General features: G+C 42.3%; 1 protein-coding gene and 3 long non-coding RNA genes across 14 annotated transcripts; 2 read left to right on the top strand and 2 right to left on the bottom strand.

Annotated features, from left to right (window-relative positions):
* Positions 1–5801: 5801 nt before the first annotated feature.
* On the bottom strand, positions 5802–32552 carry LOC309533915. The gene is made up of 4 exons (XR_014220526.1): positions 32460–32552; positions 9756–10123; positions 9523–9577; positions 5802–7590 (listed from the first exon to the last, which is right to left on the bottom strand). It is a non-coding gene; the product is annotated as an uncharacterized lncRNA (long non-coding RNA).
* Positions 10192–136841, top strand: LOC309533909. Of its 8 annotated transcripts, XR_014220519.1 has the most exons (8): positions 10618–10837; positions 12107–12217; positions 13049–13182; positions 87269–87355; positions 101993–102100; positions 122107–122324; positions 134875–135005; positions 135965–136841. It is a non-coding gene; the product is annotated as an uncharacterized lncRNA (long non-coding RNA). The 8 variants fall into 8 exon arrangements; XR_014220518.1 differs by lacking the exons at positions 10618–10837; positions 12107–12217; positions 13049–13182 and adding exons at positions 10192–10354; positions 32463–32582; XR_014220516.1 differs by lacking the exons at positions 10618–10837; positions 12107–12217; positions 13049–13182; positions 101993–102100 and adding exons at positions 10192–10354; positions 32463–32582.
* Positions 59264–173409, bottom strand: NR5A2 (nuclear receptor subfamily 5 group A member 2). Of its 4 annotated transcripts, none has more exons than XM_082225512.1 (7): positions 173011–173409; positions 151473–151591; positions 149612–149753; positions 143954–144603; positions 92582–92701; positions 81245–81392; positions 59264–60927 (listed from the first exon to the last, which is right to left on the bottom strand). In XM_082225512.1, the coding sequence occupies exons 1-7, from the start codon at positions 173075–173077 to the stop codon at positions 60680–60682; spliced, it is 1494 nt and encodes a 497-aa protein (XP_082081638.1). In that variant the 5' UTR covers positions 173078–173409; the 3' UTR covers positions 59264–60679. The 4 variants fall into 4 exon arrangements, with proteins under 4 accessions (XP_082081638.1, XP_082081641.1, XP_082081640.1 ...); XM_082225515.1 differs by lacking the exon at positions 173011–173409 and adding an exon at positions 157005–157152; XM_082225514.1 differs by lacking the exon at positions 173011–173409 and adding an exon at positions 156734–156818.
* A 56746-nt stretch (positions 173410–230155) lies between these two features.
* Positions 230156–241251, top strand: LOC309534728. The gene is made up of 2 exons (XR_014220842.1): positions 230156–230687; positions 240999–241251. It is a non-coding gene; the product is annotated as an uncharacterized lncRNA (long non-coding RNA).
* Positions 241252–248305: the final 7054 nt, after the last annotated feature.

The raw sequence follows: 248305 nt of genomic DNA, 5'->3' as shown, positions 1-248305 counted from the left end.
TTTTTACCTCTTCCTCTGAATGCAGTAATGAAACCACCAATATTGAAAAAATCAGTATTGGGCATGCTTAAGAACAACAAAATCAAAGAGCCACTGGTAGTAACCATAGACAATACTGAGGTAGATGGAGTGATGGTCTGGCTCAGTTTGAGGCAATTTATATTCCCTTTTCAATTTACCTAAGGCAGAAAATATTAGTGTTGTTTACTAGGGAACCCCGCCCCCCGACATTTTTGGCTACTGTTTTAAGCTGCACTGCTGAAGGATAAGCTTAATTCTCCAATTGAAACTATGGAACTTTACTTGGATTGATGGCACCCTATCATTTTGTGTGGGACTTTTTGTGTGCTGCTCTGAAATTAAATTATGGGTGCTTCTGTAAACCATAGGGATATGACGATCCAGCATAGTAGGGATGATAACCTGTATTCCCCCAGATGTTATTGGACTTGAACTCCCATCACTTCCAGCCAGCATAGCTAGTGGCCAGGGATGATGGGTGTAGTAATCTGTAACATCTGGAGCTTCAGAATCTCCATCCCTGAGGCAAAGTAACAAACATATTGGGTTGGCTCCAGGGGTTACTCCTGAGATGTGTTCCGGCGGGTCCCTCAGGTCAACTCTGGAGCAGATTTTCAGGGGTGGGACATAGGGCACTGCAGAAGGAGGGGGAAACTGACAAAATGGGGTACTTCCATTTTGAAATTACACTAATGGATCAGAAGTCTTCCATGGAGACAAGGAACCCTTTTGTTTATAAGAAACACAGTCTTGATCCCAGTCCATATGCTTGGATCGAGACTGAATTTCTGTTGCATCCGATGAAGTGGATGGTACTCCACAAAAGCTTATGCCAGAATAAATTTGTTAATCTTTATGGTGTCAAAAACTCCTTGTTGTTTTCGCTGCAAGACACTAACATGGCTTACTCCTCTAGAAATCCAGTCCCTCCCCATGCAGCTTAAGAGTCTGGCGTGAAGTTAGGGTTTTGCTAACTTAGTTTTTTACTAGTGCATTTCAAAAGTAACCCATTGTGCTGCTGTAAGCATGACCCGCATATACTACGATTCAGATTTCCTAGGCCCCATCTGCACTATGCATTTAAAGCAGTATCATACCACTTTAAACAGTCATGGCTTTTCCCATAGAATCCTGGGAACTATAGTTTGTTAAAGTTGCTGAGTGTTGTTGTTGTTCAGTCGTTTAGTCGTGTCCGACTCTTCGTGATCCCATGGACCAGAGCACGCCAGGCACATCTGTCTTCCACTGCCTCCCGCAGTTTGGTCAAACTCATGCTCGTAGCTTCGAGAACACTATCCAACCATCTTGTCCTCTGTTGTCCCCTTCTCCTTGTGCCCTCCATCTTTCCCAACATCAGGGTCTTTTCCAGGGGGTCTTCTCTTCTCATGAGGTGGCCAAAGTATTGGAGCCTCAGCTTCACGATCTTTCCTTCCAGTGAGCACTCAGGGCTGATTTCCTTAAGAATGGATAGGTTTGATCTTCTTGCAGTCCATGGGACTCTCAAGAGTCTCCTCCAGCACCATAATTCAAAAGAGTGTTGTTAGACTGCCCCTATTTCCCTCCAAAGATAAAATTCCCAGTTTCCTGAAAAGAGGAATTGTTTAACCACCCTGAGAACTTTAGCTCTGTGAAGGGTATAGGGGGACTCCTAACAACTCTTTGTGGGAAGCCATAACTGTTTAAAGTGTTAAGCTACTGCTTTACATTTATAGTGCAGATTGGGGCCTCAGTTCTTGCACCACATTCGTCACAAAGTTTTTATGGGGCAGGAGCAAGGGAGGTTCTGCAGTGGAAGAAGAGGAGAGTGTTACCACAATACACAATTTTAGGCAATGGTTGTATAGGATTAGGCTGTTTGCTGTTGTTTATTTTTGTATGTTAAAAAAAATAGGCAGTTTACAGAGTCACGAATCCAGTTACCTATAAATAAATGCAACACACAATGTAAACTTATCTAAGGGCTACACTGATTTTCCTCAGGCATTTAAAAAATTAGATTTTGTTCTAAAAACTTTAGCAGTAGGATTGCGCTTGAAGATCCCCCTCCGTTCCCCCTTTTTCTAAAAATGCTGTGACCTAAGTTTCATACCGGCATCATTTTAAATTATTTACTACTCTTTCCACTCATATTTTCATTGAACTATGTTAAAAATATTTTGCTGAAATGTTTCTTTATGTTGTCCATTGGGTTTAATAGACGTGCCATTTAATAAGCTCTCTACCTGTAAGGATAGACTATTTGACCTCTGTGACCTGCCACTGGTAGACATAGTATAAGATTGCTTTGTGAAATAAAGCTGTCGGTAACATCAACAAAATAAAAAATGATCGTATTCCAATACTCTCTGCTGAGTACTATGACAGCACTGAAATATGGAATAAAATTGAAAGTAGATTAGTTTTGGGCCCTAAGTCATGTTTTGACAAGATATAAGAGAAGAGAACATATCTTTGAACTTTTAGTTTTAAAGTTTTTTAATGAAAATATTTATCATTTTGTAAGGTTCCTTCTTTCTTTATCACAGCTGGACTGTATAACCTTAAAACAATCCATTCTCTTATTGTAAGGGATATAAATACTGGGCTATCTTTTATATTAAACATCATAAAGGATACATGCACAGAGCGGAATTGTGTGACACCTGTATCAGTAAAGGGGTGTCATCTTAATAATAATAATAATAAAAAGCTTATTGGGGAGGTTGAAAAATCAGTCATTAATAAGCCACATATTTTTAAGCTATGTAGAGCATGTAAAATACTTCAGACAAGGAGGCTGCCTTTGCCATATTTTCTGCTTGCTCTTGGAAACGTTTTCGATCTGAAGCGACGGGGTAAATATCTTGGCTGGGCTGAGTCCTTTGGGGAAATTGTGTTTTCAACTTTAGAGACATTTTCAAATGCATACATTTGAATAAATATTATTTTAGATCCTTATTACTGGGTTGAGGGTGTGCTGCTGCAAGTTCTCAGCTCTGCAGCTCCCATTTGTTTCAGTGGGACTTTGCACCTTCCTTTTGTAATACCGTTGGCAAAAATATGGTATAAATTCAGACTAAAATTATTTTAGCTGTATTGCATCCGTAATGATTAAAAATGCTTGGCAATGCTTTCCCTGAATGTGTCAAAATATTTATATGGTAAGGTACCTTTGCCGCAAAGCCTTTGGTACAGTCCCCTTGTTCTCATGCCCACTAAGGTCACTTTTAATACATTAAAAGTGCTCATATGCCACTTTCATAGTCATGGCTCCCCCCTAAAGAATCATGGGTATTGTAGCTTGTCTGTGTAACCTTTCTCAGCACCCCTAGCAAACTACAGTTCTCAGGATTCATTTGGGAAGGCTATATGACTGTTAAAATGCCATAATAGTGCATTAGATGTATTGTGTGGATGTGACCACAGTCTCTCCTCATTTAACCCATTTCACATCCCCCCCTTTCCTCTGTTTGTTTCTCCTGCGTTGAATTTTAGATTGTAAAACGCCTTACCTTGTTTCCTCTGTAAACTGCCTGGCACAGTTAACCAATTAACTAATTAATTAATTAGGGCGGGGGGGAGAGGTAATTGAAATTTCACAAAAGACCAATAAATCATTTATATACAAAACTGCCTGCTCTATTCCATCTACTTATTGTTGCCAATTCCTTAATGTAATTAGTTTTGAAATAAAATAATAGCCTAGTGTTATTATTTTTTTTAAAAAAGGTTCTTTGTGAGTTTGTAAAAACTCCGCTCATACTGGGAGGATTTCAAAATTATTGCTGTAAAAGTTAAATATGATATTCCTTTGAATTCCTCCCCTCAGTCAGTTAAAGTTTTGTTTGTATATGTGTGTGTAGTGGGAAGGACTCTATGCTGGCATTCTGAATTCAAAGGCCAAATGTATGGCTACATCTTATTCTATGCTTTATTTCAATAGTCTTGGTAATAAACATATCAATATGTGTTCCAAGAGATGTGTGAAATAAGTGCACGGTGTGTCTGCACGTGCGCGGGTCACGTTTCGCTGCTTCCACACATGTGCGTGGCGTCATTTTGAGTGTCTGAGCATGCGCAAGCGGCGGAACCCGGAAGTAATGCGCTCCCTTACTTCTGGGTTGCCGCAGAGCGCAACTCGAACACGCTCAACCCGAAGCACATTCAGCTCGAGGTATGACTGTATGTGTAATAATATACACATAGTTTTATGACTCTTTGAAACCGGTATATAAGCTTTGTTCTAATGTGCCTCAGGGCAGTCTTTCTAACTAGCAGTTTGTTTCTTTTTTTCTCCCCCCCCCTTCAGGAGTTTTAGTCACAGGAGGATTCAAAAGATTTGTGTGGGGGGTTTGCCCAGGGAAAAATGGCTCCCAAATGAGCCCCCTTTGATGGTTGCCACATAGACTGGATTGAAACACACTTCTCTTTCTTGTATTAGGATGTTTGTGTGGTAAACCACCTTGGGGTGTTGAATGGTTACCGTATTTTTTCCTCTATAAGACTCACTTTTTCCCTCCTAAAAAGTAAGGGGGAATGTGTGTGAGTCTTATGGAGCGAATGCAGGCTGCGCAGCTATCCCAGAAGCCAGAACAGCAAGAGGGATTGTTGCTTTCACTGCGCAGCGATCCCTCTTGCTGCTCTGGCTTCTGAGATTCAGAATATATTTTTTCTTGTTTTCCTCCTCCAAAAACTAGGTGCGTCTTGTGGTCTGGTGCGTCTTATAGAGCGAAAAATACGGTACATTAAATTGCCTTAAACGAGTCAATAACCCAAAGGTGGGGAATGTTATCGGTATGACTGAAGGTAACCTTCTTTCAGGTAAAGTTGTGTGGAAATAGGCAGATCAACCCTTTTTCTTACACCCAGGATTGTCAAGTGTGGCGCTCCTTGAATGTTGACCACAGAGGGAAGCTGAAGAAAATCTTCACTGGTGTAACTCAAAGGAAATACTCTCAAGGCTGTGAAATCTGCTTCTGCCTTGAAGTGGGTCAGGTGAGGATCCCAGTCATAGGGCTGATCCTTAAGATCACAAAAGAGCAGGATATTTACTAGCAGTTTGTTGAATCACTGGCACTTCATCTGCAAGCATGCTTAGTCGTCCCTCAGTAAAAAGAAAACATTAACATTTTACATGTTACAGGATGTTGATTGTGCTCCCAGGACAGAGAACCCTGTTTGCCTAAAACCTGTTCAGTCTACCGGCAATTTCTCTGTGACAACCACATGCTGCTCCATCCATATGTAATCTTGTGCCAGGAAAGGCCACTTCCCTTAAAGGGAGGTAGCCGAGTTGCCATTTTCCAGTATAAAAATAACTGGCTACATGGATTCTCCTGTGAAGGTAATTATGCACCTTCCAAAGGATTTCTACCATGGATGTGTAATATAATTGTCCTCACTTTGTGTGAGCAGACATTACACACAGCCAGCATCTGGCCTGGATCTGTGACCAATATGGTAAAAGCTATTGCTTGGCTCGGTAATATGGGGACAGAGGGAAAGGAGCAATTCTCAACTGAGGCCGAAGGCAGGACATGAAGGAGGCAGAAAGTAAAGCTGAGGGAGAGGAAAAAGGCATAAACTGTGGGCTTTTGACAGCTCTGGCTGGAGTTGTTTAGGCTGCAAGTAGCAGCTTGTCTCTGTTCAGGGTAATACTTCTTCAGCAACATGCAGCACCTTAAAATACCTGACAATAGGATGCCCTTGTGTCATTAGTATTTGATATTTCAAAACATGGTGCAGAGCAGAGTTAAGGCACAGTAAAATGACAATGGGGGGGGGGATTAAACTTTGAAAGAGCCAATCCAAAATGAAGCAGTATTTCTACACTTTTTAAAAACTTTGGCTGTTAAGTAAGATCTCCAGAGCCAATCCTTTAAGTGAATCAGTAGTTGGGGAATCTTTAAAATTGACAAGTGCTGATTGTAATAATGATTGTAACGTAATACATTGCATTTTAATTCCCTCCCCTCCTTATTTTCCTGGGTTGTAGCTCAGTGAAGAGCCAGATCACATATGTTTGCACATCACTTACTGATTTGTTGCACCAAGCAATGACTTGCATGTGTGCCATCCCAGGTTAAGAATGATGGAATATTTGTGCCACCCAATGTTAATTCAAATACAATAATTTCCAATGGACACAGATCACACATTTTCCTTAGAATCATAATGTACTACATAATCAAATTGAGAGAGATCATGTCGCGAGCAGGTGTGTGTGAATTAGCTGTTTCCTTATTTCTCTTTTCCAGGGTCGAATGGTTCTAAGGCAGGTTCTTCTGTGTTTTATTGAGATTTTCTCTCCCTTTTACTGTCTCCTGCTGCAGCAGTGCTATCCTGTTGACCGCTAAAAGCAGGAATTACACATTTTTTAATATCCTTGCAATTTGTTATTTAAATTATCTGACCTCTGTTGTTTTAATGAGTTTAACAGGATTATTTTTCCACTTGAATATTTTCTACTAGTAGGAAATTCCCCCCGAAGGATTACTTGTGTGCTGCCTTCCTATGTAGCACTATTAATGTTGATGACCAAAAGATGGCAGCACTATTTCCATTGTCATTGCCCTTCGGCTTTTCTGTATATATACTATTTAAAGAAGAACCCGGATACAACAAAGCTCCCATCAATGAGCAACAAGAAGGGAGTAGCTAAACTTGTGAGTTGTGCATTTCAACTGCTTAGAGCACTTAGACCTATACATTGCTGGATAATGTATTAAAGACTTCATTTAAAACAATTGCATGTTACATTATATACAGAATTATACCACTTTTTTTTGTAAAATTAGCATGGAAAGAAAGAAAAAATTCTAGCAATTTTTCTTTAGTGGTCTACAATTCTCTTTGAACCTATGATTTGACAAGTAATAACCATTTCACTTTTTAAAAATCATTTTTGGGAACCTGTCACCCTCCATATGTTATGAGACTCCCATCATCCCTGAGCATTAGTCATTCTGGCTGGGGCTGATGGGGAATCCAGCAACATCTATAGTGCTACAGGTTCTCCTCTCCTGCTATTTAGAGGTTACAGTTAGATGAAGATCTCTTTTACAAGTCTGATGTGGGCTTAATGTGAGCCAAGTCACCTGGGTGCTTGATCTGCTGTGATGTTTAGAAGGGCTACCCCAGGCACCCCCAATCTGTGACCCTCCAGATGTTTTGGCCTACAACTCCCATGATCCCTAGCTAACAGGACCAGTGGTCAGGGATGATGGGAACTGTAGTCCAAAACATCTGGAGGGCTGAAGGTTGGCAATGCCAGGGCTACCCCGATATAATTTGCAACCTGAGGAAGAACTCGAAACAGAGCCCATCCAAAATCCAAAGCTGGTCAAGTTGTTTTGGTACCTGAGCCAGAAAATCCTGCAAGTGCCTTATCTTGTGATTAAAAATATAATAATATTTTTTGTTGTAGATGATGATGAAAAAATGCTTACCTTTCATGGGCCTCACACTGCATAATGGGAGGACTTAACTCCCAACAAAGAAGACCTTCCAAAAAAGTATTCTAGCATGATTTCCAAATATTGATACTCTCCTGACCACTGATAAAATGCAAAGAAGGACAGGGCTCTTGAACTGTTAATAATGGAATACAGGAAATTTTATCAGGAAGGTTTTTTCCTTGCCTGGCCTGACAATCTTATCTACTGTGTTTCCCTCTACTCTACAACTTTTAAACATACATGCACCCCATTTTTTTTTGCATCTGGTCATCCTAGCTCTTAATTATGGAGCAGTTCAGTGTCATACATGTATTTCTACACATATGAAGACTTCAAGTAAGTATAAGGTGATGGTTTTGCTTTCACTGTTCTCTCCCCGCAAATTGAGACCAGGGCTATACTTAGCCATACCTTCCTCTCATGCATAATTTGCATTTTTTGAGAAACAATTTTAGAGAAATGGGGGCGGGGGAAGGGAGTTATGTTTCTTAAAAGTAATAACTAAAAACTTCCTAGTGTGGCTGATCAGCCATTCCTTGCCCTCCCCTGGAGTGAGTGATAATAAAGCACATTATATTTGTTGAAAATTCGAGGACACTCTTGAGTAACGTGAAACACACTCAAAATAAAAAAATTCCTTCCTGTAGCACCTTAAAGACCAACTAAGTTAGTTCTTGGTATAAGCTTTCGTGTGCATGCACACTTCTTCAGATACACTGAATCAGTGTATCTGAAGAAGTGTGCATGCACACGAAAGCTTATACCAAGAACTAACTTAGTTGGTCTTTAAGGTGCTACAGGAAGGAATTTTTTTATTTTGACTATGGCAGACCAACACGGCTACCCATCTGTAAGTGAAACACACTGTCCCACTGGGGCTGAATGAACTTGTTTCCTTTGTAGCTTCAACCCCACTTGACCTGGGAGAGAAGCCATGATGATGAATGAATGCTGGCTTCCTAAATGGCAAAGCAAAACACTCACACTACTGCTCAGCTGCCAGTTTGCTTAGCCACCATAGTTAGCATTAACAGCAGCAGATCTAACCTACATATGGAGTACCAAAGAACATTTCCAGAAGGCACTTCCTTATAGCTGCTTCTCTTGCCGCTCCCCCAGCTCCGTCGTCTTCTTTTTAAATCTAATTGAAAGATAGCGTCTCGAGGTGATGACAAAAAGGCATATATCTGACCAGCACTAGATAGGCTTTCCTCAGCTCCGGATACGACTTCTGTAATGCACAAAGCAGCAATAGAGTGTCAGCTCCGAAGCAAAGTTTACGATGTTTTTGAAGATTGTGTTAGTTCCTGTCAAAGTTAACTTAGAAAATGGCCACAGCATGGCACGGTATGTTGAGATGTTAGTTTATAGATCCTTGTTCCAGAATTGGTAATATATGGGATGTGAGAGATCAAACGAAAGGAAGGCTTTTCCCCTGTTTTATTAAAAAAATGATTAAAGAGTTGCAGCATCGTTTTGTTCCTTTTCTACCACATTGATCAGACAAATGGCTAAGAAGGTGGCTGCTGACCTATGTATAACAAATAGGGAAATAAGGAATTATGGGGCTCTATTGGGTTCTTGAGTCATTTTTGGGGAATTGAAGATGGTGCTGTTTTTGCTACTTTGCCAAGTACTTCCTAGTACCAGTTTCACTACCAATGCCCACCATTGCCTGGTAAGCCTACTTGAGGCCTTGCTGTGGTCACCTTGCCCATGGCCCCTTCCAACCCAATGTGAGTGCGGGTACTACTGAGCTTCACTGTTCTGATTTTCTACGGATAGTTCAGTCCGCACAGCATGAGCACTGCTATTTTTCTAAAAAATGAAGAGGTGCCATGGACACCTCCCTCGTTCTCTTAGAATGGCACACACCTGAGAGATGCTGGAACTAAGTTCTGGCTCACAAAAAAAAGCCCTGAGCATGGGATCAAGCCTCATTAGTCTCATTAGACTCCTGCATTGCAGGGGGTTGGACTAGTTGACCCTTGTAGCCCTTCCAATTCTACAATTTTATGATTCTATGAAATGCTATTTTTCAAGAAAAAGAAGTGCCGGAACTCACCACGAAAGCCTCTCATAATGGCAATAGTATCCACTTGAGTTATGGCGAGTTCCACCTGTAAAAAAAAAAAAAAAAAAGCCCCTTTTCTATAGCAGGCAAGGAAGCATAGCAGCAGCTTGTTTCCCCACAGCCTCAGAGGTAGGCAGAACCTGCAATTTGCAATCCAGTCAGCTGAAAAATAAAAGAGATTAAAGTTGCAGGTAATTTAGTGATTTACAATGATGGTATCTCACCTGCTCAAGATGGCTAATAAGTCAAAATACCAAGAACGATGGTCTGCATCCCCCGCTGTATATTTGCTCCTGCAACAGACTTCCTCTTTCTGCAAAGGAACTTCCTCTTCCACTCGTGCCATACACAGCTCCACCCGCTAAGTGCCCTCAAAAGCAGCTACAGAGGGTTGGAGGACTCTCCGGAGAAGATAGGAGGTGTGGGGTGGAGAGAAAATGGAAGTCCTGTTGCACATTGGATGCAACAGAGTATTTCATATGAAAAAGAATCTCCAGGTTAAACTCAGTCATAAACCAATCCCAGGAACTCTTGACAAAGTGAAGAAGCAAGTGTAATTATTCCTGGCATGCATACTTGAGAGGGTTCACATCTTGAAAGGTATAATAATAATAATAATAAATATTTATTATTATGTGTGTGGAGGGCTGAGGTTAAGCAGCTTGTCTCAAGTCATGTTTTTGGCAGAAGTAGTAGTTTAACCCAGAGTCTTCCTGGTTCACTAAATAACCCTAGTACTAATTTACAATAGTAAAATCAGGGCTTTTTTCCCCACCTCTCAGGTAGTCACCATTGCCATTCTAAGAGAACGAGGGTGGTGTTCGTGGTGAGTTGCGGCACCTCTTTTTCTAGAAAAATAGCACTGAGCAAAATACTATATGAGTAAACAAGTCTGTTTAAAGCTTCGTGGCGATGTGTGTGGGGGGGGGGACTAAACGCAGTGTGCCTGATATCTTTTAAGAGAGTTTAATGGATTCCCTAATGGTTGAGAAGGAACTGTAATTGGGGGGCCTATCTAGTAGTTGATTTCTGGATCTTGTCACGCCAGGTAAGTAGACTGATTTTTATAGCCTATGCGGTATTCCCGAGGGGAGCAAATTCTGAAGAAAAGGGTTCCAGGCGACTGAGCGTGTTCCATTTGGTTCACTTTGCTGGAATTACTGTGAACCAGTAACTGAAATCTACTCTAATGAAAAAAGCTTTAGGGGCTCACTTTGCAGCTACCAGAACTGAAGCCGCCGTGGAGAATAGAAGATGGAAGTCAAAGAAACCAAAACAGCTTTCCTTAAGCTTTCTTTCTGAACCAGTAACTTGCTTGTTTTTTTCCCCTGTTTTAATGCAGTGTGTGTGTTTGTCTCTGTAAAATCATAGGCAATATAAAAATAGTGGGGTTTTTTTTTTGGGGGGGTGTGATAGTCTCATCCTAAGTCTGAGGAAGAAAATTGATTATTAAAGGCCTCCGCTGTCTCTTTATCAGAGAGAGAACACACCTAAGCAGTGCAATGCTTAAAATGAGGAGAAGGCGGAAAGTAGGTCCCCCATTAAAAGTCTTCCCTCACCTTCCAAGTGTCCCTATTTTTAAGGATTTACAGAAGCCACCCAGGTTTTTGATTTGATCCCGAAATGTCCTGCTTTTCCTTAGATTGTCCCTGTTTTCATCACAGAAATGTTGGAGGGTATGGAGTTATGCAACCCCTGAGCCAAGGAGATAAGTAAACTATACAACCAGGCATCTGAAAACAGCCCTGTATAGGGGATGTTTAGTTTTTTAAAAAAATGTTTGTTGCTTTATTATGTTTTATTTATATTTGAAGCCACCCAGAGTGACTAGGACAACCCAGTCAGATGGGCGGGGTATAAATAATAAAAGTATTATTATTATTATGGAATACGATGTCCCTATTTTCATTGGAGAAATGTTGGAGTGTATGCTGGTGGTCATAGATAAGCCATAATATTTCCACATTAGCCATCTGTAAAAAAATAAATAAATGGGGGGGGGGCTGAGACAGTGTAAGTTGTAAGGAACTGGCGCCTTTAGGTGAAGTTTGCTACAAGGACATCATTTTATTTTATTTTTCCCTGTGTGTCATCAAAATTAAGGAGTTACCAGGAGTTCATAGATGCATTATTCGCCTTTCAGCCTCTGGTTTTTTTTACATTTATTAATGTGTAATTGTTTTGGTCTTCTCGTTCTTGGCATGATCTGTCTGCTTTCAAGCATCTCGTGCAAATAGTTTCCCTGTTAACATATCTGAGTGTTTGATGTTTATTTGGGTAATCTGTTTAATAGAAAGAGCTGTATTTTTTCCCATCTGAAGAAAGCAGAATCTACCTCTGTTATTTCCCCCCTCCTCCTGTTCTTGCATCTATTTTTAACACCTTAACAACATGCTAAATAGGAAACTGGAAGGATCAAACAAAAGTCACTTCATGGGAAAATAACAGTGTTAATATAAAACTAGGAACAATCTAGATATAGCAGGTGCTAAGGTTGCTCACTGGGCCTTATCTTTCTCCCCATTTGAGCATGCTCATTATTGTTGTAATATTGATCATACACTTGTTTTAACAGTGTTTATATCGTGTTTGTGAGGGATAGGCAATACATGGTTGGCAGGCCTCAGAACAATTCCATGGAGCCAGCAGACACTTATTTGAAACTGAAAATCTGCACTTAACGAAAGTGAGTGTGCAGTCCTGATGTATTCACAAATGTGATGGCAAAGCTAAATAATATTTTTTTTTAAAAAAAATCTTCAATACACACACACACACACATATGAATCAGAGTATTGCAGAACAAGTGAAATAGCTACATTTCAACCCCTGCCATGTACATGAGAATGATGTATATGTTATGTTAATTTAAAGCCACCAAATGAGCAGAATTAATACACTTCACAAATGTTTTGACTATCGTAATTTACACAGGTGTTTGATTTGCAAAACCCCACTGTCAAAAACTCTTGCTCATGACAAATACATCTTCTTATCTCTTTAAAAATGGATTTGTTTGTCTTTGCCAGCTCTTAATGTAAACTTTGTGGCTGTTACCTTGTTTTTTACCCAAACAATCTTTCGGCAAGTCGTTATTAAAGGGTATTCCTCCACCTGGCTCCAAAAAACAAAACCAAAAATGGAGTAGATATAGCCCCCACAACTTTCAAGCATGAGTGATAGGCCTTAATTTGGAAATAGGTGGTGGCTATGAGCTTTCCATAGCCCTCACCACACTGCTTCCTGGTTTACTTGAAGTTCTAGTAGCCTCCCAGAGCACATTCTCTGCCCAGGCCACAGTTTCTCCCCTCTAACACCACCATGGTTTCTACACATATGACTTCCTGCTTGGCTGCCTGGTTTGCCTATGTGTATGTTTGCATGATGAGCACACCAGCCAGCTGGCCATATTCATCAGGGTGGCTGCAGCTGCAGCAATTTCTGTGTGGGGCGTGGCAGAATGCAGAAATTGATGGGCTTCCTGTTGCAGCAAAGAAGTTATTCCCTTCTCTCTAAGCACTAGATCAGCAAATGTAGGTTTGTGAACTCAGGCCAGGGAGGTCTCCTCAGCAGCAACTGCCTTGATAACCTTCTACCAATTTGAAAATGGCACCGGAAGTTATTGTAAATGAGAAGATGATCATGAAGCATGTAAGTTCCTTTTCCCATTTCCTGCAAAATATACAAAACAGGCTTCTGAGATCTTAGTAAAGTTGCTGCTTAGTAAAATTGGGATTGGGCTCCAAGGTCTATATCAAGTAGAGCCATGGATCCTAGGTGTTCTTGCATGGGAGTAAATTGCACTGTATTCAATAGGACTTCAGTATCCAGAGGGTCACACCCAAACCTAAATTTCAGCCAGTTTAATCCCTTTTAAAAATAAAAACTGATGAAATAAAAATGAATACAGTACAATATGCACCATGTCTTTTGTTCAAGGCTAGACTCACAAGCTATGTGGAATCAAAGATTCCTCTCTGTTACACAAAAGAAGGGAGGCGTCTCAGAGGAAGTCAGGGTTAGAAATTGAGGTGGCCACAAAACTGCAACAATATATAATATAGCCACGTTTTAAGACCTTTGAAAAGGGTAATAAATAATAAATTTAATAGCTACCTGTTTTGTGTTTGGTTTTTGATTGCATAACAGTTGCTTTTTGCTTTATGGTGTTTTGTACGATTTGGTCTGATTCCTTGTTATTCATCCAGCACTTTTAATGCCACATCAGTATTGGGAGTAGGTTGGGCCAGGTCCAGAAGATTAGAAGACTGACTAGCAGATACAGCCTGATAAAAATAAATATGCCCATTTAAGAAGAATGAGGGGTTTGGTCTGCCTAAAGTTTTTCCCGCTCTTCCCACACATGGTCAGGCTGCAGCACATATTCTCTGTTTTTGTGATCTTGATATTGTTTTATTATTAGCTTTGTGCCCCATCCAAGGGTTTCTGGGCAGTATACATGGGACTATTCTTTTTGTCCTAAAAAAGGAGGTAGATTAGAATGAGATGCACTATAGTTAGTTCAAAGTGAACGAATAAGCCTCATGGCTGAATGGAGATTTGAATCAAGAACCACCAGTCCAAGTCCAACACTCTGACCATTGCACCACAGTGTCTTTCACTAGATTTACTTTGCACCAGCTTTTCCAGATGATGAAACAGAATTTGAAGCTTTTATGTAACTCTACACTACATGCAATTTCTGCAAGTGTTGTATTTTCATAAAGGAGCCGTAGAGATCAAGGACTGAATGTAGGCTTGCTGTTTCACGAATGTAAGGACCCTTTTGATATGTGGAAGCGAGTTAGGTTATAAGGAGGTTCCCATTACACAGAATGGATGCTCCCTAGTGCCACCTCCCACACTGTCTTGGAGGGCTCCCCAACCCTAGTCTAGAGCAAATATTTTTTTGCAGAGGGGGGCTTGGGAAGCATCTGGTTTGTAAGGTTCCAATTATATGGGAAAATCTGTCTTATTCCTGAAATAGAAATTCATTTTTGTGTCTTCTGAGTAGTTACATAGAAAGGAATATATCTTACAGATTCAAGAGAATGGAGGGGGAAGTGAAAATAAGAAATATATATATGAGATGCCTTTGATGCAGGAGGTGATGGGAAGGTGTGCAAACAGCCATTGTTTCTGTACCTGAGAATTCCTCTATTGATATAATAAAAAGAAAATTGCAGAGTAGTTCTGTGAATCTTCCAGGGCTCCAAAGGACTGAAGGGCTTCTCTCTAAATAAAGTGCTCCCTGCATTTCCTCCCTGGCTCTTTGAATATAAAATTTGATCAAGGAAAAAAAATGAACGTAATAGAAATCAGTTCTCATTTGCTGCTTTATTCATTTAATAAAATGGGCTGTTTGTGAATGGGCTTGCTTTGAAATGAACTATTTCCATGGTAAATGGGTGAGCATTTGAATAGACTGGAAGTGTGGAGAGATAGATAATGCTACTTGCAATGATGCCTATGATAGATGATGGCACATGTCAAATTTTAAATAAATTTAGTGCTCCTGAAATGTGCTAGATTGCCAGTGACTGAAATTACTCTATTTACCAAGCATGAACCACATAACTGCAGCAGTGCCTGGTTTTCCACGCCGACTTGTTTGCTGCTGTCGAATAAGGCAATGCAGAAGTGAAAGCAAGCATACTGCAAAGGAAGCTGTCTTATGTTGAGCCAGACCACTGGTTTATTGTGCTCAGTATTCTCTTTGCTGATTGGCAGTGGCTCTCCAAGGTTTCCCAACCCTACCATAGATTGAATCTAGGACCTTTTCCATGGAAAGCTCTTTAATGCTAAGCGTTGTCCCTTCGCCTTTCTAAAGTAATATTCACTGAACATAGTGGTATTTATTGACTTCAAAGTCACGCCAACACTAACTTGCAAGCCAATTGCTGTTTATCATCTCTGGCAGCCGTCAAGGAGCTTCATATACCTTCTTGAAAATCCAAGGTCATTATTTGTCCTGGGTTGGGAGCACCTTCAGAGATGTTGAATAAAGGGGCAATCAGGATTGGCGCCATGCTGTGTCCCCCTATGCCACAGTCTTTGTGAACCCCCCCCCCACAGCTGATACTTAACCCCATTAGAAGACACTCATTTCCAGTGTGAGAAATGGCAACTAATGGGGCTTTGCAGAGTGGTGGAACTACTGGTACATTCATTACCTAGCCCAGGCATAGGCAAACTCCGTCCTCCAGCTGTTTTGGGACTACAACTCCCATCATTCCTAGCTAACAGAACCAGTGGTCAGGCATGATGGGAGGTGTAGTCCCAAAATATCTGGAGGGCCGAATTTGCCTATGCCTGGCCTAGCCAATTATAGTTCATGTGAGGAGACAGGACAATTGTGACATCTCCAGACTGGTGCACTAGCTGAGTTTGAACTGTGCCCAATGCCAGCTGCCAATGGCTGTGAGATTGGCTTTGGATACAACAGATCAGAGGCCAGCACAGCCTCTCCCCACCCTTCCTTTCTCTTTGGTGCTTTTTGCTGGGTTTCTCCCAATGAGGATATCAACAGCAGGCCTCCTGGCTATTTGGTGGCCAGCAGGAGGCTGACTCACTTGTCAGAGCTGAGCTGAGGGACACCTCCACTCAATCTAAACCTCACATAGCTCAGCCTAAGCAGGATTTTGGATTGCCCTTTAAATCTATTTCCCCAGCCTTGAGCAGTCGATAGTTGCAGAAAATCCTTCTGTCTGTTCAGAGTCTAGTTGTTTTCGTTTAAGCAGCCATTCCTTCAGTATAATTAATTGTCTGCATCAACCTAAAGGCACTGGGTGTCACCTGTGTGCATTTTGTTTAATAGTTTTTATGGTCAGTCCTGCACAGTGTAAGGAAGCATTTTGCTGCATGCAGAAAGGGGTTGAAATGTCACAAGGATGAAACCACTCACAGTGGAAGGTTTTATGGTTGTGATTTTATCTTTGAGGTCAGTGGGACTTACTCCCAGGTAAGCGAATTAGGAAGATTTGCAGCCTCGTGGACTTGGATGTTTTTGGCTTTGGGTATGCGTGTGGCAGTGCTGCTGTATCTTGAGTTTCATAGCCTTAAAACTTAACCACTTAAAGTTCTCCCTCCTCTCCGCTCATCGCGGGGATGACAACAGCATCACTAGAATGCCAACATAATAAATGTACGGGTAGCAGGTTTAACAAAAAAATATAAATGGATTACGGAAGCCACACAGCTGTTTTGGCACACCACAACAGTTTAACAAAACTGCAGCATTTGAGCTGAACTCTGCTTTTAATAGGCTTCTGCACTGGCCCTTGTGGGTACTACCAATTTGTTTCTTTGGAGGGCATCTGAAGCCCATCAGATGTTAATAGTGTTCAGTCACAGCTGAAGTAGGCTGGCTATGAACCAATGATCCAGAGGCAAAAAGCTTCTGTGGCCCATCACCAATCTCCCTGAGCCACCCAGTCTCCTGCAGTCCACTCATCTTTCTGGTCTCATAGCTCTCATAAGTTAATCTTTCTTCTCCTGTGTCTAATGTGATAATCTTTCTTCTACATATCTGCCTTTGACTTCCTTGACAGTAAGGCTGACAAACACCCTCAGTAGTCCCCCCTCCCTTTGTTGCACAGAAGTATTAGTCAGGAGTACAGTTTGAAGTAAAATGGATATCTAAAAATAAAAAGACATGTGCAGAAACCGTTTTCACGCATTCAGCTGAATGCCGAAGGCACATGCTGATGCTCGAGTGTGGCTAATGAGGGTGGTTCCACCCTCCTCGTTCATTCATTGAATTCATGGGGGGTTTTGTTTATATTTTTTAGAGTTCTGTGGAGTTTTTAATATAGTTTTGTTGTGTTAGTTATGATATATAACTGAATTGAATTATGATTATCAGTTGGATTGTTTTGAAAAATTATTCTTATACCGTACTATGTACAGAATGCTACATTGGTTTAAGAACAGCTTAGTTTATGAACAACTTTGATTAAGAATGCTGCAAACCTGGAAGTAGGTGTTTTGGTTTGTGAACTTTGCCTTAGAAGCAGAACGTGTTTCACTTCCTGTTGAGTGTGTTCCATTTGTAAATTGAGTCCCCCGCTGCTATGGGAAAGCACAGCTTTGTTTAAGAACGGACTCCCAGAATGGATTAAGTTACCACTGTACTGCTTTTATTGCTGCTATTACCAGCTTTTGTTGAAACATTTTTTAATTTGGATGAATTATTATAATAGTTGATTTTGAGTGGTTGTCATGAACTGAATTACTTTATTTGAAATGCTGATGTTGGTGTTTGTTACAGATTGCTGTTTGCTACTGCAGTTCTTCCTTCATTTTTTTCTTTCTTCTCCATACCTCAATAATCCTCTCTACTTCTGATCAACATGTGAGGAATGGTTATTGATCAATCAATTTCTGTACCACCTTTCAACAGTCAAATCACATTTTCAACCATGGTGCCCCATCGGAGGAATTCCCTTCCCAAGGAAGCTTGTCTGGCACAGACTCTCATTATATTTTAGGCATCAGGCAAAGTATCCTATAATTGTATCCTATTCTTCGGTGTATAATCTCAGGGTGGTTTACCATACATCACAACACATAAAAAAAAAAAAATACAAGAAACACGATTGTACAACGCCTCAAAATCCAGAGAGCAGCTCCCTTCATTTAACAACATTCTGAAATACAGATTCCTGCTATTCCTTAAAAACCAAGCTCCCATCTGGGGCATTTTTACCTGTCCCCTTTTCTCATTTTGAGAAAATTCTTATTTAACATCGCCTTGGCTTGAACGAAAGACAGCTAAAATGCTACTCTCATCCTTGAGCTGTGACAGGAGCAGCATCACAAGGAGAAAACCATTTGCAACCATCCTTACTGACACTGAAACATCACATGCAATGGCCTGGTTTGAATATTCCGCTCCTGGGACTACAGCTAGCCTTAGTGTCAACACTGGATGATGCGTTTGGGGACAGGATGTTCCTGCTGGGCATGGAAGTGAAAGTAGCAAAATTCTTTTCCCTTCTAATGCACTGACTGCTAGTGCTGTTCTTAACCTTTCCTCCGATTGCTTCCAGATTGATCTGTTTATTGAGCATTACTCCTGATCTGTTTGCACAAAATTTGCATGGATTTTATATTATACCACTGTCAAGTGGTAGTTATCACACACTCTAAAATACATTTCTCCATTACTTTTTCCTTTTACTGTAAAAATACATTTTTTTTAAAAAAGCACATTTGTTGCACATGAGTGCTGTAGTGCTGTTTATCACAATGTACCACTTTTTTGGTACAGCTCTAAAGTGCTGACAGACTGAAAGTAACCACTGGAAGTGACTAGTTTGCATACTTGCTGCCTCTCTGCAGATATTTACTCCTCTTCATCCGTGGTGGGGCACAACATTGGAGGGTGGCATTCTTCCCCACATAATTATTAATTGCCAGGAGTGATTGCTCAAATATGACTACAGTGGTTCAGAAAAGTCTGAAAATGGGACAGTGTTATATAAATAAGTTGTCGTATTTTTCTTGTAATCAGTGTATCTTGGACCATGGATGACATGGATTGAAAGTTTCTAGAATGGGATAATGACTCTGGGAGGCATAGCATTCTACTCAGTTAGCTAATGAAAATATGATATTCCATTTCTTCTTTTCTCTGTTGCATTACAGCACTTGATTTATCTGTTCAGGAACAGTTTACCACTTATCTTTACAGTTTGTAATACTGCCGTAGGGAATAAACATTTTATTTCTGCAAACAATCCCCAGAAATAGATTTTTTTGTTGTTACTGTTACTGAAAGCAGTTTGTTTTTAATAATACACATTGAATTTTAGAGCCTGATTCCTTATGGAACCATAAAATGCAAGCCAATCTCAGCATCTGACTTCCTCTCTTTGTCAACTTTTTACCAGATGTGCTGGATTGTCTGCATGATCAGCTTCTGAAAACAAAGTACAGTGTTAAGAACATAAAAAATTGGATTGCTAGTGCATTGAGTCCAACACCCTGTGGCAAGACAGATGCTGTCATAAGCTTTCAAGAATGGTATGATGGAAAAAGCCACTATTTTATCCCTAGCATGTGTTATTCAAGGTACACTGCCTTTGAGCATGGAGTCTCCATTTTGGGGCTGTTATGTTACAGGCCTGTAGAAGTGCATTGGGAATTTGATGAAAAATTATGTTGTCTTTGTAGAGAGGAGTGATAGATGTTGCTTGTTATCTACTGCTGTTAGTTATTAGTAACATGTAAAAGGAGGTGAGCACTCCCACAATGGTCTGGATTCGAATTCAGATTTCCCAGTTTAGCATTCCCAACAATTAATAATTTTGGTTTCTTGTGTAGTGAGAAAGTACATTAATTCTACATGAAGGTCTAATATTTCACAGAATTGTAGAGTTGGAAGGGACCTGAAGCGTCATCTAGTCCAACCACCTGCAATGCAGGAATCACAGCTAAAGAATCCCTGACAGATGACCAGCCAACTTCTGTTTACAAAACCTTCATTGAAGGAGAATTCACCACCTTCCAAGGCAGTCTGTTCCACTGTTGAACAGTTCTTACCACCAGAAAGTTCTTCCTGATGTTTAGTAAGCATCTCATTTCTTGCCCTTAAAGGTATACACTGTTCTGGAGATGTAGCTTCATATCAGCTTTCTGCTCTAGTATTTACAAGAGTAGAAGGGAACATCCTCCAAAAAGCTGGAATGGTGCATTGCCAAAGGTTACTTTGCTAACTCTACAGCCTTCCATAGCCCTTGCCTCTAGTGTGAACTGGCCGTAAATCAACAAGTGATTGGTGTACATGCTCTTACTTAGCATTACAACAGCTAGATGTAAATGCAAAAGACCGCTGTGTAGATTTGCTTTGTGTGTTTTCCGTTCTGCAACAGAGAAAAAGCTTGGGGTCAAGGAAGAGGGTGCAGGGAATGTTTCACCCCGCAGTCTTCTGCATTTTTACCTGAAAGTAAAATCTCATTGCCATGGGTCTTACTTCCAAGCACTTATGCACAAGACCTCAGCCTTAAAGCAATAATGTCCCAGCAGGTGGTGTTGAATTTTATGGCTTCTAAAAATCCAATGGCTTTATATTTATTTTTATATCTCCACCTCCTGCAAAACTTCTTTCTTTTGTCCTCATTGATCATTTCAGCTGCTGATCCATCTCTTCTTCATCCTTTTTCCAGTAGCCACTCTTGCTACTGCCAGGATTACTGCTTCTGTGGCCTAAACTGACCAGAATTGGATAGAGGTCACTGACTGCTTTGGATTGCAGGTTGCTAAAGTGTGTCACTGCTTTGTTGGCATCCTTCTGAACAAATTGATCCTAACTTGTCCAACATAACACGTATTGCCCTTTGCTCTCCTTGCCTCTCACATTTCCCTACAAAACACCTCTACTTTGATCACCTTGCATACCCCCTTCCATTTTTTTCACTAATTTCCTTTTTGTCTCTGCCTTACACTTCAAGCTTAATACTCTCACTTTTTAAGGCCTTGTAGAATTGATTGCTGCCTACAAAGTGGTGCTTGTTCCTCGTTGCATGATATGCTTCTCTCCCATTCTTTTCAACGTAACATCTCCTTTGTTTCCACCTCCTTCCTTTCCCATGGCATTTTCCCTCTCTGTGTTGTCTGTCCTTGAGTCTTCTTCTATCCCAACCTTTCTGTCTGCCTTGTGGGAGGCTAGATGGAAAACTTTGAACAATCTAGTTCTAATATAGATGTCTTAATGGACCGACAAAGGATATACTCTGGTTGTGCATAGACTTGGTAATTTAGCACTCGGTTGCATTGCATATGAGACTCTGAGCAGCCAGATACTGTAGAGAAGTGAACGATGGTGCGGAGGCATATAAATGAATAATAATTCCACTGTTCCACGTACTTTAAACTCTGGCTGTTTAACGATTAATATTCTAGGTTTATATGATAAGATAAATTGGTACCACTTAGAATACATAATGGGCTTACTTGAGGTGTTTACTGCTGGGACCTAGGATTTAGAATGCATTTTAGGTTCACTTCCAAGGTTTAAAGGGCCTCAGACGCACACTTCTCTTGAAATTAAGATTATTTGTGGGTTTTGATTTTTGCTCCCCGTACTTGGTATCCCTTTCCAGTTGTAATAATGTTATCAGTGCATGTATTTAGAAAGATTATTTTGCAGCATTTGGCTGTAAGGACCTTTGTGATTTACTGGAAGGTTCTGCTAATTCATTTACATACAAAATGAGATTATTTGTTACCACATTTAAACTTTTTTTAACAGTCATTACTTTGTGCTGCACTTATAAATGAACAGAAGGCAACCCTGTTTAAACCGCAAGCCTGTCTTTGTATTGAGGAAGACACTGGCTTTCAGTAAATCCATAGTACTAAGGAGAGATCAGAGGATCCAGATCTGTTCCTTTATGCAGAGTAATAATGCTCCTTCCCTTGTCTTCTATCCCATCTGACTGTCTTGAATCAGACAGCACTGAATATCCATGTGTGGGCATAACAGTTTTAGATGTGCCCAAGTCAGTATTCCAGATGAAATTTGAGGTGATCCTAGATAAAACCCAGGAATTGGATACTTGATATGGGCCCCAGTACTTGGGATTTATGCATTAAGGACATGATGCCTGCTTGTGAATTGACCTCCGGTAGTGTTGAAGTGCAGGATGTACATGTGAGGAGGGGAGACATGGTCGTGTTTCCCACCATATGTAGGGGAGTGGTGCTGGGGCAAAGCTAAGATTTAATCCAGCCCATAGGCATCTATATGTGGGGATGAGGAAGACAGACAGAAGTGGTTTGGAAAGCTTTTACTATAGCCACGGTGAAACATGCAGGCTGCTTTTCTTTTTAAAACCTGTTCAGCCAGGTGATTGGATGCAATAAAAATGTGCAAAAATACCTTCGGCTGCTTTATTGTCCTCCCCCCCAAATAATGACCTTTTTATTTGATTTCTGCCAAATTGAAAAGGAAAGTATTACAAAATGGTTTACAGATTGTATTCATTGCAGGTAAGATTGAAATGAGTATACCCTAGAGGGTTGGAAATGTAGTGCCTGAGGAACTGAATTTCCTTTAATGTTGGTGTGTTTAGAAAAACGATTTAATTCTTGTGGGGAATCTGTTTTGAACGTTATTCAAGATACTACTTGTGGTTGGCTCCAGATGAAATTTCACTTGACTATGTAAGCAATATTTTGGAAGTGGAACTATTTGTATTAACTTTCAGCTGCTGTGATCCGCTTTGTCAGTTAGCGTTTCTGGGGGGTGGGGGGTGGGACGGGATAAAATTATAATAAATGAAGGATGAATTTGTTAATCCCTATTTGTTAACTCTTAATTAAGCAGGGATTGAAGAATAAAATGTGAAGTTTTCTGGGTCCTAGGCCGTGCCATGAACACATGAATTGTAAGAGTATAAAATGTCACTGACAAAATGAACTGACAAATTTAAGTGCAACTTTGTGAAAGAAAGGAAAGGCTTTGTAATTATTCAGTTTTGAGAGATATTGGAGTGGAGTGATTTAGGATGGGCATTCATAGGAAACCCAAGTTAAAATGCCCCTCCCTCCATCATTTATGTATTTATTTATTTATTTGATTGATTGATATACTGCCCTTCATCATAAGCCCTTAGGGCAGTTCACAGAACCATAAAGCTCCATCAGTGGTCACTTTCTCCTTACAAGATTAACGTGAGCAGAAAATTACAGATTTCTTTATAAACTGCCCTGAGTTCCAGATGCAACTGTGATGAATTTGTTGGCACCTGTCTGTCCTGAGAAACAATGGAGCGCAAAGGTGTAAGAGACAATGGAGGTGAAGTCAAACTGCTGACTGCAGAGACCTGTTCTGTCCACTGTTGTACAGTGACTGCATTTGCATGCCACATTAAACCATAGTTTAGTGGAACATGAGCAAGCAAAAAGCAAGCCACAGCAAGCCTTAGGTTTGTGCACTCCCCTGGGAAAGATGAGCTCAGAATTTGGATAGAGAGAAGCTTTTCTCCCTATTTTATAACCCAGGGCCATCTAGTGAGGATGGCTGTTGGGACTTTCAAGGCACACAAAGGAACGTACTTCTTTACACCACACATAGTTCATAGAATCTTAAAAGCTGGAAGGGACCCAAGTAAGAGCTGTTTAACAGTGAAACGGTTTCCCTTGGGAGGTTGTAGACTCTCCTTCCTTGGAGGTTTTTAAGCAGAGGTTGGATGGCCATCTGTCATAGATGCTTTCGCTGGGATTCCTGCATTTCAGGGGGTTGGACTAGATGACCCTTTGGGTCTATTCCAACTCTTCAATTATTTTATGAAAACAAATACAATAATTTCCACATTTGAATGCAGCCAAAGTCCAACCGCATATGCTTTCTGGAAGTACTGTAATATGTCCTAATACGAGTTATATTTTAGCAGCCAGAGTTTAGCAGGTTTGTGAGACACACACACACACACACACATACCCCAGTTAATGCCCCTATTCACATGTGAATATTGACAATCCCATTTGAATTTTTATGAGTGTCTGAAAACTCAATAGCGCTGATGAATGTTGCCTTCACCCAAATGTAATCATGAGCATTAACTCAAATATGTCTAAAAACTGGGGGGAAATATATATCTTTGTTTGGGTCTCATATAATTCAGTTAGGGTTGATCACATTCATATGTGCAAGTTGACATTCACCAAATTTTGGACATGAATTGCAACATATATGTAGAGTGGGTGGAATCTTTTTGTTTGTTTGTTTGTTGAATATTTTATTAGTTGAATATAAGAACAACATATAATCAAATACAAGCAATCAAATACAGTTTTCCCCTACCTCCCCCAAAAACACCCCCAAGTACATCCAGGTAATTACATTGGTAATATAATCAAATAAAAAATTATTTCTACAGTTGCTGGTTTAAAAAATGTCATTCTTTTTTTAAAAAAGAACTATATATGACTTGCCTTAAAGAGTGGGATTTTGGGAAGGGGCAGGACAAAAATTGGAAATAAAGAAATAAATGAAAGCTTTGAAAATCACTTATCAGACGTAATAAGTTTCCCAGCTGCCCAGGAATTAGTCTGGTGAATTTACACATGCTGCACATGTCTCTCACTGCTGATTTTACATGTCTTGCAACTGACATTCCACTTACTACTAAAAAGTGTGCTTGTGGAGTTTTGTTCCTGAAATCCTTTGGTCTGACTCCTGTGAGTCTTGAGTGTCATTCCAGCTCCAGTAACTAATGCGGGTAGCACAGGTAGATGGATCTGACAGGACTGAGAACTAACAGCGTGTCAGACGCTTTTCTCCAATGAAGGCTATAGATCAGACCCAGGAATCTGCTGGAGCCGAAGAGGGTGACAAGGGAATAACATCCCTTTCTCTTCCATCGACAGGGGTAATAACTCCTGGCTCTCTAGGGACAGATTGTAAAAGCCAATAGCTAGGAGCTATGAAGCAGGGAGGGCAGAAGAATTGAAAATTAAAGAGGGAGTGAAAATTTGGTGTAAGGCTTTAGTGAGAGGTTGGAATAAAACATCAAATGTCACTCGTTTAATTGCCTTATTGTTGATGTAGGGGGGTCTTGAAATTTTAATTTTTATGACTTTAAACAGTCTAGTTAAAATGATTAAATAACACACACCGTATTTGTGGGTAGGTCAACTACACACACACACACACACCCACACACCCCCACACACACACCCATCCCATGTGTTTTACATATTTGGCTAGCTTTTGTGTATTCTGTTTCATTGAGTGTTGAAATAGTGAAAAAAAGGTTTAGAAACCCCCCCCCCACTAAAAATGTTAAGAGCTATTGCAAAAACGTAAATGCATAAGTTCATGAAAGTACAATTTCTCTCTTTCTCTGGCTCTCTGTATGCATATGAGCACTGTGACATAGCATGCTCTGTGTATGCAGTATATAGTGTGTTAAATGTATTTAAAAGGTACAGTATTCCCATATTTTATTCATATTAGTAAAAGCATATATTTTACTTTGATTTCAGAGAAGCTACATAAATTCAAACCCGTTAAACTTTAGCCTGGATATTTATTTATTATTTACAGTCTTTGTGTGTGTACACAAATCGCAGCCCAAGGGAGTGATTTTATTTATTTCTACAGTAGTTGATGCAACCACAAAGTTTTTAAGATAAAGCTTTCAAACCACATATTGGTTTAAATGTGGTTAGTCCATAGCAGGTTGTTTGAGCTTTTCAGCTTAACTTGGTTTAGGATCTCATCCTTGGATTGCAATTCTTGCAGATACTAATTTGGAAGTAAGCTTCTCTTCAAGAACTCTGGTAGGATTTTCAGCATTAGGTTATCATCCTGGGGCTCAGGGTAGTATATGTGAAAAACAACTGCATAACAGTATCCCCAGCAAATTAAATCAGCCCAAGTATTTAGCCTACTGAGAGGTCTTTATTGTGTTTTGTTATAATACTTCACAATGAAACAATCTTAAGAGATTTTACAGAACTGGCTGCAGCCGTGAACGGACTTTCTCTGGTGCAATCCCGTATCTTTTAGAACAATTTATTCTAGAGTAAATGATTGCCACGGCATGTGTTTGCACATGTAACAGAAAGGCAGAACAAAGCAGCAATAATAGATCTGGCTTTGCCAACACCAGTAGCTGCAAAGTAGCTTTTAAGAAGTGATGTGCTCAGAGGTTATCTTTGTTATATGAGATGTACTTACTTAGTTTTTAAAGTGCGACTGGTGTTTAGTTAAATCTTTTACAGACTCAGTTCACTGAAGGTGACAGAAGTACTCACTTGAGCTCAATGAGAAGTAGACATGACAGTAAATTTTTCAGTCCCAGACAGGGGATCTTGTTATAGGAGTCAGTATGGGGGTCAGGGCAGAGCCTGTTGATGATTGAGGAAAAGAGAAGTAAATTCATTCTGCTCCAGGCACTTTGTCAAGTGCCAGTAGCTTACCATTGAGAACTAGTCACCCGTTCGAGTCTTACAGCCCTAGAGGTCACTCATTTGATATAAATCATAGCACTGCATAGGCTCAGCAACCCATTGCCATTCAGGATGGAAATAAAAAAGAGGAATGCAGCCTTCTGAATGGAAATGACTGCGAACGTCCCCACCACATGTTGCTGTTTAATGCAATATGCGGCTCGATATTGATCTCCAGAATCAAGTCATTAAAATGTGCAGGTTTTTTTGTTTATTGGAATGAAGCAATTAAATGGTTCAGTTATGCCAGACCTTACCTTTTCTGATGAAAACTATTGATTTCTTGCCACAGCTTTATAAGCGACAATGTTTTTGATTACTCTTGACAAACCTCCTTGGAGTGTTAATTAAAATTGTACCAGATGAGCAGGTGTGGGAGATCATTAGATTGCCCGGATCACACACCACACTTCATATTCTGCAGCCTTGCATAATGAATAGGGCACAAGAGGGGGAAAACAATATCTTAATCAGCAGAATTAGCATCTTTGCTTAAACCCCAACAACAACCAACTAGGTGGCATTCAGTTTTACAGTACCGACATCCATCAGCTGTTGGAGAACTTCAGTGTCACTGACTACACTTCCTCTTTTATAATAGTAATTTGTTTCAAAGGACAAGTCTAGTCACTTTTATTTTTAAAGCACAAAAGATTACACTATACTAGAAAGGCAAGAGGCAGCATGAAAATAAAGTTAGGATGAAGCTATGCATCCAATTATCTTTTTAATGCAAAAAATGCCATGAATTTTGCCAGAAGAAATATTTTAACATGTATTCTATTGATTTCTTGTATTGTTCTTGTTGCTGGACTAAATGTTTTGGTAACTATGTCATGGAAGACATTGATTTGGTTAGCTTTTGAAGTGAAGCCAACAAAGGGAGGTTCTTTTTTTTTAAATTGCATCAGCAATTTTATTTTGTACATTTATCAAAATTGACTTTTTGGGGAAGGCATTATGACTGCAGTCTGATGCACACATATATACAGCCTAATTTTATGTGTAAGTTCAGTAGGGCTTACTCAAAGAAACCCACACTGAATTCTGGCATAAGGTGAGGCTATATCACAATGTATTTATTTACTCTCAACGTTGGTTTTTAAAATAGTGCCTGAAGTTAAAAATCCAACACAATCATGCTTGGAACCGAGGCTCCGGTGACAATGGAAGTTTGTTTTGATAGACAGCTTTGCACTGACAACCACACACACAAAGTGACCAAAGACAAGGAAGGAAAGGAAGAAACACAGAGTATATAGCACAGAGCTGAGGTTTGGAGTGATGCAGAGGAATGTGTAGAACAGCTGCTCACAAAATACCTGCCTTGTAAGTAAATGGAAAGCTTCAGCTTCTATTAATTTGACTGGTGTGCTCTAGTCAACAGTAACGAAAATCCTATGTGATGTGCTTGCAATGTAGCCCCCATTACATTTGAATAGACAATTTGGGACTTCACTGCTTTTTCTTCTTTTTGAAGTGTGCTGTTTTACACTGTGAGCAATTGAGATATGACATAAAGAAGCGTGAGGTTTTGCAGACGAGTGCTAGCTTAGAATGACTATTATTATTTCTACTAATACTGTATTATAATTGTTGTTATTTTATTTCTGTATGACCCTTCCTCCTGGTTGGGAACCCAGAGTGGAGTACATCATAAATAAGATATAGTCAATTAAAGCAACATTACATTGAAACCAGTCTAAAAACTCCTGACATCAAGCAGAACCCAACTAAAACCTGTAATAACATTTTTCAGCTGCTTGGTACCTGTAAAGGATGCAAGCAGTTTCTGCCTTAAAGTACCAAGTAGAGGCATGCCCTACGCTCACCACCCCCTCCCCTCAAAAAAAGGCTGGTGACCCCTACTTTACTTACATGGTCCACATAAATGGAAAAACACAGACACCAGTGCCTTTTAAATAGATAATTTACAACCCCATTCTAGACATGCCTGCTTAGAAATAAGGCCCACTGAGTTTGATAGGGCTTACTCCCAGGTAAGTGGGTGTAGAACTGCAGCCCTAACTGACCACCCCTTTTGACTTTTGTTGAAATGACATGCTTGTGTTAGTTTTCCATAGCTTAACAATTAGAGTGATGTGTTGAATTTTCCTGTATGATTATGCACCAGTTATTGAATTATTCAGCAATACGCATTTTCTCGGGATCTTAAGTGACATACAAGCTAAGTATACCAGCCCCTTTGCTAAACTAATAGAAGAAACAAAGAGGGAAGAGAATGGAAATGGCAATGTTTGCACATTATAAGGCATAAACTGCAAGGTTCCTGCCCTCTCCCAGCTCACACTAAGGCTGTGTATATGCTCCTGTTTACTTGGCATCCAGTGCACTCCTGCTGCAAGTCTGGCAGCATTAACCACAACAAACCTTTATCCTGTCATTTGTAATGAAATGCTACAGTTTGATGTGTTTCCCCCACAAACCACATTCAATCTTCAATCTAACGGGTACAGAGCCTAAGAGGGAGGGAAACATGGTCCCTGCCTGGTTTAGTGTTACTCCAAACAAATCACAACCTGTAGCCAAATTTTATTATTGGCTTACAGGTCATTGGATGCAGTGATAAATCCAAGGTGGTGGTTTGCTTTCTCTGGGTGGAATTAAGCAGTTTTGCTAGTGCACAAAAAGCCATGGTTTATGGTGTACTGTGCAGGAATTGTTGAAGGCTATCTCCTACCACAACCAACATGCTATTCTGTAACCTGAGCCCTTTTGTACACAAAGTTACTTGCCAAATCTGCACAGTAGTACACGTAAGACAATCACAATATGCCTGCAGGTGCATTGTGGGGAATGAATATTCTCTGCTGGGTCATGGAGAATTAACCTAACAGCAGTCCTTAACATAGGATGTCTGCGTGTGGGATGGACTAGGTGAGGAATGCAGGATTATACCCCAGGATAGTGGTGGTGATCTCTGGCCCCACAATCTTGAATTCTGAAGTAAAAAAAGAAGGGTTGATGGAAGCATTAGGTACTAACGGGAGCTAAGCTGAGACATTTTTGCTGTCTGCTGCTGAGCAGCAACCCCACATGCACCCTCAAGTCAAGGTGCATTAGTTCCCTCAATGAAGACATGGGGTTGATATTTTTGACTAACTCACAGTGCCCCTGATGATACACAAAGAGAACATTTTATTTCAGAAGGAACATGGCTATACTATCCCATAGGGTTGATATGACCCCTATCACAAAGAACTGAAGAGGGCTAAAGATAACTTCATTATAAAGTATATCCTATGGGTTTATAAATGCTATGCCCCCACTCTGCTGCCTTATCCACAAGGAACCTATCCTATCCTTGTTGAGGGAGGAGGGTGGTTCAGGTGGAATGATTATGCAGGGCTAATGATACTGCCAACCTCCAGCATCTGTTTTCCTGAGTTTGTCTAATCTCTGCCCTGGGTGCAATAATGGGGACTGGAATTAAGGTCTTCATCCACCACTAAATTTCTTAAAGCAAATCCCTAATTGCTGACCAGGTCTATTAGGGCTGCATAACCTACTGTGATCACAATGCTACAAAAATTCAGTGCAGCACATTGTTTTATGTAGATGGAACAGTCTATAGGTTTTAGAATATCAATTCCCCCTTTTGTTTAAGTAGGGCTCCATTGTTTTATTTATTACTAAATTGCTCTTTTGTTGCTTCCTGACGGTTTGATTTGTTGCGCCGGTTACATATCAAATGAGCCAAAGTCTCTTGGAATGAGTGGCTCTCTTTCTTTATTCTTCGAGCCATATTGAAAACCATTCCTGTCAGTTGATACTCTCCCAAGTAGCTTGGGAGAACTTTGGCATAGTTTGCCTAACCTTACAAACAGTAAAAGCTAAACTCGCCTTTGATTAAAATAATAATAATAAAGCCAGAGGACTTTGGCACAGAGCCATTAAGGATGCAGGTGACGTTTGTAGCAGGCTTGACAGAATATTTCGCAAAACAGTAAATGTTCTCCTGAGGGTCCCTCAAATGGGCTGCGGCACTTTGCTTGTACTTAACATATATCAACTGTCACCCAACGGCAGTCACCGCTGAACTGAGCACAATGGAACATCCAGATGGGCTAAACAAAGTGAGCAAATGTTCAATGCTATTAAAAGCTGTTTACATCAACTTCCAGTATTTCATGTGGTGAAGTTTATATTGTGTCACCTCTGAGCTGCTTAGCTCCATCCACTGCCAGCCGACACTTTTGTAAACTATTGTTGCTTATGTATGAAAATGCTGTACGTGCTACAGAGCATTTAAACAGCAGGGAACAGTCCATTGTATGCTAATTGCTTACTCCCAAGGATTTTAAATGATCTTAGTTTCTACTTAGCAGATCTCCTTTGCGGACTTCTTTTCCAGCCTTATTGTTCTTCTAACCAACAGGTGAACCATCAGGATTTGTTTTATTTTATTTTCCCTCCCACTTTCAAATCTGCACACACTTTGTGCCATATGCAAATTTGCTGCGCGCAAGTAAGATGATGTCGGATGAGACGGAATTTCAAGGAATGATGCTTTCCCCATAATTGTCTTTCTGTACTAGAAAAAGCTTAACCTGTTGAATCCCAACAGGCAGATATACAGCTATAATATATACATAGGAAAAACTCTTGCAGAATTAGATAGCCAAACTAGTTCTTCACATTTTCTGGAAGTTGATTTGAAGAGATGTCTCTTTCTCCTTAAGTTGCTTATTATTCCACCCATTCTTGGATAAGTGCTGCAGCTTAGTGGCAGAACAAGTGGACCGTTACTGAGGTGGATGGACTAATGAAGCCGCCCAGAGTGGCTGGGGAAACCCAGACAGATGGGCAGGGTACAAATAATAAATTATTATTATTATTATTATTATTATTATTATTATTATTATTATTATTATTAATTATTTGGCTTAATCTAAGGCAGCTTTCCATGTGCCTTCATTATTGGAGCCTCTTCCATTACCTTTTTTTAAAAAAATGAATTTGCAGGTGGGGGGTTTCATCTGTTTGTTGTTTACACCAAATTTCTTTTAAAAAAGGCGGTCTAGTTCATGATTCCAGGACATGACTGCTCCAGGTTCCCACTTTTGCCAGCAAACTGTATCAAATGTGTGTGGATGTATGTATAGATGCTATTTCCCTTTTTTGAAAAATGAAAGCAAAGAAAGAAGAGTTTCCCATTTTGGGAGGAGTAGGTGTGTTTGGGAAATGTGTAAAGGTTAAAAGAAGGGTAGCAAATAGAATAAAACTGAAATGAACTAAAATAGGCGTGCTTGTCTGCATACACAATGTGACTTTGTTCAGTCCATTACATAGAAGAGATTTATTCTGGAGTGAGCCAGTCCTGTGTGCTTGGAGAGCTCCAGTTCTGCTTGCTGCCCATTTGCTTTATATAAGGTCTGTACCTTCAAGTGTATCAGATTGTTCCAAAGCCTCTGCATTCATGCTTGACAGAGGTCAAACCTCGTGCCTTTAGATGAGCCCTTGGAGCCAGTTTGTCAATCCAAATGCAAGCTGCTCAACTTCCTGTTTATGCCTGTGCTGAGTTACATATCCGGACTTCCTTGCCTTCAGCTGCAGGTTTTTCCGTACTCCCTAGGAGATCCCTTCCTTAAAATGGTTTCTTATCATTTAAGCAGGCTGCTGGAATTTTGCTAATTCCTGTTTCACTTAACACATGTGAAGTTCTGCATTGACTACACAGGCCATACAGTGTTGCGAAAAGGTGATTTAAATAAGAATGTACGATCAGAGAGGGCATTAAATGCAATATTTTGATTACCTGTTAAAGGCACTTCCTGTAAACGGACCTCAAGTTGCTATCAATGAAAGTGTGATCTTGTAAATTTAAGTTGTAGTTAGGAATTTGCTGATGACCGTTTTGTGTACCTTTAAAAAGAGTATCCTTGCACCTCAAGGTTAATTTTGGCTGACACTGCAAGTGGTTTTAAAACTGATAATCTCTCCACTAGATGCTGATGCTGAATCCTACTAGTACTTGTTCCTGCACTTACAAGCTTGCCATCTAAAATTAAACCCTGGGAGCAAGCAACAGAAGAAGATGCCTAAGCTGAAAGAGACAAGTTAGCCAGGTGAGCAAATGTAATTGCACATGCTACACCTTTTCAAAGGTAGCCTCCCAGTTACGGAACCGTATTCTAAACGTGATCCATCAGGCCTCATCCCTTGGCAGTTTTACACAGTCCTTAAAGAGCCATCTTTTTATCATGGCCCTTGGGAGCCAATATGTAAATTGGTCATTTTATTTTCTATTGTATACTATACTGACTATGTATTGTTGGACGGAGATGTATATTTCAAATGTTTAAAGGTAATTACTGCTGGATTTTATGAATATGCATTGATATGTTGGGAGGCAGCTTGGTCTAAATTGAATTGAATTGCTATACCAGCACCTCAATTTTTAAGTGTTATTGGAACAAGCAAATATCCTGCATTGAATGCTACACTGTCATCAAATGTTGTGCACAAGGCTAAATATTTACACTGCGTATATTAATATGAAGGCAACCCACCACTGAGCAAAGGTGTCACGTTTTAAGCCCTGACCCTTTGTATAGAGTCAATAGCCTCTGGCAAAGGTGCAAGAAGTGATTTTTGAATAAATAATTCAGCCGTCTACAGTGGAAGTACCAAAGGAAGCATTGTATGCAGAAGAGAATTGGTCTAAGCAGTTAAGCCAGCTACAGGGGTTTGGGTGTGGGTGGGTGGGTGTCCTTGTACGATCTAAATAGAACAACATGTTGGTCCAACGAAGGGAGGGAAAGCGTTAAAGCAGCTTGGTCCCTCCAGAAGTTTTGAACTACAACTCCCATCAACCCCAGCTGGCATGGTCTATTGTCCAGGATGATGGCAGTTTTGTCCCTAACATCTGCTGATCGCTAGGTTGAGGAGGCTACCCTCAATTTCATAAATTTATTATTATATATAGATTTTATGTTCTTATGTTGACGACATAAAAATACAAGATGGAAAGACCAAAATATCTTTCCTCATATGTCTTTACACACCCCTGTCTCTATTATTATTATTATTATTATTATTATTATTATTATTATTATTATTATATTTTATTTTGTATGCTGCCCTATACAGTGGTGCCTCGCAAGACGAAATTAATTCCTTCCGCAAGTTTTGCCGTCTAGCGAATTTTTCGTCTTGCGAAGCACGGTTTTAACGGTTTAACAAAGTCGCAAGACGTTTTCGTCTTGCGAAGCAAGACAATAGGGAAATTCGTCTTGCGAGGCAAATCGCAAATGGAAAAACCTTTCGTCTAGCGAGTTTTTTGTCTTGCGAGGCATTCGTCTTGCGAGGTACCACTGTATCTGCAGGTCTCAGGGCGGTTCACAGGATAAAATCACAATATATATATAAACCCAAATACATAATCAAAACAAAAACAAAAACAACCCAATAACACCCCCCCCCCTATTTTAAAAGGGCATTGGATGTCAATGAGCCAAAGGCCTGGTTAAAGAGGAAAGATTTTGCCTGGCGCGTAGTTCAGGGGTCACATGACATATGTTTGCTATCCAGATCCATCTCTCTTCTGTGTGGGTCTTCCTGAAGAGCACACAATTTGGTGTGCGCAGTGGGGAATTTGTGACTGCACAATGAAGCTTCCTATCATGTAAAAGAGAACAGGAAGCTATGAATATACTGGGCTCCAGGGAGTGTTCTGATTGTAGCCGTTGTGTATAGACTTGCACGCAGAAAGGAATAATTATTGAGCTTAATGACTGTCGTGTTATCTTAAGAGAGGTTCCTAATGAATATAGAGTAGCTTTCAAACGTAAGTGTTCGGGCTCCACACTGTTTAAATAATGTTTGATTGATCAACTGCAATTTTTTTAAAAAATTTTGGGACCAGATATATAATGAGTTAAAAAAAATACTTAGATATACATTTCCCAAGAGTCCGGAGGCCTTTCTGTTAGGAATGGTCGGGAAAGATATCCAAGAAAAAGATAAAACTCTATTCCAATACTCAACAGCAGCGGCCAGAATGTTAATCGCTCAAAACTGGAAATGCACAAATCTTCCAACGGTGAGGGACTGGCAAATAAAACTACATGACTTTATTGAATTAGCAAGATTGACACAAAAAATTAGAAATCACAAAAATACAAAGCTAAAAGAAGATTGGAGTAAGTTTATGGTTTATTTTGAAGGTAATTTTAAAAACCTACCAAATACAGCAGGTCTGTTGTAAAACTCCCGATGCGCAAATCAGAAACAAATACCAGCGGGAAAAAGATAACTAGTGAAAGCAAAACCCGAAATCAGTAGGGAAGGAAGTCGACAGTTTTATGTATTTATGTTGTAGTTTTTCTATTTTTGTCTTCTTGTCCGATTTTCTGTTTTTCTTTTATCTTTCTTATCTCTTTTTCTTTTATAGCACTTAAGTGTGGTAATTTTCTGTTGTATGTATTGTTTATTCTTTTTGTGTGCAAAAAAAGAAATCCAATAAAAATTATTATAAAAAAAAAAACAAACGTAAGTGTTCGGGCTCCACACTGTTTAAATAATGTTTGATTGATCAACTGCAATTTAACCAATTAAATAATAATTAAATTTAAACAACTAAATTTAAATAACTTTGCATATTGCCAAACCTGATGTCCTCTGAGATTTTGAAGGCAATGTGGCATAGCTTGCAATTTAATAAAAAGGTGTCACTCATTGGAAGGGAAGCTTAATATTTTATTTTTCATTTCCTGTTTCCTTTATGCAGAACTAAGGCTTTAGTTGAATAACGTTAAGATCTGTAGAGGGGGCTCTCTTAATATTTTCCCCAGCCTTGGAACTGTGGAGGCTGGGAGAGAGCTTTTTCTGTGGCAGCCCTTAAATTGGGGAACTCCGTCCCCATAGAATGCATCTTGCAACTTCACTGTGCAGCCTTTGCTGTATGTTAAAGAAGCAGCTTTCCCCCCTGGGCCTTTGGCAGTGAAAGTAACTTTGGCTAAATTTATACCATTCTATTCCATTTGGAATGGTTTTATCTGCTTTATAATTGCAACTGTTTTATCTTATAATTTTAAATACTGCTAAACCACCCTAGGACCTTAGGGCATAGGGTGGGTAAGAAATCAATCAAATAAAAAAGATAATTGTTGTTTAAACTGATCAAATCTATATGTGCTAATATATATGGGATTTCGTTACTGGTTTTTTTATGGTATAACTTATTACTTTTCTTGGGCTACCACCATTAAGATTGAAATCTCTCTAAAATGGCACTTTATACATAAAAAGAGAAAGTTAGTTTATTTTATAAAAGTGTTTCTATATCGTCACATTTTGAGTAGGACTAACATTGGGTACAGTCATATGTAATATACAAGGCAAGGTGACGTGGAAAGTAAAAAACTTCACTCCATTATCACCCTCTTCATTCTTATTTATTTGATACACACACACACACACACACACACACACACACACACACACACTGTAAAGGTAAAGGGACCCCTGACCGTTTGGGCCAGTCGCAGACGACTCTGGGGTTGCGGCGCACATCTCGCTTTACTGGCCGAGGAAGCCGGCGTACAGCTTCCAGGTCATGTGGCCAGCATGACTAAGCCGCTTCTGGCAAACCAGAGCAGCGCATGGAAACGCCGTTTACCTTCCCGCCGGAGCGGTATCTATTTATCTACTTGCACTTTGATGTGCTTTCAAACTGCTAGGTTGGCAGGAGCAGGGACCGAGCAACGGGAGCTCACCCCGTCGTGGGGATTCGAACCGCCGACCTTCTGATTAGCAAGTCCTGTGCTCTGTGGTTTAGACCACAGCGCCACCTGCGTCCCATATATACTGCACTCCCCTTCAATTAGCACTTTATTAATAAAATATAGTAATAAAGCAACATAGAACAAAGGCAGCATTAAAAAAACAACCAATTGAGAAGATAAATGTCACATCAGCAGTTAAAAGATTGGGAAAATTAAAAGGTTTTCATCTGGCTCCAGAAAGATAACACAAAGTCCAGCAACAACATGCAGCTTCTTTGGGCAGGAGTTGGAGCTCCCCAAGATGTAGCAATGGCCACCAACTTAGATGGCTTTAAAACGAGATTAGACCGATTTATGGTGCCCAAGGCTCTCAAGGGCTACTAGCCATGATGCCTGTATTCTGCCTCAACTGTCAGAGGCAGTTCCTGGGGATTACAAACAGAATGGCATCCACATACTGCTTCCTGGCTTCAGATTGGCAAAATTTTGGAACCAGGATGTGAATGGAAAATTTATGGGCTTAATTTTCAATACTTTCATTTAATATATATAGTAATACCTCCGCAAACGTCTGCCTCATCTAGCGTCCATTCCAGCGAATGTCCGTGGCAAACCCGGAAGTACCGGAAGGGGTTACTTCCGGGTTTGCTGCTTGCACATGCGCAGAAGTGCTAAATCGTGCTTTGCGCGTGTGTGCAGATGTGGCACTTTGCCTTGCGTCCTTTTCGGCTAGCAGCTGGGGCTCCGGAACAGATCCCAGTCGCAAAACAAGGTACGACTGTACTGCTAACCCTAGCATTAATTTAGATGGGCATCAGAGGTAGTACAGTCAGCATAAAGTGGCTTTGGGGGACTGAATAACTATTGGTTTCAATGCTTTAGCCTAATCATAGACCATGTTAAGAATGTGCTTTGTGTGTGTCAGAATATTCATATGAAAACATCATCCAGATTGAAATCAAATAATCTTGTAATGACTTCATTAACTCTGCCACCAGTTCAGCAACCCTTTTTATTCCCTTTCACCCTTTGATTTCTGAAACATTTTCATGATGTTGTTGTTTTTGGTTTTTTGGTCAGAAAAACGAATGTTGCTAAATATGGTTTCTGTTTTTCTTTATAGTAAAACCAACAATAACAATGAGTCTAGCTATTATATTAACAATTAGTGCTGATACCACACACGGCTTTCATCTCCTGGTCATTTGTCATAATGCTTATATTTCTGTTGCAATGAGGATGTGTGATGCCTCTCTGAAAGCAGCTGGAATGAAAACAAACACATCCACCAAGTTTGGCAAGCAAGTGAACAGAGACAGATTAATTTGTTGTGTGCTTCAAAGGGTTCCTCAGAAAAAGCTCTTTCATTGATGGTGGAGTGGCACACTATGCCTGTAAGCATGGAAAGTCTGAGCTGCATTCTTAATTTAGTACCGTGTGGGAAAGTTGATGGACGATGACAGTAATGTTGGTTTTACTTCTATTGTAAGGTTCTTTGTAAAAGAGCAAGTCTCAGTTATTAATCTGTAAAATCTTAATTTCTGTGGATTAATTCTGAACACACATATATGCACACACTGCTAAACCTCACTTCTAATGCTGTGCAATTTCCCAGTGCATTTATACAGTTGTCTCTATCAGAGGTTATGTTTTGTTTCTAAACTGTGCAAAGAAGAACTGAAGAAACTTCTATTTAAAACAAAGTTCATGGAGTTCAGTAAGTGTTCCAAACAACAGGAAAATAATCCTAAATTATTCAAAGTCTGCAATGTACACACTTACCTGGGAGGCAGCCCCACTAAACTCACTGGAACTTACATATCGATACATGTTATTAGAAGAGAATTTGTCGCTAGCACACTTCACTTTGATTTCCACTCCACCCCATCCAGTTGATTATTTTATGTCATTTTGGTAAGAACTTGGCTTGAAGTTCACAGGCAGCACAAAACATGTAGCTACAAACAGAGCCCTTCATCAGTTGAAACATCTTCCCTTCAGACTTTGGGATAAATAGACTTCTCCGTTTACCACTGACACGTGTGTGAGGAACAGCCCATAACATGATTGAACTCCATTGATTTTTCATAAAAGTTTAATAAGACGATACAGGTCAAAAGCTTTGCAAAATTTGCAATAAATTTTGGCAGCTATCTGAACTAGACTTTGCTGCAAAAGCTGACATAAGAGGAGTGAAAGTGTTGGCTGAGACTATGAAAGGTAATGAGCACCGTGAAACTTTTGATCAGCTTTTTAAAGACCTTTGTATTGACTGCTGTTTCTCAGCAGATTAATTTTTTGTTTTTGTTTAGAGGAGATTTTATTCATTTGATAATATCAGCATATATGCAACAGCATGCATTATAAAAGCACCTTCCTAATACAGTGGTGCCCTGCAAGACAAATGCCTCGCAAGACGGAAAACCCGCTAGACAAAAGGGTTTTCCGTTTTTGAGCTGCTTCGCAAGACGATTTTCCCTATGGGCTTGCTTTGCAAGACGAAAACGTCTTGCGAGTGTTCCGATTTCCCCCCCGCTCCCCCCTTTTTCTAAGCCGCTAATAGCCTTTTAGCCGCTAAGCCGCTAAGCCTTTAATAGCCGCTAAACCGCTAATAGCGTTAATCCGCTAATCCGCTAATAGGGTTGCTTCGCAAGACAAAAAACCCGCTAGACGAAGAGACTCGCGGAACGGATTAATTTCGTCTTGCGAGGCACCACTGTAGTGATGTCCCAAAACACTTTGATGCTCAAGACAGACTATCCCAATGGTGGTCTTAGTATAAAAACTAAATAATTGAGTTTCTAACGTACACTTCTTCCATTTTACATTTTCACATTTAAATTGCTATGATTGGCTTTGTAGTGGACAGCTTAGACACCATAATATTTTTTCTCTCACACCCTTCCCCACCCTCCTTGCCCTTTCAATCATTTCCTACTTTCTATACGAACTTGTCATTTAGCTCCTAAATATATCCGTGTTATCAGGGTTCAGACTCAGGGCTTTCGCTGAGAGACTATTGTTTGCCAATTTGTGGTGCATAGCTTCTGAGTGGCTCCCTAGTCCTTCTGAGCAGCCTATTATGCTAACTTTCAGTTTCCTGACTGGTCTGCCAAACAAGCACAGATGGAGATAGAAGGAACTTTTGGCTTACTGATAACAGTGATGTTCCCCTTCCGACATCTACACAGAAAACATGGCAGTTTTCGCAGAAAACCAGCGTGTTGCAGAAAACAACCCATAAACAAGCAGAGGATACAAGTGCTAGCAGGAAGGAAGGCCGAGAACAGACAAAAGGGAAACAATTTTGTTGCTAGATGTTGAGATGTTGTTTTTGAGACTCTGAAAATGTTTTGAAAAATGGGAAAAAGGCATGGCCTTGAAAGCATCACGCTATCTTAACGTTTATAGAGGTGGCTTCGCAGTGCGCTTAGCGTATTGATGAAAGCCTTGCTGTCTCGGTATTGAAAACGGGTCTGTCGTTACGGTTTGCCTTGAAGATTAGAATTGCCTGATTAGAATCCAGAATTTGACCAAAGGAAGGTTCTTGTTTCTTACTTTGGCTGTGGTTGATCCTCCGAATGGTTCATTCACCTGCAAGGGTGGCCCCTGAGAGGCGTGCTTGGTAGATTGCGTGGCGACCAGGGTCAGCCCAAGACATTTTGCTGCTTCAGGTGAAGGGGAAACTGACACAACCGCTTTCTATCTACAGAAACTGGGAGAACCAGCGGTATAATCTTACAGGTCACATGACAGCAGGCTTGCTCTCACACTGCTTTTCAATCTGTTAATATACAACCTTACATCTCCAGTGCCCTATCATTTAGAGAAAAGATACCCAGCAGTACATCCCTTGGAACTCCTCAGCTCTCATAAATATATACCGGTATATAGTCTGTAGAGGGCCTTCTCGGTAGTGGCTCCCGCCCTGTGGAATGCCCTCCTATCAGATGTCAAGGAAATAAACAACTATCTGACTTTTAGAAGACATCTGAAGGCAGCCCTATTTAGGGAAGCTTTTAATGTCTGATTTTTATCCTTTTTAGATTTATTTATTTATTTATTCATTCATTCATTCATAATTTTGTTGGGAGCTTTCCAGAGTGGCTGGGGAAACCCAGCCGGGTGTGTGAGGGGTGTGTGTGTGTGTGTGTGTGTGTGTGTGTGTGTGTGTGTCTATCTATATATATATATATATATATAATTTTATTGTTGGTTTTGGTTTATTTTCTTAACTGCAGTTATTGTATACTGCTCCGATCTCCTTAGGGGGAAGAATGGAATCTAAATTATTTTTGATATCCAGCTAACTTGTGAATGTCAATATGAGGTACAGGAAAGAGCCTGAAATGAGCATCTTTATCAATGTAGCTTTTTCATTTGATTTACAGACACGAGAGAACCAAGTGCCAGGTGAAACTATGCTTGAGAATACAATAATACAAATGGTTTCAAAGAGTAGTGTAGAATCTTATGTCAAGGGTACTCGGTGATGTCCTCACTTCTTAAAGTTGGATTAAACATTTTGCAGTTATTATTCTTGTTCCAAATAATGTTTTGGGCCAACATTAAATATTTATTAAATCTCCCCCCTTTCATGAACAAACACTTTATTTTTAAATGTTAAAAAAGACACACCAAAATTTAAGTTGAAAAGAAAAAAATACAAAACTTATCTTGATCTTTCTAGGTGTTGCTATGTATTTGAGTAATATGTTGTCAAACCAACAGCATTCCTAAGATGCATTAAACTAATATTTCATAAGAATGCCTCAACCCTGATGATGTATTAATGTAATACATCGTTAAGGCGCCATTGCTCTTATGACATATAGCTCAAAATATTCCTATACTATTGAAGCACTACCTAGGGCATCTAGATTTGCTCGACCTGGGAAGGAAGAAAATGTTTCTAATGGCTAAGGTGTAGAGTAGATCTGGAGGAAGCAATGGCATTGCAGAGTTTGTGAAATAAAAATAAAGACTGAAGTTGTAAAATTCCTAAATGCCAAAATAGGAGCCGGAAGATTTGATCCTGGCCACTCTTTTTTGATATTGCACAGAAGCACACACTTTTTTGTGTAATGTGCAAAGGGAAAACTACACATTAGCATGGAATTTACGCATCTTACACAGATTTCAGTATTGGTGCCTGTAAGTTTTATCCCAGATGTCAAACAGCAGCTTTGTGGAGCGTTGGGGGAAATTGTACATGGGAAAGGATTAAATAATAAACACACCCCAATCTGATTTGTCCACTGCTGTAGGCTACTGCTATTATTATTAAGAACTGAGAGATCCTAATCATAAATCTACATCACACATCACACGTGGTTGTGCTCTCACATTGTGTGGAAAATGAGCAACACCCTCTTCTCATGGTACGACAAGTGGTATAAACACACAGCAGTGCCATTAGGCATGGACTTGGGTCCGGCTGCCCAGCTCTCAGGGAGGCCTAAATGAGGCACCCTGGTTGTCCATGCCCCCTCGGCACTGGGCTGAACCTGGGATAGCCACATGGAGCAATCTCTCAGCAAAATGGTGGCGCTGTTACTGAGATCCCAGTAATAGCTGTTTAGGTGGCTGGCTGACATTTTGGAAATGCAGCCTAGAGGACGTGAGTTGGAAACCTGGCGGGTGAAACCAGCTCCAGTGTAGAGTGTGGTTGCCAAGTGAGTAGCCAGGAAGGAAGAAACCATGGCAAGAGGGGAGGTTGGAGCACTGCAAAGGTACCAGCAGACCCAGTCTGGTGCTCCTACCATGTGTCCACCGTGCCAATCTCACCACCACCTTGTACTCCCCAGTTGTCCTCCAGTTTCTGAAAAGGTCCCCCCCCCCCGAAGAACAGGATTTTCATTATTTGTTTTATTCTTAGGGTACTTTAGAATTTCTTTAGAATTTGCTGGGTGTAGAGGTTTGACTTCATCACTGGCAGGTGGTCAAGGGTGGCTTCTTGTTGTTGTTGTTTTCCTTTCCAGTGAACTTTGCAGCTTTCCTTGACTGCTTATTCTTGTTGATCAGAAATATCCCCATGGGAGGAATGATCTCATGATGTCTTTTCTTGGGCTTAAACTTTTCTTGGGCTTTAAGTGTGGTCACCCAGGGAGGATGCGGATTGCAGATTGCTGCTGAGATGATTTGTAAAATGAAAGAAAGAACACTCACTCTCAACCACTGCTCAACCACCTTCAAAATAAGGTCAATGTGACCCCCTAAAAACAAAACAAAACAAAACAAAAACCCCAGGAGAATTTCACCTCCCTTTGATCATTTTCTCTGCATTTGAAAATTAACAAAGGAGACCCCCCCTCCAATTCATTGCATGAATGACAATGCAGGTTTGGATGACCCTTGGGGTCCTTTCCATCTTTACAATTCTATGTTTGACAGAGAAAAGCAGACAGAAATGTGGGAGAAACTTTTAGCATACTGCTAGGTTGCACATTTAATGAGTGCTGGTAACAGACATAGAGCAGATGAGTTGCATTGGTATTTTGGCCATACCCCCCATGTCTGCCTCTCAAGCAACAACAGCTCAGACTCCAGTTGTTCACCTGCGACATCTCTACTCTTGCAAGATTTATGAGGATTAAACAGGGAATACATGGCACTCTTCAATTTTTCAGAAATTTTTCATTGTATACACAATTAAGCTTCTAAACGAGAGTTATACATTAACGTCTATAGTAGCCTGTTAGTTATAGCCAAGATACCTCCCTCTGGAATATTGAGAGATAAAGTGCTTCTGTGTGTGTTGTTGTTGGTGGTGGGTGGAAACTTACTTGACTTTTTAGGTGGTGGAAACATGGTAGGCAGACCTACCTTGGAATGTGTGGTGTTAGTTCTGTGAAAAGTGTTTGGCTGCAATATAGCTCTTTTTGTTCATAGCCTGGGGGACTGGTACAATTTCCTACTCTCTCTCTCTTTTAAATGACATGAAAAAGATTGCAGTTAAGAAGCGAAGGAAGAAAGATGTGTCTTTGCTTTTCGGTTTCCTAGTCCCTGCCTGCCCTCGACAATACACCTTGGCAGATAACAGAGTACGTAGTTCAAAAAAGTTCCCTCTACCAATATTGTGTGTGTGTGTGTGTGTGTGTGTGTGTGTGTGTGTGTGTTGAGCCTTGTTTGGCTTTGACAGCAACTCAAGTAGGGTGGCAGTGTTACAAGTAGCTGTGATAGGTCACAGGCAGCTTTGACAGCTTGGCACATTCAGTGACGAGAAGCAGTTCTCCAACCTAACAGATGCTGCTCTGCTATTCCCTTTGATCACTACATGGCTGCTTAAGAGGTATTGCCGCTGCAAGTGTGTCGTTTTCGTTACGGCGGCGAACTACTTCTGATATCAAGTGAAATCCGCTGGGACTGAAACGGCGGTCTGCATTACATGGGAACGAGATGTCTCCTAAGGGTATATGCGCTAGACATAATAAAAAAAAATCCCCCTTTACCCAATGATCCAGTTTCTTTTGGGATGTTTATGTTAAAAAAGGGAGATTAGCAAAAGACACCCTATTTGGGAAAAAGTGAAGGTTTTGTTTTTTGTTTTTAAAAGAATTCTAACCCAAAATTGCTGCTTTCATTACCCCCCATCGGTGGGGTGTGGAATGGCTCGGTAAAAATTTGTGGAATTTATATTAAAGAAGATGCAAGTGATTCACATAAGAATGGCTTCTGGTTGTTTTAGAACATGACATTCCATGTATTGGGGGCTTTCTCTTCACAGTAGTTGCCATCTACCTCTTGAGTTATACTAGAGATAGAAAGCAGGTAATGAATAGTATAATAACCAAGGGAGAAAACTAAGCCTTCCTTCAAAAGAGACGCTTTAGGCCTTCCCAAAGTCCTGGATTTTGATTTGAACAGCAGAGCCCCATCCCATATTGAGCGTTGCTTGGGAAGAATATGCAGTTTCAAAGGTGGCTTTCAGTGGGGCCTAAGACCTGCCCAAAGCCATGACTGGTTCCAGAAGGCGACAAGTGCCATGGTGTTGCCACCACCTGTGGAATCTGGACAGAACCTTCAAACAAAGGTTGTTTGTTTGTGACTAAAGGGCAGCACTGGAATTGAGAATGGAGCAGGTCTCCTTTGGGTACTGGAAGATTTTCATTATTTTTTAAGTGATATGGCATTCAGATAACAAAAATAGTTTGGCTTGCTTGCATGCGTCATATGGCAGAGGGCTGTTGGGTGCATTTTCACTTGGTGCGCCATATGCGCCTGCAGTTTAGGGGCCCACTGGTGGGTGCTCCCCAAAACTGCAACATCTCTAGAGGAATTTTTGACTTTCCCTTTTTATTTTTTTTAATGTTTTTAATTTTTTTAAATAATAATATAATACAATATAATATAATATAATATAATATAATATAATATAATATAATATAATATAATATAATATAATATAATATAATATAATATAATATAATATAATATAATATAATATAATATAATATAATATAATATAATATAATATGATATCTTTATTGTCATATTATTGTCATATTTTAGGTCTATTTATTTCTTTTAAGTAATTTCTAATTTTTTATATTACAATATTTATTCAAATAGTCCTTAAATTTCCTCCAGTCCTCTTGAAACTCCTCTTCTCCCTGGTCACGGATTCTTCCAGTCAGGTCAGCTAGCTCCGAAAAGTCCATCATCTTCACCTGCCAATCTTCCACTGTTGGTAGTTCTTGTGTTTTCCAATTTTTAGCTAGTAATATTCGGGCGGCCGTTGTGGCATACAAAAATAATTTAACAACTTTCTTGGGTTATTCGGAACCTGTTATTCCAAGAAGAAAGGCCTCTGGTTTCTTAATAAATGTATATTTCAACATTTTTTTCAGTTCATTATAAATCATCTCCCAGATGTCTTTCACCTTGGGACAAGTCCACCACATATGGAAAAAGTACCTTCTTTTTCTTTACATTTCCAACAAAGGTTATCACCATTGTGATAATTCTTTGCTAGTTTTACAGGGGTCAAGTACCATCTATACATCATCTTCATAATATTTTCCTTTAACATCGTACATGCAGTGAACTTAACCCCTTTCCTCCATAGCCTCTCCCAATTCTCCATCATTATGTTATGTCCCACATTTCTTGCCCAATCAATCATAACTGATTTAACTTGTTCATTCTTTGTATGCCACTCCAACAACAAATTATACATTTTAGACATATTCTTATCATTAGTATCTAACAACTCCGTTTCCAGTTTGTTTTTTTCTGTTGCAAAACCATTCCTCTGACTTTCCCTTTTTAAACAGCAGAGCCCATGCCATCTCATAAACTGCTTTTTGAAAGTCTGGACTTTCAAAAGTGGTTGCTGTGTGGTAACAGGAGCTGCTATTCAAGGAAACCAAGCCAAAAGTCCACTTGGATGCCTGGGATGAGACGAGTTGCATAATCCCAGCATGTACTGAAAATGTAAGTGACTGAAGTAAGGCATTCTTACTCCTGAAGTATTAATAGGTAAAGGTAAATGGACCCCTGACCATTAGGTCCAGTCGTGGCTGACTCTGGGGTTGTGGCACTCATCTCGCTTTATTGGCCGAGGGAGCCGGCGTACAGCTTCCAGGTCATGTGGCCAGCATGACGAAGCCGCTTCTTGCGAACCAGAGCAGCACACAGAAATGCCGTTTACCTTCCCACCAGAGTGGTACCTATTTATCTACTTGCACTTTGATGTGCTTTTGAACTACTAGGTGGGCAGGAGCTGGGACTGAGCAAGGGAGCTCACCCCGTCGTGGGGATTTGAACCGCGGACCTTCTGATCGGCAAGTCCTAGGCTCTGTGATTTAACCCACAGTGCCACCCGCGTCCCAAAGTATTAATATGTAAACACTATTTGTGCTGCATGTGTAAATTGGTCTTAAATTGGTCTTAAGACTGCTCAGTTCTAACTCCTAAGGCAGAGCTTTCCAAACAGTATGTTGCGAGATGTTAGTGTGTCAGCTGCAGTGTTAGCTGTTTCATGTGAACGCTCCCCGTGCTCCTCCCGGGGCTGGAAAGCGATTAGTTTAACCTCCGGTTTGCTTGTAAAACTGAATTACTGTGTTACGAAATGATGCATGTTTAAAAAGTGTGTCACCAACGTGAAAAGTTTGGAAAGCTCTGCCCTAAGGCTTTTCTTCCATCGACTTGATTCGGTATGAGAATTATTTCCTGGCTTAAACCTACAGATGGGACTGTCTCTGAAAACAGCCCATCTCCTTGGCAGAGTAAAGGAAAGTGCTAGCCTTCCAGCCAGATGCTGTCATCTGGACCCGTGACCTTATCTTTACTGTTAGCCAGATTACTCTTCAACCTGATCACTTCCAACCGTTGCTTTTCCTGTTTTGACATTCTCTGGCATTTTCTTTATTTAAGGCCTGCACAAGTTCCTACCTTGCATTTTTCATTCTATTTGTGGACCGTAAGAGCACATGATGGTGGTTACTTCCATGGCAGCCTTGACACCTTTCATTTATTGTTATTATTATCATTAAATAAAATTTAATACAGTCTCCACAAAAATAATAAACATAGCATTGAGTTTATAGTAGATAGCAAATTTCTACCACCAGTTTCACAAACATCTGTAGAGAGCCTACAATGAACTTCAGTCTTTTAAGATTCTGTAAAATGACACCCTGACACCTTTCATGAAGTTGATCTGACATCCCAAAAAGAAAGGAAAAACGATAACGAAAGAGAAGGGAAGAAGAGCAAATTTTGAGAGACTGAAATAAAGGTGAGATTATATTAAAATGTTTGGAATTGGAAGGGAAAGTGAGTGAGCAACAAACGTCTCAAGTATTTTAGAATGCGCCGAAATGCAATGCACTGATGTAGAAACATAAAATTGAAACTCTCTTAAATTTGGTAACATTCTTTGTGAAAGCTTCTTTGTGGTCTGACACACTACAATGTAGGAAAAGGCTTTAAACTTCCAATTCGTCCAGTTTATGATTCTTTAATTTTGCACATCAAATAAATATTGGATAAGATTCAGAATTCGGCAAAACATTTAAGTTTTGTCACCCAGATTTTGTCAAAATTTAAATTCTGAATATGACCATAACGTGAATGTTGTTATTATTTATTTCTAAACAGCTTTTAACCCAAAATTCACAGGGCAATGTACAAAATATAAAACCATACAAAAATAAAAATATAAAAACACATACACTCATACCTCATGTTGCCTCTGCTTCAGGTTACGTGTTTTCGTTTTGCATCCCGCGGCAACCCGAAAATACTGGAACGGGTTACTTCCGGGTTTCGCTGCTTGCGCATGCGCAGAAGCGTTAAATTGTGGTGTGTGTGCAGATGCAGTACTTCAGCTTGTGTCAGTTCCGTGTTACAGATGGGCCTCCGGAACGGATTCCATCCGTAACACAAGGTTCCACTGTATGTATAAATATACGCTTAAAACATGCAATAAATAAATATGCAGCAGAGGTTAATAACTTCAAAGCAATAAAGCTTTATTGGCTGAATTCATGCCAGAGGCCTGAGTAAACAAATAAGTGTTTAATAAGAGTTGGAAAAACAAAAATGAGGCTGGCTGTACCTCCAGTGAGAGGAACTTGAATTCTCTGGATTTCTTTGATTTTTGCAGGCATCACATGTAAGTCTCATATTGTCAGAAATAAAATACTATTGCATGTCGTATTTCAAATACTAAATAGCAAATGCAATCAGATGCTAATACCTCTGCATGTCTTGTCTTAAGGACTGTCAGAATACTAATTTTGACATGTCAACTGTCAAGCATTATCAAATGGTAAATACCACTGTATGTCAGCTACCAAGTACAGACATCATTTGCCATATTGCGGACATCAGACATCAATATGGAAACAAATGAAATTGGGTGCTAAATAGTCAAAATAAATATTTGTTAATGTTGCAAGATAAATATTTCAAAGAGAATGTTCAAGGAGGTTTTTTTGCAGCAAAATTGTTTCAGTTCTATTTCATTCATATTGTCTAACTTACATTTTAGTTTAAAGTTAGGGGTTGTATCCAGTGCTAGTCTACTCTGAGTAGACACATTGAAGTTACTAGACATAACTAACTTTGGCTCATTAATTTCAGTGGGTTTATTCTAAGTAGTACTAGCACTGAATATAAATGTGAAATATTTAAGCATTTCATGTTGTGTCCTTCTGCAGAACTCCCATTAATTCCAGTTCAGCTAGTCTGCAAATAATAACTAAAGTAAAGGTAAAGGTAAAGGTACCCCTGCCCGAACGGGCCAGTCTTGACAGACTCTGGGGTTTGTGCGCCCATCTCACATCTATTGGCCGGGGGCCAGCGCTGTCCGAAGACACTTCCGGGTCACGTGGCCAGCGTGACAACGCTGCTCTGGCGAGCCAGAGCCGCACACGGAACGCCGTTTACCTTCCCGCTGGTAAGCGGTACCTATTTATCTACTTGCCCCCGGGGGTGCTTTCGAACTGCTAGGTGGGCAGGCGCTGGGACCGAGCAGCGGGAGCGCACCCCGCCGCGGGGATTCGAACCGCCGACCTTTCGATCGGCAAGCCCTAGGCGCTGAGGCTTTAGCCCACAGCGCCACCCGCGTCCCTTGCAAATAATAACTAAATTAATACTAATTTATCACTACTATGATTTATTTCATTTATGAATCACTTCCCAGCAGGCATCCCAAAGTGATTTACAATATAATAAAATACGAATTCCTGAACTGGTGGGTTTTGTTTGTTTATGTGTTATGCATTCTGTTCATTGTACGATCACCTACTGAGATAAAGGTAAAAGGTAAAGGACCCCTGGATGGTTAAGTCCAGTCAAAGGTGACTATGAGGTGCGGCGCTCATCTCACTTTCAGGCCGAGGCAGCCGGCGTTTGTCCTCAGACAGCTTTCTGGGTCATCTGAGGTAGCTGGTCAGACAAGGGAATTGCAGGCGGGCACTATGAGAAAGACAGCAGAATTGTTTCTGCTTGGAAGTCTCTCAGCGTGCTTCAGTTTTGAGCAGGTTATGACTGAAAGGAGCTACGAAACTTCAGAAAGAAGACTGTCCTATGATAGTCTTTCAAACAGAACTCTGGGTAGCCAAAGGTGTGCCTGCCATATGTTGTTGGACTGCAAGCAGGTAATGGGAACCAAGGCAAGAAGTGGGCAGTTTCAGTAGCTGTTTTAGGGATGTTCACCTAAGACCCCCTGCAGCCATGGGCCAGCACTGCATGAAAAAATCCCTTCAATATCAGTGAAGCCATTCACAAGATTCAGAAGAGGATCGTTCATTTCTATGTTTTGCTAGATCAAGGCCTCCTTGAACTTGGATATGGTGACATTCTGTTTATAGAGACTTTAGGCTGAGACTTCCAAATTGTTTCCATACTTCGAAACAGATGAACTCTATGACTGCAGCCCATTACAGCCAACATCAGCTTGCAGCGAAACTATTTTGATGAGGGGCGGAGATTGTGCTGCAAAAAACCCAAAAAAGCTTGGTTGCATTTTAAGTGTGATACTTCAAGAGAACAATTCTACCTTCTAATATATTGGAGAACAATTTCTTCTGGACATATAGGATAGAGTAGAACATTGTATGTCAGATATAAGTTAATAGCAGTACCACTTAATAGAGGAAATCTCTGAAATACATAATCATTTTTTCCAGGCCTAGTTCAATAACTTCAAAGTAATTATAATAATACAACACACTTTATAACTTGTATTTCTTCTAGATTCAAAATGAATCAGGATAAATATCAACAAAGCCTTATAAATGTTGTGGTTTTACTGTATTATTATTTTCTCTCTGCTCCCTCCCGGCTTTCCATTTCAGCCTGAAATGAAGTAGCTGGGCAACACCATAGAACAGTTCAAACCCGGTATTTACATGACACACTGATGTCAGTCATTCTCTTAGCTGACCTATGTGATCCTCCAGATCAGGTCGCTTAACCTTATGGGCATGTTTATTAGTTCAAGAGAGCTTGTGTACGTAGGTAAAGGGTCACCAGACTTTTTTGCTCCCAGGAGCCCATTTGCAAACAGAAGAGGTTGTAGTGGGCACCTCAAACCAAGCACAAACCACATCCTAGTCAATTGGGTACAAAAGCATTCTTCTTCCCAGCCTGTCTTCCTCAGGGGTGAAGGGACTGTCGACACATGCCCTCACGGGGGCTCATGTGTGCCCATTGAATTTAGTGGAAGGTGAAGCATCATACCTGTATTCTTGTAGTTTAGGTCTAACACCGTTGCTCCTTTCCTTGCTTGCTTAATTTCAGCTAGTTACTTGATTTGAAAGTTGGCAAAAGAAACTATAACTAGTGTGGATGGAATGGCAGGCTATAGTTGTGTTCAGACATTTACCTGGGAGCAGGGGGGTACATATGATTAACATAAAAGTCTGAATATAGTTTTCAAGCAGATCTGTTTTAAAGAGCTTGGAATCTTTCCTGTGAGTGGGAATCCTATCTTATCTGGATTTTAGAGTTTCTAAGCGTGTTCAGTTAAGCACATTTTAAAAAATCTCTTCAGACTTTTGCACCAACACAGGGGTGAAGAACCTCAGTCCTGGGACGGAGCACATCTATCTCTTATCTGGACATCTCCCCAGATCATACCCCTTAGCATCCCTGCTTTACCCCTGACTGGAATGTCTCTTTGAATTCTGATCATGCTTCTTGTTTGCCTGGAAGGGAGCGTAAATAGGGCTTTATGCATGCAAAGGTAAAATTTACCTACTGTACAAAGGTAAAATTTACATGGGTTGCTTTGTCCACTTCTGTCTCTGGCACCATCTGCCACTGCCATGTGGCCCTCAGAAGGTGTCTAGAAGGAAAAGTGGCCCTTGGGCTAAATGCACTCCTGCACTAATGGGATGATCTGAAGCACAGTTCAGGACGTAATTTAAGAAATAAGTAGTAGTAGAAGAAGAGTTTGGATTTGATATCCCACCTTTCACTCCCTTTAAGGAGTCTCAAAGCGGCTAACATTCTCCTTTCCCTTCCTACCCCACAACAAACACTCTGTGAGGTGAGTGGGGCTGAGAGACTTCACAGAAGTGTGACTGGCCCAAGGTCACCCAGCAGCTGCAGGTGGAGGAGCGGAGACGCGAACCCGGTTCCCCAGATTACAAGACTACCGCTCTTAACCACTACACCACACTGGCTCTCTAAGTAATCAAACTGGCACATGGGCAAAGAGTAGGGAGAGCAAGAGGGAAATGCATAAGCTGGAGGCTCACTCCTAGCAAACCATAGATAGGTGTTACATGTGAAGCAGGCCACCATGTGCTTGGTGCTACCACCAGAATTAAAGTCAAAGAGGAAGAGTCTTCATCAAGGAGCACCATGTGGGGCTCCTGGATAAACAAGAGTTTTGTCCTGATCCAGAAAATTGTGAGCACTACTGTCTCTAACCCCTAAGATGAGGTGGAATCTGAGCAGATAAATTCAAGCTGACAATTGATGCTGTGAACCCTCCGTTCTAAGAAGGCATCTCATTTTATCTCTGGTTGTAATGTGAATATGTGTGCCTTGCCCTGAGCCTTGTGCATAGCATAGTCTCTGCAGCTAAATAAGTAAAAGAAATCCACTGCTCATTATTTCTGTGTACAGCTGGAAGTTAAATCAGATGCTAATCAGAGTAAACTTCTCCTGGTACTACATTGCTAGTGTATTGCACTCACTTTGCTATTCTCTATTCTATCTTTTAATTATACCCTGGAAAAAAGAGAATTGGGGGTATGGGTTTTGCTGATGATTGTGATTTGATATATAACATACTCAAACTTCACTTGAGTCTTTGACACAAATTTGACTCCCAGCTATCCAAAGCAATGTTAGAGTTTGCTATATTATTATATCTGACAATGTGGATTGATACCATCCTGGGAACATATGTTTCTGAAACTACAGTTAGTACATGATTGACATGCTATACAGGAAGTTTCTCTTTCTGCCTTGGATTTGACTGAGTTTATTGTACTCCCATGGTCCATTGCATGCTGAATTTGATGCAGGCTGTAGTAGGAACAACAACTTCCTTGGAAGTGGCTTCAGGAACAAAATTAATGGTGTGGGATTTGCAAGGAGGGAGGGTGGGGAATGAGGGCAATGAATTAATCAGCCACAATTTTCTCCCATACCTTGAATACATTGTTTATAACATCCTTTGCTAACCTAATGCCCTCCTGATGTTTTGACTTACAACTCCCATCAACCTCATTCAGCAAATGACTCAAGCTCATGGAAGTTGTAGTACAAAACATAAGGAGATAACCAGGTAGGTGAAAGCTGGTTGATAATGTATTGTGTTGTGCAGTATTCCAGTTGTGGAATGGATTCTGTGTAGCTTGTCGCTTAAGTTACTTATTTCTGTGTCTATGGAAGTGCATTGTTTAACGATCACACTAGGCGGAGTTGGTCTGAGATTTGAGGCGGGAAAGGGCCCCATGAGGGGGCCTTTCCTAAAACAGTAGGTCATCAGTTTACCTGAGGGTAGCAGAGGCAAACAATTGCTTTTAATTCCCCACAAATATCCCAGAGGACCCGATCATTCTATGAAATAAAAATGGCTGTCTGCAGTTGCTAGGCAACCCTGCCACCCTAGGTCGGGTAGGTATCAGCTGGAAGAGTGTGTGCCAGCCAGGTGATAGCTCTAGGCCAGGGGTGCCAACTTGAATAAAATAAAATATTGGGGGCCCCAAGTAAGCCCTGCTTACATGATGTGGTGCATGCACGCCATCTGAGTGGCAATTCCCATCAACTTGGGGGCGGGGAATCCCTCAGATATTTTATTGGGTGGGGGGCTGAAGGGACCTTGGCCCCTAGGAGTTGGCTCCTATGCTCTAGGCCTGATAAAGAGGAATCACTAAAATAAAATAATCTTTATTAAATAACTAGTAATAACATCATACTGCCTATGCCTGCTGAGGGCCAGCTCCCTTAAGCTTTAGGCCTGGCTTCCTCAACTTTTAAATTGAAATGTCATAAATCTTATCAGAATGAATGGGCAGACTAGAATGTACAACTGTGTAGCGGAAGGGGATGCTGTTTTTGAATGATTCCACACAAACTCCCTGCAAGTAGAGCACTAGCATAGCAGAGGGAGATGATCTAGCTCAGCTACTGCAGGTAGGGAGGACCAAAAGAAGACATCTGCTGCCCAAGTTCTTCCCACAGTTTGTGGCTACAAATTTTGATGTTGAACATGGGCTAGATTCAGGCTTCTGTTTCCACTCTTACTTTAGGGTAGTGTCTCCCCGCTTCACCCCCTCACATACACTTGCATTGAAGTGGTACAGTATCTTTGTCCCAGAAAGCCCAGAGAGGGGAGACTGATCTTCCTTCAGCAGTATCTGACCTCCCACGTCAGCAATGCTGCCTCTGTTTTTGAAGTGGTGATCAGGAGCCAAAATACCATGTTTTCTAGTAGCAGCAACATCTGTCTTCTTGGCAGGCTCTCCTGGCAATTGTTTGGAGAACTCAGGAATTGCCCCTGGCTCTATCAGGTATATTTACATTGATGAGAGGTTATGCTGAACTCTTGTGTTTGCTGCCTGCCTCTTCTATTGTCTTGCCATTTCTTTCCTCTGCCCCCCGTCTCCCCCCACCACCAAGTAAAAACAGTTGGTAGGAACGAGAACCAAATATGTGAGTTGATTGTTTTCATTAGTTACCCTCTGAGAATGCTTATCTATAGCAAGTCCCATTGACTCCCATTTAACTTTGTATAGGATTGCAGCCTAACAGTGCAATCCTATGTATGTTTACTGAAAATTAAGCCCGACTTAGAAGTGGATATAGTATTCCAGCCTTAGTATTTCATTAAGCATAATTGGAGAGGTAGCAATAAATGAAAACCAAGCTACACAGTCATTATCCCCAAATGACTATCTGTGTGATTTCAGTCTGCTTGTGTGGGAATGAGTGTTTGAATAATATCTCACATTAAAACAAAATATTTCACAGGGAGAAGGTTCTAGTATATAGCCTTGTCATTTACATTCTACTTTTTTACATTCAGGAACAGGGATACCACATGTATAATAGATAATGATCATGTATTTTACTTTTAAGCCACAGGTGCAAGGCAGATGCCAAATTTTGAAAGTGCAAACCAGAGACATTCAGAGTCTCCACTTGCTGCCCCACTGCTTAGCCCAAAGTCACAACTACACCATATGTTTAAAGCCTTCTCATACCACTTTACAGTCATGGCTTGCTAAGGGTGCCTAGAATTGTTAGGAGAGCTCCTCACAGAACCTCAATTTTCAGCGCCCTTAACAAATGGTAGTTCCCAGGATTATTGGTGGGAGACCGTGGCTGTTGTATAAGAGTGCTAGAACTCAATGGTGTGGCTGTGACCATAAGCAAGAAAAAAACAAGGTTAATAGTTTGACGCTCAAATTTATTTGGATCCTATTTCCAAAAATATACTGAATGCATAAAACAACGATGAGTTCTTAATGCCACATTTTAAAAGATAAAAAGAGTAAATTTAAAATAGGTAGCTTGGCTGCATGTGATGATGTGCGAGGTGAGAGCTTTAAGACCGTGCACTGTACTCACAAGGCTTCAAGTAAGCCAAGTTTTGTTGCCCAGGACTGCAAAACAAAACAGTTTATTAAGTCAGGTGGCATTCAGCTTGTAGGTGAAAACTGTGAGAGAGAATCATTGTAGGCAGGCTGCTTTTGATGCCACAGGAATGTAAAAAGAGCCCTGCAGGATCAGGCTGTGGCCCATCCATTCCAGTACCCTGTTCTCGCAGAGGCCAGCCAGGTGCTCGTACAAAGACTATAAACAGGATCTGGAGTGCTGCTCTACCTGCTGTTGACAGCGACTGGTGTTCAGAAGCATGCTGCCTTTGACAGTGGAGGTGGAACAGAGTCATCAGGGTTAGCAGCCATTGATAGCCCTATTCTGCATTGATTTGTCTAATCTCCTTTGAACGGCATCCAAATTGGTGGCCATCGCTGCCTTCTGTGGGAATGAATAACGTAAGTTTTAACTATGCACCGCGTGAAAAAGTACTTTGTCTTTTTCCAGAATCCTCCATTATTCAACTCCATTGGATGTCCACAAGTTCTAGAGAAAACTTTCCTTATTCTTTCTTTACAAAACCATATAGTACATAATTTTCTACACTTTCCTGCGGACCAGGTCTGAAATATTATTTTGTGTAAATTCTAATCCTTCTTAATGAGTTAGATCACTGTCCCATTTAGCCTTGTATTGTCTTCTCTGATTAGCTACAATTCTCCACGGTCTTGGGCAGAGGTATTTTCGAGACCTGATAGTAACATTTTAGCTGGTGATGTCAGGAGACTGCACGACAGATCTTTCTGCATCAATATTGTTCTCCACCTCTGCTATGGGATGTCTCTCCCTCTCTCCCTCTCTTTTTCTTTTACAATGAAGTTGTCATAGAAACAATTTTAAAATGATCAGAATGGCCATATCAATATTTATTGAAATACTGGAAATAAAAATCCATCGGTGTTGAGAAAATTCCTGGCAAGAATTGACATGAGACAACATGAACTTCACAGATACAGTAAGAGAACTTTAACAAGTAACTAACTGCACATTCTAAAAGGGTTGCATGGATTCAAATGCCAGGCAGCTGCAGAACATATTTGTAATACAAATATTCAGACACTTACAGATTGTCTGGTTACAAACACTGAACAACTATAAGAAACCAGCCAAAGCCAAAACCTTTGAATTTTAGTCTGCTTTTACTAATATGTAATCAAGAAAGCAATTGTAAGTAAATGTATTGTTACAAATTGGTTAACAATTAACATTAGTTTTGCAAGCTTGGGCTATCAGAGGGCTTCTCGGAACCACAGATATTGACTAATATGTTCTCTATTTTATTTGAAACTGTTTCCATTAATCATTCTTTGCCTTTAACATCCTTACATTAATGATATGGTTGTGTCTATTAGATAATTGTGCTTTGTTAGTGGTTTTATTCTGCTTTCATAATTTCAGTAAAATATGCCATGGTTTTCAACAAAAAAGTTAAGGGCTTACAAAATACTGGTGTGTGACAGTGTACAAATCCTCACCATCCATATCTATATGCGAACTGAACACTCTCCTAGTTACCTTTTAAATGCCACTGTTGATAACTTCATTTATTTTCTTCTTTTTAAAAGCAATGTTCCCATTTGTATAGAGAAGGTAGGGTGAAAGCTCCTTAAGACAGAATTGATGGTGCATGATACAGATACCTAAGAGCTGCACATGCTAGACTTGGCTAAGTCTGCTATCCCCACCCATCTTTACTGCACAAACAAATGATAGAATCCAGGGCAAGTTCTTCAGGCAGACATCCTCCAGGAGACTTGGGTACCAACAAAAAGTGCTCTTCCCAACCATCATTCTCAGCACAGCTACCAATGCTCCTTCACCAGCTGCTAGGTGAACACCATAATTAGTATTCTTATGATGATGGAAGTGGAGTAGTTCTGCCATTTGGAAGGATGAGACATTATATGTAATTTGTCAACTATTTGGATTTTATTGGCTGGGATCCAAATAACTATTTTAGATGCACCCAAGGACTTAAGCATTTCTAGTGAGATTTTTTTATTTCCCACCCCCTCATTAAACAGTAGACCACAAAAATCTCATATAATCATAGAAGGGACCATAGAGTTGGAAGGGACCAAAAGGGTCATCTAGTCGTTTCCCCCTGCAATGCAGCAATCTTTTGCCCAACATGCGGCTTGAACCCACAGCCCTGAGACTGAGTCTCATGCTCTACCGACTGAGCTACCAAGTGTCTCCTTAGTTTTGATGGAGACGCTCCAAGTGGCATGGCAAGCTGTTGTTTGATGCCCACTAGTCCAAAGTTCCTCAGTAAAATGGTTCTGTTGATCCCAAATATTTATTTTTACCACAATAAAGTCAGCCTGAGGCTGACTTTCAGTGAGGGTGTTTGAGGGTGGACAGTCATGGGACAGCAGAAGTATTGGTAGCAGGGCAGACAAGGGAATACCACTTTGTATGAGCAAGGATTTTTCGTACTTCATTCTTCCCCACACTTCCCTCATGGCTCTGATCCACAAGGTAAAAGATTATTAGACCAGATCCATAGGGTGATAAAACTCTCTGTTCTGTACTAATACAAAAGAAATAAACGTTGTCTTTGGTATACAGTGTCCACTGCTTAGAAAAGAATTTTCAGGTAAGAATGCACCTCACTAGGCTCACGTGAAATAAAGGAAGGTGCGAATCACTAAATTTAAAATAGATTTTAAATAAACCACATTTAGAATTATAAAGATTTACAGACATTTAATCAAGCAAATGATCTTAAACTGTAAAGATCCTTGTATGTCCCTGAACTATGTTCCACTAACTTGAAGACATGCTGTAATAAACACATATATTTGGCTTCTTTATTCTGGCTATATTTTTATATAAAGATGAAACCAAGGAACAATAAATTAGCATCATAATTGTCTACAATGAAAACTGTGATATACAATATAAATAAACTATTTAAAAGCCAGCAATCCTCATGAAAAAAACAAAGCTAAGGGAGTAGAAGTTTTAATACAGTTTCTACAAATGATTGTGCAGCCAATAATCTAAAAATTAAAAAATTAAAGTATAAATGAGATTCCCTTATTGATTTTAGTGTCTCACGACATACAGTAATTAAGTACTGGTAAACTAATTACCAATCAGAAAGCAACATTAAGGAAATCACTGCTTTGCAACATCATCACAGTTCCCCCCACCCCAGGACCTAACAAATGTAAACAACCATCATCTTCCCCCCCCCTTCAAATATGTAAAGTATTAATACTTTCCCCCCAAACATACGTTGATCTGCATCTGTATAGTTACCATTTAGAATTCTGAAATAAGGCAAAGCTTTCTTAACAGTGGCACTGCATTTTATAATACTGATATCTTCATTTTGGATAGAGAGTTATTTGTCCTTCTCCAATATTTGTTCTGCAGCAGACTTTGGTCTACATGGACCTGGCAGTATCACTCTTCTGTCCTCACATATTTTTGTTTGAATAATTGGTTTAAAATGTATTTTCTGAATCCATAGACTGTACTAAAAACTACCAGTAATACTAACCAACCAGCTTATACATTTTGAATATTTTTAAATCTTGCATAGGTAAAATCATTTATTTATTTTTTTTAAAAAAGGTCTTTTATTACCTACAACGTGACCCAGAATTTCGTTAAAGCCGAAGTACTTGGATTTCAGCTTGTAGGGATAGGGGAAGATGCAGAATTGTCTGACACAGTGGGGTGCTACACCAGTACAGGGAACTGTATGATTGTATAATGCATTGCATTCTCCCCTTGCACTGGTGCAGTCCCTGAGATGAAGTCATCTAAAGTTGGCAACTTTTCAATAACATGCATCCTGGGCCACACCAGGACTGTGAGGCCCAGAGGCAGGGCCAGGGATTAAAACAGACAGCTCAGGGCAGAGTGAATGAACAGAAATCCCTAGAATTATAGTGAGTTCAGAAACAAGTGGATAGACCCCAGATGGAATTGGTTAATCATGGCTAGAACCAGGGTAGAATTTGGCAGGTTATCAGCCTTGGGCAAACTAAGATGCCTCAGCAGGGCCTACTGGCACCAGTGCCTGGCAATCCCACTCTGGGACATAGTGTGGAATTTAAAATGGCATCCATACCTCCCTTCCAGTTACCAGGCAAGCCCATAGGCAGGGCCCACCAATATAGAAGGGCCCTTGCGGGTCTTAGGACCCCTCCAAATCCAGGGTCCTCTTTAACCAGGAATTGGCCATGTCTGACTTTTGTTGACTTTTCGGATCCTGATACAGTGGTACCTCAGGTTAAGTACTTAATTTGTTCCGGAGGTCTGTAGTTAACCTGAAACTGTTCTTAACCTGAAGCACCACTTTAGCTAATGGGGCCTCCTGCTGCCGCCGTGCCGCCGGAGCACGATTTCTGTTCTCATCCTGAAGCAAAGTTCTTAACCTGAAGCAAAGTTCTTAACCTGAAGCAAAGTTCTTAACCTGAAGCACTTTTCTGGCTTAGCGGAGTCTGTAACCTGAAGCGTATGTAACCTGAGGTACCACTGTACAGGCTTTCTGTCAGGCCAGAGCTGTGGCCGACCGGCAATTCTAGAAAAGATCTGCACAACCTGAGACCCACCAATCATGTAATATGGTACTTGACAAACCTCCTGTTCTTTCTGTCTGGCAGCAAAAACAAAAACCAACAACTCAGGGTGTTCGTTGAGCCCTTGAGAGGTTGTAATAGATGCCCAGCTGTCTGTGTTTAGCTTTGTGATGCAGCCCTGCTGTTACGACAGCATAGATGCTCGTGGGGCGTGGCAGCCACAGGTTGGCGAGCAACTTGTGCATCTCATCACTGTGTCCAAAACTCGGTGGCACAGTCTGAAGCCACTGAAATTAATTGCTTTATTAAATCCAAGTAATTCATTTTATCTAGGTTGCAGATTAAGTGCAGCAGATCAAGAGATGCTGCTGACTGAAACCTTGAAGAAAGAAATACTGTTTTTCTTTTCGATGACAGCCAAGAGGCTGAGTAGTATCCGCAAGCTTATTATTTGGCACTAAAAGCTTTGAGAAGCCATTTCAGCAAAGCTTGAGCCGCTGCACTGGAAACATGATCCTACAGCGGTTGCTTTGGAGCAGCTTAATTCTGACGCTTGTAGCCGTTCCTCCTCCCATTGGTGGAAGAGGGATACTGCCTGGACAATCAACATGAACACAATGACAAAAACAAACTTTGGAAACATATTAAGAATGTCACACTAGTTTATGAACATTTTTTTTTAAATATTAGCTGTTTGCAGGCCTGAGTTACAGACAGTCCCCCAAAGCCCCCACCCTAGGCTGTTTTGGTGGTGCTAGTGTGTGTGTGTGGCCTACTTGAGATCTTTTTTAGATTGGTGCTACACATCCTTTCTGGAGGAGAGATAAGAATGCAGATCTTGGAAGGATGCCATAGGGTGACTGCAGTTTTGTGTCCATCAGAGGTGTTTTCAGTCCTGCTAACAAGAAGGGATGTAGTTCATACAGATCCCTTTGCTCTGTTAGCTGAATAACACAGATAAAACTTGTTCCTAAATTTCTCAATAGTGGCAACTGGCAAAAGTTTTAACTTACAAAAATTGTTCCTTCCTTCCTTTTTTGTTTGTTTGTCATTGGCAACGGTATCCATATCCATTTGTAATCTCCTTTCATTCTAGTGATAAAGTCCTATACATGTTCCTTTGGGGAGACTGTGTAGGGTTTGATTCACAGTTTGCAATACAAATACCCTGATACATCACTTATTTACTATTAAGTATTTGATTATTACACCATTGGGGGGGACAAAGTTCCTTTAAACCAAGTTCTTTTTAATTAGTGTCGTTTGGAGTAGTTCAGAGTATTTTGCTTTTTCTCCTCAAAAGCAGAGGCTTTAAAAGGATATAATTTATGCTCTCTTTGCATGCAGCATTTCAATGAGGAGGTTATTACATGGCACATCCCCGTTCAGGTGTTTATAGTAGAGGTATTCTTCAGCCTGCATACTGATTGCCCGGATTTCCGGGAGTCGCAGGAGAAGCTGCCCGAATTTTTCTGTCTGCTGTGGATAGTTGCACATTGTGTAGTCCAGCAAAGCAGTATTCACTTGTTCTTGAACACCTTCCACCAGCTGGAAGTTCTCTAGGGTTTTGACATCTGAATAAAAAGTAAAAAAAAGAGAGAGACAGAATCACATTATATATGTATTTAAAATAAAAAGACACATTTTAACTCCGGTTTATTTAAAATGGTGTTTCACTGTATTTTGCTCATGACAAAAGGATGCTTTACATGCTGTTGAATATTCAGGTTAAATCCCTCTGCCACGTTTCCTGGGAAAATGATCACAGCACAGCTTTAGTGGAGCTTCTTGTTGAAATTCTGCATATACCTCAGATCAATTAGACACCAATGGATTTTGAGCAAGGTCAGCTGTCCCCCCCCCCATCTTATGGAGGCAAAGGCTGAAGACTCCTAACATAGAGGACTGTAATATATTGCCAGCAAATGAGTCCCCAGAGGAAGGCGTAGCTTTAACCCGACATATTACACAATTCATATAATTCTGTATTAATTTTTCTGACCCAAGGTGAAGTCTCTGTCCAGGATATGATGCAGTTAATTCTAATAAAATATGACAGGGATCTTGTTTCTTTTTGACATTTCCTAAATTATTCTGAAAGCCTTTGACTTGTCTACCCTTATGCTAATGAACCATCTGGTACACTCCAGTGACTGCCAAAATAACCTGCTTGACCTGAATCCCTCAAAAATACATTTTTCAATTACTAAATTCTTTCCTTCTCTCTCCCCCCCCCTCTCTTTCCCTTTCCCCCTGAATTGAAACCATTGTCCTTTAGACAGATTGACGAGTACATCACATGGTGGCTGGATGTCTATATATTAGTTTTTTCTAGCTGTCAGATGATTTTGACTTTTTCTGGAGGTCAAATAGTTTGCAAATATTTCCACACATCCTGTACTTACTCATCTGCTTCAGTATCGTCACCACTGAATCCTGGAGCAAACCTGATTGCTGGAATGCCTTCTCTCACATCAACATACTGCTCTAGAAGCCTGCTTTTTAGGCTTGGGTGATGTGGCTCATGTAACTCTCTAAAAGGCAAGTCTCTAAATGACTGAGGGGGGAAATGCTTCTCTAATGAGGGTTATTCCAGGCTGGGCGCAGCATAAAACCTCTGCTCTTATGTATAGATGGGTCCTCTCTCACACTTTCAATGCACATTTAACCATCACACGCTGTCCCCACTCCACCAGCCCCCACTTTTTAGCACAACTCTCTCTTAAAGAATTAAATAAAAATCTTTGGCTATGAAGCCATGGGGGTGCGGGAAGATGAGAGATCATGCTCAGGTGTTTAAGCAGGTTTAAAATCATACGATAGCCTCCCATCACTACATATGCATGAACCAGCCAAATGAAAGTGTTTTCATTACGTTGCATTAAATTGCATTGCTAAATGGTACAGCTCAAATGATGGGTCTTCTAACCTGGCAAAGACTTCTAACTGTACTGCTGACAACCAATCGCTGGTACTTGTGACAGGAGGTATGTAACTGACAACAACAAACTTTGCCCTGCAGTCCCAACTTTTGTGTGTGAACCGCATCTTTTTCCAACATAGCGTAAATACTTGAAATATTCTGCTGCCTCCTCAGTTTGTATTTATAGGTAAGGCCATTTCTCATTCATTTTTCATTGCATAGAGCATTTTGTATACAAAAGTAAATTACTCTGAATGGCTAGTCCTTACATCTCTGTTTCTGCACAGAGTTCCTTGATAGCAGTGAAAAGATGGCATAGATCTTAGAATAGAGTACAGTCTGCTCTGAAGGTGTTTGATCCAGAGGTAGTCTTCATTCATAAAGTATTGAATGTGTTTGAGGTCATATTACCAGACTTGAGGCAAATCCCATTAGCTCTATAGGTATTGATAATAAATGATGAAGAAAAACAAAACGGGGGTTGTGGGTGTGAGAGGAAAGAATCGCAGTATATTATTACGACAATTTACATGTGCAATGATGAGTCAGTTAGTGAAGTCCGATGCTCTTATTTCGTATTGAAATGTGTTCATAGTTTTGTCATGGGAATTTATGGCTTTTTAATAAAATGTCTCATAGCAGTCTGATTTATTTTTAAAAATGAAACAAGCAAGGTGGTGAAAGACAAGTTTCTGGCAAGACTAACACTGAAGGGAAAGTATTAAATAAATTATGCCTCTCAGAGAACTTCTGGTGTCTCTTGCAAAGACTTTAAGATTAGTGCAAAAAATCATAATAAGGTTTGTCTTTTTAGATTGTGCCTTTTAAATAATGATATCCATAATAGGTTATGCATGAAAATGCATACTAAGTGATCATTTTGCTCTCCTTTACATTGTAGTGGGAGATGGAGGGAAGAACCCCCCCTTTGTTACTGATGTTTTAAAATAAGTTTTAGTCGCACCGATGGTGGTGGAGGCATTTGATTTATTTATAGAAAATTATTTACCTTCTGGAAAAAAAGACTGTGAAAAACTAATGGCAAATGTTGGGGAGATACAAATGCAATGCCAGCAGAACTGTATTGATGTCTGCGATGTCATGAAATCAAATCTATAACTTTAACAAGACAATCTTTGGAGCTTAAAGCACTTCTGCTTTTTGTAGTATTCAGGTGGCTTATACATCTGAATACTCAACAGTGAGTCCCTGTGCTTAAGCATAATATTAAGAAATCAGCACTTCCAAGTTCTAAAAGTCTTGTACAATTAAAAATGGTGGAAATGGCATCCTTCTTCCCACTCACCCTTTCAGCTCTAACTACAAGGAAAAACATTTTTTGTGTTGCATCAGTAAGTACCAATCTCTTATCTCTTCCACTTTATTCACTCAGGGACTAATTACCAACTTTTTATGTGAAACCGTCTTACTGTGTGCTCACAGTGGGGCGCATCTCTTTCCCAATCCTTATTGGAGAGTAAACCCTGAGGTCTTGTGGAATATATTACTTTTTTTTACAAGCACTTGCAGTAGCATTTCTGTCAAAACACTGAATTTTGTCTCCTCTATAGTTTACTTCTGAAGATAAAGACTATTTTTTAAATAGAGGTGCCAGTATTAGTTCTGTAGTCACTCTAAAGGTCTGTCAGCATTCCCAATTTTCAATGGTTTGTCCCTCCCCCACAAAGCAGAGATTTGAGCTCCAGCTTCTGCATATGAAATTCAGCTTGCACAGAGTGCGTTAGCATATTTTTTTAAAAAAATGGGTCTGGCCTTTAGAGGGGGAGAAATATAAAAATATTTAGGTTTCAGAGAGGCTTCCTTCCTCTCTTATATTCAAGACATGAAAAACTGAAATTTGGTGCACTATTAATCTATAGAGAATGCAGACTGGTTTGGGAATTTTGAAAAGGAAAAATGAAAGGGAATGAGAGATTTAGGTCTGAAAATGGTTACTGTGCTGGAGCTGTGTAAGTACTTTTCAAAGAAAGTTAATTTATTTTCATTGCACATCTTGGATATCTTACTGGGTGCACTTATTGAACACATGGCCCTCACAGCTTTGTACCTTCATGTATAGTGGAATGTAGTTAAATAACCAGAAGCAAGTGTAATAAATGGGCCTCTTACTTGGTCAATATAGAACATGTCCACACAGAAAAGATCAGAAGTCAATGCTACGAGTGTTTTCCTATGTTGCTGCCATGAGACCACCTCCACAGATAGCATTGCTTCATAGATGCATGCAAATCACTTAAGCATGGTGGTAACAAGTTGTGGCATGCATGTGCAACTTGCCATTCACAGGTAACACACCGTAGGCTTTTGTATTGCTTCAGATGGAGTTTTGGTACTGCCTCTCATTACCTCAGGCAGAACGATTGTATTGTCTCATGTTACCTCAGACACTTTGTCTCATGTTACCTTAGAACCCAATGCTGTGCCAGTGGGTTCCACTGGTGCAGTGGAACTTCCATTTCCTCTCCCCCTACACCCCCAAAATCTATTCAGAGGGGTCCCCAAACACCTCAGGGCTGTTTCTTAGGGGGTGTGGTGATGGTGGTGGAGGGGGGAACAGGAAGAGGAAGTTCCACTGTGCACATGGAAGTCTTTAGACCAATGGAGCTGTAGCACTGGATTCAGTCTAATGGATTATATCATACCTTGAAAAGAAATTAATGGACATGATTCATGTGTTGCAATGAGTATAAAAGGTAAAGAGACCCCTGACCATTAGGTCCAGTCGTGGCTGACTCTGGGGTTGCGGCGCTCATCTCGCTTTATTGGCCGAGGGAGCCGGCGTACAGCTTCCGGTAATGTGGCCAGCATGACTAAGCCGCTTCTGGCGAAGCAGAGTGCCGTTTATCTTCCCGCTGGAGCAGTACCTATTTATCTACTTGCACTTTTATGTGCTTTTGAACTGCTAGGTTGGCAGGAGCAGGGACCGAGCAACGGGAGCTCACCCCGTCGCAGGGATTCGAACCGCTGACCTTCTGATCAGCAAGTCCTAGGTTCTGTGGTTTAACCCACAGCGCCACCCAATTCCCACGCAATGAGTATACTCTGCGTATAACTTAGCTGCATACAATTTAATGCTTTTCCATGGTATCAAATCGTGCAATCATTTGTGAGATATTATGTGGATTAATCAGCCAGCTGCAACTACTCCAAGTCTTTCACAAGTATTTTTTGCAAGTGCTGAGACATGGCCTCTCAGTTTTAGTGATCCCCCCAACACACCTTGTTAGCTGTACAACATCCAAGATGTGCAATGAAAATAAATTAACTTCCTTTGAAAACTATTTACACAATTCATCCTCAATTGTCCTCGCTGACATAATCATATAGGTTTGTAACATCATTGTATTCACTGTGTGGTCCCTGATTTGGTGAGATCAGCAATGCAACTAATTCAGGAAATCAGTATCTGGGAGGAAATATACTGAAGTATCAGCAGCCAAGGGAAACTAGCTATAAGACGGTTTATTTTTAAAAGTATGTAGGCTTTGTAAATATAGATATGGTTCCTTGTTATTCAAGTTGGCACCCCTGCTGTCAACTAGGCCTCAAAAAGGAAAAAGGTAAGCTAGATGGATGACCACAGTATTTCTCATAGGAAGTAAGGTGGAAAGACCCACACTCAGATGGGTGGGAATAGAAGATAAGGTCATGGATGCTGCTAGCTGCTGTCACACTTTTTCAAAGTAAAAGACTAAAAAGACCCAATAAAATAAGCAAGCAGGAAATGTCAACAAGTGAACAGCTGACGAGCAGTCAACATTTCCTATATAAGGAAAATGATGGTGGCCTTTAATTTCTTGAGGTTCCGGCAAGTAGGAGATTTGTTTTTTAAATTGAACCCACAAGTGAGCAATCTGGGCCAAGGACACTAATACTTGAAACTTTTGTTCCTGGCCTAAGACCAAATACACAAGCGTGATTTCTCTCTCTCCCTCTCTCTCTCTCTCTCTCCCTCCCTCTCTCCCTCCCTCCCTCTCCCTCCCTCTCTCCCTTTTTTACTGTGGACATAAAATATTTTAAAGTTCATTGGAGTGTCAAATAATGGATACATTGTTTTGGAAGTCTTGCCTTTTTAAAGCGCATTACAACAACCAGTGTGCTTCAATCATGCAGAAATAATAGGCTAGGCTCAATGATATTTTCTCTTAAATGCAGCTTAAGATGCTTACATAGTAGAGGAATGCTGCAATTATTGGTGTGAATCCCATTTCAGCTTCTAACTGTTAAGGATAGCTAGAATTACAATTTGTTACAGACCAGTTCACAACTCAAATAAAAGCACATTTTACAACATTTTATGGCATCAGACTGCCGGGTGCATTATTTAAAATTATGATTCTCTTCATTTTAATTTTTTTTTTTTTGAAAAAGCATGTAAAATGGTACCTTCTTTCACAACAGATCATCTATGCCTTCTTTCTTTTGCTAGATTGGAAACCCTTTGAACCAAGAACAATGTCTTTTTGACATACAGAGATGAGCATTTTGGGCTGTATCTTGTAACAAATCACTACATGCTGCAATGAATATGTGGGAAGAACTTCTTTTGCAATTCCAGGGCTTTGTGTTTTGAACATGGGAAGATGAGTGTGCATCCTAGCATATGCCTTTCTTCCACCACTGAGGGAGCAGTTGATTCAATAAATGGAACCACAATAGAGAGAGGACTTTTCCTGTGAACCAAATGGGGAAGAAGCACCTTATGGGTGGGGTATATCCATATGTTCATTTGAGTATACCTCTGGCATACCAGGGGATCATGAGTGAGAGAGAGGGCTAGCGCACTCATATCTTGTGGATGTCCCATAAGCATCTAGATGAGCATTTGGAGAAGAGAATGCTGGGCAGGCCTTTGGTCTGATCCAACAGGGCATTTATTATGTTCTCTTGCCAATTGCAGAGAATGACTGTAGTGAGTGTTTCACTTGGAAACTTAAGTCTTAGCTGTTTTGATGAAAAGTCTAAGGAACAAGCCATAACGACTTCTCCAAAGTGGTGAATGTGCCTGTGTAAAAAGAAACAGAAGCATTTTCTTTTCTTTTCTGAAGAAAGTCATCTACATAAATGTTTTCTGTGGTCAAAGCAAAGCTCTGCAACTCTTATAGAAACCCCATGAGCCAGTCCATGTACATTTAGAAAATTAATCTATATCTGCCAAAAGGGAAAATGGAAAAAATAGTTTTTCCTGGGGAATAAATTCTGCCATCACTCTACAAAATATGTATATCTCATACTCAACTTTTCATTTTAGTTTCGTTTGGGAACTTACATGATTTTTCTCCCATGAAGTTTTCTTACGTTGTTAGAATAAGATATGTGGTTAAGTTCATTCAAGTGGCAAGTCCGTGGTATGAATAAACCAATGTTATCATATGAAAGAGAATTAAGCAGGCAGATCCAAATGGGGATATATTAAGCCAAATTTTAAGCTCCAGTTGTTGAATTTAGCTGGTACTAGATGTCTGGCTTGCCTCAGGATAAATTCAGCTAATCGAATGAGGAAAACAGCCTCAGGTATGATGAAAATTACAAGAGATCTCAGTCGAACACTTCTTGTTATAAATATTAGCTCAAAGGTATTCCTCTGGTCTCTGGGATGGGGGGGTAATATTTGCATGTAATTAATGGCATTTCAAGCTTTTATGAGAGTGGCTTAAAATTTTAGCTTTGCTAATTGTTATAATGACAGTGGGCTGGGGATTCCACAGTAGTAAGGACCCTAACAAAGCAATACAATATGAAACCCTGCATGAGAAAGATTTGCTAAGCTATAGGACTTGAGAGAAACTATACTAGGTTGTTTACAGAAGCATGCGGGAACAAGTGGGAATTGGTTTCCCTCCCTCTGCTGTGTAGTTAATACTTTTCCTGTCCTGTGTTCCCTCCTTAAAGGGGCACATGAACAGAGATCGTTGATCAAATGCTGACTTGTTTGCTACTCCCCCTAGCTTTAGGTGAGTTGCCCTCTTTGTCTTTATTCTGAAGCATTTTCCTTATCGGTTCAAATATTTGCAACCTTATTTTTCAATGATTTTCTTTTCTTTTTTAACTTCTCTGAGAAGGCAGGGGAGATGGTGTGATGCTTGGCAGGTTTATCTGCAACACCTTTGATGCTTTAAAAATTGCTTAGATAAGGTAGGGTGGAGTGGTTTTGTGACTAATATAGCAGCTAGCCAAGTAGGGCGGTACAAATCCAGCTTCTACTGAAAACCAGAAAAATAGTTTTATATTGTTTGTTGTTTAGTCGTTTAGTCATGTCCGACTCTTCGTGACCCCCTGGACCAGAGCACACCAGGCACTCCTGTCTTCCACTGCCTCCCGCAGTTTGGTCAAACTCATGCTGGTAGCTTCGAGAACACTGTCCAACCATCTTGTCCTCTGTCGTCCCCTCCTCCTTGTGCCCTCCATCTTTCCCAACATCAGGGTCTTTTCCAGGGAGTCTTCTCTTCTTACGAGGTGGCCAAAGTATTGGAGCCTCAGCTTCAGGACCTGTCCTTCCAGTGAGCACTCAGGGCTGATTTCCTTCAGAATGGAGAGGTTTGATCTTCTTGCAGTCCATGGGACTCTCAAGAGTCTCCTCCAGCACCATAATTCAAAAGCATCAATTCTTCGGCGATCAGCCCTTCTTTATGGTCCAGCTCTCACTTCCATACATCACTACTGGGAAAACCATAGCTTTACCTATACGGACAAGGTGATGTCTCTGCTTTTTAAGATGCTGTCTAGGTTCTTAAAAAACCTAGTTTTATATATGTGCCCCAAATACACTGTGCCTCCTCCCACAGCAGGTTCCTTGGTTGAAATACGTGTGTCGAAAGTTTACATATACTAAAGCTGTTTTGGTGATCTTGCAATCCATATCTGAAGTAACTGAGCAGGAGTGCTTAGATCAGGGATGGGGAACCTCTGGCTTGCCACAGGTTGTTGGGACTCCAACTCTCAATAACCCACAGGGTCTGGGATGATGGGAGTTGTAGTCCAGCTACATCTTGAGGGCCCCAGGTTCTCCACTCTGGCTTTAAAGGTCCTATAGGTTGTGGCACCAGATGATGTCAAGATGAAATAAAACACTCTTCATGTTGGTACAAATTATGACAGACCAAGTGGAACACAAATGTTTTTTTGGCGCAGTGGTTCACAATAAACCACATGGAAGCACTCCTTTTGGGATCAAAGGATGCTGAACCACTGATAGTCTGAGTCAGCAGCTACTAATCACCAGTACAGCCACTGGAAGAAAATGTCTCAATAATAATGTTTCATTGCCTGAGTAGGCATTAAGCTAAAAGAATGATCAGACTTCAAGGGCATTTACGTGCTTCCTCTTCTGTGAAGCATCGTTATTAAGATTGCATACCGAAAGAAAGGAGATATGACTCAGGGACTGACTAGAATGTAGTTTCTGACTAATCAACAACAAGGGGACAAAAACTGCATTGTTGACTGCCTGATTTCCTCGAGAGGCTGCTCATGCCAAGTTAACATCAGTAAGTGTTGGTATAATGGCTGGGATCTAAAGAGCCTAGTGTGCAAATGGAAAGCATGTTTTTGTGCAGGGGTGCACATGGCCAGCTTTTTCTAAATGCATCTGCTTGTGGTTTATTGAATGTTGTCTCATGTGATTCTCTGATATTCAGAGGCAAGTTTTTGGGATACGAAAGAGGTTCCAATGGGACAGGCAAAGGTCTCCTAGTGTGTATGAAACCCAAACATAACCTTTTGGCCCCTGGCCTATGTAATTTAATAATACAGTGGTGCCTCGCAAGACGAAAAGAATCCGTTCTGTGATTCTCTTCGTCTAGCAGTTTTTTCGTCTTGCGAAGCAAGCCCATTGACGGATTAGCGCTATTAGCGGCTTTTAGCGGCTTATCGGATCAGCTGATAAACGGATTAGCGGCTTAGAAAAAGGGGGGGGGGAAACTCCCGCAGGAACTCGCAAGACATTTTCGTCTTGCGAAGCAAGCCCATAGGAGATTCGTTTTGTGAAGCACCTCCAAAACGGAAAACCCTTTCGTCTAGCGAGTTTTCCGTCTTGCGAGGCATTCGTCTTGCAGGGCACCACTGTATATGCACACATATATGCATATATGCCTTGGGAAATATGTCATTTGTATCTGTGGATCCATAGTGTATATGCATTTGCCTTGTGGCAGGATTCAGCAGCATCTCTAGCTACAGAAACCTGTCATTTAACATAAATGGTGGGCAAACACCCGTCAGTTTGGTTTGGAAATGGGTTCAGTTGTTTCCCCTACCCCAGTTAATGTTTCTTCCCTGCTCAATTCCAAATTGTGAAACTTTGTTGTACTAAGACTCTGACAGATTCCCAGCCTCATGTGCTGAACCCCCCCCCCCTTCTCTTGCTGCCTTTTCCATCAGGCTACATGGAAGCAGCAGAGCAATGAGGTATATTATGGACCGATGTGCCCTGGAAAACTGTTTCCTAGCCTAGCACCTGGAACACTGCTTTCAAAACTTCCCCAGTACCTTGCTCTTACTGCTGCAATTATTGGGTATGGTTTAGTGGTAAATACAGGAGGGAAAGAGACTGTTCAGCAGGGAGAGGTTAGCATGTGGCAGCAGCAAGGTCTCGCTGGAGGATCAAACCCAAATATGCTCCAGGCCCAACTTTGGAAGGGGCTGAGCTTTGATATGGAAGGGTTTGTATTCTGACTTATCCCGGTTCCGATTCCCCCTCCGCATCATGTTAAGATTATCACAATAGCTCTTTACTGCTTTCAGCCAAGCTACTCTAGCATAGACCCATATAAGTTCAACTATGGGACACTTCTAGGTCAAACACTGCATAAAGCTACCTCTTTATGATTTTCAAGATGTGTTTGTGCATCTCATGTTCTCTAAGGGGAAGTTTTTATAACTTTGGAAAACAACAACAGGGAAACAGTATTTTCAGACAAACTGTAAATACTGGATATCCACTTTTCTGAAGAGGCCACCATGTGATCAAATTCTGGAATTTGGGAAACTTGGAACTTCTAGAAGTCAACATTAATTTTCATTTATTCAGCTTTGTGTTGTTGTACTTCAGTAAACCACGGAATAATTAGAGGGAGATGTGTCACATTGAAGTGGCATTTCCCCATTAAAAACAACAACTAATCTTACATAAAGTTAATGATTCCAAAGGAGCAGTCTTCTGATTTTGAACTTTTGAGATTAGCAATAACTCTTTTTCACTGGAATTGCTAGGAAGCCATAAAGGATAAGAAGGAACTTTTGTGCACTACTCAGAGTCAGGAATTCATTTCTTAACATGAAACGTTTATAGGGTCAAACATCCATGAAACATGAAGCATTTCAGAAATATTAGTTTTGTTGTTATTCATAGGCTGGCATTATGGTATATAAAAATATGAAAATGAAAAATGTTGTAGCTTCTGCTCTCTAAAACTATTCCAGGGCATCCTATTCTTCTAATACATGTTCCCTATCCCTAAATTAAGCCATTTATAGTGATACCCTGTAACTTTTTCTCCTCCCTTGATCATTGTTGCTTTTCTAAGTGCTCAACACACAGGTTATTGCACCATTCAGCTTAGGCCAAAGGGTACTCTTGAGATACGGTGAACATTAACACAATTAAAATGCACAGTTCAACCCAGGCGAACACATCAGAGGGATTGCAACACAATACACATGGAAAATGTCGTTTGAATGTTCATTTTTCCCATTTAGCCTTTAAAAGGCACAACACCCAGATCCCACCGTAGGAAAGACAGATTGGTCTTCTTACCTGCCTTGGGAAAGAATTGCTAGCTAGGATAACCTGACTTGAAGCCCTGGTTGTGTCCAAAATCTGAGATACTTGATGTTTCAAATTCAGACATCCTTCATTTAGACCAAAATAACAGACATTTATTGTGTACCTTGCAGTCAGTGACTATTTAACAGCGAGAGACTATCACAGCGTGGGTCCTCTTTTACTTTATGTGCTCAGTAATGAAAGTCCACTATTGATTTTTCTGTAGCTGCTTGTAACTATTATAGTTGATACATCAATAGAAAAGGAAAGCACAATGTTTCATAGGAGGCAGAAAATCAGAGAATACACCATGCTGGGACAGTAAATCATGCCATAATCTCTGGAATTGATAGATGGTTACTGCTAACTTGAAACCCATGGCTTTTTCTGAAAAGACTGGCCTATAATCGCCCAATATGTCCTAACAGACTGAGTGCCCGTAATAGTGCTAAAGGACACAACACAATGTTTCATTGGTGTTTTTTTTTAAGTTTCTTTTAAAAAGCTTACCAAAAGCTGGTCTGTTTTGTACTGGAAGGATTAATTTGCTCTTATATACCTTGCAGTCCAAAAAGAAAGAACAGAAATTTGGTAAGAAATTGGTAGGATTTCAAGACGGCTGAAAAGAATTAATTAGCAGAAACCACTAATTTAATCTGTAGATTGTAATTCAGATTTGCATCAAAACTGTTCTCCATATCTAGTGGTTCAATTCTGCTTAATTTACAGGTATGTACTGACTTCAATGCCAATTCAATTCATTCCAAAATTTGGTTCATATTCTCTCCATGCAGTCATGTACATCAGTGTCATGTGCAGTGGCAAATGGCATGGCCGCAGCTGCACAGCTCACCTGACCCCTAGCTGGCTGACTCACTGCAGCATACCAGGATGAAAAGGGTGAATGGCATGGTTGTAGTGAAGTCGGCACAGTGCAAAAGTGTCAGTAGGAGTGGCAGATCAACTCTGCCAGCACATTTGCACCATGACAACCTTGCTGCCGTGCATCTCCACCTTGGTACCAAGACAGAGCTCAGGTGAGCAGCCCAGCTACTCCATGCCATCCACGGCTGATCAGGCATTAGAATGGAAATATTTTAAGGAGCAAAGCTCAGCTGCAGAGTGTGCATGCATGTTTAATCACCGTTATCACCAAGTAAAGCAACGATGGGCTCCCAAGCCATAGCTTGGGCAATGATGTTGAGTTATTCACAGTAGGAGTGGGCAAGTATAATGCAACTTCAAAATAGCACACATGTGATGGTAAACCAAACCATGGCTTACCAGGACTGTGCAAATGTCCCAGAGAGGAGCTTGCACCTACTTTGCTCTTCCCCAGTCCTTTCCGTGTAGTGTGGTGCAGCAGCTTAATCAACGTTTGGTTGAGTGTATCATCTGAACCTAGGATTGTGGCTAAGATCTCTCCTTCCTTAACCATAATCCAAAAGTACAGGAAGGACTTTGGCTAAAGATCATGCTTAAGATGGAGAGAACTTCACCACAATCCTGGGTATGGATGATATGTGTTGATTCTCATGTCTGTAGTTGGGTGTCTGCAGTCTCCTCAAAACTAAGGAAATTTCCACCTAATCCAGACAAAGGCTTTCAATTTTTTGTCCATCAGCTTAACCTGGGTGCTAAGTAAGTCATTGTCTCCCTACATGGGAACCTAGCTTCTGCTATGTTTTGTAATAGGGGATCATTCTCTACAGTCTGTATTGCAGTTGCAGATAATTTTAAAGGATACACACTGGTATTGTGAAAATCACCAAATCGTGTTGGAGAAATTCCCAGGTTATTCTTTGATGGTACATTCCCCCTACCCATTTCCCTCCATTTTCTTGTAGCACCATGAATATGGATTATTAATGGGATGGGCAATGACACAAGGATGTGGTTTTTATATTGAGGATAGATGGCAGGGGGAACTCACAGGGTGGATATGTGAACCTCTAAAGTGGCACTTGCCCAATCTGGTGCCCTTGAGGTGTTTTTGACTGCAATAGAGTTACACTCTCGTCAGCCCAGCACCATGCAATTGTGCTGGCTGGAACTGGTGCTGTCTGAAACATCTGGAGGGGATCAGATTGGCAATGCCTGCTCTAAAGGCTAGGGCATAATCAAAGCACATTTATGAACCTCAGCTATGGAGAAGCAATATGGGTATATTGTTGAGCTATGGATGTTCGGCTGTTGCTCCTCATGCCATATTGAGAAGGACAGGTGACTAATGAGGCCAACCTTTCCAACTGGTACCAAGGTCATTTTTGCATTAAAATCTTGCCTGTAGCATGTTGAGTGTTTCTAAGTGCATTTTGAAAATGAAGACGTGCAGAACAGGCGATGGTGTTGGGCCTTCATAACTGATTTGGGCAATTTCCAAAGTTAACTGAGATTTCTCAGTCTCAGATGCCCAAGCCCAGTGCAATCAATGACTGGTTAGATTAAGAATTATGTTAAATATATTTTATAGTATAAAGTGCCTGCTAAACTGTAGGACCAATCTGAGGACCAATTCACACTTTGCACTGCTGATATAGTGATATTTATTTTTAGTGGCAAGCTTTTGAAGAATGGAGATATGAGTTTGTAACACACAGTCATTAACTGGCATTCAGGTCGTCAAACTACCCTATTTATGCCACAACAAAAATATAGACTGTGACCCTTTACCATATTAAGAAAAGCAACCACTTTTACCCTACAGTTTAATGGGCTTCTTTATTATTGGGCGGCTGTCTGATTTGGCTGCAGTTTTCTCCCTTTGTGTTCATCAGCATTCAAAGGAGTATTATGTACCAGCTGTTCCAAATGCACCACACACTGCTCTTATACTAGATATGTTGGAGCAACCAGACTTAGGCGAGTGTGTGTGGGATAAGCATCATTTTGAGGTTCTACCAGTTTTTGAATCCTAGGAAAAGTGAAGGGGAGTGTACCAAGACATAAGCAAGCAAGCAATAAGAGCAATTATATAAAAAAAGCCCTTAGGGTAAATATTTTGTCAGATGTGATTGTTTGCGGGGAGAAAATAAGCTTAACTATCGGCACTCCTATCTATTACTGTTAGCTGCCACCCTGTAATAAATGTTATTCACTTCTTTCCTTGTTATAAATACATATTGATTAGGTTTAAACTCTGAACTTCAAAATGAGTTATATCTGGTCATTGCTAAACTGCTTTGCTCACTAGGAAAAAAACAACCCTACCCAACACCTATTATACCACTTTAATTAAGACAAGCATCAGCTTTATGTACAATTATTTGCTTCTGCCAACTCTCTGTGGTGTAAATATTGAGCGGTCACCTCCCTTGAATGCTAATCAATCCTATCTGAATCCCAAGTGCTTCCATAAATTTCAGGAAATTTATATTTTCTGGCATTAGCTTCCCAATACATATGTTACTCAGAAATAAGGTTGCGAGATATATGCCTCTTTTTGCCTCTTATGTAGTACATTCCCTCCTCAAATTATGATACTATATGCAGAAAGTTAAAAACATTGTCTAAATTCTAATAGTAGTGTATACACCAACGTCTTACCTATTTTAGCTGAGTTGGTGAAATATGACTAGTATACAGGCAACAAAATGTGAGGTACAGTATATGTTACAAAGGTTTTCCATAGCTATTGGAGAAATGAATTCTACCCTTCCCCCAGATACTGAGGCAGCTTAAAAAAGATATCCTCCTAAGATGTCTTGAGGTAAACCAATTCATTCATGACAAATCATTCATGCAATACTGCAATAGGGCTCTGAATAGCCATGAGTACTTGCTGAGGGCAACACAATCTCCTGTACATTCCTGGCTAACTGAAATGGCTGTCTTAGTCCATAGAAAGCAAAACTACAGGTAAACATGGGCCCATCTGAGGGATTCTGAGTTTTGGTGAGATGAGGAAAATTTCTCAGAATCATTCTACATCTCCCTAGATTGCTGGACATTGAAATTAGGGGGTGAATATGGAGGTTCCTGCATATGTAGAACTTTTGAGAAATATGGAGGGAAGGGGTGGGTGGGAGAGAAATTAGATAAGGCCAGAAATTCACATTAACATGCTGAAGTATTTTCATTAGTTTTTTTTTTTTTAAAAAAAAATCCCACTACAAATAGCTGCAGAAGCCTGGAGAACGGATTTTAAGATTGAGAAATTGAGAGTATTGCAATTGAGAGATCTATCCATCCCTAGTCTAGAGTGATGGAGTCATTTTGTCCTCATGTTAAACATGCTACAAGTATTTCCCTTGAAGCCACTCATATTATATCAGGTGATTCCTGCATCGCAGGGGGTTGGACTAGATGACCCTTGGGGTCCCTTCCAACCGTACAATTCTGTGATCCTATAGGGGGGGAATGGACCACAGTTACAAAAGACTGTCTGGATATTCCATTGAAAGCAATGGTAGGTAAAGAATAAAAAGTTTAAACAAAATGAATGAATGAGAAAAGTAGCAAAAATGCAACATTTAGCAGAAGCAGAATAAATTATGCAAGTTAAACAAAAATATGTAAATGTGTTTCGTTTGCATATTTTAACAGGTGGCAATGAATTCAGCTTTCCCTGACACAGTGATTTGGGTCACTGTGGTTCAGGATTTAAAATGTTGTTATTAGCATCCAAAACTGTCACAAAAGATGGCACTGTATCCTGCATAAAAACTAATGCTCGCTTTGCTCTCAGCAAGAGCCTGCTGTTTGCCATACATAATGATTAAATGTTTACCATTTCTACAAGTCCCAGTTGTCTCTTGTTAAGTGAGACGTGGGATCAATAGTTGCTCTGCAATTATTTGCCCATTGATAAAGCCTTCATTTCTTAAATGAAGTACATTTATCTGTGGTCTTGACAGTGATAAGAGAACAGTACCCATCAGTCGCTGCCTATTCTAGCATTAAGCTCAGCAGACAGACAAGTGACTGGACATGGGTGAAATGATGTCTAACTTTCTTCCTATTGGCATTTCACTTTACAAACGGTTCAGATGGAAGCTTTGACAAATCACCCTTGCCGACTTCAAGTAATGAGAGCTAGCAGGACAAATGGAAAGTTTTGGTAAAGGGAAAACAATGACTGGATTGCCATTGATATGGCTGGGACTGTTGGCAATAAGGCAGAGAAAACAGGGGAAGCAGTCAGGCCACACCTGAAAACAAAACGCTAAAGAAAAACAACTTTTGTTCCTTAAGTAAAAAACCAAAAAAACTAATGTAAACAATTTCAAAGAATACTATTATAGTCATAGGTCTGACTTTGCTGGATGACTGAATCTAGTTCCTGCTGTAGTGATCCAAAATTTGATAAATTAATTTTAGGCCACATTCTATATTGTGGAAAGAAGTCCAAGCCGAGGGCCTACCTCTAAGTAAATATATTTAGGACCAAAGTAGGGATGCTCAAGAAAGTTTGTTATTATCCCAGCTGGCTTTGATTTATTTTTATCCTCCTGCCCCCAGATTTATCTCAAGTTTTGGTTTCAGGCAAAATTTTGTGGTAACTGAGGGGGGTGTGCCAAGTCATCCTGAGCTTTCACTAATTGTCATGAGGTTCATTTGACATCTCTGTTGTTCTGCCCGAGCAAAAATAATGGAATTTGCCTTAAAGTTCACTTTCAGTAAAACTATGTGACAACGCTAGAACCGATTGTTAATGATTTTTTTAAAAAAAAAAATTAACAAGGGAATAAGTAAGAAATGAAACACCAACTTTTGTTCAGATTATTATTTTATTTCTGCATTGCAGGGGTTTGGACTAGATGACCCTTGAGTCCCTTCCTACAGTTCTGTGATTCTATTCATTGTGAAAACATCTTAGGCAGCAATCCTATACAGTGGTGCCTCGCAAGACAAAAATAATCCGTTCTGCGAGTCTCTTCGTCTAGCGGTTTTTTTGTCTTGCAATGCAACTCTATTAGCGGCTTAGCAGATTAGCGCTATTAGCGGTTTAGCGGCTATTAAAGGCTTAGCGGCTAAAAGGCTATTAGCGGCTTAGCGGCTTAGAAAAAGGGGGGAGGGAGCGAAAAAAATCGCAAGACTCGCAAGACGTTTTCGTCTTGCGAAGCAAGCCCATAGGGAAATTTGTCTTGCGAAGCGCATTGAAAAACTGAAAACCCTTTCATCTAGCGGGTTTTTCGTCTTGCGAGGCATTCGTCTTGCGGGGCACCACTGTACCCCCTGAGGAGTGAGCCCTACTGAACCCAAAGTGACTATTTAAGTAGGCACACCAAGGATTGCTCCATTATTTAGCAATAGCTATTACTATGTGAAATGAGAGTATCTGATTTCAAACTTCACTTAGAAAATGGTTAGTTGTTACTGTGGCCTTGGTCACACATAATCATACACCATAGTTTGTTGGCCCTGCAATTCTTCTCAAAAAGAAGTTCACATGGCTCCCTCAAGCTAAAAATCAAGACAGCAAGCTAAGATGATAATGTTTCAGGGAGTCTTTGAGCTAATTGATTGGCTGGCTGTTGTCATATCCCTTTAACCGTTTTTGGGGCTGCTTGCTGTGGTTTTAATATTTGTAGTTACCGTATATATTATTTATTGCTTATTTGATGATTCTGTTTTTATCTTTTTTTATTTGCTTGCTTGCTTGCTTGCTTTATAAGGGTAGAAAGGTGCAACACAAATGTTTTAGATTACTAAGAGAACCAGATGTCAAATGCTGAGAGTTGCACTCAGTTTCTCATTTGAGACCAAGATTGTCTCCTTGCCAGAGAGCCTCAAGTGACAGGACACGGAATGGTAGATGTTCTAAATGAATGCAAAGTACTGGGAGCTGCTGATGAAAGTGATCAAACGTAAAGACTGTTTAAAGTAAACGTGAGCATTTTCCAAATGTAATTCAGATATTCAGCTAATTTAAAATACCACTGAAGTGCGAAGGATCTCTTTAAATATTTCATCACAGAGTAGGCTGCATAGCTCCTTAGACGTTTGGATTGCACTGCCTAATGTGTGTGAAAATATATTACATTCCAAACTAAGGTAAGAGGTGCCCATGGGGAAGAAAATCAGCTTCCACGAGCCCCTGTGCTCACTTAACTCTGGATCCAACCCACAATCTCTTAAAGCGAAATGTGCAACCCTCTTATGAGCTCCTGATCACCTTATGAAAGCTGCTTTTAGGTTGCTTTGCTTTGAAAACTGTAGGGAAAACATCTTCATCTGTCACCATGTGGCACTATATTATATGTATTTATCCAATGGCTTGATTCTAGGAGCCAGGGACTGGCAAATGACCACTAATAAATCCAGGTTACTTGTTAGGTTATTTCATGCCTAGTAACCACCTGAATTCAGGAACTGCTTCAGAGATAATACCCTAATTATAAACGTTTCTTTGATTAAAGCAACCAATTATGCACTTTTACTGAGGAAGTACTGTATCTAAATAATAAACTAGTGAGTTGTTGTTTCTTTTGCTTTAAATCAGTTATATGAATTGGTCCTCCTTCTTCTTCTTCTTCTTCTTCTTCTTCTTCTTCTTCTTCTTCGTGATTTTATTATCTTGATTTCAATCAATCCACCCTGGTTTACGATATTAAAAATGTGCATGTTTTGAATCTGCCAAATTCAGGAAAAACTGCTGAGTTCCAAAATGAGAGGAAGGATGGGGGGATTAAGTTAGAACGCCGCCAGCTGAGAATGACATTTGAATTTCTAGGTATGATCTGATGACAAGAAAGGCCTAAGGGAATCCTTTGAGGGGAAAGTTCTCCTAGCAGAGGCCAGGCACAGTGCACAAGAGACCATTAGTTTGACATCCTGTTCCGCAGTCCAGGCAATTAGAAAGGCCACAACTGAAACTGTACAGCATGCCAGTAGACCATGACATCCTTAATGGGCACAGAATAGTGTTTTGTACCAATGTGTCTACAGTGGCACAAGAGCACATGCCCCTTTGGTTCTGTACATTGGGCACATCTCAAAGGTATGGAACAGTTTGTGGCATGAACTTTCTTTAACCTTGAAACCTGTTGAAATGATGAAGGGGCCTGATCCTGGTAACCAGATAGTATCATTCTAAAGAAACACACTAGCTTGTGTGACAATTGTCTGCCATTGGCTCTGGCTTCACCTGTTATTGGTGCTGGCTGTGCTTGTCATTGGCTCTGATTTTGCCTAATATTAGCTTCTCTGTTTTAATGATTTTTAAAAGCATGATGTTGATTCTTCCTCCTCGGTGTGATACATTTTTATTTGCAGTCTCACATAATGGGTACTGGTGGGTGGGGGTGATGGAAGAATCAGCCAGTACTACACTGGGCATTAAGGCGCCTGGATATTTTTCTTTCTTTCCTTGCCTTCCATTCAGCGCCAGGAATGTTTTTTTCCTTTTTGTTTTAAGCGAGTACTGCTGCCAGTGGTGTTTCCCCTCATGTTGGCCAACCATTGCCACTTCTGCCCTTTCTGCTTGTCCAGAGTAACACAGGTAATGGATTCTCCATGCCTGCAGAAAGTCACTGCCCATCAGCTGGTGACTTAAAGCCTGCTGGATCAGCTTTGTCACCAAGTTCCTCATGGTGAACTTGCTCACACAGCCAATCCTTGCAGTACAGCCCTATGCTCAGGGCTTGCAAAGCCCTTTGCACAGTGTTTTCCAAGTGCCCGACAGCCAGCTGGTTGCCTGAAGTTTGGGAAGCAATGCACAAAGGACCTTGCAGGCCATGAGAGCAGCCCAACACATATGCCACACCCAGGACTGGCAAAACCCCTTATACTGTGGTTCCCCCAAGTGTAGGACAACTCACTTGTCAATCATTTGATGTCAATTTGGTTGTGGAATTCAGTTCCACAGCTGATCTAGCCACCTCTTTACCTGCTGCATACCTGCTTGTGCTGTGGCTGTCTTGGTCTTACTTTTTAGCTCTTATGTGATAATTTTAACTCTCCATATGACTTGATGGATTTGAATGTGGCTGCTCTTCATTTTTTTTTAAATCTCTGCTGTGTTTTTAAAATGGTAAAATTTATGTTTTTGTCTTCTATAATATAGTCTTTTTTCTACATCACTCAGAGAACCATACTATGGATATAATACAACAATTGTGTATTTTTCCAGACCTCACACATGGAGGGGCCCACATCAACGATGGCAAACGATACACTCTAATTTAGAAAAATAGGTAATGTTGAGACATATAAGCAATAATTAAATGGCGACAGTACCTACCTAAACTGAATAGCACCAAAAATTTGAGACACACAAACTCTCGTAGATCAAACTGCAGAGATCGTAGTTTTGCTACTAGCTCCTGTGCATGGCTCATAAGATTGTTGAGTGTGACTCCTGCCTGAGATGCTATTACAGCGTAATCCACCTGCAAAAGAGTAATATTTACATTGAGTTATCTTAACCAGATACATTAATACTGCTATTTCATACTTTTGCTCAATTAGTCCTGGGACTTCTAACAGCTTTGGAAGGAAAGGTCATTTTCACTGGGCCCCCAGCATCAGGTTTTGCTGTCTTGATCCTTACCTGGCTCTGCTATAGTAGCTCCACTACAGCAGAGGTGTGGGGTGGAGACACATGAAATGAAAGCACGCATTTAACATCACATGTAGCCTAACTTATTTTTCTGTTTGTTTGCTTAACACCATACTATGTCCCTCTAAGCTCCTCTGAGGCAGAGTGGAACGCAAATATAATTTTGAAAGACATGTATGCTTTTCACACATAAAGAATAAAACCTTAAACATGCCTTACTGCTAAATAGTGCTCTATTTATCTCTCTATGCTGCTTTTATTCTTTATTGCATTATTTTGATGCATTTTTAAAGTCAGTATGAACCACTCTGGAATTTAGATATTGAAGAGCGGCACATAACTATTTTAAATAAGAAATTAAATGCCTTCTCAGTTTAAAAGGCCTTACATCGTTTCTTGGACAGTATCTAATGGGGAATATGTATCAGCTGATGCACAGCTTAACTATCTTGTCCTCTTCTGTTTCTTCAAACCTTTATACTCCTGTGGCCCTTGGACTTAGTACAGTAGTACCTCAGGTAACAAACACCTCAGTTTACAAACACGTTGGGTTACAGTCTCTGCTAACCCGGAAGTAGCACCTCGGGTTAAGAACTTTACCTTGTGCAGCGGCAGTGGGAGGGCCCATTAGCTAAAGTGGTACCTCAGGTTAAGAACGGTTTCAGGTTAAGAACAGACCTCTGAAACGAATTAAGTTTGTAACCAGAGGTACCACTGTAGATAAAGTTTCATTTGATGTACACAACTGCCATATCTGTTTTTCATTTGTTTGTTGTTTTTAGGCTACTGTTCGAGCCTTCCTGAGAAAAGTAATTATTAACATTGATGCACCACTTTTTGAGAGTTTAATGCTGCAGTCTAAACACACCATTGAATGTAGTGGAACTTTTAACAGTCAACATTGTGTGTTTATTTAATTTAGCTAACACTATCAATCATCCTTGAGGAGTTTTCATAAAAACATCAAGGTAACAAATATAAATAAAAGTCACCAGTACAGTCGTACCTTGGTTTTTGAACGGAATCCATTCCGGAAGTCAGTTCGACTTCCGAAAATGTTCGGAAACCAAGGTGCGGCTTCCAACTGGCTGCAGGAGCTTCCTGCACTCAATTGGAAGCTGCAGAAGCCGCGTCGGACGTTTGGGTGCCAAATAACGTTTGCAAACCGGAACACTCACTTCCAAGTTTGCGGCATTCGGGAGCCAAAACATCCGAGTTGCAAGGCACTCGACAACCAAGGTACGACTGTATAACATCCAGAACATCCAGTACAGCTGTGGAAGAAACAAATGACTGCTGAAAACCAATCAGCCACTTGGCCAAATTCAGCCCCTGAGGATTCAGCAGATACCCCACCACCTTACTTCCAGAATGACTCATTAAGTATCTCTGGCAGGGATATCACCTGCAGAAACTTCTGCCTACCCAGGGAAGGTGCACCAGTTGAGCTCCCCTACCAGTGGAAGCCAGAGGAACAAGACAGGGAAACCTCTGCCTCACCCAAATTCCATCTAGTCCAGTGGACTGGGAGTTTGGACAGTGGGCTGAACCACCTTTTTCAATAAATGAAGACATAAAACTGTGCCTGTAATGCAAGCAAATGGCATTTATGTAAATCATTTTACAGCCCTACCCCAGGACATTAGCTAGGCTATTGTTTTTAGAAAAGTGTAATTCCTGCTGAGACATCTAATTTGCAGCTGAACTTCCCCTCTGTGATGTATTGGGAGGGCATGTGGGAATCCCTTGGTGAGGTAACCAATTGCTGTTTCCACACAAGAGAAAATATGATCTTCACTTCTTAATAATAAGTTAAGATGTTGGGATGAATGTCATGAATATCGCTGCCTGAGATGCCACTGAGATGATAACATAATGGGAAACCCCAATAGGTAGATTCTTCCACCCTCTGCTACTGGAAGGCTCTTAGGCAACTAGCTGCTCTTTCAGATGCATTTAATATTTGCAGAACCAGCAAATTTGTCTGGGAGGCAAGTCTTCATCTGCCACTCACCCAGAGCCGACTGTATTAAATTTTTATATTTATTGACATTTCATTACCATAATTGACTGCACTTGGTTCCCTAGTAGAAGGCACAGGGATGCCTCCTAAGCAGGAGAATTGGTCCCTTGAGTCAGATTTGCAATTAAAAACAAGGCAGAATGGATTTTTTTTATTGTGTAAATATGATGAGTTGAATTTTCAGCTTTAACTAGAGAATACAGAGCACCGAGAAAACCTTTTTCACGAGTGAGCAAAATTATGAGTCAGTGGAAAGACGACCCCCAAAGGTGTCAATCAGTTTATATAAACTCAACTGTGCATGAAAAAGCCCCAGTTAATGTCTCTTCTAGGGGGGTTGGGGAGGAAGTGTTATTATTAAAGTGAATATTATCTTCTCTGCGTAGTCTATGGGCTACTTATCTATGAAAAGGGTAGCCTTTTGAGCCAATATATTAGAGTGTGAATGAAAATGATGGGGGGGGGAGGAATGTGAGGTACACTTGGATGATGAGCTTGCCATATGGGTGGATATTATCCAGATATTTAAGACCTACACATGACCATGTTCACTGAGCGACTCCTTCTAGAATGATGACTGCATGATGCTCTGTAAGTACTGCTTGAAACTTTGCACACCACAGACAGGACAGTGGTCTGTTTCAGATATTTGAAAGTGGTCTGATAGATGTATTGTTGTGAAAGATGAGTACACTCATTTATTTTGCTTTTGTTTTGGACAGTTTTTGCTGTGCTTCAAAAACTGGAAACCAAGAACCACTTGGCCAGATAGAATAGTATAACTGATGATAGAGTATCTTAATTGTAGCTCTAGCATATGACCCACAACCCTCTGAAAAACCAACTCTAGAAAGGATTGCTTCATGCAGCTAATACACCTCAAACTGTGGTTTGTGCCTAGCAAATGTTCACTACCATTTAGAATTTCCAAGCTGTGGTGGATTTTGCTGGGACTTCCCCATCCAACAGGAGAAATATACTCCAGTAGAAGTGTACATTTTCCATGCATATAGGAGTAATTTGTGTAGGCTTCCTAGCTAGGTCTAAAAACAAATGCATATAGTCGTGCTGAATATTCTCCCATCCACTGAAGCTGAAAAATCTTTGGTTTCTGTTCTTGCATACATTCTTGCACCCGTTTCCACTCCTTTCAAGAGATACATCAATTTCCAGCTGAATTTGAGAAAAAATGTGCTAAGTTCTTAGCTGTTAAAAAGTTTTTACCTGCCTGCGAGAAAGCAAGACTTAAATAGAAACCTTAAGGGTGCCCAAGATACAGAGGAAACCTAGAAGGCCTGTTGAACCACGGCTTTCTGTACTTATGATGGCAATTGTGCAATATTGGGAAAGGGTTCTTAAAGTCATTTTTTGAAATAACAGAGTATGACCTATTGTTGATTCTGTAGTTATCTTGTTCAAATTGACAGGCTGGAAACAGTGTAAAAATGGGGGGTCTGGTTATGAATCTTTTAGCTAAGATTACAGTTGCAAAGCAGCGTAACTTCCTCCAATGTCCCATCTGCTAAGAAATGGTTGATAAAGGTCTTAGAGGTAGTGGAAATTGGCAAGTTAACTGCAGTGGCTTATCTGAGCATTGGGAAAGGTAATAGTGACATGTTGTTAATACATTAGTCTCTCTTTATTAGATGCTGGGATAAACGTTTTTGCAGAGTGGAGGTTGAAAGGCATTTGCTTTCAGTTCTGTGAATGATTAAAGTTAATGATCCATGTAGTTAATTAGAACTTAGTCTTTGTTGTTGTTGAATGCATTAAGGTAAGGGGAACTTTCTTTAGTTTTTCTATTTTTAATCTTAGTTTCTTCCTTGTGTGATGCGTTTCAGGAAGGTGGTAGATGAAATTGTTCTTTCAGTGTTTTGACTAGGATCTGATCTTGGCACTAGTGCAATTTCACAAGTCAGACTGTTGCACTAGAAGCAAATGTGTGCCATGATGAGTCTTAGGCAACCTTTTCTCTTCAAGCAGTATTTCCTGTTAAAATGATTATACTGTCAGTGAAACTAATTTAGCATCCCCCCCAATACAAATTTACATGATAAACAATGATAACTTTATGATTACAAATTGCATTTTATCTGCAAAGATCATAGATAACATTTATATAATGGAAATATTATATAAATATTTCTTCAGCAAGTACTTTACTGCAGGAAAGCAGAGGACTTTTATACATTAAGAGTGGGAATGGGTTCCTCCTAGATAGAGACAGCAGGCATCGTGAAATCAAATTAATTAAAATTGTGATGACTTGTACAGTGTACGATGCCTGCCATTTTAACATGATATGCCAATAATAGAAGATAATGAATTAAGTTGCCAGCAGACCTCTCCCTCAGGATGATGTTACAGAGGTTGCTAATTAGTTCTAATATGCAAATAGTAAAACTGATAATGCTTCAAAGTGCTATAAAATATCTTATACATTTATGGGCCATTGGTGCATTACGAACAATGAAAAATGCCATTTCCTGCGCTGGTTCCTGCTTCTAGACATATAGAGGGGAGATGCCAAATAGCTACGGCAGGGGTGGGCATGTGGGATCTGCTTTTTTTTATACTAGAACCCTGTGGTCTACCGCCCAGAGCCAAGTGCAAAAAAAAAGGGGGAAACACAAGGAATTAAGGAACATAGTGCCTATGAGTACCGGGGGTGTCTTCAATCTGTGAGCAGTACCAGAAACAGGCTCCCAAGTCCTGTTTCCCCCAAGTCCTGTTCCCTCCCCCTCAAGTATTTTATTTTATTTTATTTTATTGCTAATAAGCTTAAGGTTAGAGCAGTAGGACAGCAGAGCATTGGTCTAGTATTGCTCACAGTGACTGGCAACAGCTCTTCAGGGGGCTTTCCCAGCCATACTTGGGCATGCCAGGAATTGAACCTGGAAAGGTGATGCTCTAACACTGAGCTAAAGCCCTAAGCAACTAGTAGATCTGCAAAGCAACCATAGGTCTACTAGTAGATCCTGATCCTCCACCTCCCCATTGTTTAGTAGATTCCTGTGCAGGCAGGCATAGGCAAACTCAGCCCTCCAGTTGTTTTGGGACTACAACTCCCATCACCCCTACCACCGGTCCTTTTAGCTAGGGGTGATGGGAGTTGTAGTCCCAAAACATCTGAAGGGCCGAGTTTGCCTATGCCTGCTCTTGTGTGTGTGCTGAACTCTGTAAAGCAAAGCTTGATGCCTTTAGCATGGAGCAAGTGAGACCTATCCTATTACAACTGAATCAAGAAACTTAACGCACTCTGTGCACTTGGCACTAAGAAGATTTACAGCCCTATCCCAAAAAACTTGCTACACCAGCAAGTACCGGTAAGTGCTTTGGAAGGGGCATTCCGACTGCTGCATCAGTGCAAAGTCATCAGCTGTCGCTGCTTGAAGGTGAGAAGCTGAAAGAAGGGGAAATGCTAAGGATCAGCTTTGAGCCTTGGCTTAAACAATGGCTAGTTTCATTAGAAGTCAACTTCACACCAAGGATTATAAAAGTTGGTTTGTTGAACTAACCATTATTTGTTTTAAGCCAGGATTCCTGACTTGAATATAATGGTGAGCTGAGAGATTCCTGTAAAAGCAAAACTAAACTCTGCCAAATTCTTCCTCCTAGTTACGGAAAAGGAGCACTTGGGAAGGGGAGCATGTGAGTCTCATCCTTTGCTTTGGTTTGTTTAGGCTGTTCCATACTGTGGTAAACCATGGCTTCATGTTATGTGCAGTTGCAGCGTTTCTACTTTGTAACTCCCTGACCATTGACATTAGGTAAGCATCCTAACTATATTGTTTTTTTGCATGCTGAAACCTTCTTTTAAAATTTCAGCGGACCTACCTAGACATATAGTTTAGTTCTTTATATTTTTTAAAAAAGTTTTACTGTTTCCCCCCCTCTGTGTTTCATCCACAGTTATATTTTGCATATATGTAACAGCTCTGTGAATTTCAGTTGTGTTTTATTATGTACATCACTCAGAAAGTTTTGTGATTACATGTTTTACACAATCTTTCCAAATAAAAATAAAAATATTTGTATTATGAATAGCCTTGGCAGGCTTGGCAGGCTAAGAAGGCAGGATATATATAATTACCGTAAAGGAGCTGACTGAAAATATCCTTATTTTTAAGCTGCCCAGGTGCAGACAAGGAAGTGGCTCTTGTACGTATCCTGCTATACAAGGCGGATGGGGACCTTGGTAATTTCAAACACCCCCCGCCCTGCTCAATGAATACATTAAATAAGGTACCGGAAAATATACGCCTTGAGGTATCTTAAAGACTAACTAGTATTATTACATAAGCTTTCATGGACTACAAAAACTATGCTGAGCATGTGCAGTTTCATAACTCTCTGCAAAACACAAACAAAAAAGATTCTGGCAACCTTAAGAAAAAAGAAAACACTCTGAGCATGTTTTGTGCTGTATTTTAAACTCGATTCTCGTTATTTTAGCTCACTTCATATTCTGGGTCAGTCTCCAACTCTCAGCCTAACCTGTTCTACATGGCTGCTGTGACGACATGGAAGGTGGCATAAAATGGCTGCAAAAATTGGACTTGGTGCTTGTATCATAGGCATCCTCTTTTGGTTCTTCTACCCAGAGGCCATATTTTTCAACCAATCTTAATCTATCTTGATTATAGCACATTTTACTGATGGCCCAAGTTCTATTTGTGTTCAGTTGTGCAGAAGATTCATTCCTAAGAGGAATTATCTTAGGTCTGTAGTCACTGGGGAAGGGGGAAGCTGTGGAAAGCAGAGTAGTGTGTTTTAATTTAATTTAAAACTTTTACTATTTTGATTTTGAAGGTAAAGTAGTAAGGGGTCTGTATTTTTCCTGACTGCCCAATTAAAAAATAAAATAAAGCATTCTCCTACTAATCCAATGTTCTGCCCCAACAGCAAAATCTATGAGATATAACTAGCATGGTTTTTAAATGGTATAATGTTCCCCCTTAATAATAATTTTATTGTGTTAAAATTATTGTTGATTTTATCACTCTCTTTTATAAAATAATAATGAATATAGTGGGCTGTGCGTATTAGTATGAGTTTTGTATGTGTTTGGTCTGGTTGGCCAAAGAGCAATGAACTATTTCTTTCAGTGCATTGTTTGTTGTTTAGTCGTGTCTGACTCTTCGTGACCCCATGGACTAGAGCACGCCTGTCACTCTTGTCATCCACTGCCTCCTGCAGTTTGGTCAAATTCGTGTTAGTGGCTTCAAGAACACTGTCTAACCATCTCGTCCTCTGTTGTCCCCTTTTCCTTGTGCCCTCAATCTTTCCCAACATCAGGGTCTTTTCCAGGGAGTCTTCTCTTCTCATGAGGTGGCCAAAGTATTGGAGCCTCAGCCTCAGGATCTGTCCTTCCAATGAGCACTCAAGGCTGATTTCTATAAGAATGGATAGGTTTGATCTTCTTGCAGTCCATGGGACTCTCAAGAGTCTCCTCCAGCACCATAATTCAAAAGCATCAATTCTTTGGCGATCAGCCTTCTTTTATGGTCCAGCTCTCACTTCCATACACCAATACTGGGAAAACCATAGTTTTAACTATACAGACCTTTGTTGGCAAGGTGATGTCTCTGCTTTTTAAGATGCTGTCTAGGTTTATCATCACTTTTCTCCCAAGAAGCAGGCGTCTTTTAATTTCGTGACTGTTGTCACTATCTGCAGTGATCATGGAGCCCAAGGAAGTAAAATCTCTCACTGCCTCCATTTCTTCCCCTTCTATTTGCCAGGAGGTGATGGGACCAGTGGCCAGGATCTTAGTTTTTTTGATGTTGAGCTTCTGACCATATTTTGCGCTCTCCTCTTTCACCCTCATTAAAAGGTTCTTTAATTCCTCCTCACTTTCTGCCATCAAAGTTGTGTCATCTGCATATCTGTATTGTAGGTGGTCTATATTTAAGATCTGTATGTTTTGTAGTGAGACTGACATCTTCACTATGAACTCTGCTCTTTCTTCACAAGAAAGCCAAAGCTGCAGCCCAGCACCCACTAAACTGGGAGTAAACTCTGTTAAACACAGAGAGACTTACCTCTGAGTGGGCATGTAGACCATTGCACTGTAAGTTTATTACACAATGAATTCTTTATGACTGTGTGGACTTCCAACTATTTAACTGTGTAATAGTATTTGCAGAAAATAATCTGTAGGGAGTACTTCATCTCAGACTAAACCTTCATAGCATTTTTGTTTGCTTTCTTTTTACAAAGATAATAATTGCAGCAAATAACAGTAGTATCTTCATATTCTGCAGCCTTGAAGAAATTTAACTTTCTTTTAAAGTGTGCAGAATAACTCTGGAAACTGAAATATACATGGGGCATAATAACTGTTGCAATATTGTGCATCTGACAAAGAACAATTCATTCCTGGTTTTTAAATGATGCTTGAGTGAAAGAATGCACTTTGTTTGCTTTTAAAACAGTAATCATTGTAGCACATGAGCAGCATTTTGTGCAAAGAATGAAAAGAGTGAGTAATAGACAACTTGGTTTGAAGGAACTGCTAATGGGTCTGATCATAATTCTTTATGTAAGAACTGGCATTTAACAACACAGTCCTATACATTTCTACTCATTAGTAAGCGCCGTTGATTTCAGTGGGACTTTTTCCCTGGTACGTGTGTGCAAGACTGCAGTATAAATTTGCTTCTTTCCTCTTCTGTTTACATTGCCTTTTGCAGCAGGTCTATTAAATCACCCATTCAAGGAATAGTGTATATAGGATGCTCAAAAATAAAGATAAAATCTACATAGCTGTCAGAGTTACAATGACAAATACAATCAGAAACTTACATGAAGTTGGGGGTTTAAATTGGTCTGAGAGGGGAGGGCCAGAAATGGAGTCAGTCCAAATTAGAAATTATTTTGATTTAGTCCGGGTGGAGGGGAATTCCAAAGACATTTTATGATCTGTAGTTAGTGAGCTTGAGCCTGTTATTGTCTAAATGTGATTAAATGCTCTGTTTTGTCTTTGCAACCCTTACTCATTTATTTAAAGGCTATCCAGGTGGCTTGTGCAGTTCAGAAATTATCTGGCATGGAGCCTCATAGAGTAGTTCTTAGCTTTGGAAAATCTGTCCCAGGCTTGATCAATTTCCTAGGAGCATATTGCCAGGCAGAGTTCATTGAAACCAATGGGACTAATCACCACTTATGACTGGATCATGCCCATGATTAATGTAGCTGTAATCAAATGGTTTATTCACCTGCCTTCCATATAATGTGTATGTCTTTCTGCCTGACGCACACAACACATGCAACTCTCTTTGTAGGCACAAAGGAATCACCCTACATGGTTTAAATTAGGGCTAAGTCTCTCTATGCAAATTTTGAATAGCAATTGAATAATGTAGTTTGCAGTCCAAACAAGCAACTGTTTCCTCATATGTATATAAATGGAGGCAGTTTAGGTTTCAGCTACTTAAATGCCAGTGGACCATCATTTGGTTTCACTTTGAATCAGAAATAACACACACAAAATGCACTCTGCCTTTCCAATGACACCATACATTCTTTTCCATTAGAGCTGAAAGACATTTTCAAAGAGTAACATTTTCATTTAATTTGCCTTGTCGCTCTCATTTACTTTGCCAGGGCTCTTGGAAATTATAAATGAACCCGGCCACGACATATGAGCAACTTCTCTCACCACAATCGTCGAGAGTGATCTCAAGCTGTGCAAGATTATGGCAGTGCTCTTGTGCATGTTGCATTTGTTTGACTGGAGCTTGTCTATGCAGGAGAACTCCCTGGAAGTCTGTGCCCTCTGTGGCTTATAAGCTTGACTTTTAAAGCTGCTTCTGATTCTCCTAATCTGAGTGGAAGTGGCTTGCTGTGTGTGCCGAAGCTGCTATGCTAGCTTCCTAGCAGGTAGGTCACTGCTGCTTACCAGAAAGGGGCAAGATAGCGGGAAGGTCAGTGAGGCACAAAAGCAGTGGCAGGAGCACCTAACTGGCTGAGCCAGTGCACCTACACTGCACCAGCCTCTCCACTGCCTTGCCTCTCGCTCTCCCAGTAAGCAACAGCAACTGATCTGCCAGGCAATTCCGACTACACCTGGCAAGCTGCTTCTGAATCCAAGTAAGTAAATGAATTCAGTAAGTAGCTGAATTAATATATTATCACAGAATCTTTTTTAAATGTTTGCACACAGTGCACACTAGATGACAGTGTACTACAGTGCACTATTCTCTCTGGCAGTCTAATTCTGAAGTGCTGAGAAAACAGGACTATTTGAAATACATCTACATGGTGCTAAACCATGGCTTGACTTAATGTTACATCTGAACTTGAACTTATGGCTTGCATCACAGTGTTTGGCCTCACAAATGTTGCTCTTCATTGCTTTCAGAGTTCTTGTTTTTTCTCATTTTTTCTTTGCATGGGCTGATTCCTTTAATTCATACCATCTGCTTATAGTTCACACTATGCCAACCCCCTCTACAAACCATACATTTAAAACACATGGCTTCCACCAGAGAATTGTGGGAACTGGCGTTTGTTAAGGGTGATGGGAATTGTAGTGGGGGGGACTACAGTTCCCAGGATTCTTTGGGAGAAGCCATGACTGTTAAAAGTGGTATAAATGTTCTTTAAAGGTATGTTGACTCACGATTTATCTGAAATAAATTCCCATTTTTTAAAAAAATGGATTGGCATTATGCTGCAGATATCATGCTTCTTACATGCCATGCCTCACTCACAGAGGTAGACGAGTAAATGTTTATATAAGTTGTAACAAGTTTGGTTCAGCAACAGAATTTACTTTAAAAAATTTATTTATTAAATGTATATACCACCCTTTTTCATCTGAAGATCACAGTGTGGATGATCATTTTACTTCAGTTCTTTTGCAGCTAATACCGTGGTTCAATAGGAAAGGCTTTCGGTGTAATACCAGGAACCTTTGAGACATAGCTAATTTCCTACAGTTTGGAAAGAGGTTTAAAAACGAAGCCAAAATATTCAGTTTGCAAACTCACTTGTTGCCCAGTGATTAGGAGGATGGAGCCTTCTTTCCCATGTACCACTTGGCGATAAATATGATCTAGAATTAAGAGTTCACTCCAGCAGTTCTGAAGCAGCTTCATTTGGTCATCAACCTGTAGACAAAGAAATACATATTTTTTAAAGATATGATATTTCCGTGGTGACTTATTGTTGCTGTTTACTTTTGAGTTTTCTGGTGACAGAATTCTTAGGTACTCTTAAAACCATTGGGGAGAAACCTTAGGCCAAGGCCTCTGTAGCCGACCCTCAGCAACTGGAATACTCCGGGCTATTTTTGTGGAAGGGAGAAGGGTCTCTGCTGTACCAGGTTGGGAGCCATAAAGCGGCCCAGACTCTGGGGAAAAAAGTAAGTGTCTAGTCCTTGTTAAAGGAAGGCTCTGAAGCAAAATATGCAGGCACCATTCAAAGCAATTTCTTTATGAAATATGAGCCTGCTTCAGCCTCTCACAGCTTTTAGTTAATGAATGAAGTCAGAGCTGTAATTGACAAGGGCTGAAAAGAAATTTAGAGCCGTATAAACACCATGGAAGATCTAGAAGTAGGTTTAAAATGACCCAGGAAATTCCTTCCTCCAGACAACAGGAAAATGACTTCTGGGCAGTTTCTGTGGTGCATACATGAATCCAGTTTTGTTTTTTTTGTTTTGAAAGTTCAGATAATGCAGAAGAGCTGCCTAGTTCATTTTGAACTCCTCTCCCATTTTCGTTTTGTTACCTACTTTCCAGAGAAAATAATTTTAAAAATCAGAATTTTGGTGCAACTGAGCAGTATTGTGTCCACCCAAAAACAAAAGGTAATAGCAAAGACAGAATTTATATTCCTTCTCACTTAGGATTAATTTCATAATTTCAAAAAAGGAAAAGGAAAAATATTAGTATATAAACTTTAAGAAATTACCCTGCAAATACAAATAAAATTAATCATTAGTACATTCAGATGTGGTTGAGAAGCTGAAAAAGTAGCCCAGGTATATTAATATTGCTGGAGGACTGAGAGTAGCGTGTGAGAATCCTGTAATGGTCATAACCGGTGTTGATGTGTTGAGTTTTTTGTTTGCTTTGTAGGAGGCAATGCAGTCAGGGGTAGGCTGTTGGTTGTAACAATAATGTGCTGGGAAGGGATGATTCATTGCTTTTCCACCTATGGGAAAATAGGAGATTTCTTGGGAGGAGAGGTTGCTTCTTCTTGCTTAAACACTTAAACATGTATGTTCAGCTCAAAAGCTCAATTCTTATGGCTTCTCTCTCACACACAAAATGTACATTGACCTGCACTATTAACATTGTTGTAGTTACATTTTATAAATGACTACAGAACAAATGCTCAGAAAATACATTGCTTTTTAACTATTTAATTTTGAATTTATCCAAGCATTGGCATCTGATCATTGGTTGCTGAAAATCTTAAATCTGTTCTGACCACCACCTCTCCATCTGAAATACCATGCCTGTTCATGCACTAAATGTAGTATTTCCTGCCAGAGAACAATAGACGAAAGACCTACAGTAACTGGTTAACAACTGTTGGCACTGAGGGACAGCAATGATTTTAACAGCTGTATGACAGGCACACAGTCAACAGGTTAAGCCTTTCTAATATGAAAATATATTTGTTTGTGACTTCTGCTTTCTCTTGTGTAGGAATTGTGTTTCAGCTACATAAGCAACATATTCATGTCTAAATATCAGAACCAGAGATTATGATTTGTTTATTAATTAAAGCATGTAGGCAGGGCAGCTGTAAACAGTATCAAGAATACTAATTACAAAATTAATCAGCAGGATGAAACATACTCAACTCAGTAGCAACAAAAGACACCAATATCAATTAGCAACTGATTTTATAGAAGTAGCATAAAATAATATAAACAAACTGCTAGCAATATCATTACAAACGACAGGCTGAAAAGAAAGGTCTTTGCTTGCCAGCAATATGTCATAAGAGAGAAGACAAGATGAACTTCCCGTGAGGAATTGGTTGTTTCCAGATGCTGAACAAACATCTCTTGCATACATGTTAAATGTAAACAAGTCGTGTCACTAAGTACTGGCCTTAGAGCATGGATGGACACAAGAAGACAAGAAGTTTTTGTACTCACATAGCGTAATTTGTCTTCTACTATAATATTTGTCTAATGGCAGCTAGAAAAAAAGCAATGGAGAGTCCTGTTTCGTGAACTGTTTAATCACATATTTCATTCCAGTGCTAAATGCTAGGCTGATCACTTTTGAGGCTTGCTTTGTATTAATGAAAGTGGATTCTCAAAAGACCCAAATCCACATGTTAAATTGTTCATGTGAGCATGAGGAAGAGAATTACTAGCAGCCAGCTTGCCCAACTGGAATTGAATAATGAAACTTAACCAAGTAAACAAATTGAATAGAAAAAAAATCAGTATAGAATTATCATTGATGTAAGGCATATTATTTCCCCATAAATCATAAATAATGGAAATTCAAAATACAATACTAAAGCATACTCTTTGGTGGAGCAAATGCAATCTAGAGGATTGATCAAAAATGGTGAATAAAACCCAGTCATTTGCAGATCTTTATAAGCAGTAGTAACAAATATCGCTATGGTATCTTAAAGGTGCCATTATTCCTGGCATGAGCTTTTGTGGGCTACTGCAATAATAGCCACTGAACTCAAGCATAGTTTTGCTTGATATCAGTGGCACAATAACAGTGAATTGATTTTAAGTTTAAAGCTTGCAATGACTTTGACTATAATTCATCAGGCACATGGTTTCAGATTTCAGTGGGGTTGGGCTTTGGGAGGGGAAAGAATCACAGCAAACGTGCAAAGGCTTTGCTCTTGAATATCTTCACGATTAAAATGGGGAAAGGTGCATTTTGTGGAAGTTTATTGTCAGTACACTTTACAACTCACAACAACCAGAAATATAAGTGTTCTGGACAAATAATCCAGTCTGTGTTTTGAAACAAAATGGTCAATCAAAATGGTGCCTGTGTCATTTGGAAGATTTGCTTGTGATATGACAGTTTTAAAATTGTCACCAAATGCCAATATTCAGGGGTGCACTTGGTAGCTCAGGCAGAATACTGTATTTTTAACAGGTTTATAAAGTTAATTGGGATGGGGGACTAATAATGTGAGCCCCACTTGGATTCTCTTTCCATCCAGAAAAGTGTGGCTATTTAATCTTAGGCTGCAAACTGAACCCAACCTACACCAAGCTATGGAAGCTTGTACAGTCAAACCTTGGTTCTCGAACTTAATCCGTTCCGAGAGTCCCGGACTCCTGGAACCGTTCAAAAACCAAGGCACGGCTTCCGATTGGCTGCAGGAGCTTCCTGCATTCAAGCAGAAGCCGCGTCGGATGTTCGACTTCCGAAAAACGATTGCAAACTGGAACACTTATTTCTGGGTTTGCAACATTTGGGAGTCGATTTGTTCGGCAACTAAGCTGTTCAGGAACCAAGGTTTGACTGTATTGAGGAGAGATGTCCTTCCACACACTTCTGCTGGCTGAGCCCGTCTCCTGCTGAACATGTGGACAGAAGGTGTGGCAGACACACAGCACTCTCCCATGAGTTACAACCACAGTTCAAGGACAAATTTCAGCCGGCTAAAATCATTAGACAAAGGTGGAGAACAGGGTCAGTGAGGGATATGGCCAGGTGTGTGATGTAGGGTGAGTTGCAAAGGCCAGATTTGGAGGCTTGAGGGGCCATTTTTGTCCCTTGGTCCCGCGCACCTGTTCTGGGTTTTTCCACAAAAGAGTGAGGGGGGAGGTAAATGCATGGCTACAATTTTTGTTGGCAGCAGCCTCTTTACTGTCACCAGGGGTTCCCAAATTGTGGTCTGTGGTCCACAAGCTTCATTCAGATGATACACAGCATGTCTATAGATTTGGAGTTGAAGACAGGAGAAAGCACATCTATCACTTTAAATAATCCTATTGGTTTTAATTGTATTTGTCTTGCTTCTTTTATTTATTCTATGGAATTCAACAAAACCAAATATAATACAGAAGAAGCAAGACAGATACAATTAAAAATCGCACGGCACATTGCAAATGCTACAGCTGGCAGAAAAAATCATTAAGTGGTCCACCAGGACCCTCAGCAATTTTCAAATAGTCCATGGGGGGAAAAGCTTGGGAAACACTGATCTAGTCTGACCCGCTTGTGAGCCAAGAGAACCTCACATTAATTAAGTTTTGGGAACCTATCCAACTTTCTCTCCTCAAGAACAGATTGACCCTTTGACCTGGAAGCACCGCGCAGCCAGCCCATCAAGTGACCCACTGGGTTTTGGCAGGATCCAGCGTAGTACACAAAGCAGACAATTTATTATGAACACCCTCTAATATTACTTACAAGCTGTGCAGCCTTTTGACAATATTGCTGGATGAAAGAAAGAGGAGGGGTACATAGCAGAGGGATATATTACTAAGTCAAAGTGAAGCTTGTGTTATCATAGGAGCAACCTTGCTCAGTCCCCATGCTGCATGTAACCACAATAATTCATTCTTGCTTAGATCACAGAACAAGGCTGAGCCTATATTAAAAAAGAGCTCCTTTTCACTCTGCCCCAGTTGTATTTATCTCCCATGCCATTTCCAACAAAGTCCCCTGTTATCTGGAAGAGAAGATTGCAGTCGTGCTTTGTTGAAAAAGTAGGAGTTACAGGTCCACAGTGCACCTTTCCCAATTCCCACAAATGTGTCAGATTGCTTTCAGTTATAGTATTATGTTTGTTCTTCAGCACAGTTTTACTAGAAGGTTTAAAGACAAATTTTAACTGTATTTAAGACTGATGGATATTGGTTTGAAACATGTAGAGTTGTCCCATCTACATTCCAAAGATTATCTAGAAACAGAGTTGGCTCCAGTGCTAGTCCTACTCAAAGTACACCCTTTAAAATTAATGGACATGGCTAACTTCAGTCCATCAATTAATTTCAGTAGGTCTACTCTGAGTAGAACGTAGATGTCTAAAACTAAAATAAATAAAACTATTCTTCTGTATCCTGCTAATCTGTACTACCAGGTTAATGACTGCAAAGCATTGGGCTGTAACATATTAGTTTATAAACATATTAAAGACTGTATAGTTAAGTGAATGCACACAAGGAGAAAAGTGAGGTTTTTCTCCAGCCACAGTCCTGCTCTTGACACCAGTGGCTACCCCATATTGTCTTCCATACCTGGCTTTTTATAGTGTATAACATGGTATGAACAAGGCTTGAAAAGCCCTTGTACATGTTGAGAACTTTCCCCATAACTCTTTCGATACCCCATCATTGTTCATTCCTGCGATTTCTAGCTTATACTGCTTTGATTCATGCTCCCAGGGTGGGTCGCAACATAGAAGATATACTACAAATCTAAATCGCAAACAAATTACAGTCTAGAAGTTAAAAGAGCAAACCAAATTTTGAAACAATCTGTCAGTGTACAGCTGACCTCATTACATCAGCTCCCTATGAAGGTCTGAGCAAAGAGGTGTATCTTTAGCTGACTTCAAAAGTTAAACTATGCACCATAACTATTATTCTTATTAGATTTTATTAGTCTTTTTTTGGGTGAAGAGGGACAAAGAGGAGAAAAAAAACCAACCATGCATAAATAGAATCCAAAAAACGTTTCTAAAATGAAACATTGGAGAGACCCAAAGTGTATCAGCAGCACAATCAAGTTCAAAAATGTGTTGGTCAATATGTAGGGAAGGAATCTTGACATTCTCCAGTTGGAGGGTGCTGTGCATTGTTGCTAACAGATGTTTCTGGGCACGGTGTTCCAGGGTCACCACAGGAAAAGCCCTAGTTTCTATTAGGCTTAATTTAACTTTGCAACTCCATCAACTTTTCTGAATATTGCATCCCATTCCATGAATTGTGTTGGGTCTGACCGTATTCACAGTTAACAACAAATGTGTTTTAAAGATGCAACACCTGGATGAAGAAATGCTTTCAGCAAACATCTGTCTCAACCACAGGCAGCAGCTCCGGAAGCCAAAAATTCACTTTGCATTATGGAGTAGGTGCGGGGAGGGGGCTTTTTGAAGGTTCTGAGAGTCATCAGCATGCTATCAAAGCTTATCTTCCCCTCCCAAGCTGGTATCACCTCATTAGCAAGCCAATGCTGTGCAAACAGTGTGAAACAGCAAAGTCAGAATAAACAATCACTGCTCAGCTCCTGCTGTTGTATACAAGGCTCATAAATGTAGCAAAACAGAATTGTAGTTCACAAAACCTTTAGCTCAGCTGGGCCTAACTACACATGACGCTTGCAACCATGTAGCTTTTTTCTTCTTTATTTAATTACAAGTGGGGGGTGGTGATGACTGAGAATGTAGAGCATGGGAAGACAAGGCTTAACCCTTCTACTCACCATGATCTCCATGAAAATTCTCCTTCACCTTTGCAGTTAGCCCTAGTTAAAAAAGTTGCATGGGCACTAATCTGTGGTGTTGACGTGGAAGTCCTATGTCCAGTGTTTGGAATATCTACATCAGGGATGGCTAATCTGCGGCCCTCCAGATATTGCACTCCCAACTCCCATCAGCCTCTGCCTTCAAGACAAATGGGCAGGAATGCTGGGAGTTGTAGTTCAACATCAGCTATAGGGTCACAGGTTCGCCATCCTGATCTACGTGGGAAAGGGCACTGTGAATCTAACGTAGCTGCTTCACGGAACAGCTACCACATAGTTATCATGAAATAAAAAGCAGCCATATATTGAATCTATGCCATATCTCATTCAATATTAGTCAGTAAAGAGTCCTGTCCAACTCAGCAACCTAGATTCAGAATTCTACTGATTTGGGTAGAAGAAGAAAATATGGTATAGTAAATGCAGAAAAGTCCTAGGTATGTTGGTGTGGAGATGACTATGCTGAAATCTGTTGTGTTAAAAGCCCATTGCAAATGAGCTTTCCAACGTGGATTTGCAGATTAACTTAACTACTGATAAGGAGTTTTCTTATGCATGTGGGAGAAGAGTGTCATCATTTGTATTTCCCTAATGCACCTGTAAGTCTACTCATTGCTCCTCAAAAGGCAGCCATCGCTCACACCCTCTCTAAAGAACAGCACATCTGCGGCAGCTTCTCTTCCCAGCACTGTTTTTGTATATATGTACTTCTGCTGGCTTTGCAAAATAGAGGCAACAGAAAGGCTTGATAGAAGGAATGTATAAGAGAGAAGCAGGTAACAGCCAGTGAAAGGAAGTACAAGAAACACGGAAGGCTTGGTGTTGGATATGGTACATTGACAAATGACGGAACATCGGCAGAAGACCATCAGATGCACTGTGGTGTCAGTTTACTCATTGTTTGAAAACCTGCATGTCCAAGCCACACCGACTCAGGCTTTTTGGAGTGTGTTCCCAGCGAATTCTGCTGGAATTTGGCAAGGACTTCAGTAACACACAGCATCAAGTCTCAGTTGACACCGAAACCCAAAAGCATGTTATCAATTGTAGTTAGAACTAAGTCTATCTCAGAAATGTTATCTCAGAAATCTTAGTTACTCATCTGAAAAACTAAAAGGAATTTTAAAAACCCCACCTTTGTAGTGGTGTTATCGATGAGGGAGGGTAGACCAATACAAAAGCCATTTTTTTTACCAGCAATAGCAAACAACATTGGCAACAACACCAATAAAAAATTCACACAGAGCATATTGAAATATTCAACAAGCACAGTTCTATTTCCCCTGTTTATTTTTGATTATCTAATTTTGAGAATGGAACATTGTGCCGTTATAACTGCACTTTACGTTGTTATCAAGTACTACAGAATTTTGGTGCATACCAGATGTTTATATGGGACTTGGATTCAATGGAGCAATCACAGAAAGCATTTTTGCCATGGCCTTGTGGTTCTAGTTTTTTGCTGCATCAGCTGTGATCCTGTATTGCATCAAACCCTCAGCCTGTCACTCTGGTGCCATTAAAATAGATGAGTGTTCCATCAGGTGGGGCAGAGTACTCACTGCGAACTTTCATTGGGTGCATTGCAGTGGCAAAACCATGTTAACATGGAAATGCAAGGAAGGGCCAAGTCACATGCCACCCAAGTGGTTGTGCTGCATCCATGCAGTGCTAATAGTAGTAGTAGTAGTAGTAGTAGTAGTAGTAATAATAATAATAATAATAAATTATTTATACCCCGCCCATACTCTCAAGTATGTGGCATATATTCTCAAGCATGTCTTCTTCACCAGTGTTCTTCAACCTTGGGTCGCCAGATGTTATAGTAAGTGGGTCAAGGAGATACATATGGGAACCAGGATCCCAGTGGGCTGGCAGGGATGAGCATCCAGACCATAGTGGCCAGCATGGAGCCCTAAAGCAACACTCCTACTATAGCCAAGCTGCGTATCCCCAGAGACTTGCTGAATAACCCCAGAAGCCTAGTAGATAGTCAACAAGCAGTGGCATCGGTAAACCTGTGGCCCTCCATATTTTGTAGGACTGCAACTGGCCATTGGGCATGCTGGCTAGGGCTGATGTGACTTGGAGTTCAACAACATGGGGGCACAGGTTCCTCATTCCTCCTCTAGATAAGGTTACCAGACATCCCCGTTTCCCAGAGACAGTCCCCGGATTTACAAATCAGCCCCCATACAAAATCTATTGAAGTTAAAAAGTGTCCCCGGATTCATTGAAATAAATCTGGTAACCTTACTCTAGAATAAACACCATTGTCCAACCTAAGGGCTTGATTTGGACACTCATATGATCAATGGTGTGCAGCCACACCAATCCATCCATTAGCACACACAACTAAGGTCCAGATACATGGATGCCAAACAACTACAAGCTGTCACTAGTCCAACCTTTCCTTACAAAATGCTTAGGTAACCTGCGGAGTAGAGCCAACTTCCCCCAAGACAGCTTATCCTCCTCCTACCACCGCCTCCTTCCAGTATGCTAATATTCAACAGGGTTTCTGAACTCCCGAAGAGTAGACAAATACAAGTTCTCAGCATTTCACACAAACCCACAGATGACTTCTAAGTGGGAAAGAAAATAAGGTCATCACTAGATATTTGCATTATTCAAAGCATCTAACAGAGTACCTGACACTTAAAAATGGGCTTTTATGGGACTTGGGGTGGATATTTTTTTTTTGTATTTTTTGCTTTGCATGCTAGATCACATGTAGGTTATTCATGTTTGACACTCAGCATCATTTCTGATGAATTATAAATGTAATTTCCAGGGGTTTTCTTTTTTTGTTGTTAAAAAGGCAGGTTTTTAAGATTTCTGCTGAAAATTATACCGGTAACGCAGGAGCTATTCTTTATCAAAGTGATTACAAGTGTTGTTCTGTAGAAATGCTCTGCAAGCATTCTCCTGAGAGCCGCATTCTGAAAGCTCTTTCTCTGTCATGTTACTCTTTCCTAGCTCAGTAATTCCACTTACGTCAACAATGGAACCACAAATGTTTATGTGAAATTATGAAATAATTTCAGATGAATTAGAGCCGTGTTACCTAAACAAGAGAGTTATGGGGTATGTAGTTCTTGTTGACTTTTCATCATTAAAAAAATGCTTGAATGTTTTCCATGCAATAACAAAATGAAATGAAAATTATGCATTAAAAAACGAGCATGTTACAGGTAAGAGCTCTAGCCTCACCTTTTCCTGATTTGCTAGTTATCTGTGTACAGGGAGATCACTGTAGTCACATAGTGCCAGGAGGAAATATAGCAAGGGTACTAGTCTATTCTGCTTTGGTCAAACCTCACCTGGAACACCTGTCTCCAGTTCTGGGCACCACATTTTAATAGATGCACAAACTGGGATGTCTCCAGAGAAGGTGAGACCAGGTTTGAAAGAGTTTGGGGTTTTTAGCCTGGAGAAAAGATCATTTAAGAGATGATATAACAGCTACCTTCAAATATTTCAAATATTTGAATTCAAATATTCAGGTAGATGATGGAACAAATTGGTTTTCTGTCATTCCAGAGGGTAGGACCGAAAGCAATGGGATCAAATTACAAGAAAAAGGGTCTAGACTAAACTTTAAGGAAAGAGTGGTACTGCACAGACTGTAGAAGAAATTGGTTGGAGATTTAAAAACAGGCTTTTTTTAAAAAAAGATGGACTTTTAAACAGAGGCTGGATGGTCAATTATTAGGAATTCTGTAAAAGTGGATTTCCTGTGCTGGTAATGACCTTTGAAATTCCTTCCAATCCTATGATTCTAAGTTAACTGCCTCAGCGGTTGTGTCATTTAGCTCTCAATTCATATACTGGTAATATGTTGTGGATTCCGGCCGTAAAATGAACTGAAAGAGACTGCCAGGATTTAGGCTGATTTGGTCCTATATAGTGATGAAACAAACTGATGAAGTTGATTCTAGTCTATGAAAGTTGGTGCCATAATAAATTTGTAAATCTAAGGTATTCATCACTGGACATTTTTTATTTTTAAAATTGAAATCTAATTACAGAAGCAGACTTCTTAGTGCACCAATAAAATAAGAAAATCCCACTGTCATTTACTACAAGTCATCTTTAACTTTTGCCTGTCATATGCAAACAACAAAATAGGCTTAATTCTTGTTTCATCATGTTTAACAATGCACTTTGTCTGTATATTTCAGTATAGCATGAAATCAGAACTGGGTCTAGTGAGGTTTATTTACAATCCTGGGGGTTCTAGGGTCTCTGCACAATCTACACTGACATATGCCTGAGAACAGGCTAGGGGTGAGGGAGCGAGAGAATTTTAAAATACCAGTGATGAATTTATCCTGAATATATTGTTTCAGTGATTACACAATAGACATCAATAGACTATGAAGGCGTTTGACTGAATTCTCTGTTGACACCACGGGTCACTAGTGTTTTGTCTTTACAAATATTATTCAGTGGTCTCTTGCTTGGCAGTTTATCAAGTGCAATCATTTCACTGTTCCTCGCTGCTATTTTTCAAGCTGCAGTTGGTTTCAATAAATTATGTAAAGTTTGCCTTAAGTTCTCACTGGAAATTTCACAAAAACAAAGAATGTGGATTGCTAGAGTGTAGATTGTGTGTGTGTGTGTGTGTGTGTGTGTGTGTGTTTATGTGCAGGCAGTATACCCAGGCCTGAATATGTAGAAACATTTAGAAGTATATTCATGTGTTGCTCTCCTCACATTGCTTGTTTAAAAAACATATACTCCCCACGTATCATTTTTACATTTGAAGGCACAAGGGTGGTTTTTCAAAACAGTAAGAGGAGCAGCCCTAAGTGGCAGTTTAGAGTGTTATTCACAATGTAGAAAACAACTTTTTGTTGGCGTTTAATAAAATATTTACAATATGTGGATTTCCATAAATACACTACAGTTGAAACTGTGCTGTTTATTTCCTTAATTATAATCAATACATTATATATGAAGCATTATGTCTGGAACATTTATGAATGAACGTGTATGTGAACAGTTTAATTTTTGATCAGCTGATCCTCACATATTTTGCAGCTGGGAATGCAACTCAAAAAATTAAATAGTATGTTTTCATTTTTAACCTAGCTTCTTCCTTGCCAGGTCCCTTGATTCACATCTTGTGGAAATTAGATATTTTCCATTATGACTGTGGAGACTGAGGCAAAGCAGATACTCAAGTACAGTGGTGCCTCGCAAGACGAAAGGAATCTGTTCTGTGATTCTCTTCGTCTAGCGGTTCAATTAGCGCTATTAGCGGCTTTTAGCGGCTTATTGGCTTATCGGATCAGCTGATAAGCGGCTTAGCGGCTTAGAAAAAGGGGGGGAGGAAAAAACCCCCGCAGGAACTCGCAAGACAGGAGATTCGTTTTGCGAAGCACCTCCAAAACGGAAAACTCTTTCGTCTAGCGAGTTTTCCGTCTTGCGAGGCATTCGTCTTGCGGGGCACCACTGTATAGCACCTCAAGTCATTATTGTGTGTATGTGTGCGTGCATACACACACAAATACACACACTTTAAAACAAAAGCAAAGGGGCAAAGAACTTATGACAGACTATATAGCTTGGGTGCAAATGTGCTCTGTTCCTGACTAGCAAATGAGTACTGCTGAGAGGTAGAGCTCTGTCGGTAGAGCATGAGACTCTTAATCTCAGGGTCATAGGCTTGGGCGAAAAATCCCTGCATTGCAGGGGGTTGGACTAAATGATCTTCATGGTCCCTTCCAACTCTTCTATGATTCTAAAAGTGACCTCTGATCCAGAAATGTTCTTCCATTTACAAAAGCTCTTTTTGCAAGACTTCGTACAAGCTCTTTGTCAATACTGTGTTACAGACCACTGGTGTTTAAATGCTACAACCTCTGTCTTCGATTATTCACCATGTTTCTCAGATACACACACTTGTACATTATGCCATTGCTAGAAACCTTCCAGTAGCTTGCACAACACTTCATGGACCCATAGTAATATACTTATTCTTTCCACTCACGGTTCTGTGGTCCAGCCCTGTGTTGTGTTTCAGTTTGAAAGGTAGTAAGGAAGGATATGTGTTTAACAAGGCTAGCTGCCGATTTTCAGTTGATCTGCCTTTTACCCAATTAACCAGGGAAATAATTTATTATACACAAATAACTGTCCATACTATATTAATTGCATTGCAATTACCGTATATACTCGAGTATAAGCCGACCCAAATATAAGCCAAGGCTCCTAATTTTACCACAAAAAACTGGGAAAACTTATTGACTCGAGTATAAGCCGGTTCACCACACCACAATCCTCCTGGTGGGCCGGAGTGCGTGTGTGCATGCACTCATGGGCACATGGCAGAGGGGGCTTCTCTCTCCCCCCCAGCCCCCCTACCTACCCAAGAGGCAGAGGCTGGTGGCGGCAGTGGGGGAGGAACAACAAGCAGCTCAAAAGGGCTGCTTTTGGGCTGCTCGTTCCTCCTCTGCCGCCGCTGACAGCAGCAAAGGAGGAGGAGGAGGAGGAGGAAGGAGCAGCCCAAATGGACCCTCACTCGAGTATAAGCTGAGGGGGGCTTTTCAGCATAAAAAATGTGCTGAAAAAGTCAGCTTATACTAGAGTATATACGGTAATTACATATTGCATTGTGTTACCATAGGTGCTTTATTGAAATACTATTTTCTTTCTGTGTTTGCTTTTTGCAAGGTTTCAGAGGGTTTTCCTAGGGGTTTTTTTGTGTGTGCTAATTTTGGGGTCAAAATCCTGTGTCAAGAACGCATTGGACACTTCAGGTCAATTTTTATTCTTTTGTACACCCTTCTGGAAATTTAGGTTGAAGGACAGGTAAGAAATATATTAAATAAAAGAAAACGAATATAGTATCTCAAGCTTGGTCTACACATGCAGCAGAATAAGGAGATAGAATACCCAGGTGGACGAGTGGCATCTTCCAATTTAGGCTACAAGCAAGGAATGCTAATTGTGAGCATTTTCTTATAAAAACCTGCAAGCAAGCAAAATGCACAGACACACACTCTCTCCCTGCTATGCTAATTTTATACGTACAGAGAGTTCTTTTTTTATGCTGGGGAGCATTAAAAAATTTGAGGGGCTACAGTCCATTTGATCACCTCAGGCCTCTGCCACCTTATTCCATCCCATGCGTAGTCTGGTTTCAATAATCCTGACAACTACCATGTAAAATAAGTCAATACTTTAGTATGTTCACTGTATTACAAATCCGTAGCTTAAAGGGGGTGGTGGGAATGGTTGCCTTTAATAACTTAGAAGGGGTTCACAGCAGAGGCGAGATTTGAACTTCCTGCTTCAGTGGTTCAAAGTTCAGTTCTCTTGACCACTCCACTCCCATTAGCCTCACTTTACAATTGGCTGCGATAGCCCATTCACACAGTGAGGAAAGCAAGGGTAGCCTTGTTGTGAAGGGGTAGTAGCAGAGGCAATACTGTGTGTGTGTGTGTGTGTGTGTGTGTGTGTGTGTGTGTGTGTTGCAATGCTGGAAACGGGAAGCATACTCCATTCAAAGAACTTTTTGTAAAAGAGAAACATTTCCAAAATGTTTTTGTTGTTTTGTTTTGCTGGGAGTAAGGGGCAAATACAGTGGTACCTCGGGTTACACACACTTCAGGTTACAGACTCCGTTAATCCAGAAATAGTACCTCGGGTTAAGAACTTTGCTTTAGGATGAGAACAGAAAGCGTGCTCCAGCGGCATAGCAGCAGCAGGAGGCCCCATTAGCTAAAGTGGTGCTTCAGGTTAAGAACAGTTTCAGGTTAAGAACGGATCTCTGGAACGAATTAAGTACTTAACCCGAGGTACCACTGTATACATTGCTAGCATTTACCCTCAAATGACTTGAAATCAGTAGCTCCACTGATTGTGTTATGTGCCATAAGTGTCAAGTTCACAAAGTGGGGGGGGGGGGAGTCCCAGGCCACTTATGCATCTCCCCCAAAGAAAAACTGTGTTGCCGAGAGAGAGAGAGAGAGAGAGAGAGAGAGAAGATATCTGTTTGCATAAACATGGCATATGGTAATGTCTATGGCCATTCATTGGCTTGCATGCCACATGCATGGGTGCTGTGAGCCAGTCAACAGCTGCACATCTTTACACTACTAACTTTAGCACTGCTGCCTCTAGCACTCCTGCTTCTCAGTTGCCATTCATCGGTGGTGACCATCTCTGCACCACTGCATCAGCCACCACTGAACTTGGCTCTGTTTCTTATTGCTTCTGGGAAAACATATATACAGGCCAATTCCGCTGTTGCATTTGACTGACAGCCCACTTCTAGAGTTCACTTCTTAGCTGAGGCTAAGAAGAAGAAAAAGCTGGCCTGCTTAAGGATTAACCCCTCCCCGCCCACAGCATACATTAAATGCTGTCAATGAATTCAATCAGAACTTGCTATTCCAGGAACTCAGTACTCCAGAGGCCTCTGCGGGGATGAAAAATGGTACAGCTTGCACTCCTCCAGGATTTGCCCTGTCGCTACCAAACAATTATTGGGCCAGTGATCCCGCAGCAGCAGATGCCGGGCATTTCCCTACTATAAACTTCCATATGGGGAGGGAGGCAATATACATTGCCTGTTAGAACTGTGACCTCTGGCATCAAAAACCTTGCATAGGTTTCTAGTTCTCATTAACAGACATACATAGGAAAATGTGGCTTCAAAAATGTCAATGCATAGGATAGACCTTCTACAGTGACTCATGCTCTTAAACCTCTGAATTGGATTACTTCAGTGCATTGAATATGGGGCTGCCCTAGAAGAAAACTAAGAAGCTTCAGTTGCGTACAATGCTGCTTTCAGAATGTTAATTAGATGGAATAATAATAATAATAATAATAATAATAATTTTATTTATATCCCACCCTCCCTGGCTGAGACTCAGGGCTCAGGGTGGCTAACACCAAATATATATAATACATTAAAAACACAAAATCAAACGATTAGTTTAAAATACAGTTTAAAATCACATTTAAAAACAAAATAAAATTAAGTAGGAACCCACGTATCATAACCGTAGGGGTAAGGAATTTAAAGTCCACCAGGCCTGACCACCCATGCTGGTCCCATATGGGCTGATAGAAAGAGCCAAGGAGGCCACTTACATACAGGGTCCCATAGAAAGAAGGGGGTCAGACTGGGCTCGGACTGAAGGCCTGGCGGAACAGCTCCGTTTTGCAGGCCCTCTGGAAAGATGTCAAATCCTACAGGGCCCTGGTCTCTTGCGACAGAGCGTTTCACCAGACTGCGGCCAGGGCTGAAAAGGCCCTGGCCCTGGTTGAGGCCAGTCTAACGTCCTTGAGGCCCAGGACCTCCAAAGTATTATTGTAAGGTCCTCCGCGGGGTGTACCAGGAGAGGCGGTCCTGTAAGTAGGAGGGTCCTAGGCCGTATAGGGCTTTAAAGGTTAAAACCAGCACTTTAAACCTGACCCTGTACTCCACTGGGAGCCAGTGCAGCAGCCGTAGCACTGGATGAATGTGGAGCCTCGCTGCAGCGTTCTGCACCCACTGGAGTTTCTGGGTCAGCTTCAAGGGCAGCCCCTCGTAGAGCGAATTACAATAATCAAGCCTGGAGGTGACCGTCGCATGGATCACTGTGGCCAGATCAGGGTGAGAAAGGTAAGGGACCAACTGCTTAATACGGCAGAGATGGAAAAATGCCGCCTTTGCCGCAGTTGCAACTTGTGCCTCCATAGAAATCATGTTACCTAGATTCTGAAAGAGCTAGATTGAGCCTAATTCCAAGTTTGGCTGCTTATTTCTTTAAAGCCCTGAATGGCATGGTACTCAAGTACCTGAAGAAACACTCCCTATACCAGCCTGACCATGAGGGGGAACTATTGTCTGTGAAGTAAGTGATGACCTGGGAGAGGGCCTTCTCTAACCCTGCTAATCATTTTGGCAACAGATCAAGAGTTATTTATTTGCTTGGGTATTTTAAGTGTTTTGCTGTTTTGCTTTGCTGCTGTTGTTTTGTTCTAAGCTGCCTCCATTTATTCTGCTGTGGGGTTTTATTGTTTGCTAATTTTATCATACGGTTCATTTATATTATGTGTTGTACTGCCACCCTGGTATCTATATAGATGAAGGATGGGTTTTTAATATTTCAATAAATTATAATAAATAGGAAACAAGACAATTAAAGGATATCCTAATACATTGTTTTTCTGCTCATGTGAGTCTGAAAGGCCAGTTGACACAATAGTTTTCTTTCACAATTAGCAGCCACAGATGTGCTGGAGAAATGTGAGAAGAGAGTGCATATGAACTGGTGTTTCAGAAATACAAGACAGCATTTGCATGGCATTACCAGTGGCAATGAAAACTGTATGCATTTTAGTTTGATGCATACAACTAAAATATTAAAATTAACTCATTGGCTCTCAATTTATTTCCTTTGTAGGTTTCAGGAACTACTAAGTTGTCACAGCTTTTGCAGAACTAACCAAAATTAAACATTAAAATATCAGTGTTTCTTGCTTTTAGTGAATATAAATCAAATCAAGGTCTTCTATGCTACAACACTTTTACATGTAGGTTATTCAAATGCAGCAGTAAAAGCCTCTGCTACTCTTGACCAAAGCAGAATCCTAAGGATCAGAAATCTATCAATCATTTTCCACACTGGAGCTAATCAATCTACAAAGCGAAGTGCCAATGAACTATTAGATCACTGCAATGAAGTATGGAGAATGATCTTATCCCAGAGCAACTGCATTAACAGACCGGTAAGAGAGTGACCTCTGCCCTGCGGTGCAAATTATCTGCAGTACTGCAAACCACGTGTCTGAATGAAGACCTCAGGTTACTGCTTTTAATAAATCTGTTTTATTGTTGAGAAGTACATGTAAAGATAAAAGAGGATCAGCAGAAATACTAGTGTGGATCAAAATGGCCACAGATAAATACTAGCTAGACCTAAATGCACACTTTTACCCATATGTTACTGTGTGCGCATGTGTGACTAGCACAATGTGCTTGCTGTTCTCCCATGACTGTCTCCTATCCCATTCTTGTAGGGTTTTTTAAAAAAACAAAAACAAAAGAAGATGTCATTTTTATTAATATTGCAAATAATTAAATGATAACATTTTTTAAAAGAAAAAATGGGTGGCGGGTTTTAAGTTGAACAAACAAAAAACTAAGGTGCTAGGGAAAAATTTGACGGTCACTGAAACAGAGGGGTTTCAGAGGGAAACAGATCTAAACATTGTTAAAAAAGTGAAATACTTGGGGGTCAATCTGTCCTCCAAGAATTTGAATTTATTTAAAGATAACTATGAAAAATGTTGGTCAGAAGTTAAAAAAGATTTAGAAATTTGGTCAAGATTGAAATTATCCTTGTTGGGTCGAATTGCAGCTATAAAAATGAACGTTTTGCCAAAAATGTTGTTTTTGTTTCAGGCCTTGCAGATCGTGGACAGAGTGGACTGTTTTGGAAAGTGGCAGAAGGACATTTCTAAATTTGTCTGGCAGGGCAAAAAGCCCCGAATAAAGTTTAAAATACTAACTGATGCAAAGGAAAGAGGGGGGTTTGCCCTGCCGGACTTAAGGTTATATTATGAAGCTGCGGCCTTCTGCTGGATGAAAGATTGGATTTTATTGGAAAACACTGATGTCCTAGATCTGGAAGGCTTTAACAATTCGTTAGGTTGGCATGCGTATCTGTGGTATGACAAGGGGAAAACATATGGAACGTTTAAAAACCATATTGTCAGAAAAGCAATATTTATGGTCTGGAAAAAATACAAAGACTTATTGGAAAGTAAAACTCCGAGGTGGATTTCACCAATAGAGGCCAAAGCTCGGAAAACATCCAATATGGAGGCATATTGGCCGAAATATTGGGAAATAATAGAAAACGTTGGAGGTAATTGGAGGTTGCAGAGCTTTGAAAAATTAAAGGATAAGGTGCAAAATTGGCTACATTATGCCCAAATTAATGAGGTTTTTAAGCTAGATAAAAAAACAGGATTTCAGGTGGAAAAATCGAAACTTGAGACAGAATTGTTAGAACCAAAGACCAAGGTAATATCGAGAATGTATAACTTGCTGCTTAAATGGAACACTCAGGATGAAATAGTTAAATCAGCCATGATAAAATGGGCTCAAGACATTGGTTACAACATTATGTCTGAAGACTGGGAAAAGTTATGGACCACCGGTATGAAGTTTACGGCATGTAGTGCCTTGAAAGAAAATATTATGAAAATGGTATACAGGTGGTACATGACCCCAGTCAAGCTCGCTAAGATATACCATTTGTCTGATAATAAATGTTGGAAATGCAAGGAGGCTGAAGGGACATTCTTTCACCTCTGGTGGACTTGTCCAAGATTGAAGGTCTTCTGGGAAATGATCTATAACGAGTTAAAGAAGGTGTTTAAGTACACCTTTCCTAAGAAACCAGAGGCCTTCCTTCTGGGCATTATCGGCCAGAAGGTGTTAAAAAAGGATAGAACTCTTTTTATGTACGCTACAACTGCAGCAAGAATTTTAATCGCCAAGCATTGGAAGACCCAAGATTTGCCCACACTGGAGGAGTGGCAGACGCAACTGATGAACTACATGGAATTGGCTGAGATGACTGCGAGAATCCGAGACTTGGGAGAAGAGGCAATGGAGGAGGACTGGAAAAAATTTAAAGACTATCTGCAAAAGTATTATAAGTTGTATGAAATATAAGACGTCGTATGATTCAGAACGTTAGCCCCAGCAATGAAATTTAATTATCCATGAAATTGTTAACACTTGTGAAAGAATCAAAGTTTAAATGGGTAAAAACGATATTAGGTTATATTTTTAGAGTAAAAGGAGAATATGAGATTTAAACTTAAATTATTACCGAAAATATAAATAAATATGTGAAATAAGGGTATAATTTGCTGATGACTTTATTATCAAGAATGCATCATGCGGGAGATGAGGGGAAGTCCAATGGAGGTCTGGGATGAGTTATGGAAATGAATGTGATTTTTTTGTTTTTTTTTCGTTTCTTTTCTTCTGTTCTGTTTTTTCTTCTGTCTATTTTGTAATTTGGAAAAATGTAATAAAAATTTTATAAAAAAAAATAAAATAAAAGAAAAAAAATGTAAGATTGAATGTTGTTATTGGGGACTGGGGGAAGCTCCTGAAAATTTCCATATGGATAAAACTGATGTCAGATAACAACTGTGTTTCTTACAGTTCCGCTGAGTTCACACAGCTCCGAGTGACTATAGAAACATAACAGCCCTCTTCCCTTGATACTGTGAGCATTAGTACCAAGGCTAATTTACTCATTTAAAAAGAAATAATGCATTTTAATAATATAACAAAAGCAGTGCAATACAAGCATATTACCGTATTTTTCGCACCAAAGGACGCACCGGACAATAGGACGCACCTTGTTTTAGAGGGGGGAAGAACAAGAAAAAAAAATCTCCCCCTCTCTGCCCAGCACCCCTTCAGCGAAGTGGCATGAGGCGCTGCACAGAGAAGGGGAGAATTTCCCCCCTCTTGTTTCCCCCCTCTAAAACAAGGTGCCGTTTAAGGTGCCTTCAGTCGCCTTCAGGCGGCTACCTTGGAAGCCTGGAGAGTGAGAGGGGTCGGTGCGCACCGACCCCTCTCGCTCTCCAGGCTTCAGGTTCCTTTCGACCTGCTCTTTGGTGCTGGTGAGGGGAAGCCCAGGGGAAGAGCAGGTCAGGGAGCAGGGAGCAAAGGCGCGCAGCAGAGAGGCTGCTGCCATAACCGTGCGTCTATGGTTTCTTTAGCCCCGCGTGCGCTCTCCCGTCTGGAGAGGTGGCGAGCGGCTAAAGAAGCTCCTGCCATAGCTGTGTGTCACCTCTCCAGCCCGGAGAGGGTCATGGGGCTATGCTGCCTTTGCTCCATAGGACGCACACACATTTCCCCTTCATTTTTGAAGGGGAAAAGGTGCGTCCTATGGTTCAAAAATACGGTATTTCAGACCCATAAGCAGAGACTGGGACATTCCTTATGACATTCGTAAACATCAGCCTGAATAGCTAAAGCTAATATATAGTTTTGCATATTTCACCATGAACGTAAAATAATAAATGAATTAATACAGATCTTAGTTTCACATACATACATATTGTTTGCATATAGATAGATAGATAGATAGATAGATAGATAGATAGATAGATAGATATAGATGCATACACATATATGGATGCATATATCTAGATAGAATTAGATAGTAGATAGATAGATAGATAGATAGATAGATAGATAGATAGATATGAGTAACCTACCGCTAGGTTCACACAAGGAAGCCCTGAGGGCCCACCAAAACATATTAGTCCACTTCCTTGGAGGATCATGATCATTAGTACCAAGGCTTAAAATTTACTAACTTTTAATGGGATCTGATCCAAAAATCAATTGATTCAAAAAACAACCCTACAACAGAATGGATTTCCTGAGCCCAATCTGGGTGTAAAGGCTTTACATGTGTCTAAATGGCAATTAAGTATGCTCCCACAGAAATTTGCCACTAAAATCATGCACATCTGTAGATAGCATAATAATTTTTACATATTAACCACTGCAACATTGAAAGCTTAACATGCAATGGCTCTCATACAAATATTGAAAAGCACAACCACAAATGAGCAATTTTGGAGCTGCTCATCAGAATCATAAACCATCATCTAAGTCCTGGGTTTATACCTTCAATGAAAATTAATGTCAGACCCAGCTCTTTAACCCTTGACGACAAGCCTAAATTGTGTTCAATGTGAACGGATCTTCTATTTGCTTAGATGAGTAACTCCGCCCTGGAAGTTTGTAACAAGGCTATGCTAGGGAATATGGCATCATCTACTGTGGCCCATTGGTGCAAGGAGGTTTGGTCTTCATGCATTAGTAAGAACTATTGGTAGTAACAGGCTAAATCCCCACCAACATTCCTTAGGTCACCAGTTCAAGACCCACCATGGATTGCGTTTCTGTTTTATATTTATTTTTTCAACTTATATTTTTGTGTTTCTCAGTATTTCCCTTCCATTTAAGATCTCTAACGAATACACCTCTTGTGTATAAAATACCATCTTTAATACTCTATTTTTATTAAAGCAAAATGTCTTTATCCTTCAGACTATAATTGAATCAATGAATTAGAGGAAGGTTACTAAAAAGGATTAATGCATTTTTAATGACACAGAATGATATAACTTCTGTTTTTCACTAAGAATAATGGCAGATCTATCAGCTTTGTACAGATAAGAGCTTGGTGAGTTTATCTGAAAGCCTGCATAATGGTTCTAATTTAGTTTTAACTGGAAAAAAAATAAAAGCCGTAGACATCCCATTTAGCTTAACAATTCATTGTTTATTTATATGATCTTTCCTTGTGACCAGTTCACATGCCTAAGCGAAGAAATGATAATTTGTTTAACAAATATACATTATTTATTCCCCTTATATGCATTTTAAGATACCACTCTTGTAGAATCAAGATATAAATGTTGAGATCCTTAGACAACACTATAGGGATTTGTATTTGAACTCTTGGGTCATCACACAAGAGACTACTGTGCAGTAATAATGAAAAATATCTCAATTTGTATTTGACTCTGATCCCTCATTGTCCTTACACAGACTGCATAATATATTTTTCCACTATATCTTTTGCTGATGCAGACTGAGTTGAATAGCAGACTTTCATTAGAATTACAGTATTTAGTATTTATATAGCACTTTTGAGTGTTCAGTTCCAGTGTAGTATCTCAACGTTCCTCTGAACAACTCATATGATATGTTAGTGTTATTACCGACCTGCTGCAGTACTGGGAGAACTGAGGTTGATCAGTAATGGCTTGCCAAGGGACACCTAATGAACTGCCAGCTGAGGCACAATTGAACTGGTTTGATCCCAGTTTGCAGTCCTGATTAGGAAGAATGCTCAGATCATAGTTTGCCAGTTCACGTGTCACAGCAAATGGGGGTTTGGTTGAAACAAAATGTAATGAATTAAGTCATGCATGTGTGAGGAGGGGAGGAGATAGAATGAGAGGCAAGCACCTTGCTCATTCATGATCCTTTTCCCCATGGTTTGGAGGATTGTCTGAATGCAACAATTGAGATGAAACTTCCTTTTGTGTGTAAAATAACCAGTATGTGGCATCCTTGAGCAACCGCCGGAGTCCCAACAGAGCCCTATTAGTACACCTTTTAAAAAGCATTAAGCAGTGGGGAGCTGCCATTTTAATTTCCCACAATGCCCCACAGTGATACTGCTGCTGTCACGAGCTGCTACCAGGACCCAACAAAATAGGAGGCTCACCTGAGAGCAACTTCCCCCTCCCACAAAACTTGAAGTTTACCCTGAATACAACAGGCCTTCATGAAGAAAAAAAATACCTGAGTGATTTGATATAATCATTCTGACTTTTCAAAATGTATTTATCCTTGTGCAAATTATAGTTATTTAAACTGACAGCCAAATAGCATTATATTAACTTTGTATCTTATGGAGGAATAACTACTGGCATTTTGACCATTCTGAGCACTTAGTCTTTTGGTAAGTGAACATAAAAAGTCCTTACTTGTCTGCAGAGAGGTTTTAACTGAAATCTGGGAGAACCGCGTGCCCTGGGGTCCCCAGACCCTGTACTGCAGCACAATACTATCATTAGCCAGAGCAAATCAGTTGACTTCAGTGGCTGGCTTTAGCTGTCATGCAAGGGCAGCCAACTGTTACTAATTTCTAAGGTGAGGTGGTAGTGGGGAGGTGCTTGTGGCACTCTCTGCCTCAGGTACCAAAATAGCTTGGCTGGCTTTGGGTCCTATGGACCTTGACGGGGTGGTGTGTGATGCCTTGCTTCAGGTGGCAAAATGTCACAGGCCAGCTGTGTCCGCTGATCATCGCCTCAGGGAGGCAAAGACGAGTGAGGATCTGGTGATGGTAAGAGCTTTGTGAGCTGAAAAGGCAGGTGGGGACGGGAGAGGGACATTTTTACAAGGCTCAGATTTAACACGCCTGCTGGAATAAGAAAGTCTTATGCGGCAAGGAGGGTGCCTCTCTAATCTCAGTCAGGAGGCAGTTCCACAAGTTTTGGCCCACAACAGTGGAAGTGGGATCATTTTTAGTTAATTCGAGGTGGGCTTGGGAGGACTCTTCCAACCTTCACAGCCTAACCAGAATTAAGAACTAGAGTTGAATCCAAATGGCTCCATGGAAAACATCAGGGGCATTGTGGGGATACTGAGGACTCTCGTTCTGGAAGCAATTCCCCATGCCGTTCGATAAAAATTCAGAGCAACCTGTCTTCCATTGCAGCAAAAGAAACCTGCTGCCAGAATGAAAAGAGAGAAGCCCTAGGACAATACTGAATTGCCAACTAGATTTTCTGGGTGTAGTCATGGAAAATGAAAGTGAGTAACCCTGATATTGCAGAACTAGTCACGTAGTTCTTTGGATCAAGCCCCGAGCCTCCAGAGACTGTAGACAGAGATGGCCTTTCCCTACGCTGGAGCTCTTTTTTCTTTTTCTTTTTACATTACATTTCTATAATCATATTTTATTAAACGAAAACTCCATTGTCAGCTGACGGCAAGTGTCTTGCAAGGAATGTACTGGAAAGCCATCAGCTAATTAATCAAGCCTGACTTGACTGAAGACTGACTGGGCTGATCAATTATTCAGATGAACACTATATATCTCTAAACATGGGAATTAGTTTCCCCATAAGTAAAGTACCCGAATAACAATCCCTCAAATATGTATATGCGAAGTGGATAGTGATAGCTGTTAGGATGCAACTCAGTTACAGCTACCTCCCCCTGCTCACTTGAAAACTCCAGGGTCCTGACCTAGCGAGGGGATGATCTGGCACGGAAGCTGACCTGCACATAGATTGCCTCTCCCCTTCCCTACACCGCCGCATGTGCAAGCCCAGGCCTCCACAACTTGTGATACCGCATGCTGAACACTGTAGGAATTCTGTCCTCTGAGGAGTTTGATAAATCTCCATTTATAAATGCCAAATGAACTGGCATTTCAAGCGGCCTGGCATGCCACCACAATAGGTGGCTGGTGGGCTGCTGAGTTGTATATGGGTCAGGTGAAACAGGGAGCCTGGGGAAAGGCCATAAGCTCCGTGGCAGAGCATCCACAGAAGATCCCAGGTCCAGTTCCTGGCATCTTTAGTTAGGGCTGGGAGAGGCTCCTTTCTGAAGCCCTGCAGAGCCACTACCAGTCAGAAGATATTGAGCAAGGTGGACCGATGCTCTGACTCAGTAGAAAGCAGCTTCCTAGATCGCTGTGTTCCTCAGACAGGAAATTTCCACCAGCCCAATCGGGAGACTCAAGAGGACCGCAGAAGGCTGACCCCCCCCCCACGCTACTGTGTCCCTTGGAACCCTCCCCATTTCCTCCCATTTGGGCATAGGAACACTTCCTATGAAGGTTTTGACCTATAAAGCCTTAAACTGCTCAGTACCACAATACCTCAAGGGCCGCATCTCTCGATATGAACCTACCCTGGCCCTGAGATCATTCTCTGAAGCCCTTAGCGTGCCTCTTCCACATGAGAACGGGCCTTTTCTGTGGTGGCTCCCCATTTGTGGAATGCTCTCCCCAGGGAGGTCCAGCTAGCGCCTTCATTACACACCTTTAGGTGAAAATGTTCCCCTTCAACCAGGTTTTGCCTGATTAGCATTCAATACTCTTTTAAATATGTTGTGAGATGGGGATGGGGGATTATTGGTTTGGTGTTGTCCTTATTTTTATTATGCATTTTTTGCTGTTTATATTGTATATTTATATTGTGAAGCACCCTGAGATCTACAGATGAAGGGTAATATACAGATTTAAATAACATTAATATTAATGATTTGTTCAGAGGAAAAGAGGCAAGATTGATAGTGTGGTGCCAAAAGCAAAAAAAACATGGATAAATTTATGGAGGATAGGGAAAGGACCCCTGGAAGGTTAAGTCTAGTCAAAGGCGACTATGGGGTTGCGGTGCTCATCTCACTTTCAGGCCGAGAGAGCTGGCGTTTGTCCACAGACAGCTTTCTGGGTCATGTGGCCAGCATGACTTAACCACTTCTGGCATAACAGGACACCGTGACAGAAACCAGAGCGCACGGAAACACCGTTTACCTTCCCGCCACAACGGCACCTATTTATTTACTTGCACTGGTATGCTTTCAGACTGCTAGGTTGGCAGGAGCTGGGACCGAGCAACGGGAGCTCACCCTGTCATGGGGATTCAAACCGTCGACCTTCTGATTGGCAAGCCCAAGAGGCTCAGTGGCTTAGACCACAGCGCCACTCGCATCCTTTTGTGGAGGATAAGGCTATCACGGGCTGCCAGCCAAGATGGCTATGTTCTACCTCCAATGTCCTCCTGAATACCAGTTGCTGAGGATCACAAATGAGGACAGCACTATTGCACTTGGGTCATTTATTGGGGCTTCCCATAGAAATCTAGTTGGCCACTGTGAGAACAGGATGCTGCAATGGATGGGCCTTTGGCCTGATCCAGCAGGACTCTCCGTACATTCTTAAAAGCTGTACACATACAAGGCCTCTGCTTCTGATAGGGAGCCATCATCATTAAAGGTTCCCAATCGTGTGTGGCATGAAGTCCAGCATGCAGAGGTTCCGTGCACTGACTAACAGGTGTGATCACACTCCCCTGTCCGCACATTTGCTCTGTGAGACGGGAGCCATTGTTTTTTCTACAATTTTTTTCATTTGCCGTTGAAAACTCTGGCTCCTGCTGTTCCTTTTCTTTATACATTTACATAAAACCAGCGGAATGGTAACAGATAGCTAAAATGTATTTGTTTGCATTTTTGGTGATGCTTTGAAAGAGATGCATGAAGTGAACTATTTGCAGTGCAGTTTGGGGGGAAAACAGCTCTTTAAACAGACGTCAGCAGCAGGGAGATCAGAAATAGATGTGGCCAGACACCTGCTGACAAACAGTGACAAATTCCACTGACACAACAGTGACCCCCAGTTTGTCAAGATTTAATTAAGGGTATAATTAAGTCAGTGGAACAGAACACTAATGAGTGGAGTTTTTTTTAATATGGGTAATTACATCTAAGAATACAAAGTAAGACAAGGCTCTAAATATATCATTAAAATGAGCACTATAGAGTGACAAGCAGAGCGTAAAGTGTGCCTTTTTGGAGGAAGAATGCAAGTTTGTAATTGCTTGGCTTTGACAAAGCTTTTGCGTTTTAAGACTCCAGCTTTTGCAGCCCCTTTCAGAATCGAAATTCATTAAGTTTCCCTGGGAATTCTGCCAGAAAAGGTCTGGATCAAAGTCCAGCTAAAATCGTAATTGCTGTTTTGTGAACAAAATGCCTACTTTTTAAAAATCTATCTACCTATATGAAGGTATCACAGTAATTTGGTGAATGTCGACAATTACTGGGGATTGTCAAGGTTTCCCCGAACCAGAGGGAAATGCAGAAAATATTGACTACTAAATGTCAAATCCAACTGAGTATTTTCACTAAGTACAGAAGTACAGAAATGAACATGCCAAAATATGTGTGGCTGCCACCAAAATATCATCCCTGCATCTCTCTTTCCCCCTTCCCTGGTAGGAACAAGTAAATAAAAACGTGATGTGTCATCATGCTTCCAAGTTTGCACACTTCCACAAGCAGCTACCAATAAAGTGGTGTGGGAGTAGGGAAACATGAAGTGTCATGTCATATATTTTTATTTCATAAACTTCATGTTGAGGGGAGCATACACATGGCCGATGTTTTTGGTGGTAGCCAAATTTCTCCTCTAATTGTTCTGCCATGATTGTCCTCCACATTTCTATCATTTACCAGTAAAGGACATTTGCAAAACTATATGAATAGAATGTGAAAAACACCCCTGATGATGCAAACATTTTAGACATATCCCACTGGGTTTTTTGTTTTTTTAATCATCATTTGATATTTGTGGCTCATATTGTGGCTCATAACACAATAGAACAATGTTGGTGATGTGGGGCACACATTTTTAAAGAAACCACAACACTACTCTTAACCACAACAGTAACTGGTATGGGTCTTGAAGCTATAAATATTTAAATTAATATTTGATGTGGGTGGCCAATTGGCAAATGTGACTGTTTATATATTCGTCACATTTGTATACCAGATTCAAAGGCACATACATGGGCGGTGTATGTGTGTCATTTCATTTTATAGATACAACAATTCTGTGAGATAGATTAGAGACAGCAGGAATTCAAGGCCTCCTCACAAGAGCTGATATATATTTTACACATCAATTGTGTTTGTTGTGGGTACATTGTGTGGGATTTTGCTCAGTCTTTGGTGTAGCAGCATGTAAAGTGATAAGGAGATGCACTTCCTCAAATATACAATTAAGCTAGATAGGAATACTATAGCTCCTATCAGCCACAGCCCAACATGGATCCCCAATACATGTTTACTGTGACTTAGTTATTGGAAACAGCAGATGAGATCAGTATTCCTGTCTCTACCGTTATCATCACATCAGGCTGGGGGCTCATATGACAGCATGTGAGGCTGAGGGAGAGAAGATTCCTACACAGAGAAAGCTAGCATCTAAGGGAGAAGGTCAGGCTAAAATCCTTGTCTCTGACACCTAGTTTTCTATATGAAGGGAAGAGCATTCAGCCATGTGAGATCCTTTCTGCTTTCTTAAGCAGCATGGTCTGGTCACAAATGACTGTTTGTGAGAGTACACCTAAGGATGAACAAGGAATGTGTCTCTCCTACATAGATTTGCTGCAGCATTAAACATGTTCATTAAAAATGATTATCACAGAAAGTGTGAAATGGCAGAAAGTGTTACAGATAAGCAAGAATTTGAATCTGGGTTTTCCTCAGCTAGATTCAACACTCTTAACCACAGTATTGCACTGGATATGTGATAGTTGAGACCTAACTTAACCAATAAAATGGCATTTAATCTAATATGAGTGGTGTTGTTTTCCAACTTAAGGAGAACGTATGCCACTTGGAAAGCTCTCAGATCCATAATTGCCACTGGGTGTGAAGGCAGCTTCAGAAAGGTATAGCAGCTATCACCAACTTCGATGGTCTGGCCACAAATGTTCATCCTTTAGTAACTGCTAGGTTAGACTACCATATGTGGGGCTGCCTTAGGAAACTACCTAGAAGTTTCAGCTGATGTAGAACATGATGGCCGGCCCACCAAATGGGACCTACCATTGCAGCCACATCACACCACTATTAAAAGATATTTGCTGGTTCCGAGTGTGCCTCCAGGTCCAATTCAAACTGCTGGTTTTTACCTTCAAACCTTAAACAGCCAGGGTACTTCATGGGCCACCTTCTCCCATGTCTCCCTGCCAATTAAGATCTTATTCAGAGGCATAGCTGTCAACGTTTTCCTTTTTTTAAGGGAAATTCCCTTATTCTGAATAGGATTCCTTGCAAGAAAAGGGAAAAGTTGACAGCTAAGTCAGAGGACCTTCTCCAGGTGTTCCTGTATATGGAAGTTAGGTAGCTACTGGAGGGAGGCTTTTTCCGTGATGGCTCCCAAATGATTAACTCCCCAGTCTGCCTGGTACCAGCACTGTAGTCTTTTAGACACTAGGCAACATCCATCAGTGATGGAGCCAGTGGTTAGAGTGTTGGATTAAGCCCTAGGGAGATCAGAGTTCAAATCCCCAATCGGCTATGAAGCTCACTGGGTGATCTTGGCCAGTCATTGTCTCTTAACCTAACCTACCTCACAAAGTTGTGAGAATAAAACGAGAAGGAGGATAGTTATGTATACCACCTTGAGCTCCTTTGAGGAAAGGTGGGATATAAATGTAAAACTACCCAAATAAATTTAAAAATTCATGTTCTCATGAGCTTTAATGGGATTGGTGTGGGAGTCTCACATTTTTTCCTGGTTTTATTGGCTTAGGATTCTTTTACCTCCTGTTTGATTGCTGTTTGTCATTGTATTTAATTACATTTTTAATGGTTTTGTTATGAGTCACCTTGAAGTTATTTGTGGGTAGAGAACATCTTAAAGAAAATAAGCAAACAGATGCACAGGGGATATATCCATTGTTTCCTTAAACAGTCTCCCCATTTGTCGTTCGGTTTAAATCAGGCCCCACCAATCCATCATAAGGTTGCAGCGTGTTTCATCTAATGCCTTGGAATTATGGGAATCTTCATTCGGATGAGCGCTTGGTCAAAGAGCAGAGCGGGGTCAATGAAAAATTAATTGAAAGCAACCTGTAAAGCTTCCTATATGGGATGACGGCTCCCTCCCCATTAGGGAGGATGTCTGTGATATAAACAACTCCTTTGTATTCTTCACAATAGGTAAGAATGATATAAAAGATTTTTTTATACTACTAAGGGAACAGCCTTTCTACTGAGATTATACTACCCACTCCCAGCTGGTAACTTATACTTCATGACAGCCTTTTATCCATTATCAAAGCAACAAGTAGAAAAGCAGATATTCCCGATCTCTAACACCCTCTGTTCGGTTCTCTCTATAGAATTTCGGATGCTAAATCTTCCTGTTTAACAAGCCCTCGGATTTCCTTGCCGCTGCTGTTGTCGGCTCTAAAGATGTCTCTCAAGTCTTTAGCCTGCTTGTCTAACCTAAACTCAGCAGAATTCCACAGGAATGGAGACTCGTTTGTTTTTACAACTGTATATTAGCTACGGGGAGGCAGAGGGAAAGGCATGATAGCAGCACTCTGCTCCTACCGAGCAGACCAAGAGTGCTTTTCCCAATGACTGTAGCAGAAAGAGGAGTGGACCCTAAAAAAGATACGTAAAATTGTATGTGGCAATATATCTCTTTGAAGTTTATTGCAGCTTCGGCCTCAACTTATCTCAAGCTTTAGTATCTCTTAACAACCAGTGTAGAACAAAACAAACACAAATACGTCCAGGGAATACAAAGGGCACCTCCCCACACTGGAGCTTGCTGTGTTGCTAGTTAGATGCTACAGCGCTGAACTGGCAAAGCTGCTTACAATCCAGTGTTTGATGGTGGAACACAGGGACATGTTTGGCTTTGGAAGTGATGTGTGTCAATCAATTGACCATTTTGTTTTATTTGTTTTAAAAATAATAAAGAGTATCAGATAGCTTTCCTTGCAGTGGATTTGATTGTATTTATTATAGAAGAGCTGCAAATGTTCTCAGCAACATTTGCTAGCTGGACAAGATGTTATGGGAAGAATGAAGTGTAAGCTAGGCATTGGAATCTTCCATTCATACTCATGCCTTGGCATGTGTATGCAGTGGAGTCAAGAGGCATCTATTTCCCATTCAGGTTTTCTAGGCCAAGTTCACATATCATGCTAAGCTATGGGTGCGGAACCTTTGGCCCTACAGATGTTGCTCAGCTACAATTCCCATCAGCCCCAGCAAGCATGGCAAGCAGCTCCCCACATCTGTATTAAACCATGGTGACATATGAGTTGAAATGAGCCCAAGTGAGCCTCGGGCCACACACTTGAAAAGTCATAGAATCACAGAATTGTGGAAATGGAAGGGGGCCTGATTATCAGAGTCCACCACCTCTCGTAGGAGTCTGTTTCACTGTCAAACAGCTCTTACTGTCAGATAGTTCTTCCTAATGTTTAGTCCCTTTCCCTCCTGGCTGCACGGTTTACTTAAACTTCATCTGCCGTTGCATCCAAACTCAGTTTGGATGTGAGTCCAGCTCCCACCAGCCCCAGCTGGGATTTGTAGGCTAAGAGCATCTCGAGGGCAGATTAGCCACCTTTTCTTTACACTAACTGTGGTTAGTTTAAGCAAGCCACCTTCATAACCTGTAGGTAACAGTTGGCTTGTTTTGTCACTGCCCCTGTTAATATGCTGTTTGGATTACCTGGAATCAGCCCAGTTGCTACGTGTGTGTGAAAGGTGCTTATGCAGTACTGGAAAACCAGTAAGACTGGGTGGATATTGTGTGTTAGGTTGGCAGAGAATGCAAAACTCAGCCTAGGTGAGGTGTTTGTAGGAGGGGAAGGAGCAAGATTCTTTACTTATTTTGATAATTTATATGCCGCCTATGCAAAAGTCACAGGGGGATTTACAGCAAAGACAAGCAAGATGTAAAGAATACATCAAAATACAGTGGTGCCTCGCAAGACGAAAAGAATCCGTTCTGTGATTCTCTTCGTCTAGCGGTTTTTTCGTCTTGCGAAGCAAGCCCATTGACGGATTAGCGCTATTAGCGGCTTTTAGCGGCTTATCTGCTGATCGGATCAGCTGATAAGCGGCTTAGCGGCTTAGAAAAAGGGGGGGAGGAAAAAAAACCAGCAGGAACTCGCAAGACATTGTCGTCTTGCGAAGCATGCCCATAGGAGATTCGTTTTGCGAAGCACCTCCAAAACGGAAAACTCTTTCGTCTAGCGAGTTTTCCGTCTTGCGAGGCATTCGTATTGCGGGGCACCACTGTAAGATATACCCTAAAATATGCAGTACAACAATTAACACTAAATAATTATTTATTAATGTCACCAATGTCAACTAATCCATTTATCTTATGTATCTCTTCCTCCAAAGGTCCACCCCAAAAATATGCATCTGAACCAACTGCCTCCTCTGGAAAGTCCTCCTGATCATTCAGAGATCTGAAACTATAGATGCTCCACCACAGCATCCATTCATGCCCTTTACATCCATTCAACTCCTGTACAGAGTACCATAAGCCAAAAGAGAGAGGCCACTGTCCTTAAGGAGCTTACAATTTTAAGATTCAGCAGTGGAGGAAGTTGTGCATAGGCAGGGGGGAAAGGAAGGAAGATCAAAAGGCCAAAAACATGAGAAGGGGATGCAAAAGGATTTGCCAAAGACAGTGAGGGAAGATTATGTTTACAAATTGGGCCACAGAAGTGCTGTCTGTGAGATGCTCTCCTTGTTCATGACTTCAGAATTACAAAAATTCACATATTTTAGCTAAATTACCTCCGAACTAATATCGTGATTCTCCAACAATTTATGCTACCATTCATCTCTGTATGTGCAGTGAACTCACTGTGCTAGACTCCCACCATAAGGGCTCATCTGCTTCCTTATGACATCTGGATCTCATCTACTAGTTTGTAGTTTTCTCCTGCTCTGATCATTTATCAAAGATACTAAGTGTTCCCTGACATTTCCTACACACATTCCACATATCATTGGCAAGGTAAGAAATACAGTAGAAGCTTTGCAAGAGCTCAGCTGACTGGTTAACTCAAGTTCTCTGCAAGTCAATGTACAAAACTAAGTTAACAACAGATGGATCAACTTTGCTATCTACAGGAACCTACAAACAGCAGACCAGAAGCAACACCAACATTTTGATCTATATATTAGACTAAAACTGGGACTTCCTTGGTGTTGGAGTCCTTACTGCACAAAGTAATGACACCTACAGAGACCTGTTAAATATGTGACCAGGATGAATTAGTTTTATTTCAGTCAGAGTACTCTATTAAGAATCAAAATTTGCCTGTTTCGGGTTTTAAAATGTTGAAAGGTCTTATTTGTCACAGACAGTCAACAGCCATGTCCTGCAAGTAAGTCAAATAAGTTCTTATATAACCCACTACACTCTGTGGCCTTTGCACTCAAAACACGTTTCCTGTCAGTAAGGGAAGCAGGAGTAGGTCTCAGCAGCTGAAAGACTTATCAGTAAACATACTCTGTTAACAGCTTGTTCCTGAAAGTAGTAAGCAAAATAGTCATGATCTGGCAGTACACTAGATAAAGCTGATCTGCACATGGGGATCTGTGGCCTACAACTGGGTCATGATAACCTTTAGGCGCGTGGCACCGGGGGCACTATAACCTTTGGCGTGGGGGGGGGCAGAAGAGAAACAACCATGTAATCTCTGTTTACGTGTAGCTTTTTGCAGATGTTATGCTGAGGATGTGCACAAAGAGTGCATAATCCTTCTCCCTCCTCAACACATGATCAGTGTTCACAGATTTATAATATGTGCACAGCTATGTGGGCAGAAATTAAGAATGACTGACAAAAACAGAAAAGCAGGAAAATGATAAAGAGAGGGAGATACAGTTAAGGTAAAAGTGGCTGGGATTCATAGGCTCACATGGTCTTCTATGTGTATATTTGGGGTTTTGGTGGGACCTTTTTATCACAGATTCCCCATCTGTGCACAGGAGTGATATAAGCATGCTCATTTACAGCTCAATCCCAGCAAAGGAGCACATTAGTTGGACATACAGTTTGCTGGACTAGCACAAAGCTGTGAAATATGGTGTTGTATGGGCAATGCAACGATTCTGCACTGGCCTGTAGATTCACACACACAAAAGATGAGTGTAAGCGTGTCACAGACCTACAGAATGTATCTGCGCAAGCTATTGCCACTTCTAATATGGCTTACATTGCAAGTTCAAAAGGAAAAGGCACAGTGTAACCCAGATAAAAGTACCAGTGCTCTTCTTTGAATAGTAGATAAGCAAAGCAAACAGCCCTCTGTCCCTTCAACCATGTACATAAATATGAGGCAAACACTCAACATGCAATGGGCAAATATCAGATACAGGGGATTCTTTCATCTCAAAAAAGGAGGGCAAATCATGCATATGTGACTTGTTGTCTACATGGAGTACACTGGAAAGGGCAGGAGAGTATCCTCTTCTACTAAGTGTCTACTACATGAGGAACTTAACTGGCCTGTTAAACATATGATCAAGGTCCCTATGCCAACATCACACCTTGGATTAATGGGCCTACATTGGCTATGCTGTTGGAAGGAGAGTAGCAGATCATCTAATGCACTACCACTCTGCATAGGCTGAAAACACCCCCAACCACCTTTTGAAAACCATAGGAGATCCCTCAGTTAGCCTTGGTATTGCATTTCATTGTGGAATTCCTCTGATATGCACATTTCCTCCAGTGCTGGACCCAAGTCTATTCTTGTAGTTTTTTATTCCTGCAGATGGAATACTGGCCCAGGAAGGAGGACACTGTGTGATAAAGGAGCGTCTTATGAATATGAGGCAATCCAGCTAGCCTGTAAAAATAGTTCCATAGCTCCTGGTTCTGGCCCAGCTCAGAAATGAATGCATTGCCAAGAAACATACAACCACACCATTGGGTCCATCCAGCCAAATATTATTTCATATTGGCCATGAGGGTTTCAGAGATGGGTCTTTCCTGGCCTACCGACTTAAGATCTCTTGAACTGCACATTTTAAAGTTGAATCTGGGCCTTTCTGCATGTGAAGCATGTGCTCTGCCACTGAGCTATATGCCCTCTTCCCATCTAAGAGAGGTTACTGTAAGAATTATTGAAAGGATGTGTGTTCAGTGCCTGGAGGCTGTGCAAATGTTCATGCTTCATTTTACATCCCAGTCTCAAAAGTAGCCCTGGGAAAATCCTGTTCAGGGGATGATAGAAATGGATAAAACTAGGTGCAAATGATTTGCACTTGTATTCTCAATTGTGTTCAGGTATGAGCGCTTGAATCACAGTTCCTTGTTAAGTGATCCCCACTCCTCTCAATGGTGCTAACCAGAGCTTTTCTTCTAGAAAAAAAAGGTGCTGGTACTGCGTACTATTATTTACTTATTTAGACCAACAAAAATGCAGAAATGTTAAATATCTGTCCATTGGGGAGTAGAATTAGAAGGGGGGAAATGAAAGAGGGCGTTGCAGGGAGGCATATTTAAATGCTGCCACAGTGGCAAATAAAATTACTGTGGGTTTGCATCAGATAAAGCACAGATAAAAACAAAGAACTGAGTTCCACTGAAACCAGTGAGATTTATTTTCAAATGTACACATACAGGATTTAAGTTTCAGTGGGCTCAAAAAAAAGGGGGGGGGGAAGCATTTTCTGTTAACCAGTTTGTGCATCAGGATTCTTTTTTATTCTGTTCTGAACAGCCAAATATCAAAGTAAGAGTAACTATAAAATCCCATACAACAGTGATAGTATTTGTCAAATCTGTCCTCTTGTTCTTAACAACTCCAAAATGTTACTTTGCTATGTGCATCGTTATGTAGGCTATGGTCACTATAAAGCCTTTTATTAAGATTCCTTCCCCTCCCTTACACACACACAAACACACACAATTGATTCCTAACATTGTTTCTGTTTTCCTTTTGCAAGGCCGCCCCTTATCAAGTTATGTATGAATGAACAGAAGTGCCTTTCATCCCTCTCTCCCTCCTCCCAAACTTGCCTTAGCGGTTCAAAAGAAATGACTAAAATAGCAGCAGCAAAAATCCAGCCTGCAGCCTGCCAGAAGACCCGCACGCGTCCCATTCTTAAAGGCATGTGAAAGGTTGGAGAGCTCAGCAAAAATTTTATGTACGGGAGCAGGCCCAAGGAAAACTCACACGCCATAACCAATTGTGGACAGAGGATCATCTATCAGCAGACAAATGCAGGATCTCCAGAATGTCTCTCCTCAAATGAAATAATATATCTTTGAAAGCCAATGCCTGTTTTAGGCCCGAGGCCCATATATCAAGCCTGAGAGGCTTGTGGATACGCTCCAGGGCCATTAACCTTCCACCTGTTTCCCCTTGTCCTTCAGGATGAGACCCTGCCCTTGATTTTACTCCCTTCCCTTGTTCATCTTCCGACAGAGTGCAAATGTAAAGCAGAGGGCCTGCGAAATAATTCAAAGGCAATGGACCAGGGACATGGTTACAAATCTCTGCCACTGGCACTGTGACTTATGCAGGCAGTTTGTCACACATGAGCCAGGTGACCTCTATGACATAACAGAGAAAAATATCGCCAGAGATCAAAAGAGGAGACTCAGGGCTCTGTGGCTAACTTGAGGGGTTACAAAGCGATATTAGAGAAGAACAGAAAATTTCCCCTTTTCTAAAGCCTCCCACCAGCTCAATCAATACAGCTAGGAAGTCTGTTTCTCAACATACAATATTTTACACTTAACAAACGGGGAGGGGGCAACTTCTTTGTAACCTTTTTTATCTTATGTACAAAGAGGGACAATAGTACAAATAGTTTTAAACTCCCCCCCACTCCCATTTCAATCTTTTGTCTAGAAACATCTCACAGGTGAAAATCTTGTCTACTTTGTTAACACATTCCTATTCTTACACCGAGCCTCACCAAGAAGAGTTTGGACTTGATATCCCGCCTTTCACTCCCCTTTAGGAGTCTCAAAGCGGCTAACAATTTCCTTTCCCTTCCTCCCCCACAACAAACACTCTGTGAGGTGAGTGAGGCTGAGAGACTTCAGAGAAGTGTGACTAGCCCAAAGTCACCCAGCAGCTGTAGGTGGAGGAGCAGGGAAGCAAACCCAGTTCACCAGATTACGAGTCCACCGCTCTTACCCACTACACCACACTGGCCTGAGTCACCCACCCACATGCAACTGTGTTAGACACTGGCTCTTATTCATTTGCTGCACATTGCCTTTGTGTAATAACAGCTGCAACTCATGCAAGTTCAGCAATGTGAGAATGGGCCTTCTCAGTAGTGGTTCCCTACTTATGGAATGCTCTCCCAGGGAGACATGCTTGATAACATCACTGTCAAGGCAAGGCAGAAATGTTTCTTTTCCACCCAGCCTTGGGGCCTTAAATTATCTGTGGCCTCCTTCGGTGCGTGGGAAGTGTTAGTTCTGCTTTTATATAAATACAAGTGTGTTTTTAGCTTTTACGCTGGCTTTAATATATGTCCTATTTTTCATAAGTCACTTTGGGTTACTTCTTGTTAAAAGCAACTAATAAGGGCAATAGTTCATCACCAACAACAGCAACATTTAATATATGGGGATAGGACCTTAGGTCCATTTGGGCATGCATTTACATCAGGGGTGGGGAAGATGTGGTCCTCCAGATGTTGTTGGAATACAGCTCCCATAATACCAGAGCGTTGACTGTGCTACCTGGGGCTGATAGGAACGAGTGCGACAACATCTAGAGGAGCATGAGCTTCTCATCACAGATTCCATGAATGTGCACTAGAGTCAACATGTGTCAAAATGTACCTCTTCCCATCATTTAGAAATTTTACTTCTGGGTCCCTGGAGGAGGGGCTGAAATATGACAAAGTATTCTACAGCATTTCAGTGCACACTAGCAACATTTTGGAAATACATGACTAACATCTGCCCCAAAAGCAGAATGCCAACCAAACTGGAAGAGTGATTTTCCAGTCAGGTATCAAAATAACAAGGAATGTCTCTGGTAAATAAGTAGAGTTGGATTGCATGAAATCTCAAACATCAGCAATGGGCAAATTTTGATGCGTGTTTGTGTGTGTTTAAAAAAGACTACCGTATTTTTCGGTGTATAAGACTAGGTTTCCTCCCTAAAAAATAATGTCAAAAATTGGGGGGGGATCTTATCTCCCCCCATTTTCTTAAATCTGAGTCCCCCCAAAATAGGGGTTGTTTTATAGATGGAAAATTACGGTATTTATGCAAATAAGCTGTGAACTAGAACTGTGTTCAGTGTTATGTTCATAATTTTCATGGACTGTTCATTTTTCAGTTACAGATAGGTAGCCGTGTTGGTCTGCCATAGTCAAAATAAAAAATTCCTTCCAGTAGCACCTTAAAGACCAACTAAGTTAGTTCTTGGTATGAGCTTTCGTGTGCATCTGAAGAAGTGTGCATGCACACGAAAGCTCATACCAAGAACTAACTTAGTTGGTCTTTAAGGTGCTACTGGAAGGAATTTTTTATTTTGTTCATTTTTCAGGCACTCATCCTAAATAATTAAAACACTTATGAGGGACAGAGTTTGCCCATACCCTATTTTTAAGGAAATGTAAAATGTTTGCCTAAACAAACTTTGTTTGCTTCTACCTTCCATTTCAAAACTACATGTTTGCAGAGTAGGGCAGAATTTTTTCCCAAAAATGATGCAATAACTGCTTTAATATGGAGAACTAATATAATAAAGAGTAAATTGGTGTAGAAATGCAATTCAGAGTGTTATTTTGTTATGTCATCCCCACTCTGAAAACGGTAAATAACTGCAATGGATAGGAAGAAGCTCTAATTTACAATAATTTAAAGCTATCATTTCCCCAAAGAACACAGGGCAGTAGACACTGAGAAACAAATTTGCTGACAATTATATTTGTACAATAAAAAAATGTAATATACACTACAATGCTGATTTGAAAACGCATAGCGTATAAAGCTGTGGCTTTCAACTACAGGAAATAGTCAATTGGAAAGAACCAAACCTTAATTAGAATGAATTTATTATTTCAATTCATCAGCTCAAGTTGTACACATGACATGTCCCAGCTGTTTTGTGCATTCAGGATTTCTCTGCTGGGTGCAGATGAAAGAACAAGGCCTATTACAATCCGCCCTCACTCCTGCAGTGACTTAATGGCTTGTCTGGTATGGATATTTAATTTTTCCCCTTTTCATAAATTATTATCTGCCTTTACAATCCAGTGAATGATGATGAAGCACGATTCCTGAATGTAACTGTTCAACTTTATTCTGAGACACCTGTGAACATTACAGTGAGGGTCAAACTAGATGAGATGTTAGACATCCATGATTAGATCTCATATTCTTGCCCCCCATCAATAGATGTGTATATACCCACCCACCCCTTCCATGATTCCCTTAGAAGCATAGCATTGGGAACAGAATTTGACTCTTTCTTCCTGTGTTGTTATTTCAGAGTAAATTATCCCTGCTAGGGAAGCTTTATGTGTACCCATATATTTTCCTGAATACTGCAAATAGCAGCTTCCAGGCAGGGCCAGGACCAATACATTGTTCCACCTGAGGCAGTGCAACAAAGGGCACCCCTCTCCCACTGAGGCACATCATGTCCAAGGCGTGCAAAGTTATTTTGGCACCTAATCCCACAAATGCTTCTTCCCCTTCCTGACAAAAAAATCCAGACCCAATAAATGAAATAACTAACAATTTGCTGCACTCAGTCTACATGACACCCAACTTGCCCCCCTGAAGCAACTGCTTCATTCAGCATAAAGGTAGGGCTGCCCCTCTTCTTGGGTGGGGTGAGATGGAGAAGGGAAATATTTACATCAGGAAAATGTCATTGGGAAAACAGTAACACTCCTCCCCCAGCTTCTTTTAAATGAATGAATGAATGATGTGATTGCAGAGTCTGAGCTTGCTTTTTTTAAATAAATGAATGAATGAATGCAAGTCACTAACCCTTCCAGAAATCGAGTTACAAATCAAAAGGTGTGAGCTGCTGCCTTTGCAGAGCTGTTCCAAAAATCTGCAGGGCTCCTCCCTTCTCCCACTCTGATTGGCTGTGAAGTAATCATCTCCCCTTCTCTGAACTCAGGATAGCTCAAGCTAGTAGAGCATGAGACTCTTAATCTCAGGATTGAGGGCTTGAGCCCCATGTTAGGCAAACGATCCCTGCATGGACTAGACGACTCTCGTGGTCCCTTCCAACTCTACCATTCTGTGATTCTTTGGAGCGAAAAATGAGTGTGTGGAAAGTGGTTGCAATTTCCACTGAAAGCAAGTCCTACTGAATTCACTGGGACTTAATCCTGAGCAGACATGATTGGAATCACACTGCAGTTTCACTGCTGTGAAAATAGCATTGTAAAATCAGAGCAAAGCAAGAGATTTGCTCCCTACCCCCACCAACCCGTAGGCAGGTAAGAACCAGGAAGTGAGACGGGAGGTGAGGTTCTCCTCCCGTCTATTTGGCTGGTCCAGTAAATCCTTGCCCACAATGAAATGTATAAAAAGTTGTGACAGCTAACCTGAGTTTGGTTCCAACTTGAAATCCGATTAGCCCATTCTAAAGTATACCGCTTAATGTTGCCCCAGAGCAGTTCTGAGTGTGACAACAATCATACTGAGCCACTCAGTGCTGACTCTGGAATCGTGACAATAACACACCAGTGTTGTATTGATATTACATGAGTGTTTCTGGCAGATACTCAATGACAGATATTTAGGAACGGGTTGCAAGACAGTTCAAACCAAATTAAGTCTCACTGGATTGCATCTGTAGTTTGAAAAAACTGTGCAGATTTAGTACAGATGTAACATCAGCTCCCCATGGTTTGCAAATCAGGAGTCAGCCTTAGAGATGAATTCTTCTATGCCATCCCTAAAGAAAATTCTTCCCTTGTCAACAATAACCAAGGTTTAGAGTTACTTGCACACCAACATTAACCATGGTTCATTTGTAAATCAGAATTTGAAGCTATGGTTTGAAGTACATTTTCAGACTATAGTCATGAGAAAACTTTGTTAGCTTTAACTATGTACAACTGCATACTGGTTAATGCTGAACAGGTAAGATGCAGAAATTTGCTGTGGAGAAAGGAGGAAGAGATTGTATATATTTCCCAAAGCTGGAACCTGATTTGCAAATGGTGGTTTGAGGGAAGCCAGCGTTATATCTTTACCAGATTACCTTCATATGCTCTTTCAGAGTTATTTTGCCAATGTCTAGGTACTGTATTTATTTATTCTGTTCTTACCACAAATGAAAACAAAGTGAAGCGGGGAAACTGGCTGTCTAAAGGAAATCGTTTAATGAAACTACCGTTTACTGTTAACAATATGCCTTGAGATGATGTCTAATGTTATAAAGGTTTCTGGAAACCCAATGAACCCTTGAAAAGGAATGATGTGGCAGTTAAAAAAAATCTTATATATTGAAGATCAATTTCTTCTGTGTTTTGTCAAAAGCATTTCAAGCATCCTATACTAAACATTGCTAAAAAGTAATGTTAATTATGTGGCTGATGATACCTTAAAACCATAAAATAAATATTACTGAAATACAAATGCCTTTTTTAAAAAAAGCAATAGATCCAACTATTGGTTTTGTGGCTTAACAATGATTTTACTCAGACTACAACTTTGTAATTATCCCTAAATCTTCTTTAAGCTTCATGTTTATTTCTGAGACATAATTATGTTGAAGAGCCAAACAGATATTATATTCATGGGAACAAACAGGGTCAGTTACATACAATCTTGTTTTAAAATCTGATTGGCAACTGAATTAGACTAAAAGTATTTGATTTAAGGTGATTTTTTTTAGTCAAATTAAACACAATGCTTAATGTCCAAACACTTGTGTTGAACTAACATGTATAAGCATAATGATTTGATAATGGGAAATTACAGAAGAATTATATTATTGCATGAGAATTATATCTAGAACTTTTATAAAGGATCATATTATGAATCTTTTTAAAAATACTTATTAATATTAAAATGGTATAGTCAGCTTTCTAGGTGGTTTTCTGCACCTGTTCCACCGCTAAATATATTGGGGAGTTTCTGGAAAAATATTTTTTTAAAAAACCTCTAAAAGCACTTTAGCAAAGTGTATGCATATCTTTAATACCACTCATGATACCTAGAATAAGATTGGCTATTTTGTTCTGGCCAAACATAAAATGGAATTTGTTTTTAAATAACAATACAAACTTTATGTTATGAAAATACTGGACATGACATTGCAACAGTTAAATCATTTTTTAAAAAAATTCAGTTGATTTATCCTCATGCTCAAAATCTCTTCAACTAGAATAATTCAGATCGAAACAAATTTAACTCTGGCTATATTCTGATATTTCACAATACTTCTGAGAACAGAGAAAGTAATATGCAAACATACTGGCAAATTTGGCAAAACAGATGCTAAATTTTAATGAAATCTAAGCTACCTGTGCACAGCATATTAAGGTCTGTTCCCATGTAATCATTTTCCCTTAAAAAGAGCTTTACACCTAGCAGAAGAAATACAAGCCCTTTTTTGACATGATCCCCCCCTCGTGCCCCCACCCTTGCATTCTTTTCCATCCACAAACAATTTCCGTTGGGAAAAGTGCCACGTAATATTGACAGTGACAACAAATTGTATAGCCTGGTGAACATCTGTTTCCGACTCCCTCACTGATACTGCAGGTTGGCTACTTAGGAGTGAGTTCGTCTTCCCAAGCTGTCCAGCCACAAAGGAACTGGAAACTGCTGGTACGGAATGGACAGGTTTTATTATTGGAACACAGGAAGACTTTATCACCCTGCTGGGATGATCCGTATCTTCTTTTTTTTTAATAGATTGGAAGCTAGGTTTATGTTTGAAACAATATTCCGATGGGTAAATGTGTGCTAATAGAAAAGAAAAAACACATCCTTCTCCAGCATGTCCTTCAAATACATAACTAGCTTGGATACAAACTTATGCAGCATAAACATCATTTTGTATTAGGCTGTCAGTGACAAAAACTGTTAGAAAATCTATTCCTTCTAAGTGTGTGGGGAGTGGGGGCTTCAATTGGTCAGGAAGGAGGGAAAGGAATTTGGCATATATATATATATATACAGTGGTACCTCGGGTTACATACGCTTCAGGTTACAGACTCCGCTAACCCAGAAATATTACTTCAGGTTAAGAACTTTGCTTAAGGATGAGAACAGAAATCACATGGCGGCGCGGCAGCAGCGGGAGGCCCCATTAGCTAAAGTGGTGCTTCAGGTTAAGAACAGTTTCAGGTTAAGAACAGACCTCCGCAACGAATTAAGTACTTAACCCGAGGTACCACTGTACTCGGAGGCTTACTACAAGCAGGCCCTGCAACTAAATGATTAGGTGTGGAATGCTGCTGTTCATGATTGTAGCATCTCTACTCCATCCCTCCTCCGCAGTTTTCCTTCTTTTGCTCCAACAGTCAATCAGCATTCCCTCACAAATGAGCATGCTCAAATCTCACTGGGCTGTTTTTAGGAGTCCTTCCTCCCTTAGGCTCCCTGCCCCACCCCAGATCATTTGTACTTCCGCAAACCTTCCAGGAGGGAGACCCCTTTGGCCACCAATACCTTCCTCTTGAGTGTAGTTTATATAGCCTTTTTGGCTATATAAACTACTTGCAGGTGGCTGGACTAAATGACCCTTGTGGTCCCTTCCAACTTTACCCTTCTATGATTCTATGGCCCTCACAGCCTGGACATCAGAAATAGAGGGGATGTTTGCATCACATTTGTTTCTTTACAGAAGAAGGATGACAGCAGATGGTGCTGAATGGGACGACGAGGTAGTTAAAGGAGGCGCACAGTACCAAAAGCAACAATACTTGGCAGAGATTTTTCTCTATTTTACACCACTGACTTTGAACACTCAGATGTGCAACGTAAATGCTCACTGTCACGATAAATATAGAGTCGCCTGTACAAGCCTGCAGCCCAAACCGATCACAGCCAGCAACAGAATGAAGATAGATGTTCCCATCGCGTCCAGCGACACCCCAGTAGGCTGATATTTCCTCTGTTTAGCAAACAGGCCTGTTAAGGAATTTCCTTGGCAAACAGACAACATGGAAACATCCTTCATCCCCATAGAATACATGAGCCAGCAAAAACCATTTCCTATGCTATGGCAACAATATCTGCGTAAGGTTAAACAAGACATTTCATACCATCCCTTACTCAGGCCACCGTATCTATTTCTGGACCTCTTCTTTTGTTCAACCTTTGCTAATAATAGTGACCCAGCTTAGGTGGTATTTATAGTCGTTAAAGACTTGTGGCTTGACTTTTCAGAACACTTTATTCATGTATATTTCCTGTGTTTATTGTTACCCTAGTTGGGTCTCTCTTATTTTAATCATTAAACGTACTCCATCCAAGATTTTTATTTAGTAACACATTTTCAAAGAAACTTTTCCTTCACCAAATGAGCAAGCTGGAAGCAGATCACTTCTCTCCTAGGTAGTTTGACTCTTTGTGTGTTTATTTTGAAGTAAGCCTCACTGTGTTCAGCCGGACTCGCTCCTTGACAGAAGCATAGGATTGCTGCCTTCATGTCAATGAAGAAAGCTTTTAGTATCTTTCCAGTTGCTAGGAGCAACATTGAAAACACACTGAAGTAAATAAAAGTTTTGCTAAAAGCGTGTCTGTCCATCTGGCCAAACATTTTTTCCTACTAAATTTACCTACTCAACCTGTCGTTTCCTTGACACAAATGCTACATTATTCTGCTTTTATTATTCTGTGATAGGGAAATCTGTATGTCTGTCTCTCACCATCACCTCTGGATGCGACTGGGCTACAATAGCAGCCACCATGGGTAATAGCTTTGCTGTCTTAATGGCACAGTCCTAGTGTTTATTACACTGTGGCAATAAAAGGGGGGGAAATGTGGTCCTAGCAATAATGACACCAGAACCATGTTGTGACAAGGAATGTGAGGTGATTACAGATGACCACCCACCACAGTGGTAACTGTTCAGCAGGATGAAACAGACTACCCCATGCAGCAGATTTTGGGATACCATTAGGTAAAGGGACCCCTGACCATTAGGTCCAGTCGTGACCGGCTCTGGGGTTGCAGCGCTCACCTCGCTTTATTGGCCAAGGGAGCCGGCATACAGCATCCGGGTCATGTGGCCAGCATGACACAGCCGCTTCTGGCGAACCAGAGCAGCGCACGGAAACGCCGTTTACCTTCCCACCGGAGCGGTACCTATTTATCTACTTGCACTCTGACCTGCTTTCGAACTGCTAGGTTGGCAGGAGCAGGGACCGAGCAACGGGAGCTCACCCCGTCACGGGGATTCAAACCGCCAACCTTCTGATCGGCAAGTCCTAGGCTCTGTGGTTTAACCCACAGCGCCACCCGCATCCATGGGAAACCATTAAAGGGCAGCAAAATGCTGATTATTTTGGATAGTAAGATACATTTAGCATCATAGAATGCCAATATGGATGTTGCCTCAAGACACCTGTGTGTCTAGGGCTGCTTCTGGAGGCAACATACTGGATTGTACTTCTAACCACTTGCTAAGTTAGTCGCACATAATATTCTACCAAGAGGTGGGAGAAATTCCTCCACTTCCCCTTCACCCTGGTAGGTTGACAACTTGGTGCCAGAAAGCGTCTCTTGGTGGCACCGATTTGGCCTCAGTGACAGAGCATCTATTTTGCAGGCAGAAGGGCCCAGTTTCAGCTAGATGGACCAATGGCCTTACTTGGCACAAGAAAGCTTTCTGTGCTCCTACATCCTATTTTCTGAGAGGACTGTGGATTGCCTGGCAGCTGTGGGTACACTGCCTTGAGTTCTATGATGGAAGGAAGGTGGATGATTAAATTTGCTACAGAAGTACCTATTCCCCATCTGCTTTTGCTTTATAGCCAAACTTGAATTAGAAGCTCCTAGCCACTTAATACAAGAAATCAAGATAAGCACATTTTTTACTTATGCTGTAAGGTGCTATGTACACAGGCTTCACCGTTTATTTCAAACATTCGTTAGCTGCTCTTCAGCTACGGCTTCCAGAGCATCTTCCACACAAAACAGAAAAATGCAATAAAACCATGTACAAACAGATCACAGCAGGCTGTAAAAACCCAGCATTCAAAGCAAAACCATTTTAAAGTCCTAAAAGGCCTGGACAAATCTTTCACCTGGCACCACATAAATAAACAGAATTGTATAAATGAATACATTCATGACAACAACTCTATATATGTGGATTGGATCCAGACTTACAGTGCAATTCTAAGTAGTAAGTCCTCCCAAGTTCAGTGGGGCTTACACTGTGATAAATGGGGTTAGGATTAAAAGGTAAAGGTAAAGAACCCCTGGAAGGTTAAGTCCAGTCAAAGGCGACTATGGGGTTGCGGCGCTCGTCTCGCTTCAGGCTGAGGGAGCCGGCGTTTGTCCACAGACAGCTTTCTAGGTCGTGTGGTCAGCATGACTAAACCACTTCTGGCACAACGAACACCGTGAGCGAAACCAGAGCGCATGGTAACACTGTTTAACTTCCCACCACAGCGGTACCTATTTATCTACTTGCACTTGGACTGGCTTTTGAACTGCTAGGTTGGCAGAACCTGGGACAGAGCAACGGGAGCTCACCCCATCACGCGGATTTAAACCACTGACCTTCTGATCAGCAAGCGCAAGAGAATCAGTGGTTTAGACCACAGCGCCACCCACTCCCCATACTTAGTCATACTTAGAGTGGACCTACCAAAAGCAATGAGACTTCAATTATTAATATTATTAGCCACTTCCCAACATTCTGGTATTTTGTCAACTCTTGTATGCATAAGAAACAGGCATCGGGGCCTGTTTAATAATTTCAATGCAATTATTATGTATGTCAGAACTTTTGGCTCTCCAGATGCTGCTGAATTAGAGCTCCTATCATCCCTGGCCATGCTTGCTCTGGGACTGATGTACACAGATTACTTTCAGTGCTCCAAAAGCATTATATAGCACATTACAATTGCTCCCCTTTTTTTGGAGCCAGGTGGCATTCTTCAGCAAGACAGCTTTAGCTCAGGGACTCCTAATTTTGCTTCAGTACAATAGATACATGGCATTCATGTTCTTTTATGAATTCCTTTATAACCTTTGAAAGACCGTGTCTTCCACATAATAAAGTGGTGTACTTTTAGGCACAAATAATAACAAAGAGTTCTGTAGATCAGATCAGTTGAGGAAGGGGTTGAACTAGATGAGCTCTAAGGTCCCTTCCAGCAAAAATACTGTGATTTTATGAAAGCTCTGTTGAGACCAGCATTTGTTATCCAACAGTGTCCAGCCAAATGCTCCCATGAAAGCTTACGAGAGTGGTGTGGAAGGAAACAGTCACACCCTCTTATCCCCTGCATCTGTTAGTCAGGAGTAGATACGCCCTAGACATGGAGGTTGTGTTTAAGGAGCAGCTCTAAACTAACACCACACATCCACATTGCTAAGTGTTTCAATGCCCAGTAATATTTTATTGCTTTGTTTATTTATGGTATGTATAACTCACTTTTCAACCACAATGTGGTCACGGTAGGGAGAGGCAAGAAATAAGGGTGCAATCCTGCAGTAACTTTTCCTGCACGAGTCTCTTTGAAATGAAGGAGGGCTATAAGTGCCCAGAAGAACATTTTTCTGGTTTCTCATCCAAAATTTGTTATATCTTTCTCAAATCCTCTGGCATATATAGCATGAGATAAAACGATGACCAGAGTGCATGCTACAACAAGATGGCGATTCTTTCATTGTTTGCACTAAATAAATTGCACGCTATGAGTTCCCGAGCAAAACAGACTTGGGCACAACACATCGAACATCTGCACACTCATGAAAATATGCAAGTTAAACATTCACAGAGCCATGTGTGTTTAAGGTTTGCTGAAATCATGGGAATTCCCCCAATAAAACTTTTGAGACCAAACTAGCAGTGAACACATTCTCTGAGTGTGTGTTCTTATGGAGTAGAAATGGCACCATGAATGCCATTTCCAGCAGGCTTGGAAAAATCCAAAGGTTTGCAAAAGTGCAAAAAACAAACAAACCACCACTAGGGTTTTTTTTTTAAAGGGCACCTCCCAATACACACACAAATAGCCCATTGAGGACTGAGCATAATCACTTTGTGTGGAATGTTTAGTGTTTGCTGGAGGAGGTAGCATGAGAAAAAGGGGGACGGAATGGAGTAATGTAAAAAGGGCATATCTGACTGGCTGGCATCCTGAATAAGACCTCTATACTTGACTTTGACCAAACTTCGGGAGGCAGTAGAAGACAGGAGTGCCTGGTGTGCTCTGGTCCATGGGGTCACGAAGAGTCGGACACGACTAAACAACTAAACAACTCTGTAAATATTTGTTACATATGTCCCTTATTCACTTATACAGAGTTTTCTTCCCCATAAGTACTCTAAGCAGCACACACAGGATTCACAGGCAATCAACCATTTTAGGACTGATTAAGTCCAAGGCCAGCTTGGCTGCAGCACTGCCTTAGGAACGCTTCTAAAATGTGCAGCCCTCCATGCTGTTGCTTCATTTTCTCATTGGCCTCCCATCTGGTAGCAGTAACAGAATGAGCAGTCTTGGTGCAGTATGGGAAAAGCCTTTTCTAAACAAGGGGCAATTCTATGACAGCAATTCCAGAGGGACGCTCAATTTCCTTCCCATAACCACAGAGGCCTTATCAATAACCACCGTATTGTATAGGTTGAAGGAACAACATTTCCCCCAGTGGCAGCTGCATATTCAGGAACGGACAGCATGGTGTGAAGTGGCAGAAATGAATCCCTGTGACTTTACTATCTGAAGAGCAAAGCGCAGAAGAATCCCTTCATGCAAACGAGTTGCCCACGGATGAGCTTCCTCATTTTGTGATGGTAAGCAAAACTGTGGAAAATAAGGGGAAACAGAAAAAGCCTGTATATAGAGACTATAAAGAGAGGAGATGGAACTGAAAGAGCAAAGGTTAATGGCTGGCAGAACGTGCAGACTGAGGTGGAATTACTCTGGATTGAATCAGCTGAAGTTGTAAGCGGAAGGATCATGGGCCTTGAGTGAGTAAGAAAATAAACAAACCTCTTTATGTAGAGTAAACTAGTATATCAGAGGGCAAAGAGAGAGACATCTTCCTTGGCATGCTAATTTACTACATGCAAGCAAGGAACATTGGGGGGGGGGACATTTTGTATGTGCACTCCAGAACAATGTGATTCTACCTGGACAGAGATAGCTTTGCCTCAGTTACCCATGCTCTGGCAACATCCAGGTTAGACTAGAGTTCTGCCTGTTTCACATGTGAAAACATATGTGCTTTAAGATAGTAAAGGGCCTTCTGCGGTTGCCTGCTGTCTGAGAGGGCCTTCTCAGCAGTGGCACCCCAATTATGGAATGCTCTCCCTGCTGCCTTCTTCTCCCTTTGGTGCCAGGAGAGCCCTTTCTAGCTTATCAGCCTCTTGCGTACAATTCCAGTCCTTCTGGTTATTTTTACCTGTCTATTAAGACGTTGGTGTCTCTTAGTTTAGATTTGCACTATATATGCAAATCTAAACTAAAAGACATCAACGTCTTAATAAGGAAATCAGCCCTGAGTGCTCACTGGAAGGACAGATCCTGAAGCTAAGGCTCCAATACTTTGGCCACCTCATGAGAAGAGAAGACTCCCTGGAAAAGACCCTGATGTTGGGAAAGATGGAGGGCACAAGGAGAAGGGGACGACAGAGGACGAGATGGTTGGACAGTGTTCTCGAAGCTACCAGCATGAGTTTGGCCAAACTGTGGGAGGCAGTGGAAGACAGGAGTGCCTGGTGTGCTCTGGTCCATGGGGTCACGAAGAGTCGGACATGACTAAAGAACAACAACATGTCTTAATAGTTTTTCATCTACTTTGGAAATAAATAAAATACTAAATGTGTCGCCAAACACAAAAAACATCCCATGCCCTTTTAAAATGTGTTGGAGGTGGTTATTCGGTTGTTGTTTTTATTTTTATTATGTACTTTGTGGTTTTATATTCTGATTTTATCCTGTGAACCACCCTGAGACCTGCTGGTATAGGGCGGTATATAAATTCAAGAATTAATAAGAATAATAATTCTGCATCTGTGTAGAACAGCTCTCAGGAGCAGGAATGCTGTGCAAGAAAACTACATATCGGCAATAAGCAGCAACGACTGCAAGATAAATGCGAACTCATGAGGTCAGCCAAGGCCTGCCACAATCCTGCTGCTCTTTTCCGTCCTCCCCCTTGAAATGTGACATACTCCTCAGTAACACTTAGGAATGGAAGACTTTAGAATCAGAGTGAGTCCCCTGCTCCTAGTCCTTTTCCCTAGGGCAGGCTGTGCTATATGTGAACAATATCTGGCAGAAACATTTTCCAACTTCCACTGAAAGTCTCTCAGAAAGAACATTCCACAACTTCTCAGGACACCTGCTTCCACAGGGGAGCGACTGTTGTTTATTGTTGTTTTCTAATGCTCAAAAGAAAGCTGCTTTCCTAGTGTTTAAGTCCTATTCTCAGTGAAATGCAAAAATGCCCCCCAAACCCCCTTTCTGGCCTCCTTCAAAACTGCCACCAGCACGTCTCCCATTATTCCTTCCTTTCTAGGGTTCTGCACTGATTCCACTCCTCCTAAGCCAACTGCTGACCACTTCATTAGCTGACCACTTCAGTTCTGTCACTGACTTCTTATTCTTATTCTTTCTGCTTATCTATGGGCAGGAACTTGAATAGACCTTTTTCTCTGACACTCTTATAAGATTAAAGGAATGTAACCCTGAGGGCCTTTACACACTAGCAGTCGTGTGTTTGTTTCGTTTTTTGCACAGTAAATGCACATTTGATACTTGCAAAGCACAGGGTCCTCCCCAGTCCTGAAAACATTGCATTCTGGAGTGCTCAAAAGCACAGCATGTCTTCCTCAGATAGCACACCCATTGTTATTCTGATATCTACAAGTTGTTGGAGTATTTTGCTGAGAGGCTCCTGGAATCTATGCCAACCAGAATAATATTCATTTTATCAGAACTCTACAGAGCCACAGAAACTGAGGCATTTTGGTTCTCTTTGCAACATGTTTATGTATCCTGTCCTACCCAGGAGTTTCTGTGCCCAGTGACTCCCCCATACTTGTTCCATCTGGTCTTATGAATGATTGGCATTAGCTCAAGTGACTGGTTTATACTTTTCTTTCAGCAAGCCTGAAGCCATTCATAGCTCACAACAAACCCTGGGATTCATAGATACCTTTTTCTCAGTCCTGCTTCTGCTAAGATACCTTACCAGTGGTCTGACATTTTCCTATTTCTCTATTATCACTAGCTCTCTCCCCACAAAACCCCCCATTATCCCCTTGCTGTTTCTGAGGAGCATGCAAAGGCCTTCAAAGGGAAAAACATCTTCTATCTCCCACAGCAAACATTCTCTTCCACTCCCACAAGTGTTGTACTAGACGGCTGTAGACTCTGCAAGTAGCCCTGCTTAGACAGACACTCCAGCTCACCAGAATCTTCTGCTTAAAAACTGTTGATCTGGAAATCTGCAGAATAGAGGTCTGACTTTTTTTTAATACCTTCTGCTGAAAGCATAACGGATGAGCAGAACAGCTCCATGCTTACAGCTTATACAGTGCCATTTGACCAAAGAGTAGCGAGTGGACGTAAGTCACGCCAAGCAAAACGGCAAACCATATTTCTATTTCATTGTCATGCAGTAGGAAACAAGTGTGTAGCATACCTTAAGTTCTCTGAAGAAGATGCTACTCCTGGCCCACTCGACAATCGAGAAGAGAGTTTGGTCAGCCATTTTGCACATAAGCCCAAAGGTATTGAGCTTTTCGTGTTTGCTTCGGTTGGCTTGCTCCTGCTGCAAGTAGGCCATGATCTTAGCCTGGACCTGTGGCTCGTCTGGCTCACACTTCAAGAGTTCCAGTATCAGGTGAGGAATACTTGCTGGCGAGCTTGTCTGATGATAACCATCCATGTAAGAGTAGCCCATTATCGACTCAGGGGAGCTAGTGTAAGGGTCGGGGTACTCAGACTTGATAGCACGGCTCGGAAAGTGACCATAGGTCTGGTAGCCTTGCAAGCTGCCATGTGGCGGCATTGTCATGCTAATGGGAGAGGTTACGAAGGGGCTTCGGTCATAGTCTGTGGGAGGCAAGGCTGTGTGGTTCAGAGGTAGGCCCTTGGAGGCAGAATGGATATTCTGGATCGCAGAGGATATTGTTAGGTCAGTGGGCATCGCTTGAATCACCTGAGTCATGGCTTCCAACTTGAGTCCATTTGCTCGGATGAGAGCTTTCTTCTGCTGCTTCAGGGCCCTGTCCCTCTTGTACATTGGTCCAAACTTGTTGCGACCCCCACGCATCCGGTCAGCTCTCACGGCTGTTGAAAGTGGAGGTGAAAAAATGACGGGCGTTAAATTAGGACTGTGAAGTAAATGACAGTATTCAAATTAACTTAGCAATATGGATCTTTTTAGACTATAAATGCCTTGGGGGCAGAGGACCATCCCCTCAAAGGACCATCTTTGTCACTGGAAATACAGGTTGTTCTCCTTGACATGGAGCCTCTTCTACCAGCTTCTGCTGTAGCACCAGCTGTGAACTTACCTGAACAGAAGTATCCGGGTCTCAGTGATCCATGTAACCTCCAGGCTAGGCCACTGCAGTGCTTTGTACATGGGATTGCTTTTGAAGGCAGTTCGGAAACTGCATTTAGTCCAAATTACAGTGGTGAAGCTGTTAACTCTGACCGGATGTTATGATCACATTAAACCTGTGATCCACCAACTATACTGGCTTTCAGATTGTTTGTGGGTTCAGTTCAAAAATGCTGTGTTTGTTTGTTTTTTTACTTTCCAAGCCCTTCACAGCTTGGCTCTGACATCTAAAAAGCTGTTTGTCTCCACACACTAATATTTTCAACAGAGGCTCTTCTTCAGGTTTCTCCACCTATCCTAATAACATTTTTGGGTCATGTTGAAACCTTTTTGTTATCCAAAGCTTACTAATCCTCTGTACTTTAGTGTTGGGTTGATTTATTCTGCTGATTGCTTTACTGCTGCTGTTTTATTCTGTGGTGTTTTAATGTTTTCCTTTCAATTTGCTTTACTATCATTCTAACTTTTGGTAAGCTGCCCTAGGAATCTGCAATTAAGAAATCTCCGTCAGCCCATAGAGACGATGCTATTTTGAGGCACTTAACTAAATTCTCAAAGCCGTTGGGTTCCATGCTGTTTGAAATGTTTGTGGGGTGAGTGAGGGAATAACAGCTATAATACTGTTAACAGTATTGTGTTTGGGTTTAGCCATTCTAAGAACACTTTTGAGTCTCCCTGCACACCCCTAGCTTCTGGAGATGCTTCTCCAGGTAGGCTATTTATGTCCAAATAGTCGGGTGTCACCCACCCCAGAGATGAGCTGATCCTGCAATTGCTGAAGCCATTCAGCTTGTAACAGAATTTGGATGGGAAAGAAGTCAAGGAAACCCAGTCCAACAGTTGCCTTGGGGAACATAGCGGTGGTCTCTGCCACAGCATATTTTGAAAGCAGCAGCGAGAGGGTCTCACCATCCCTGCCCTTCCCAATGGCAATTAGATAGCAAGAAAGGCCTCTGACAGCTTGGTGACATGCTGAGATGGCTGGAGGTTACGTTCCTAAGCTTTTATCTTAAGGATTAGTGGTCCATTAAAAATGTATTAGAAGTCCTAGGTACACAGAGGACTATACATTATCATAAAGGCGTTAACAATTAATGATTCCAGCCTAAACTGTAATTTATGAACTAGAATTTAAGTCCATGTATCACAATCAAGGAAACATGTATATAAATGTCACGGGCATTTACAATTACGAGGGCATGCATTTCTTCTTCCCGTTCTGCGGATAACAAAAGGGAAGTGGGATTATGATACAAGAGCAGATGGGTGGCAAGGTAGTTTTTTAAAAAAATAAAAATAAAGCATCAACTGTCTCTGACTGCAGGCAACTAAAACTGCATCCCTGATTTGGAAGGTTTATTAACTGGCTGCAATGGTGTACCATTTTTATACAAATTGTTCCAATGTGCTGCGACATGCAACACCATTGGCCGGGTTCTGATTGCTGTGCTTTTGTAAGATCAGAAGCACTGTTCCTGCCTGGGAACAAGGCTCTCCCTGTGTATGCATGTGTGTGTTTTCAGGGGTACCACAGGTAAGCTGCACAGTGCCAACTGAACTATGTAGCAATGTGATAGGCATATATGTAAAGGGAAGATTTGATGGGGAGTTGACATCCAAGTCTATGCACAACATTTTGGGTGAGCGCAGGGAGTTTTCAGGCTTCCATCCCTGCTATGGTTTTTTGTGGCTCCTAAAAACAATAATATTGAAGGTGGAGAGCCTCCCAAGAAACATTCAATAGAGAGGCTACAGCCAGAACAAAAAAAATGGGTTGTTTCCCCATATATACACGGAAATGCTTTGTGCACAGGCATAATAGGATTGCAGCCATTATTTTTAACACTATTCTAGCGGTGTCAAAGAATTCCAAATGTCTGCTGATATTAAAACAGACAAATGGTTACTTTTAAAAAAAAAATTCTAGCCAGTACTAAAAATACTATTATTTATTAATTTATAAACCACCTTTTTGCACTCGCATCAAAGCAAATTACATGCATGCCATAAAAGAGCCGAACATAGTTTTTTTTTTAAAAAAGGAAACACTCACACCACAATATAGGTTCACAAACAAAATGAACACCTACAGCTGAGACTTTTTCACCAAGCTGAAAAAAAACTTGTTGAGACAATGTTTTCATTTGTTTCTGGAAAGTACGGACAGTGGGTGCCTGTTGTCTCTCAGGGGCAAATGCTAAGGTTACCAGATTTCTTTCAATGAATCCTGGACACTTTTCAACTTCAATGAATTTTGTATGGGGACTGATTTGTAAATCTGGGGACTGTCCCTGGGAAACGGGGACATCTGGCAACCTTAGCATAATCACCGAAACCCCACCAAGTAACCATAGTTGTTGTTTTGACATTATTCCCTCAGGAGGTATTCCCTCATAGTACTGTTATGGGAGGGGAATATTTTAGGAGAAAATTGGCAGAGTGGTGCTTCATCTTGTCCCTGACATCTGATTCTCCTTTGCAAATCCATTAAATACTTCTCTCTCCGGCTGAGCTGAGTAACAGGATTCAAGTCTACCTGGGGGGGGGGGGATAGCAAAGGAATATTTGATTGGGCATCCTTTCTTCCTGTCCACCTATTGCTCCTCTGTTAATGTTATATCTTGCAAAATGCAGATTCTAAGCATGTATTTGGCAAGATTACTTCTGTTACCTCCACTATGTTATATTCCATGGACCATATTCTGCAGTCCCCTAGACTGCAACAAACATAGGCTTAACTGCCTGTTATGCAGAAGTATTCTGGAACAAGTGGTTTGTGGACTACACTTTGTAAGCGGTACGTTGGGACATATTGGAAATCTGTGTGCACAAAAATAAGGCTGTCTAGTAATAATGGAAGGAAGTTTGCTTATTACTTGTGTTTAAGTGAATAACTGATGAATTATTCCATCAATTATTTTTAAATCAAATACCATATTTTGAAAGCACCAAAGGTGCCTTTCTGTGGTATTGAAGGAAATGTAGGATACCATACTGTTTAGCAGTCAAAAGGTACCCCTCAGCTTAAGCATGACAAATATTTCACATTCATGCTGGAACCAAAATAGCTTCAAAAATAAACAAGTCTGCTTCAACTGTCAGACCCACTGATTAAAATTAGTCACCACAAATTAATAAACTCTTAGGTTACTAATGTCAGTTAAAGTTTAGAAGTATTAAAATGCAGTAATTATGCCTAGCCCATTTTTAAAATCTTGGCAAAATCATGTACAGTAAAATCTCATGCAAGTCCCATTTTCCATGCTAACAGTGCAATCATGTGCATGTCTACTCAGAAGTAAATTCCACTGAGTTTAATCGTGCTTTTTCCTGGGTAGGATTGCAGGCTAAGGATGTCCAGGATTTCACCGTTAAAAAGCTGTGAAATGGAACACTGAATACATTCTACATTCAGAATCAACCTTGAAATCAGTCGCAAACAAAATTCTAGCAATCATATACAGTATCTAAATTATAATACATAGGGCCAGAGTTTTCTGCCATTTTGAATCCCATTTCTTGATATTTGAAACACTGCAAACCAATAAAAATTTCATATAGCATTTGCTTCAAATTAGCAATCACTATGACCTGAGACATAACCAAGTAGATCATCATAAAAACATAATTAAATATGGCAAAAGTGTTAGCATCTCAATATCCATTGTTAAACTCATTACTGAATTTCTTTTTGGGGCCAAACTAGATACCTTATAAAGTGCAATCACAACTTTGAGACAGCAACATCCATGGCCACTTAAAAAAAGAAGAACCCCAAATCTCTGTTTAAGCTAACATTTGGTTCTGAAGTAAAATGAATTTTCCAGACATTTGAATGGTAATTTGCTATGAGTAAAAGAATGCAGCATGATGCAATTCTTATCTTGCATTTGTGACTTGTTAAAATAGATATGAACTCAAACTTACTAGTAATTTAGAAAGGGGAAGAGACAGCTCTCTTTCCTAATGTTGAATCCTATCATTTCAGTGAACTATTAAATTATACTATAGTTGTATAGCATACAACTATACTAGGAAAATCTTAAATCCAATCCAAAATATTTTATACTGCCTCACATTTATTGACTTCTATTGCAAAGCAAAGTAAAACAAAAGTTGGGTCCCTTTCTATTGAATGCTAGTCATACTTTCAATGATTATTTAGTTAATGATTCGCTCAGTTGCACAACCTGTCCATGCAAGGAATTCCATTGATAACTAAGAATGACCAATTGTGCAGGAGAAAAATGCCTAGTATACGAGACCTCTAATGATGTGTTTTTAAAATTCTCAGATATGGCTAGAAATCTTGCTGTGGGAACTGTTAACAAACTCTCCCTAAATAATTTATGATATCTACTCTCATTTAATTCTGTTTGCTTAAACGAATGAATGTTATTTGTTCTTGTATTTACTGTTAGCTTGAATACTCAAACATTCTTATGGTCTGCTGTAACTGTAAAGTTGTATGTACTTACGAGTTGCCATTTCTAATGCACACATTTAAACCACCCTCCCAGCACAATAGCTACTGTACATATGTTATAGGGAAATCCTTTAAAAACAAAAGTTGCATGCAGGGAGCCACAAGCATCAATAGTTTTGATCAGCCATAAAGACATGAATCTTGGAATAGTCCAGAATGACAGAAATGCAGCAACTGTAAATATGCTGAAGAGCACTTACATATTATATGTTCTACAAATATGCAGGAACAACTCTTTGCCTTACCTTCCAACTTCATCCCGACACTTAGACATTTTTGAAACCGACAGTAAGGGCAGCGCTTCCTTTGAGTTTTGTCAATCTGGCAGCTTTGATTTTCTATGCATGTGTACCTTTTATTGTTCTGGACTGTTCGTTTAAAGAACCCCTGTAAAACAGATACAAAATGTTCACCTGTTTTGCATGGACAGGTGGGGTGCTGGGGTTTATGTCATATTCCGAAAACCTTCACCAAACCCACTTCTCTATCATCATTATGCCAATTGAGCACTTACGAAGCAGCAGGCTTGATTCCATATTTCTTCATGTAGTCTCTTCAAGGAAACTCACTTAGGCCACAGACAGAAGTTTTCTGGGGCTAGTCTGCATTCGTATTGATTTATAACAGACTTCAGTGAGCCTTCCTTACTGTATCCCTAGCAATCCTCTACGGTTTGCCGAAAAAGTCTTTTAATTTTATGGTATGAATAAAAATTATGTTTGAGTTGGCATTTTTGAGTGATTTGATGCAGAATTTTATAAAGCCTGTTCACCCCGTACAAGAGAGATGAGTTGTCTTCACCCATCTCTCCCACAAAGCTTTGGGCTTAACCTCTCATCTCTCAGCTTCCACTGAGGCAAAGCCTAAGTACTTGCAAAATACATTTCCTCCTATCCGTTACCTTCACTGATGCCTTCCTTGTCTCCCCTGGTTTATTATTCTTGCCCTTACTGCCCACTTCTCCCTCTGTTTTCCAGCTGTATAAATGTAGAGTGTAAGCTTACTGGGGCAGAGACCTTCCGTTGGGACTATATCAACTACAACGGCTACTAATGAGAAGAAAAAGTCATATGCTATACGATGATTAGGTATTCTAATAATTAGGATCATTTGCAGTAATATGGGGGAAAATACATATTGGGCATTTAAGCTGCAACTCTATGCACACTTTCTTGAGGAGTGTGGTTGCAATCTGTGGGACTTCCTTCTCAGCAGACATGCATAGGACTGTACCGTTAATCCCTGAAATTAGTGGGACATTTCTTCATGTTATAGTCCCAAAATTACATGTGTCTATCAGCCAGCAAAATTACTGTAAGCTATATTGCTTTGTACAGGGGTACAGGGAACTAAACAGTCTTAAGTTCCATATTACTAGAACATTATACGATTCTTTTACCATCACCTTTTACAGCTGTCCAGTTATTTATTTCAGATCAAATATGTGGTTGACTTTAATAGCTGGCTTCATGGGATCAGCCTATAATTCTGAACCCTATGCGCATATTATGTATTAAAATGAAATACACATGCAAAAATATTCATCGTGATATATGAGGGTTTTTAAAAAACCATTTAATTGATTTCCACTTGATCACCCTCCAAATGAATACTGACATAAAATATTGTTTGTGTCTGTGTGTAAGCATAAAAAGTATGACAACAGAAATTTACATTTTCATCCTGAAAGATGAAAAACTTGAAACTATTGCCTTCAATACTGCAGCCCTGAAATTTATCAAGAACAAGATACAGGAACAATAATACTCAATGTATATAAATCAACTAAAATCAATATTGAGGACAGCTGGGAACGAAAGCTCCTCTACAACTACATCACTTCACGACAACCAAATATTTAAAGGCAGTAAATATAGCCACACTGTATACAGAACACCCTATTGAGTTCTTCTTACTGTTGACTAAAAAAGGGAAATATTTCTTGCTCTTCACAAAACTTCTTCCAAAAAGAAACTTTACTTATATTCACAATATTCTGCCGTCCCCATCAAAAGAAACAGAAATAGCAATTACCAAGCCTTTTCTTGATAAAGTTATCAATCCCCTTCCCTTCCCATAAAAAGAAGGAAAAAAATGTACAAAAACCTTGCAGCTTTCGCAGGTAAGGAGTCCATAGTGATACCCAGAGACTTTATCTCCACACACTGGACACAGTTCTTCAAGATCTTCATCATACGAGTAATTCACCATTTTAAATTGAGACACTGGAAAATAAAGAAAATAACACCCTATGAGAATGTATGCAAATGTCCCCATCACCTCAACTTACATCCATTATTACTTTTGAGACTGGGAAACAATTCATTCTCTTTAAACATTCATCCTCTTTAAACAGCCAAAGTCATAAAGTTTTTTTTTAAAAAAACCACACACCAATCAATAAATAATCAACAGCAACACCAAACATTTTAATTAGTGACCAATAACTTTTCTTCCCATATTTCATTTAGGAGAATTAAGTCTGCCAAGCACTTTGTCTTGACAGCACTTTGCTCTGTTTACCTTCCCCAGTCCAGCAACCTCATCCCCCAAATCATTTGACTTCAAGCTGGATCCTAGGCATGTTTACTTGCAAGTAAGTCCCATTAAGCCCAAAGCAGCTCACTTCCAGGTTCACTGGGCAGCAGCCTTAGGCTTTCTTCAACTTACTATTAGGAGATTCCCTGCCCCCACCCCAAATAAAAATAAGAAAATGTGCATTTCATCTGAAAAACGTAAAAAAGCAAACGTCCCCATATTTTTAATGAGAAAGAAGCTTTTGTTTCATTCCCCGAAGTTCTGTGTTGCAGCAGCCAACTTTTTAATATTTACCTAACCTCCAATTCAGCTGTATAAAGCCAATTGCTCCGAGTTGAAAATCAATTTCTTATAACAGTACCAAAAATGAAAAATGGGAACTGTAAAATCTTATCCCGCTAAAACTTGTCTAAATCCGTTCGTCGGACCAGAAGTTCTTCTTTTATGCCTAATTCGACCTGAGCAAGGCAAACTCCTCCAGCTTTTGAAAGGGTCCGATCCCGCTGCGCGCCGAGTTGTTAGCTTCCAAACTCTTGCAAAGGCTGGCAACTAAAACAAGGAATAAAGTTCTTCCACAGGCAGGCCCGCCCCCTCCTTCGGATCTTCTTGCTCGGTGGCCAAGAGAAAGACTTTCAAGGAAATGCTCCGATCCTCAGAGTTAGCCCAAAGAGGAAAGCCCAGCGCGTTGGGGCGAGAGGCTCACCAAGGGAGCCAAATTCCTGCAAAGGGGTGGAGTGAAAGGGCGAGTGTCCCACCGGCTCAGGAAGGGGAAAAAAGATGCCTGCAACACGAACAGGAAGATCTGTCGGTCTCCCTCGCCCCCCACCAAGCACTCCCTGGGTGTCTTGAAGGAAACTCTTTGCCTGTAGGAGCAGAAACCCCAACGAAAAGGCTGGAGCGGGGTGATGCTGCGGGTGGGAGGCTACAGGGGCTGGGACGTCGCGAAGGTGGGTGGGGTGGTGGGAAAGCGAGGCATCTACCCCACCCCACCCCCCAAAAAGAGCCCAGTCAGCAGATCGACTCTAAACAGAGCCCCCGATCCCCTCTGTTGACGCCGCTGTGCGCGCCCTTGCGCCTCTGCTCGCTGCGCTCTCTTTGGCGCAGCAGCTGGAGGCGGATCAGAGTCCCAGGAAGGTGTTTGAATAAATGATAGGTGCACGGACGGGAGACGGCAGCAGGGCTGAATGGAAGGAAGATTCAAAGAGGGTTGGTTTTTTAAATTATTATTCGATGATCGAGTCAAGCCGAGCGATTCAAGGCGTTCCTTACAACTTTTCACAATGTACGCGGGCAGGAACTGGCAACGGAGTGGCGAGCGTGGCGCACGGGAAAGCGCAGGGCCTTTGGAGAAGGAGGCTTCTCCAGCAGGGAAAAGCTTGGTCAGAGAAGAAGCGAAGCAGCCCCGGTTCCCTCTCCACCGCTCCGCCAGCCTCTTCGGGGATCAGAAGGTGGGAAGTGAAATGAACAAGGCGAGGAGGCGGAGAGAGAGCTCAGGAGCTCTCAGGGCGACTTCAGGGCCTGCGGCCTGAGGGAAAGGGGCTGCCCGTTTCAGAAAGAAAAGGGGCACGTGCACAAACCTGGAATCGCCACACTGCTCCGCATTCAAACGCATCCCGCATTACCGGGAAGGTGCAAAAGGCAGGGTCCTTAAAATAAATGATAGCCGTGTTTTGCTTTGTTGGTTTTTGCTTTACTGAATTCTGGGACTGGATTGGGGTCTTTCTAACGAGGTGACAGCCCCACCTTTACACACGCACACCTCTCCTAGCCCCACACTTTTGCAGTTGAGTTCCTGCGTGTTCTAAAAACGCTTAGAAAGTGTTGCGCGGCTCCAATATTGTGCATTCACCGAGAAGAGGGAAAAAAATAACTTAATAAAGCAGTTTTCTAACTTCGGCACTTTCGGCATCTCTTTGCTGTGCTCTGCGCGCACGCATACAAACCCCCGTTCATATAATGCTACAGCTACATCGCTTTGGTGGTGAAATGGGATGGAGGGATGGGGCCTTAGCTTGCTGTAAGTAGAGAGGGACCTACTTGGAAATGAAAAACAAAAAAGGCCACGAGGGGTTTGCTTCCTTGACCTGTCCTGCGTGGCAGCTCCGGAGGGAGGCACAGTCATGTCTGGCAACTTCCTAGCTCAGAAGCAAGTCCCACTGCATGTGGGGGTAAACAGGCAGAGAGTTTCAGGGTTCATTTCCCATCCTACCCCCAGTTTGCGCTTCTCACATCTCCAAAGTTCTCCTTTCTCTGGGACTCTCGTCGCTTCCTCCCTCCTGCCAGCGTCAACTCTTGGAACGACCCAGGTCCCATTGAAGCCGAAATAAATTGATTTCCCCCCATATCTCTGGGAATCGAGTTTGCAGAGGCGAAGGAGATCCCCGCTGGCATCACCCAGAGTTTCGCCGACTGCCAGGCGCGTGAACAGGCTTTCCCAATTAATGCAATTGCAGTGCTTGGTAAAGTAATTCCAGATAACATGATGTGCTTAGGAGCCGCAAGCCTGTGTCTGTGGGGTTTGACAACCGCCAGCTTTGAACAACGTTAACTTGGAGGACCTGGTTTTAAAAGAACCCAACTCCCTGTAAGTTAAAGCTGTGCCCTTAAGATCGCAGCCTGGCGCTTCCCGTCCTCAAGCGTGTTCAGCTGGAAGGAAATTCCATGGAAAACAATTGACTGGTCAGTCTGCAATCCTAGATACTAGGGAAGAAGCCCCCCACCAATGGGGGGGTCAATGGGACTAATTTCTGACTAGGCATGGAGAAGGCTGCGGTGTCTACAGTGCAATCCTGACCATGTTTACTCGGAAGCAGGTGCTCCCATGGAGTTCAGTGCCCCCCTAGTGCTTAGGATTGCAGCCTTTTCAACCCCTAAAATATTACTTTCCTCCTAGACATCCTCTGGGAGGCTTGTTCAAGTGGTTCTCAAAACCGATCTGTGAAGTCACTAAGATATATTTGTGGCAGTAATTTTTATTCCGTTTGTGTAACCAGTGCACCCACCCACCCACCAATGAGCCCCCCAGGCGCATCTGCACTGGGACAAGCCTGTACTAGTTCCCCAGAGACCCCCCCCAATCCTCTTTCCCCTCCCCCACTTGACTGAAGAGGATGCTAAATACAGAGCAGCTGTTAAGTCTTATTGGGAAAACCTAGGAGACCTCTACACCCGACTATCTCCCCCCCCCAAAAAAAATAACCTCTCCTGCCTCCCTGATCCCTGTTTTATCTCCCCAGCTCTGAAGACACCCACACTGGCAACTCTATTCGCAAAGCCCCCCCCCCATCCCCGCTTCCAGACCCAGCCGACCCTTTCAGAAACTTGAAGCCCTCTTGCCTTCCGAGAAGCGCCAAGCGCTCCCAAACTCTTTTGAGCCTCGGGCGCTGCATTGCAGCCGGGCAGGACGCTGAACCAAACGGTTCCCGCGCGCTCCTCCTCCGTGGGTCCGTGCTTCCAATCTGGCACCAGTACGCGCCAACAACGTGGAAAGAAAACCTCGTTTTTAGCCCGGCAGCAGGCACGGTCCGAAGTCACCGGGACGGACGGGTCGTGGGGGGAAAAGAGACCCTCGGGTCGGTCTCCCCATTGCAGAAGGGCACTCCGGTTCCTGCTGCTGGGAGTTTGCTAGGGAGGAAAGCCCCTCAGGAAACAAGGCGCTAGAGATAGGAAACAGCTCTCCGCTGCAATCCTGCCCCGCTCTCTCCGGGAATCGCAGCCCACTGGGATCTAGAGGAGCTGGAATGAGATGAGCAGGCTAGAATAAATGAGCTCCCTTCTGACCACCAGGCTGACCTTGTCAGTTTCAAGTTCAGCCAGAGACTAAAGCAGCAAAAAGGAGAATCCGCAGGTTCCCTTGTCCAGAGCTGTGCACGTCTCCTCTGATCCTGGGTCTCTACCACCTTGGTTCCCCATTGAAAGGTCTCCCAGCCCTCTCAACTGGCTGCCTCACTGAAAGGCTGTATGTACGATGCCGCCTCCTCCTGATTCTGTCATTAGCGCGGCTCACCCTCTGCTCCGAAAAAGTGTATGTACTCGTGTGTAAAAAAAACTTCCCATCGTTGTCCCCAAAACCTGTCCGGATACTCTCCCTAAGCTGAAGAACCAACCGCACACGCGTTTCACTTTTTTACTTGCAAAGCAAAAAGACTTATTCCCAAGTTTAAGGTGTCCAAGAAAGGCACAAGCGTCCCGTCATTTCCGGGGAGAAGTTTTCAAATTCTCGCCTGCCTTCCAGTCTCCCCCCCCCCCGCAACACCGTAAACCATACCAAAACCGGCCGTTCCTTTTATTGGGTCAACTTCTGCGTTTGGCGAAAACAAGCTTTTGGACCCAAAACTATGCTGGCAAGGGGGGTGGGGGTGGGGGTCAGAGAAAGAAATAAAGTTTCCGCGCGGATTGTGCCTGACGAGGATCCCCCTGTTACTTGAAAGCCAGCATCCCAACAAAAGTTGATCCCGTTCTTTTCCATCAGAAACTCTTTAAACGCCCTCCGCTTTAAATGTCCCACCTCTTACTCTGCAACTTTCAAATTCGCTGCGGGACCCTCGCTCGCCCCCCGGTGCGGTGCTCACTTACTGGGGAGCAGGGCCCTGCAAGGGAGCGAGACTTGCTTCCGAGTAAAATGCGCGCGCGCGCTCGGGCAACCCGCTCGCCACCAGCTGCCCTACCAATTCTCACTGGGGCCTTCCCGGTGCCCTCTTGCTCCATCCAAAGAGGGTGTGCGTGTCCCTGCCAGCCGGGCAGCGTTTACTTGGGAGTAAGTGCCCAGGTTCCCAGGTCCGACCAGACTCTCCGAACGGTTTCCACCCGAGAAAAAAAAGTGCGCTCACCCTCGCCGGCGAAGCGCACGCGGGAGCAGCCCTACTCGGCCGCGCGTGGACTTCGGAGTCCACCCTCCTTGGGAACCAACGCGCTCCAAAACCCGCCAAGCCTTGAAGTTGCCGGAGGGGAGGAGACTGCAGGGAGCCCTCCCGGCGCGGAGGGGGAGAGGAGGCGCTCGGTTCGGTTTCCGAGCGCCGGCTTCTTTGCTCGCCCGCTTTCCTGCCCGGCCAGCGCACCCACCCGCTCGCTCGCCCGCCTCTCGGCGCGCCCGCCGCTTACCTTGCATGTTTTCCGGCATCTGCCCACGCTCCCCATTCGCCCGGGCGAGTCCCAGGGCTTCCGTCTCCACTTTGGGCAGCATGACAAAGCGGCAGCCGCGGGCCGGTCGGGGCGGCGCTGCCTGCGCGTCCGTGGCACGGCGGCACCGGGACGCGGCGGCGGCGGCAGCACCGGAGCGCGGAGAGGAGGCGGCGGCGGCGGCTGCTGCTCTCGGCTGCGCTCCTCTGCTCCTGCTCGCGGCCGGACGCCGAGCCGGGTGGGCTGGAGCCTGCGCGCACTGCGAGCGCCCCGATCCCCCGCTCGGGAATGAGGCGCCCGCGCTGCCTCGCTCGGGGTCGGGCTTGGGACGGGGGAGGGAGGGAGGGAAGGCGAGGGGGCGGGAAGGTCAACCTGCTCGGCGGAGTCCCGTCTCCGCCACACGATCGCACGGTCCACTTCTCCCCCCCTCCCCAAAACAACACCACCTCCTCTCCGCGCGCTGGGGGAGAGTCGCCAACTTCCAAGTCTCCCTACTCCGGAGTCACTTAGATTCCGAGGAGCCGCCCAACTCCACTTTGTGCCGAGGAAAGAGGCTCTTCCCAGCGGAGGAAAGGGAAGGAGGGGGGAGGGGTGGCGTGTGAATGCGAGCGTTTGGGTGTAACGGGGGGGGGGGGAGGAAACGGGGGCAGACGCTGCCGGTTCAGCCAATGAGGAAGAAGCCCAGACAGTTCTTCCGACCCCCTCTCCCACTCCTCTTTTGCATCCTCCTCCTCCTATTCCACCACCCCGGTAAGGTTGACATTCATGCTCCTTCCTGCGGTGGGGGCTGGGGGGAAGGGATTAGGGCCTGACACATTTGATCACTGTGATTCCGAGTTGCTCTTCTCCATTGTAAAGAAAGAAATGTCCCGGAGGCTGCAATTCCGCTTCCCTGCTTCTTCCCCGGGGCTGTCAGAGGTGCAGATAACTCATCTGTTTGGCTAATGTTCTTGCTCCGGGCTTTGCGATCTCCCGAGGCAGCTACGGTGGCGCTCACTTCGTCCAGCGCAACGGGACTGACTTCCGAGTAAACAGGCACAGGCGGCCGTGCGCCAGGCACGTCTGGGGAAGGCGATGCCCTGGTGCCAGGGCCAGAGGAGACCTTGGCCCGGCTGGGGCGCGAGGGGGATCAGGATGCGATCCTCCTTGCTGTGTTAACCCACCTCCAGGGTGGGAAAGAGGAAGCACCAGGAGGCGCTTAGGACAGAAACGTATTGTGCCGTGATTGAAAGGCTTTTACCCCGGGGTAAATGCCACGAGATACAGGCGCTTATGGCAGCGTGTTTGTAGTTGTTCTTGATCTTGCCTGCTTCGTTCTGTACAAAACCCCAAGACTTTGCGCTCTGTCTCTTGGCAGACCCAGAGCTCGCTCTCCCTCCGCGCGCCCCGCTTATGAGTTGCAACTCTTTTGCGCGTGGCAGCTCGAGATCCCAGAGGGCGCCGTCACCGTTATGTCCCCTGAGATGCTGCGAAGTAATCTTAAAAGTTTTGCAAATAGATTCCCCCCCATCTTCCCCCACTGCTTACGTTTCCCTGAATTAGACCGGGGAGAGGGGTCCTTGCCCTTCCCACTACTGCCGCCCTGTCGCAAACATTAAGACGAACGTTTAACAAAACAATAAATGAATAGGGCACGATCCGGCCAAAATGAAGCACGTTTACTTCCCGCGAAAGAGATCTTAAGCACGTGCTTATTAAGGCTTCCATCCGAGGAATTTAGGCGTGCTTAAGTTGAGGTGGATCGGGCGCGCGCCTCACGCCTTCATAAAAAACAACCACCACCCCAAGGCGAACTCGGGACTGAGCCACGCCGAGGCTTGATATGCGCATCTCTTCGAATCCTCCAAGTCACCAGCGAACACGATGCGCCTGTTTCAAGTGACACGTTTCCCAGCCGGGTTCCTGAGCGGCGCGTTAACTGCGCTTTCATTTCGGTGAGCAGAATCCTCCACTCTCCCAGCCCGTTTAGGGGGGATGCTGCGCCCCGATCCGCATCTGTTAGGACTGGCAATGGCTATTGTTTTCTCAACTGTATTCATCAAGATTTCACCTGCTGTTTCCTGCTCGGTGACAAGCTGGAGAAACAGCAGCTCAGAACTAACATACTGGAAAACGGGCAGGAAGACCTCGTCGCACCTCAGTTAGAAACGCAAAGCCATTTCCAGGGCTGTAAAAAGGAATGTTTTCTGCCCTTCTCTTAACAACAACAATAACCACCACCACCACCACCACCACATACGTTTAATTTAAAGTTCTACGGATTTTAGGAAACGCATTAAAATTTTCTCTGATTTTAGGGAGCGCTTAATCAGGAGATGGTGAAGGAGCGTCCTGAAGAAACAGGACCGCACTCTTTATTTGGGTGCTATTGGTTCTCCAGTTTTCTTGCACCATCACCAAATTAAAACCTCGAAATCCCGATCCTCAATTTTATCTAAGCGGCATTAAGACCTTTTGCTTTTAATGGCATGGGCTTCATTTCTCTCTCTGCCGGCCCGCAAGCTAGGCCAGATCACCCAGTCGCTCCGACCTGCCTGTGGCTCCGCGCAGCGAATTAAAAGAGCCAATCAGTGAAAGCCCCGATCAGCGTTTCCTGCAAAGGTTTTCCTCCGCTCTCCCCACCCCCATCTCTGCTTTCAGCAAGCCCCCTCTCAGCTGCACAGAGATGCCCCCAAAGGAACGGCTGATCATCTTCCTAGACTCCAGGACCCAAGAGGTCTCTCGCTTAGGCTTCCTCACTCTTAACTGTTTAGGCTTGGAAATATCTTACGACATTAATAACTTTATACTCTATATGTGACACAGGCAGCGATGTCGTTCACAGTTTGGAAACCTGGCTATTTCTTTAAAAGGTTTTCTTGGCCTTCGGTCACTTCAGCGTGGATAAGCATTGGGCCACTTTTGACCTAGGTCTTTCTTTCTTTGACCTGGCTTTGCTTTGGGCTTTTCCAGAACATTAAATATCTGGGTGCAATAAAAAAACCTGTTCGCTGCTTCGTTCTGAGGCTGCCGATTCAACAACCAACCAAGAGTTTTGCCTTGTTCTCGTTGATCCCACCAAAATGACTGACAATGGTTTGTTTGTTTTGCATTTCCCTGGGACTCAAAGTGTTGTTGTTGTTTAATCCGTGCGCTTTGTGTTGAGGATCGGTTCATCTTCCAATGCCATTGGTCACTAGGAAAAAAAAAAACAAAACAGAAGGGGAGAGAAAAGGGCGGGCAGGCCTGAACGATGGTAGTCTCTCCAGAAGACCCTTTTAGACATTGGATTCATTTGACTGTGGAGCTTCACCAGGAAGTCAGCTCTAAATCTGCTGGAGGGTGGAGAATGTATGGGGCCTCTAGTGCGCTCCGTGAAAGTGCCTTGATGTTAAGTCTGTTGGCTAGTCAATTGCACAACAAGAGTAAAAGAGAGCGGCATTAGATTTCTAGGAGGTAGCCCGAGCGACTGGAGGCATTGTTTTGGTCCTAAAGGCAGGACCCTCAGCTGAAGTCGGGGAGAAGTTTAGAGCATCACCAGCCAGACTTGGAGAAGCCATGCTTGACCAATCAGAACACTTCTCAGCATCTTTATCCTCAACCTTCTGGGCGTGGCATGTTTCTGCAGTTATCTCTCTGCAAACTACAGAGATGTTAAACGATGGAAAATAGTGAAAGAAAGTAGTAAGGTCAAGTCTATGATACCTGAGCTATTTTGCACCTATAATCCACGCCAAAACGCTAAGGACTGAGAGGGCGAAGGAGAGTCTAATGTTCAAATGTCCAGACTCTTTGCGCTTGTTTTTAGATAGTTTCAAACCTTCCTCCCAGGAGGAGGAACAATTTGCTACTAAAGGCATGCCAAGCTTCCAACAGAGGACAGCGGTTCAGGGCTTGACTCATCCATAAATTGGGAATAAGCCACATCAAACATAATGCATAACCTGCATAACAAGAACGGATTGCACGACTGAGACCCTCACCCTACTTCCTTGGAAGGCAGCGAATGGGGGCATTTCCGAGTATAGGGGGTTGGGAGAGGGGCTGAAATGCCTTGGCCTTATTTGGTATAGATGCTGTTGCATTAGGACCCAAAAACTAAAGGGCCCGCGGAATAAAATGGCTCAGGGGCCGCGTTCACACGTGCAAGGCACCACTCGCTTTCCGTGGGAAAGTGTTAGGAAAATTACCTCTGCGATGTTATATCTGAGATTGCCCAGGGGGCAAACACAGGAGAAGGGGCCCCTTATCACCAATCCGAAAATCCTCTAGAAAGAAGGGAGGCGGGGGAGATAGGGACTTCAGTCCCTTACCTCTGGAGTCCGCGCTGGTCCGAGTCAGAACTACAGGACTAGAGGGACACCCCACTGTCCCGTGTAAGCCTACCAGAGGGCTGCGCCGGTTTGCCCAAGTCCGTTACTCCAAAGCAACAATTTCAAGGCAAAGTCATCCTTCTCTCCCGGGTCTGCCTTTAATTTAACCAAGAACTTTAGCGTTTCCTTTCGCATTGAGCAAGGGCCCTTGGCGCCCTTTCCTTCAAGCCCATTTCCCCATCCCTTTCACCACCAACTTCTCCTAACTTCTCTCGGCGCTACGCGCCTCTCCCGAGTTTGCGGAGCTCGCCCGGACTTTTGGCGGAAGCTTTTGACTGACGCTTACAATTATCCAAGATGATGGCTCAGGGAGGCTTCAGAAGCCTTCGTTAGGAGAGGAAAGCATAAAACCCGCCCTCCTTCCACTCAAGATAGAAGCCCACTTCAGGGGGAAAGAGAGGGAAAAAAGAAAGAAACCGCGGAGCGAGTAAAATAACAAATACAGTCTGTAGCATTTCAAAGTCTTGCAATCTCGAGCCTGGAAACTTGAGTTGGCCAGTGTGTTAGAGCGCTAAGATGTCCGGCTGGGGTTGGGGAGAGAGCCGGGTTCGAATCCTACCTCTGGCACACGAAGTTCTTCGGCTGAGCTTGGGTCAATCGTAGGGTTGCTGCGAAGCAACAGAGGAGAGGAAGTGCGCGGATGGTTCCAAATTGCTCAGGCTCGTAAGCACAAGAAGGGATTGTGGAGAGCTCCCAAGGGATCTCTTCAAGCTGGGTGAATTAAGGGGCCTGAAGATGGCAAATGCGAGTCAATGGAGGAAAGTGGGAAGCGAGGTGCGCTCGGGGAATCCCTCTCTCTGCCTAACCTCAGGAGCTTTGAACTGTGTCCATGAAAACGGCGTTCCACGTGTGTGGCAGCTGTGACCAAGGCGGAGTCCGTGCTCCCGATCATTTGGAGAGGGCTTCAGAGTAAAACTGCCGGTGTCACGGTGTCCTTGGACAAATCTATACGGCGCTGGAACGCTGCGTTGACTTCAGGTTGATGGCTGTCCAAAAATGGTGCCGCAGAGTTGGCAAAAAGGGCAACCCAACTGGTCCAGGGGCCTTCCCCTATGAGGAAAGGTGACAAGGTCTGTGGCTTTTTAGTTTAGGGAGGGGGTGGAAATGATGAGAAATACAAGATCATGCATGGTGTGTCGAGAGAGGGGGGAAAGAGACGCAAACCATCCAGAGCCAGGGCGGGCAAAAGCAGGTTCTGTTTTTACCCATCGCGCACTTAAAACCATATGATTCGCTTTTACAAGAGGTAGCGACAACCACAAAACTGCTTGGCTTTGAAAGAGGGACTGGGCAATTGCATGGCTACTAGCCATGGTTGGAGGCAGGATACCAGGTGCTGCCCCTGGTCGGTTACCGGATGATGCGATGCTGGAAGAGAAAGGCCCTTGGTGTGATCCAGTAGAGAGCTCTCATGTTCCCTGTACGTTGCCACGAGCTTCTTGGAAGTGAAGCCGGATAGTAGCTCATTCTCTATCAGCGGGAATTCACCCAGAGCAAACCTTTTCCGAGTCACCGGGCCTCTTGCCATTTCTCACCCCGCTGGGACGTTTCGCTGCGCCTCTTTCGCCCTCCCGCTTCCTTGCGAAACACAGGGCACAATCCTGCCAAGGGGGAAGAAAGTGATCGCAACGTCGTCCTACCTAAACCTATTTAATCAGTGCCACTCTGTAAGACAGGACGTCCCAGGATCCTGATTTTAAGCACGCGCTGCTTCCATCTTTCTCACTCTGGTGTTCGGCCGGATAGCGCCCAACTAAGGCGGTAGACCTGTGCACCCTTACCAGGGAGTAAGACACATAAGAGGCGCTACTTCTGAGTAAACAAGCAGAGGAGTGCAGGATTGCGCTGCCCTATCATAAGCTCGTCTTTGCTTACGTTCGTCTCATAAAGAACTTGCTTGGGTTTCAGGTGATCAGATCAGACAGTCTACCTCTTCATTTTTTCATCCCGCAAAATGCTGCGTGTATTCGCGCACTTCACCCATAAACGACTTGGAGGCACTCTTTCTTAGTTGTAGCAGATTACATCCTCAAAGAATGTACACATGGGGGAAAATAGGTATCTTAAATATGTTTACTTGGGAGGATGTGTCACATTAATCTCACTTCAACCTTTCTCCAAATAATATTCCTTAGAATGGTAGCGCGCCTATGCATTCCAGTGAGCAGCGAGTGACTTAGCCCAGTTGCCTTTTTTAAAAAGTCCTTCCTCTGCCACAGACTCAGTAGCTGGCCTTGGGCATGTCACCTGTCTCTTAGCGTCAATTGCCAGCGTCGATATTAAAAGCACACAAAACCACTGTGCGGATTAGAAATCTCTCTCTCTCTCTCTCTCTCTCTCTCTCACACACACACACACACAACACAGAGGTGCGATCTTAACCAACCACTTATCCTTACTCTGAAATTACTCTCTCGTGAATTCTCAATGAGAGTCCCATTCAGGTAAGGGGAAGACTGTAGTTTTAACCAAAAACCTCACCCCCCGAAACAGAGAGGGGGGCATATCACACCCTGACTCTTCCTGTCTGCTTACTGTACTTAGAAACCAAGTTTGGAAGCAGTTGGGATTTCTTTCCAAAGCAGCGTGCTTTGGGGTTCTGCATTTAAAATCTTTTTTATATTAAGCGACAATCTTTTTATGAAGTCAAGGCGATTTTCACGAAACCGAAGAGGAAGACTGTAACGTCGAGATCCACTCGCAGGCAATGTTTGTCTCTGATGAACCTCCACAAAGATGCAAAGATCACATTGGCACACAATGGAAAAATGTGCCTTTCGTCAGGCGCGGGGGCGGGGCCGCGGGGGAAAGAGACGATCTTAACTGCCTGGTCCAGAGTCCACCAAGGGCTCTTTTTATAAACCGCGCGCGGCGGAGCTGGCTGGGAAAAGGCTGGTGTCAACTCGGCCAAACGCTGGTGCGTTTCCATTTCCACCATTCCGCATTCGCATCGCACAGCATTCCAAACTTTTCCTTCCTTCCTGTCCCAAAGCAACTGAAACCCGAATTTCTGGACCAGGAACGTTTTCGTCTCTGGTTGCTGTAAAACCCCACCTTGGATCTTTCCAAAAGGAAAACCGAATTCGAATTGAACCGCCCATACTGTATTTAAGTTTTGTCAACAACACAGGCGCAAAGTGAAACTAAAAAGACGCGATGTTAGGGTCTGACATTTTCTCTTTCTTTCTTTCTTTCTTTCTTTCTTTCTTTCTTTCTTTCTTTCTTTCTTTCTTTCTTTCTTTCGCTTTGGATTGCGAAAATGAATAATCGAGCAGATGGATGTTGCAATCTTCTTCCTGGCTGCCCGCTGTGTAACTTCCCTCCTCCCAGCCGGCCAGTCTTTCTTAACCCTTATTTCAGTGTAAACGCAACCAGAGCATTTTTAAATTAATAATTAAAAAAAGAAAAATAGGTCCCTTGAAACTTCCCCGTGTATCAACAGAGAAAGTTATATTATTCCTTCCCACGTCAAGGCATGAGGACATTTCATTGTTGACAGCTGCATTCCTCTGCTCACATACCTGGGAGCAAACTCTATTGAACACAGAAGGACTTTGGTCCAAATGCTCTCGAATAGTATTAAGCAATATGCCTTTCCTGGCAATTTTCAACAGTCCACTCCCCACCTCCCAGCCATTACTAAATTGGAATTACAGTTGCACACTTTAAAGTTAAAGTTAAAATTAAATTAAAGTTGTAGCCTAGGACTGGGCTACATATCCCTTTGATTTCAGTGGAATTTATCACCAGGTGATGAAACCAAGACAGCATAAGTTAATTGTGACTAACAGCAAAATCCTAAATAAGCTTGTGCAGAAGCAAATTCCACTTAGTTGCTCAACCCCCAACTAAGTGTGCATAGGATTGCGGCTGGAATCCATTGAGATCAATGGGATTTACAGTGCACTCCTGCAATCTTTGCTTAGAAGTAAGCCTTGCTCTATTCAGTCTTAGGCAAGTGCCATATTATTGCCAGATAACATTAGCCGTTGAGTTGGGGAGGCATTTAAAACACCCTTGAAACCCATGTAAGCGCACCCATTTTGAAGGCTGTGTTTACCCATTCAGAGTGAGGGCAGGGAGCATTCTCCTTCTTCTGAGCTAGCTTTGTGCTGAATAGAGCCATATCTGATTGACCATTTGGTTGAAATGTCATTATGCTCCGAAATTGACAGGGACTTTAACACTAGGAAGGCGGACTAACCCTGCAGTAGAGAACCTGTGACCCTCCAGATGTTTCAGGATTAAAACTTCCACTATCTCTGGCCAATAGTCATGTTGGCTGGGGATGATGATAAGTGGTGTCCAACCATATTTGGAAGACTGCAGACTTTCCACCTCTGGTCTAATTTGCATTGAAGCAGCTGATTGGGGAAGTTTCAGGAAACATTTCACCCGCTCTGAAGATTCCCTTTTGCATCATAAACATCTGCATGAGAACATTCAGCACATCTAGTTGCTGTGACTAACTTGTTTCATTGATTTCATTGGAATGTTCACTGAGATTCTAAACATAACTCGGAAGTATGTTGAACAGATCTTATTTAGACTTATTGGAACGTTAATCATGGTTATCTTTGGTTGGATCAGAGTCAATATATTGATCTGTTATTTGCATTTCTTTCACAATCCAACTGATTTGAGGAGTTACATAGAAAGGGGATACTTTCCTACTGATCTTGATATAGGATTCTCTCTCCCATATTCATATCTGAGTAATACTTCAGAATATTCAAATAATTTCTCATATCTTATTTTTCTATATTTCAGGAAGTGCAGTATTATCTCTGTATTGCAGATGGAAGAAATGAGGCATAGAAAACGTGGCTGACAGCTCAGAGCCAGTTCATGGTTTAGGCAAAATTTGAACCAGGGACTTTATTGTTAGAATTATAGTTTTTTAGAGCAACTTTGGTCTACACCTCCTCCCCTCAACCTGGGGCTCTTCAGAGGTTTTGCACTCCAAATTGCATCAGTTGCAGCCAGCGTGGTTGAAGTTGAGGGATAATGGGAGCTGGATACCAAAACATTGGGAGGGCACCAAGTTGGGGAAGGCTGAATTATTCAGTGCGTTGCAGAGTAAGATAAGCCAAAGAACCATCTAGAACCTTTTCTGAAGATAGGAAGGCTATGAACTCAGAAACAAACAAATTTAGGCAGGTCTCTGCCCCAAGGAGTCAATTCCCTGCTCAAGCTCATATTTGCTAGAGACTGCACTAGGGATATCAACTGCTCTTTGATAAGGTCAATAAGGCACTCCCTGCAATAGGCTGGTGCTTCAGGCTTCCATTAGTATTAGATGGATAACAATAAATGTTACACGAGCTGCAAAATTTCACAGGTAGAAGTGACGGAGTGGCTCGTTTTCTCTTCCAACCCAGGCCAGTTTTTCAAGTTAGCGCTCCGCTTCACCTCCCTTAGTCAAACATACCAAACTCCTAAACATTATTATCAGGAAGTTTGTAGTTTTACAATGGGTGGGAGAAAAAAAATAAAGTCTGGTAAGTGATTTTATATAGGGTACTTTAAAAATAGTTCCAGAACTCCAGTTGATAACTGGGGGTTTGACTTACTTTCTCTCACTGCTTTATGAGTTTTATGTGAAACTAAGAGAGGAATAAAAGGATAAGGCTAGAAATTAACCAAGATTTAAATTTCCCCTGATTTTTGGGTATGTTTGCAGGGCTGGCATCAAGGTTTGGCATCATCAGGCACTTGCTGGAGTCCACAGCTCAGTAAGAGGCCCAGTGCCAATCCCTAGAGACTCCTGGCCTTGTTTATTATCCTTTCTGCTGTTGGTTTCTCTTTACCTGCCCTGTCTAAGCAAGCAAGCGAGCATTGAGAGCAGGAAGGAGAAGAAGTAATCTCCATTTGTCTTGTCCTCTGCATCTGGGACATGGTGACAAAACTGGGTCCAGACAAAAATGCAAATGAGCTGGGTTATTGTTTAAGGGTTTGTTGTTGTTGTTACAGTGGAGTTGTTGCTGTTAATTTTTTTGTATTTTTATTTTGTATCTAATGGTTTAGGTGGAAATTGTTCAATTTGGTCGTGTGCTTTTTGTTGTTCTGTTTGGTACTTATGATAGGGACAAGGGTGGCGCTGTGGGTTAAACCACAGAGCCTAGGGTTTGCCGATCAGAAGGTCGGCGGTTCAAATCCCTGCGACGGGGTGAGCTCCCATTGCTCGGTCCCTGCTCCTGCCAACCTAGCAGTTCGAAAGCAGGTCAGAGTGCAAGTAGATAAATAGGTACCGCTCTGGCGGGAAGGTAAACAGCGTTTCCGTGTGCGGAAGCTGTACGCCGGCTCCCTCAGCCTATAGAGCGAGATGAGCGCCGCAACCCCCGAGTGAGCCACGACTGTACCTAACGGTCAGGGGTCCCTTTACCTTTACTTGGTACTTATGACTACTTCTGTTATGTTTGTAGCTATGTAATTTTTGTGTGTGTTGTAAGTTGGCTTGAGCTTTCAACTGTGGTGGCATACAAATAAAATGACTGATTGATTGAAATGAGAGCTCACCTATAGCCCAAAGAGAACTGGTGTGTGATGGTCACTGGTGTGTTAAATGTGACTCTAGAAAACCAAGATGTGTATCCCTGCTAAGCTATGAAGCTCACTAGGTAGCCTTGAAACTGGTCCATTATAATGGCAAGAAACAACAGCAAGTGTAGCTTTGCAGAGGTTGGGCAAGATCATCCTTTAGGTCCCTTTCGACTCGAAAATTCCATGATTCTAGTAGAACACCTTACCAAAGTGCCTCCCAAACCTGAAGTCAGCACAGTACATTAACCTCAGACTTAGCTCCAGTTCCCAGGCCTCCCTGTGATAGAGACGTTAAGAACTGGCCTTGTACTGAGCCAGACAAATGGCATAAAGGTAAAGGTAAAGGGACCCCTGACCATTAGGTCCAGTCGTGACCGACTCTGGGGTTGCGACGCTCATCTCGCTTTGTTGGCTGAGGGAGCCGGCGTACAGCTTCCGGGTCATGTGGCCAGCATGACTAAGCTGCTTCTGGCGAACCAGAGCAGCGCACGGAAACGCTGTTTACCTTCCCCCCAGAGTGGTACCTATTTATCTACTTGCACTTTGACGTGCTTTCGAACTGCTAGGTTGGCAGGAGCAGGGACTGAGCAACAGGAGCTCACCCCGTCATGGGGATTAGAACCGCTGACCTTCCGATCGGCAAGTCCTAGGCTCTGTGGTTTAACCCACAGCACCACCCTAGCTCCAGTTCCCAGGCCTCCCTGTGATAGAAACATTAAGAACTGGCCTTGTACTGAGCCAGACAAATGGCATACCCATATCTACCCCAGGGGTGAGGGGAACCTTCTTCAGCTGGAGGGCTGTATTCCCTTCTAGGCAACCTTCCTGATTCTATGATCCCCGGGGCCATTTGCCTGTGGTGGGCGGGGCAAGAAGCAAAAGCGAATGAAGGAACTAATTTCAATTTTAGCTGTGCACAGTATGGTTCCCAGAGCCATCTGAAGGCTTGCATTGGAAATACAAGGCTGAATTAGATGGGAACTCATCATGATCCAAGAGGGCTCTTTTTTATGTCATTATGGTTCTGCCAGGAGTAAAGCCTTTAGTTTTGTAAAAATTGCTGAACTCACAAATAAGGCATTTATAGGCATTATCCCAGCAATTATTCTGCTGTGAAAATATTTGATTTTGAATTGTTTCTGGTGTTTTTCTCTGGGAGGAAGGGTATGATAGAAATGGACTAAATAATGATATTCTTATTAATGATTTTATATTCTTTCATGTTAAGAACGAACCTCCAGAACGAATTAAGTTCTTAACCCGAGATACCACTGTATTACTACTACTACTACTATTATTATTATTCCAATACTCTAAATCACCCCATTTGCTTTTAATACACATTCTTTTATTTCTGTTATGGTGGTCTACAACAATCAACAACTTCACATGAAAAGGGAAATCTTACTTCAGAATTTAACACGGGGCGGGGGGGGGGAGTGGAGTCTGCTCTAAATTTCTATCATGTCCATGTTTTATAAAATTGTCGCCAGACTACAGTGATACCTTGGTTCTCAAACGCCTTGGTTCCGAAATGCTGAAAAGTCGGAAGTGTTCCAGTTTTTGAACGTTTTTTGGAAGCCAAACGTCTGATGCAGTTATTGTTTCCGGGGCGCCTGCACCAATCAGAAGCTGTGCCTTGGTTTGTGAACATTTTGGAAGTCAAACAGACTTCCAGAACGGATTAAGTTCAGCGCTTTTGTGTGTGTGTGTGTATATATATATATATATATATATATATATATATATATATATATAATATTTATCATCTACAATACTGTCTTATTTTATAGTCCAGTACATGGATTATTGCTTTCCTGTTATGGATCAATGGTCTCGTTAGGTAGCAAAATTCATGTTAAATTGCTGTTTTAGGGGTTATTCTTAAAAGTCTGGAACGGATTAATCCATTTTGCATTACTTTCTATGGGAAAGTGCGCCTTGGTTTTGGAACGCTTTGGTTTTGGAACGGACTTCGGGAACAGATTAAGTTTGAGAACCAAGGTACCACTGTATCAGTTATTTCCACTGAGTTTCCATGATGACAATCACCCATCCCCTGAATTTAGAATGCCATTTAAATTTTTTTTTTTAATGTATCCCTCCAATAGCACATTCACAAGAGTAGCTCTGAGGATCACCCGTTATACTTAATCTTAATACCTAGTATACGTGGATGTAGCCCAAGCCATTAAAACAATCTGTATTCAAAATATCAAACTAAATAAAGACTCTTTGCTAGCCAAGTATACTCAGCAGTAGTAGTAATTACTACTACTACTACTACTTTATTGTTATTTATTTGATAGCTTGTCTGCCCATCACTATAAGGTCCTGGGTGGGTTACAGCAATTAAAAAATATAATATTAAAAACAATTTAAAAGAAATTACAGACACAAGAGTACAGTGTGCTCTATTACATCTCAAGTGTGAGAAAGGGCAGGGTAAAAAAAGAGGAGTGTCTCCAGCATGCAATAGAAACTGTAAAATGAAATGAGGGGGGAGGGAATTCCACAACCTAGGAGCTGCCGCAGAGAATATTCTCCTCCGCACCCCGTGAACTTCTCTAAGGGTGAAGGAGCTATCAGAGGGCCTCTGCTGATCTTAACACCAAAGGGAGTCTACAGAAGGAGACAGCCTTTCAGCTATTTGGGGTAACTTACGGCTTTGAACATCATTGCGAGTACCCAGAAACTGGCCAAGAGACAAACTGGCAAACCACTGCCAGTTGGAGAGGTAGAGAGAGAAGACTTACAACCAGTGCTTTTCTCTGCGGGCACGCAGGGGTACACATACGCCTAAACATTTTGTGAATCTAAGTTTGGCCTCATTGAGGGGCAGTATTTCAATATGAGTAGGAAAATGAGAGGACCCCTAAACATTATTTTTTAAAAGAAAAAAGCACTGCTTACGACTGCCATGGAAAGTGCCAACTGGGATTTGTGAAGAGCTTGAGGAAGTGTTCACATAATGTCCACTCCACTACTCACATCTGTGCTTATAAATTCCACCACAGTGCATAGAGCAATACTCTGTTGTGGTTTGTATTTGTTATGTGTTTACGCACTTGTGTGCATACAAAACTCCATGTAGCATAATCCTCTACATTTTCTTTTTACTCACAAGTCCTCTGGAACTCAATGGGGTTTACTTTTGAATATACACACAGATGATCAGGCTGCACATGTATTAAAGAACAGGACTTATCAGCTTCCCTCCTACATACATGCCATTCGGCAATAAAATCTTAGTAGTGGGGAAAAGAATCCCTTTTATGTAAAACTCATACAGATGGAATCTTAGGAAGGAGTGATAATTGCAGATCTGTCATTTCCATACAGGTTGACCAGAGAACTCTAAGCAAAAGGATGCATTTTTTACAGTAGAAAACTTGGAAGTTATAACAAAAGCAGTTAGAGTTGGGAGTACAATTTTAAACATGGCGGATCAAGCCTTACAGGGGGACACAATATAGCATTACCCCCTTCTGTGAACCTCCCAATTTAAAGTATGTTTTGGACATTTGCTTTTGATTTTAAGAATTGATATTTTTCACAGCTGCCTAAAAATGAAAACGCTGCATTTCTGAATAGATGGAATGTGTATATGTTATATTAAACAATCATACACATACATCACTTCATTTTTTCTTGTGTGAGAAACACAACATTAAAAACAGAGATCCTATGCTAACTCAGAAGTAAATCCCACTGTGTTCAGTAAAGCTTACTCCCAGGTAAACATGAGGTTAACAAGATGGCATTGCAAAGCATGAATTTGCTTGCAATTTGATAAAATATAACCATGTGCCTAGGTGTGTTTACTTGGAATTAAGTCCCACTGGGGATCACTGCCTAATAAATGTGTGTTTAAGATTGCAACCTTAATCTGTTAAAATAAATGTATAAAACAAACATCCCAAGACCAATTCGCTGGTCACATTCCAGTTATCGCCCACCCTTTTCAGAAAAGGGTTGCCATATTTTGAAGAGCAAAAAAGAAGACACATTTGCCAACTTGTAGTTTTAACTATAGATCGCTATGACTCTACCCATGAAAAAGAGGACGTGTCCTGAAAAAAGAGGACATATGGCAACTCTACTTTTCACCCAAAATTTTATATACAAAGCTGATACGATATAAAATGCTCAGAAGTTTAGCTGTTGGCTTTAACGCAGAAGAAATTTTACCACAGGTTCAAAAGTATTGCAAGAGAAATTATATATAATCCAAACAGTCAGTATCAGTGCAAATGAAAAGGGTTATCTATGGATATGTAAAAAAATTTCAAACTTTAAAAACTGACTGAAAGTACCTAGATGTTTCAGTTTTGTTAACCAATGGATGGTGGAGTGTTAAACAAGGACCAGAAATTGCTAAATATTTTTTCAATGAAATAAGGCAAAACAACATAAAAAAGCAGGAAAGGCCTAAATAAAAAAATTCTTATACTCGCTATTACAAAACAGCACGCTAAAATACTTTCTCACTATCATGTAACCCTAACTTTTTAAAGATTAATGTCTATATGAATGTGTGTTTGACAATGATCATTCTTTAACAAGTCAGATTACACCAATTTAGAAATCTCCCGGATTTTGCCAACTGCCATTTCACAAAGGTCAACCCGAATTCAAATTTATTCCTACACCACTAATGCCATCTTAGCAACTTTATAAACAAATAAAGTATGGCCCAGCATAATGTATCATTTTCAGTCCTCCCACTTGGCAGGCATAATCTAGCTGCAATTCACTTTAAAGTCCAGTTTACTTAAATGAAAGAGATTAAAGCATGTGTTTCACATTGAAATAAATGTGACTTTGAAGTACAAAGTGCTTTACTGGGGTAGTGTGCTCTTATTAAAAATATTTCATCTGAAGAAAAAGCATGCTTATTCACACATCAACACTTGCACTTTTAAATGTACAGCATATCAGTGTCTTTGGGAGCCATATTCTTTTGAAGCATAAATGAGACAAGTGGGAAATGATCCCATAATAATGACGTTTTAGTCTGAGATGGCTGATAAGGCTGAGATTTAGTTCTGTTGGACTGGCTTATCAAAACAGTCAGAAAAGGTTTTACTTACCACCTGGAAGAAGTCCATGCTTTATAGGTTCCTGTGCGTTGCCGGTAGTATCCGAACTGGAAGACATAATTAGGTGCAAATATATAGTGCCCTTGGCTTTCAGGTATACAGCATTGAGGACGGCAAAAGGTGAGGTTGTAAACTTTTCTGGCCTTGGGATACTGGCTACAGTAACCTTCAGTGAAAGTCAGGGAACAGTCCATCAAGACCACACACACACACACACACTTGCGCACGCACACACACAAATCCAATAATTCAGAAAGTAACAGGCCTGCTTTTCAATGGACTCTGTACTTTTTCCAGCATTAGTGACCCTCTGTAAACCAGCCATCCCCGTTTCATGATGGTCCCTAATCAGAGGAATTGGGAGCAGGGATAGGCTTGCCCTGGTCACGTGACTCTAAACAGGTTGATAAGAGGACCCCTGTTATAAAGTGACAGCAAAAAGGAGATAAGAAGTCTTGGCAGATAACAAGCGCAGAAATGATTAACTCTGGGCCGGAGAGGCGCTATGAAGCAGAGAGAGGAAGGCTGTAAACTTGTGGGGGGTCAGAAGATCATGTTGAATGGATAACCCCCCCCTCCCTCCTTCCATCCCTATGTAAAGTGTAATACCTATAAACTCATGTTTGTGACCTGGCCTCTTGATGTCATCATTTCTTTACAGAGTGAACAACAACCATGGGCTCCTTTGGGCTTCTGTAAATACCTTTGGAAGGCAGAACTAGCAAACACTCACCCCCTTAACCTAGGCTTGCGAACCTATTTATGGCTCTACATCCCAAAGCAATATGAATGGGGGGGCTAGCCCATGGCGATTTTTGTCTGACACAAACATTTTATTGTACCTATTCATTAGACAGGGGACTAACCCCAGTTTGTTTGTCGAATAGTCACCAGTTAAAAGTGTAAAGTATTTTTTTCTTCTTCAATCGCTTAAGCCCTTTATTACTTGGTTAAATACAATCATCCTGGGAAAATAATGGCTCACTCGCAGTTGGAATGGCTTAAAAAAAAAGAAAAGAAAACCTGACGAAGATGAAGAAAGTTTCTCCTCAGCCCTGTTTGTGAACGTTTTACTGAGGAGATCCACCAACAGAATTTTGTCTAAATTTGGTCACTATTTATGATTTAGAATCCCTGACGTGGAAGTAATACCTGCTTAGGCCTTCGTTGCCAGTATTCACTGCTATTAACCTGGCAACCTATTGCTGATTTATTAATTTATTAAAATATTTGCATAATGCTGTGTCATAAATATATATATTTCAAAGCAGTTTGCAGCAATAAAAGCATAAAACTGTACAATAAAAACCATAAAAAGTTAAAAGCAGACATGGAAAGGAGGTATTATTGATTGCCTGCATAGGCCTGGTGGAACAGAAAAACTTTCAGCAGGAGTTTAAAAGTCAAAATAGATGGTTTCTGCTGAATTTCTATTGGCAGAGTATTTCACAAGACTGGGCCAATGACATTAATGGCTTGGTTTCTTGTTAGTAAATCTAGGGTTGCCAGCTTTGTTGCGGCAAAATACAGAACAGGGCGGATTTCCTCCCCACCAAGTGCTGAAATTATTTACTATTTATTAAATTTGTTATACCGCCTTTCTTCCTAAGATCCTGGGGTGGTTCACAAAGGGATCAAAATCCACATTAAAATTTGCATGTTGATGTGCATTTAAATATGTATCATTGAACATATTTTTCTCTCTTGAAATATGCTTTCATAAATCCTAAACACTGGGGATTAAAGCCCATTGAAACTATGGGTTGTTTCCAATGCTGGTCATATTCATAATTTGACCCAATCAAATTAATGGATCTAAGTAGGTAATGTGCATTCATTTCAATGACTCACATGCTTCCCACCTGCTGAATTTCGCCTAAGAATGATAAATGTGGAAACCTAGCCAAAAAAGAAAGGTTGGTTGGTCGGTGGGTGGGTGGGGAGAGACAGCAACAAATTCTGCTTCTCTTCCTCACAGAGCCTCCAACATCTGAACAGGGTTCACATAAGCCCAGTGGCGTAGCATGGGTTGTCAGCACCCGGGGCAAGGCAAGTAATTTGTGCCCCCTAACCCATGGATTTGCGCCCCCTAACCCTAACCCCCAGATGTTGCGCCCGGTGCGCCCGGCCCCCCCTGCACCCCCCACGCTACGCCACTGCATAAGCCCTAATCCCCCTGAGAACTCCAATTTATGAAGGTTATGATGTTGTTTGTTGGTGAAAATAAATTATATACCTGGTTATAACATACCAAGTTGCAGCTACCAACCTCAGGCACACCTACTAGGCAACCAAAGCCCACCGGGACTTACTCCTGAGGAAGCACGTTTAGGGATTTCCACAATCCCCACATTTCAAGCCCTTATTCCCCATGCTTAACGGGTGGTAGGCGGGACTTAAGCCCTCACACAACATCTCCTTTTCCAATTGGTGGCTTAGGAGTGACATTTCGGGTAGTGGGTGGGAGGGAGGTAGCAAGTTCAAACATCTGCGACTCCAACACTGCACTGTATTCTACTCCTTCCCATGAGACTTGGTTTCTCTTCTCTGCACATTGGCAAAAGGAGCAGAGGATGATGGGAAACTTGAGGGGTCTGCCAGGCCTTCACACCCTGATTAGGAGAGCGGGGTCAAAGAGGATGTGGATTTGTTTTCTGCTTTCTGATTGGGGGATGGTGTGAAGGCAGGAGGAGGAGGAGGAGGAGGGAAGGATGATGAATTCAGCAACACAGGGCAAACTATGTCCTGTATTAAATCAATATGGAAGTCCTGATATACAGTAAAATGGGTGTCAATAACATTAAAACGTAGTAACGTAGTTTGTTTCAAACCTTGCAGATTCTTGATAAGATGGAATGTTTTAAGAGGTGGCAGAAAGATATTTCGAAATTTGTCTGGCAGGGCAAAAAGCCCAGAATTAAATTCAAAATATTGACAGATGCTAAAGAAAGAGGGGGATTTGCCCTGCCGGACTTAAAATTGTACTATGAAGCAGCAGCGTTCTGCTGGCTGAAAGAGTGGATGCTCCTCGAGAACACAGATATTTTGGATTTGGAAGGTTTTAATAATGCATTTGGTTGGCACGCATATTTATGGTATGATAAAATTAAGCTGCACAGGGCCTTTAAAAATCATATTGTCAGAAAAGCATTGTTTAATGTTTGGATAAGATATAAGGATCTGTTGGAAAACAAAACCCCCAGATGGGTGTCTCCCGTGGAGGCTAAGGCAGTGAAGAAACTCAATATGGAGGTCGGATGGCCGAAGTATTGGGAAATTTTGGAACAGGAGGGAGGTAAATTGAAATTACAAAGTCATGAGAAAATGAAACATAAAGTACAAAATTGGTTTCAATATCATCAAATAATGGAGTTTTTCAAACAGGATAGGAAAATTGGCTTTCAGGTGGAAAAATCAAAATTAGAGACTGAATTGTTAGAACCCAATACTAAGAACTTATCAAGAATGTATAACTTGCTGCTGAAATGGAATACTCAAGATGAAACAGTTAAATCAGCTATGATTAAGTGGGCACAGGACATTGGTCACAATATTATGTCTGCTGACTGGGAATGGTTGTGGAACACCGGTATTAAATTCACGGCATGTAATGCCCTAAAGGAAAACATTATGAAAATGGTTTACAGGTGGTACATGACCCCAGTCAAGCTAGCAAAAATTTATCATTTGCCTGATAACAAGTGTTGGAAATGTAAAGAGACTGAAGGTACTTTTTATCACCTTTGGTGGACATGCCCGAAGATTAAGGCTTTCTGGGAAATGATTTATAATGAAATGAAAAAGGTACTTAAATGTACTTTCCCTAAAAAACCGGAGGCCTTTCTCTTAGGCATTGTCGGCCAATTGGTGTCAAGGAGGGACAGAACTTTCTTTATGTATGCCACAACAGCAGCAAGAATACTCATTGCAAAGTATTGGAAGACACAAGATCTACCCACTCTGGAAGAATGGCAGATGAAAGTGATGGACTATATGACATTGGCTGAGATGACAGGCAGAATCCGTGATCAGGGAAAAGAGACGGCGGAAGAAGAATGGAAAAAATTTAAAAGCTATCTTAAGGACTACTATAAACTTGATGAATGCTAGAATGTCGAGGTTTTCAGGAAAAAAAGGGATACAGTGATATAAGATCAGATTATAGACAAGATTAAGATGACAGAGGTTGGAAAGGAATATTTAGAAGTTGCAAAAAAATTATGGACATTGGGATGCAGAAAGGGGGGGTATGGGGGAGTCTCGGAAAAGAGGTTTATGAAAAAATGTTATGAAATTATACGTGTTTGTATGTCTTTTTAAGTGTTTGTTTGTCTTTAAAAATTTTTGTAAAACCAATAAAAATTTTATATATATAAAAAAAGGATTTTTCCTTGAAATACAGAATGATCCCATATTATATGGAATGGGAGGCAACCCTAAATAAGCCTCATTCAGGAGCCAGTTGCGACTCATCTCTATGCAACTCCAGTCCTGATATACAGTAAAATGGGTGTCAATAACATTAAAACGTAGTAAAAAATGCAATTTAAGCAGTGCTTTCCCCTCAGGTACAATGGCTGAATGCCATGGATGTCATCCTACATCCATTGCAGCTGAAATGCATTTCACAGAACTGTGCCAATCACCACTCTATATATTATGTAGAACAGGCAACCTCAAACCTCAACCCCATGGAACCCACTTGAGATGACTGAAGACAACCGAGACCCACTTGTCACAAAATTATGGTACAGGGGTAGAGCCAGTCACAAAATGGCGGCTGATGGAGGCGGACTTTGGCATAATCAGCTGGCAATTACTGATATTGTTTTCTACCAATATCTGATCCATATTTGGAAATTGCGAAATTCTTTGCCAGAGCATTTTAATTGTGGCAAGGAGTTCAACAGCCCAGCACCCCTCATGCTAAGTACAGTCATTTGCTCTGAAGTATTTTGACTCTTCCTCCCAATTTTAGGCAGATTTGCAGATCCACAGACTCTAAGGCTGTGTCCCTACGACATGGATAGTGTGAAACTGCCCTATAGATGTATCCTTGTATGGCCAGCAGATTGGTCCATATCTCTGCTGTGTCGTTTACACTATTTTCTGGTGTGGCTGGTAACTTATTAATGTTAAGAGATGAGTGATTTTGCTAGAACAGGGATAGGCCTTCACTCAACCTTCTTCCCTGACTGGAGTCGCTACCACCATTCTGTGGTACTCCTCAGGTGCCAAAATGTTTTGGTCGGGCCATGCTCTGCCCAGTTTTGCTTCTTGCCTCACCCAACCTTGGAAGGTTGCCCAGAATGGCAGTGGGGGATGATCCACTAGAAAAGTCATTCTCTACTTCAGTGTTTCCCAACCTTTTTGGGCAAAGGCACACTTGTTTCATGAAAAAAATCTCGAGGCACACCACCATTACAGCCCCGTGACGTCAGCGCGCAGCGTCACGCCGGGAGGGACATGAATTGCTAGCAAATTACATAATCACCTCCTTGAGGGCTGGCTCATCTTCTCCGAAGGCAGAACCCCATTAATTAACAGCACAGACTCACACCATAGCCAAGACGAGGGGGGAAAACCTCAGCCGTGCACAGTCATGCACATGTGGGGGCTAAATGAGGATGAAGACCGGGCAGAGAGCAGGGTTCAAATCACCCCACCTGGCCAGGACAATCCCTGGGTGCTCCCTTGGGCCACTCGCCTGACCCACCTCGCAGGGCTGTTGTTGCGAGGATAACACGGGGAAAACCACGCGCGCCCCCGGGAGCTCCTTGGAGGAGAAAGCGGGCGATGAATGCAATGCACGAAATATATGAGAGGCGACCAGGTTTTGCAGGTGAGGGCCCCCCGCCAGCCTCCGCTTCCAACACCCGGCGCAACGACGCCGAAGTTTCCCCCCGGGCTCGGCTCGGGGAGCAGCGCAGCTCCCCCCGGCTCCCCTTCGCCCTCCCGGCTCTCTCTGCCGCCCACTGGGGACCCCCCTCACCTGCCAAGTCCGGACCGCTGGTGGAAGTTGCATGCATGCATGCAGGGCGCCGCGTTGCCATTGCATTGCACTGCACTCCATGCAATGCCTGCACGCAGGCATTGCCTTGCACGCCCGCCAAGGGGTCTCCCCGCGGTCCGATGCGTCCCCTCTGGCGCGGATGCAGCAGTGCAAAAATAAAAAAACCCCGACGCAGCCCTACCTGGGGGGCAGCCTCCGCCTCCGCTGCTCCGCCTCCGCGGGGATCCCCAGGCTCCATCCTGCCGCCCGATCTCCGCGGGGGTGCAGGCAGGCTGCGCGGGGTCTGCGCGGAAGAGCCCCTGCCCACCCGGCCGCCGCCGCCGCGCTCATTCCATGGCCGGGAGAAGAGCGCTTCAAACAAAACGCCCGGCCCGCCAGGCCACGCTGGGAAACATAGTTTGCGCACCACGCGTGGGCGCGGAGCCCAAGTGCGAGGGGACTACGGATCCTGGCAGCCCCCGCGCCGGGGACGGAGGGGGAGAGGCCGGGTGCAGGGATGGAGGGATGGGTGGGCGAGCGAGTGAGTGAGTGGCAGCCGCCAAGCCTTGGCCGAGAGCCAGGAAGGGCCTCCCCGGAGGAGGAGGAGGGAGGCGCAGAGCGGGAGGGAGGGAGGGAACCCCAGGGGTCATCTAGTGACGGCGCCCCAATCGAAAATTTGACTTTAAAAAAAAAAAACAATCTTTCGGATTTTTTAATTTTTCCCACGGCACACCAGGCAACATCTTGCGGCACACTAGTGTGCCGCGGAACAGTGGTTGGGAAACACTGCTCTACTTGCCTGCCCTCTTATTTGTATCCACTCCAGAGGGTAGCACTGGCTACCTCTTCCTTCATCTCTGTGTTGCCACTGTAGAACTCAGCAAGGAGGAAGATGGGGGGCCAAGCCAGAATCAGCTGGCTTTTCCTCCACTTCCTGTTGGGCTGTGTGCTTTCCTCCCTACCATTCCCAATGGGCACCAGCCTCCATTGCATAAGGCAATATAGCCCCTGCGCTGAAAAAGTTGCTACACCACTGGGCCTGATGTAGCCTGACCTTTCCTAGTATTGCTGTTAGTTTCCATTAATCAAGCCAGAACCTATCTGATAATTGCAACAGTATTGGTGGCACTTCGTGGTGAACAGGCTTCATTCTAGCTGCCTGGAGGTGGGTGGGTGGGGGGCGAACCGAGACTACACACAGAAGAAGGTTGCTCATCATACAAGCTGCAGCAAGTGTTCCTGCCCTTAACTTCTAAAGATGTTCCCGGCAACTGCCCACCTTTTAACGACTCGTCAGTCTAAAACTATTGGCATGCTAAGAGAAATGATATTAACGAGGTACATTAGCCACATGGAAGCTTATCTGGAAAGCTCATTTGCTAGAAACGATAGCTTTGCAGAGCACAGTGTGAGAAAATGCCAGATTTCCTCCTCCTCCTCCTCTTATTAAGTGGGCAGTTGGTGGGAAAGAATTTGTATTTACAGAACAAGCAGCAGGTGCTGTGAGGCCAGTCTCAGGACGCCAGGCAGTTCTCAGTCCATAACAGAGGAGAGACTTTCTTTTCCCAAAGGTGGAATGGAACAGGAGGGCTTAAACTGGCTTCGTTTCATCCTTGCATAATCTAGAAGATGGGATTTTAAGAAAGAGCTGTTCAGCAGGTCCCAGTAGGGACAGATCTACTATGAAACTAATGAAGCTTAAACTTCAGGGCCCGTAATCCTGGAGGGCCCCAGAAGCGACCAGTCCACATCGCTTTAAAAAATAAGGTCTAGTAGACCCAATTTGAGTTGCATGACTCAATTTTGTCACTTATATTTCCCACAATTAGAGTCTCAGTAGCACTGTTGCTAGGGATGCAGGTGGTGCTGTGGGTTAAACCACAGAGCCTAGGGCTTGCTGATCAGAAGGTCGGCGGTTCGAATCCCCGTGGTGGGGTGAGCTCCTGTTGCTCGGTCCCAGCTCCTGCCAACCTAGCAGTTTGAAAGCACGTCAAAGTGCAAGTAGATAAATAGGTACCGCTCCGGCAGGAAGGTAAACGGCATTTCCGTGCGCTGCTCTGGTTTGCCATAAGCGGCTTAGTCATGCTGGCCACATGACCCGGAAGCTGTACGCCGGCTCCCTAGGCCAATAAAGCGAGATGAGTGCTGCAACCTCAGAGTCGGACACGACTAAACGACTAAACAACAACCTGCAGATAGCAGGCTTCCTGCTGCAAATCTTCTCTCTCCAACATGTGGAAGATGGGCGAGACTGGGTGATAGGGACACCACCGAGGGGCCAGTGCCAGCACAGGTGGTCTTGCTCTTCTCCCTCATATGAATGCAGTGGGCAACACATTCAAAGAGAAGAGATTTCACAGCTGCAAACCTTTAGGAGGCATGACAAGCCATCCCCCGCCTTGGAAATGTGTATAACTTGGAAGTTATGCCATTTTGATTCATGAGCATCTTGTTTGGTATTGTGAGAAGCACAGCACCTGGCATGAGAGATAATAAATCATGCAAAGTTCTGCTGCAGCCAGGTAAATAGTGGAAAGTACTAATAATTAAACAGGACAGTCATGGCGTACTACTTTGCAGCGGATGTGTCACAACTGTATTTTCCAATAGGGAAAGAGGGATTTCCTCCAGCTTGTGTGCTTGGAAGAACTTTGCACAGACACAAAGATCCCCTTTGATTCTCAGCCTATACAGTGAGCTCTGCTTTCTCAGCAAAGGTCCATAATTAAGAAAACCCTCCAAAATCCTAATAATAATAATAATAATAATTTATTATTTATACCACGCCCATCTGGCTGGGTTTCCCCAGCCACTCTGGGCGGCTTCCAAAAGAATATTAAAATACTATGATACATCAGACATTAAAAGCTTCCCTAAACAGGGCTGCCTTCAGATGTCTTCTAAAAGTCTGGTAGTTGTTGTTCTCTCTGACATCTGGTGGGAGGGCGTTCCACAGGGAGGGTGCCACTACCGAGAAGGCCCTCTGCCTGGTTCCCTGTAACTTGGCTTCTCGCAGTGAGGGAACCGCCAGAAGGCCCTCGGTGCTGGACCTCAGTGTCCGGGTAGAACGATTGAGGTGGAGATGCTCCTTCAGGTATACTGGACCGAGGCCGTTTAGGGCTTTAAAGGTCAGCACCAACACTTTGAATTGTGCTCGGAAACGTACTGGGAGCCAATGTAGGTCTTTCAAGACCGGTGTTATATGGTCTCGGCGGCCGTTCCCAGTCACCAGTCTGGCTGCTGCATTCTGGATTAGTTGTAGTTTCCGGGTCACCTTCAAAGGTAGCCCCACGTAGAGCGCATTGCAGTAGTCCAAGCGGGAGATAACCAGAGCATGCACCACTCTGGCGAGACAGTCCACGGGCAGGTAGGGTCTCAGCCTACGTACCAGATGGAGCTGGTACACAGCTGCCCTGGACACGGATTTAACCTGTGCCTCCATGGACAGCTGTGAGTCCAAAATGACTCCCAGGCTGCACACCTGGTCCTTCAGGGGCACGGTTACCCCATTCAGGGCCAGGGAATCCCCCACACCTGCCCGCCTCCTGTCCCCCAGAAACAGTACTTCTGTCTTGTCAGGATTCAATCTCAATCTGTTTGCCGCCATCCATCCTCCAACCACCTCCAGACACTCACACAGGACTGTCACCGCCTTCACATATTAGGGCAATACCTTAGTAGGACCAACCAAAAATAGCAGCAAGCTTTCTTGTTCTTTAGAACTTTTTCAAATGATCATGCAAATAATAAAAAAACTGTCCTTCAATTTAGGGCAATGTTTCTGAAAGTGATGGTTGTTTCAGCATTTCTCAATTTTAAATTCTCCTGTATTCTCACGTATGTCTACCCCACCAGTATACAGGTATACTTCCCCTCATTGACTTGACCATCCTTGATGCTGGCAGATGGGTATGCAGTATGGCAGCAGCCCTCATAATTTAGGGTAGGTGAAAGGGCACATACTCACTGAAGACATCTTGCTTGATGCCCTCCCCAAAATTGAAGACAACACTGCCTGCATCTGAGTGATTTCATCCTGATGATTTCTTTTATCCTCTTCCCCTCCACTGAAGAGTTTTGTGCAATTACACCTAGGCTTCGAGTATAATCAATAGTTGTTTATTTAATGAAGCCTGTGTACATGCTTGGGATTGTACAAGCTTTTAGTACTGAACTAATGAGACTTCCAGTGGGATTTTTTCTGATTTTCATTCTTGAAATTCTCCCTATTTGGTGCTGTTATCTGACATTCCAATTTGAACACAGTAAGGCAGATTTCCCCCCCTCCTGTGTCTCAAAGGGGAAATGGCTATGAGTCCATTAGTTAAAAATAGGCTAATTGGTTATGACTGTATCAGATGGAAAATGATTGAAATGACTGAAAGAATGTTCCTCTTTCTGGTCTAAGATTTGTCCATTAGTGTACAATAAAAACATAAACTAAAAACTATCTGACACCTACTGCTTGCTTCTCTTTTCTGCTTCCTTGAACTCTTGGTCTCCCACACTATTGGATTAACTGCTGTGATGGCACAGAATGTTCAGAAATATTCTTGCAGTTACAACTACAATTCCCAGAAGTCCTTAAGGAAAAGTTCTTATTGGGCCTTCCTCTCTGGTGTAGTCCTAGAATGGCATGAACACACATGGTCAGGAGCTTAGGAATGTTTCTGTTGCACTGAGGGCCCTGGAGATTGTGGTAGCGCACTTGAAGAAATAGTTGAGGCCACACTGCAATAGTTTCCCCCCTTTAAGAATAAACTTCACATCCAAATATACCGGCATGCCTAGATTTCCTTGGAGGAATGCAAGCTTTTGAGTATAACTCTTTTGGAAGTTTGGGAGCTCTAGATTACTCAAGAACATCCACATTCCGAGAACCCACAAAAGGTGTTATTTTACCATTCCTTTAAAAAAAAAAAAGGTAAATGTGGTTTATCTCTGGGAACCAATATTGTAACACCTTTGTGTCTCCTTACATCAGATGAGGGGGTTTAAGTGATATATCTGACAGCCTAATTCCCTTGTAAATTTCAGCACTTCTGAGGCTTTTGCCTCAGACAAAAAAAAGAGAAGAGATAAAGAGATATTAGATCACGCACATGTATGTACTTCAAATGTATTGAGGAGATAGTCTGACCCACCTTCTCTGCCCTAGAACCAAAAGTAGCAAATCACTTCAACCACACTTTAGAATCTAGAAAATATACCTGCTTTCTTCCGAAAGGAGCCCTGCTTCAGTTTCTCAGTTTACAGAAAATGAGGAAAGATTTAGGGAATCTCCCTTAAAGAACAGGGCCCTAAGTGATTTGATAACGAATTAGGTGTCCTCTCTTTTATCTTATTTGATTTGATCGCCAACAAATGTTGAAAGCGGCCTGCTACGTGATGGTACTTTGTACTTTTCCTTAATCCTCCATTGCTTTGACACCATTGTTTTAATAAGCTATTTAGGGTGTTTTGAGTCGCTCCGATGGCATAACATAGCCCTAACGTCACTAAAGCACACAAAAGGCTTATTGTCCTTATGGGCCGTTGAAACACTCTGATGGAGATATCCTAATTTACAGCTTTCCAGAGTTCTGTCAGGCACATCAAACAGTAGCAAGACCCCTTTGCTTACCAGCAGAAGCTAGCTATGGTCTCACTCCTGTGGCTACCCATCAGGCAGCAGTGGTTGATTCGACATTTCTACCCTTCTTAATTGATAATTTCTACCTAGATACCACCTTTCCTGATGTACAGGGGTGAGAGCCTCAATAAAATATTGGGAGGGGGGAGGTAAGCCCTGCCCCACATAATCACATGACACAGCACACACTATTTGAATGGCCAGGCTCATCAACTTTGGGGCACAGACCCCTCAATATTTTAATGGGGGGGGGCAAAGGGACCTAAGCCTCTGAGTTGGCTCCTCTGCCAACGTATATCTAGGTAGGACCAATCATTCCCAGAGGATAATGACATCCAGGAAGGCATATAGTGACTTTCTAGCTATTCATGAATATGTTAGTTCTGTCCTTTTAAGAAAACATCCTTTTGTGTCAAGGAACTGACAGTAAATTTGACAAGGGCATGATCCACACTATGGTTACTGGGTGCTGCATTGTACGTGGTACAAGAACTTGTCTTCTCTCTCTCACTGGCATTGTACACTGCAGCGCGATGACCATTACTTCAACAGGAGGCCTTCGCTGCCTTACCTACCATCTGTCTGACTGTCTAATTGTCTTCAAATTCAAATCATCTCTCTCCTCCTCACAGCCCCAGCTTTGCAGGAAAAAAAATTTATGAGGTGCACATATTGGGACCAGAAAGATGCTTGCAAACCAGAGAATCACAAAATACTGCAGGCAAATGCCACAGGCCCTAGTGTCACCCGCCACCAGCTGAAGCCGCCAGCTTTTGATTTCAAAGGTATTGGCACTTTAGGAAAAGCTGGGGTTTGGAGCCCCGGCAGGCAATGTTAATGCAGAACTTTGTTGGTCTCGGTGGACCATGGATGAATATGGTATTCATCATCTATGGAACTTGGTAGGTTAAAGGAAGAGCCTGACTAGAATGCAGCAGCTCATGGAAGACTGCCTGACAGAATCTAAAGCTTGCCAACTTTTCAGTCAAATATATATATTAAAAAATAAAAAAATTGTCCAGTAGCACTTTAGAGACCAACTAAGTTTGTTCTTGGTATAAGCTTTTGTGTGCATGCGCACCTCTTCAGATGCATGCACACAAAAGCTTATACCAAGAACATAGTTGCTCTCTGAGGTGCTACTGGACACACACTTTCTCTCTCTCTCTCTACACACACACACACACACAGCGTCAGACCAACATGGCTACCTACCCACTCCACTGCAGACACACTTGCCCCATTCTACTTTATCAACACGGCTCCTTCATTAACTTTGGCAATACACCCCTTTGCACAGGTTCACACCACAGAAATTTTGGGTGCTGCAGCCATTTTTGAAGTGAGGTACGTGCCATGATGGATGCGGGTGGCGCTGTGGGTTAAACCACAGAGCTTAGGACTTGCCAACCAGAAGGTCAGCGGTTAGAATCCCCATGATGGGGTGAGCTCCCGTTGCTCGGTCCCTGCTCCTGCCAACCTAGCAGTTCGAAAGCACGTCAAAGTGCAGGTAGATAAATAGGTACCGCTCCGGCGGGAAGGTAAACGGTGTTTCCGTGTGCTGCTCTGGTTCGCCAAAAGCGGCTTAGTCATGCTGGCCGCATGACCCCGAAGCTGTACGCCGGCTCCCTCAGCCAATAAAACGAGATGAGGGCCGCAACCCCAGAGTCGGGCACGACTGGACCTAATGGTCAGGGGTCCCTTTACCTTTACGTGCTATGATACTTAGACCAAATGACTTTCACTCTGTGAGCAAGTGTTGGCTGTTAGTGGGTGGATCTCCAGAGTAGAGTTCGGCCTGAGTGCACAAACAATTCAAGGGGCAGACATATACTGGGCAGGTCCAATGAAGTTGTGTCCCAGCATCCTCTCTGAAATGTTCTGGATTCTGGGGCGTAACTTTTGGGGCACACAGCATTTGTCTTGGGCTAGTCATACTTCATATTCAGGGCTTCTTGAAGACTATGTTTTATAACTGGGAAGAAGATAATAAATGCAATGGCAGGTCCGTCCCTATGAATCTACTTCACTTTCCCTGGAACTGACATGTGGAAGCATAGCAGTGAGGGCTATTTCTGCCCAGGGTGGTCCTGACCTCTTCCTATGAATGGCCTTCCTAGTTTTCTTTAGATGGCCTGAAGTTCCATGGAGCTGAAGCAGGCTTATTATTTTATTTTATCTTCTTTGGGTTGTACACGGTGCCTCCTGTTTTCATCACCGGCAAAGCATTTTTAAAACAAGACATTAGCATGACAAAATGTTTAATGCAGATACAGGGCTGAGCTCATTTGATCTCACTGTGGAGGAACCATCTTGCAGCCGGGTTTCCTGAACATCTGCACTACAATGAAGGCAATTTCATCACATCAGCCAGAGAGGCTAAACTGTAAAAAAAAGCTTTCAATAAGGGCTTACCATGCGGAATAGCAAAGGTTTTCCCCAAGCGATGCTTGCCGTTTGTTTTGCAATGGAGAACAATGTTGCCAGATTATCAGTTTGGAATTCTCAGTCCAGAGTCTCAAAATCCTCAGTTTTTATCCAGTAATTCAGTATGGAGAGGGGAGACAAGGGGGTCATGGAAATCCTCGCCTTCTTACCCAACTCTTTCCCCTTCACAGCTATACTATTAGACACTCCACCTCACTAAAGTGCCTAAGAGGAGCACAGCTGCCACAGCCCTCAGAAATTTCCTCTAAATCTCATACAAAATACATTAGACCTCATACTTAATTTTTTGCACAGGCACAAGAATTCTCACTCATGTTACACAGGCACCATGATATATTGTGTAAGTGCTTTACATAACAAGACCAAAGTATCTATTATTATTGCTGTTATTAATGATTACGGGTTAATCAAACTCCCTCATCCCAGTAGCACATAGATTTCTACTTCCACGATGGACTTCCTTCCCCTGTCCTCCACTGTGCATACCCCATGCCCTCCCCAAATCTGCTTCAAGAGTTTGGGGGACCCCTAGAACAGATTTAGGGAGTGCACAGGAGCAGGACAAGATGCCTATTTACCACACCATTGAATACAAGCTTCTATTTCATCATAACACTGTAGGATGAGTTATTATAATAGTGTACAAATATATCAAAAACAGTTAAAACAAGTTGCAATCATAACAATTGAGGGATGCCCTTAAATATAGTTCAGGAGTCAAATGCCAGGATAAAGAGCTGCACCTTCAGCATATGATGGAAGCTATAACATGAAGGTGCCAGATACACCACTGGAAAGGGAATTCCATGAAATTCCCACAAACACATTTAAAAGGCCATAAATTGTTAATTAGCCAAAGGCCTAGTTGAAGATAAACATTTTTGTCTGTAATGAAGGTGCCAGGTGAGTCTCCCTGGGGAGAGTATTCCACAAATGGGGAGCCACTGCAGAAAAGGCCTGTTCTCATGCTGCCACCCTTTGGACCTCTCGTCAACCAATATATCAACCACAGTGGCCTAAATGCCAGGGCAAACGGGTATATTTTCAACTGTCAATGGAAACGCTCCATGGTTAGAAGCTGCCTCATTTCCACTGGGAGATCATTCCACAAGGAGATCATTCCCTCTCTGGTTGACATCTATGTTACAGCTACAATGTGTTTTTAACCTCTTACTTTGACAAAAGCAGAACAATCCCATCTACTATTCATTTTTGTCTTGGGAACAGTGTGTAGGAGAAGCATAATCACACAACAAAGCTGAAACCTGTATTGTACCACTTCAGGTTGAAGATGGAACTGAGGGAACTCAGCATTTGAATCCTTCCTTTCAGAAAAACTGCACACAGAAAATGAGTATGTCATGAAGAAAGGTAGTCTGACCTTGTTGTTGTTTAGTCATTTAGTCGTGTCCGACTCTTCGTGACCCCATGGACCAGAGCACGCCAGGCACTTCTGTCTTCCACTGCCTCCCGCCGTTTGGTCAAACTCATGCTGGTAGCTTCGAGAACACTGTCCAACCATCTCGTCCTCTGTCGTCCCCTTCTCCTTTTGCCCTCCATCTTTCCCAACATCAGGGTCTTTTCCAGGGAGTCTTCTCTTCTCTTGAGGTGTCCAAAGTATTGGAGCCTCAGCTTCACGATCTGTCCTTCCAGTGAGCACTCAGGGCTGATTTCCTTAAGAATGGATAGGTTTGATCTTCTTGCAGTCCATGGGACTCTCAAGAGTCTCCTTCAGCACCATAATTCAAAAGTCTGACCTAGGGATGGGCAAATGTGTTAATTCTGGGTTCTTTTTGGTTTCTTATTTTTCAGATCTTAAGTTCAGTTTGTCACTTTTCTACATCAGTTTCCGATTTATGTTTTATAAAAAAAAAATCTCAGGAAAGCTCATTAGTATTTCAGTAGGAGTTTCTCCTATTCTACGCATTTTAATGCAATTTTGCCTAACGCACACATTTCTGCAAGCCGTTTCATTTAAGTCTCTAAGCCCTACAGTGAGCACCTTGTCTTGGGCCTGGAAACAAAGTGGCAACCAGTTCTGCTGTTTTACAACAAGGGCTATGTGAGTTATTGTCATTGGAAATACATTCTAATGCACAAAACTCTAGCAAATACATTTTTTGCAACACATTAATTTGCTGGGGAAACTGAACTGCAGAATCCAAAGCCGTGCACGTTTTGAGGGGAGCTGTGTTTTGGTTCACATATTATTTTAGGAAGTACTAATTAAATAAGCTCCCCTTTAAATGCAAACTGAATCAAATTTCACCCCCGTGGGACGGAATCGACAGAACGAGAGGACTGTCATTCGGATATAAGTTTGAAATTGTACAATCCAACCGAACAAAACATCATACTATATGGTTGTGTAAACTGGAGCGGGGGGGGGGGGATATGGGAAATCCCCCTCCCACGACTACTCTGCTACAAATAATCCACCCCCCCACACTGATTTGCAGACAAGAAGACCCAGATTCTCAGACTCAGGTCTGGTGCTGCACGTCTGCTCCAGTCTTTAGAGATTAGATTTATGCAGAATTCATCATTTATTTGGAGCTTTTCACTGAAATGCTCACTTTGCTGAATCCACCCCCATTTTAAAGTGTTTGTGTCTGTGTAGGGAAAATTTTCATTTTTTAAAAGCTATATTGCAAGATACTCTAGGGAGTTGTGTGTGCTGTCTGCAGGAGTTATCTTTTTGATGAATCAGACACCTTATTTGTACCTCTTCATTTGATAGACATGTTTTAATAAGGTCTTGAACTGCTTACTGTGTCTTTATGTACCTTCCCATTCAGCAGTTGTAAGAATTGTGCTGCTTGTCTAGTATTAATGGCATGACAAATATCAAGTTTAACCATTAACTTGTAAATGGCATTTTGGTGAATTCAGGTCAAATCATAAGTTTATCAAGAAAAAGAAACCAATGCATGTAATTGATTTTAAAACTTGAAAAAATATAGTAACTAAGGTTAATTTTGAAGTCTATTTGGACATTCATTTTAAAATAATATCACATATATAAATAATATGTAAAATATCTATGCAGTTAATATTAATATGCATGTTCTAATACATTAATATTTTGGCTTTGGATGGTGGCCCAGCTATGTCTCATCTGGAGAGGGATAGCCTAACATATTGTCTATATTCTGGTAACCTCTAGGTTAGATTACTGTAATGTAAATACTGTAGTAAATAAACCATCTGCATCATATCTCAGTGCACTGTTATTTTGTCTTATCCATCTAGTATTGTTAATTTGTATATGGGAGTAAGCCCTATAAAGCACAGTGAAACTTGTTGGGTAAAAATATGAAAAGAAATCCATAAGAAAGGAAATAAACTGCTTGGTCTACAAGCACATATGCATTTGCATGGAAACAAGGCTAAACTCCATAGGACTTACTTCTAAGTAGACATGTACAGTATGGGATTGCATTGTTTATTACTAATTTATTCATTAGCCTAGCTTAGTGTTTATCAAAGCTGTAGATTCATTAAATACTTTTTGTTGATAAACAACTGGCTTGCAGCTGGTTCATCAATTAAATGAGCTAACTTGCTTGTTAGCAAGACTTCAGCAGAGTGACTTCTTAGGTCTTTGAACACAGTATAATAGAAGAGAAAACTGAATTTAAGAAAGCTGCCACTCATTGTTTAAATGAGCATTTTCTTTTCCATTTGAAAAATGACTATGCCTTTTTTATTTTTTGTAAGCCTTTTTGGGAAATTGCGCAGCTGAAAGGCAGTATATAAATACAAATTAATAAAATAAATTTGCTATCACATTAGCACAGATATACTTGTGCACACGAATATTTGCACGGAGCTTTCAAAATGCAACTGGACATGTTCTTTTACAGTCTGCATTCCAGTGTGTATGGAAATCCTTCACACCATGAATGGAACCACAAAATATTATTCACACCCCTATCCACCTGACAATTCAACATTGCACACACTTGCATTCAGTCCAAGTGAAGCAAGAATCCAGCAAAACAAAACCCTTGTTATGAAGGTGCATATTTTCCTTGCTGGGATAAAAGCAACAGCCATTCTTAGGTTCAGTGCTCAGTTCCCATCTTATCACTTGTCTTTAATGTTCCAAGCAATTATATTCAGAATGAGATCAGGATGTAGTGATCTCACCCCATCCATTTACTTTTGTCCTAGCAGCTGTGTTGGCAAGAGTGCAAAAGGAAAGTTTGTGTTTCCCAACATCAGAAGAAGAAGTGGTAGTAGTAGTAGTTGTTTTAATGGTGCACATTCTAATTTGTCTTTCTTGAGTGACTGCAGAACGTTGCAGGAGAAAGTCTGAGACAACATCACAGGTATTGATTTCCCTGGGTTGGGGACACTGATATCTCATCAGATTGCTCATGACATCAGTGGGGTTCATATTGATCCAGACAATTCCCACTTGATTGATCTGTGCAATATTTTCATGCTGGAATCTCTTTTGCCTGAGGAAAAGTGGTCGTGGTAGAAGCAGGAATGGAATAAAATATGCCCATTTTAATATATTGCTTGCTTGTTATTGCTATTAGTTTGTATCCCACCCGCACATAAAAGATGTCAATGTAGCAAACATGAGTTTCCCTCAACTATATCCCCACCACAGACCTCTGTTGTTATCATTGTTATTTTACTTGTGAATATAATGGGCACATTGGAACTTGTCTTTCTTGAGTGCTTGAAGAACATTATAGAAGAGACTCTGAGATGACATTACATATATTCATTTCAATGGGTTGGGGACCCTGATGTCTCAGATTGCTGAGACTGGACAGAGTATATGGCCGAGTAGATTAAGGAAGCTGCCACCCCAAATTTATCCAGGGATCATTGTATCCGAGGTGAAATTTGAATCCAGTTCTCTATCCCAGGTTCAGCATCTTGACATCTGCATGGACTTGACAGCCAAGAGTTACTATGTCTACGATGGAAGGAAGCAAACAATTCAGTCTGAAATGGACCATTGAAGACCATGCAGTGGCTAAGTGGGATGGAAAATTCTCAAATGCCAAGGCATTCGTGTGTGTGTGTGTGTGTGTGTGTGTGTGTGTGTGTGTGAGAGAGAGAGAGAGAGAGAGAGAGAGAGAGAAAGAAAGAAAGAAAGAAAGAAAGAGAGAGATATGAAGGATGTCCCTACCACATACCCTTCAGAAATTATGTGTGTTTGTGTATACATGTGTGAAATTGATATCATTGGGGGGCTACTGCCACACCATGGAGTCTCCACATCTTGCTGTTGCAACTGTTCACTTGCCCCCCCCCTCAAGTAAATGAGCCTCAACTGGGTGCAGGCTAAGTTTCAGCAACTTCCAAATGCCTTGTGCGCTTGCTCTCTCTCTCTCTGGGATGTAGACATCTGAGAGGAAAGTGAATGGATGCTGGTAAAAGCAGGAAATAGGAGGAGATGGGCCCCCTAGGAGAGCATCTTATATGCGCTGGTGGAAGCAGTTGCAGGCTCATCCCACTGCCTCTTCCAGCCACTGCAAAACACTGTGTGATCTTAAACCACTATCATGTCATGTGAAAGTACCTACCAACAGAAAACCACAAATGTCCTATTGTCATCAATTCTATTGTATGGTAAAACATTGGCAGAATCCCTGTTGTATCAAAGTATGTTGGCATCTACCTTTCTGTGTTAAAATGCTGTCTTAGGAGTACTAGAGATTTTTGTTCTCCTTTTTGCCTTCTTGCAGAGCTATAAACCTTATCTCGGTAAATAACATAAAAACTGGCTAATGATCACCCATCTTATTTTCTTTTCTTGCATGGAATGGGCTTGGGAAGGGGGGGCGCTATTTCTTTCAACAGTCCCGAAAGCGTCTTAGAGAAAACAGACTTCTCTGTGAATCAATAAAGATAAGCACCTCTTAAGAAAGCTCACCACTCCTAGACGGGTAATTCATAGGAACCATGTAAAGCATCTGTATATATTTAGTTCTGACATTCCTCACACTTGCATAACTTGTGTGAAAATCATGGAAAGCTGCACTAAGACCAGAGCAGTTTCAAAAGAGAGGGGAAGCAAGTTGTAGCTCTGTTGGAGTGGAGTGTTTTCAGCTGGAGGCAGTTGTGTGTGTGGACAAGATTGCAGCTGGGAAGGCAATTTAAATTCCATAAAATCATCTTGAGCATGCTCTTATATTTGCTAAAGGCAATAAGCAGTGTTGAAACCTAGAGTACGGGCATCATGCGTAGAAACACACAAAGGAATAAAAGCATGTATATGCATGCAATATGTGTCTGAAAACATACACATGGAGCAACCAGTTGGTACAAATATTTCAGTTTTGAGAGCCACAGCTTGTTGGACTTATCAATGATTGCTATGGATCCAAGAAAGATAACAAAGAGGGTGAACTTCTGGACATACATCCTGGACACACTAATACCGCAATGCCTCAACCTGGAGGAGAGTACCAACATTGCTTGGCTTCAGTGACTGAAGTCATTCTGAGCAATCCAACCCAAAATTTCCAATTGCCACTTTGGAAGCAACATCATTTCATTTTTGTCAGAGCATCAGATAAAGGCAGAAGCTGAAATGTTTTGCCACATAAAAAACAAGCCCACCCTCTGTATATGATAGATAATAATATATATTATGGTGATTAAATGCATCAGTGGATCTTGAACTTAACTCTGAATCCCTGCTTGGAAGAGGACACTTACCCTTGGATGCAATCTCATAGAGACGTCAGAAAAATAAGAAATCTAAATTTATTAAAGGAAACATGTTGGATAGGGAAGATCCTAGATGTATCTAAAAAAGGTGAAGAGGCAAAGAGTCTTGCTTGCTCTTCCATCTCTGTGGGAGGGACATACAGAGATGTCTCCTCTTTCAAGGTAAGGGTGAAGAAGAAGTAGGAAGTGAGGCCAGCAACCTTGAGAGTATCAGCCTAGCACTTGAGGGAAGTCTAGCACAGCAGCCTGGGAAGCATGCAAGTTCTCCCTCTCTAGCTAAATCTCAAACTCACCAGCCTCCAGTACAACTGCAACACTTCCAGCCACCCACTTCCACCTACAGAAGCCAACCAGATTGGCAGCTGAACTCCACATCAATACTGGGCAAAAATCCATACAGCACCCACCACCTCACATGAGGGGATGCATGGCAGGCCATGTGGCTCTGGGGTTGCATGGCAGGCCGTATCTCTGTCCTCCGACAGAGGAAAAGCATCTGGCAAGGGTACTCAGGAGGAATGGCCAAGGGGGCTGTATCTGATGGGTTCAAACCTTCAGCATCTGCTACCTTCAGCCCTACTGATAGGGCTGGCCCTACTGCCTGCCATGGTGCTACTAGCAAGCCTTCTGGATAGAGTGAGGCTCAGGCTGGTGGGGAGATTTCTTCTTAGTTGGCAGGAGGACTGGTTGACACTTCGGCATTCTCTGTGTTGTGAACATTCACCCTGCAGATGGAAGCTGAAGCTCAAAGATTCTGGCTTGCCTACGGCTCCTCAGGGAGGCCACAGCTATGGGTTGCTGTAAACTAAGGGACTTCCCTGTTCACACTCTTAGCCACTACACTGACCAACTCTCTCACCATCCATGTACTGAAACAGATGGCCTGTCCAACCTTAACCATACCAGCCACCAGTGCTTTTCCAAAGTGATTTGTCCAAAGGATTCCATCTACACAGAATTTAATTTGGACATGTGCACAGATGGACATATAGTGAAGTTACGTGTTTGTGGGTTGTTGTTGTTTTTAAGATAAATGCTATAACATGGGGGTACCCTGGTATTTTATACGCGATGGCAATTTGCAAACTACCTTTTTTGCTTAATCTAATCTAGGAGTGATTAGAGGAATTAACCAAATGGGTAAACAACAGAGTGTAAAGAACGCCTTCTCATTGTTGTGTAAGTACCACTGTGTTAGCCTAATCTGTTAGTCTTGAGGCACTACAAGACCCTTTGTTGCTTTTTGTGTATAGCCTGTTAATCAGTGGCTCACTGCTCTCCCAACCAGAGAGTGGGATGGTGTTGCTACCGGGCCCATTCTGCTACCTCCTTGAGCGAGTCCACCCCTATGCCTGGTGCAACTATTGCTACGACTCATTTGCTTGTCTCTTCCTCTTGGCCCAATCAGCACCATCAGAGAGAGGCCTAGTCTTTTCTTGGCTCCTCTCACTGCAACAGCAGAAGGAGGGCCAGGGCCAGGAGGCTCTTAGGGCAGGAGTGGGTATCTTCTCCATCCCAACGTCTGCATTCCCTCTTGGCCAACCTTCTGAGGGCCACATGCTGTTGGTGGGTGGGACAAGACATGAAGTGTGTGTGGTGAGAGATGGAAAGTGAGGTTGGCATGCAGGAGCCAGAAGTTTTCTACACCCACACCCCTCTACCCTCTATCCAGACAAGAGACATTTTCACAGTTTAAGGACATATTCCAGCCAAAGGAAAGCACTCAATGAGGGGAATGAAGAAGGTCTAATGAAAGCTGTTGTCTGCAAGGGGGTGGGAATGGCCTGGGGAGAGTATTGAGGGCCAGATAAAGAGGCATTTGGCCTCTGGCTCTTGGTTCCCCATCCCTACCTCCAGGGATTGGCAGTGGGTCCCCTGTCAGGTTGTGTACCTCAGCAGTTGATTCTGTAAGGCTAAACCAGCCTCATAACCAGCATGCTTGAATCTAATTAATGCATGAAGAGGTTAATGTCATAGTGTAAACTGTCCTGCCAGGCTTAGCCTATGTCACTTCCTCTCATCTTAGGAGGAAATAGGTAACAAAACCTTTGTTCCCTCGGTCTGCGTGTTAAGTTCAGTGTGTGAGGAGCTCTGGGCTGCTCCCTCCAGCCGCATGGCTTTAACCAGCCTCTTTTCAGACAAGAATGGAGTCTGAAACTAATGTTTTTCTATACCAATAATTTTACCATTTTGTAACCAACTTTTACCATTTTGTAACCAAGCTAGGTTTTACTGTCTGTTCATCTTTTTCTGACTGATGTATGGAAAAGCAAATGAATCTGACCTCTGGAGATTTTTGTAAGTAAATAATTTAATAACTTACCAAGCATGTAGTATTTTTCTATGCTGGGAAAGTGGAAATGTTGGAAGCAGCTTTTAAAGGGAACATTTTAGAATTCACTGTAAAGGGCACAGTTTTAAGGTTTTACAGCCTGTAAGTCCCTTATGGCACGTGGGCCGGAGGTCAATGGTTGTGCCCATGCCAAACCTCATACACCTGTAACCAATAAAGCTGGGGCCTTATTTGACCCAATAAGTGGTGTTGTGTCTAGTTCTTCCTATCCAGTTGAGGGGCAGGGGAGCCTTGCCAGACAGATAGCTTTGGGGGGTGCATCAGTTTTGGGAAAATTCCTGGAACAGTGCACAGTGGAAGGCTAGGGTAGATCATTCCGTCAGGCAAGTCAAAATGCTTCTGCTGATGGAATGATCTGCTAAATACTAAGTTGACTTTCTCCATTAGTGATTATGAATATAACCAAGTGGTACTCAAAGTAGACCTGTTGAAAGTAATGAACCTAACTTAATCATGTATATTAATTTCAGCAGGTGTACTCTGAGTAAACTTTAGTTGAGTAACATCCCATGTTCTCGGAAAGAAGTAAGGAATATAATATTTTAGATATTCCAATATTTGAATTTTTTAATTATTTGTCTTAATAATGGTAATTTTTGTTTTGTTTTGAAAGCAATACTCTATAGTTTAATTCTAGTGCACTCATTAGCTGTTGCATTCTCATGATGTGTCTACATGATTTCGCTGCTTCAGGCTCACACAGGAAATCTCACATTGTGCATCATTTCAGGCTGGAAATACCCAAAGTTCTTGTGACAGCATTGTGTTGTAGTAGGCAATTGTTGGCAACTTGGTTTTGTGTGTGTATAGAAGGAAAGTAATAAATCTGTCACCCAGAAGAAAAGAAAAAAATAGTCTGTGACCTAAAGGAAGAAGCAAATTGTGGCTCTAGGTTAAAAAGAAGAAGAAGAAGAGTGACTTATCTAAGGGGGGTCATTTATCATGATAACAAAATTGCTAGTGCTCTGTGAGCCGCCCAAGAAAAGGCTGCAGTAAGCAAAATCAAGAGAGTCAGGCTTCCGAATATTTTCAATTGATCAAAATGCTCAGGATTTGCAAGCGACTATCATTTGCTGTATAGAATTGCCTATTCATCTCTCAAACATTTATATTTTGTCCCAACAGCAAACCATAGCATAAAGAACACACAACATGTATTAATGTATTATATTCATGATATCTGCCCCAAACTAACTCTCTTTGAATTACTACTATTTGAATGATGGGACTTGACTGAGTTAGTCATGGCTGATTGGATCCAGCCCATTGGAAACAAGAGTCCTACTTTGAGCAGACTCATGAAAATCAATGGTCATTACTAACTTAAATCCCATTGATTTCAGGGGACCTGCTTCAAGTGTGACTAAGCCCGGATCCAGTCCAATGTGCCTTAAATATAGCTAACTTTGGCCCTTTCTTATGGAGATAATTCGTTCCCTAGGAAGCTCTGTTGGCTAATAATAAACCTTGGCTACTAGGTTTTTAAAAAAGTGTATCTGAGGTATCCAGTCTAGTCCAGATATCCAGTCTGGTCAAGTTATTTGCCAGCTATAAATAGAAAGAGCTCTGCTTGCCTTGTGCATTGGAGATTGGCATTTAGATGAGCTTTGGATAAGCGGATAATCAATCATATCTGGATAATAGACATCAGTGTTATTGCTCTGCAAGGTTTACACTCTTTGATTTACACAAGTGGATCTTTTTTTTTATGGTGTCTTAAGAATATTTGTGGCCAAATAATGTTTTTACAACCAAGCCACAACGGCAAAGCCATTATTTCTTTTAGAACCATCGATCAACTGTATGATTAAATCTGCACTTATTTTGAGCTTGTTTGGGATGGGTTTCCACTGGGCTTAGTTGGTGTGCTGGGAAGCATTACAAAGGCTACACTTTATTCTCCCTGTATTGCCCCCCCCCCCAGTACACAATTGCAAACAAGCATAAAAAGCAAATTGGCAGCGTTTAACAAGTAGACTGGATTTTGATTCCATTGCTGAAAATCACTCTATAGCATTCAGGACAAGGTGCTAAAAAATTCCTGAAACAGTTCTCTTACATTGCACTAAGATTAACGGGTTTAGTTGGGGTGATGGTGTTGTTGTTGTTGAAGATGAGTTGCAGGCTGAGGGTCTCTTGCTGCCATTGTCAATATTGCTCCGATTCTACAGCAAGGATGGAGAACCGCAGGCAAGGCTGGAGGCTTGTTGGAAGAGGAAGGTATTCAGTAGGCACCAAAAAGTTGACAGAGGACACCAGACTAATATTTAATAGGAGGGAATTTGAAAGGGTAGGGGCCACAACGCTAAAGGCCTGAATCACATATATATCTCACAGACCGCCTGATAACATTGTATCTGCGTGAGGCCCTCTCCTGTAGAACACAGTGATGGGTTGAATGAGATGATATTTCAGGTGTTCTGATTCCAAGCTGCATAGGACTTTATATGCCATGTCTAATTGGCAGCCAATGCAATTCTTTCAGCAATAGCCCCACTAAACAGCTAAACTGCTGCATTTTGCATTAGCTGCAGCTTTTGAACCAGTCTCAAAGAGTGCATTGGAGTAACTGAGCCGGGGGGGTTGCCAGCCCATGGATGACAGCCGTTAGGCCACCCTGATCCAGAAATGGCCGTAGGTGTCTTACCAACTAAAGTCGGTGACAGTCCAGTCTAAAGACGAAGATATAGCAGGAGGGACCTTGAAATTGCCCATCCAAAATTAGCTCCTGGACCGAGCAGGCACACTGGTGACCTAGTCACAGTCTTCACCCAATATACTGAAATGTTACATTTTAAAAATAATTGCTAAATTTGCACCCATGCACAAGCATGTGCAAACTTTATGCAAATTGAATCACCCCCTGCCTCTTCGCCACCCCCCTTTTTTTTTGCAACGAGGAAGTTGCCACCTCAAGGAAAGGAGAAGTGTACATAGTTATTTCAAGTAACCAGCCATATAATTGCTTGCAGATGCTATTCTGTGGAAAACACTGAGCCACAATCCACTGGGAAGTTTACTGTAAAGTAATTCAAATGATGAGAATATTTTAGTTTTTAAAATTATGTGCCTGCTCTTTCAATGCAGCTTCATCCAGAATAGTCTATCTAATATTTGTTTAATCCACTGAACTGAGATTGACTGGGAAGTTCCTTTTCCAGTTTTCACATCAGTAAAGGATTCTTCTAAGGATTCTCCTTAATTTCATTCTTAATTCCTTTACTACTTTTTCACTCATCCTGTTTTTCCTGCTGTAATGCATTAATTGAGATTAACATTGCAATCCTATAGATATACAGTGGTACCTCAGATTACATACGCTTAAGGTTACATACGCTTCAGGTTACAGACTCCACTAACCCAGAAATAGTACCTTGGGTTAAGAACTTTGCTTCAGGATGAGAACAGAAATCATGCAGCGGCTGGGCGGGAGGCCCCATTAGCTAAAATGGTGCTTCAGGTTAAGAACAGTTTCAGGTTAAGAACGGACCTCCGGAACGAATTAAGTACTTAACCCGAGGTACCACTGTATATTCAGAAGTAACCCCCACCAAGTTCAGGGGGACCAACACAGGGGAAAATATAGGATTACCCCCCCCCCCCAAGCTGTATTTTTTTTTTTAGAATGTGTAGAAATGTAACACGATGTCCTGAACCCCTGGCCTACCTGGCAGAAAGTCAGCAGATCGAGTCCAAAGTCCAAGTCCAGGAGTCAAGCCACACAAGCAAAGTCCAAAGGAAGCACAGTCCAGCATCAATCCAAGTAGCCAAGTCTGAAGTCAGAATACAGTACAGAGTCAAACTCAAAACACAGTCTCATAGAGGTCCAGGAGTATCCAAGCCAAGGTCCACTAACATGGAAAGTTGAGCAGACAGCTCTTCAGCTTTGCTTCCCTGTTTTACTTGGCATGCTGATTGCAGCATCTGGGCTTGATGAGGCAAATGACCCTCACCTGTTCCAAGCCTACTTCTGCAGAGGAATCACACATCTCCTCCCAGAGTTAGCAAGCCCCACCTGGCCATCTAGGGAGCTGGGCTATGGGCCCTTGCCTGCCTCAGCCTCCTTCTGTTCAGAGGCCACTGTGTTTGTGGGGGACAGGGGCCCCTCTGGCTCTGGTGATGTGCATTGACCACCATCCCCTTGCCATACTCCATCACCCTGTGAGTATTTCCTTCCCCACCCCCTGCCCGCCCCAGTGTGTCCCAGTCCTGGCTGCATCCCTCGCCAGAATTCTCTCTTCCTCTTTCTCCTTCCCATCATCTTGCCAGTTCATGACACATGAGCCCCACTTACAACTTTTGTTGTTGTTATAGGAAGTGGGTTGGATGAAGACCCAGTTGTGCTTAGAGTAGAATCATGGAAATAAATGGAACTGTATTTAGTCAGAAGTAATGCGTCCCATTATGAGGGACGTGGGTGGCGCTGTGGGTTAAACCACAGAGCCTAGGACTTGCCGATCAGAAGGTCGGCAGTTCGAATCCTTGCGATGGGGTGAGCTCCCGTTGCTCGGTCCCTGCTCCTGCCAACCTAGCAGTTCGAAAGCACGTCAAGTGCAAGTAGATAAATAGGTACTGCTCTGGCAGGAAGGTAAACGGCGTTTCCGTGTGCTGCTCTGGATCGCCAGAAGCGGCTTAGTCATGCTGGCCACATGACCCAGAAGCGGTACGCTGGCTCCCTCGGCCAATAAATCGAGATGAGCGCCGCAACCCCAGAGTCGGTCATGACTGGACTTAATGGTCAGGGGTCCCTTTACCTTTAATGCGTCCCATTGGTTTCAGTAAGGTCTACTTTGTATCCAAACCCTTGTCTCCTAACCCATCGTTCTCTCTCTCTCTGTCTTGATCACTTATTCTTTCTTCTATTTAAAAACATATACACCACCAAGAGAAAATGGTGGCAGTGCCACCAGGTTGTGGTATGTGCACCTCAGAACCTACACAGGGTGTGATTAATGTGGTCCAGCACTATCCTCCAGATGTTGTTTGACTCCAGCTCCCATCAGCCCCAGTCAGGATGGTCAATGGTTAATAGTGATGGAACTTGTAGTTCAAAACATCTGGAGAGCAGCACTGTGGTGAGCCAGATTCCCTTTTGAAGCATATGCCCCTTTCAACACCCACACACCTAACATCACAGGTGATCCATGTGAGATTACTTGATTTGTATTGCATTGTATTTCTTTGTTGAGGGGAAAAGCTTGTGCGAATCGGGTCATTTGTGATGGAGAGAATGTGTTAATATTTCTCCACCATGTCCTGGCCCAGTGAGTTTATGAAATTGGCCTTTTTTTATTTTCATTCTTGCACTGGTTCAGCAGTACCGATTGAAGAGGATAACCTATTTTCCGGTGCTATCAAGTTTTCTCTGGCAAACATAACCCCTTTCCATTTGTGTGGACATTGAAAGAACCACTTGTGATAAGCAGATATTCAGAAACAAGGAGCAGAGGTGGCATATTTCACCAAGGGTATGGAATCATCTGGTTGCGCTTCCTTGATTAGATAAAGAGAGGAAAGAGGCTGCAAATGCAAGCACGTAGATTATTCTCTCTATAGAATATATAATCAGCCCGAAATGAAGCATAAAGTGCCCATACGGACTTTGTCCTTGAGGGAAACCACATTGTAACACAAAGAGGACTCCATGTTCCTAGAGGCAACGCAAGAAGACCCTGTTAGTCAAACATGTTATCTAATTGGCTCTGCTTTAATCTCTGATAGTGGACGTGTTATTCCAATGCCCTTCTGTTGTTTAGATTGGTCCTCACATACTGTGCGATGCTTGAAGGGTTTCTACCGTCAACAAGAACATTTTGAGAAAAGCAAAACCAAACACAGAGCAGGCATTTTGATAAATAATTGCTGGGAGCTGATAGCTGGTGGTATCTTTAAGACCGTCAATTCTCAAGCAAGGCTTGGCTTGGTGAATAGGATGATCTATCAAGCTGGAACTGCTTTTAAAATGTCACTACCATTTCACTCACCCTTTGTGGTGCATTGTGAAACCTAGGCCACACAGGGTCAAATGTGTGGAATGGATTAACAGCTTTTTGTTTTACAAAAAGCAACCATGAGGGGAGAGGGAACACAGGGCTGGAGAGGCCTAATTTTTGTCCCAACACCAGAGCCTTGGTCCATATGCTTCCCACTCCATAGCTACTGCGAATTGCAGAAGGGAAAATATGCAGGCTTCGCCTCTTAAGTCCCCAAGGCTCCCCTTCTGTGGTCCAAAGCAGATTTGAAGGTGGGGAGTGTCATTTATGGCTGTGGTGTAGGGGCAAAGGGTTAGAGGCTCTCTTCCCCTGAACTGTAGCCCTCCAAGCTGCTGTTTGTAAAATAAAAAGCTGACTTTCAAACACTGGAACTTCCAGTGCTTCATGTGTTGGTTTGACCCTAAGTGTCAGGTATTCAGGGGTAGGATTTGCCTCCACTGCACAGATGCCCCAAGTGTGGTGATTCTTAACACATCCATTTACATGCAGCCCGTTTATTTACCCTCACAGATGTTAAAGGGATTCTGGGCATAAGGGCTGCATTAAGAGCAAAGGTAAAGTGTCACTGGTACCGCAGAGCAGCCCTGGAGAAATCCCCGCTCCCTTCTATCTACCTTCTCAGAGAAACAGAGCAGTCTGTGATGGAGACAGGTACACCAGCAAGTGGCAAGAGCAACTTAGGGCTTGTCCAAACTTCTGTGTGTGCCATGTTTAGAAAGCATGGGCCCAAATTGTTTTCTGCTTGACCTGCGCTTTGTGGCATGGGTCCAAGCAGTTTCCCTCTTGCCCTATCCCTTTCCATGGGAAAACCTGCTCTTTAGCGATAGACTGGAACAAATGCCAACCTTGGGAAAACCTGAATTGCCATTTGCTCCGATTGAGTGCTAAAGAGTGGCTTTCCTTGGGGTGGGGGAAAGGAAGTGTGGATAAGCAACTAAGCAACTGTTTTCAGTTTGAAAGGATGCTTTCATGGGTATTGACAGATCTACTTACCAACCTACCTCCTTTTTTTAAAAAAAAGTATAGATTGCTTCTTGGTAAAGCTCTCAAAGCTGTTAGCCATAAAATGAATGCAACAAACCCTTACCTAAATGACAATAATTATCCAACAATAATATCCAAAGGACACACTAAAATAATGACTGTAGCCTTCTGCCCCTCAACTCAACAAACAGCTTTTAAAGGTGTCAGCTCAGAAGATTGTTGGAGAAATGAGTTCAAGTACCTATATAATTTTATCCGAACAATTACAAGCTGATGATGATCAAATAATGTCTCTATTTATTTATTTAAGGTAATGTAAAAGAGGAGCAAAGGTTTCCAAGCAAAATATTGATTGTACTGTTATTGAAAGCAAATGGATGACCTTCCTATATATTTTTTTTTCAAAGACTGTTCTGACTTCCAGATTGGATGAGGCACTGCTAATGGATACAATGGATTGTAATGACCAGAAAACACTTCAAATCACACACACTGTTTAAGTACTCCCAGCACATCCTGTAGACATAGATGTCAGGTTTCACATTAAGGCCATGATTTATCCTGAAAATCTTGTCCCACCTTCTGATTTGCAGACTGCTACAGTTCCTACTCTAAAATTTAACACTGTTATTCACAATCATATGTTTATGTCCCTGGTAGGTTTTTTTAAAAATAATAATAATAAAACCACTGGAAAATTGTACGACATGTTAGAGAGCTTTTTGAGTTCTTCCTCTTCATCACAAAGGACATTGCAACTTTCCTGATTTCATTATCCCATGTCTACACATTTTCAAATCCCTCTTTCCAGCCATAAGGTCTAGAGTCTTGCTCAAAAAACAAAGATGAGATTCTCACAGTGCTGAATTCTTTGCTAACACTGTTTTCTGCACTTGCTTGGCATATGATTTACTACTCATTTTTCACTACCAACTGTCCCAAAGTGGGGTGCAGTGTTAACAACTGAATAAAATATATATAAATTTACCAACATCAACAAATATAAAATCTGCATACCTATTACAAAGTGCTGTGAAATCTCTTCAACAGTAATGCACAGACCTTGTAATATTTAATCTGCACGTGCAACACAATTTATTTATATGTTGCATGAGGGATTATATAAAGCAGAAAATAAATAGAGAATAAGGCATATGGCTAAACAAACAGTAGATCAAATTTGATGGGGTGTTACTGAGCCTATGTATGAAATGCAAACTAGCTGCATATATAAACAGATTAGGAAAGGCTGGGATTCACATAAAGATATTTAAAACTTAGAATTGAAAGCAGTGGAATAAGATATAAATGGCAACAAGGAGAGGGCCAGTTAAAACAATAGTAGTAGGCAAATAATATTATCATTGAGACATCATCATTTAAATTCCATGGTTGGGTAGAAGACTATGTGCAAGGATGACCTATTGCATGGTCTAAATGAAGGAGAAAGTAACCTCTTGTCACCTTATGGAAGTAGATGGGGATAGCCTTGGTGAAGTAGAGCAGCTTTTTTGCTGCTGGAAATTGAAAACAAAAAACCAAAATGGAACAAAGTAAGTAAAAATGTATATTTGGAGTGGCTCATTCAGAAAGACAGGGGCGAGGAGTCATGACCAATCACACTGGTGCCACAGGGAATGTCTGTTAGATGCTCAGAGGGATAGGGCAGAAATTCAGTTTGTTTGCATTTAACTGAGAACTTGTTCCATTCACACTTTCTAAAACAACATGCAGACTGAAACACAGACATCCTTAGAAATTTGTGGTTCTCTGAATTTTGCAGTGCGGTTCTCCAGTCAACAATACATACATTAAGGGGAAATGTGCATATAAGTGTATATCTTAGTGACAACAACACCATAAGCGCATTATATTAGAATAAGTTGCTTGCAAAAAGTGTGTATATATCTCACAATTGCAAACCGAAATATGTTTATTTGGAGAAATTTGAACTAAAATGATGAACAATTTTCACGAGGATTTTTTTTTTAAAGGAAATTGCTGCAGAAATGAGAACTGAATTTAAGACTGGAAAAACGAGAAACCGAGGGAACAAAAATTTGACAGATTTGTCCATCCCTATGTCCCTTTGCCACTAATATAGACAACCTTCCCATACTGAAGGAAATGTAATCGCCACAGTTAGTGAGGCCAGGAATGGCTCTCTCTCCTTCCCAGGATCCTGGATTAACAGCTATTGAGTTAAATTGCTGTTAAGAGCAACGTCTTCCCTGTAGCAAGAGCACTTGCTAGGGTTGCATCTGGCAGATTCAGCAAGATCTTCTGCAGCCCTCCTGTCATAACGACACTACCTGGAACATACCAAAGTTCAGGGTTACAGAATTTTCATGGCACAATCAATTTATGAAATTACATAGCAATTGGAAAAGGTGCCCCCCTAGACAGAAACTTTTGTTTCCTGGCAGGCAACACCCAGCAAAGCATCAGGGATGATGCAATGTGGCCATGGAAATTACGCATATGGTACGGTGTATGGGATCATACAGAATTATTCAAAGGTTATAGCTTAATACTGGGGTGTGTGTGTGTGTGGAGGAGAACTCTCTCGTGCCAATCAGATTGTGTGTGTTTGCACAGCTGGAAAGCCAGCCGCTTCCATTTTCAATATTTCTGGTATATCTACAGGTGTTACCACTTATTCAGATCGGAGCTGCTCTTTTTTAACAGACACACCTTGGCATTTAAGCACCAGTGCAGCTACAGGAATGAAAAATTATTATTTATTTATTAAAAAAATTAAAAATCCAAAATACCCAAAAGCAAGACAATAACTGGATTGTTAAAAATCATAGGCAGAATCCAACAGAAGTTAGTTGTGACCAGGGATGTAAGGAGGCAGCAACTTCCACCCTATCCTATGTCTATTGCAATCAGTGCTGGTTCTGTTCCGCTACTGTTCGACTTCCTCGAAAGGGCTGCATTGTTTGTTTTGCTATCCACCGTGGCTGAAACTAATGTGATTAATTACATAATTAACCACCATGGAAGTGAAACGTCAAAACAAAGGCTTGTGACGATAGCATGCTCGTATTCACTTGCATGGTTTCCGTTCCTAACCTCAGACAAGCATGTGAATTGTGGCAATTTGAATTCCCATTTCTGTTTCTGATGGAATTCTCTGACATCCCTAGACTGAGTGGCTTTGGATGTTTCACCAAAGGGAGAAGAAAGCACAACTGTCCCCTGCCATGGGACAGAAACGCAGCTGGGGGAGGAGGAGAGGACAGAAAGAGCTGTGAGTGGAGGGGACACATCTTCCCATCCTTTGGACCTTTTGGGAAACTCCGCAAACCTCCTATACCTTGAACTGGTTGTGGAGAGTGCAGCTAAATGGGACACAGTTTGTGGGCAGCTTGAGGAAGTACCATCCATAAAAAGCAAGTCTAGAGTGAGAGACTAGGTTGATGTCTGTTGTTTCCAGGATCTATTCTTGTTGTGAGTTTTTTGTAGGTGAGCTGAGCATTTGATGGACCCCAAGTGGGAACCAAGAGGCTGAGAGGAAGGATGCGTCAGAAGGAAAATGAATCGATACTGATTTATATGTATTAGTAACTTCGTATTAATGTAACATTTCTCTATGTAACTGTCTATTTTTGTAATATTTTGTTTCCGTTGTCGCTTCAGTTTCTGCACACCGCTTGGAGATATTTTAACGTATTAAGCAATATAGAAATTAAATCATTGATCAATCAACTTCTTCCTGCCCTCCATTTCACCATCGTCCAAAATAGAGATGCTCTAGTTTGAAGCCAAAATGGGGCTGCTGAAAAACAACTGAGAGCCAAAGGCATGCTTGGGGGAACCCTGAGATTTGCAGAACTACATAAATATCACATTAAAACCAAAATATTATGGGGTGGGGTGGGGGTGGGAAAAGCGAATGAGGAAATGAGAATGCTCAGTATCACAGAAGGTTGTCTGCTGCTTGGAAACAGAAAATGGAACACTGGGTGATAGAGTGGCTTGCTTGGAACACTGAAGAAGGGTTCAGGATGTGTGTTTTGTTGGAGGTCTAGGGTCAGCACTAGACATTCTGGTGTCAAAGGACAAGCTATAAGTACAGAACTTGACTTGACTGGCAGATGAATCTTACTTCTCTCTACAACATCATTCACCATATTTGAAGTTAGCAGGTTAGTTTAAGGGACTCAGATGGAATGCCCAGGCATCCGGTGCCTCACCCTGCCTATTGGAAGGGCTGGTCCCACTTGTTGATATCTATTTTGCGCACTGAGATAATGCTGAGGAGTAGAAAGCATGGGGCACTGGTGTTTCCTGTTCCTTCCTCACTGGCATGAAGTGGCTCTGAAAGGCCCACTAGAAACCATGCAATAGGGCTAACTGTAAGGTTCGCCACAGAATAAAATGTGATGGGCAAGGAAAAAAAAAAAAGAACTTGTTGTTTGAACTTCCAGGCAAACACTTCAAAGGCTTCTTGCAGTCTTTGCTAAAGGATGAAGCCATTTGTCATCAGTGATGCTCTTGGCAAGACCTTCATCTGCAATACATTGTGATGTTCCATTTGTTTTTTGGGTACGGCCCAAAGACCAGGGCTTACTGGTGATGTGCAAGAGAAGACAAAACACTTGATGAAGGAAGGAGATGGGGAAACCTATTTCTAGCGCTCATTTAAATGCATCTTTGCCACTGTTGTGCTAGTCACAGCATGGCAGATTTGGGCCAGGGCTCTGCAAATAGCAGAGCATGCTGTAAAACTTTCTGGACTGTTCCACTTCAGGCTGCAGGTGGAGTAACGGCATGATTGAGTGCTCTCCACATAACAAAACAAATACCTTGTACACAGGAAACCGGAGGTTAAGAGAAAAGTATTTTGGCTTTCTATTTGGCGCGCCAGTTTTATTGCTCTTGTTTTGTTTATACAGGGAAGCATCCAAACATGCGGTCCCCCATCATAGCCTGAAGGGGTACAGTCCGAGAACAGTTTTGCTAGCTGATAAGTCTTGATGGACCATAAAGAAGGCTGATCACCAAAGAATTGATGCTTTTGAATTATGGTGCTGGAAGAGACTCTTGAAAGTCCCATGGACTGCAAGAAGATCAAACCTATTCATTCTTAAGGAAATCAGCCCTGAGTGCTCTCTGGAAAGACCTATCCTGAAGCTGAGTCTTCAATACTTTGGCCACCTCATGAGAAGAGAAGACTCCCTGGAAAAGACCATGTTGTTGGGAAAGATTGAGGGCACAACGAGAAGGGGACGAGAGAGGATGAGATGGTTGGACAGTGTTCTCGAAGCTACAAACATGAGTCTGACCAAACTGTGGAAGACAGGAGTGCCTGGCGTGCTCTGGTCCATGGGGTCACGAAGAGTCGGACATGACTAAATGACTAAACAACAACATCATCATAGCCTGAAGGGGTACAGTCCGAGAGCAGTTTTGCTTGATAGGTGATAGGTCTTGATAGGTTTGCCTCATTGACTTGTTCTATCAAGTGTTTGCCTGAGCATAAAATGCTGCCTTTGCCACACCTAGAGGAACTCGGCTTTAGTTTGTTAAACTGTGCCCCATGCAGGTGCAGGAAAGGTCGAAAACTGACAGCTCTAGGAGAGCATGACACAGCATGTGTCACATATCAGGCTGATAAGGTTTGCCCCTTGCTCACGTTGCGTTACAGTCCGGTGAAGAAAACAATCAGAGCGAACACCGTTAATGTAACTATGAGCCATTCAGAGCCACACAATATACAGCCATAAATTTGCGAGGACAGTTATTACGGTTATCTCCTCAACAATTACATACTGGATGGCTCTGAAAATGACTGCTTAGCTGTATGCTCATTTGAAATGGGTTTATAAGAAATGGGGAGGGGGAGGGAGATGTGGACAACTGGTTCTGCTTCATCTTCTGCTGTGCTATGAGGGGGGTGGGGTGGGGTGGGAATGTCTCCCTCGCCGGTTCTCTGCCTCCCCTGCAACTCTCTTCTATTCCCTGATTCTTCCCTAGGTCAGGTGTGGGTAACCTTTGGCTGTTGCTGAACTACAACTCCCATCATCCCTGGTCCCTGGCCAAGCTTGCTACAACTAATGGGAATTGTAGTGCAGCAACATTTGAAGGTCCAGAAGTTCCCCACTCCTGCTCCAAGTCCTCCACTCCAGGCTGGCCCACTCATGAGGCAGGGTGATGTGACTGCCTCAGGCATCAGAATTCACAGGGGCAGCAGATCCTCATGTAGACCTTTATTCACGGCCAGCCCAACTAAGAGGTAAGGTGAAGCAACCGCCTCAGACGGCAGGATTGACGGGGGCAACAGATCCTGATGCCAACATCTCTCTTTTCCACCTTGTTCCTAATGTAGATTGTCCCTCACCCCTTCTCCTCTGGCAGGGAGGCAGATGCCATTTTGGGGCCTGCCGTATGTGCCAAAATGTCTTGGGTCAGTCCTGCCTGCACTGTTCCCATTGTATAATGTGTTCCATGCCTGAGTAACTCTGCCTGCCCTCCTGAACTGCCTCGTTCCTGGGGGCTGAAAAGAAACCATCAGGAAATGAAGGAGAAAGTAACATAGTGTATTTGGGGGGAGCTTGCAACCCTTCATCTTGGAGTCAGTCTACCTAACTCCCCTTCATGCAGAAGTAGCTACAACTCTCATTAGCCATAGTCAGCATGACCAGTAGGGATAATAGGAGCTGTGGTCTCAACAGCATCTGGAGGGTGTTATGTTGCTGACGTATGCATATACAGGAACTCCCGACAATGGGGGGGGGGGCATGAGTGCCTTTGTGATAATGGCAGTCATTTCTCTAGCTGTCTCAAACCTACAGTATTTGCATGATTAGCAACAACACCCCTCATACTGTAAAGGTAAAGGTAAAGGGACCCCTGACCATTAGGTCCAGTCATGGCCGACTCTGGGGTTGCAGCGCTCATCTCACTTCATTGGCCAAGGGAGCCAGCATACAGCTTTCGGGTCATGTGGCCAGCATGACTAAGCCGCTTCTGGTGAACCAGAGCAGCACACTGAAACGCCGTTTACCTTCCCGCTGGAGTGGTACCTATTTATCTACTTGCACTTTGAGGTGCTTTCGAACTGCTAGGTTGACAGGAGCAGGGACTGAGCAACGGGAGCTCACCCCGTTGCGGGGATTCGAACCGCCGACCTTCTGATTGGCAAGCCCAAGAGGCTCGGTAGTTTTAACCCATAGCGCCACCTGTGTCCCTCCTCATACCATAGAGAGAAGCAATACCTGCCATGGGGACTGATCTGGAAGCAAAGCATCAATAACTGCAGGCATACAGAAGCACACAACAATTAAAGTGATATCTGCAAGGTTTAGGGAATCAGGGACGACACAGAGGAGAAACCAGGAAACAAAAGGAAATTAGACAAGACAAAGGCTCCTGGAAATCTGTTGGCACTGGCACTCCCCTGCCCACTCAACTTCACCCTCTTTTTATGACCACATCCTCTTATCTTCCTGATCAGAGAATAGTTTGATGGTTGTAGTTTAGCTACTTTTATGCTATCTTTCCCAGACCTGGTGCCCTCCAAATGTTGTAGACTTCTGCTCCCATAATTCTTGATCAATGGCCATCAGGGCTGGGGCTGATGGGAATTGGAGGGCACTAGTCAGGGAAAGTTGTCTTATGTGACATCAGTCACTAGTTCCATATAAGCAGTGGGATTCCATCCATATTTTGTGGAAGTTCTGTGATTTGAGACCACTGTTGGCCCCATGAAACGACACTTTAATGACCATATAAAGGTTCAGGAAAGTGATCAACATATCTGCTTCCAAAAACAAGCCAGATTCTTTTTCTTTTCTGCAACATGGTGGCAGAAGAAGATTTTTAAAAAAACACTGTATACTTAGAAGAAGAGAAGAAGAAGAGTTTGGATTTGATATCCCGCTTTATCACTACCTGAAGGAGTCTCAAAGCAGCTAACATTCTCCTTTCCTTTCCTCCCCCACAACAAACACTCTGTGAGGTGAGTGGGGCTGAGAGACTTCAGAGAAGTGTGACTAGCCCAAGCAGCTGCATGTGGAGGAGCGGAGACGCGAACCCGGTTCCCCAGATTACGAGACTACCACTCTTAACCACTGCACCACACTGGCTCTCATACTTAAAGCTGCCCCCACAGGAAGATCCTACTAGGCAGGGGGTGCAATCCTGTGGCATAATTTTTGACAGAAGACAAACAATTGCATTTTTGAACGCTTCATTATTTTGAAACAAAACCAGTATGCAAAGAAAACAACTCCACTCTTAGTCTAGCTTTGTCTCTGATACACAATTTTATATCTGCGGATCTTTATTTTTATGGAGTTTACTGAAGTTCAGGAAGATGTTTCACCACACGACTGCTTTGATTGCGTTTTGGTGCCAGGTATGGTTTTATTTTCTAACTATAGGCATCCCAGGTGGAACAATTTGGCCCAGAGTCCTTGGCCATTTCTTCTTTTCATTCAACAAGTAGATGAATTGTTTACGGACCTAATTGTCCCCTGCCCACTCCTAAGAATGGTTTCTAGGTCTGTGCCTTTGGAAAAAAACAGATTTCTTTTCCTATACACAGATTGTCTAATTGTTGAAATCTTATCAAAGCAATGTTATTTTAGTTAGAGAACATTTAGGTCTGCAGGAGGGGAAAAGGTCTGAGTAGGCAGCTGATTCCTGGTAAACCTCTGGAGAAACACTTCTTTAAACACAGCCCCAAACACCAGTGAGTCACAGTCTTCTTTGGCTTTCCATCTTTCCTTGAGGATGCCTTTGTATCCTGAAGGTTCCTCCAGTCTTTCACTTCCTTACCATGTTTGTCCAAGTGAATTTGCTTTGAATCTGCATGACGTGGCTTTCTGTGTTTTCAAATCCAGAGTTATTTTCCTCTCCATTTTCCCCCTGGATGATGAGGCGATTGGTGCATCAGTGAGTTTTCACAGTGTGACACTTCAAAGGCCCTTTAAACTAAAGTGGTCTCAAATGAATGTTTAGCCTAAAGAAAGGGGCAGGGAAATATCTTTGGCAATTGGCAACCTTGGAATTTGTCAAGGAGTCACACTGCAAAAAGGAATCCCCATTATTCTCACTATGCTGGACTTATATATTTGGAATTCGATTTCTGTAAAAATATACAACCATATTCCTTTTCAAGTATTCCAGCTAGGATGCTTGCCGTTTTACTTTCTCAGGCTGCAAATGTAGCAGGGGAGCTTTCCAAAACAATTCCTTAATGACCACTACAAAGCTCTACATAGCTGCTGTTTGTTTTCCTTCTCTTGTCCTGTACTGGTGCCATTTTTACCCCTGGTCAAGACTTCTTCATGAATGAACAGTTTTGCCAGCTTTCTGAACAGCTTCCATGCAGTCATTGAAAGCGTAGTGCTCCCCCCCCCAGCTGCTGAACATGTTCACAAAAAGCACTCCAATTTCAGATGATTCTGAAAGTCCAACTAGGGGTGGACTTTGGTAAAATGGGACAGACTTTGGCAAACCTATCAAAATTTTGTAATATGTGAGCCCCAAATTTGGCGCCCCACATGAATCTTCTCAATTATGGATATTCTCAATTTTGCACCCCCTTGGCTCAGCGTCCCGTGCGGAGGAACTGTCCACACCACATCTGGCGCTGTGACAACTTATGTGCTCCTTTGTCACACCTTGTGACACCAAAGGGCAAAGAGATTTTTAATACCTCATCATTATTTATCATTGTTATCAGTGACAGCAGGATCATAGCTAGACATGCATCGCAGGGCTTCGACTAGATCAGTGTTTCCCAACCTTTTTTGGGCAAAGGCACACATGTTTCATGAAAAAAATCTCGAGGCACACCACCATTACAGCCCCGTGACGTCAGCGCGCAGCGTCACGCCGGGAGGGACATGAATTGCTAGCAAATTACATAATCACCTCCTTGAGGGTTGGCTCATCTTCTCCGAAGGCAGAACCCCATTAATTAACAGCACAGACTCACACCATAGCCAAGACGAGGGGGGGAAACCTCAGTCATGCACAGTCATGCACATGTGGGGGCTAAATGAGGACGAAGACCAGGCAGAGAGCAGGGTTCAAATCACCCCACCTGGCCAGGACAATCCCTGGGTGCTCCCTTGGGCCACTCGCCTGACCCACCTCGCAGGGCTGTTGTTGCGAGGATAACACGGGGAGAACCACGCGCGCCCCCGGGAGCTCCTTGGAGGAGAAAGCGGGCGATGAATGCAATGCACGAAATATATGAGAGGCGACCAGGTTTTGCAGGTGAGGGGCCCCCGCCAGCCTCCGCTTCCAACACCCGGCGCAACGACGCCGAAGTTCCCCCCCGGGCTCGGCTCGGGGAGCAGCGCTGCTCCCCCCCGGCTCCCCTTCGCCCTCCCGGCTCTCTCTGCCGCCCACTGTTGCCATTGCATTGCACTGCACTCCATGCAACGCCTGCACGCATGCATTGCCTTGCACGCCCGCCAAGGGGTCTCCCCGCGGTCCGATGCGTCCCCTCCGGCGCGGATGCAGCATTGCAAAAATAAAACCCCCCGACGCAGCCCTACCTGGGGGGCAGCCTCCGCCTCCGCCGCTCCGCCTCCGCGGGGATCCCCGGGCTCCATCCTGCCGCCCGATCTCCGCGGGGGCGCAGGCAGGCTGCGCGGGGTCTGCGCGGAAGAGCCCCTGCCCGCCCGGCCGCCGCCGCTGCGCTCATTCCATGGCCGGGAGAAGAGCGCTTCAAACAAACGCCCGGCCCGCCAGGCCACGCTGGGAAACGTAGTTTGCGCACCCCGCGCGGGCGCGGAGCCCAAGGGCGAGGGGACTACGGATCCCGGCAGCCCCCACGCCGGGGACGGAGGGGGAGAGGCCGGGTGCAGGGATGGAGGGACGGGTGGGCGAGTGAGTGAGTGAGTGAGTGGCAGCCGCCAAGCCTTGGCCGAGAGCCAGGAAGGGCCTCCCCGGAGGAGGAGGAGGAGGGAGGCGCCGGGAGGGAGGGAGGGAACCCCAGGGGTCATCTACTGACGGCACCCCAATCAAAAATTTGACTTTAAAAAAAAATCTTTCAAATTTTTTAATTTTTCCCGCGGCACACCAGGCAACATCTCGCGGCACACTAGTGTGCCACGGAACAGTGGTTGGGAAACACTGGACTAGATGACTCTCATGGTCCCTTGCAGTTCTGTGAATGAATCGGTCAATTTCAAGTTCTCTCAAGTTTTCATATTCCCAGGCTTAAGTTCAGCTCTCTGCATTGCCACATTAATTTGTGATTTATTTATTTTTTAAAAAAATTCTCATGAAAACCAACCTTGCAAAATTATCCTACTCTTTGCAATTTTGCCTCATATTCTTCTTTTTTTTGCAGATCAGTTTTCCGTAATATAGTGCATTTTTCTACACATTACTTGCCTTGAGAACTGCACTGGAAAATTTGGAGGATTTCAAAGGGCAGCTGTGTTTCAGTTCTCATATTGTTTTGGAAAGTGGGAATTAGGTAGGTTCACACCGAGAATGTGAACTGAATAGAATTTCCTTCCCATGCCTACTTGGCTTCAGTAGGTGGCACAGAAACCTTCTGCAGCATCTTCCCTGTTACCCATTTAATCCGTTCTGTCTCTTTCATGCCACAGATGGGCTTCGGTTTTGCACAGAAGCTTCTGTTCCCTTCTGTTGCTATGAAACACAAAGCGTCCTATCTGCATCCTTTCTGCGCTGTATCCCGTTTCCTTTCGACAACTCAAAAATAACCACCCTGGTGCTTCAACATGCCTACTTCCTTTTCTCTTACGGAGCTGAATATCTATCAAGTATCTTCCTGGGCTTTCCTATCTCTTCCTGTTTTAGCCTTGAGGGGAGGAGGAAAGTGTTTGCTTTGAATTGATTTTCCTCATCACTTCCTATTTACACCAGTCCTCTTAGTGCTAAGGCAGGCAAAAAACCAAAATCACCCCCACTCCCACCCCATATAAATGAGTCACGCAGCTGTTGGACCATAAAAAGTGCCAGCCGATTGTGTGGCATTTGAAATCAAGATTTCCTCGTTGCTGTCAGGGGGGAGGGTTCCTGCCTGTCTTTTCTGCAACCCTGGCTATGTTTCCCTGCAGACTGACCAGAATGCTGAAAACAAACATTCCATTTTCTCCTTTATGTACAACAGAGCAAAGGGTTCATTTAGCAACATAACATGAGACGTGAGGATGAGCTGGGGATATTCACTTGCTTTGGCTTAATAAGAGTGGGCCTGCACTATGTAACTCTGTTAAATTAGTGACTTAGGGTGCAGTCAGAACAAGGGCATCTCATGGGTTGTAGGATTTTGTGGCTCTCCTTCTCTGTGGGTGGAGAAGGAGGCCCACCCACAGAATCCCCCTCCCAGCCACCATGGAAAGGACTCATACCATTTCCCATCCACCACCAGTAGCTTAATGGCAGAGAGAGCAAAAAGGCAGCCTTGGGGGGGGGGAGGGCATGTGAGAGGCAGATTTGGAAATACACTAGATCCGCAGGATCCAAAGCCCCCTTATTCCTCTGACCCAGTGGGGGGTACTCTAGCCCCGGAGCAACCATAGCAACCATACTTCTTCCATGTTCAGGCAGCCTTACATTTTCTGCTCTCGCCAGTGCAAAACTGGCAGAGTTTGGGATTTGGTGGTCCTGCCACCGCAGATTCTCTCTCCCTTACCCTAATCAGGTTGCTCTGCCCAGCTACAATCCAGTACCCACTTTACCAGAGAGAACTCAATGGGACTTATTTCTTCACTGTTAAGAGTGCCAGAAGCTTCAAAGCATCTTACCCTTTGGTATGAATATGAACAACCAGAGGTCTGGACGTAAGTCCTGCTTGAGAAAGATTTTTATTTACTCCAGAACCCACACTGGCCAAGGAGGGCAAGGTGGTCCAGATGGAATATGGAAGGATGCATAGACTACCCGTTATCCAGAATCAGAAGGTCCTCTGTTTGAATGTTTACGTAGTACAAATCCAATATAAAGATAAAGAAACCTAAGAAGGTAGAGGAGGATCCTTGAAGTTGCCCATCAACAATTAGCAGCAGACTGAGCAGGCACACAGGCCACCTGATCATAGACTCCCTGCACTATGGTGAGATCATTTTATTTCTATTTCTATTATAGCTGCTCTTTTAAAAATTTGTACTGGTACATATAAATTATTTTATGCAAATCTGTGTCCTCTCATGCCTGCTTTTCTTTGTTGATGCATTTCCTTTTCTTTGGTGATGTGTAAATGGTCACCCCACCTTAGATGGTGGAGGGCCACAGAAACAACAGGACCACAGTTAGCTATAGACTTTGCTCGGCCCTTGGCTAAAATGCCCCCAAGGGCCCCGGTTGCTGGCTAGACCTGGCATAGGCAAACTCAGCCCTCCAGATGTTTTGGGACTACAACTCCCATCATCCCTAGCTAACAGGACCAGTGGTCAGGGATGATGGGAGTTGTAGTCCCAAAACATCTGGAGGGCTGAGTTGGCCTATGCCTGGGCTAGACCCTTACCCTTGCCACTCTCACCACAGCTCGTTTCTTTGTCCCAACTCTCTTGGTCTGATGCATGAGGAACATCCCCTCATTTATTATACGTTTATCTCTGTTCTCTTATCGCAGTACTTTATCATGGACTTTATCCACAATACTACATCAAGGAAATTGGTATATTGCTTCTAGTGCATTCTCAGACCCTGTTTTCTCACAAGCATTCAGCAGGAAGAGAAAAATCACAAGAGAGGCAAACAGCTGCCAGCATTTTAAATACAATCCTGCGATGAGGGTGCAGACCAAGTCATCTTCTCACTACGGCTAATCTAGTGTTGCAGCATTCTTCTGCTTTTCAGAGAATCCGGGGATGTAAAACAGTGCCAAATATTGATAATGCTGCAGGGACCTTGAGTAGAAGTGGTGCAGTTAGGATTTATCATTTGAGATATTTTCTTTAAACCAGCCATTCAGCAAGAATTTATCTGCCAATATTTAAAAGAAAGACTCGTTTCCAGTTAAGGTTTAGTGATCTTAGGAAGACAAAATAAAATTGGGCGGATTTTTATGTTGTTGCTGAAGGAGAACTTGACAAGGCATTGACTCCAGTCCAACAGTGCTTGTGAACAGCTGCAAATTCCTCAAAGTCCTTGCCAATGTTACCTTTAGTTGTTTGGCTCTGACATCCCGTGGGATCAGTCTATGCTACTGCTCCTCCCCACCCTAGTATTGTTCCCTCCAGGTGCTGTTGACTTTGATAGGACTGATAGGATCTGTGAGAATGGGCTGGATTCTGTTTCCTCTTTCTTCAGACAAGTGGATTGAAGACCAGCCTTTGACTGGGGCAGCCTTCATAACTCCCATTTCAGTTTTAGGGGTTGTAAATGTAGCTCCAGAAGCAGCTGCGATCTGTAGTCACATACAAAGGCAGTTCTTTGCATATGTAGTTCTGTCATAGCTGCTTCTGCAATGCATCATTCTAACTGGATGAAGGAAATACTCCTTTGTTTGTTTTGCTCAAGAGGGTAGATATCAAGGGAGCAATAGAGAGGTACTACCATCCCATAGTTGTGTTACAAAGCTATGATGACCAGAGCAACAGTGTATTGGAAACACATGAGCCACCACTCACTGGATTCAGTCTTCTCCTTTGGAATCACCAAGGGCAGACCCTAGACATTTTGTTGCTTGAGGAGGAGCATCATATGGTGTCCCCCCGAGTCATGGCAACCAAGCCTACACAAGTTACTTTGGCACGTGTTTAGGCAGAAAATCCCACAAGCATCTCTCCCAGGGAGTAAAATACAGCAATAATAATTTACATCACTAGCAATTTGCTGCCCTTTCATGACACCCCAAACCAAATGCCTGAAGCATTTTCCGCATTCTGCTAGCTATGACAAATTTTGCTAAACATTTTTTTTTTTAAATCCTAAACCAAACTACAGATCTGAAGCCAGGGGAAGAAAAAAAGAACACCCACCATCTTAGAATATTAGGGCTGCAGGCTTATACTCACCTGGGAGTAAGCACAACTGAGGTCTGTTGGACTTACATCTGAATAGGCATGCATAAGTTTTCACTGTAAAGTTGTTGATTTCATTCACATGGGGGGGGAGCATAGTAGTGTGCTGTGTATATCTAAATATTTTAAAAACCCTCATCTATAACATATTTTGTAGAATCTAGGAAGTGCTGTGGTGGGCAGCTTGAAACTTTCTTCACACACACACAAAAAGATATTTCCTGTTAAACATACTTATTAACTTTCTATTGTTCGAACCCATAAACAGTACAATGACATAAGAATGTGTGTGAGCGAGCAAGAGAATTGTCTAAATCTCCTACCAGTAATCAGCAAGGAAGTGCAGAGAGAATATATGCATGAGGGACACAAGTAACTTTGAAGAGAACTGGAAATAATATATTTGATCAGCATATGGCCTGTGGGTTCACAACAAGGAAACAGATCTTTATCAGTTGCCTCAGGATATAAAAAATGGTGTGCACAGAGAAATATCTGAAAGTTTTGTACCTTTATTTCAATTATTCATTCATTTTATTAAGGCTGCAACCTTTACAGTGTACGCTCTTACGTGGGGTGGGAGTAAGTTCCCCTGAGCTGAACTTTTTACCCCCGTTCCAGAGCAGCTGCCAATACAAAAATATAAAGTAAGTCACAGAGTGACGGAACAGTAGCCGGACCAGAAAAAACCCAAGAAACACACAAATCTAAAATGTCTCAGACAATTAAAAACAGGGTCAAAAAAGACAGCCATCTTGCTCTCAGGCAAAACTTACTGAGGAATGAGTTCCACAGCCTGGGCACCATGATGTAGGAAGCAGGGCTTCCCCGCCCCCAGCTGGAACTTGCCGGAACTTGGTTCCACCACCTCTTTGATGGGCACCACTGCCATTATAAGAGAACAAGTGAGATGTTCATGGTGAGTTCTGGCAGCTCTTTTTGCCCATTAGAGAAATAGCACTAGAGGAAGGCTTAACCTCCAGTCACCACCCACCTTCCCTTCATGACCATGTGTGCTTCTCTCTTTGTGTGGGGACAGAACAGGGCCTCTGAGGCAGATCTTAATTCACAGGCAGATTCATGTGGGAAATGGCAGGACCTGAAGGACATGGTTTCTGAGTCTTTTAGGGTTTTGTGGGTCAATACCAATGTTTTGAATTGTACCCAGAACAAGATGGACAGCCATGGCAGCTTTTTAATAAACTGGTGTTAGCAGGATCCATCCATCTTCTTCCCATTAGTAATCTAAAAGGTAAAGGTACCCCTGCCCGTACGGGCCAGTCGTGTCCGACTCTAGGGTTGTGCGCCCATCTCACTTAAGAGGCCGGGGGCCAGCGCTGTCTGGAGACACTTCCGGGTCACGTAGCTAGCGTGACGAAGCTGCTCTGGCGAGCCAGCGCAGCACACGGAACGCCGTTTACTTTCCCGCTATAAAGCGGTACCTATTTATCTACTTGCACTTAAGAGTGCTTTCGAACTGCTAGGTGGGCAGGAGCTGGGACCGAAAGATGGGAGCTCACCCCGCCGCAGGGATTTGAACCGCCAACCATACGATCGGCAAGTCCTAGGCACTGAGGTTTTACACACAGTGCCACCCGCGTCCCTTAGTAATCTAGCAATTAGTAATCTAGCAGGTGTGTTTTGAACCAGCACCTGTTTCTGAGCAGATAAACCCAGTAAAAATACCCACAACCCCACTCTCCCAGTAGGCCCCAGCGCAAGCATTTATAGGTCCCATTGTAAGCATCAGTAAGACTCAATCCACACAGGGCCACTAGAGAATTTACAGTCTAAAGCCTTGTTAAACAAACTTCCCTCTACACTCAGCTAGGATGACTAGTCACTGCATGCTGGTTTGACCAGTAAAAGCATGTTGGGGCAAGTAATCAGCGTTGGGGTCTGAAAAGCTGGTTAACATTTGTTGTTGTTTAGTCATTTAGTCGTGTCTGACTCTTCGTGACCCCATGGACCAGAACACGCCAGGCACTCCTGTCTTCCACTGCCTCCCGCAGTTTGGTCAAACTCATGCTGGTAGCTTCGAGAACACTATCCAACCATCTCATCCTGTGTCGTCCCCTTCTCCTTGTGCCCTCCATCTTTCCCAACATCAGGGTCTTTTCCAGGGAATCTTCTCTTCTCATGAGGTGGCCAAAGTATTGGAGCCTCAGCTTCATAATCTGTGCTTCCAGTGAGCACTCAGGGCTGATTTCCTTAAGAATGGATAGGTCTGATCTTTTTGCAGTCCATGGGACTCTCCAGACTCTCCAGCACCATAATTCAAAAGCATCAATTCTTTGGCGATCAGCCTTCTTTATGGTCCAGCTCTCACTTCCATACATCACTACTAAACATTGTAGCTGAGCTGACAAAACCAATTTCTTACTGAGTCTTCCTGCTGGAGACGTGCTTAGCCAAAACCAGTTCTGCAGGGCACTGCCTGCATGTAGCAGGTTCTGCTCTATTTCAGCAGAGGTGTGTCTGGGACGGGGTGAATTTTGGCCTTGCATAGAGCGCCGCTGAAATATGAAAGACCAAAGTCTGCCCCTGATTTCAGTCACTGCCAGTGTTGAGCAGTTACGCTGTTCTTACTAAAGCCACAGCATCTACTCATACCGCTTTACAGAGTAATCCAAACTCCTCTTACTCTGGGTTGGTAGAACGGTTGGATTGGGCAGAGGTGTCCCTCTGCTCAGGTCTCCTGGCCAAGCCCAGTGGTGAGTGGACCATGGAGCGCATACTCCATTTAATGCTACGTTGAGAATTCCGCCCAATATAACAAAGGCATATGTCATTGTGGCAAGATCTGTCATTCCTTGGAATGGATACACTTGGCACGCTAGCCAAAGCTGTACAAAAGTGTTCCTTGCCACTACCAAACCCCAGGCATCCAGGAGTAAAGCCAAACTGAATGTTGTAAATGCTCTGCTGAACAACTTTGAAAAACCATTAGTAATTCTGTGCTATTTGCTCAAATCATTTTGATATACCCAGAAATGTGCTTATCGAGCCTTTTCAGAGTATTTATTGCAATTGAACATAACTGCTTGTTTCCAATGTGTTTTTGTCCATTTGTGTCGTAAACATGGGATAGTTCACATAGGGGATAGTCTAACAGCCAGTGTTTAATACAGATATCAATTCTATCGAAGTATGTCAACAGCAACACTATCCTTTGTATTGACACAGCAATAGAAAACAGGCAAGCCTAGTAATTAGCAATCTATATTAGAACCAAGGATATTTCCAGAAAGTTAGAGGAATTAGAATTCTTATCCCTTTGCTCAGAAATCTGGCTGTATGACCCAGAGTCCCAGATTCATTCCCCAGCTTCTCAAGGTAGGACTGCCCCCTATCTGAAACCCTGGATAGCTAGTGCAGATAATATTTCACACAGACCAAAAGCCCCATTCAGTATAAGGCAGCTTCCTATGTTCCTATAATACAGTCTTACCTCGTGTTGCATTCCGCTCTTATTATGGACTTTCAGCTTACGAACGTGGCAAACCCAGAAGTGTTTACTTCTGGGTTAGCCACATGCACAGAAGTGATCTGCACGCTTCGCGCATGTGCAGAAGCGCTTGATCGTGCTGCGCACATGCGCAGAAGAGATGCTCTAGTGGCAGACTTTTTGGGATGTGAACGGCACCCCGAAATGGATTAAGTCTGCAGCTAGAGGTACCACTGTAATCTGATTTTCATTAAGGTAGGGGGAGATAGGTTGGCAGCAGAAAATTTTTCTGTAGGGCAGAAAGGACCTCAAAATGAGTTGTTCAACACTGATGCAACACACACACTCACACACATGACACACACATATATACATGCAATGAATTAGTTTATAATAGGCACATCTGTCTGTATTGAATTAATGTAAATGATTTCTCATTTTCTTTTGGAAACACTATTAAGCATTACACGGCAAAAGGAGCTGAGCAAAAGTAGTGGAACTTTCCCCTGCAAACTGGTTTTGAAACCAGAAGGATTAGGAGACTTCTCCATAAACTTCATGCTACAAATCCAGGGCTAGGAGATTAATACGGCCATTCATACATTTTGTGCGCAAAAATAATCCTGTATTATAAATGGTTAAATCTGTGGCGGCATTAAATAATGAAACATAATGACGGCCATCCTTTGCAAGCATTTCTCTCCATTACAGTCCAGGGGATACTTTAAAACCTCCTTGGCTTCTTGGATAAGTCCCAGAGCATTCCTAGTTTCAGTCCTATGCCAGGCTCTCACAAGAGACTGATAACTTTGTATTGACGGAGCTTTAGATATATTGAAAAGGCATAAATCAGAGTAATGAGATTCAAATATCCGTTAATATTAATGGGGAAACCTTTTGGGAGGCATGGTGTAAAAATAAATAAATCAAAGAAAAACATGCATTATATCAACATATAAGTGATGAGTCGAGTTAAATGGAGAAAAAGCATTATTTTCTCTAAGAAGCTCCGAGAAGCATTTTTTTCTTCACAATTTCCCTGTAAGGTTGGTTAGGCTAAGGGAGTTTAAGGGAGTGTAATCTGGTCCTAAGATTAAGCAGGGCAAAGGTGGCTGGTGCAGGGACAGCATTAGAAGGAAGAAGCTTGCCATTTATTCAGCTATAATTTTTAGCATTGGGAAGGGGCATTTCTGAGAGCAACTTGCCCACTATCACCCATGCAGTGGTACAAAATCTCAGGAGAAGCCCAGTGCATTATAAACACTGAACACGTTGCTGTTCATATTTAGGAATATTCTGTACTGAATAATATGGGTATACTATAGTCCACCAGGGCACAGCACACACACCTGAGGATTTGGGATGGGGGAGAAAGTTGATTCCGTTTGTGTTTAAAGGTGAATGTACAAAAACTACACTTAGTGAACCAATACACAAACCGAAACACAAACAATTTTTGAAATTCACACTTCTCCGAATTTTGTAATGCAATTTGCCTGGTAATGTGTATCAATAAATGGTACACACCAAGGTAAAGTGTGCATTAAAACACATATATTAAAACAATAACATGGAAAAGGTATTCTGTTAGTGGGAAATGATTTGGAAAAATGTGTATCTTGGTCAAGGGACCCCTGACCATTAGGTCCAGTCATGACCGACTCTGGGGTTGCGGCGCTCATCTTGCTTTATTGGCCGAGGGAGCCGGCGTTTGTCCGCGGACAACTTTCGGGTCATGTGGCCAGCATGACTAAGCCGCTTCTGGCAAACCAGAGCAGCGCACGGAAATGCCATTTACCTTCCCACCAGAGCAGTACCTATTTATCTACTTGTACTTTGACGTGCTTTCAAACTGCTAGGTTGGCAGGAAAAGGGACAGAGCAACGGGAGCTCACCCCATCGCGGGGATTCGATCCGCCAACCTTCTGATTGGCAAGTCGTAGGCTCTGTGATTTAACCCACAGCGCCACCCGCATCTTGGTCAAAGCTACATCTAAAGGTGAATTTTAGGAGGAATTCTAAATGCACTAAAATGTTGATGAATTTTCATGACCGTGGGGACTTAAAAAACAAAACATCTCAGACTAATCTCAAAATCTCTCCAGGCATACACACAGACATCAATTGTGGGGAATAGGAACTATGTATATACTTCCTATATCCCCATCCAGTCCTCCCTGTTGCCTTGATACAAGTTGTGCATGCTCTTAAGGAAACATGCATAAAATGTCCATCATGATGTTACCTTGGTCATGTATCCGCAGCAATAACCAGGCGAGGAATGACCACTGGGAGGGGCTCAGGAAGGACAAATGCCATGGCACACCTCCATCAGCACAACCGGATGCCTTTGTTTGCCCCAGCTGCAACAAAACATGTCTCTCCTGCATTGGTCTCTGCAGCCACGGGTGGCGCAGTAACTCTCCAATGGTTTGCCTTCACCCCAAAGGTGTGTCTTCCACTGTTTCCTGAGACAGATGGACGACAACGAACCATGCCACCTTGGGCACAAAATCAAAGGAGATGCATGCACACACCACTGGCTCAAGATACTTTGCTGTAAGAGATGGAGAAGAAGATGGGGCCCCCTCCCTAGTCAACGTATCAGTAAATCCCAATATATATAGGGTCATCCTGTGCTCAGATATGTTTCCAGGTATCCAGAAAACATTTAAGGTATCCGAATGGTTAGAATGTGGATTCGTTCTGTAAAAAAATCTCAGTGCAATTTCTCTGATTGCTTCTGATCTTAATGGGAATTGTAAAAGCTCAAAGAATTTGAAAGGATGTACCTTTTATTTCTCAGTTAAGCTGTCAGTTTACATAACAATGGAAGTCACAAAAGCTTTAATATATTTTCCTCTTCTGAATTCCCCTTAAAGGAAATTTTCAGCCAACCGTAACTGACTACTGTACATCAATAGCATCCTCAAATCTCTGATCGATATTCTAGACATTTTCAGAGAATACTAATTAGCCACACAGAGGAATTATCCTCCTAGGTTGGAGTGGAAAACAACAACAAAAAAACCTCTACCATACAGCAGACGTTGGCTGTTTAGCAACTGGACGGAACATTTTTATCCCCCTAAGAGAGTTAAGTTTGAGGCTCCGGGGCTAAAATCACTAAATTACTAAAATCAAAGGTACACTGTTTTCTACCTGTTCATTTGCAGAACATGATAATTTTTGCATCCTGAAAAGCTGAGTTAGTAAAATCCATATATCACTCTGGATGATGCAAATATAGTTATTACTGGAAAAACCCCTATCCCCATAGCTAAACCTGCAGGGAAGAGTTGGTTGCTGCTGGCAAGGAGGCAAGAAAAAGCCCTGGGTTGCCTCTCATAATGAACAGTGGCTATGTCTTAAAAGACAACAACAAAGATAATAAAATTGCAGAGTTGGAAGGGACCCAATGGTCATCTAGTCCAACCCCCTGCAATGTAGGAATCTCAGCTAAAGCATCCATGGCAGGTGGCCACCCAACCAATGTCTCTGTTCAGTGATTATACTCTGGTGTTCCATGTGGTGTGCCACGGTCTCACTTCCTGTGGACTGACCAAGTCCATACAGCTTAGCTCCAGCAATTCCAGAGTCTGCAGCAATTCCAGAGTCTCACACGTCTCCAAACAATCCTTTGTTTTTGTACATTGTTTTTGTAGATTTTGTACATTGAGAAGGGGATTGTAAGAAAAACACTGGGTCCTAATTAGAACAATAGAGTGCTATCTGGTGGGCAATCTCCTCCTTTATTTCCATACTGTGGCTGCAGACCAAATCACCTGTCAGGAGAGCTATGAGATTCAGGTGAGGGTCATATGCCTTGTCAATCCCAGCAGGTATATAACAGGAAGACCCGGCCTGCCCAGGCCTTGATATAGAAATAAAGAAGAAAATATAGAAAACAAAATACAACGAAATGATTTATTTAACCACAGCACTCCAAGGATTTCCTGTATACACCAGGGCCAGACCTAGATGAAGAGAGGCCTGCCCTAGCTTATTATTAATAGTGCCTTTATGAACTGCGGTACACCTAGGAAAATCACACGGTGTGATTATGTACTCTAGTTTAAACGAATTTTCACCACTATGTGTTGAGAACTGATAGTTATGTTAATCATGCATCATACGTTGCGTTTTGGTGATCAGTGACAGACACAATTCAGACCACTGTTGCATCACATCTAAAACTTCATGGTGGCCTCTTTGATCTGACTCTTAAGAGGATTCGCCACCTGTGTTGCTTTACACGGCATTTACAGTGATGAGTTGTTAACTAGAAAAACAAGTAATTCTATAGGGCCTTAAGTAAAGCCTTTGAGTAATCTTAGATGTGATTCAGAGTTTTTTGATCACAGAATGATCACAAATCGGAAAAGAAAAATGGATATTCTCTGCATATATTGCCTTAATTGTTCCATAGGCAATATATTCAGGGATCACTAACAGCCATACAAATATGTTATCGCTAAACATTTAAATACAGCAACAGCCAGCCTTTCAGCTGGTTCTGTTTGCCTTAAATGGTCATTAATTTATTGCTAATCGTAATTTCATGATACATAAATCATGAGGCGCAATCCACAATGTCAGCATTCTGAGATAATGTATTGAAGATTAGATTACAATCACTTCCAATGGAGGAAGTATACTTTGTCATTAGGTAAGTTGCTCTCCAGCTATTTCTCAACACTCTGGATTCAGGATCCAGTTCACTGACTGAATACTGATCAATGGCACAGTGATAGATATTTCCGCTTACTGTTCTCTCATCTCTAAATCAAATTATTTAACAGTAATACAGAATGATTCCAAGCAGTTAATATATCTTGCTGTACAATATCTCTAGCATTAGTCAATAAAAAAAATGTCTTCAGCTAGAAAAACTAGCCTGAAATGGATCAGTATAAAACAGGTCTGGGGAAGCTGTGGTCCTCCAACTGTTTGTGGGCTATATTTCCCTTCATCCCTGACCACTGGGCATGCGCATTTGGGCTGATGGAAGTTGTAGTTCAACAACACCTGGAGGGCCTGCAGGTCCCCCATCCTTGATCTAAAACTATAATTTTAGCCATCTTATTTGTCTCATGTTTGCCATGAATTGCAACTATCTGCATGGCGGACAACTATTTGCTAACAAACAAATGTATAAAATACACACATACACACAAAAACAACCAGAGCTCCTGACTGCTTCATCTTACAATATACCAATATAATAAACTATTATTCACAGTCACACGTGCCTTAGTATCTTCACCAAGTTGACCGTACTTCCTTTATGAGTTTGCCTAGGGGATATACCTGTTGGATCTGGCAATCAGACAGGAGCTAATAAGGACTATAAGAATCCAAAATAAAAATTCCTTCCAGTAGCACCTTAAAGACCAACTAAGTTAGTTCTTGGTATGAGCTTTCGTGTGCATGCACACTTCTTCAGATGCACACGAAAGCTCATACCAAGAACTAACTTAGTTGGTCTTTAAGGTGCTACTGGAAGGAATTTTTATTTTGACTATGGCAGACCAACACGGCTACCTATCTACTATAAGAATCCAGGCAAACTCCCAGCCTTTAAAATATGCATTTATATCCCTTCTAAGTGTGGGGAACCTGAGAATATAGAGTCTCTAATAATAATATAAACAGATCTCTTTTGGAGCAGACCAAAAACCATAGCTGTCAACTTACAGATTTGAAAATAAGGGACCAGCAGCCAAAATAAGGGATTTTCCCAGCACAGGTATGTTCAACTTCTGAGACCCTCCAAGCCAAAGGCAGAAAGCCCAGCCAGCAGCCAAACAAAGCCTCAAGTGGTGGTTCCCACAACGCAGCAACCTGGCAAGGGGAACGCAGCAAGAAAAACCACTGTCACCTCTTCGCTTGAAGCGCTGAGCAAAGGCGAGTCCCCAGGCAATGCGGCCGATTAGATCGGCACAAGGCATGCAAGCCCCATCCCCCAGTCATTCTTTGACTCCTTATTGGGTGAGCAATGCAGCCAAGCAACACAGTTGGAGCCTCCCTCCTCTCTGGCCAGCAGTCAGGGAGGGAGAGGAGCTCCTTCCTTTGAAACCCAGGAAATTTAAGGGACATCATTAATAAGGGACAGCAGCAGGACATGGCGCTGGGATAAGGGACTTTCCCGCCAAATAAGGGACGGTTGACAGCTATACGCCAAAAACCTATACAGTGGTACCTTGGGTTAAGAACTTAATTCGTTCTGGAGGTCCATTCTTAACCTGAAACTGTTCTTAACCTGAAGCACCACTTTAGCTAATGGGGTCTCCTGCTGCTGCCGCCGCACGATTTCTGTTCTCATCCTGAAGCAAAGTTCTTAACCCGAGGTATTATTTCTGGGTTAGCGGAGTCTGTAATCTGAAGCGTCTGTAACCTGAGGTACCACTCTAGTGTCAAATCCAGCATTTGTTTCACACAAATGTCTTTGATATGTAGAACGTGCTCTTCACACTTGATCCCTAAAAACCATATACCATCAGCATAAGCTCACAGGCAACCATATTCTGTTCATATTTTCAGCGCAGTGAAAATATATAAACTTCCTTAAAATGAAATCAGTTTTAATATGACAAGCTATTGATCTAGGGATGATCCATACATTCATGAGATACATATCTGCAACGACAGAAGGGCAGATAGGTTCTTTATTAATGAATATATGAACAGTGACTGAGATCACCGTGGCAAATTAATGGCGATGCTGAATGGGAAAGAAGAGTTGATCATGATCTGGTTAACTGCCAAGATGGAAAAGTTAACTTTATCAATTCACTCACATAGCGTTATGTATCCATGAACTGATGAAGCGTATTAGCTGGTCAAGAGTAATTGTGCATTGGGATACAGATTATAGTCCCTGAGTCACATCACCAAAATGAATGAATTCTTACCATAGGCGATGAATAACGTTGAGCATGATTTCTGGGAAGGTCTTTATCCCCAGAGCTGGAAATATAATTGGCAAGCCTGCAGACATCGCATATTTTTCTGTGCAATGACAATTTGAACCCTACACCTTACAGCTCCCTCCCTAGTTTTGCCATACGTCTGGAAAATTCTGGAACTGTACGGAAACCGGATGCCAAAAATGGTGACCGGGGGAAAATTTTGAATTTTAAGAAATGTCTAGAATTTCTCGCACATATGGCAACCAGGGTTGTCCCCCCCGGTTTTCTGGGGGTTTTTGTTTGTGGTCCACTGAGGCTTTCTGTCCTGCTCTGGCCACTGTTAGCTTTCGGCCCCATCCTCCACCTCCCAGCACGTCCACTTGGTCCACTGCTCTGGCCCTGCCCACCATACTGCTGCCACCACCATTTGAGGGAAGAGAAAGTGATGGATGCATGCAGGCATGGGTGAGGCAAAGTTCATTGTGGGGAGGGCCTATGATGGGCATGGAACGCCTCCCTTTCTTGGGCACCTCTCTCTCTCTCTCTGGGCGCCTGGGGTAGGTGGTGAAGGGGTTGTCTCCCCTCCTTGAATGTCTCTTCAGTTCTTCACCCCTGGAGGAGGAGTGGAGGAGGAGTTTGGATTTGATATCCCGCTTTATCACTACCCGAAGGAGTCTCAAAGCAGCTAACATTCTCCTATCCCTTCCTCCCCCACAAAAAACACTCTGTGAGGTGAGTGAGGCTGAGAGACTTCAAAGAAGTGTGACTAGCCCAAGGTCACCCAGCAGCTGCATGCGGAGGAGCAGGGAAGTGAACCCGGTTCCCCAGATTACGAGACTACCGCTCTTACCCACTAAACCACACTGGGTCTCCTTCCTACCTTCACACCTCCATCTGGCCTCTGGCATCACTGCTCCAGCAAGGCCTTCATGCACTGCCTCAGGCTGGGTGTGGGGCTCTCTGAGGCAGGAGCTGTTTTCTGCTGCTAACAGGAGACCGGTCTCAAAAAATTTGGTGGCTTTCTATAAAAAAGCTCCACAACTTTGGGGGTGTCAGAAATTTGGCAGGAATATGGCAAGCCTATCCCTCCCTCAATTCAACTGACAAAAATTCTGTGTGCAAAAGATTTGTTAATAGTTTACAAAGCTTTTAAGGCAATTTTGAAAAATGTTTGATATTTTTTATGTTTTTATATGTGCTGGAAACTGCCCATTGCAGCCGGGGCAACCCAGCCAGATCGGCAGAGTATAAATAAAAAAGTATTATTATTAGTAGAAGCAGTAGTAGTAGTAGTCAAAAGATTCATATGGGGAGGGGTGGTCCTTGAGGTGTTGCGGTTCTCAGCCGTTTAAGGCTTTATAGGTCAAAACCAGCAGTTTGAATTGGGCCTGGGAACTAACTTGGGAACAATTGCAGAGCTATGCAGATTCAACCACAATATATTTCTGAACATTTAAAATATTTGTTGGTGTTGCATGTATTTCATTTGGAAAATTGAAAAGATAAATGCAGGGGTGGAAATGACCCGATACTATCCTACAGAACATGCAATGTTTTTGAGCTAGAGCACCAGCTGTCAGATGGCTGTAACTTTTGATCTCTCCATTTCCTGGGTCCTTTTCAGAACAATGACCTGGAGGTCAAAGTCGCAGCCTATCTTAATTCCCCTGAGCCATCCTCCCTCTGGCACTGTATCTTTCCTGTTACTTTGAACAGTTGCTTGGCCACCATGGGGGAGGATGCCAAAATCTCGTAGTACACCCTGTGGTGGTCAAAACAACTGCTCAGGCTTTAGAAAAACAACAATCCACCTTTGAATACCACAGAAAAAGCCTTTATGTGCTTTGGAACGAAGTGAAACTTTGGTGATAGTTTTCAGCGTGGAGAAACACAGCCCTGTGGAATCAATGCAGCACGGAGGGTCATTTTAATATGAAGATAGAACAAGCCCTGACGAAGATTGGGGGTGTGTGTTTCTCCAGAGTGGATTGTGCCAGCATTAAAACAAAGAGGAAAAATAAATTGAGAACACATTAGAATTCCAGATAAAGGCTGATTACAGATGAATATGTAAAAGTGAATATTAAGAAGATTAAGCAGAACTGAGGACCAGTGTGATATTCCGAAGGGGAATCCCTATCATGAACACCATCCAATCAGTCATACCCAAAGGCAATCCCTATTTCGAAGTGTCAACCCGACTGGAGCGGGAACTCAGAGTCTTTGGCCACGGGTAACAATAAATATTAAAACCTTTATTATTAATGTTTGATAGAAACATGAAAAATTTATCCTTGTGTACAAATTATGCTTCTTTTTACAGTGACAATGCAAAGAGGTTTTGCAATGCAATGGTCCAAGTGCCCTCATTTTTTTTTTATCACCATCATCATTATTTTAAAAAGAGGGACAAAGAGATAATTATGTTTTCACAGATTTCCTTCTGCCACAGTTACCCACAGACTATGAGAATGAATAGCAGGAAAGCTGCTGGCAGCTAAATGGATTATTTTACATCAAGGTCACTAGAACAGCCTGTTACACTTTCTTTAATTTTCAATTTTCACTCCCCCCTTATTTTCTCTCTCTTTTGTTTTGGGGCATTTACCACAGTTTTCCTTTCTTTTTCTTTTTCAATCAGACCTTTTCAATCAGTTTGACTGCTTACAAAAATATTGTTAGAAATTATCTAAACAAGAGTTGTTCTGAAATGTCTTAAAATGTTGTACAAGCTTCCAGGATGTATACCGTGTATTTTGGAGGGGCTAGAGAAGAGGAACACTTCAACAAACGGCATTTTAAAAATTGTCTTGTATTTCCTATGTTTCTTCCAAGGCACATGGTTCCCACTCATTTTGTCATCACAACAACCTTGTAAGGTAGATTAGGCTGGGAGATGGCAACTGACCCAAGGTCACCCATTGAGCTGCATGGCTGGCTTGGGATTTGAACTTGGAACTCTGCAGTCCCCGTCCCCAACTCTAACTGCCCAACCACAGTGGTTCTTTTATCCAGGTGGAAAGATCTTAGGTGGTAAGATTTAGGGTTGCCATAACTTGTTTTCATTCATTTTGTTTCTTGGGCTAAATCAGGCATCCCCCAACTCGGCCCTCCAGATGTTTTGGGACTACAACTCCCATCATCTCTAGCTAACAGGACCAGTGGTCAAGGATGATGGTAATTGTAGTCCCAAAACATCTGGAGGGCCGAGTTGGGGAATGCCTGGGCTAAATGCTTCTGTGCAAAATCATTTCTCCTTCATGGCAGCATTAATAACCTTCCTGGCCCTGCCAGCTGCCCCCTCCCTGCTATTTTTTCTCAGCCAAGAGGGGCAAGGCTCCAGATCCCACTTTTCAAAACAGACCCTCTCCCAATAGCAATAAAATGCTCAGGTTGGGAGCTGGTAACTAGCACAGTAGAGCAAATTCCATGAATGCTAAGTATAGCCATAATACAGTGGTGCCCCGCAAGACGAATGCCTCGCAAGACGGAAAACTCGCTAGACGAAAGAGTTTTCCGTTTTGGAGGTGCTTCGCAAAACAAATTTCCTATGGGCTTGCTTTGCAAGACGACAATGTCTTGCGAGTTCCTGCTGGTTTTCCCCCCCTTTCCCCCTTTTTATAAGCCGCTAAGCCGCTTATCAGCTGATCCGATCAGCAGATAAGCCGCTAAAAGCCGCTAATCCGCTAATCCGTCAATGGGCTTGCTTCGCAAGACGAAAAAACCGCTAGACGAAGAGAATCACAGAACGGATTCTTTTCGTCTTGCGAGGCACCACTGTAATGTGAATCTATCTTGTCGTGATAACATTTTAGGGCAGCTTTGAAATGACTTGCGTTGTTCTGAATACTAGGAAATGCTACCCACCAACCAATGTCATACATTGCCTGGCATAGAATTGCTGAAATCCCACAAGCACTTTTTTTTGCTCCCTGGCAGTAAAAATGCCACGTAATAAAATAAATAGCTAACTTCTCCCCCCCCCACAATGCTTTTATGAGCTGCCTGGGGTGGTTGCCTCACTCTAAACTCATGCAGAGGGTTCTCCTCGCACTCAAGCAAACATTCTTTCCTTCCTCTTAAAGGCAAAGGTAAAGGGACCCCTGACTGTTAGGTCCAGTCACGGACGACTCTGGGGATGCGGTGCTCATCTCGCTTTACTGGCCGAGGGAGCCGGCGTTTGTCCGCAGGCAGCTTCCGCGTCATTTGGCCAGCATGAAAAGGCCACTTCTGGTAAACCAGAGCACCGCATGGAAACGCTGTTTACCTTCCCGCCGGAGCAGTACCTATTTATCTCCTTGCAAACTTTGATGTGCTTTGCTAGGTTGGCAGGAGCTGGGACCGAGCAATGGGAGCTCACCCTGTTGCGGGGATTCGAACTGCCAACCTTTTGATTGGCAAGCCCTAGGCTCTTGTTGTTGTTGTTTAGTCGTTTAGTTGTGTCTGACTCTTCGTGACCCCATGGACCAGAGCACGCCAGGCACTCCTGTCTTCCACTGCCTCCTGCAGTTTGGTCAAACTAATATTGGTAGCTTCGAGAACACTGTCCAACCATCTCGCCCTCTGTCCCCTTCTTCTTGTGCCCTCAATCTTTCCCAACATCAGAGTCTTTTCCAGGGAGTCTTCTCTTCTCATGAGGTGGCCAAAGTATTGGAGCCTCAGCTTCAGGATCCGTCCTTCCAATGAGCACTCAGGGCTGATTTCCTTCAGAATTGAGAGGTTTGATCTTCTTGCAGTCCATGGGATTCTCAAGAGTCTCCTCCAGCACCATAATTCAAAAGCATCAATTCTTCAGCGATCAGCCTTCTTTATGGTCCAGCTGTCACTTCCATACATGAAGTGTTTGGAATGTACATGAAGTGTACATGAAGTGTAATGACGCAGGATTGAGGAAAACAATATATCTGGATCCCACTAACTTTGGTAGTCTTGGGGATGGCTGTTATTTTCATATCACCCCTAGGCATCAAAAGCACCCAAGACTCAATCTGCTTATATATGGGGGATAGATGAAATGTTAGGCATGTAAATTGGGTGTTCCATGGAAGGGGTGTGGGTTGGACCAGGCAGGGTAGAAGTTACCCTGGATCCTAACTTAGTTCAGCTTGGTCACATGATCTGACCATCGGGCATAACTTACTCTGGCAAAAATGGTGGTGTAATTCAACTCTGATTAAAAGGCTTATTTTCCCTCTGCCAGCCTTAGGATGGTTCAGCTGGCAGTACTGAACAGTTTCAATGGGAGTAATTTATGCTGGTTTAAGTTAAATAAGTTCTGGCAGTTTCCTAGGCTTAAGATTTCTTTGCCAACCATTATCAGTTAAAACCACGGTCCGCTTTTACTTCTGGATGAGATGTTTCAGTTCATTTTGCTGTTGTTTCCCCAAGAGATTCTGGCTACCCAACACCCAATTTCTTTAATGTACAGTATAATAATATTAATAATAATAATACTAAACGAGTCCCAATGTCAAATTAAAGTTCAGTTCAGTTTATTAGTGAACCAAAATGGGTTGTTTAAACTGCTATTAAGCAAACTATAATAGTTTCCATTTCTTACAAAAATCAATAAAAATAATTAAAACAACAATACTTCCCTGTGGTAGAAGAACAAGCAATATAACATATTATCATGGAGTCCAGTGCAATATACTGTAGAAGTCTCTTTAAAGTATTTGCAGCTGTAAATGAATGTTTTTGAATGAAACAAGCAACCCAAAGGTAATTAAATGTAGTTTATGTAAGGTGCAAGTAGCAGCTATTGTTGTGTCTGCAAAGCATTAGCTCATGCTATTGTGATTGCAATGTCTTTTTTTCTTTTTCCCATTCTGGCTGCTTTGGGGAAAAAACACAGGGCATTGGTCTGAAAGAAACAAGGACAAAATAATAGTGGGAGAAGCTTAATCTGTGCATTTCTGAATAGTACAAACTGTTAACAAGCATCATGGAAAAACTGTGACTGTGCTGTGGTTATAAGGAAGATAAGATAATGCCTGGCTCACAGTGGGTTGTGGGTGCAATCCTGATCTCTCCTATACTTATTGAGTCTGCATACTTTCATGCCATTAGGATCACACACCCCACCCTATTCAAAGAAAATCTTAGATGACTGTGTGAGTTTGGATTGGGTTTGTTTGTATTTTTTTTACCGGGGGTCCTAATTTTACTTTCCACCCCAGCTTCCTAACTTCACCATGTATGTAAGCTTCTACAGATGTACTGAAATGCTAGATGCCAACAGGATGGGAAGTTTCCTTAAGGCACTTCCTTATGCGTTAAATCTCCAAAGAGTTTTCTCTCTGTGTGCTTTATTGGGAGCCATTAAGTATCAAAACAAACTTATGCAGGAGGCGGCTTTGATGTAGGCTTCCTGTAATTTATTTCTGCTGCCTATAGCATGAACTGAATTCCTACCTGATTGTTATTAGCTCCCCAAATATTTATATCACTTGAGATAATCAATGCTTATCACGGTCAATACAGATGTTACAAGTTCCTCCAGAAAGGCGCTGTCAGCATAATAACATTTTAATTATTGCAGCATATGTTTTCAAATGGATTGCTTGTAAACAGAGACACTGTAGATGTAATTAATAGGCAACGTGAAAGGATATTGTACATGTAAATTATAGCTTTCCCCCAGCAAAGAGTCAAAACGCTAATGCAACCTCTTTTGGAGGCATCAGTGCTGCCTTAATTAATTTAAATCATGTGGCTAGTGCTGCCTTTTCTTGCCGGTCCCTCGTGCGTGCATATCTCTGCAGGATGCTTTCCACACGACTGCTGTGTAAAACAACTCTGGTTGTGCGATTCGGGAAATATATAAACAGCTAACTTGTGCGATTCCATCTTTTCATCTACACATGATTAAGAACACTATTGGTTTTTTCCCCCCTGAAGAAAGGGAGGCAGTAGGAAAGGGGAAAAGTCTAGGCAACAGCAGGCCTGCATTATGTAGGGCAACCAAGATGATTGAGGATCTGGAAACCAAGCCTTATGAGCAACAGTTGAGGGAGCCTGGAAAAGAGGCGACATGATAGTCATCTTCAAGTATCTAAAGGGCTGTCAGGTGGAAGACAGAGCAAGCTTGTTTTCTCTTGCTTTGGAAGGTAGGACACAAACCAATGGATTCTAGTTAGAAGAAAGTAGATTCTGACTAAACATCAGAAAGAACCTGCTGACAGCAAAAGCAATTGGACCAGTGTTTCTCAACCTGTGGGTCCCCAGATGTTGTTGGACTACAACTCCCATCATTCCTAGCCAGCATGATCAGTGGTCAGGGACGATGGGAGTTGTAGTCCAACAACATTTGGGGAATCACAGGTTGAGAACCACTGTATTAGACAGTGGAGCGGTCTCCCTTGGGAGGTTTTGGACTCTCCTTCTTTGGAGGTTTTTAAGTAGAGGTTGGATGGCCATCTGTCATGGATGCTTTAGCTGAGATCCCTGCATTGCAGGGGGTTGGACTAGATGACCCTCAGGGTCCCTTCCAAATCTACAACTCTATGATTCTATGGAGGGTACATTCAGATGTGAGAAATACTGTGTAAGTGCTTCTGTCCCACTTGTTAATGTTTGTTTCACACTGCAGTAGCTGTTGCATTATGGAACTGTGGTGGCTTTTTGACGGATATACTGACATGTCGGGGATGCGGGTGGCGCTGTGGGTTAAATCACAGAGCCTAGGACTTTCGTATCAGAAGGTTGGCGGTTCGAATCCCCGCGACGGGGTGAGCTCCCGTTGCTCGGTCCCTGCTCCTGCCAACCTAGGAGTTCAAAAGCACGTCAAAGTGCAAGTAGATAAATAGGTACCGTTCCAGCGGGAAGGTAAATGGTGTTTCCGTGCGCTGTCCTGGTTTGCCAGAAGCGGCTTAGTCATGCTGGCCACATGACCCGGAAGCTGTACACCAGCTCCCTTAGCCAATAAAGCGAGATGAGCACCACAACCCCAGAGTCGGCCACGACTGGACCTAATGGTCAGGGGTCCCTTTACCTTTACTGACATGTCATGCTCAATTTCATTCATGCCAATGGGCATGGTGTGATACAACAAACATCACTGCACAGGTGCGCATCTGTTCCCCGAGGAACAGGAAAGAACTGGATTGCAGGGGGTTGAACTAGATGGCCCTTGGGGTACCTCCCAACTCTTCAATTTGATGATTCTGTTTGCAAAATCATCATAATATCTTGTTTATTTTTGAAGAGTTGGTTTCTAGTCCTCATGGTTTTTAATGTCCTCCAGCAGGAGATCTTAGAATAAGGCACTGCCGATTATCATCCACACAGTTGAGGCCATGCCCCTGCCATCTTTGGACACTAACATCTTGTGAAATTGAATGCTGGTGCATTTTAACATGGATTTTTTATTTTTTTTAAATAACACAGGCAAGGAAAAAGGGAAAACACACATACCACTACAAGACCACTAATTAAGAAGAAGAAAAGGAAACTTATTGATTAGTCCTTAGGATATCAAGGGTTAGCTTAGAGTAAAACACTCAGAGAACTCCACTAATTAGTGAATATGTCTATTCAGAAGGAGCCCCTGCTGGGTTCAATGGGACTTACTTCCAGGTATATGGGAGGACAGTTGTACTTTTATTGCCAAATCATCATTAGGAAAAATAATAATATGCATTTGCATTTGACTGGAATGTGATCAGAAATAGGGACAGGGGAGAAATTTGACTAAGTTTACATTTAAAGGTGAGTTTACCTAATTCCAACTTTCCAAAACAATATTCAAAGCAAACATCAGAAACCATTTGAATTTTCCAGTTCTCTAAATTTTGCAATGCAGTTGTCCTGCTGAAACAATGCGTATTAAGTAAACCCACATAAAATGCATACACTGGGGTAAAGTGTGTATAAAAATGAATTATATTAGTGAAAGTGGCTTTGCAAAGATGCGTGTATTAGGATAAACCTGAAATTTACAGGTTTGACAATCCCTGAACTTCGAGTCAGGAGGTAAATGGAAACCATGGTGTTGTTATTAAAAATTTAATTCCTTGCTTTATTGCACTTTCTTAAACATAATCACGGAGTCTGGAATTTTACCAATTCAGTGCTGTTTAGAAGGTTTCTTGGGAGACTTTCAGTTGTGTACTATATGTGACTTTGCTGTTGCATGCAGATGTTGAGAAATACCTATTATGTATATCTATCATGTTCCAGAACTTCTGCACTGGACATTTTTGTCAAAGGTGAGAGTCGGAACCAATCCGGCCACCTCCTTTCTAACAATGGTGACTGTAGTCCAGGGGTCACGTATCACTTTCTGAGAACTTTGCATTCTCCCATTATGTTTGTGTCAGTTGATAAGGTTGCAAATATGATCCAGATGCAGCAGCAACCACATTCTTCCGGGCTCAGTATCTTGAGATGAGGATGTCCTTGAGACTTATGACATTTAAACAGTATTGTTTTATTTACAAATATATCAGTAGAGCATGGGAGAGCAGGCCGTGAGCAGATAAGCAAACAGCATGCCTCCTCTGATAGCTGCAAAATCTCAAGCTGGTTACGTCCAACTATCATTTGTTCCTAACCCTACCCAGCAGTAACCACCTGTCATGAAAAGCTATTCTAGAGATCTCTTTAGTTGTTTGGGGGAAAAATCATAAAAATGGTTGTCTTCTCACCAGACCCAATGTCACAACATGACACAAGTGTTACAATATCCAGCACTTCTAAACTCTGAGAAACGTAGAATCATAGAATCATAGAGTTGGAAGAGACCACAAGGGCCACCGAGTCCAACCCCCTGCCAAGCAGGAAACACCATCAGAGCACTCCTGACATATGGTTGTCAAGCCTCTGCTTAAAGACCTCCAAAGTAGGAGACTCCACCACACTCCTTGGCAGCAAATTCCACTGTCGAACAGCTCTTACTGTCAGGAAGTTCTTCCTAATGTTTAGGTGGAATCTTCTTTCTTGTAGTTTGGATCCATTGCTCCGTGTCCGCTTCTCTGGAGCAGCAGAAAACAACCTTTCTCCCTCCTCTATGTGACATCCTTTTATATATTTGAACATGGCTATCATATCACCCCTTAACCTCCTCTTCTCCAGGCTAAACATGCCCAGCTCCCTTAGCCATTCCTCATAAGGCATCGTTTCCAGGCCTATGACCATTTTGGTTGCCCTCCTCTGGACACGTTCCAGTTTATCAGTGTCCTTCTTGAACTGTGGTGCCCAGAACTGGACACAGTACTCCAGGTGAGGTCTGACGTGTATAGCTTTCTACTGACTCATGAACCACTGGCTTTTTCAGCTGGGCCAAGTAATCCTTCTGAAGACCATTTCAGAAGCAGCTCACTTGCAGTTATTCTCTTTCCAGATCAGACCATCAGAAGGTAAACTAAGGCTGCCATCATTGGAATAAATTCTGTATAGATGTATAATATTGCACTGTTAGCTTTTATGATAACAAGACAAAAAAAATTGGGGGGAGGGGAGAATGAAAAGTAAAGAAGAAAAGGGAAAATGAAAGATGTTGCTAGAAACACAAAAGTTGCTTGGGAAGGAGACACAAGTCTTCACTGCCAAAAATTTGTGCCATGTCTTCTTTTTATTACCTTTGCAAGTAACTGAGTACATATGGCATGTTTGTAAGTAAAGCAGTCAGTGATGTTAGTTACACCTCTGCATTTATTACCTTACTCCAGAGTATTATTAACTTTTACATTCCCCATAAAATTTAATTTATCACTTAAATAATTTGCTTTGTGTCAAGGTTCAGTGTGCTCCAGTGCTTACCTGCTCATTAAATGAGATATTTTTACTTAATGAGCCAAGGATGTCCTTTGCATTTAACATTAGAATTGATTTCAAACACTCCATTTTCCCAACATTTGCGCGTGTAATTTCTCTGTGCGGGCTTTGTCCCATAATCTTAAAGATGGGGGGGGAGGGGGGAACACTACAAAGAATAATGGCCCATGAATTCCATAGACTTTTTCAAAAAAATGTATGCAGCATGCATAGTTGGTTATTCTGAAACACATCAACTTGAACTTTTGAGCTCGTTCGTGCAGGCCAATATGTGTTGTGGTTATTCGTAGGACTATGACTTTGGAAAGCAGTCTGATGGCCCACTACAATACCCCTGACAGACCCTCCATTACAGAGGTGGTTGGTATCTCCACCAAAGATGATGTCTTTAGAGCACCTTAGCTAGGTAGTAGCACTCCACGTCATGAGAAGAGAAGACTCCCTGGAAAAGACCCTGATGTTGGGAAAGATTGAGGGCACAAGGAGAAGGGGATGACAGAGGGCGAGATGGTTGGACAGTATTCTCGAAGCTACCAATATTAGTTTGACCAAACTGCGGGAGGCCGTGGAAGACAGGAGTGCCTGGCATGCTCTGGTCCATGGGGTCACGAAGAGTCAGACACGACTAAACAACTAAACAACAACAAGCACTCCGATTATGCAACAGTGTGCTCAGGGCAGTGTGCCTGGTGCCATCTATGTGGTCTCTTCTGATTGCATATAGGGCTTTTATGCAGCAGCATAACTTTAGCTAAACGAATCCTTGTTTTGAGGACAACTTGAGTTGAATGGCATTCAGACTGAGACTTGGCATGGCATAAGAAGGTAAAGTTTATTAAAAGAAGTACATTCTTGATAGGAAAGAGCAGACCCGCAAAGTCCCAGATTTACAGAGGCCATCCTGGTTTCTGATTTGATCCCAATATATCCTGCTTTTCCTTAGGCCATCCCTATTTTCATCGGGAAAATGTTGGAGGGTATGAACAGTCGTAGTTAACTAACCAGTTGGAGAAACAAAGAAACAATGCTTTCTTCTTTGTTCTCAGAAGATAGATGCAAGATGACATATCACCTTGAGAATAATAATAATAATAATAATAATAATAATAATAATAATAATAAATTTATTCATACCCCTGCCCATCTGGCTGGGTTTCCCCAGCCACTTGGGGCGGCTTCCAACAGAATATTAAAATACAAAAGTCTATTAAACATTAAAAGCTTCCCTAAACAGGGCTGCCTTCAGAAGTCTTCTAAAAGTCTGGTAGTCTGGTAGAGATCCAGAGAAAGACTGTGAGTCTAAACATCAATGAGATAGAGAGTAGTTGGCATAGCCATGAAGTTACATGGATAGAATCTGGAGGTCCCTAGTTTGTCTCTCTCTCTTAACCCATGCAAACCCGTCTCAGCAGGCTGAGTTGCGCCCAAACTTCCAACGCCTTCAGCATCAAGTGAATACCTTTCTGTCCACCCGGGCCTTTAAAACAACTATCCAGTATGGACCCCTCACTTTTGAAAACTGTGTTCAACTGTGTGATGAGTTTTAACAAAGGTCTTTTCTAACATTAATCAAAATCAACATTAATACATATTCAACAATTCCAGCTAGAAAAAATACCGTATGCTGAATATCAGTTAATATTTGCCTTTCCAAAGCACACTTCTTTCTATAGAAGACTGCAAAAATAATTTATTTGTATATACTATGAAATTTATTTATATCCGTGTTGATAGACTGTCAATCATCTTTTTCTTGCTTTGCACGTAGTTTTGCCACATGGAAGAGTTCAAGTATGCAAGACTTTCAGGAAGTGAAAAACCACTAAAAGTTGATGTCCATCTCCTGTACAGCCAGAACAGAATACTTAAAAAACCCTTTATGGTGCAATTGATCATTCCCAGCATGAGATGTCCACCAGTAGCATTCCAGCTGTTACTCCTCATTTTTTGTAGAGCTTCCAGTAAACCACAATGACTGGACTGGAATGAAATCTGTGGATAATAAAATGTCCTTGCATTGATGCAGCCGTGTAAAATAGCTGATTCAAAAGTAAGAGCTGATTTTAGAGATTTAACTGCTCCTGACACGTGTGGGCACGTTATTTTATATTTGCAATGAAAAGTTCGTGATTTTGAACCTCCCAATTCTGCTTTAAAATATAAAAAGAACAAAAGGATTTTTTCCAAACATCCTCAACACATTTATTAAATTTCCTTCATTCCCAAGAGGTATATCATAAATCAGCTTACACATGTGCATAATTGCTGTGATCCAGCAAGGGAGATTGATGCGGATCAGGAGGTTCACATGACTTCAGCCCCTGTGGATGCAGGTGTCCATGGGTGTTTACAAATGGAATCTGCGACAAACTGCTATGGAGTATGGAGTGCTTCTCTTTAGGATTCTAGCCATTCAGCCATACCCTTTTCCAGGACACTCCATTCCATTCCCCTTTCCCCATTCAGTTTTCCAGTCTTCCCAACAGCATGTCAGCGTACCGTGCCCACTGAGCATGCTCAGTCTTCATTGTGCTGTTTGTTTCTCCAACTCCCAAGTTTTCTTTTCTTAAGTTGCATCCATTTTCAAACCTTGTGTGGTGTATTGGTTAAGAGCGGTAGATTTGTAATCTGGGAACCGGGTTCGCGTCTCCGCTCCTCCACATGCAGCTGCTGGGTGACCTTGGGCCAGTCACACTTCTTTGAAGTCTCTCAGCCCCACTCACCTCACAGAGTGTTTGTTGTGGGGGAGGAAGGGAAAGGAGAATGTTAGCCGCTTTGAGACTCCTTTGGGTAGTGATAAAGTGGGATATCAAATCCAAACTCTTCTTCTTCCCCGCAAGCCAGCTGGTGTTTTTCTCTTGCGTGTGGATGGTGTTATTTTGCCTCCACAGTCAGAGAGTGTTGTTTCCCACTCTTGCAGTGGGTGTACATTTGCCCCACCCCTTTTTTCCAAAGATGACTCGGAAGATTGTCTCTTGAAAGGAGGGGGTTGAGGGGTGGACCACATGGCCAGTTGGGAAGGGGGTTAGAGATTGACTTTATGTACCTGCAGTGTCTCTATTGTAGGAAATGCATACTTTTTTGTGCATTATGCAGTTTCCCCTGAGTTATTGTCCCTCCCTCCATATATGCAGTATGGACTTTTGCTAGTCACCTGTTAGAAGGATCTGAGTAGAGGCAGCTAGACTGGGAGCAGCCACAGGGACCATACAACACCGGTCCCGAAAGACCTACATTGGCTCACAGTACGTTTTCAAGCACAATTCAAAGTGTTGGTGCTGACCTTTAAAGGCCTAAATGGCCTAGGCCCTGTATACCCGAAGGAGTGTCTCCACTCCCATCATTCAACCCATCATTTTGCCTCATAGCAAAATCATCCAAGACTTCATCAAAATTTGTTTGTCTAAGTTAGTCACTTTCAAGTTGGCCAGGCCGGGTCTTCCTGTTATATACCTGCTGGAATTGACAAGGTATATGACCCTCACCTGAATCTCATAGCTCTTCTGACAGGTGATTTGGTCTGCAGCCACAGTGTCGAAATAAAGGAGGAAATTGCCCACCAGAAAGCAGGCACTCTGTTATTCTAATTAGGACCCAGTGTTTTTCTTACAATCCCCTTCTCAATGAATTAATGTAGCATGTAAATTCTCAAAACTTTTTTATTTGTTAGTTGGAGCAACTACTACTCTTGCTTCGTTACAAAAACCATTTCTACTTGCAACACACTTGAGCAAACCTGCTCCTCTTCCTTTCACAGATATTTTGTTTCCATTTGCAACTGTAGCTGCCTCTGATGAGTCTCATCAGGGCTGGCCTTAAGGCAATTGGAGCAATTTGGCCAAACTGGGCCCCCGTATCAGGGCAATCTAGATGGATTTTATTTATATCTATATGATTTTGCAGACTTTGGCCCTACAGAAAACCACTACTTCAAATTGGGCCCCACTGGCTAGCCCTGAGTCTCATAGTTGTTGGGCCTGAGTTGCCCTGCCCTTGCATGAAGTCTTGGGTTTGCAATTTTGGGAGAGGGGAGACTGTGGCACTGGGGAGGCCCCCTAGATTTAGAGGCCCTAGGCTTCAGCCTACTTAGCCGATACGTAAGTCTGGCACTGAGCTGGGGCCAGGGATGAAATAACATACCAGCCATTCCACTTACCTTGTCATAAGGAAGGAAAGGGTAATAATTGATGTATGGCTGAGTGTGATTATTCACTGATAGAGACTCTAAATTTTACAGCTCACCAGAAAAATCAGGAAGAAAAAGGCTCTCTCAGTGCAGTTAAGGGCTGCTGTGAGATCACTCCCATGCTTGAAAGTGCCAAGATAGCAACATCAAATTGGACAATGCGTGAGCATCCTCACCATATAGTGGGCATCTAGCTAGTAATAAAACAAATCCCTGCGATTAAGCTCCACCAAACAGGTAAAATGATATAATCTGCCAGAAGGAATCCAAGATGAAAAGGTTTTGGTAGAACTTTCATTAGAAATTAGAAATAGTTGCTTTATTTATTTATCGCTTGCGATGCACGAGCTGGGAATTAGGGGCACTCGCTTCCTACTGTAGTTGTATAATTTTAATGTCCTGCTGATCTGACAGACTTTGACACTAACAACTGGACTGGGAGAGAACAGATTTACAAGTGGCAGGGCCTTTTGTCAAGGAGAGTGAAACAGGCTTCATTCCAGCGCAACCCCTTCCCAAAATGAAGACAACATCATTCAACACTCAATAGAAACAGACCCCAGACGTCATTCCTATGTGGCTGTACCTCAAGAAACATTGACTTGTAGCACAATTTCACATCTTATTAATGTTTAATTGGAGTCATCGTCAAATACAGCACTTCTTTTTAATGCTGAGCCAATAAATCTGGAACCCCAACAACAGATTAGTAAAGTGCTATCTACAAATGTAGGATGGCAAACACTGTTATACCACCCTCCCTAAATCTGCTCCGGAGGGTTGAGAGAAGCCCCACACAGGGAGAGATTTTTCTGTTGGGAAAGGAGACATGCTTGCACTGATGCAACCATCTCCTTAGTGCTGCACTGAATACAAACCAATGAATTCAAAAACCTTAAAAAAAAAATACATGCTGAGAAGGGAACCAGGCAAGGGTGCCCACTCCCCCCCCTGCTTTTTATTTCTGTCCTGGAGGTGCTGCTGAATATGATAAGGAAAGATGAGGAAGTTAAAGGCATAGTAGTGGGAACTAAACAATATAAGTTAAAAGCCTTTGCTGATGATTTGGTATTGACTATACAGGACCCTGAGATCAGTGCAATCAAAGCACTGAAGATAATTCAAGAGTTTGGACAAGTTGCAGGGTTTAAACTGAATAAGAATAAAACCAAAGTCTTAGGAAAAAATTAACGATTTGCAGATTTTTGCGTGGACTGTTTTGAAAATTACACATAATGTAGAAGCCGGGTGCACGTCGTTCAGATGTTTGCCCAAACATGCAAACCCTATTGTGGCGATCACACAGGGTCCCTGGACGTTTGACGGTCTATTGATCCCTGTGCCACCACGGTGATTGCCTCCTCGCTGCCACCAACCCGTTTCTCTCGGGTACACACAGAGTCCAGACAGTTGTTAACATTAAAACTAATAATCAAGTTTATTTTATAAGCCTGAACAAGTTTATGGTTTCAGATAATTTTTCTTGTCAGTTTCTTAATCTTAGTTTCTTTACCGGATGTCAGGGAACTGATATCAGAGGGAGAGGTGAAGGGGAGGCTCCCAGATGATGCTGGCGAAGGACCCAGCAGCAGGGGGAGAAACAGCTCAGTAGAGGGGGAAGCCAATCAGCGCAACACCAGGGATAAAGGGGGGCAGACGGGGGAATTGGAGAGAGGGCTCCAGGACTCTTCACTGGACATCAGTGAGGAGAGCCCAGGTCCTCCGCTACCCACGCCTTCCCTGCGCAGAAGACTCCCGCGCAGTGAGAGGAGGAGGAGACTGGTTGTCAAACAACTTTTATGTTGGAAGAGGTTCAAGAAACGCCCACTGACGGATTCTGCCAGTGACTGAGGCAGCCACGATGAGAAGGGGCTGTGCAGTCAGAAAGGTTTAACAAGGCAAATTAACCGAGAAAGGCACCAGCTTACGCACGAGTAACTCATACCTATTACACCGGCCTATACCTTTCCTAATAACTGCTAACTGATTATCTAGCTGAATCCTCCTATCAGTTTCTCTCACTCTCTCACAACACAACTCGACCAACCCACAGACTTCTCTTCCCTCTTCCTTCTCCAACTCCCAGCTGACTTCCCAACAACTCCAACTCTAACTCCTCCCCTTGGGTTCCCACTGGCCAATCACTTCACACTCATTTAACCCTTTCCTTATGACCCAGCATGATGTCACCTAGGAGGGCAAACGCCACACCCATATTCATGGTCGGACAGAGGCAGGGGCCTGCGTGCAAGGCCTGGCCCCTAGAGCAGCTGTGTGCACACCACACATGTTCAGTTCTCTTCCACGCACAGAGCAGAAAAGTGTGCTGGTGGAGACACTCTCTTGGGGACACCTCACCCAGAACCCCTCATTCTGAGGAATGACCCTCTTCCTCAGAGCGGGGCATGGGGAGGGTGTGGACAAGAGCTTTGAAGAACCCCACCAGAGTTGGGCTGGTGGTGGCAGCCAGGGCAAGCAAGTGAGGGCACTAACGGAAGAGCCGGCTCCACATGCTGCCCTGTCTGCCCCATGCCTGCTGTGCTGGATCTAAGGTGTAGTATTAAAAATGGCATGCGTGCCTGGAGCCCCAGTTCCTGTTATTCTTCAGCTTCCCAAAGCACAGGGACACAACAGACATCAGTTTAGCAAAAAATCAAATCTAATAAAGCAGCACAGGACTGAATGGTTTTCCAGCACTGAATCTACAATCCTAGGCCCATCTCCCCTGACCTGTCAATTCATCATGAGAGAAAAAAATCATTTAATTGAGTACGGTGGCTTGTTTCTCTTTCTTATTCTCAAATCTAAGTAATATTGTGTTTTGTGGAGAGCTCGTCTTTACTACCTAGTAACCTTGTTTCTATAGCTACTAATAGCTAAGCAATTCTAGAGAAATAATGGCAGTTTCCTCTCCATCTTGGTTTTATTTATTTTTTTAAATGAGAACTTCGGAAGTTAGCAAACTCAAGCTTTTTAATCAAGGTGTTCACGGCTGAGAGTTCATTTATCTCTGTAGCGCTTCTGCACACCGTAATGCTCCAACAACCGTCCATTTCTTTTGCTTTGGCAAAAATAAAAATAAAAAAGTGAAGAGTTTCTTTGCCGCTTTCCTCTTTGCTCACATTGCAATCCTGTGCATGAAGAACTAAACTGACCTAAATGGGATTTAAGCAGACCATTTGTACAGGTTTGCAGCTTTAGTAATTCAAGGCATCTCATATATGTATTTAAAATGCAAAGTGGTCTCAGGAAGAGGAGTATTTAACTCTCCCACCTACCATCACTTTTCTTGCTGCAGCCCCTCCCCTCAATCTCCCCACACTCACTCAGGTTTGCTGTAATGTCAAATTCTGCCTTTAGTGAAAAATCAGTGTTTTAATCATTTAAATATACAATAAACTAAATACAAGGAGACATTACTTCTGAAGATACACATCGATCAATCTAGGAGATATCTCATGCTTGTGCAGACACAGGAAGTTGCACATGCAATCCTAGCTGAATGCAAAGTCATATGCGCAAATAAGTGCTGTGTGTGCAGTCTCCAGGGGCGATCTATGCAACCCCAGCGAAATATTCATAGCAATGCAGATCAGGTGTTCAAGATGGGGAGTAGGAGTTGGGTTTAATGCTCCCCTTGTCTCTCTACTGAATGTTTGATCAGTAGCCTTTCGAGTAAGTGGTTCTTGTATACACACGAAGTTTGATCAGGGCCACAGATTGCAATTTACTTTTATTACAGTCTATGGGTGTTTCCATGTGCATTCCATAAAAATAAGATTGCAGCCTTAGGGTGAGTAGACCAATGAAAATAAACAGATTGATTTCAATGGGTCTATCCTGAGAATTGACTGGGACGCGGGTGGCGCTGTGATCTAAACCACAGAGCCTAGGGCTTGCTGATCAGAAGGTCGGCAGTTCGAATCCCCACGACGGGGTGAGCTCCCGTTGCTCGGTCCCTGCTCCTGCCAACCTAGCAGTTTGAAAGCACGTCAAAGTGCAAGTAGATAAATAGGTACGTACTGCTCTGGCAGGAAGGTAAACGGAATTTCCGTGCACTGCTCTGGTTTTGCCAGAAGCGGCTTAGTCATGCAGGCTACATGACCCGGAAGCTGTACGCTGGCTCCCTTGGCCAATAAAGTGAGATGAGCGCCGCAACTCCAGAGTCGTCTGTGACTGGACCTAACGGTCAGGGTTCCCTTTACCTTTATCCTGAGAATTGCAAACAATGAATGCCACCCTTAGATCTCAAATACTAAGCAAAGATTCTAAGCAAAACATTTGGGCAGCAAATTTATGGTAACGCATGCATGCCCTTCCATACCCATCCTTAGATGAGCATTAACAGTCTTTGCTAACAGCTCCTGCAGAAAGTGGGCCTTGCAGTCATATTTATAGAAGACGTAGTAAGATCTGTGAAGTGGTGGGAGGTAACGGAATGCTTTAGCACTGCATCCCCCTCATTCCAAGGTCCACTGACCCTGTATTCATTGCAGATAATTAATTTACAACACATTAAGTCTTTGTGTGAAGAAAGATGCCATGCATCAATTCTGTAGGAATAAAAAGTGCTATTGATTTAGGGTTTGATTGTATCCTATTTTGAGTCTGACAGAATGAAACAATCTGGCTGTATCTCAGAGCTCTTAAAAAAAAACCCAGCACTAGTAATCCTACTGAAGGACAAATTTGCTAAATAAGGGCACTTCTGAACCAAGCTTAATTGAAACATCGTTGGCCTTTTAGAGAGGGGGAGAAAATGTGCATAATTATAAATACACAGGTTGGCTGGTATAGTATTGACAAATGCTCAAAATGTGAAAGTGATAATGGTGTGTTTTACAGTAAGTCTCGAAAATAGCCAAATGCACTGACAAATAATATTTAAT

The sequence above is a fragment of the Podarcis vaucheri genome (assembly GCF_965113315.1).
Source record: "Podarcis vaucheri genome assembly, chromosome: 6".
NCBI lineage: Eukaryota > Metazoa > Chordata > Lepidosauria > Squamata > Lacertidae > Podarcis > Podarcis vaucheri.
The sequence above is the reverse complement of the archived record's forward strand: the minus strand, read 5'-3'. Positions and strand labels throughout refer to the sequence as shown.

Excerpts from the sequence above, each read along its gene's own strand:
- NR5A2 (XM_082225515.1), bottom strand. The coding sequence starts at position 157,086 with ATGCTGCCCAAAGTGGAGACGGAAGCCCTGGGACTCGCCCGGGCGAAT. Across the intron at positions 92,702-143,953 it reads TCTTCTTCAGAGAACTTAAG|GTTGATGACCAAATGAAGCT; the intron begins GTATGCTACACA and ends CTTTGTCTACAG. Across the intron at positions 60,928-81,244 it reads TTTGGTGCTATTCAGTTTAG|ATGTCAAAACCCTAGAGAAC; the intron begins GTAGGTACTGTC and ends CTTTTTATTCAG.